This window comes from Podarcis pityusensis (genome assembly GCF_964106645.2).
Source record: "Podarcis pityusensis genome assembly, chromosome: 6".
Lineage (NCBI taxonomy): Eukaryota > Metazoa > Chordata > Lepidosauria > Squamata > Lacertidae > Podarcis > Podarcis pityusensis.
This window is the reverse complement of record NC_138030.1, coordinates 97,710,224-97,961,229: the sequence shown is the minus strand read 5'-3', so window position 1 is coordinate 97,961,229 and position 251,006 is coordinate 97,710,224. Positions and strand designations below refer to the sequence as shown.

The window sequence follows — 251,006 nt, the reverse complement described above, 5'->3', positions numbered from 1 at the left end:
CATCCTCGGAAAACGAGCCAGAACCCGAAACCTTGACCAGGGAACACCCCAGGCCGCAACACACACGTAGGCAGCCGGCGTACCTTGAGGACTATGAATGCAACCTCCTGGGCAGGACTGGAACTTAGAGGGGAGGAGTTCAATAGGATCCAGAATGCAGCAGTCTGATTGGTCCGCAGGAGCCACCCAATCCAGCTCCAGGTGGAAGCGAATCCGCAACCTGATCGGCCTACAGGAGAAACCCGGAATTAGCCAATCACGTGGGGCCCATTGTGTAAATAATGTATATAAAGCAGACATCCTGGGGGAAACTCCATTCCTCCTCACCACTACGAGCTGAGCATGAAATCCACTCTTGACTCCGAGTATATTTCAGCTGCCAAAAGGTCAGCAGCCAGATGAGAAAGTCAGGATGGCACCTTCTGCAGAATCAATTTAGCTCCATTAGATGCTCAAATTCCCTGCTTTTCACAGAAGAGCAGTTAGCTGCCAAGGAAGCAGGAGCAATGCAGTCATCCCTGGGGAGAGATGCTCCAATGAGGTCGGGTTGCAATCAATAGGGGCAGGGAGAAGCCCTTAAAGCATGATCTGAATACTTCACCCTTTTCTAGATGACTCTGTGCAACCCAATGGCCAGGCTTCCCTTATCGTAAGGTGACGGAGGGCAGAAGGACTCCTTCTTGCAGAGGAAATTAAACTACGGAGTTGGCATGAGCAAAGAAGTCAGGAAGGCTGACTGTTATGGGATAGCTCCATAAAACACACCCACTGCAACTGTGATACATTACACAAATAGGGAAATGTTGACTTTGCAGTTTCACAATTTTATTTTGAAACAAAATTAAAAAATTCCTTCCAGTAGCACCTTAGAGACCAACTAAGTTTGTTATTGGTATGAGCTTTCGTGTGCATGCACAATTCTTCAGATACCTGCCAACCTAGCAATTCGAAAGCACGTCAAAGTGCAAGTAGATAAATAGGTACCACTCCGACGGGAAGGTAAATGGCATTTCCGTGTGCTGCTCTGGTTCGCCAGAAGCGGCTTAGTCATGCTGGCCACATGACCCGGAAGCTGTACGTTGGCTCCCTCGGCCAATAAAGCGAGATGAGCACCGCAACCTCAGAGTCGGCCATGACTGGACCTAACGGTCAGGGGTCCCTTTACCTTTACCTTTAAGGTGCTACTGGAAGGATTTTTTTTACTTTGTTTTGACTATGACAAACCAACACACCTACCTACCTGTAACTAATTTTATTTTGTTATGCTGCAGAATCTGAAATTATGTGTATTTTGTATTTCAATACTTTAAAAATATTAGATGTTACAGGAAAGCACAGAGGTAATAGGAAAATGAAGAATCATTGAGGGCTTTATTGTTTACAAAGAGGCTTTCCTTTTTATCTTTCTCACATCCTCTGAAATTCTTGTGCAGAGCTGCCCTCTTTTCCACGTATCAGGAAGACCAATCCTATCCTTCTGCTACAAGCCATTATGTCAGGACTAACATCAGCACCACACAGATGCCGTCCTATGGCCAACTAGTGGCAGAGGCATCACCTCAATCGCTGCAGAAACCAAAGCAAGTGTAGCAAAGACAACAGAGAGTCCCTTCCTGACGACGAGGTCCCTGCATACCAACCAAGCCTCCATTAGCCTTCTATGTAAGACACCAACGGACATGTGGCAATGGCAGAATGACATCACCCTTCCCAGCTCACATCCTGTATTCCCTTCTTACATATAAGGCGCAAGCACATTCCCAGGAATGGGCAACAGGACCTCCCACATCAGAGGCCTCCCATGACCCTCTGGCCACGTCCCTTCTTTGGGAAAATTGCCTGTTTATTCCTACCTTCTACTTCCGCTATTTAACCTGCTCTAGGACCACAGGAGAACTTGAACACTTATCCTGCAGCTGCCAAGTTGACTCAGGAGCCACCAGTGAGGGATCTTGCTCACAGCTTCTTTGGAATCTCAAGAGTGTAATGTCTACCAGACCATCCTTAATCATGTGCTTGTTAATATAATCAAAGAACTCTTATTAATATAATCGGAGTACTGAGGCAGCAGCTACTTTTGCAGAAGCCATGCTGATTCTTCTTCAGCAAAGGTTTGTTCTATATACTTAATATATATATTTTAAAATGCACCCCTTATTTTCAACTTTGGGGGGAGCAAAGTTTGTACTCCTTTTTGTTCTCTTTATTTGGACAATACTTCCATTTTCTGAAAGACCTTTTACAGGGGCTGCAAACAGCTTCCTTGACTCTTCTTATTAACTACACTGACATCCCCCCCAATCTTTGATATATACTGCAGCTAAGTTTCTTTTATCATTGTTTTGAAAAACCTGCAAGCATCCTGGAGAAAATGTGACACTTTTGAAAAACCACACAGAAGAAATACAAATAACCTACAGGATAACCAGACATAAACAATAAAGAGGTTCTTGCCAGTTGTAGAAGAGGGAATTTGGGATAGTGTGGCTTGTCATACACCTGTCCCAAACCACTCTTTTATATAACTGTTCTAAGCACAAGGCCCAGATCTTCTTCTCCTTTGCACCTGAGAACTGTAACCAATGCCCTCCCCCCCCGGCCCCAAATATAACCCCATCAGACTTTACTGGGTGAGTCCCAATTTTGATGCCATTCCATGTTTTCATGAATGAATCACTTTAATAAAGGAGGATCCAATACATATCAAAGTTATTATAAAATATAAAATAAGCATGGGGATGGAGTTGACAGGCAAAAAAAACCATATTTATCATAGAATGAAGAAATGGAATGACAATAAGATAAGATTAAATTAAACTGAAAAAGAACAGGACTGATTTATTACTTATAGATGAGAATCAAATACATAAATATAGCATGGAGGCTAAACAGTTCAGCAAAAAAAGTTGCCAAGAAGGATTTAAAGGTTATGGCACATAATAAAACTTTACAGTTTACTTGATAAAATGCTGCCTGCCATATGAACAGAATTTAATTATTATTTTAGCATTTCCAACTACTTTCCACTTAAATGTCTACAAGACAGCTCACAACAATATATACACTAAAAACAATGGGTAAGCACAGAAAACAAAAACTAGAGCAGCTGAGAGTGCTAAGCAGCATCCAAGCCGCCTGCCTGTCCTTGGGGGTCACTGAATGGGCCCCTGCTTCACAGGTGAAGGTTTTTTTTTGGGGTCACAAATAAGCTTTTTCATTCTGTGCCTTCACTGTGAGGAGGGAGTTTCACTCTGGGTGGGGCTGGTGAATCTTTCTCCCTGAAGAAATGGGGAAAGCACTCCTGGAAGAAAAGCCTTGCCTCCAGCTGGGTTCCTTCACTTGGTTCAAAGGACGCCTCTGACGCCTCCTCAGCCCCCAGCAAATGGGGCCCTTCTCCAGCAGAGCCCAGCCCAACGCCTCCTCTCTGGGGTGCAAGCCCTCCCTGGATGCTCCCTGCCGCTGTTCCAGGGGGCTTGAAATGCAGCCTTTCTGAGGGATGGGCTGAGCCAGGGCAAAGAAGAGTACAAGCCAGCTGTCCCAAGGCAGCCTCTTCTGCAGATGCTCTTCTGTGACTGTCGGGCATTAAGAGTCACAGCGCCAGCAGCTCAGGCCACAAGAGAAGAGAGTTGTGCAACCCAGTAAGAGATGCCCACTCACTGCAGGGAACCCTAAAAGGCACAAGCAGGAAGAAGCCCACAAAGCACACCAATGTCTATTATCACAAATGGGGAAAGCCCTACTTACCCCTTCTGCCAGCCCCCTTTGGCTCAGGTCATGGACTGGTGATGAGCCAGGAAGAAGACATGGAGAAAGGGCTTCCCGCCAGACCTGCCTGGCTCACCGTGAGGCCCTCCCTTTGCACAGGACTTTCTTCTTGCAAGAAACTAAGCGGGAGGGAAGCCTGAAGCAACAACTGCCCCCTTCAGCAACACACACAGGCATGCAGCCGGGAAGGGAAGGAAGTGCTGCCTGCAGAATCCAGAGGCTGAGCCTCCCCAGCGACTGCCTGACACCGTGAAGTCAGCAGCCCCATGGAGGGGGAGCCCAGGCAGGCGGAGGTGGAAAAAGCAGCAGGCAGCTCCTTGGGTCAGTCAGAGGAAAATAAGAAAAAGGCTCTTCCTGCTTTATCTAAGCCCAAACGGCTGGGCACTGACTGGCCAAGGGGCTTTTGACCACTTTAACATCACAGAAAGCCCTGGGTGAGCAGGCTGAATTATTCAGCTCCTGGTAAATTCAGCTTTAAAGACTGCTGCCAAGAGCCCCAGTGTGGAGAGGATCCTTTTAGAAAATATCGGATGAAGCCTGCCACTGCTCTTTCCCTGCCCTCTTGTCCTCTGCAGAGAGACAGCTGCTCCTCTGGGTTCTTCTCAGTCTCAGCTGCATTTATGGCTCCTGTGGTCCCGCCCTGAACCGCAGAAGCATTACAGGCTAAGTGAGATTTCAAAGGGCAGAAGACCATTAGTGAAGTTGCATCCTCAGAAAGTGACTGGGGGGCACAAAATAGCTGATCCATGGGAGAAGATAAGTGAATCAGTCTCCCTGAAAATTAGCAGCACAGGCTGAAATTCGGGGTGGAGGGACCATGAGGGCGGGGTTGCTTAACCCTTTCCTTCCTGAAAAGAGCTCCGCTACCAGGCTCCCTTCTGGCTTAAAAGGGGAAATAACAGTGGCAGCTGGTGGGTGCTGGACCTGGTAGGGCAACTAGGAGGTCATATAGGCAGGGGTGGTGGAAAGGGGAAAGTTGCCACCCAGAACTGTTAACAAGGGTTGCCATAAACGCCCAGAGCTATGAGAAAAGGTCCTCCTGCTTCTTCACTTCTAGACCTACTTTCCAGAATATGGAGTAACATTGTGGGACATTTATTGGATCTGGGAGAACAGGGTAAAAGCCACAGCTTGGCCCTCAAGTGAGGCTTTTGGCCAGTCATTGTCTCTCAGCCTCACCTACCTCACAGGGTCATTGTGAGGATAACATGGGAAATGGGAAACCAGGAGGGCCACCTTGAGCACTTTGGAGGAAAGGTATAAGGGGAAAGGAGTCATAGAATCATAGAATTGTAACGTGGGAGGGGATCCCAAGCAGCTCAGCTGGTCCAACCCTCTGTGATGCAGGCATCTCAACTACAGGAGAGCCCATAACCTCTAAACAGTACCACCAGAAAGCTCTTCCGGGTGTTCAGTTGGACTCTCCTTTCTTGTATAGAGCATTGCAACAATCTATTCTGGAAGTTACCAGAGCATGGCGTCACCACAGCCATGTCTTTCTAAAAGGGGCGAGAGATGGTGAAGCAGTCAGAGCTCGAAAAAGGCCCTCCTAGTCACCAAGGCTAGCTGAATCCAGCAACATCCCCAAGCTGCGAATCTATTCCATCCAAGGGAGTGCAACCCTGTCCATGACCGGATGTCTCTCCACTTCCTGGGACACTAAAGACCTTTTCAGGATTCAGCTTCAACATATTGCCCACATCCAGGACATCAATGCCTCCAAGCACTGGTCTGATTTGTTTGCACAAAGTCTGCAGAGAGTTTGTCCACCTTTGGTGCCCACCCAGCACTCAACTCTCACCTGTGGTTCCTAGAAGCTGTCGGCACGAGACAGCGGACACACCCCGGGAAATGGCATTGACTGGCCAGCTGAAGCAGTTGAGGGGAGTTGAGGGGTCTGAAACCCTTGGTGAGTTAGGGATTTCCATGAAGGCCAAGAGAGGACCCAACAGTCAAGAAGGTGGTTTCTGCACATGCTGTAGAGGGAAGTGAGGAGCAGATGGGGCTTGTCAACCTGGGAAGGGAGCCCATCTAGGAGAAAGAACACTCTGACCTTAAACCTTTGCTGCCTTGCAGGACATCTCCAGGAGAAGAAACGCTCAGGGGTCAACCCTACACAAAACTGGAGCGGAGGCCCTAAGACGGTTAGATGGCTCCCTGTATGCCTCCTTCCAGCAACCCCTGCAGTCCACCTGGTGCCAAACATCTTGCTCCGCTTTCCTTTGGGCCCCATCAGCGAGGCTGAGAGAGGGGGTTTGCCATCCGGGCAGCCCAGGACCTCCAGACACTGTCCCCAGGCTTGCACCCCAGGGAGGTCGCACTCCCTTGTCTCTCCAGACAGATGGATGCCAACAACATTCTGATTTGTTTGCAGGGAGGTCAGATCCTGCCTTGAGCAACTATTACCCCGCACTTTCCAGGGCATTTTCTCGTCCATCTCCTTACTGCAAAAAGTCTGATTATGAGGGGAAGGAGGTTTGTTGTATAAGAGCCTGCAGTCAGCTTCCACTGTGCCGGGATGTGGGTGAATTCCACCCCAAACCAGCACTCATCTGGCTGTGCCTGTGAAACGGGGTCATGAAGCCGGGTACCAGCTTGGGCGCTTTCTGGGATTTTCTTTCAGGTTCACACGCCGCCGCCGCCGCCCGGGAGCAGAAACCCGGGGAGAGGCCGAGCGGGGTAAGAGGCCACCATCCCCGCGCGCCCCTCTCGGGATCCCCCTGGCGCGCGGGCGCAGCAAAGAGCCTCCGCGGAAAGGGAGCGCGCAGCAGCCCGAGAAGAAGAGGCGGGGGGGTGGGGAGTGCCGCTGGCAATGACCATTGTACCACACGACCCTCCGGGCGGCGCCAGGCCGAGGCTGCCCAAGGCCGCCCGCTTCCTCCCCCGGGCGCCCTCTGCCCTTGAGCAAGGCCCCCGGCCCCCGGGGCTGCGCTGTCTGGCCCGCTGCGCCCTGGAGCTGCGCCGCCCCAGGCCGCCGCCGCCGCCGCCGCCTTCCCTCCGCGGCCTCGCACCCTCCGGTGCGCCGCGACCCCAAGCCGCCTCCCCGCGACGGCGCGTACCTGCTCCCTCCGGGATGCCGCCGCCTCCAGCTGACCCGCGCGCAGCCGCGGCGCCGTCTCGGCAGAACGAAGGGGCTGCCGCAAGGAGGACCGAGAAAAGGAGCGCATCTCTTCCGAGAGACAGAGGAAACCTTCGGAGCAGCCGCAGAAAACGAGCCGGGCGTTTGCCAGGTCGGCGGGATGCGAAGCGCCTTGCGCTGCCTCCGTCACGGGGCGCCTCCAGAAAGGAGTTTCCTGGGCCAGCACACAAGGTTTTGCAGCAGCCACGTGAGGGCATGAAAATACAACAAACAAACAAAACACATTTATGGTTTGGGTTTTTGGTACATTTAATACGATTTCCCACTTGGGAAGTAAAAAAATAACCATTTTACATCTGCAGCCAATGCTGGTATAGAAGCTTGCCAGCACATTTGTCTGTGGGAGAATCATGGCATCAGAGAATGGTAGAATTGGAAGGGATCCAAGGGTCATCTAGTCCAACCCTGTGCGATGCCGGAATCTCATCTAAAGCGACCCTGACGGAGGGCCATCCAACCTCTGCTTTGAGGAAGGGGAGTCCACCACCTTCCATCCCACTGTTAAACAACCCTTACAGACAAAAAGTTCTTCCTGATGTTGAGTCGAAATCTCCTTTCTTGTAACTTGAAGCCATGGGTTCGAGTCCTACGCACCATAGAAGGAGAAAACAAGCATGTTCCCTCTTCCGTGTGACAGCCCTTCAGATACAATATTGGAAGGTGGCTCTCCTATCTCCTCTCAGTCTCCTCCAGGCTGAGCATATCCAGCTCCTTCAACCGTTCCTCATCAGGCTTGATCATCTTGGTCGCCCTTCTCTACATACGTTCCAGCTTGTCAACATCCATGGGTATAAGTGGGGGGGGGGCAGCTGCCCCTCATCAAGTAAATAAATAAAAATACTGAATTAACTGAACAATTGTGACACAGATAACTCGGTTCTGCCCCCTCCCAACATAAATCCTGGCTACACCCATGTAACAGCCTTCTTAAATTGTGGTGTCCAGAACTGAACACAGTATTCCAGGTGTGGTCTGACCAAGGCAGAATCGAGTGGTACTATTACTTCCCTTGATCTGGACACTTGATTTCTGTTGATGCAGCCTAGAATAGCATTTGCTTTTTTTGCTGCTTCATCACACAATGGACTCATGTTCAGCTTGTAGTCCACCAAGACCCCAAGGTCCTTTTCACATATACTGCTAGTCAGCCAGTGGTCCCCTGGCTGCCCCACTGCTTCTGCTGCCACTAGACACGCGGCATTGTTGTGAGAAGATAAGTGACAATGGCTTGCTCTCCTTTTGCCAAGTTTCAGCAAGGGGGGGGCAGGGGGCACATTCCTGTTTCACTTCAGGTGGCAAAGTGGAGTGGGCAGGCCCTGGAGGCATGGGAGAAGACAGAGGAGCCTGGGAGATGTGGCTCCGTAGATTGTGGTCCTTTTCTTTGCATCGCAGTGTCTTGGATTCTCACGCCACGTTCCTACATGTGACTCTTCTGAGCATTCTAAACCTTTCCCAGTATAGCCTGGGATTATTTAGTAGACGATGCTGGGGACTGGAACTGGGAATTCCACCGTCTGCAGACAAAATGGGGAGATTCTCCTGGAAGGCATGGACAGTGAGAGGTAGCTTTGTTGCCTTCAGTCCCAACCACTAGGTCAGGGGTCAGCAACATTTTTCAGCCGTGGGCCGGTCCACTGTCTCTCAGACCATGTGGTGGGCCAGACTATATTTTTTTGGGGGGGGGGGGAATGAACGAATTCCTATGCCCCACAAATAACCCAGAGATGCATTTTAAATAAAAGGACACATTCTACTCATGTAAAAACACGCTGGTTCCCAGACCGTCCCTGGGCCAGATTGAGAAGGTGATTCAGCCGCATCCGGCCCATGGGCCTTAGGTTGCCTGCCCCTGTTCTAGGTATTCTGCAACCTACTTTCGTCCATGGATCTGTTCGGGTGGAGATGTTAAAGCCGTATCTGGGGTGTATATGGGGAGTTAGCGGAGGGCTAGGGCCTCTGGTGGGGGACACCTTGTGCTCCTTCTGCAACAGTTTGCCCACCTTGGATCCCCATTCTGCACGCAGCTCCTAGAAGCGTCTGCAGCCACAGCAGCCACACCCCGGAACGGCTCCATTGTCCCCATTGTCTCTCGAAGGAGGACAGCAAATCCCTCTTCATCTCGGATGACGAACTGCTTCTCCTACTAAACCTTTACTGCCACCTAGCGGCTGATTCTGTTATGTAAGCAGACATGTTCAGAATTGGGCTATTATTTTATCATTAAAAACTTTGTAATAAGATTAATAAACATTTTAGATTCAGACACATAATAATATTTTTGTTCCCTGTCTAACAATATTTGTCACATAGAAAATTCCTGGCAAACCACGACATCTACTGAAGGACATGCACAACCCAATTAGATGTTAGAGGCAAAGGAGACCATTTTCCAACTCTCTCTCCTTCTGTCTGTCTGTCTCTGTCCCTTTGGGTTGAGTAGTTACTACCCTGTTTCAAATATTCTCTTTCATGTCAAGGTTTAATTTATTAATTGATATCTCAACTTTATGTATAGAGTACAGTCAATGAGGCTTACAACATATAAGATACAAACACAGTAATGCATTAAAAAACAATCAGAAGGAATGATTATGGATGGACTCTATGGGGCTGCCTTTGAGTCTTCTGCTAGTGCAGAATGACACAGGCTAGCAAAGTTTTCCCAACAATTGAAATCAGGAGGGGGGATAAAAATCCTGGGGGTGAGTACTGAGGAGTGAGAGGGTAGGCTCTGGATTGGGAGGGAGCCTTCAGCAGAGAGCCCTTCCCCCGGCTCTCCTCCTTTGTGGGTAACGGTGGGCCTGCGCTCCAGGGGTGGGCATCCAAAACACCTCCCCTAGCACCCTTTCTCCAGCAATCCTTTTTGGTCCGGAAACTTTTAAAACATATTTTTAAGACAAGGATCAATATAGTTTGAGATTTTCTTTAACCTGCAGCAGTTGTACAGAAAAACAACCCCCCCCCATCCTAGTGCAGCACTGGGGCACTGAAAAAACCTGGGGCACTAAATTGGCAGGAAACTGGACCCCTGGCCTGTGTGTGTGTGTGAAGAACTGAAGCCAGATGAAAACATGCTTGTTTGAGGCTGAGCTTTGTCCCACTGTCTGTTTGCAGTTACCTTGGACTTTCTCCTGACTCTGTCGTCATCACGTTCACCTGGAGCAGCTGCCAATGTTTGCAGAGCAGCAGTGGTCCTTCCCCCGAGGAACAGAACATGCCAGATTGCCCTTACACAGCATTTCTAAAAAGGCGGAAAGCCCTCACTTTCCCAGGGCCTGCACTGGCAGTTACTTCTCTTTAGGCTGAATGCTTTGAAACTCAGTGAGCAGCACTGCTACTCCTGCCCATGCAAAATGTTGTTCCTTGTTTATATCCTTTGCATCTGCTGCAATGCTCTCAATACCTCTGGGTCTTATTGTACCAGTCTTTCATCTCCCTTCCTCTGAGAATCTGGCAGAACTTGGGCTCTGCAGCTGCAGCACAATGAGCCCACAACTGATGGGGGGGGTCACGTTCTAGGGATCACACCTAAAGTCAAAACTGCATACACAGCAGTCAAAACACACACTGGGCTCAAGGGCACGTAGGCAGGCCAAAGTCTTTTTCCCCTGGATGCTTGTCCTCTGTTTAATTCTTTTGCCAGGCATGTAAAACTGAATGTGCACAAGTTAGATGTGCCTAAGCTTATTGTATTCAACTGACGTGCCCCCATAACCACTCAGACGACACTTTCACAGGACTTCATTCTTCGGTTCAGCTCCCAACATGGTACATGATGTCGTCCGCCAGCAAATCTATCACAGAAAATAGAACAGGAGTCTCTATGGGAAAGAATAAATGGGCCCAAGTCTGAGATCAAGAGGAAGCCCTGCGGCATTGAGCTTTGGTGAAACAGCAGCAAGAAGAGACAAGCCAAGAGCTTCCCTGCAGCAGGAAATCCCCACTTACTGACTCTTGCTGTCCCCCCAACCTCTCCAATATTGCAGGAGACTCTTGAGCTGAAATCCCCATCTATCCTATCATTTCTTATGAAATACTGCATTTTGATGTGTTTCCCGCAAACCAACTTCAATCTGAACTGAGAAAAAGAATGAGCTGGCTGTGTTTTAAGTCAGCAATGTGTACACAGACTTGGAGCCTTGGAAAAAGAAAAAACAGTAAGAGGCTCAGGACTGATTTGAATCCCTTTCTCTGCCCCTCAGGAACATGATGAGACCCCTGGGTGCTTTATGCTGAAGCTGAAGTATCAGCTGGAGAGACAAGGAGAGATGAATTCTCGTGATGGAAGCTGGGCAAACATATATGCTCGACTCAAAGCATTACACAGTCACCATTTGTTTTATTACAGATCTTGCACAATTGAACAAAAAGATTTTTAAAATTCCTTTTATAGAAGACTGCATGAAGCAACATGGCTTTCTCAAAACCTATAGTAAATACCTGTGTATTACTTATAATAGATAAGCTGCCTATTGCCCGGTCTGCTAACTATCAACACCTACCAGCTTTGGTCAAATGAGCAGCAATGCTTTTCCTTGTGCAGCCTTTGAGCTGTGTCTTGCGCATGTCTTGCAGCCATCTGAACATTAATGATTTGGGTAGAAACCCGGACCTGAGTTTGAGTTCTCCATCAAGTGGGAGCCACAACAGTAAGTTTCCTTCTCCACTAAAGTCCACCAGTTCACCCACTTAGCGTGGGGGCAGCTAGCTTTTCAGGCTCAGCACCAACCGTTTCTTCCCAGGCACTTCTGCCTTAGGGACCTGGGCTCCTGGACAGGCAACACGGACTACCAGGGACTCTCTAGCCTGGGAGGCTTGTCTGGGGCCAACCCATGAGACGTGAGAAAGGGGCGATGGACAGCAGGAATCCATTGCTCATTACTGCCTTCCTTAATCGTTTTTGGGGTGGGGATGGGGAGGCTTTTTCAGTCCAAGGGCTCTGTTCCCATCTGGGCAAACTTCCCACAGTGCGCAGGGCTGGGCAGAGACAAAAGTGGCTCCAGCAAGGACTAGAAAGGTTTCCTTTGATACAGGCAGCCAGTTGCTCCACACACATTTCTTTCTTTCCTCCCTGCAGGAAGCAAGAGGATATGTCAGGGTACCAGGACCCCTTCTACCCCACCCCCCAAAACACTCCAGGGGTGTGGCCTGTGAAGAGGTCCAAGGGCCACACAGAGAGACCTGATGGGCCACATTTGGCCCTCACGCCGGAGGTTCCCTTCCCTGGGAATGCAGGGCAGCGTGGGACTTTCTCTGTTTTAAGCAGTCTCTCCCTGCCAGCTTTTGGGCAAGACTAAAATGGCCTCAGGAGAATTATTCGTGTCTCTCTATAGGATTAACTTCCAGAGCAGAAACTCAAGCTTGGAGATATTGATATTGAAATTGACCTTGATCTTAGGGATTGATCATGATGAGGTGATTAACCGCTGTGACTGAAAGGTTATGCAACATTTCTTATCAAAGGCTAAACGATTGGCTTTGTGCAATGAGGTGGCCCTCCAATGACACTTGGCTCCCTTTTTATTTCTACTGAGCATAAACCAGATATGAGCTCATATCAAAGATGGCTTTTGCATGTTATTGTAGAAGCACACATTTAATATTCCAGCATTTGCCTGCTTCTACCCTATACTGTGTGAGGCAGCTATAAATTTATAGGGAAGCTTTTAATATTTGATGAATTATTGTACTTTAATATTTTGTTGGAAGCTGCCCAGAGTGGATGGGGTATATATTAATATTAATTATTATTATTATTATTATTATTATTATTATTATTATTATTTTGGGGCAACTGGACCACATGGGCAGAGTAAGGGCAAGTCAAGGCTGCAAGTAGGAGGCAAGTCCTGATTTCTCTTGCTTCTTCTACCACTCCCTAAATAGCACGGCCTAAAATCTTCTAATCTAAAGGGTAATTCTGCGAGGCATGAACACTTCTGGTTTATATTGGAGCAGCAAGAAACTGAGCATGCTGTGGAAGCCTGCGCTGAGGAGGCAGGAGTAACCATGACATCTTGTTGCAATTTTGCAAATCACAACAGTAAAAAATAAAAATGGGTGTGGAAAGGACGGGGGTCGGGGTGACAATGAGGGCTTTGAAGGATGGCCACTATGCGCACAAGCAGCTGGAAAATGGGGTGCTGGGGTGGGAGTGGGAAACGGGGGTCCTGGAACTGCGGGAGGGGGAGACTGCCTGCTTTCCCCCAAGCCCTGGAGCGACGGTGACAAGCACCAAAAATGAGACATCTAGCCTGCAGGCAGGACAGAGCAGAAGCGGCTGCAGTATTAACTTCTGCCATGAGTTGCGAAGAGAATCCGACAACTTTTCCTGGGTCCCAGATGAAGGCAAAGTATAGTTTGCTTGGATAAGGGACTTATCAATCAGGCATTTTAAATTGAGTGCACCTTACCAAGCTCAGTTTGTACCATATATTTAAGTAGGAATTCTCTGCCCGTCTTGCAGCCCAAGTGACCAAGTTGGTTGCACATCAGATATGAGTTCAGCATTTCTAAGCAGAACACCAAGGAAGGGGCAACCAATTATGGCACGCGCCCTCCAGGTGTTGCAGGACTCCAACTCCCATCATTCCCGACCGTTGGCCAAGCTGCCCGGAGCTGATGGGAACATCCGGAGAGACCCCTCGGGGGTCAAAGCCTGCGGGGAGTCCCGACGTGGCGCGCGGATTGCAGGGAGCCCGGCATGTCCGCTGCAGGAAGCTGCGCTTTGTGCCAACTCAGCGGCTCCTGCTGCGCGATTTGATGGATTTCTCCATTTATCAGACAGTCAGTAGCCGGAGCGACCCAAGAAGGAGGGGCGGACGCGAAGACGGCCGAGGGAGGCCGAGCCCCTGGCCGGAGGGGCGCGGCGGGGCGGGGCCGGCCTGCTCCAATGGGGCGGCGGCGGCGAGAGGCGTCTTTAGGGCGCGCGGCGGAGCCTCGCCTTCTCCGGCGGCGGCGGCGCGAGCGGCGAGCGGACCATGGCGTCGGGCGCCGCGCTGCGGAAGGTGCTGCTCAGCGACAGCCTGGACCCGTCGTGCCCGCGGCTGCTGCGCGAGGCCGGCGTCGGCGTGGCGGAGAAGGCTGGGCTCAGCCCCGAGGAGCTGCTGGCCGAGATCCGGGTGAGCCCCGCCAGAGGCGAGCGCGGCGCCCTTGCCGCTGCCCCCCCCCCGGGCAGGGGCGCCTTGGCCCCGCTCCTGCAGGGCGCGCGGCGGGGGGAGGTCCGAGGGCAGCCCCGGGAAGCAGAGCCCCCAGGCGGCAGCCCGGAGCATCTCCGGAGCTGGAAGGGGCAAGGCTCGGAGGAGAGAAGGGCGACAAGGGGCTTGGAAAGAAGTTTATCACGTTAGCATCTCAGGGTTGCCCCTCCTTTTGCAGGACACGTCCTCCTTTTCATGGGTATGTAAAATGAGAATCCTCCTAGTGATCCATAGTTAAAAGCAGAAGTCGGCAAATGTGTCCTCTTTTTTGCTCTTCAAAATATGGCAAACCTGTATTGGAAGAAAGCAAGGTTCTGAAGTGACCCACATGCCGTCAAGGCACTTTGATAACTCTGAAAATGGTTGGGTTTTTTAGTTCCTCTTCCAAGCCTGAGACAGGCAGCACCAGACCCTAAGAATGCCTTGCTCCTTCATTAGCTGGGCAAGGCAGAACAAGCGCTGGCAACCCCAGGAAATGGAAGAGTTGGCATTGATCCATCTCTTCTTCAACATTCCTGGTGTCGCCCGCTTTCCTCCTGGCTGAGCTACTCACACACTTGCTACAACTCTCCAGTCCGGTATAGCTTAGAGCACCAGCTCACTCAGACACGGGAGAAGAGACCTTTAGAATGGGGAAAGCGATGGAAAGACGAGAAAACTTCAATAGGGAACGGGACAAATACAGACTACACTTAAAAGAGCTCTTTGGCAAGCTTTTAGTAACTCTTGCAACATTACAAAGACTTTGGATATTTTGGAGGACCATAATGTGCAAAAAGTATAATGTGCAGTTGATTTAGATATACAGTGGTACCTCGGGTTACATACGCTTCAGGTTACAGACTCCAGTAACCCAGAAATAGTACCTTGGGTTAAGAACTTTGCTTCAGGATGAGAACAGAAATCATGCTCTGGCAGCGTGGCAGCAGCAGGAGGCCCCATTAGCTAAAGTGGTGCTTCAGGTTGAGAACAGTTTCAGGTTAAGAACGGACCTCCAGAACGAATTAAGTTCTTAACGCGAGGTACCACTGTACAGTCATACCTCATGTTGTGTCCTGGTTACGTGTTTTCGTGTTGCGTCCCACGACAACCCGGAAGTACAGAAATGGGTTACTTCCAGGTTTTGCTGCTCGCGCATGCACAGAAGTGCTAAATGGTTCTGTGCGTGTGCGCAGATGGTGGCGCTTCGGCTTGCGTCAGTTCCATGTTATGGGCAGGCCTCCAGAACGGATCCCATCCATAACACGAGGTTCAGCTGTATAAAGGATCCACGGAGGGGAGGAGGGGAGTCCTAAGATTTGGAAGAATCTCGTTTTATTTTAAAATTTAAATGTGGTAAATGTGAGTTTATTTTGTAAAATCAATAAAAATGATTTCAAAAAAAGAAAAGAAAAAGCAGAGACATTTTGATATCGAACAGTTAAAACTTGGTGTGTGAAGTTTTTGAAATCATGGATAAAATACAAAACAACTCGAAAGTAAAAATTGTAATTGTTCGGATAGTTTATCCAAGCACATGCACACAACTCTTCAGACATGCTGAAATTAGGATGCTTGCATTTTTCATTGCCTTCATTTTCTTTTCCTATTTTGAAACCAGATCTCAACCAATTTAGAGCAAGTGAAAGTATGCAGGGGGGACTCATTCAGGAAGCCCCCTTCCTTGGGGAGCTCACCTTCATTTCCGTGGGACTGGAGGAGAACATCACATAGGGTTGCACCCCTTGTTCCTTATATTTCACTGTTGCCCTACCACAGATGTTAGGGAAGGGCAAAAGTGTTTTCAGGTTGATCGCTTCTCTGCCTTTTCCTCTTTCATGGTCCTTAGCTTTATTTATAGACAATCTCCCATTCCCATTTCTCACAGGGAGGGGCTTTGTGGGAGAACCACTGGAAAATATTCCACCATGGAAAACTGCTGTTTTGTTAAAATGTGGTTGGCTGGCGCTAAAGAAATGCTGCCTCTCCCAGTTTTTTGTGCTTGTTTAGAACAGCCGAAGGTGCAGAATATCTGCTTGGTTTAGCCTCAGTTCTTGTGGAACGGGAATGAAACTTGCCTCCACCTGTCTGATTTTACAGCACACCTCAGAATTTGAAAGACTAATAGCAGAGAATTTGATTAACTTTCCTCTTGATGTGTCAGCGTTCAGCACTCTCTGCCTTGAACCACATTGGCTGAAAACACCTTCCTCATCCCTATTCCAGCTTTTTCTGGTGAGGAGGGTGACAATGTTCTTCTTTGCAACATAAATTGCAAAAGCCAAACAACAGTGCATTTGTACATGTGTGTGTCTGTGCACACTGTCTATACTCCATGCCACTGAAAGCCATCCCAGCTGAATGGCGAGATTCTGCCCTTGTGGAATGGGCAGCCTTATGTGGCACTATTGTGTCCATCCTTTGTGGCTGAAAGTAGCTCCCAGATGGTCTTGTGAGTGAACTTGACGATCTGTCAAGGGGCCCAAGGGAGGAGGCTTTTTCCTTGGGTTCAGAGGGTTAAAGCCTCTCAAAATCAAAGCCAGCACCCTGAATTGTTTGAGCCAGGCTGAGGACACAGACCCTGGTTCAATGGACTCTTGGCTGAGCCCTGTGGATAGGCAGCCAGTTGCTGAAGTATCTGGGCAGCCATCAGAGGCCAGTCATCCCATGCAGCCTGCGTGACAGTCATTGCAGTGCACCTGGAGTTTGCATTTTGGGTTTCTCTGGCCATATTTTGGCTGCACTTTTGACTTTCTGCCTTAGCTCGGCTGCATTTGGGGACAGGTGCTGGGTTACCCGCTTGGCATGGAGCCCTCAAAGCCAGGCCTCACCTGTTCATGGTAGAACAGCTTCTTCCCCCAGGTCGACTGCAGGAGAGAGATCCCAGAACTGGAAGCAGATGGCCTGCTACTGTTACCTAAAGGTGGGACTTCTTTGGGAGATTTTGTGCCCATGGTGCCATAGTGCCCAACTTGACTTTTGCTGACTCTTTGCTCATAGCGCAACCCTGGTAACACTTCTGTGCGTCTCTTCCCATTCTCTCTCTCACAAGCGGCTGTGTGGCTGGAGACTGAGCTGAGGAACTGCTGGCATATTATATCCACAGATGTACCTATCAAGAGCCATTATGTACCTCAGTTCTGCACCTAGCGTGGTCTAATCCTGCCTCCCTTGGCCTTCAGACATTTCAGAGTCAAACCCCTAGATAATAGTCCCACCCTAGTAGCTACGTTTGCATAAATTAAAGCATGGCATTCAAATTTCTGAATTTGCATACCGTAATACGTCATTCATGCACCTTAGAGAATTTGGCTATTGGTGCAAAATATTTGTTGCCTTGGCCAATGGTTTCAATTTTTTAAGCCCTGTTCCTCCGCCAGCCTCTCTGCTGGCTTCCGGTTCTCTAGGCAGCCCTTTGCTCACTCCTGCTGTGATTTCTTTAGGACTGCGATGGGCTCATTGTGCGATCTGCCACCAAAGTGACTGCAGAGGTCATCAATGCTGCTGAGAAGCTGCAGGTCATTGGTAGAGCCGGGACTGGCGTGGACAATGTGGATGTCGATGCCGCTACGAGGAAAGGAATCCTGGTCATGAAGTAAGCCGCTTCTCACATGGGCTCAGGGGGTGTCACAAGATCAGAGGAAGCCTGGCAGGAAGGGTGTCCAAAGAAGGCGGAGGCCAACAACCTATTAGTTCAAGACTCCCCAAGGTATCCCCCCCACATAGTCACACACGCACAACGTAGTTCATAGAATCGTAAATTTTTAGGGTTCGGTCATCTAGTCCAACTCTCTGCAATGCGGGAATCTCACGAAGCAGCCTGTGACGCTCCAAGGAAGGGGAGTCCACCGCCTCCTGAGGGAGTCTGTTCCACTGTTGAACTAATAATAATAATAATAATAATAATACTTATACCTCACCCCTATGACTGGGTTGCCCCTGCTAGTCTAGATAGCTTCCATCATCATATAAAAAACACAGTGAAACGTCAAACATTAAAAACTTCCCAATACAGGGCTGCCTTCAGATGTCTTTGGAAAGTCATATAATTGTTCATCTCTGACATCTGATAGAAGGGTGCTCCACAGATCAGGCACCACTGCCAAGGAGTACCAGAAAACAAGCTTTTTTAATCTTCCATGTGACAGCCCTTTAGATATTTGGAGACTGCTATCCTGTGTCCTCTTAGTCTCCTCCAGGCTAAACAGACCCACCTCCCTCAAGCGTTCCTCATATGGCTTGGTTTCCAGTCCCTTGATCATCTTGGTTGCCCTCTTCTGCAAACATTCCAGCTTGTTTTGGAGCTGGGCTCTCTGCCAAAATATTCAGTCCCAGGGACAGGGATTTTCCCCTGTGGTTGAGCTGTGCTCCCTAGTGCCATGTAACTTTGAGTGATCCTTGGCATAGCAAGGGGGGAGGGCGAGCTGTACTTGTCTCCCTTAACCACAGTTAACACTAATCATATTTCTCAGTTCAGCTATATTGGGTAATTGCAATTTACTGAAAATTAAAGCAACAGCTTCTTCCTCCTAACTGCACCACAGGAGGAGAGGGAGCAAAGTATTATTCTGCCTGTGAGGAATATTTCAGGTGATAACACATCATGCTCATTAGGGGGATTTAGATGCATTGCTAGCTTTGCCCAAATTTGTACAAGCAGAACTTGGGAGGAAAGTTGTCTCATGTGTCCACAGGGAGTGGGGTGTGTGTGCTCAGACACGGAGCTTTTGAGCACTGACCTGTGCCTTGGTGGGCAGGTGTGGGTGAGCCCTAAAGGTCTACACAAGAGGGATGCCAGGGAGTATTTGCTGTCTCTGAAGAACAACAGGCACAGAGTTCACAGCTCTCATTGTGGAAGAGTTGGGGGGCCTTGGAGCTTTTTGCCAGGGGCTCCACCCAACTTCCTCTGCTTTTGTTTTGCTCCTCAGCACACCGACTGGCAACAGCCTCAGTGCGGCCGAGCTGACGTGTGGCATGGTCATGAGCCTGGCAAGGTAGGTGATGGGGCTCTGGGAAGAGAACAAGGCCTTCCAGAAGCACCGGCTGCACCGCACTGCATCTCTTTGGGCTTGAGAAGAACCTGTAGCTCTCCCCAATGACATGTTTCACATGGAGCTGCACACTATCTGTGCAGACATACTCCATAGAACTAGGGCAGCCCCCTCCTTGTCACAGAAAAGCAGCTTTGGAGGGGTGCCTCACCCTTCCCTCCTGTTATTTTTCTGCTGAAACCCATCTCTTCAAGCTACACGTTCCCATGCAGAAAAGGGCCCTCGCATACACATCTGAAACCCTGTTTGGGAAAGGGGATGTTTTTGGGAGGTGGATTCTAGAAGAATAGGGAAAGGGTGAAGCCATTACCTGCCACTGTTCTACTCCAAATGTCCTCCTCCTGCAGTTCCTTTGCCTCATAAGAAGTAGCTGTTAGGTTTTGTAACACAAACAAAACACAAACACACTTGTGAAAATTTCCACAGCTGTGTCTCTTTTGGACACAGGCCATTCCTACCTTTGGGAAAAAGAGCTTCCCCCACAACCAAAACAATCTTAAATCTTCCGCACCAACATGTCCAAGAGAAGAAGACATGCAGATGGCTCCTCTGCTGTGGCTTGCGCCCTTGTTGGAACCTGCTAAACTGGAGTCTTTCATTTCAGGCAAATCCCACAAGCTGCAGCTTCAATGAAGGAAGGGAAATGGGATCGAAAGAAGGTAGGAGGCTGGGTTGGGGTCTCCATCTCCCGCTGCGCAGGCAAGGCCTGCCATCTTCTCACACGGAGGTGTGCTTTTTGCCTTAGTTCATGGGGATGGAGCTTCAGGGGAAGACACTGGGCATTCTTGGCCTAGGCAGGATCGGACGAGAAGTGGCTGTCCGGATGCAGTCCTTTGGCATGAAGGTAAGAATGCCCTTACAGAGGGGGACCACTTGTGGTCTGGAGGAGGCACATCCTGCAGCCCTGATCTGTTGCCTTCTCAAGAGGCCCTGTGCCTCTCTTCCATGCTGGGGGTGTTGAGATGGGGTGGGGAATCTCAGTGACCTTAAAGAGCTCTTGGTCTCTCTCCGCCTTGGCCTTCAGACCATAGGCTATGACCCCATCATCACTCCCGAGGAATCTGCTGCTTTTGGAGTTGAGCAGCTGCCTTTGGAACAAGTCTGGCCGCTGTGTGATTTCATCACCGTCCACACCCCTCTGCTGCCTTCCACCACAGGTAAGGGGTGCTCCTGGGGACTGCCAGAGGTGATCCTGCAGGGTCCTGGGCTGCTTGTGTGCCTGCAGAGTGCTCCACTGGGAAGCTGCCTGGTTCCACCACGAATGGGGCAGCAGGGCTGTGTGTGGGGACTGAGGAGCCCCCACAACTTGCTTGGGCGTGGGAAGTTGGCTGAAGCAGCAGAGGCAGCCCAGCCTTTGCACGGGGGGAGTGCAGAAGGTGGATCATGGATGTGAGGGAGGAAGGGTGATGCCAGAAAGAAAAGTCCGTGGATCGCCTCAAGCGGGAGACATACAGCTGGTACAGAAAGGCAGCAGGGGAAAGCTGTATTGTTGCTGCCATAATAATAACGATGTTTGCCTGATGGCTTGTTTTTCATAATTCTGTTTCTGTTACTCATGCAGAGGAGCAAAGAGTTAATATTTAGGAAAGCGTCAGAAACTTCTCCTGGCACTCTATGCATTTTTCAAATTTTTCAACTTTAAGATTAGAAAACTGCTTCCTTCTTTAAGAAACTGAAAGCTTGATTTCCAGGGTGGCACCCATCTACATTTGGGGGTGTGGTAATCATAGGCGTGCAGCCCCAAAGCCCCCCAGGGGATGGTGGGCTCGCTTTGCCGCCCCCCTCCTCAGGAAAGCCGGCTGCGGCTGGAGTGGCGTGGGAGCTGTTGCCACCTGTGTTTTGACGGCTGCCTCCTTTCCAGGGCTCCTGAATGACGCCACCTTTGCTCGGTGCCGGCGTGGGGTCCAGGTGATCAATTGCGCCCGAGGAGGCATTGTGGATGAGGGTGCCCTTTTGCGGGCCCTGCAGTCTGGCCAGTGTGGGGGAGCAGCCCTAGATGTCTTCACGGAGGTGAGGTGCTTGGGCATTGGATTTCATTCCCTGGCTTTCCTTGGGGTGCCACCAGGATCTCTTTCAATGCCTCAGGCTGCACACGAGCCCTTCTTGCTTTTGTGTGGTTGTTGGAATGCCAGCATGTGACTAGAGGGTCTCATCCAGTGCCTTGCCTTAGAGCAGACAGCCCTTCTGCTCCCCTGGCACAGATCAGCCGCACCAAAGAGGCTCGTGGAGGAAATGCTGCTGGGGAGGGAAGCCTTTGGAGTGAGCGCCTGAGCCTTGCCAGGACTTTGCTGAATGTGGAAGCATGAAAGGGCTCCAGGACTCCTCCCCTGGTTCCCAGAGAAGATGGCTATCTTTGCAGCCTTGGGCTTGAGGGTGTGAGAGCAGAAGAGCATGGCTGCTGGATCAGGCCTGGGGCTCATCTTGCCCAGCATCCTGTTCTCACAGGGGCCAACCATATGACTGTGGGAAGCCAGCCAGCAGAACAGGAGCGCAAGAGCCTTCTCCGCTCCCGTGGTTGCCAGCCGTTGGCCTTCAGAAGCATGGCTGCCCCGTGGCTGGTAGCCCTTGAGAGCTACTCTCCTCCAGGAATTTGCCTCGTCCTCTTCCAAAGTCCTCCATGTTGGGGGCCACCACTGTCTCCTGTGGGAGCGATTGCCGTAGTTTAACTCTGCGCTGTGTGAAGGACTTCCTTTTGTCTGTCCTGAATCTCCCAACATTGCCCTTCACTGGCCGTCCGCAAGAGATCAGCTTGGACAAGGAAGCCGTACAAAATGCTTTGTGGCTACAAGGCAGGCCTTAGCAACTGACTCGGCTCTTCTTCTTCCCCCTCCAGGAGCCACCCACGGACAAGGCCTTGGTAAACCACCCCAATGTCATCTGCTGCCCCCACTTGGGTGCCAGCACCAGAGAAGCTCAGAGTCGCTGTGGCAGGGAGATTGCAGTGCAAATAGTGGACTGGGCCCAGGGCAGGGCACTGGTTGGCGCCGTGAGTCCTTCTCTTCAGTTGTTCTTCTTGTTTTTCAATTTATAAAATTAATCTTAATATTGGTTTTTAGTTTAAATCTGTGGTTTATTTTGGGTTTTTTTTTGTTCTTTTTTGTTTTGTTTTGTTTTCTAAAATTTGAGCTTTTTAGCAATTTAAGATGCAAAATAGCTGTTCTGCAAAGCATGAGCATGTTGGTTTTCTCAATGCTTGTTTAAAGACAAGCTTGCTAGATAAAGCAAAATATTCTGCAGTGCAACTCGGCAGACGTGCAAAGTGTCACGTGGCAGTCTGGCTCAACTTCTTTGCAAAGCAAGTGTCACGCTTTGATCCAGCAAGCTCAGCATTTGCACTCTTCAACTGCCAATATCACTGTTTAGCAAATGATAGCAACAGTAGAACTGAGCCCAGGCAAGGTCTTTGGATGGATGCCTGGGTAGGTTTGCAGGAAGGCAGAAGGAGAAGCACTGCCCTTCATTAAAAGTGTTGTCACTGGGGCTTGGATCCCAGGCAGTACAAGCAGGAGAAATGGAGCAGAGGTTTTTTCTTTCCCTCAGGTCAATGGCCAAGCTCTCCACAGTGCATATGCACCTCATACCAAACCATGGATTGCCCTGGCCAGGGCCCTGGGGACTGTGCTGCAGGCACTGAGCCACCCAGTGAATGGAGACGTTCAGGTTGTCACTCACGGTGAGAGGAGAGATCCAGGAGCAGCACTGGGCTGGAGATCCTGTCGGGTTTTATTTTTTAAATGCCTAAGTCTATTTACCCCTCTGCTTTTGCTCTCTCACCTCTCTTTAGTGCAGGGTTCTGTGTTCTTGTGCTTTAAAACCCCTTCTTCATTCTGTGTGAAAAACAGTTGAATTTTGCAACCCATATCAATGAGTTTTTGCCACTCATGAACCATTTACTTTTAAGGCAATTGCTGCAACCATGATGAGTGCAAGCTTGTTTTTCTATATGTAGGAACATCCAAGGTTCTCAGGGAGCTGAATCCTGTATCGGGTCCTCCTTTACGTGCTGGTGCAGAAGACACAGAGCCCTGCTTATTTAGCTACCACAAGGCTGGGGAAACCTCGCTGTGGTTGGACTCCCAACTCCACACCAACGCAGCCCGCGGCCAGCATGGGTCCTGGGAGCTGTAGGCCCAGCCTTGGGGGGGGGGCCTCAGGTCCCCCCCCCCACATGCTCTATCAGTTGTTCTGCAGCCCTCTTGAAAGCTGCTCCTTTGTCTCCTCCTCTGGCCTTTCTGCCTCCTCGCCATGCTGCTTCGTCCTCCTGCTGCTTGCCTATCGCAGGCCCAGCGCTCTGCCCTGCTGCTTTGGGTGTGTGCTTGCTCTTCTCCCTCCTCCCTGCTCTTCTGCCAAGTCCACAAGGTGTTGGTGGGGAGAGGCCTGCCCCTAACTCCCTGCGTCCCCCTCTGCTCTTGCTGCTAAGGAAACATGAGCAGTCTGTCATGGGTGGTACTAATGAACACACAGAAGAGATGAGAATGTGGTCCGTTGCTGCAGTGTTGCAGTTGAGGAGAAGCAATGGGATCTTGATGTGTTGCTGCAGCTGCAGTGAGGCTTGTGGGCTTGTTTACCGGCCCTGATGCTGTCCCTTTAACAGCAGCCTGATGGCTGAGCAAGTGAACCTTTCCCGCTGCTATTTAAGGTGCCAGTATGGGGCCTGTGTAAAGGGAAAGGGGTGGGGGGCTGTTAGCCCACCCGGCGGCTTTTGTCTCACGATTCCCACTGGAGGGGAGCTAGTGAGAGGCTTGCACACGAGGAGGCAGCAGCCCCAGTGTTGCTTTTCACAGATACCGCCAAGAAGCAAGTCAGGCCCCAGGGTCCTGCTGATTGGGGTGTCTGGTTCTGGCACAGCCCTTGATCAGATGGTCCGGTCTCTTCATTGACTCGTCTTCTGGTTGCAGGGTGAGGACAGGACAGGAAACACGCAGGACACTTTTAAAATTAATTGACCATGCCTGTCACACTCACTAGGCGCAACCTTGCAGAAGGCGGGCAGCTACCTGAGCCCTGCCGTGGCCATCGGCCTCCTTAAGGAAACTGTGCAGAAGGACGCGAACCTTGTCAATGGGCTTCTCCTGGCACAGGAATCTGGGCTGAAGGTACGTCTGGTGCCCTCCGCTGACAGGTCCCTAGGGCGGCTCCTTGGGGAGCCTTGACGTAGCAGTGGGGTCTTTGAGCCTTTCCTTTGGTCTGCTCAGGAGAGGGTGGCGTCTCTCCCCCCCCCCCAGACATGGTTTTTATCTTTGCAGCTGCAAAACAGTCAGAAACTCAACTGGTGCAGCTTCCTCAGCACAGATATGTGGCTCAGTTTCACATACTGAATTTCTGCCCATTGAGCAGATTTTACACTTGCCCTCTCAGCAGGGGCCTTGCTGTTCCCTGCCTCTCTCTCTTGCTCCATGATGGGCAAGAGCTGAGCTCGCCTCGAGTTCCCCAAAGAGGGAATCTGGAAGCACATTTCCTCTGCAATGAACAGGCTCTGCATCTCTTTTGCCATTTCCCCCCTGCAGATCACCACAAGCCACAATGGCAGAGCCCTGGGTAGTGACGAGGCCCTGCTGCAACTCTCTGCACAAGAGTCACCCTATGTGTTAGTTGGGTCTGTGGAAGGCAGCACTCCTGTCCTGCATGAACTCAGCGGAGCCGTCTTCAAACAGCATGTTCCCCTCTCCGGCACTCTGCTGTTCTACAGAGCCAAGACCTCTGATGCCAGCCTGTTGCCAACCGTCCTTGGTAAGGAGAGGCCTCCTCTTCCCTTTCAGAGCTCCCTAATCTAACAATTGGCACGGGGAAACCCTTGTCTCTTGACAGTGCATCCTTCGCTCTCCGGGGCCGTGTAACAGAAGAGGGCTTTGCTGGGACGGAGCTTGTCAGGCCTGGAATTGCTCAGGGGCTGTTGCTCCAACCCTGTGCGCCCCAAGACGAGAAGGGCATGTGCCAATGCTTGAGGGTCCTAATACCCCACAGATGAGGAAGGATTGGGGTGGAAAGGAGGAGGAAGGGATCCTGGGTGGGATGAACAGGAAATGGGAAACCTCTGGGGTTGGGTGAAGACACCAACAAGGAAAACCTCAAGGGTGGGGAACAGATGCAGGGAAGGGCAGGTGCGGAGAGCAGCTGTAGACAGGTAAGGGAAGAAATGGTCTCTCTTTCCCAGGGAGAGGTTTGTGCCGCCCTCAGGCTTCCTCAGGAAGATGGCCACACCTGGGCACTCCTTAAGGGGCGCAAAACTTCTCTTACCCAGGGGACTTCCGGGTTAGCGCGATCGACTAATGGCGGATTCCCTCCGAGCTCCGGAGGGAATCGGCTCTGCTGGAGACGGGTCTTACCGCGACGGCGACGCGGAGACCCTCAGAAACCGCAGGCGCGGAAGCCTGCGGACTTGGTGACTCGGTGGGCACCTTAAGCGCCCCCTCCGACCCACGAAGAGCCTTTTTAAAGGCTTTGGAGAGGGTACGGAGAGTGGCGTGGTGCTGGGAGTAGACCGCTACTTCAGTGGAGCGAAGCCGTGTGCCATGGTTGGAGAGCGCTGACTTTTTTCCCTAAATTTGGACCTGAAAAGAAACAACCCGTGAGTAGAACGGAATTTGGACTTTAAAATGTTTACCTTTGAATTCGGTACGACCGGGGATGTGTTAAAGGGAAGTCCGCACCCCCCCCCCTACAAACGATCTAAAGCAAGAACAGGAGAACTAAGGTGGAGAGTCTACCCTTCTCGGCGCAAGCTAAAGGATATTAATTTCCACGATTTGATAAAAGAAGTTTTGAGCTGGAGTGTGAGAGCGGAACGTTAGAAGTTTTTTTTTTTTTAATGTGCAACCCCCCCTCCCGGACCCGGGAGCGTCCTGTGTCTGAGTCTGTTGAAGAGCAATAAGGAGTTTGACAGCTGTCAAAGCTGTCAAACGGGCAGTTTAAAGTTAAAAAGTTTGTTACTTAAGATCTCTCTGGACTAAATGTGTTATAATTGAATTAAAGTTGTTGGAAACAAAGAAACAAACAACGAGGTAAAGGACTGTTGGAAAAAGACTACTAAGTAACCAGAATCCCTCTAGGGGGAATTCTGAGACATTACAATGGCTGCAGATGGAAAATTACTAGCTGAGATAGAAAGAATGTTTTTCCTCGTGGGAATTTTACAGGAGCAGAGTCTGGCTATGAACAAACAACTCACGACCTTGACTTCTGGAACAAGTAGCTCTGCTGAATGCACTAAGGATTTGAATGAGAAAAAATCTGCAGCTGAATTAGAAGAGATATCTCAAGAATTGGAGGAGAGCAAGCAAGGAATGGAGAAAGCACAGATGGAAAGTACCAACCAGAAGCCTACACCAGTGGACTATAAGGAAGAAGACCCTTGGATTACATGGATTACAAATCTGCGAAAGATGCGAAAGATGAAGGAGGAGGCCCCTGGAGTATTTGAAATACAGGAACTTAAAAGAAAGAAGAAATATGATTGGGGCCTCCACTCTGAATATGAAGGATTGGTGGAACTTTTGCAGCAGCTCTTACCAAGTATTCTTGTGGGAAGAAAACCTGGTTTGACTGGGACAGAACTCCTTCGAGACTTGACGACCAACACAAAGGACTACCAACAAAACCGGCGGAGAGGGACTGAAAGAGACTTGAAGGCCTCGGAAGTGAGGAATCCAGGCTAAGAACTGTTATTGTGGACACGTATCAGGGAAGGGACGGAAACCGGGGTTGGGAGGGAGGGGAAAATAGAATTTTAAAAACGTTTATGATTTTTGGGTTTAGCTAATATGATCCATATTTAATATAAAATGGGAAATCGATGGAAGGGAACGTGGGTCCACCTTAGGAAAGAATTTAATTTTTTTTTTTTAATAAGAGATGTAATATTAATATGGTAAGGAGGAGAAATAACAACTTGCTGATTTAATTATGGGAATTGGGATGTAGGAAGGGGGGGTGGGGGGAAGTCAAGGAACAAGGTTAAGAAAGTAAGGTTTTGAAATTATACATGTTTTTGTCTGTGTCTTTTTTGTGTGTGGGATGTCTTTATAAAATGTGAAAATCCAATAAAAATTTTATTAAAAAAAAAAAAACTTCTCTTACCCAGCATACGGCCATGACTGTGTCCCATTATCTGCAGCCCCAATGTTTTGTTAGATCTTATTCCTTCCCCAATAGAAGCCATTTTAGCCAACTAGAGCAGTCTGATCTCACTATATTTGTCTCCTAGGATGCATGGACTCAGTGTTGTTTTGTTTGCAGGACTGCTGGGGAAGGCAGAGCTGTTGTCCTACCACCGTTCCGGCACCGTGGCTGGGCAGGCGTGGAACGTCCTGAGTGTGTCTTCTGCCCTACAAAACCTCCAGGAGCTGAAGCGACACGTGACAGAAGCTGTTCAGGTTGCCCTTTAAGCTGTGGTTCAAAACCTGGCAGGGCCAGCAAGTTTCCTCAATTAAATGTTGCACATTCCAATAAAAAGAATTTGCAAAAACTGCTGTCCACTGCATCCTTGAGCTACAAGAGCCGAGGGGTAACATTTTTGTTGATATCGGTCTGTCTTGAGAGACAATGGAGTGCACCTCCAGGGGTGAAATCAAACCACTGCAGTAGCAGCCCTGAAGTGACCTCTCCAGAGCACAGGCCTGGGGGCAATGTGTGTGAAGGTCCTGGACTACCCAGGTGAGAAGAGGGTAGTCCTCTTCTGGCCTCGCTGAGGGGTCCAAAGGAAAGCAGAGCACTGAGGCAGGCTGCAGAAGAGCTACCTCCTGTGGTTGGCATATTTTTTATCACAGGGATTTATCATAGAATCATAGAGTTGGAAGGGACCCTGAGGGTCATCCAGTCCAACCCCCTGCAATGCAGGAATAGGCAGCTGTCCCAGACGGGGATCAAACCTGCAACCTTGGCGCCGTCAGCACCACACACTAACCAACTGAGCTATCCAATCACGTTTCCAAAGTTGGGAATTATTCATCAGCCTCTGCAAATGCTCCAGAAGAGTACAAAAAGTCAAATCTTATTTAGAACAGGATGAAGTGAAAACTGCCTTTGAGACTACAACTAAGAAATTACCATAGATGTAAGATTTCTGCATGTGCCAGGATCTCTTTTGATGGAAGTCACAAAAACCAGCCCCTTTCCCAAATAAAAATATCCCTCGCCTTCTGTGTTAAAATATTTTATATACTTCAACAAATCTTTCTTACACTAACAACGCCTATTGTCCAAAAAGGTGCCAGCAGGGAGAAGCAGATGCCTCCAAGCAAAGGGAACCTGGAGCTCAGCAGTGAAGGCAGAGCAGGAAGCTGGGGGGGGGAGGGGAAGGAGCAGAGGCAGAGGGGAGGCCCTTCTCCCTTAGCAAGCATGGAGAGGACACAGTGCTGTGCAAGAGGGACGCTGCCCCCCCGCGCCCCCCCGCCAGAGCAGTCATCTTGAGAAGTGCAGGCATAGGTCGACTTGCTATTCTTTCGGATGGTGGAACCATTCGCCTGGCCTCCTTCCGTAAGGCTGAGACTGTAGGGGCAAAGAGAAGGGAGGTCTGGTCAAACTAGCTGGCTCTTCCAGATGGGAAAGGGGGGCTGCTGCAGTCCCCTTTCAGGTCCACTTAGGGGACAACCAGGTCATAAAGTACCTGCCACCTACTTTGGCTACTTGCCTTGGAAGACATTAGCTATGCCCAGTGTAGTATTCTGAGACACAGAAGAGACCAAGAAAGTGCATGGAGCCTGAGACCACCAGGCCCCTCTTCATCTCATGAAGCATGTTGGCATAAAACCTTAAATAACACGTTTTCGGGAAAACCTCTTAGCCTTTCTTGTGCTGCAACATTTCCCTCCCACTTCTGCCAGAAACCATTTTGAAACTTCTTTTCCCTTTCTCTTTTTCTCACACAACCATATTGTTCAGTTTCCGTGAGTCTGCTGGTTCATGGAAGCTGCTTTGTGTCAGGGAGAGAGCAGGACTATAAAAGCGGAAGTGCCAAACAATTCGAGCAAGAGCTGGCCAAGCTGCTTCTTGATATTTCTCCCTGTGCTTTCTCAGCCCTGAGAGAAGTCCTAGGTGGAGATGGGTTGGAGAAGGCTAATCTGAAGGAAAGACTCTGCGGCCAGAAGGGCATTTGCTTCCCTCGCCAAAAGCTGAGCTGCCTTCTCTGGACTTCCCCACATGACAACTCAGCCCACATCAAGCGGCTTCCCTTCAGGGACTGCTTTTAGAGCCCAGGATTTTGGCTTACCAGGAAAATCCCTGCTCCTGGCCGCTCTGCTCTCCCCTAGACTGGTCTCCGGACATACTTCCTGCGGTTCTTGTCATCCACTTGCTCTATGTACCAGGTTCCTGGGAAGAGGTCATCCTTGGACCCGTGTGGGGTGTGGCCCACTGCAGAAAGACAAAGCAAGAAAGTGGGGTAGAAAGGCAGAGGGAGGGACCAGGACAATATGATGGGGGGGGGGTGTCACCCACAAGACAGGCTGTGAACACTGGCTCTTCCTTCCACCGTGTGCACTTGGTGATCGGAGGTGGCTTAGGTCTTCAGGAGATAAGATGTTGGGGAAGGCTACTTTAGAAAACTATTACTCCCTTTCAAGCCTCCTAGAGAGAGACCCATTTATTCCCCAGAGCAATGGCAAATCTGTGTACTGTGTTGAAGTGCCTTTAGAAACTCCACAGAAAGAAGAAAGTCCTTTTATTCCAGAGGGTGCCTTGGGGCTGCTTTTCTAACTGCATTTCCAAGAGCTGAACCTGATTTTATATTTCCCATTCCCCATAAAGAAACGTAACATAATGAACATCATTGAAAACGCTCTCACCAGAAATGCAGAGCTCAAGTGGTTTTTGCAGGAGACATTACTAAGCAAGCAACTGGAGTTTAGCTTTCTCCCTTCAGATCTTTCCTGCCAAAGCCAGTTTACCTTGTGACAATGTCTTTCCAGGTCCTAAGGTAAAGCTTATTGCACCCAGGTGCACAGGTAAAGCTGCTCACATGCTCACCCAAGTGATGAGTGTCCTCTCTGAGTTTCATGATCTCAGAAAACTTCTCTGGGGGAACACATTTCCGGGAGTCCAACCGAGTCTCCAGATCTGAAAGACTGGATACCAGTTTTTCCAGAGGGGAGCCTGGAAGAGAGAGGGCACACAGTTTCCCATGAGAAATCCTGCTGCTTCCAGGGACCCCAGCAACCCCAGATGTCATGGGTGCAGTAACATTTCCCCAACAAGGCAATGATTTTGGGGCAAATGATGAATTAACTGGCCTGGTTAGTTACTGTGCTGAAATGAGCCAAAAAACTGTGAAATGTGCATTTGGGAGGCTGCAAGAAGAGCTTCTGGGTGTAAGAGGATTGGCCCCATGCAGCGTCAGCACTGGGCACCATTGGGCAAACCCCAGGACCCCAGCAGGACCCACCAATGCAGACACGAGACTGTTCTGGGGTCCTGGTTCCTTTTATATTTTCCCTTCTCTGGGGTTCAAAGGAGCACTGGGCACCAGCATTTTCATTCCTCCAGTGCCCCAGCAATGTAGAGCGCAAGTAACTTTTGCAGGCAGCACAAACTCAGGATCCTCTAGGAGTTCAAAAAGTTTGAGAAGAGGAAAGGGAGCTCTACATCAAGAAGGGACTCACCTGGAGCAGAATTCTGGGTCACCCTCAGGGAGAACATGCTGGCTGCCAGTCCTGAGCCATAGGAGAAGACCCCAATTCTAGAGCCAGCCAGCTGCTGGGCAGAGAACCTGCCGGGATTGAGACCAGAAATGTCAGAAAGGAAAAGAAAGGGAAAGTTTCCTTTCTTCCCCAGAAATCACACCAGGCAAGGGCAAACATTGACGCCCCTGCAAAAATCATTACCTTGCAAAGACTTTTCCAGGTGGTTGCAGTTTTGGGGTGAGGTGCAATCACACACTTGCAAATTCAGCTGCCACAATGCAAGCTGATTTTGTGTTCTTCCACAACAAGCCCATTCCACCCCCCCCCCAAACTGGCCTATTTGTGATAAGGCAAGTGATGAGAAAATGCACAGGGAAGTGCAACATTGTATAACCCTGCAAACGAATCAGGATGAATGTTCAAATAAACAGGCTGCCTTGAGGCAACCTTCCTGGCTCATCCTGGTTTGCGGGGAATGGCAGGGGTAGTGTGACAGAGGACGTGACGGAAACATGTTTTGGAAGGTTGTGTTGCAGTGTACAGCAGACGGGCAAGATGTCCAGCGGGTGGCAGGGGGTCAGCAGCATCCATTGCTCCTTGGCGCTACTGTCAGAGATTTCTACACAGCCACAGTCTCCTCTCCCTGCCAGGCCAAAAGCAGCCCAGGAGCTGGGGAGAGGCTGGGAGGCCAGATCCAGCTGCCGATGAGCCACCCCAGGTTTAAAGTTTTAAAATGCCACCTTCTGCTTGAAAGCTCAAAAGGCAGCTAGCAACTGTCACAGGTTAAAACCAACAAATGCGGTACTATGCAACCCCCCCAAAATATAATGAGCAGAAACAGGAAATGTTTTCATGGGTATGTGAATATAAAAGTAGGGCTGCAAGGGAGTGGGGGCCACAACTTCAGCCCTTATTTAGCAGAATTAATCACCTTGGCTAAGAGGATTTTTAATCATCAGAGAATCATGGCTTCACCCATACCAAGAATCCTGGGAATTGTACTTTACAAGGCGTGAAATACAGCTCCCAAAGAGTCTTTAAATGCATGGTGTGTTTGCAGCCCTTGCTTTCTGACCAAACCTTATGAAACACGACTATTTTTGCCATTTCTGTGTCCTCTTCAGCTGCCCTGGATTTGGAGTAGGAATAATCCATTATTGGAAAGAGCAGGGGAGGCGTGGAAGGAAAGAGCAGGGGTGACTTACTGGGCCAGGAGAGATGCGAGGCAGCCGTACACTGAGGGAGTGTACATGTTTCCATTGCGAGCAGAGAGGAAGAGAGAGGGCTGTGTCTTCTGGCGGAACAGCTCCTGGCTGGCCTTCTGGAAAGCTCTGTCCACCTCCTTGCTGGAGTAGGTTTCTTCCAACTTCACCTTACTAAAAGGGAAGGTGGGCAGTCAGTCCTGGCCCCAATTGTGGAATACCCTTTTCTCGGGGGGGGGGGGGAGTGAGGCCAGGGAATGTGCTCTCATACACAGAGGCATGGGGGTGCACTGAGCTTTCTCTGCTTGGCTTAATTTTCATAAGCACATTTTAATAAATTAACATTTTAAAAGAGCCTAAAACTTTCTCCATAGAGGTAGAGGTGGCAAGTTCAGTTAAATTCAAAGCTGGCAGAGAAATAAACATTTTCTGGAGTTGTCCTCCTAGCCTTGCTGGAGGCGGAAGCCTTTCTTGCTCCCCCCGCTCCTATCAGGCTCAAAGTACTTTGCTGAGAAAGACCCCACTGCATAAAATACATTTTTTAAAAATCACTTGACTTTCAGTTGCTTCAGAGGTTTGCTCAGGTTAATTGTTAGTTTTACAGGATTAATTATTAATACTGGGTTTTGCTTTTTGATCCGTTTTCAATCTTTGAGAAAAGTAATTTATAAATATCTAAACAAATAAAACAGATAAATAAGCTTTCCCAAAGAATATAATTTTTTTCTATTGGCAAATATGAAGGAAGTTGAGGATGTAGTAGGTGCACTGAAGGCTTTGCTGCTGGCCAATGGGTGGGTTCGCATGGGAAGATCAGCAAAAGACAAGACTCTGCCTCAGCAGCCGGCAGGTGAGTTTGACAATGGGTGAATACAAGCTAATGGAGATAAAGGAACTTCAGGTGAATTTCAAGTCAGGGATGAGAGCTAAGGGTTATCATCTCTAAAAGAAAAGAATACCAGCCTCGTCTAAGTCCCAAGGCAGGTGTGAGCAGATGACTTGCAAGGTCTCCTTTGTTTTCCTGGAAGTGCAAGGTCAGCCAACCAGAGGCAGGTGCAAAAGACGGAGGGAGGAGGGGCAGGGGAGACCAGATCCAGACACCACACCCTCTCTCAGAGGACAGAGCCATTGATCTACCATGCGGCATGAGCTGGATCCTAGGACAACCTGCATACGCAAGTCCTGTACATCTGAGTTACTTCAGATAAGAAAGCCTAATCATTTTAATGGGAAGAGGGGCTTTCATTTTTACATTGGAGCTAGTCCACTGTAGATCATGCAAGGATCTAGATCTAGATCCATCTTCTGCCCATCCCTGTCCTGAAGAACTTCTAAGAACAAGCTTGCCCCCTGTCCCACTATCTTCTCCAGTTCTTGGGTGATGTCTTTAAAAGAGGTAAAGGTAAATGACCCCTGACAGTTAAGTCCAGTCGTGAACGAATCTGGGGTTGCGGCGCTCATCTTGCTTTACTGGCCAAGGGAGCCGACACAGTTTTTCTGGGTCATGTGGCCAGCATAACTAAGCCGCTTCTGGCGAACCAGAGCAGTGCACGGAAATGTCATTTACCTTCCTACCGGAGCAGTACCTATTTATCTACTTGCACTTTGATGTGCTTTCGAACTGCTAGGTTGGCAGGAGCAGGGACCAAGCAACGGGAGCTCACCCCATCACTGGGATTTGAACCGCCGACCTTTTGATCGGCAAGTCCTAGGCTCTGTGGTTTAGACCACAGCGCCACCCGCGTCCCATACAAAGCCACTAATAAAGGAAGCTACACTCTACTGACCTGAAGTCCTTCAGCCCCTTGTAGACCCCACACTCGACATCAGGGTTGCGGGAGGCCAGGAAGTCGTTCAGCAACACCCGCGCCAGAGACTTCTGCACCAGCTTGCAGAAAGGTGTGTGGAAGATCATGAACTGGAAGTCTTCGAGGGTGCACTGCTTGGAGATCCCAGCTGCCTCGGGGGTAGAAGAAAGCATCAGAGAGATGGAGCCCCCCCCCCACAACTGCACCCAGGAAATGAGACGTGCAGTGGAGACACACCACCTGCTCAGCCCTAGCATGCAAGATGTTACCCCCCAAAAAATAGCTAGCACAGGTGCCTGCTTTTCGTAGTGCCAACCCACACACTCCCACCCCCAACTTCAGTTAGGATTCTCCTGATCTGCTGATAATGTGGTGGTGGGGGGTAGGTAATCCAACATAAAATTGGTGGTGGTGGTGGGGTTATGTTAAAAGGATGAGATAAAAGGATGTCACATAGAGGAGGGAGGGAGAAAGGTTGTTTTCTGCTGCTCCAGAGAAGCGGACACGGAACAATGGATCCAAACTACAAGAAAGAAGATTCCACCTAAACATTAGGAAGAACTTCCTGACAGTAAGAGCTGTTTGACAGTGGAATTTGCTGCCAAGGAGTGTGGTGGAGTCTCCTTCTTTGGAGGTCTTTAAGCAGAGGCTTGACAACCATATGTCAGGAGTGCTCTGATGGTGTTTCCTGCTTGGCAGGGGGTTGGACTCGATGGCCCTTGTGGTCTCTTCCAACTCTATGATTCTATGATTCTATGAGATTATTCATCTTTGGATGAAGGGCAGAATACACATTTAATAAATTATCACCATAATCAAATTGCAAATTACCCAACTGTGGAAGTAAAGAAGCATTTCTGGATGTTCTGGGGACCTTTTGCTTTGGGGTTGTTTTTTTTAAAGGGAGGGGATGTTTTCCTGGGGGCCACAACCACCTTTTCCCTCACCCCCTACTTCTGTGGGCAAAGTACTCCTCAGTGGCTGTGGGGGAACACTAGGTGTGACACACAGCTCTCCCCCCAATCCACTCTTTTGTGCATGTTCATGTGTATTGGAAAACTCACAATGGACCTTAGGTTTCTGGAGCTCAGGGAGGGTGGGGGACACCCAACCTCAATGTGAACAGAGCTTCCCACTTGTGTAGATAGGAAAGACGGAGCCAAAAGGGGCCCCCCCACCAGGTGGGGCGGGGTTTCTCCCTCAGCATCCTGGCTGCTGGCTCACTGAGAGGGAGGCTGGGAGGTTGGCACGGTGCAAGCACCCTGGCAGGACCAGCGTGAGGGCTTTACCAGTGCATTTGAGGCACACCGACCTCCTTGCCGCCTGGCCCCCTCCCGCTTCCAGTAAGCAACAGCAACCTAAGTAGAGCAGCTCCTCCCCAGCCAGCAAAGCCCTTCTGGACAAGGTTCAACCAAAAGCAGTCGGGTGCAAATGAACGTGCAAAGAAGCACGCATGGACAATTGAGACTGGCGTGGTCCATGTGCACATTCATGCTCTGGTGCGCCCACAGCCAGGAAGGAAGGCACGGCTGACCGTTCTCCCAGCCACGCTGACCTTTCTGCCACTGGCTCTCGATCTTCTTGCGATATGTGGCATAGCACCGATCCAAGGCTCGAAAGTAGCACTGGATGGAGAGCTGCCCATCCACCACAGGATACTCTGAAGCCAAGTCTGGCTTATAGAAGTCATAGACATGTTCCATGTGGGTCCCACGAAGACCTTGGCAGGAAAAAGTCACAGGTGAGCTTGCGTGGTGCAGCAATAATTCTGCTAGCACATTTGAAAGATAAGCAGGGTCCGGCATGGCTCCAGATTGGATGGGAGACCACATGGTGAGATTCCTGCATTGCAGGGGGTTGGACTAGATGATTCTTGGGTGTACCTTCCAACTCAACTATTCTATGACATCCCAGTATTAGCAATGGCAACAAAGGGAATAATCCTCCAGTTATTAACCATTGCACTTGAGGTAAAACCCACAGATACCCCTAATAACTTTTTCTTAGTCTGACTGGTGCATTTTCTGCTTGACACGCTTGCTTTATGCTTCCAAGCTATGCATCTTTCTCCCAGGTTCCATTTCAGTGGCATCACCTTGTCTAGGAGCAAAGATGCAAAAGGAGAGAGAGAATCTACTGGGGGAGTGCAAAAGATGCTAAAGCAAAATTCCACCCTGAGCCAACACTAGTGTTGCCCAGACACTGATGCCTATGTCCAAAATAAAAGAACCTGGCTAGCTCTCTCCCTCTCTTTTCTTTTTTAACTCAGGGAGCTCCGAATCTCTGGCAGCTACTCTAAGAGCTACTAGGCATAAGGGCCTATTCTCCTCCCTGAAAAGCTTGCCTGCCCCTCTGGGTGCAGAAAAGGAGGAGCAGCCCCCCCCCCCCCCATTTGCAGCTTTCCATATGAATTCCTGAAAACTCTGTGAGAGAGGATGCATTTGACTATTTTGGCAGAGATGTGCTGCTTTCCCACCAGCAAGAGCTCCATGAATCTCCAGCCCAGCACACCACAATGGACTCATTCATGCAGGCTTAATCTGTTTGCATAGAGGGGCTTATGAAGCCTGGCAGAAGTCCATCTTTGACTGCCCTGGTTCTCTTCTACATTTGTACTCAAGCAAATCCACAGATCGGACGTCATGTCCCACTTGTTCTGTGCTGCATGGATGTAGTCAGAATTTTCTTCTAGGGGGGCAGGCTTTATGTTAGAGGGGAAGAACCCAGTTATCTGTGATGCAATTGGTCAGTTAGTTAAACATTTTTATTTATTTTCTTGGTTGGGGCGGCAGCTGCCCCCCTTGCACCCCTCTGGCTATGCCCACGTCCAGTGGGCCTGTTGGGACACAAGCAGTGTGAATGTGTCAGCCACCCAGTCTGCCCTCTTGCAGCAGGAGGGGGGATGTTGCATGCTTCCCCCCCCATCCCGCCCTCCCTTTTTCTTTTTATTTTAATGGCATGGTTTCAACTGTGACCATAGCACCCGCTTCAGCCAATGCAAAAAAATCTAATGGATGGCTGGTTGGTTTATGGATAAAATCCCTCGCTATGCAAAGCAAGCTTTTTAGACACGGCCGCGTTTGGATACTCACCTCTCTCTAAGGCCAGGGGAGCATCTGGTCCAACCAGCATAGCTATGGCTCCAGCACCACCCGTTGGCCGCGCATTCCCGGTGGCATAAACAGCAATATCGCCACAAACCACCAAGGCATAGCGTCCTGGCATGGGAAGAGCATCACCAAAGTGTCAGGGCTGATGACGAGGAAGGCAGGAAAAGCTCTTCCTGGTCTGCGTCATCATAAAAAAGTATCCGTGTTTCACTTGCAGGTGTGAGCTGCAATATAGTAACAGCTACTTCTGAATCTCTGTCTGTCTGTCTGTCTGTCTGTCTGTCTGTCTGTCTGGCACTTCACACAGTCAGAGCAGGGGGGAAAAGACAAATCCCTCCCCCCACCAGCTTACAGTATAACTATGACAATAGTGAGTGAAGAGAAGTACTTAAAAAGAAGCAAAAGAATGGCAGCACCTTACAACTGAAATAACAAGCACACACACACTGTTCATAGGCAATCCCATGTAAAGATCTCACACATCTAGTTTGGCCCAGAGGACTGAAAAAATAAATGGCTGGCAGAGACCATGCCTGCTACTACAAAGCAAAGGTACGATATGAAAAAGGAGAGCCTTCAGTCCTTATTAACCTACTCATACTCTCCCAAAATGCTTTAACTATTTTTCCAATAAAATGCACAGCAAAACAGGCATTCTTGTTTTCTGCTAAGCCATAAACACACAGGTTTCTAGGTATAAGAGTTTTGCAAGTAGCAATGATGAAATGGTGAACCCACCATCTCTCTCCTTAGGCCTGTTAGACATGGAACAACCCCCAGAAAAGAATTGTTCTGGACTTGAGGAAAGCACAGCTGTCTTCCCAACAGCCAGAGGCTTCCAAGGATCTTCTGAGTGGAGCACAAAGACAATGGACTACCCCTCTTGCTTGTCCCCAGAATCTGGCATTCAGAGGCACCTCTGAACATAAGAAAAACCTGCTGCAGTGGCGGACGTTGGGGTCTCCTAAACTTCAGTGCCTGCCTCTCATGCTCTATTCCTCTAAACCATAGTTGCAGCATCCCCCGCAAAGCTGAGGTTCCGTGCCCAGTGGGACCAAACTGGTTGCATCCCCCTAGATCCGCCTCTGGCCACCTTGCCCAGCCTCCTCTTCTCACAGGGGCCGCCCCGATGCCTGTGGGAAACCAGGGAGCAGAACTAGAGCACAAGAGCAGCCCTCTCCCTCCCAGGGTCTCCAACAACATGTCAGCGATTACAGTGAATTTGTGGTGGATTTATACCGGACCACCCATCGTTCTGCTTTATTTGTCGCTCTGGGATGCTTCCCAAAACATTGCTGCCTCATTGCCACCTGGAGGGGGCACTCTAGCACAACAGAGCAACAAAGGACAGACAAAAGAAACAAACAAAGCCTAGAACATTTGTGGCATGAAAAGTTTGAGGGCTTCATCATGACATTATGGGACTTGTACCAGTTGGAGACAAAGCAGGAAGACCACCCAACAAATATTTTGCAGGCGCAAACAGTATCAGGAGTAGGATTGCGTATAACCGCCCCAAGACCACCTCAAGCATAAACAATATGAGAACATTGCTTTTTCCTTTTTGTAAACTACTTTGAGGTTGGTTTGCTTTTACTACCAAGCAGTATATAAATTTTAATAAACACATGATCATAAATGCACAGTAAAGAGGGCTGAAGGCACAGATGGCAGCCCATTCCACATGTTCACGATGCCTTGTGTCTTCACTTTTGCCTGTCCTTTTGCCTTCCTGCATCTTCTGCCAGTCAATGGACCAGCAGATGGGCAGAATCATGCAGGAAGAGCCTCAATCAGTGGAAATGTATAACTAAGGAAGGGAGACCAGACTATGGCCTTGGAGGTCTTTCTTGGGTGGGGGCCTGCCCCACTTGACCCAACAAAGGAGCCTCCTTTGATCATAGGTTTACAGCAGTTGCTGCTTTATTTTCTAATAAAATCCCTAAAACTGGTCTTTTCCATCGCTATGGAAAACTGAGCTTCTCACCATGGTCCCTATCAGTTCACATCCTGTCTAGGGATCTCTTTTGTGCTAACATTTCCCAACTCTGCTGCATTAAATCAGTTATCAGTCCATAAAGGGACCTGTTCCATTTCCTCTAAGTTTACTCAGAAACCTTTCAGGAGGAACTTCGTCAAAAGCTGAGCATGGGAGCGCGAGGACACATCTCCTCCCATATCTGCAAGGACTGAGAAAATTTGGTCCATTGTAACTATGATTAAGCTAACTTATTGTAGATACATACACTCTCAAAGTATAATTCTTTCCTTACAACCTGAAAGGCAGGACTTCTCTTTGCAGAAACCATAATAATAATCCTACTATATGCTTGCAAAGTTTATACAGATAATTGCCTGGCTCTCTTGGCTCTCTATCTCTCTTTAAATGGTTTTCCTTCCAAATCTCTGGTCAGGAGACGTATTTTTGTTAGAAGACCTATGACTCATATGTGAGAACGAACCACTCGGCTTGAACAATCTGCAACTCTCACTCAGATGTCTCTGGGAAGACTCTGCAATATGGAGGAGAAGGGTTGCATCTCTGCACAGTTGGCATTCAGAGGCAAACACTTCTTGCTTTGTTCCTTTCCCGTATGCTTGTGACAGAACTTAGCAACTAGATTCTTCTGTACTGCTAGAAACAATGGCCTTGTGTCTCCTTGAGGTTTGTCTAGCAAATAAATTTTTTTTAGACAGGGAGCAGTTTTAACCTCTTTACTCCCGTAATACAGGGGTGAGGATCTAGCAGGTGGGCCACCTGATGGGAGGGCATACCTGTCATCAGGTGTAGGGTGGGCGTGGCTTGGCCAAAATAGCCTTGCAGGCCAAATGGTGGACTAATTAGCCTGATGGGATGGAAGCCCCCCATCCCGGCTGTAACAGGTGTTTCTCTAGCTCTTTCTCTCCCCCCCCCCGGCTAGCTCTCCCCTGGTCCGCTTCGCTTCTTGTGTCCCTCAGAGAGACTCTGGGAACTGTGGTGCCGCAAGAGAATCTATAGAGTCTACATGGCACCCACCAAATTCCTTCTCCTCCAGGAGCACAAAAGTGAACCGCCACAAGCTTTCTTTAACGTGAGGAGAATGGGCAGCCCCAATGTCTCCTGATGGCAGAAGTATAAAACTGCAAAATGCTACCCTATAGCAAAAAATGGGACAAAACCTGCCTGGGAGAGTCACTTAAGCAGCATGCCTTCTCTACAAAAAGCTCCAGGAATAGGAAGTATCATTTGCTGAGTGGAGCCAAGAAACGTCACAAAATGTTTTACTCACAGCAACTTCTGAAAATTCCAAAGGAGGGAAATTTGAGGGTGATTCCCACACAGTCCAGCCTCCTAAACATTTCCAAACTGTCTCCTGGTGTGAGACCTCAGGCAAGTGTTTGTGGCCCCGAGGCTTCAAGTTACACCACCTGTTATTCTGAAACCGGCTGTGCCTTACATCCATGCCTTAGAGATGGGGTGTAGGCAGGCATGGAAGGATATATGACTGGGCCAAGTCGGCCCTGTGGACGTGCCTGGATGCTTGTTTTTGGAGAGGACACCTTCCAGGTGGGGGTCTGAGGGGGTGCCACTGAGACCACCATCACTTACCATCCCAGGAGCTGGACTCAATCCAGTCAGCTGCGTTGAAGAGGGAGGCTGTTCCTCCATAACAGGCATTGGTGGTGTCGATGCCTTCAACATCTGTGTTTCCTGAATCTTCAAAGAGCTGCATCAGAACTGTCTTGACAGCTTTGGATTTGTCAATGATGGTCTCTGTGCCAACCTCTAGTCGGCCGATGGACTCCCAGGGCAGGCGGCTTCGCTCTACCAGACGCTGCACGACTGTCAGGCACAAGGAGTTGATGTCCTCGTGGGCCGCACAGAAGCCCATCTGCTTCTGCCCCAGGCCCACGGTGTATTTTCCAGCCTCCACCCCATCATACTTCTCCAGCTCAACCTGATCCACATACTGGGAAGGGAAGTACACCTCCAGAGCAAGGATGCCCACATCATTGGGCCAGGAGGAGGAGGAGGAGGAGGGATTTGCCTGGTGGTGCGCAGAGCCTTTGGAGAAACTGCAAGGCAAGCAGAGAGAAGAGTTTCCTTACAGTCTACAAAGGAAGAGGATCTCTGGCTGCTCAGACAAGATGCATGTAACCAAACAGATTTCCCCGTGGCATTGCTTTCCTCAGAACTGTCTCCATGGTGGATCATCACAAAGCAGCTGCACTGACCTCTCCGCAGAGGTTCAAAAGGGATACTTGGCCAGGGGGTCGGATTTAAGCCCTGGGCCCCGAACAGTGCATCTCCTTCCGACTGAGCTCCCTCCCCAGCTCTGCTTACAATTGCATCCTAGTGAGCAGTGCTTCTCAAACTTTTTTCTCTGGGCCACACTTTCAGAATAAAAATTTGCTCATGCCACACCATTTTTTTTAATTGATAAGAAAGAAAAGCATTGGAAAACAAAAAGAAACAACTCCTAGCAGTGCTTGATTTATAACACAGAACACAACTATTTTATCATATGATCATGGGGCAGCCAGAAAGCATCAAACAATGCAGCTACATAAGAATGTGGATCATTCCCAAAATGGATTGTTCTTCAATCTTCTGGTCACCCTTGTCCTCCTCTCCTGCCACACCCTCTGAAAACCAATGCTAGGGAGAGACTCTAACATCCTGCTCCTAGGTGACGTATCAGAAGGCCTTCTCCCTGGCCAGCCAGCTCTGGAACTCTTTCTGCTGTGAAATTTAGACACCAGCTCAAAACATTTTGGTTAAATGTGTTAATCATTCTTCAAAACTTCCAGCATTTCTATTTTTATGTTTTATTGTACCGTTCTTCTGAGAAAGGCTCTTGTAGGATTCTCTGTCTTTCCAAAGGCAGGTAAAAACCTTTGAGAAGTTCTGAGAAGCAGCATCTCTGTTTTTTGCTTCTGTATTATTTCCTGCTTTGTTGTTGCTGCTATTGTTTTTATTATGTACATCCCACTTTTCCTCCAAGGAGCTCAAGGTGATGCGGATGGTTCTTCCCCCGCCCATTTTATTAGCACAACCACCTTGTGAGGTGACGGGTTGAGAGTGACTGGCCTAAGGTCACCCAGTGGTTGGGATCTGAACCCTGATCTCCCAGGCCCTAGTCCAGCGGTCTAACCACTGCACCACACTGGCTTTCATTCTTCTTTCTGTGACGAGTGCATTGTGCAATTTTTATTGCTGTTGTTTTTACTTTATAAACTACTGGGGTTTTTTCCAGAAATATTTTAAGATTTAAAAAATGAGATGTGACCTTCTGCCCCACCCCCACTTTGAGGAATGGCTTTGAGCTGTGATGCCCCTTAACATTGTCACCTCTGCTGCAACATGGACCCGGGTGCCGTCTGATAAACATTCTTGGTTCCTTTGCCTCCTCATGGACCTCCTTACCATCCCATATCCTAACCCTAAGATCAAGAGATTCCTGTGTTATAATCTCACCCTGCACACTGACTCTTATCAGGAGGTTAATGTTTAATTGAAAGGTCTTTGATTAAGCTGATGCAAGGTCAACATTTCTGGACACAGCTCGAGTTCAGGTCCAAAGGGCAAATGTATTTTTTCAAACTAGATTTGTATTCTTGCCCTTTAACAAAACCCACTCTCCATTTTATGAAAGATCCACCCCCCTGTTTTTGTGCCATATTGGTTTATCCTGCTCTTGGTTTTATCATAGGAAACTGATCTAAGAAATTTGTCCAGGTTTTAATGTGTTTTATTAATTTTTTGAACTTTTTTGGTAGCTAATTTGAGTTTATTTTATAAAGAAAAGGAGGGCATAATAAATTTAATGATCAGTCAAACAAAAAAGCAAACATGTTCTCCGGTTCCTCTGCTAGTGGCTCCACTTTGTCAATCCACTTTCCCCCATCACTCAGTGCCTGGTCTAAGGTCAGTTTGGATGCAGAACGTTTTCTCCCTTAAGGGATTTGTGTGCAGGAAGGAATACAGGATCACAATGTTGTGAAGGAAGCCCAAGTCCATCTATGGATTCTGCAGTCAGGATCTCTGAGCAGGAGCAGTAGGAACTTTGTCTCCTACTTGTGGATTCTGCCTGCAAAACACTTCTGTGAAAATGTTTGCTGGATACAGGCTATTGGTGCAGCTAAAATATGGGAAATGCAGCCAGGAATCAATATTCCTCTTTTTGTCATGTAGAAAGATTTTCATGAGTGCTTTCATGAGGCACCCCTTGAGCTATTGGTTCCTTTGTACTGGCAGCCTCCAGGTATGAAAATCCACAAATACTCTCCCAACAGTTGGAAAGGAACTGGTGGTAATTGTTTTGGAAGGTGTGACATAAAAACCCCCACAAAAAACTGGTGTGGTTGTTGTACGGAAAAGGACTTTTCAGAATGGCCTGTTTTCCATTTTCAAGTAGGATGCAGGTGAGTCTAGAGAAAATGTAAACCTGCTGCCCTTTGTTAATTCCTGCATTCCTTAGAGCATCATCATTTTGTCAAAGCCTTCTAGGCAGATCATTTATATATTTCAAAACTTGTGCGAAATGTCCTGTTTACACAGATTGAGGCTGTCAAGGCTGCCCCCTCCCCCCTCCGGCCTCCTTACCTGTTTTGCTGCACCATTGCTGGCAAATGGACTCGCCCAAGGGGCCTTTGCAATGTCCGTTTCATCGGCCAGCAGCGCTTTGCATTGCTGAAAAGCCGGAACATTTTCACAGGCTGGCTGGAGAGTCAAGCTAAGCTGGGGAGTGAATTCCTCGCAAACCCCACTGGCTCTTAAAGCGATTCCCTGAGCCCCCACAGCAAAGCCCAACTAAGTCCCTCCCCACCCTTATCAAAGAAGCCAGTGGGATGTACTTCACTATTTCCCAACTAAAGGTCATAGCACACTGACGGATCTAACAGGCTTGAACACCTTTTTTTGCAGCATTAGTGCTGGGGATTCCTTACTATGAAGACACCAGTCATCTCTAAGCCCTGAGCCTTGCTACCCTCAGGGGTTCCCATCCCAAGGAAGAGCCCTTCTGCTTCTTCCTCTCCCTTTCCACCCTCTGCAAGAGACAAAATGCTCACCTTCTATATGGTGTTTTTGCCAGCTAGGCAAATAGCACTAAGACAGAGGTATTTAGATCAAGAAAATGCCAGGGAGGAAAGGGTTCACAAAAGTCTCCTCTGCTAGCCCCTCACATAATGCAAGAACCGAAGAAAAGCCTGGCAGACAGATCAGGCCAGTGGCCCACCTGGTCCAGCATCTCGTTCTCACCGTGGCTGAACAAATGCACATAGGAATCCCGCAAGCAAGAGCTCTTTCCCACCTGTGGCTTTTATTTCTTAAATTACTATACCGCCCTTCATCCGAGGGTCCCAGGGCAGTTTTCAACAGAGAACCATAAAAAAAATAAAATAATAAATAATAAAATAAATAAATAAAATTTATTATTATTATAAAATAATAAATAATAAAATAAAAACAATAGCCCCACCCCCACCAGTTTAAAAGGCCAAAGCTTGATTAATCAACCAAAGGTTTCCAGCAACTGGGATTCAGACGCCTTGCTGCCTCCAGCTGAGGAGGCAGAACAGAGTCACTGTGGCTGCTAGCCATCGGCAGATATTGACAGCCCTCTCCTACTCCTCCAAGACGGTGCCCCATCCTCTTTTAAAGCCATCGTGGCTGGGGATCATCACTGCCTCCTGTGGGAACGTGTTCCATCGTTTAACTATGTGCTGCATGGAGTCCTTTCTTTTATCTGTTTCTGCAATAGCACTGCTTATGCTGGGGTTTCAGCCATGCCTATGTTTGCAAAATAAAAATGCTTTTCATTCAACTGCTGTCTCTAGCTTTAAAAACATAGGCGCCCTCTGACAATGGCTGCCTGTGGACGGCTAAAAGGCTGCTGGCTTGGCTAGGGCCCAGAGCCCCTCAAACCAAGGGAGGGGGCAGAAGAGGCTACTCTGCACAGCTGCCCCTTGGGACGTGGCTGGACTCTAGCTCCCAGGAGCCTCAAGCAGCACGGCCAGAGGGCAGAGAGGGCGGAAGCTGGGGAGGCATAAGTCCCCCCCCCCCGGCTCCAAAGACACCCAAGTCCAACTCCACCAGCAAGGCCTGTGTCTAGGAGTTCAAAAGCAGCAGGACGCTGGGTTGTCCATGGGTGGTTTCATTGAGAGGATGAAGGCACCAAGAAAGGAGGTGGCGTAAGGATGGCACCCTGAGGTGGCTCTGTTTTCCTTTAACACACACTTGAGGAACAGGGTCCAGTTGAATGCAGATTTCAAAGCAGCGGCCCAGCTGGGGGGGGAGGAGGAGAACAAGGAGCTGCTCTGCTTCAGAGGAGGCCCTGGCAATTCAGGGCAAAGGCCACACAGGAATGCAGGCGAGAGGTCAAGGCAGCAGATAAATTCTGTTGAAACTGCCAAGTAGCATGTGAGTCTGAGGGATCAGAAACGAGAGGAAGTTGCTAAGGATCAGGACGAGGGCTCTCACCCGCTGGCTGCCAATCAGAGCAACAAGGGTGAGGAAACACTGCAGGGCAGAGGTCAGGTGGCCACCCGCCACCCCTGCAGGATGAGTTGGCTGCCTTTCTCAGGGCAGAGTCGCAGGCTGATCTTGCTCAAGAGGGCAGCTGCTTTCAGATCCTTCTGATTTGGCCCTCCTGGCAGGGACTTTAGACTCAGTCCCAGTAGGACTCTACGAGAAGCCTTCCTGGAGCAGATCCAAAGTTAATCTCGCCCGGCATCCCGTCTCCCACACTGGCCCATCCAGACACCCTGCGAAGGCTTGAAACTGGACTTGAGTTCAAGATGGGCTCCCTCTGGTTGCCCAGCAACTAGCCTTCAGAGGCACTCGAGCTCCAATACTGTGGCCATCGTGACTGGTAGCCACCCATTACCTTATGAGTTTGGCTGATGTCCTTCTACACATTGCCGGCTGTCCCATCCCATCCCGTGTGAAGAAGTGCCTCCTTTGGTCTCTCCTGAATCTCCCACCTCTCAGGTTCATTTGATGACACACACTCCCTGCCAAGTATTATGCAAGAGGGAGCAACTCTTCCCTTGACCCACTTTCTCCCTTCCATGAATAATTCTATAAATCTGTATCATGTCTGCCCCAAACTTAAAAGTCCCAAATATTATAAGCTTTCACTTATTTGCATAAATATTTATATGCCTATTTATAAGTATACATTCGTACCCTGGATCCCGAATGCCTTGTGAGTCGAACATTTTGGCTCCCGAACACTGCAAGCCTGGAAGTGAGTGTTCCGGTTTGCAAACATTCTTTGGAACCCGAATGTCCAACGCGACTTCTGCAGCTTCTGACTGAGTGCAGGAAGCTCCTGCAGCCAACCAGAAGCCGCGCTTTGGTTTCCAAATGTTTTGGAAGTCGAACGGACTTCCAGAACAGATTCCGTTCGACTTCCAAGGTACCACTGTAGATGCAAATGAATAATGAAATATATCTCACCACAGTGGAGAAAACCATGGCCAGATTCCTACCCCCATCTGGTCGACTTTGCTTTGGCAAGTATCAGAGAAGTGGGAAAGCTTTTTCTATGTTGCCCTGGGCTCCTTTAGTAAGACTATAGGGCCACTGACTTACCGGGGTGTGAAAGTCAGGAGCCACCCACAAGTAATAAGAACTATGGCAGAGAGAGTGTCAGCAGATGAGCTGTTAGCCATAATTGTATTTCCATACTAGAAAAGGCTCAGCCTGTTGAATTTCTCCATGCTGCACAGCTGTTCAAAGTTGCAAGAGGCCTGCTCTTCCCCAGCACAACCTCTAAACCAAGAAAATACCTCATGTTTCATGGGCTAGAGAGGGGGATATAACAATATTTAAGATATACAGCTTAAGATGTACATGCTTTGATAAATTCAAGAGTTGCTAAAAAGCAAGCTGTACATTCTAAGAGAATTTGTGGTGGTAATTTATATACAGCTCTTAATAATATGCCAGTCATCTTTTTCTTATTTTAGCAAAAAGGATTTAAGCCTCTGATATTAATATATCCATTTAAGTGTTTGTATCATCAACTCACTCCCACTTGGCCCCTTGGGGGAAGGAAAGCAGTTAACCCCCCTTCCCTTTTGACTGCTGCTGCCACCCATGTAACAGCCCCTCCTCTACAAGGCCATTTCTGGCTAAGAGGGACATGGAGGATTTGCTCCAGGAAGAACCCAAGCTCCCCATTGCTCCCAAAGCAATGTGTGGCTCAGAAAATGGAATGCTCTGGAATGTGCTCTTCTGTCCAACTGATCTAAGGACTGCTCTTCATCTTTTCCTTTGCAGCTTTGAAGCTGCTTAGAAAGGAAAGGGACAGGATGGGGAGAAGAGCCCTTGTAAAATTGTAAGTAGTTTTTTTTTAAGTTTATTTAGTTTTGCCACAGCCTGATGCTTATCAGCTTTCCGTGATGCAGAGGACAGCTTTTCCCTGCTGGCACCACGGTTGTGGAATGCCCTCTGGGCTCACCTACAAGATCAGCAGCTCCATTCTGCTGGCTCGTGAAGACAAAACCTGCTGAGGCAAGCATTCCCCTGAGCTTGACCTTGCTGATCTGTTTTGTTTAACTGTTTTAATTGCTCTGCTTTTTAACTGTCTTGTTTCATTGTCTATTTTAATTATGGATGCTTTGCTGGAATTGTTTCATTGTGCATTTTAATTATTTATGGACTTTATCATTTATAACTACCTAGAAGCGATTTTGGCATGCAACAACAATGGCAGCATAGTGGGATTCAGTAAACAGTAAGAGGATTCAGTTCCATACTATAAAAAGTTGGTGTGCTTTTCTTTAATTGCTAAATTCCCCAAAAGGAAAACAAATAAATGAGAGAGAGATGCACTAACAATGTCTTTATGAAGGAAGGACACACACCTGTAACAGGGAGTTGCAACAGTATATCCTATATCATCAGCTATAACCACATTTGGAATTTGAAAACCAGCCCAACCGTGATGAAACCAACCTTCATCTCATACTTGTTTTCTTGATAGGAGCTATATGTGACATTTTGGAACATTACAAATCCATCTTGACTAGGTGCATTCACTACATTGCAATTTCGCCATAATACTGGAACCACCAATCTTCCAAGCATTTATGTACTCTTCACGGGACATCCAGCCTTCTGGAGCCTGCTGCCACTTGGCTGCCGAGGGACTCGCTGAACAGAGCCTTCACGGTTGCTGGGATCTAGCAGAGCTTGGTTCCCAGTTGCTGCAGAGCTGCTTCTTGTTCTCCCTACAGGAAAACAAAGGGATGCTAACTGCAGAGCTGTATTGTGACCAACTATCAATTGCTAGCATTGCTCAAATACATAAAAGTTGCCTAAAGTTTATCTATAACACGATATACTCTTAAGTTTGCTCTTTTTTGCTTTTATTATTTAATTTTAAATAGCAAGTCAAACATTAAAAAGCAAGTTAACACATGTAAATAAACACAAGCTGTCAGATCAGTAGTTAACATAGCAGTCCATAGATATCACTCTTACTATTTAACATAATATGAGTAATTGTCTCTTGTCTTTCACTCTGTCTTACTGAGGATCATGAACAAAACTATACTTCACCTAGTAAAGTATGTGGGTAATATTCAATATCAGTCATAGAGTAGACCCAATGAAATCAATGGACTATTCTGAGTATTACCAATGCCAGATATCATCCTACAGGTTTATGGCATCAAGAACTTTGTTGTTTGAATAAGAAATTTTAAAAGCCAATTTCTTTATGGACTTGTGATGTCAGCCTTCTCTGACCCATATATTTATTAATTTGGTCCTATATGCCAGATAACATGTTTTTAGTACCTAAGAAGGTGGATCAGTTTCCCCACCCAATTATGGGCAAGTGGTCATACAAACTGTGGTCATTATGAAATTCTCACTGGGTGCTGCTCATTTAAGGTAACCAAATATTATTACTAAAGGATCTTTTGGTAAATCATGACCAACAATACTGCCAATAGTATTATTTCTGCCATTAGAGTTCCAGTATTTGTGGAAAGGTTGCAGAATGTGAAATATGTTTACTCTAGAGGCTTGAAAATGCTAGCACTGATCTCTCACTTTGTCTTACTAGTGTTAAATACCATCTGAATAGTAGTTGTGAGCTACAGTCTGACCAAATATTTAAGGAAAGCAGCACACTAAGCCAGACTGAAAGAGGAGCTCAGCTCAGCATCAGCAAAGGCTTGCTTCATCCATCAACACTTATTCAGAATTCTTATCCTAAACTTTACTTTTACAAACAGTAACTATCCAGGTAGCATAACCAAGTCCACCATCCATTGCCTCTGACCGTCAATACTCCCTGCAAGGGACCTAAAGCCAGCAGAGCTTCTCTCTGTGTATTCCTCCCTCTTTCCTCACCATACATAAAAAATATTCTCCCTGCTGACATCATCTTCGATTCTTGGCGTAAGAGCAAACTGCTCTGCATTTAGGAATCCTGGGCCTCCTCCAAAATAGCAGGACTATTGAAAGCAACAACTGCACAACACACATTGAATTTCCATTAAAAGCAGAAAAGCTTGCACTTCCTCAAACAATTCAGCAACTCGCATCCCTCCCAACTGACTGGTGGGGCTGAGATTCAAGGACACCTTTTGTCTAGATGTCCCAGCTTCTCCTCACTGGGTCCAATTTTATGACAAGGTATTTTTTTTCCTTACCATTTGCATCAAAGTGAGCAACTATGTGGCATTTCAGGGTGAAAACATAGTTCTTCTAGTACATAATAATTTATCACAATGCTTCAGAAGGGTATATTTCAGATTCCCAAATTAAGATCTAGCAACTATTAAAAGATGGTATTCTGTGCTCTTGGCACTATAATACTGAATGAAGGCATATTCAGGCCTATCTAAAAAAGTAATACTGTAAGCCTGCAACTTACGCAGGGGTAAGTTGCAGGGGATAATGCCAAAATCACATATAGCCAAAGCAGACTGGATGCAATGGCAGGTGGGAGTGCCAAAGACTTTTCTCCCCAGATGCCAGCCCCCTTCCTGCCCCCATTTTTTAATTTTATTTTTATTTTTTGCCAAGCACATAAAACTGAATGTGCACAAGTTAAATCACGCATGTAAGTTGCTGGCTTGCTGTATTTCCAAACAGCATCCACAGAAGAAGAAGAAGAAGAAGAGTTTGGATTTGATATCCCGCCTTTCACTCCCCTTCAGGAGTCTCAAAGCGGCTAACATTCTCCTTTCCCTTCCTCCCCCACAACACACACTCTGTGAGATGAGTGGGGCTGAGAGACTTCAAAGAAGTGTGACTGGCCCAAGGTCACCCAGCAGCTGCATGTGGAGGAGCGGAGACGCGAACCCGGTTCCCCAGATTAGGAGACTACCGCTCTTAACCACTACACCACTGCTACGCTAATATAATATAATGTAACACTAATATAACAATGCATATAATAGCACATCGTGTCACCATCACCACGAAGTGGAGAGAACAAGGTAAAAGCAAATCCCGAGCCTTAGGATTCCCTGGGACTCTGGTTTCCAGGGCTGGAGGAAAGGGGTGGGGGTAGAAGTTGATCATCTCTGGCGCCATCTCCCAAGGAAAGCTATACATTTCTTTGTCACTTCACAGAATCACAGAACTGTGGAGCTGAATGTGACCACGAGGGTCATCTAGTCCAACCCCCTGCAATGCAAGAATTTTTTTGCCCAGTACGGTGGTACCTCGGGTTACAAACACTTCGGGTTACAGACTCCACCAACCCGGAAGTAGTACCTCAGGTTAAGAACTTTACCTCAGGATGTGAACAGAAATCACACGGTGGTGGAGCGGTGGCAGCGGGAGGCCCCATTAGCTAAAGTGGTACCTCAGGTTAAGAACGGACCTCCAGAACAAATTAAGCTCGTAACCAGAGGTACCACTGTATTTTCCCCTTTCATAAGAGTCCATCATTATGTAGACTTGGAATTTCTATTCTGAATGTATCTATCCAAACCCTTGTGCTATTTGAGAAATTTGTTAAAGTCCATCCTTTATGTTATATACCAAGAACTCCAATCAAAATCTTAAAGCAGGAATCAATCCTCCTCCGATGTTACTGTCTATATGGAAATCTGTTTCTGTTCCTCTCCAAGCCTTCCTCCTCCTCCAGAATCCAGTCTCTCTACATGACCCTCAACCATAGGAATCAGTCAGCCTTTCAGGGAATCCAGTTTCTCACTAGGCTCTCCTGCACACACATAGAATTGCCAGATACTTTTCCCCAGAGGGTGAAGTGGAAGCTGTAGGAGGAGGCTTTTCATGTGTACAGAGAGGTAAACCCTTTCTACCTCAAACATGATTAATCCTGATGGGGCAGGTGGCTTACCAATGGCCTTTACCAATTCAGCTGCAGGGTGGATCCCTCGACTTCCCCAGAGGGCATTACTGCTCCTAAGTGTCTGCAGCTTCCTTCTGCAATTCCAGCCTGAGACCTCATGCTTCCTGGTGCACACAGAGCACTGAAGGGCAAACAGCAGCCAGTGCCAGCTGCAGATAAAACTGCTGGGGAGCAAGGAAGGGACAAAGAGGGACAGGGCAGAGGAAGGAGTCTCTCTCCTGTGTATATGCAATGGCATTCTGAAGGGGACACACACACACACACACACACACACACACACAACACTCAACTTTATATTGCCACACGCATACAAAACTGCTCTTGAAGGATTTGCCCAACGTTTTCAAGAACACTGAATTCAGGTATCAAAAAGAATGGACAGAACATTTTAGCCCAGAAGTCTGAATTCCGAAAGCTGAAGATTCCAACGCTGTATCTTAGGATGAACAGGTTATGCTGTATGAACAGAAAAGGAAACTGTACAAGCACTCCAAGCTCAGTCAGAGCATCTCAGAAAAGTAACTCAGCCAGAGCTTTCATGGCAGCACATGACAGGCTAATGCATTTGACAAAGGGGCCTCTGCACGCATTGCAATGTTCAGGTGTGTCTGAACCAGGCTATCGTGATCCCAAGTAGCAAAAGGCACATGGGTGGCACAATCCAAAATAGCTAAATCTATGCATGTCATGGGAAGGCATTCCTCTGTGGACGCAACCCAGTCTGCCTTTTTGGTCTTGACATGCAGCCCCCTCAGAAATCACCAGAAATTTGAGTCACCTCTCCTGCCAAGAAGGTGCATTTAGGATACGCCCAAAAGAAAATATACCGTCTTCCACATTCTCTTAATAAAGTGGTAGTAGTATTAAAAGCTTCCTATGTTTCCTCCCCCCAAATGCCATCTCGTTAAAACTGCAATGAACACTACACAGTGTTAATTTTGTATAAGTTAAAGTACTAACCACATTTACTTGGAAACAGGTTCTGCTGAAATCAATAGTACTTACTATCAAGTAAATGTGTTTAGGATCTGGAAACAAGAGAATAACTTTTTGAAGGGGATTCTCTTTTGGTCACAGAAGGCTGAATTAAAACCCAGTAGGTAACGAACACACACAACCTGCAAAAGGAGAGAACAGGCAGCAAGAAAACTGGAAAGAGCCAGGGGGACCTTGAGAGAGAGGCGAGCAAGCTGCAGCAGGACTGTAGACCACAGCCTTAGTAACTCTTATTCTCGGAGGTCGAAGGGCAGAGGAAAGTGAAAGTGGTGCAGGGATTTTACTGGTCTTGGCAGAGACAAATGGGGGCTCTAATTCAAAGAGAGACACAGAAACAAATTAGAAACACCGCATGGCGATAGACACAGAAACAAACTTGCAAATGCTCAAATATCCCAACAAATGTTCAAAGATGTATGACCTGAATGCTTTGTTACACAGGGTTATGTAATCATGGCTATTTTTACTCCCCCTATACAATTCACAATTAGTGGAATAATTCTGCATAGATACTTGTATTATGATCTTTTAGCCAGGTTGAAGGATTTAGGAGGAAACAGGGGCTATATCACCTCTATTTCAATCTCTTCAGTTGTCTTCTTGCAATTCTAAGCCATTATGTGATGCACCAAAGGATCATGATTTTGTAAATATGCATATGGATTTCTGTGAAATGTTCCTGATAAGATACTAAATGACAGAAGCATAAGCAATGCATTGGATCAATTTTGCTCCATTCTACTTACAAAGAGGCACATGCATGGAGAGAAGAGAAAACAAGGCTCACAGGGCAAGGTAAGAAGGAACCTGGTTCTGTTGTAGCAACCTTCATTGTGGCCGTGACCCCACTAGTGCACAATGCAGAATGAGGGGCAGGCACAGCTTGGGGGGATTCCTTTGTGCAACAGGGTGAGAAGAGATTCCACACAAGAGGCATTCGTGTTTCTCCCAGACTTTCCTCAGTCTCAAAATCATTTCCTTCTCTCAACAGTCCTAAATCACCTAAACATGTTCATCCCAACCACTGCACAAGACAACTCACTTACGTGTGGTTAGGATTTTGTGTTTCTGGAGAATGAACTTATACTGCCTTTGTTCTAACTCAATGTAGTGTGGTAAAACTGACACATAAGATCTCTTTAAAGAATTATAATATAATAATCATGATGTCATTATTATTCAACAACTTGCTTCAACTTGTTTTATGCTGCTCGCAAGGAAGCCAGTGTGAAACACTCCAATTGTTATGGAGTCGCTCCCATCACCCCTGATCATGCTGGCTGGGGCTGATGGGAGTTGTAGTCCACATCATCTGGAAGGTGCCCAATTGGCTGTCCTTCCCCTGAGCAAGAGTGGCTGACAGATGTTAACGCCTGATGCTTCACACCAGTTCTACCTCTGTAAAACCATTCACCGCCTGAATGGCTCCCTGAATTCCCTGCCTTTGGTATCTTTCAGGGCTGTTCAGGAACCTTTTAATATTGCTCAGGCTGTATACCTCCGCTAAGCCAAGGCTAACGATTCATCAACATGTATTGTCACAACGTTACCAGAAAAAAATACTGAAGGTCTTTTATGATCACATAAAATAGCAGGTCATATATTCCTATCCAACATTGCTGAAAAAGTGTGGAACAACATGGGACCAGATACCATAAACATAGGAACTAAAATCTGAAACTAGTGATTTCATGTCAAAAATACCCAATGTGAAAAAGAGGCCTTGCTCCCAAAGGATTGGGAAGTGAGCAATAAAACATCTGGGAGACTGAGGCAGCAAATTATGAGCTATTTCATCTAATGCTTGATCCACCTATATTCGTGGAGACATTACTAAAGAAAGAAGCACAAGCTTTGTTCAAGAAGAGTTAGCATGACTTTTGCAAAGGCAAGTACTGCATCAGCAATCCTCTGAGTGTTAACAAGCATGTTAATAGAGGAAGATATTATATACCGTATTTTTCGCCCTATAGGACGCACCGTCCCATAAGGCACACCTAGTTTTTTGGGGGGGAAATAAAGGGGGGAAATTATTTTTCCCCCAGGCGCAGGGCTGGGGTGGGGGAAGCCCGAGCTTCCCCTGACCCCAGCCCCCAGAGCAGGCAACTCTCCGCAAGCCGTGGGAGCCCGGCGCAGGGCTCCCGCACCTTGCGGAGAGCTGCGCGAAGCCTGGAAAGCGAGAGGGGTCAGTGCGCACGGACCCCTCTTGCTTTCCAGGCTTCAGCGAAAGCCTGCATTTGCCCCATAGGACGCACACACATTTCCCCTTCATTTTTGGAGGGGGAAAAGTGCGTCCTATTGGGCGAAAAATACGGTACTTTGAACTCACAAATATCCCCCACCATAGTGGCAAAAGTTTTCCTCATATGAATCAGTAACTGGTCAAAGAACAGGAAAGAGGATAGATGCAGGATATAAGCTGCAGAGTCCGCAAGGATCTGGAGTGACTAGTAGCATATAATACAGTCATAATACAATCATATAGATAATTTATGATAGTATTTAATGATGCCAAGCAAATAACCCAATGAAGCAGAAAGCTAATCTGTGAGCAAGCAGGTAAGGGGAGGTAATAATGAAAAGGCTCCTTAGAAAGAAATTTCCTCCAGACCAGGGGACGGTAAGAAGATAAAATAAACAGTTCAAACAATTAAAACAGGGTCCCGAAACCCAGAAAGGCATCCAAATTGCAAGTTGAGAAGCTTAAAAAGTTAAGAGTGTTTTTAAAAAACTTTTAAAAATAGCAGATAAAACCTTTTTGCAGGAGCAACGCCGAGCCTCTTTATATAGATCCCCGCTGTGCCACCATCTTCCCAGCTAATCTGTATTTGATTTATTGTAAATTATTGCTTATTTCTGGAGCTTTTTAATAGGTTTTATTGGATTTGCTGGTTTTGTAACTGGATTTGTAATGGCTTTTAGCCAAATACAGTAAACGATTGATTGAAAGTATTTAAGTAATTTGAGTCAGGCGTACAGCAGTTCAATAGGAGTAAGTGGGGGGAAATAATTTCAACTTCTGTACACTGATGAGGCCTGAACTGGTAGTGATTAACCAGGAAAGAAATTGGGAGGCCATGCTGTACCTCTCAAAGAAGATGTTGACGCAACTGCTGTGAAAAAGACAAATTCCAGGCTTGGGGTTATTCATTTATTTATTTAATATGTCCACCGCCCTTCCTTGAAAGCAGCCCAAAATGCTTGTCTGGTGAAAACATGGGTGCCAATTTGGGCCTCTGCCTTCCTACCCTATACATGTAATATGAAGCCTTCAGCTTGCTAGACTGTTTCATCTGGGTACCAGTTTGAGTCTGTAATGCCTTCCATAATCAATTGTGTGGTCGTAGCTGAGAATACATTCCTGGTTGACCCATCTCAAAAGGATACCGTGATGCTGGGAAAGATGCAGAAGAGGACCACCACCATGGCCAAGGGAGTCGGAACACGATTCCCACGGGGAAAACTAATGTACTTGGAACTTTTTGGTTTAGAAAAGAAAGGAAATTATTGGGGTGGGAAAGCATGATAAAAGTTTATAAAAATTATGCATGTTGTGGAGAAAATGGATAGAAAGAATTTTCTTTTAATATTAGAACCAGAGCCATACAATGAAACTGTGTGGAAGTTAATTAAAAATGAAACGTAGGAGCGGTTGCTAAAAAGCATTCTTCAAGTAGTCGTTAGCTGGAAGCGCAAAGTCAAATGATCATCTGAAGCCAAATAGATGAGACCTGTTCTCCGGATATTATCCAGGTTTTACAGCAAGCTTCATCAGTCCATAATGCTAAATAATATAGAATACAGAATGGCATTCCAGTTACAATAAAAGAATGCCCACAAAATACATGCAATACAGTGGTACCCTGGGTTACGCACGCTTCAGGTTACATACACTTCAGGTTACAGACTCCGCTAACCCAGAAATATTATCTCGGGTTCAGGTTGCTTCAGGTTGAGAACAGAAATTGTGCTCCGATGGTGCGGCAGCAGCGGGAGGCCCCATTAGCTAAAGTGGTGCTTCAGGTTAAGAACAGTTTCCGGTTAAGAACGGACCTCCAGAACAAATTAAGTACGTAACCCGAGATACCACTGTACCCATCTCATGTTGTATTTTAATCACTCAACACGGTTCATTCAAGACAAAAGGTACTCACAGGCACAGCAAATGTAGAAACTATAGAATGTAGAAACTGGTGGTACCAAACATTTAAATACATTACAGGAGCTTGGAATCCTGTTAAAATATAGAGTTTGGGATATACTCACCGTATAAGACTACCCCCGCCTGCAGCAAACTAGAGGCAGCCCCCCAAACCTAAAGCCCGCCAAGCGCCGCCGGGGCAGAGCGTGCACCCCTCCGCTCCCTCTGCCGTCGCAGCAGCAGCAGCCCGAGGTGAAGCGAGTGAGCCCCGATCGGCTATCCAGCAAAGCGACGGGCTGCGCTCACCGGCTGGTAGTTCTGGCAGTTGTGGGGATCCCCAGCTCCTTGGAGCCCCGGCTGAAGCCGCGCACCACCTTGCTGTGGGAAGGGGAGGCTGCTGCGGTTGCTGCTGCTTCGGGAGGCGGCCAGGGATGGAGGGGGGGGGCAGCTCTTACCATCCTTCTGCCTGTCGCCGTTCCAAGCTAGCTGCTGCTGCCACTACCTGTCACCACCATATCCGGCGTATAAGACGACCCCCGACTTTGGAGAAGATTTTCCGGGGTTCAAAAGTTGTCTTATACACCAGAACATACGGTACTCACAGGCACAGCAAATGTAGAAACTGGTGATACCAAACATTTAAATACATTACAGGTGCTTGGAACAATGTACACATGATAGAGATTGTTGATAAGGAAATTTGTATGGTATTAGCAAATTTAAAAACTCAATTAAAATCACAGAAAATGGACAAGTTGGTGCAGATCACAAAGAAGGAGTTAAACACTTACACTGATGAGATTAAGAAATTGAAAATGCTGAAATTTAATAGGGATAAAAATGATTATGCCCATAACAACATATACTGGTGGATTAACTACGATAAAAAGGGTAAAATCCAACCCAGAAGACACGACAGCACTAGACCACGTGATTTCCCTAGTGATTATGATTCTATCAGTGCTTCCAGCCACAGTGACAGCAAGACGGAGAGAGATAGGGAATTGCAGCTTAGGTCCAGCAGGCGTTATCCGGGTTTTCGCAGGAGCCAGGGAAACGCCCGTCCAGGAGGAAAGGATTCCAACAGAATCATTAGTTGTTAATTTGTCTTCTGACGAGTAAATTAGAGTGGAAATATACTTGAGAAAGGATTGGGTTTTGTGCCCACACCTGGCTATTCCGCCTTTCAAACTCGCGTAGAAGTTCATAAAAGCTTAGAGACTTTTTTGCAGGTGAGATATACCAGCCTACTCCATTGAGAATTAAGTCCCGGTTCAATCCTGTAACACACAATCATTATATCCAAACATATCAGTCCTTAGTGTTAAGAGATATAGAGAAAATTGAGTGGAAGAAACAGTATAAATCCTTCAATTTGTCTAGGGAAGAAAACAATATTCTTAAAGAGATTTCTGAGAAAAAACAAGCGGATAAGGGAGGGGCCGTTGTAGTTTTAGATAAACAAGTGTACGAATAGGAGACCTTTCAACAGTTGAGTAATCACAATTATTATCAACCCGTGAATTATGATCCAACTAATGAGGTCAGACGTAAGCTTTTATTGGTAGTCCAAGAGGCGTCTGCCCTTGGTTTAATATCTGACCAGTTAGCTGAATTCTTAGTACCAAAACATAGTCGTGTTCCAATTTTTAATACCCTCCCCAAAATTCATAAAGGTATTTCCCCCCCTCCCGGCCACCCCATTATCTCTGGGTCTGGGTCCCTCCTTGAGCCTGCAGGACAATTTGTGGATTCAATCCTTAATCCTTTGGCAAATAAGAACCCCATCCTACATTAAGGATACTCAACATTTTATTTCTGTCATAGAAGGTCTCGCTGTTCCCCAGGGTGCTATATTAGCTACTTGGGATGTTGAAGCTTTGTATACTAATGTTTCATTGGATAGGTTACGTTCCCTGGTTGAACAAATACTGCATGACAATAAAACAATAATCAAAATGATCCGCTGGTACATGTGTTATTCAATCTGTTGGACCTTATTCTTGAAAATAATTTCTTCCGCTTTAAAGAACAGTTTTATTTTCGATGCAGGGGTGTGGCAATGGGCGCCCGCTGTGCACCATCCCTCGCCTGTGTCTATATGCGTTATTTTGATTTAGAATATATTTTGAGTGATTCGAATCCATTTAGGAAGCATTTATTGGCTTATTATCGTTACACTGATGATCGTTACATTGATGATTTTATTTTTGTTTTGGACCAGGAATTTGACATTTGGTTAAATCAATGTGATACAGCTTTAAGATTTACTGGTAAAAAGAGCGAGGTTAGCATTTCCTTTCTAGTAGTTGAATTATTTTTTGTTACTGAACGTAATGAACATGTCATTAATTTACGCCCATTTTGCAAACCTACTGACAGGAATTATTTACTTCATTATCATTCTAACCATCCAGTCCAATTAAAAAACAGTCTCCCGTTCAGCCAATTTATTAGACTTAAAAGAAGCTCTTCCCTTGATACTGATTTTTTAAAAAATGCTGCATCCCTTTCCTCTTCATTAAGAGATAGAGGCTATCTGGAGGAAATAATTCAAACGGCCTTTGAAAGGGCTAAAAGAACTTCTAGGCAGGAATTGTTGCTACCGAAACCCAAAAACAATCAGGACAGGATTTTTGGTTCTATAGAGTACAACTATTTATCTTCTATTGAAAGAGTGATTACGAGACATTGGCACATCATTTCCCATATTCCAGGCTGTGAAAATGTGCCCATTTTAGGCAAAAGGCGTACTAGATCGCTTAGGGACATTCTTTCCCACACTGATCTACTTGAATACCATAATGACGACCCACACACTACGCTGAAAGGGCATTATAGATGCAGTCATTGCACATGTTGCAGATTTGCTTTGCCCGTAAAATCATTTACCAACACAATAAATGGGCGAAAGATTGTCTTGCAACAGTTTACAAATTGTTCTACAAAAAATTGTGTGTACTGTCTCTGTTGTGCTTGCGGGCTTTTATATGTAGGTCCTGTGCAATCAGGACTGGAATTTATGAGCAAAGGTCCAAAATATGCAATGCTTGCCTACACGCCCCGTTAGTCCAGCATTTCCAGCAAGAGGCCCATACTGAAAATGACCTGAGTTTTTTCATCCTGTGGACTTTAAAAAAACTACCTTTTAGATCTGTTGATATATGAAGAGCCTTGATACAAAAAGAGTACAAATTAATATTTCAACTAGGAACCTCGTTTCCAAAAGTTTTGAATACTGAATCTAACCCTGGTTGTTATATATAAATCTATTTTTGTGTCTTTGTTTGTTTAGCAATAACAGGGAAGTGTTACTATACCTTTAACCACGTATGAATGTGATTATTGATTCCAAGCACCTGTAATGTATTTAAATGTTTGGTATCACCAGTTTCTACATTTGCTGTGCCTGTGAGTACCTTTTTTCTTGAGTGAAATGTGTTGAGCGATTAAGTAAGATACAGCATGAGATGGGTATTGCGTGTATTTTGTGGTCGTTCCTTTACTGTAACTGGAATGCCATTCTGTATTATTCCATATTATTTAGCATTATGGACTGATGAAGTTTGCTGCAAAACCTGGATAATATCCGGAGAACAGGTCTCATCCATTTGGCTTCAATTGATCATTTGCGCTTCCAGCTAATGACTACTTGAAGAATGCTTTTTAGCAACCGCTCCTACGTTTATGGCTTTGTGCTTCCAACGACTATTTGTTCCAGCTATGTTGACATACTTATTGCATACATAACCAGTACAGCAATGAGAGAGACACTGGTACATTCTATGTTTATGAGTAGCTCCAGGCTTGGTTATGCACACTGTACTTTAGTTTGCTCATTGTCTAGTTGGTTTATGAGGTTATATATTTATTCTAGTAAAATTGTTGTTTATATTCATAAGCCAGTTCTGGTGTTGTTGGAAAGAAAGTGAAGTCAGCAGCCACTTCTCTGTTCCAAGCTTTGCCTTCCAAAAGCTGCTTTTCCAAAAACAAAACAAAAAAGAGGACTATTTTGTGTGCACTATGTAATTTGATGCTTAATTCAGAGGAGCCACAAATGTCAGGCTGTAGCAGTTGCTCCTCTCCACACAGCAGCACTCTTCTCCTCAATCAGAAAGATGGGGGGGGGGGGGAGAGAATGAGGGCTCTTTGCTTCTTTCAATGCCCCCTCTCAGCCTTAAAAAGCAAGATCTATAGTACTGACATGACAAGAGTGCTGCAATGAAAGTGGGGAGTAGGTGAACAGGAAGGCAAGAGCTGGGCAACTTTTAGCACAGCTCAGGGTGGTAGATACAATATCAGAGATGGGAGAAATTAACAAGCAAGCCCAAACACAGAATAAATCCAGGGGGTTGTATGTGGGACCTCGGCCTTTGATCGGTAGGAAGCCATCCAGTTAAGTGGTCTAGTGCTGCAGACTCCAGTACGGACCAGAAGAATTAACAGATCATTAGGTATGTGAATGCATGAATGAATGCTCACCAACATAAAACCGAGAAGGGCCCTGAAAGAAACCAGAGGGCGGCCTGTTGTGCTCAGCTCCCCACCTCCTGCAAGCTTGTCTCCTGTTGACCCACTTTCTTTCCTTCTCACACGTGTGCCTTCATCTCAACTGCCATGTCTTCCTAGTGGCTGAACAGCTTCCCCATAGTCTTCACAGTTTCTACCGCAAACTCACCTTTTCTGTGCTGCCTTCTAGTACTTAAGCCTCATCTCCCTGGTCCTCTGCCTCCCGCTTTATAAAGCCTTGTTTTTGCCCTTCTCTTGAATGAGACTGTAACCCGGAAACCAGATTATATCCAGTGCTAAGCACAAACATGGTCAGAATTGCTGTGAAGGGGCCTTGGCTAAGAACAGACGGTGCTATGACATAAAATAAGGCCACCAAAGAACTACTGCTTCTGGTCAACATAGATATGCTAATTAGAAGCAATAATTCTGAACTATGACAGGCAAAATGTTCATTCCTGAACTGTAGAAGAACAGTAAACAAGGTGAACAAAATTGTATCTCCTCTAATAATGTAAATATTTACTGATCTTTCAAATGCTGCCTGAGAAACAGACATAAAGGGTGATCTGGAATGTATATCATATTGGGACTGCAATGCTCAATGCACTTTGACAAGTCTAATTGAAAATCAAAAGAATTTACTTCCCAAGAAGCCTAGTTAGGATTAGACTGAACGCAACACAAGAATGTACAGTTGCATTTTATTGAAAACTTGCTGACTCAGCAATAGCTCAGCGGCGGAGCTTTCCCTGACATCTCCAGGGGAAAAGACACACATGAAACCCAGGAGAACGGCTGCCGGTCAGTGTTGACAACACTAAGCTAAACAAATGGCTGACTCATAACAAGAGGGTTTCCTATAGGCCCAGGAACACAATACCTATTACACAGGATGTTATCTACAGCTTAGAAAGTGGATGTTAAAAATCAGTAAAATAAATTCATGCAGAGAGTGGCACTTATTTTTTTAAATCTTTGGTTTTAATGGATTGTGTGCAAAAGAGGATCAGGCTTGAGTGATATAGAAAATATCAGAGGTCAGAAAATGGACATTTCACAAATTCTAATTTCAACTGCATAGCAAAGAGAGTAGTTTTTAAAATGGCTTTATACTTTCAAAGATGTATAACTTCAGTCAAATTTGCATGATTTATACAATTTTCAGTTTGCAACTTGAAAGCTATTAACATATGGAAAGAAAATGATACTGTAGGCCCATCCTAGCAGCTTAACATCTTCTTCAAATTGAGAACTGACTGTGGAAAATAATCAAAATGTAGGAGAGGTACTCAGATGCTTAAAGATACTCTTATCGTTGCTACTAGTTTCCCTGGCACAAATTAAGCCCTGATGAGCAGCAGCCTTTAACAAGCACCTCTTTCCTTAAGGGATGGGGCACCACTAACCTCGCGCTGGCTCAGGAGCAGCCTCAGCACTGACAAGCCTCTGCCCAGCACACATGGAGCGCAGCATCTGGAAAACAGCCAAAGGTGCCACATTCATGCGCAAAAGGTCCAGCAGAATCCTAGAAGGGAACATAGGTAGACATTAAAAGTACTATACTAACAATTCATTGTCTGGAAATTAGATTTCCTGATTTGTTTCTTGTTGCTGGGTTGCTGTTTTTTGGTTTTTCCCCCAAAAACGCAGACTGCAGTTCACATTCTCTTTAACTTAGGCCCTGTTTTATGTGAAAGTGTCATAGAATCATAGAATTGTAGAGTTGGAAAGGATCACGAGGGGCATCTAGTACAACCCCCCGCAATGCAGGAGTATTTTGTCGTCCAACGTGCAGCTCCAACCCACAACCCTAAGATTAAGAGTCACATGCTCTACCGACTGAGCTACCCTACAGTCAATTAGTCTTGAAACAGTTACAAAAGAATGTCCTGCAAATTCAAATTCAGTGCATAGGTATTATCCCCATATTATGGACTGGACTGGAGACAATGTGGCTTACAACATACCATTTATCCCCACAATGTGCGTGAGCTTTCTGGTCTGTGGGCCTAAGATGACCTGTTAAGCCATGTCCACCCGCCCTACACCAGATGTCATATATGATGCCAGGTGTGAGGCAGGTAATGCTGCAGCTTTGAAACCCCACACAATCAGCTGATTGTTGGGTCTTGGAAAGTACTGAGCACTAAGCTTGACAATCAGCTGGTTGTCTGCATTTTGTTGGCTATGCCTTTGCATGCATGGGCAAAAACGCATCACCCGACTCCATTATGTCCATTGGCTGTCAGGTGGGCAGCCCTACCCATTTTTATTTTTATTGTTGTTGTTATATGCTGCCCATCTGGGTTGGCCCAGCCACTCTGGGTGGCTTCCAGCAAAATATTAAAACACAAAAAAACTCAAACATTCAAAACTTCCCTGTACAGGGCTGCCTTCAAATGCCTTCTAAAAGCCAGAGAGAGGTTTACATGGGGCAGGGGGAAATAGCTCAGTTGGTTAGAGCATGGTGCCGATAACACCAATGTTTGATCCCCATACGGGACAAATGCGTATTCCTGCTTTGCAGGGGGTTGGACTAGATGATCCTGAGTGTCCCTTCCAACTCTACAATTCTATGATCCTATGGCTGCCTGAATCCAGTTCCACAGCCCTGCCAGGAATTATCATTCATACTGCAACTGAGACTGACAGAGGGAGTGGTTTACAGAAAAACTTTGAGCATAAGAGGTAAAAAACGAAGGTCCTGGGAGCTCTGAGTAACACAGGCAGGAGTACCTCTCTGCTGCCAGCTAATGCTGACAGATTCCTTTAAGAGTGGTAGCTTAGAGCAGATGCCACTTATAGACTACTCTGGGCTCCCTGGCCCCATAAGATACTCTTTCCTGCTACATAATATAGTTGGGGGGCAGGTGGAATTCAAACATGTCACATGTAGTGCCTCTGACCCCTGTGGTTGTGGGAGCACTTAAGAGGAGTGCCAAGTGGCACTATTTCACTTCCTCTGCAATGTGGCATTGGAGGGAGTCACCATCAAGGGACAGGGGCCTCTGAACAGCTGGCAGGCGAAGGCTTCCTTGCTCCCACAGGGAACTGGTTGCTTTTAGTGAAGCTGGTGCTGTTCTGTCCTTGCTATGACTGTCTGTGCGGTTTCAAGAGATCTTCTGTGGGTGGTGTTAGAATTCCTGCTCCATGATTGCTGTCATGGGATTGTTGTCCTTCACATGACGGTGTATGTTTTGACTCCACAGAGTGGGAAGTGACGGAGACAGGATGTTTGTGTTCCTGTGTTCCGTGAAGTGGGACTATTGACCTTTGTTCTTTTTCTTTGCTGTCTGATGCTAGAGAGAGAGGGAGCCATGCTGGAGTGCTCTGTGTGTGTTTATATGTAAATAAAGTAGATTAGCCAAAATGCTGTGTTGCTGAGGTCTGTTATGCAAACTGTGAACACTCTGTGGATCCCTAAGTGTGCCTGTCTGTTGGCATCAGTTGCTGTGATGTTCGGGCAGAAGAAAGCTTTTGAAGCTCCTGAACAAAAGACCAGGAGGGAGAGAACATGCCAGTCAGGCATGTGTCTCTGCCAGGGTCCTGCTCAAGTGTAGGACGAGCTCCTGACATGTGGGTGGGTGTTATTCTATGAATGCTTGTTTTATTTAATAATGGGTTTACACACACCCCTCCAGCTTTTCACCTGTCCTTATTTATCTGCAATCTGCCTGGAGTCCCATCAGGGCAAGAGGCAGGGAGTAAAGAACAAGTGGCAATTACAGTAACCACAGTCTGGCTTAGCAATGCGGAGCCTTTGATTCCCCCTCCGGCTTTTGTGTGCCGCCTTTCGCGCGAGGGTCGCGGGGCGGATTACAAAGGCGCGTCACGTTACGCCCCCCCCCCCGCGCTCACTTGAACACTTCCGGGTCGAGGCCGCTCCCCGCCGCCTGCGCCAGCTCGAACAGTTCTGCCTCTTCCGCTGTGAGGAGCTTCCTCCGGGGGCGAGGCGCTCCGGCCCCCGCCTTCGCCAGCCCCGCCGCCGCCGCCGCCTCCGCGCCCGGGCCAGACATCGCCCCGCCAGCCGGCGCGAAAGGCATGCTGGGAGCGTCGCCGCGCCCCGGCGCCCGGCCCTGCCGCGAAGAACTCTGGGAAGCGAAGTTGGTCGGAGGCGAGAGGCGAGTCGCGCACGCGCAGCCCCAGCGCAAAAGCCCCGCGCCGCGTCCTCCTCCCGCGCTCCGGGGAGCCAGGCAGCAGCGCCCCCCGGGCTGCCCTCGCCTGAGCCCTCGGTGCTGCTGCTCAGCTCCCGCTCAGTCTCAGAAGCGGGGGGGGGGGGGGCAGATTCCTGGGGCGCCCCTCGGCCAGGACCCGCTCGCCGGTCTGGACGAGGCAGACATGGCAGACGTCAAGCGGGGGGGGGGGGCGCTAGGAGGAAGGAGGCTTCTCCCTCCCTCCCCCTGCCAGGAGCGAGGGGCGGCCGCAGAATCCCCTGGCCCTGCAGTGCAGGACCCGTTTCAGTTATTGCGGCCTCGGGCTGTGGACAAGGCGCTTGAAAGAGGACAGCCAACCCCAGGGCGGGGCCTCTCTTAAAAGACTCGCAGTTGTCTCCTAGACCCTTGGCCTCCTGGCTTAGGCTGGGGAGAGGGCCGGGCGCCTGGACAGAGGCCCTCCCTGGACCCGAGGCTTGTTCCTCCCTCCCTGGTCAGGTGTCCAAGGGGGCTGCGGCTGTACAAATACAGTGGCCCTACTCTTTCTAGCTTGTGCCAGGTCCTGGGGTGGTCATACTATGAGGTCCTGCAAGACTGTGTTCTACAGTGGTACCTCAGGTTACATACGCTCCAGGTTACAGACTCCGCTAACCCAGAAATATTACCTCGGGTTAAGAACTTTGCTTCAGGATGAGAACAGAAATTGGGCTCTGGCGGCGTGGCAACAGCAGGAGGCCCCATTAGCTAAAGTGGTGCTTCAGGTTAAGAACAGTTTCAGGTTAAGTACGGACCTCCAGCAAATCAAGTTCTTAACCTAAGGTACCACTGTACTTAAATTGCTGGAAGCCTAGCTATTTCTAAAGGGCCTGTCCAAAATACCTTCTGGGGGAAAGGAAATTTCCATGCCGATACTTTCCAAATTGCAATCCTATGTCAGAAATGAGCACCTCTCAGCTTAGGGCTCCTTCAAATGATCCATTTAATGAGCTTTCTTTTTTAAAAAATATATTTTTATTATCAATTTCAACATAACCAATTATCAAACCATATAATCACATACATTATTCCCCCTTTCCCCCCTCCCTCCCTCCCTTCCATCCCTCCCTCCCCTCCCCTACCAAAGACTTCCCTCAGCTCCTCTCTCTGATTTCTCAGCTCATATTATTCTCTGCATGTTATAAAATTTTACATATCCTTACATTATCTATCTAACATGTTATCAACTAATAAATTTGTGTATGTTTATTCAAAACTTGCCAAGGAGTCCAGTTCATTTTGTTGTCTTTTTAGATAGTCATACCTCGGGTTGAAGTAGCTTCAGGTTAAGTATTTTCGGGTTGCGCTCCGCAGCGACCCAGAAGTAATGGAGCGCATTACTTCCAGGTTTCACCGCTCACACATGCACAGACGCTCAAAATGACGTCATGCGCGGAAGCGGCAAATCAAAATGCGCCGACGTGGGTTGTGTTCGCTTCAGAATGTGAACGAGGCTCCAGAACGGATCCCATTCGCATCCAGAGGTACCACTGTAATTTGTAAAAAGTTCCCATTCTTCCTTAAAGCCACAGTTGTCCTTGTCCCAGTTCCGCATAGTTTATCAGTTTTTTTGCCACTGTTCTTTCATTGGGATTTCCTTGTTCTTCCATCTTTGTGCTAACAAGACTCTTGCTGCTGTTGTAGCACACATAAATAAGTTTTTAAAAAAATTTTCTTGGCAGGTCTTGTCCTACAATCCCTAACAAAAATGCTTCTGGTTTTTTTACAAATGTCATTTTAAACATTTTTTTCAATACATTGTATATAATTTCCCAAAATTTTTTAATTTCTCTACGTTCCCACCACATATGATAAAAAGTCCCTTCTTTTTCTTTACATTTCCAACATATATTTGACCTGGTTTTATACATTTTTGCGATCTGTACTGGTGTAATATACCATCTATATATCATTTTCATATAATTTTCTTTCAAGAGAGAACAATCTAAATTTCAACTTTACTTTCCACAGTTTTTCCCAGTCCTCAAATTGTATATTATGTCCTATGCTGTGCCCATTGATCATAACCGGTTTGACCTCCTCATCTTTTGTTTCCCATTCTAGCAAAATACTATATGCTTTCTTCAGCAGCTTCCCTTCTTCTTTTGAAATCTAGAAGTTGTATAACTAAACCCTTTCTTATTATCTTCCTTGTACATCTCATGTAGTTGTCTGTAGTGTAACCAACTCTGAAAATGGTCTTTAATTTCCTCGTAATCTTTTAGCTTCCATTTCCCTTCTTGATCCTTCAGCAATTCTCTATATGTAGGCCAATTCCCTTTTTTGCCAAGCGGTTTGAGTAACAAAGCTTCAATTGGCGATAACCACCAGGGAGTTTTTTGTTCTACTAAGTCTTTATATCTCTCCCACACCCTCATTAGTGATCTCCTAATTATATGATTGTAGAATCCTTTGTGGATTTTCCCTTTCCCTTTCCCATACCATAAGTATGCATGCCATCCAAATCTGTTATCATGACCTTCCAAATCTAATGCTGCTTCCTTTTCCAGTTTTATCCGGTCCCTAATCCATACCAAACATGCGGCCTCGTAATACAATTTGGGGTCTGGGAGGGCAAACCCACCTCTTTCTTTTATATCTGTATCTTATGTTTAATCCTTGGCCTTTTGCCTCCCCCCCCCCCCCCGACAAACTTTGAAATATCCTTCTGCCATTTTTTGAGGCAATCATCTTTCACCATTACTGGGACTGTCTGGAACAGAAAGAACATTTCTGGCAATACATTCATTTTTATCGCTGTTATTTTTCCTAGTAGGGAAGGTTCATTCTGCTCCATATTTCTAAATTCCTTTTTATCTCAGACCACACTTTTTCATAATTGTCTTTGTAGATATTTATATTTTTTGCTGTTAACCATATGATTCTATGATTCTATACAAGAAAGAAGATTCCACCTAAACATTAGGAAGAACTTCCTGACAGTAAGAGCTGTTCGACAGTGGAATTTGCTGCCAAGGAGTGTGGTGGAGTCTCCTTTGGAGGTCTTTAAGCAGAGGCTTGACAACCATATGTCAGGAGTGCTCTGATGGTGTTTCCTGCTTGGCAGGGGGTTGGACTCGATGGCCCTTGTGGTCTCTTCCAACTCTATGATTCTATGATTCTATGATTCTATGATTCTATATCCCTAAGTATTTTACTTTTTACTGAACTTCCATCTCAATACTTTGTATCAACTCTTTTTTCTTTTCTTCAATTTTTTTACTAATAGCTTAGTTTTATTTCTGTTTAATTTAAATCCTGCCACTTCCTCAAATTCTTGAATCTTTTCTATCACTCTAGGATTAGATTTTTTTTTGATCCTCCACCGTAATTACTAAATCATCAGCATATGCTTTCAATTTAAATTCACCTTTTCCAGTTTTTACCCTGTGATCTCCTTATCTTTTTTTTTATAAGATATTTATTAGGATTTTTTTAAAATATTACAATAAAAAATGAAAAAGAAAAAAAATACAAAATAAAAATGATTAAAAACACTCAAATTTTCCATTGCTTATTTTTCCTTAGCTTGTTTCCCGGACCTCCTCATACCTCCCTTTTTTGTATTCCAGTTCAGTTTGTTGGTTCAGCAAATCCTTACCCTCTTTATTTATCCTAATCTTTGGTCTTAAAATAGTAACGTTAGATTTTTACCTCTTAACAACCCATTTTTCATATTCCCTTAAAGCATTACAGCTGGAAACCACTTAATTTCTATCCAACATCGTTCTAACATTCATTAATTTTACAATATTTCTGTAGATAATCTTTGAACTTCTTCCAATCTTCCTCCACCGACTCTTCTCCCTGATCTCGGATTCTGCCAGTCATTTCTGCCAGTTCCATATAGTCCATCAGCTTCATCTGCCATTCTTCCAGAGTGGGTAAATCTTGTGTCTTCCAATACTTTGCAATGAGTATTCTTGTTGCTGTTGTGGCATACATAAAAAAGGTTCTATCCTTCTTTGGCACCAATTGACCGACTATGCCTAGGAGAAAGGCCCCTGGTTTCTTCAAGAAGGTATATTTAAATACCTTTTTCAGTTCATTATATATCATTTCCCAGAAAGCCTTAATCCTTGGGCACGTCCACCAAAGGTGAAAGAATGTACCTTCAGTTTCTTTACATTTCCAACATTTGTTATCGGGCAAATGATAAATTTTTGCAAGCTTGACTGGGGTCATGTACCACCTGTATATCATTTTCATAATATTCTCTCTTAGGGCATTACATGTCGTAAACTTCACACCTGTGGTCCATAACTGTTCCCAGTCAGCCATCATTATGTTATGTCCAACATCTTGTGCCCATTTAATCATAGCAGATTTCACCGTTTCATCCTGAGTATTCCATTTCAACAGCAAGTTATACATCTTTGACAAAAATCTTAGTTTTGGGTTCTAATAGTTCTGTTTCTAATTTTGATTTTTCCACCTGGAAACCAATTTTCTTATCCAAATTATATGCCTCCATTATCTGATAATAATGAAGCCAGTCTCGCACATTGTTTTTTAATTTCTCAAAACTCTGCAATTTCAGTCTATCTCCGTCTTGTTCCAAAATTTCCCAATATTTCGGCCATTTGGCCTCCATATTGAGCTTTTTCAGAGCTTTTGCTTCCATCGGTGACAACCACCTTGGAGTTTTATTTTCCAATAAGTCCTTGTATCTTATCCAAACATTAAACAATGCTTTCCTAACAATATGGTTTTTAAATGCTTTATGTGCTTTGACCTTATCGTACCACAGATATGCATGCCATCCAAATACATTGTTAAAACCTTCCAAATCCAAAATGTCAGTGTTTTCAAGAAGCAGCCATTCTTTCAACCAGCAAAAAGCTGCTGATTCATAATAAAGTTTGAGGTCTGGCAGGGCAAATCCACCTCTTTCCTTTGCATCTGTTAGTATTTTAAATTTTATTCTGGCTTCTTGCCCTGCCAGACAAATCTAGAAATATCTCTCTGCCACCTCTTGAAACAGTCCATTTTGTCCACAATTTGCAATGTTTGAAACAAAAACAACATTCTAGGCAATACATTCATTTTAACCGCAGCAATACGGCCCAGCAGTGAAAGCTTCAAATTTGACCAAATTTCTAAATCTTTTTTCACTTCAGCCCAACATTTTTCATAGTTATCTATAAATAAGTTCCCATTTTTTGCTGTCAAGTTGATCCCCAAATATTTAACTTTCTTAACCACTGTTAAACCTGTCTCATTCTGAAACCTCTCTCTCTCTATTGGTGTTAAATTTTTCTCTAAAACCTTGGTCTTTAACTTATTCAACTTAAATCCTGCAACTTGACCAAATTCTTGAATCAGTTCTAAAACTCTTTTGGTACTAGATTCTGGCTCCTGTAACGTCAATACTAAGTCATCTGCAAATGCTCTCAATTTGTACTGTTTGGCTCCGACCTGTATACCTTTAACCAACCCTTCTAATCATATTCAGCAGAACCTCCAGGACCAATATAAAAAGCAATGAGGAAATTGGGCAACCTTGTCTTGTCCCTTTTTCTATCCTAAATTCTTCTGTCACCACATTATTTACAATTAGTTTAGCCTTTTGTTCTGAATAAATTGCACTTATACCATTTTCAAAACCTTGGCCTACCCCCATCCCCTGTAGGTTCTTCTTCATAAAACTCCAGGAGATATTATCAAAAGCTTTCTCCGCGTCCACAAATATCAAAACTGCTTTAGTATTTATGTTCACTTCTAGTTCAATTATCAATTATATTCCTCAAATTATCAGACAAGTGTCTTCCCGGGAGAAAGCCCACTTGGTCTTTATGAATCTCTTCCATCAATACTTTTTTCAATCTCTTGGCCAAAATGTCTGCAAAAATTTTGTAATCCACATTAAGTAACGATATGGGGCGGTAGTTCTTAAGCTGAGTCTTTTCAGTCTCTGTCTTCGGTATAAGTGTAATGTACGCCTCTTTCCAAGACTCTGGTGCCCTTTTCCCTTCCAATATTTCATTGCAGACTTCCTTTAGAGGTTGCAATAGCCACTCTTTCAAAGATCTATAATATCTAGAAGTCAGCCCATCCGGTCCTGGAGATTTGCCTAATTGCATGTTTTGAATGGCACCTTCTACTTCCTGTTCAGATATTTTATAGTTCAACATTAATTTACTTTCTTGGGATATTTTTTGTAATCCATTTGTCTTCAGAAATCGGTCTATATCCATTTCTTCCTGTGGCCCTTGTGTATATAATTGTTTAAAATACCTCTGGAAACAGTTTCTAATCTCAGTTGGGTTATGTATATTCTTTCCTTCCACTTCTAAATTTGTAATAGTATTTAATTTTTGTCTTTTTTTCATTTGCCAGGCCAGCAATTTCCCACATTTGTTAGCTGATTCAAATGTTTTTTGTCTCATTTGTTTAATTTTCCATTCTATTTCCTGATTCATCATTTCCATATATTGTACTTGATATAACTTTATTTCTCTCAAAATCTCCTGCGACTTTGGTTTTGCTCTCAATTTCTTTTCACTTTCTTTTATTTTCCCCCAAATTTTATCTTTCTTCTCATTTTGACTTCTCTTCTTTATTGCATTATGTTGTATCAGAAACCCTCTCATGACAGCTTTACTTGCGTCCCAGATTACTCTTTTTTCTACATTAGTATTCATATTTATTTCAAAATAGTCTCTCAAGGTTTTTTGGGCCTTTTTATACACTTCATCATCTCTGAATAAGGTGTCATTCATCCTCCATCTGAAGGAGGCAGTTGATGTTAGTTTCAACTCCATCCTTACCGCATTATGGTCGGAGCAGGTTTTTGGGCAGATTTCCACTTTCTTTATCTTTGGTGCCATTCCTCTAGTTACCCATATTTGGTCAATTCTAGTCCATGTCATCTTAGCTTTAGAAAAGAAGGTTCCCTCTCTTCCCAAGGGGTTCTTTGTTCTCCAAGTCATAGAATCATAGAATCATAGAGCTGGAAGAGACCACAAGGGCCATCGAGTCCAACCCCCTGCCAAGCAGGAAACACCATCAGAGCACTCCTGACATATGGTTGTCAAGCCTCTGCTTAAAGACCTCCAAAGAAGGAGACTCCACCACACTCCTTGGCAGCAAATTCCACTGTCGAACAGCTCTTACTGTCAGGAAGTTCTTCCTAATGTTTAGGTGGAATCTTCTTTCTTGTAGTTTGGATCCATTGCTCCGTGTCCGCTTCTCTGGAGCAGCAGAAAACAACCTTTCTCCCTCCTCTATGTGACATCCTTTTATATATTTGAACATGGCTATCATATCACCCCTTAACCTCCTCTTCTCCAGGCTAAACATGCCCAGCTCCCTTAGCCGTTCCTCATAAGGCATCGTTTCCAGGCCTTTGACCATTTTGGTTGCCCTCCTCTGGACACGTTCCAGTTTGTCAGTGTCCTTCTTGAACTGTGGTGCCCAGAACTGGACACAGTACTCCAGGTGAGGTCTGACCAGGGCAGAATATAGTGGCACTATTACTTCCCTTGATCTAGATGCTATACTCCTATTGATGCAGCCCAGAATTGCATTGGCTTTTTTAGCTGCCGCGTCACACTGTTGGCTCATGTCAAGTTTGTGGTCAACCAAGACTCCTAGATCCTTTTCACATGTACTGCTCTCAAGCCAGGTGTCCCCCATCTTGTATTTGTGCCTCTCATTTTTTTTGCCCAAGTGCAATACTTTACATTTCTCCCTGTTAAAATTCATCTTGTTTGTTTTGGCCCAGTTCTCTAATCTGTCAAGGTCATTTTGAAGTGTGATCCTGTCCTCTGGGGTGTTAGCCACCCCTCCCAGTTTGGTGTCATCTGCAAATTTGATCAGGATGCCCTTGAGTCCATCATCCAAGTCGTTGATAAAGATGTTGAATAAGACCGGGCCCAAGACAGAACCCTGTGGCACCCCACTAGTCACTCTTCTCCAGGATGAAGAGGAACCATTGATGAGCACCCTTTGGGTTCGGTCAGTCAGCCAGTTACAAATCCACTGAGTGGTAGCATAGTCAAGACCGCATTTTACCAGCTTCTTTACAAGAATATCATGGGGCACCTTGTCAAATGCCTTGCTGAAATCAAGGTAGGCTACATCCACTGCGTTCCCTTCATCTACCAGGCTTGTAATTCTGTCAAAAAACGAGATCAGGTTAGTCTGACATGACTTATTTTTCAGAAATCCGTGCTGACTATTGGTGATCACAGCATTCCTTTCTAGGTGCTCACAGACTGTTTGCTTAATGATCTGCTCCAGAATCTTCCCTGGTATTGATGTCAGATTGACTGGGCGGTAATTATTTGGGTCCTCTCTTTTCCCCTTTTTGAAAATAGGGACAACATTTCCCCTCCTCCAGTCTGCCGGGACTTTGCCTGTTCTCCAGGAATTCTCAAAGATGACTGCCAGTGGTTCTGAGATCACATCTGCCAGTTCTTTTAGTACTCTTGGATGCAGTTCATCTGGCCCTGGAGACTTGAATACATCTAGACTAGCCAAGTATTCTTGTACTATCTCCTTAGTTATTCTGGGCTGTGTTTCCTCTGCTGAATCATTTGCTCCAAATTCTTTAGGTCGGGCATTGTTTTCTTTATCGGAGAAGACTGAGGCAAAGAAGGCATTGAGGAGTTCAGCCCTTTCTGTGTCCCCTGTTTGCATTTCACCATCTTCTCCTCTGAGTGACCCCACTGTTTCTTTGTTCTTCCTTTTGCTACGGACATACCCATAAAAGCCTTTTTTGTTGCTTTTAACCTCTCTAGCAAGCCTGAGTTCATTCTGTGCTTTAGCTTTTCTGACTTTGTGTCTACACGTGCTGGCTATTTGTTTGAATTCCTCTTTGGTGGTTTCCCCCCTTTTCCATTTTTGGTACACATCCTTTTTTAATCTTAACTCAGTTAAAAGTTCTTTAGATAGCCACCCTGGCTTCTTTAGGCACCTTCCATGTTTCCATCTCATTGGTATTGCCTGACGTTGTGCTTTTAGTATCTCCCTCTTAACAAACTCCCAGCCATCATGAACTCCCTTTCCTTTTAGTATTACTGTCCATGGGATCTCACCCAGCACTTCCCTAAGTTTTATGAAGTCGGCTTTCTTAAAGTCAAGAAATTGAGTCCTAGTATTCTTGGCTGCTCCTTTCCGTTGTATAGTAAACTTCAGAAGAGCATGATCACTCGCGCCTAATGATCCTTCCACTTCTACCCCACTAACCAGGTCATCCACATTGGTTAGAACCAGATCTAAAATGGCTGTTCCTCTTGTTGCTTCTCCCACTTTCTGGACAATGAAGTTGTCTGCAAGGCCAGTGAGGAATCTGTTTGACCTTATGCTCTTGGCTGAGTTTGACATCCAACAAATGTCCGGGTAATTGAAGTCCCCCATTACTACTATCTCCCTTCTTTTTCCATGCTTGGCCATCTGTTCCAGGAAGGCATCATCTATGTAAACTTCCACAATGAGGTCACTGTTATTCTTCTCTCCCTTAATTTTGACCCAAATGCTCTCACTTTGGCTTTGAGGTTCTAAATCTTGGATCTCTTCACAGGTATACACATCCCTGACATATAACGCCACTCCTCCTCCTTTCTTGTCTGGTCTGTTTCTCTGAAATAGATTGTATCCCTCCATTATTACATTCCAATCGTGGGACTTATCCCACCAGGTTTCAGTGATGCCTATTATGTCATATTTAGTTTGCTGTACCAAGAGCTCAAGCTCATCTTGTTTATTTCCCATGCTTTGCGCATTAGTGTACAGACATTGAAGTCCATTAATCATTCCCCCGTGTCTCTTATTTAAGGATTTTTTCCTCCCACCACTAGGTCTGCGTGCTGTTTGCTCCATTTGGTCTATGACATTTGGATGATCATCTTCATCAATTGATAGACTCCTACCTTCAGGAGCACTGTCTCCCTCCCCCACATTAGTCAGTTTAAAGCCCTCCTGATGAGGTTTCTGAGATTTTTGGCAAAAACATTTCTCCCAACCGTTGTGAGGTGCAGCCCATCGCTTGCCAGAAGTCCGTCTTCAAGAAACTGCAGTCCGTGATCTAAGAATCCAAACCGTTCCTGTTTACACCATTTGCGAAGCCAGCTGTTCACTTCCACTATTTTTCCCTCTCTTCCTGGGCCACGTCGTTCAACTGGGAGGACAGATGAGATGACAATTTGTGCATTTAATTGCTTCAATTTCCTGCCCAGAGCCTCGTAGTCTCTTTTGATCTTCTGGAGGCTATTGCTTGCAGTGTCATTGGTTCCCACATGAACCAAGAGGAAGGGGTATTTGTCAGTGGGTTTTATGATTCCTTGCAGTCGTTCAGTTACATCTTGGATCTTAGCCCCGGGGAGACAGCACACTTCCCGAGACATCTTGTCAGGCCCACAGATCACTGCTTCTGTTCCCCTCAGTAGGGAATCCCCTATCACCACTACACGCCTCCTCTTAGGTTTGTTCGGGGTCCTTCCGTGAGCTGTCCGTTCCAAGGTCACCTGCACATTCCCTGAGGACTGACTTTGCTGCTCGTCTTCATATACCTGATCGACTGTAATGAGGGAGAGATCCTCAAATGGAGTCTGCTCTTCGTCTTCCATGCTAGGGGAGAGGACCTCAAAGCGATTGTGTATTTCTAAACAATCAGAGCGAACCCTGGGCCTCCTACTTCTTTGAGTCACGTTTCTCCATATATCTGGCTCCTGTGTTGGTGAACTAGCCTCCTTCTCAGGGGAGTCCCCTGTCACCTCCTTGGTGGAGACGGTGTGCTCTGTTGCTTCCAAGAAGAGCTCCAGCTCTCTAATTCTTTGGAGTGTAGCTACACATTCCTCCAGTTGCTGGACTTTGTCTTTAAAGAGGGCAATCAACATGCAATTGCTGCAGGTAAAGCTGCCTGCAACAGTGTCCACTAAATCAAAATTATCTGTCATCTCAAAAAATGTTTTCGGTAGTCTACCATCCTTGGTAACTACCTGTCTTTGTGCCTTATCCATGTTTGTAGATACTACTCCATTCATCATCCATCATCCTTTTTTTATTCGACCGTCAGTCAGAAAAAAGTACATTTTGTCAATACACAGTTAAAAACACTACTCCATTCATATCCCCCATCAAAATCTGATTGTAATCCAAATAATCCAATAAGGTCTCATGCAGCTTTTTAAAGAATTCAGATTTCCCCTCATTCGGTGCATAAATTCCTACTATCAAAAATTTCTCTCCTTGAACTTGAATTTCAATTGCCAAAAATCTTCCTTGGTCATCTTTAAAAATTAATTTCGGTGATAGTGTCTCCTTTGCATATATCACAACTCCTCTTTTTTTAACTTTGTCAGATGAGATAAACTCCTGTCCCAATCTCTTATTAATCAGTAGTTTCCTGTGTAACCTTGTTACATGTGTTTCTTGTAGACAGATCAAGTCCAATTGTTCCTTTTTTAGTAAATGAAAAACACTTTTTCTCTTCCGAGGAGAATTCAAACCATTACAATTCCAACTTAACAGTTGCAGAGCCATGATGGGGTTATTTCGCTTTACCTCCAACTGCGCCAAGTGTCTGTTCTTGTTCTGTCAGTGGTGTCTCTTTCTCTGGACCATGCAATCCAAAAGATAAGTTTGCTATATCTAGTATTCCTTTTTCCAGTGCTTTTGGCTCTTCTCCGGATTCCACTTCTTTCTGTAGATCTTCTCCGTGATCCTTCAGAAACCTATATTTGTCATTGACTGATCTTATTTTTATCTTTCTTCCTTTATATTTAAAGGACAGGCCTTGAGGGAATTCCCACCTAAAGATGATTCTGTTTCTTCTCAGCAGGGCAACCAGATCTCCGTAGTTGAGCCTTAAGTCCAAAAGGTGTTTTGGAATGTCCTTGAATATCTCCACACTTGAGTTGTAAATTTCCAAAGTCTTTTGGTAATGCAGATTCAAGATTTTCTCTCTCTCCTCTTTTGTTCGAAGGGTAATCAAGCAGTCTCTCACCTTGTTCCTCCTTCCTCCTCTTCCAAGTCTAAATTCACTCACTATCTTAAATTCTTCCTGCCCCAAATCCTGCTGCCAGAAATCTGCGAATTCCTGCGTAAGAAAACTGCGTAAGCCAAATTGTCTTTCTCACGTTCTGGTACAGCCCTGATTCTTAAATTTCTTTGTTTCTCTTTCAATTCAATCATAGACAATGTCAAACTGTGGTCCTCAAGTTGCTTATATACCGGTGGTATCTTCTCTTGAGTAGCAATTGCTATATCTTTTGCTTCTTCAGCTATCTTTCGGGTCGAAGCAGATTCCTGTAGTAATTTTTCAATAGACTCTGTGTTGGTATTCACCTTCTGTCCCAAATTATTGATGCTTGTAGTATTCTGGTCAATTTTAACTGATGCTTCAGCTACTTGTTTATTTGTTTCAGCTACTTGTTTAGCTAAATTTTCCAAAGATTCATTAATTTTCCAAGTGCCTGTGCCAAAACGTCTTTGGACAACATAACTTTTGGTTTAACCTGTGGAGGTGCAGCCCCTGGTATTCCAGATGGTCCAGATGTTGAAGCCCTTCGCTGCAACGCAGTATCTGTCCGATAGGGTCTGCCAGACCTAGTAGTTTTTTTCCTGTGCCAACTCTAACTTTCCTCTTCCATCTGCCATAACACTCTCATGAGGATCCAAGGTCGTTCCCACGGCTGGAATTTGTTTTGGAATGGAAAATTCCTCTAGCCCAGTTGTTATTGTAGCAATGTCAAGCCTCCTCTAGGGGGACACAGTAACAGCCAAAGCTTGCAACTTTAAAAAAAGAAAATAGTCCTTATAAGTCCCCCAATTCACATAAAAACAACAGTTTCAGTTGCACTTAATCAGTTACTTTAAAACCAAGAGAAGTTCAGAAACACTGTATCTCTTTTGCAGAGTTAGCTGTCAAAAGGCCTCTGCTTACCGATAGGCTTTCCACAGAGCGGCATTCCTTATCTCGGGGCAGTCCATTCCCAGGTTTTAGGCGGTGGATTTTAGCTTCCTTTTCCCCTTTTTTTGCAGATAAATACAGTTCAAACCTTTCCCCCCTCCTCTCCTGCAATCCGGAGGGGAGATCGCTTTCCAGATGTTAAGATTTAAGTCTTTTTTCAAACGTCTTTCTGAGTTTCCGCTTACAGTCTCTTTGCTTTGATCTATTTACAAGAAAGGAAGGCAGACTTCCTGTTTATACCTTCCCGCTTCGGTGCCGAATTAACTTGTTTTTTCCCTTTAGATCCAATTTAATCCTACTCACGGGTAGTTGCTTTCAAAGTCAAATTGTCCCAGGAAAAAGTCAGCGCTCTCCGATAACGGCTATGCGGCTTCACTCCGCGGAAGAAGCAGTCGACTCTCAGCACCGCGCCGCTCACCCCGTCTCGCTCCGGAGCCCTTAGAAGGGTCCCTTCGCAACTTGGGGGGGGGCGCAAAAGGTGCCCGCCGAGTCCCCACGTTCACAGGCTTCACCCGCCTGTGATTTTTAAAGGGCCCCCGCTTCGCCGCAGCGGTCAGACCCAATCCCGTGGAGCTGGTCCCTCAGAGACTCAGAGGGAATCCGCCATTATCGATGGCGCCAACCCTTATCTGCTCTTATATTTCTTGCAAGTACTTCCAGGACCAGAATAAACAACAGCGGTGATAGCGGGCATCCTTGTTTAGTTCCTTTTTGTATCTTACATTCATCCATTATCACCTGATTTACAATTAACTTGGCATTTTGTTATGAATATATTGCTTGTATTCCTTTTAAAAATTTTGTTGTTGTTGTTTAGTCGTTTAGTCGTGTCCGACTCTTGGTGACCCCATGGACCAGAGCACGCCAGGCACTCCTGTCTTCCACTGCCTCCCGCAGTTTGGTCAGACTCATGTTTGTAGCTTTGATTTAAAAATTTAGGTCCAAAATTAATTTCTTCAAGCAATTTTTTCCATGAACTCCCAAGACACATTGTCAAAGGCTTTTTCAGCATCTATTTTACAGATTTTTTCCTTTCCTTGTACAGTTCTGAGAAATATTTTACAAATGCTGCTCTTATTTCCTCTTGTCTGTAGTCTTTCCATCTGTAGACTTCATCTTGTCTGTAGTCTTTCCATTTATATTAATTTTATTTATGGAGTTTCTCTGTTCAATTGCCACGCTAGCAGTTTTCCTGATTTATTGGCATGTTCAAAGTACTTTTGTTTCATTCTTTTTATCTTTCAGCTATTTTTTTCATTTAACTATCATTAACTATCATTGGGTTTGTAATATTCTAGTTGCCTGCTTAGCTGACTCTTTATTTGCTTTTTTTGACAATTGTTTCTCCCTTTCCATAATTTCATCTAAAATCTCTTTTTTCTTTTTTTCTTTCAATTTCCTTTTAAATGAACTCTGTTGTATAAACAGTCCCCTCATTACCCCTCATTTAATGAGCTTTCACCCTGATTTGCTTGCATAAAACTTATACAGAAGTTAGACCGCGTCTAGTTTTTATTGAGTGTTTCAGGGGGTTTTTGTAGGCATGATATACAAAAATGCGCATTCATCCTGATTTACTTGCCCAGTGTTTATATATCTTCTTGTTAATCATTTGTTTGCCCTACACTTTTCAGTGCATTTTCCTGCCCTTTCCCAACCACAAAAGGGTCATTAAAAAGGATTTGATGTGTCATGATGGCCAAGTACTTTCACCCGCTTTAATTGCACAGTCCTTCTGCAAAAGGCAGGCTTGAAGCTGTACCCGTCAATAAATAGATCTGAGCCACAAGGGGGCATCTTGGGAACTCTCCTGGAAATAAGAACTTTTCATTTGACTTCAGAAGTGAGCAAAATGCTTCCTTGCTTATTAGATTATATCAAAGGTAATGTTATGTTTTATATGCCTGTTGTTTTTGCCATGGAGTTTTTTTGGCAGGGATACTGGAGTGGCTGGCTGGACCATAAAGAAGGCTGATTGCCGAAGAATTGATGCTTTTGAATTATGGGGCTGGAGCAGACTCTTGAGAGTCCCATGGACGGCAAGAAGATCAAACCTATCCATTCTGAAGGAAATCAGCCCTGAGTGCTCTCTGGAAAGACAGATCCAGAAGCTGAGGCTCCAAGACTTTGGCCACCTCCTGAGAAGAGAAGACCTCCTGGAAAAGACCCTGATGCTGGGAAATATTGAGGGCACAAGGAGAAGGGGACAACAGAGGACGAGATGGTTGGACAGTGTTCTCGAAGCTACCAACATGAGTTTGACCAAACTGTGGGAGGCAGTGGAAGACAGGAGTGCCCGGCATGCTCTGGTCCATGGGGTCACGAAGAGTCGGACACGACTAAACAACAACAATGTTATGTTACTTGCCCTGTGTTCATGGGACTAGGACAGATTACTTTTTAAAATAAAACAACCACATGAGAATGGTACCTTGTTCTGATTGAAAAAAATTCAAACTGTTGAAGGCATTTAAAAATGAAAAATAACCTCCTCTATTTGAAGAATTTGGCCTTGCTGGAGGTTTATGCTCTCATGAGAATATGGGAATTGTAGTTTATACCCCACAGAGCTACAGTTCCCAGCACTGTTAGCAAACTACAATTCCCATTCTTTTGGGGGGTATACACTATAAGTGCATGGTGTGTACACAGCTATAGAACTTGTTTGAATTTAAGGGGTAAAGGTTAGAGGGAGCATGCATGATTAGAGGAGGAAAGGGAGAAGCCAAAGAGGGTATGGTTTCAGGAGTAAGAGGCAGTACTAAAGAGACCCGGTTAATACCAGGGGCTGGCCTAGTATCTTTTATTTAGAACCATAGAATAGTAGAGTTGGAAAGGACCATGAGGGTCATCTAGTCCAACCCCCTGCAGTGTAGGGATCTTTTGCCTAATGGGCTCAATTTCACAACCCTGAGATTAAGACCAACTGAGCTATGCCAGCTAAACTTTGCTTTTATTTATTTTATTTGTAACCCTTCTATTTCTAGCTTACTGTGTTGCACTGTGTTCACTGAGTGACATTTGCCTTGTCCATCTTCTGACCCAGACACTCAGAAAGGGGGTCAGACAGGCCTTTGAGCAACATATTTGCTCCACGTTTGGGAGGCACAGCCAGGAAAACAGAGATCCATAAATCTCTGGGGATCAGCTTAAATGTCTATTAAAAATGAATTGGGATATCTTAAATATCAACCACCACAATCACCCACAGAAGGAGAGAGAGTGAGATTCAAGGGAAATTTCATATTAGTCATAAAGAAGTTCCCCGCCTCTGTTTGCATATAAGGCTTAAAATGATCTCTTAATGCTATTTAATAGCTGTCCCTGGGAATTCACAGCTCTCTGGCTTCAGTGTTGATTTTCTTCCTTTGTGCTTTGCACATGGAGGAACAAGTGGAGATGGAGGCCAGAAAACTGGAAGAAGCACCTGCTGAGAAATGTGAGGAGGACAGGAAAAGAAGCAGACAAATCTGGATGCAGCTTGGGACCATGGCTGTACAGCTGGTGGTCTTGCTTGCCTGCCTGATCTGTATTGGCTTGTGCTACCTTAGGGTAAGTCTGCAAAAGAACCTTACAGGTATGACTCTCCTGACAGATTCACACAGACGAGGCTTTCCCATCCTGAAGTCCACAGATTTTGTTTATGTTTAGGCTCTCCTGAATCAAAAAGGCACACACTTTTCATATAATAAAGTTGCTTTCATATAATAGGGCTCTTTTAAAACCACATGATTGGTATTGGAAAGCCTGCTATTAAAATGGTCCCTTGGTCTGTTCATCTGCATGTATGCTAAGGAACACATACAAAAAGCTGCGGGCTTCTGTGGAGTTAGGGTATGTGCAAATCTATCTTTGCAGAAGTTACAATGTAAATGGCAGGTTATTTGAGCTCTTCCTCTGACTCAGATTTAGCCACACTGTTTCCCTCCTTAATCACAAGATTCTCCAACAATGTAGGACAGGTTTATTGCTTTGCTTCCTTAAGAGAGAAATATTACAGCCATTTCTCACATCAACTGTTGTTAGAAACGGGTGGTTTTAAATACTAGGAGCACGTAACGATCATTTCCACTTGGTGTTCAACAGTTATTAGTATACCTCAAAAATCGCCAAGTGCCTTTGGCTAATGATAAACTTTGTCCTAGTTTTCATCATTTGTTGGTAAATCTCAGAATTTGTAACTAGTAAATGTAAAAAATCTCATACCACTTATTTTTGAAATTGGCTGATAATCTCAAAGCTTGGCAATCTTAAGGACAATTTTAAAATTCCATTCTCATGTTTATATTTTGTTAGAAAATGCTAGGCTTTATCAAGGCACACTGAAACAATTGGAAAATAAGTCTTAGAACCATAGAATTGTAGAGTTGGCAGGGACCCCATGGGTCTTCTAGTCCAATCCCCTGCAATTTGCCAGTAAATTATTTTTAAAAACCTTACCAAGTTCATTAAATAAAAAGTGCAATGCCACCCTCATTCCCAAAATTTAGTGATAAATACCAGCACTGGAAAATAACACAAGTAAACCTCACATTTTTATTTTGGCCAGATTCAACAAGGGAGGTCCAGATTTGTAAATGTACTTGCCTGCAGAAGTGGGGCTGGGTTTGCCACACACAGATTAGAAGAGCACAGGGAATAAAAGTGAAGAGAGGTGGAGACGGGTGGGAGTGAGACCCGAATAAGTGATAGTTCTGATCATCCAGGGACTGCTAAGCACCTTGGGGGGGGGGGACAACCAATTTCTAGTTCTGAACATAGAGGCTGGGGCAAAGGGGGCTTTATCGCTGTTATTTATTAGTGTTTGTGGAGAACAGGAAATACTAAAATAAAGACAGTTGCAATGAGGGGGCGGTTGGACCTTAGCATGTTGACATCCTTTGAGAGTCCAGTTTGCCCTGCTTGTGAACTCCATGCCAGTTGAAATGTGCTTAGGATACTATTTCTGTGCTGGGGAAAATTTTTCACAAAATGCTAGTGCAATGAATTTACAATAGTGGTTTCTGCTGTCACAGCAGCATTACACCACACTAATTATTTTCCTCTCAGTGAAGTTATTTAAGAGTAGTCCTGACTATTTTTGGCTCAGGAAGTTTCATTTCAGCCATTTTAATCGGTCTTGGAATAGCAGCCTTTCAAACTCTGACTTAATTTTTTAAAATGTAGCTAAAATTTTTATACATATTGAGACACATTCTAAATCAGCCTAGTGTTTAACACTGTATCCACTCAAACGTTTCACTACTTCTTCATCAACCTGTAATTGATGTAATGGTCAGATTGGAGAGGAAAATATATCTGATCTACCCTGATGGATAGACCTGCAACCATACATGGAACAAAATAAAGGTCCATGAGAGAAAGGTAACAATCTGATGCATGATGATGGGCTGGTCCAAGAAATAAGATCATCTGTCTTAGCTTTGCAGTTTTTGTTCTTTTTAATTCTAGTGTGTGGGTTTTGTCAACAGAAGTGGGGTTGAACTACTGGCTAATTAGTTCCCTCCTATGATAAACTCCTCTGGTAGAGGAATACAGCTGTCCATTTGGAACCAGTAAACTGTACTATATTTTGCTTTTATCAAACAGGTCAAATCATGCCTTAATATTTAGTTTTAAACTAAGCATGTGGTTATTTAAATTTTATTTAAAATGTTGGCAATTCAAGAATGAGTTAGACCAAGTTAATGGCCTTTTAGGCTTCCTCCACGTGAGTAGGGGGTTTTGAATAATAAAAATTATATGTCACCGGGGGGGGGGGGTCAGGTTTTTAGAGATGCTTAGGTGGGGCATGGCCCAAAAAGATTGGGAACCACTGCTCTAGATTTATTGTGGGGAACTTTGTTGCTAATTCATGAATACTAGCCTTTTGATGTGCTAAGAAAGTTCCTTAACCAAAAGTGCTTCTTAGAGTAAACTCATAAGGAATAAACTCATCAAAGCAACATTCTGGAGTTCTAATTAGATGGGGAACCTGTTGGGAGATACCCCTGAGGCCTTGTGCCTTCCCCCAATGCAGCGTCACCCGAGATTTATCACTCCGGTCTCCCGTCACGTTGATGTGACCCATATCCTCCTGGGACATGAGCACACGACCAGCAGAGTCCAAAATAGTCCAACATTCAGCTTCACTGGATGTGTATGAGAGGAAGAAAAGCTTTTCTCTATCCACTCTCCTTACCGTGTTTAATTTTATAAACTTCTGTCTTGTCGCCTCTTACTTGCCTTTTCTCTAAACTAAAAAGTCCCAGATGCCTGCAACCTTTCCTGTCAGAGGAATTGCTCCATCCCCTTGATGTGGGGCTGCCTTTGTGCCTGATCTGGAAGCTCCCACTGGCGCAGAATGCTGAGGCTGGACGGGTGGTGGAGACAGACAGCACCTAAGTCCCTGGAAGCTTGCCCATGCTGCCCAAATGCTTCTGGGTCAAGTTCAAGGTTCTTGTATTATTTTACAAGACCCTTAAGAACTTGGCTTCAATATACTTTTAAGGACAGAGGTCTTCAGCCAGTTACTGTATGTGGTCCCGCATGCAGGGGTGGCCCATTTTGCCATCTGAGGTGAAACGGGAAGGTGCCCCCGCACTCCCCAGCGCTGCTGCCCAAGGGTCACTTGCCAGGGTTGTGTGGCTGTGGCTTCCGGCGAGATCTCACAAAAGCTCCACAAGGTCTCGCCAGAACCTGGAAACTACAGCCCCTCCTCCCTGCCTCTCCAGTGGAGGCAGCCAGAGGGGAGAATTGAATCAACTCCTTAGGAATTGCCAGTGCTTTTTTTTAAAAAAAAGGTGCCGGAACTCAACATGAAGTTGTTACAGTAAACATTTGAAAAAAACAGTGCTGGTGCTGCGTACTCTTGAGTATCCCAGGGAACATGCACTGTTAATTGCTGCAATTTCATTAAAAACCAGAGACCAAAATGTATGGACCTAGAATCATAGAATCATAGAATCATAGAGTTGGAAGAGACCACAAGGGCCATCGTGTCCAACCCCCTGCCAAGCAGGAAACACCATCAGAGCACTCCTGACATATGGTTGTCAAGCCTCTGCTTAAAGACCTCCAAAGAAGGAGACTCCACCACACTCCTTGGCAGCAAATTCCAATGTCGAACAGCTCTTACTGTCAGGAAGTTCTTCCTAAGGTTTAGGTGGAATCTTCCTTCTTGTAGTTTGGATCCATTGCTCCGTGTCCGCTTCTCTGGAGCAGCAGAAAACAACCTTTCTCCCTCCTCTATGTGACATCTTTTTATATATTTGAACATGGCTATCATATCACCCCTTAACCTCCTCTTCTCCAGGCTAAACATGCCCAGCTCCCTTAGCCGTTCCTCATAAGGCATCGTTTCCAGGCCTTTGACCATTTTGGTTGCCCTCCTCTGGACACGTTCCAGTTTGTCAGTGTCCTTCTTGAACTGTGGTGTCCAGAACTGGACACAGTACTCCAGGTGAGGTCTGACCAGAGCAGAATACAGTGGCACTATTACTTCCCTTGATCTAGATGCTATACTCCTATTGATGCAGCCCAGAATTGCATTGGCTTTTTTAGCTGCCGCGTCACCCTGTTGGCTCATGTCAAGTTTGTGGTCAACCAAGACTCCTAGATCCTTTTCACATGTACTGCTCTCAAGCCAGGTGTCCCCCATCTTGTATTTGTGCCTCTCATTTTTTTTGCCCAAGTGCAATACTTTACATTTCTCCCTGTTCAAATTCATCTTGTTTGTTTTGGCCCAGTTCTCTAATCTGTCAAGGTCGTTTTGAAGTGTGATCCTGTCCTCTGGGGGGTTAGCCACCCCTCCCAGTTTGGTGTCATCTGCAAATTTGATCAGGATGCCCTTGAGTCCATCATCCAAGTCGTTGATAAAGATGTTGAATAAGACCGGGCCCAAGACAGAACCCTGTGGCACCCCACTAGTCACTCTTCTCCAGGATGAAGAGGAACCATTGATGAGCACCCTTTGGGTTCGGTCAGTCAGCCAGTTACAAATCCACTGAGTGGTAGCATAGTCAAGACCACATTTTACCAGCTTCTTTACAAGAATATCATGGGGCACCTTGTCAAATGACCTGCAGGTACTCCCACCAGACTTGGAAGTATGCTCCCCCAGCAGCCTCACCAGCAGTTGGGGAGCATGTTAGATGCTATCTGTAACATTTGTGCTGGTTGGCAAGGAAAATAATAGGTATAAAAAGAGAATTCCTGGGTGCCTGGTACTCTGGCAAGAGAGCCCTAGCAGAGATTTAAAATCACAAAATATGCATCGAAGTAGAGCATGGAAATATAGGCTGTTAGACTTCTAAAATCCCTCCTCCTAGCTTTCTTCCAAAGTTGCCCACGTCCCCTTAGCATAGCAAGTAAAAATGGTTTACTTGCAAACTCTTCAAAGGTCAAATGCATGTGCTTTTCCGTACAGCAGCAAGAAAAGACAGGCAGTACAACTTAGTTTAAAAAATGTTTCTAAACATTTAGAAAAATGTTGCTAAAGCCACATGGTCTATGCTTGGAGCATCCAGCTTAGACATCTTTACTAGTTGGTTCACATGAAGGAAAGGAAAAAGAGCAAAGGCTTTGGTAACCCTTCTTCCCAAGGTGAAGGTGTGTGACCTAACTAAGCTTACGCTATGGCCTTAACCCCTCCACGCATTAACTAGAGCTAAGCATGTTGGTTATATGAGGCAGATATAGCCCATAGTTTGCATTGGGGTCTTGTACCACCCATGATACAATTAAAGCATGGTTTCTCTTGTATGGGTCAAGATTGGTTTCACTGACTGATCAGATCATGCCATATTCCATCATCACCTATATTCTCTCCTCTATCTCCCTCCTAAACAACGCTGATGCCCAATATCAAACCTGTGTGTTGCTTATTAGTTCCTTACACAAAGCTGCAACCAAACCTTTACCACACCCCATACCAAGGAACAGAACCTCAGTTTCTGTAAGAGGTCTAGTTCTAGTAGCCTGTGCTCAGGTATGGGGATCCAACAGAAGACATGTTACCTGATGAAAGTGCAGCCACCCGTGGTCAGGCCTCTCAGGCCCATATTTTCTATACTACAACTTCAAGGATAATCACAGTATTTTACCTTGGAAAAACAAATCTTTTATTGGCTTTTGCCACAGTGATCAGAGGAAGGGGGATAGGGAGAACCTGAAATAAGTACAAACAGGTTGGAATAATTTTCATTTGCAACTCAACAATCTGTCTTAAAGTTGATAACCGAGTTCTCATTCTTGTCTATCTATTAAAATTCTTTTTCATTTGAGTATCCAGTGAATGAAAATTCAAGATAAAACATTGTATGTCTGGTGGATGTTTTTTGTAAGCTTACTGTGCATGGTTTAGAAATTATGGTGGCAAACAGTATATAGATCGTTGGAATGAGCAAACAAACTGTCATCATGGATTTATCAATAGTTTTAAGAAGAAAAGATGAAACGGGGATTGGAGACACTCTGTTATTGCATGCTAGCTATACCAAGTGGGAATGTCCTCGAGAAGGTTGCAAGGTTGCTGTGAAGGTGTCTGCTTTGCCTTTTGAATACTGTAACCACCATCCATAGTTGGTTTGCTTTCTGTACATATACTAAGCCTAATTAGTCCCACTGTGAATGACATCTGAAACCAGGACCGTGCAAATGAAAGCAAGCTTAAAAATGATGCCTAAAATCCTTCCTCCCACCATAATTCTGCCTTCATTTGGATTCAAAATAAAGGCTGGTTTTCTCTGCCTCTAGATACTTCCACAACATTCCAACCTACCTGTATGTTCGGTTGCTTGCAGAACACAAAGAGCATCTGCCACCACCATATGCGGTTGAGCAGGAGGACACAGAGTGGTAACCAAACCCCCAGGCATCACGATCACAAGAACTCTCTAGCAGCTGCATGCACCACCTACAGACTAAGGGAGACCAGCGCTTGCTCCCACCTCTTCCCTAGTAAGAGGCCCATTTACAAATGTCAAGAGCTCTCTAGGCAGATGCCAAAGTGCACTGGCCGTTTGGGGGCTGTTTAGGGGAAAACCCTGGTCCTTTGCTCTTTTTTTTAAGCTGTGAAATTGTAATCATCTTTGTAATTGGTTCAGAACATTAGGGATCTTTTTATATTAAAAACATCTAAATTGGGCATCCCCAACCTTCAGCCCTCCAGATGTTTTGGACTACAATTCCCATCATCCCTGACCACTGGTCCTGTTAGCTAGGGATCATGGAAGTTGTAGGCCTAAACGTCTGGAGGGTGGTAGGTTGGGGATGCCTGATCTAAATCAAATGTGTTTGTCTAATATTTAAATTCATAATGGGTGCCAGAGCCTTCTGGAGGTGTCTTCTAACAGAAAGAACCAGGGAAGATGTTGCTGCTCTTTATGCTTGGAAGTACAGTTGGAAAACTGTACTTGGGGGACTGTGCCAGTCTGCTGCAGTCTAAATAATAGCCTTATGCTCACTTAAGGGATGCGGGTGGCGCTGTGGGTTAAACCACAGAGCCTAGGACTTGCCGATCAGAAGGTTGGCGGTTTGAATCCCCGTGATGGGGTGAGCTCCTGTTGCTCGGTCCCTGCTCCTGCCAACCTAGAAGTTCGAAAGCACGTCAAAGTGCAAGTAGGTACCCCTCCAGCGGGAAGGTAAACGGTGTTTCCGTGCGCTGCTCTGGTTTACCAGAAGCGGCTTAATCATGCTGGCCACATGATCCGGAAGCTGTACGCCTGCTCCCTCAGCCAATAAAGCGAGATGAGCGCCGCAACCCCAGAGTCGGCCACGACTGGACCTAATGGTCAGGGGTCCCTTTACCTTTACCTTTAACTTAAAGACTAAAATCCTAACCCTGCTTACTTGGGAGGAAGCCCCGCTGAATTCAAAAGGATTAAATCCTGAGTAGACATGGTTAGGGTTGTGCTGTAAGGGTTCTGTTAGGAGTCATTTTGCAAAGAAACAGGAAAGATGATTGTAACTTTAAGAACTGTTTCTGTGAGTTCTGGGTGTGGTTTTCTAGGCTGATTAGGTTCAGCTGGTGATGACTACAAAAGGAGGAGAAGTTGCAGTTTGAATTTGCCTTCAAAAGAGAACACCCACATGCTTTGCGTTTGTAAGGTTGTAAATATGTTTGTAAGGTTGCTCCAGAGAAGTGGACACGGAGCAATGGATCCAAACTACAAGAAAGAAGATTCCACCTAAACATTAGGAAGAACTTCCTGACAGTAAGAGCTGTTTGACAGTGGAATTTGCTGCCAAGGAGTGTGGTGGAGTCTCCTTCTTTGGAGGTCTTTAAGCAGAGGCTTGACAACCATATGTCAGGAGTGCTCTGATGGTGTTTCCTGCTTGGCAGGGGGTTGGACTCGATGGCCCTTGTGGTCTCTTCCAACTCTAGGATTCTATGATTCTAAATAAAACTCTTGCTTGAGTATATTTTACACCTGTCTCATGGTTCTGTCATGTGCTTCCAGGAGGATACAGCTCCAATAGATTCTACTCAACTAAATGACTAGTCAAGTGATTTCAATGGTTCTACTCCAAATATGAGTTCCTTAGACACAACCTAACAGATCTATTGTAGTATAAACTGTTTCAGTCTAAAACTCATTTCATCAGACATATGACAGATATATATTACATACACATACACACACACACACAGGGAGAGAGAAAATTTTAATAATACCGCAGTCTATGTTATGGGCATGTGAATCCAGTTATATAACTAAAACAAAGGCAGGAAATAATACTGGATAGCAACATGGCTATTTTGGAGCTACTGTATATGTGATGTCTTCAAAGTGAAGTTACTGTACAGGCTTGTGCTGGGGGGGGGGGGTGTGTGCTATGCATGAGATGCCGCCAACTGCTCTAATCCCCAAGCCTGCAAAATATTAACTATCCTGTGGCCATCCTTCTTGACCCCTCTGGTGTTTACTAAGAGCTCAGCTTTCCCCGTTCTGCCTCTGAACACAAACACACAGAAGTGGATACCTTGCAGCCCACAGAGGTTTTACTCTCTAGTAGCACTCCACTCTCCCAGTGCTGTGCACTGCCTCTGAAGAGGCCAATGTTCCCAGCATCTCTCGGGGGGGGGGGGGAGGCAGTGAATTGGGGTGCCAACTTGGATAAAATATTACCGGGGGGGGGCAGATAAGCCCCACCCTGCTCACATGATGCAGTGCATGCACACCATTTGAATGGCAACTTTCATCAACTTTAGGGGGCCCCAGCATCCTCATATAGTTTTTTTTGGGGGGGGTGAAGGGACCTTAGCCCCTAGGAGTTGCACCTGCAGTGGATCTGCACAGGCAGTGCTCTGGAGTTCTGTAGCTTGCAGGAAATAGTTGTACTAAAGGACTGCAGTTGAGACCTCTTAAAACTTCCCATGCAAAAGGCCCCATAACGTTGGTTCCCTGGTGTCCCATCATGTCTGCATTTCCATCTGGAGCTTGTAGGCACCTTTCATAACCTCATGTTTTGTTGTGTTTCAGAGTCCAGACCCACAGGCACAATGGATCTACATCAAGTGTGAGTTCTCCTTCTTCTCCTCCTCCTTCTCCTTCTCCTTCGCCCTATTCCATAGGCTTGAGGTGGGTTGCACTGTTCTCTCCTCCCCCATGACCAGTTGATGCTTCCAATCTTGACTTCCCTCCAACCCAATTTGCCCAGAGGGAACTGAAGCAGCAATGAATATTCTCTGACCAGGCTGCATGAGGGAGAAGAACACTCTCTCCCGGGCTCTGCATTTGCTCCTCTAGTGAACATCCAGGCAGGAAAATGATCTAGATGGGCTTTACCAGGAAGAGAAGAACCATCTTCACCCTCTCCTACTCGGGTTTGCCTGTTCCTTCCCTCCCACCTTGTTCCAGTGAAAGAGGCAGGAGAATGAATTTAGGTTGAAACAGTTGGAGAATAATTCCTACTGGTTTCTTCTCTATTCCCTTTTACTGCAAACAGCCTGATACCTGAGCAGGGCAGAGATAAGAGGTAGAATGAAAGTCACGTTGAAGCTGCGCTTGGCAGCCTTCAGGAGGAGGAAAGCTTTTGGTTCAGCTAATGGCAGGTGTTCTGGGTGGAGCCAAGGATGCGCAGGGGTGGGGAGATCAGTAAGACATTTAACAGAAGCCTACCGAATTTGCACTTTCTCCAACAATATGTGGACCAAAAAACAGATACAGTGGTACCTTGGGTTACATACGCTTCAGGTTACAGACGCCACTAACCCAGAAATATTACCTTGGGTTAAGAATTTTGCTTCAGGATGAGAACAGAAATTGTGCGGTGGCGGCACAGTGGCAGCAGGAGGCCCCATTAGCTAAAGTGGTGCTTCACGTTAAGAACAGTTTCAGGTTAAGAACAGCCCTCCAGAACAAATTAAGTTCTTAACCCAAGGTACCACTGTATTCTGCTAAACTGGCTCTCTGACCAAATAATATGTACAAAAATTTGTATATTAGATGAATGTGTGAATTAAAAATGCACATTTAGGAAATAAATATATAAAATATATTATGTCAAGGGAAATGGCTCGCAAAAAATGTGTATCGGGCAAAAGAAACGTGCATTTGAATGCTGATGAACTTTCATGAGGACTTTAAAAAATAATACTCACAAACTGATGCAGAAATGTGGAGAACTGAACACAAGATGAGAAGCTGAGGTGAAGCCCCCAGATTTAGACAGAATTGTAGCAGCAAAAGATGTATACAAAGTGTTTCCAAAACATACAGAAGAATAAAAAGCATTTAAGCAAATGGTGGGTAACAAACACACAAAAAGGCTACAGAGAACAAAAATGGTTAGTTTGAATATATTTGGTGCAGGTAGTTCAAAAATAACAATCTGCCTGGACCAACAGCTTAAACTCTCTTGTTTCTAAGACAGAGGTAGAGATAGATGGAAGTGAAAAATATTACTGTTGTTCTATCAGGATTGGGTGTGTGTGTGCAAGGGGTTCAGCAGGCGCAGTGGAGGTTCAGGAGCAACAGGGAGAAATGGAATGCAAATGCTGTGATTAGGACAGAAAGGTAGAAAGAACAGCAAGATTTGGAAAATGGTGGGACAGAGAGAAACTCAAGGATTCAAGGAAGGGGGGCTAAGTGCAGGGAAGGAGCAGCTGAGTTCCCTGAAGTTCCCTGTGACTCAAGAATCTGGGGTTAGGGCTTGAAGAGCCAAGCTCTCAAATTTTGAATGTTAGCAGACTGCATTTTATCCACAAAGGTAGGCCTGCTTTCTTAGGCTGCCCTGAGCCCAGCCTTGTGTGAGATTCCAGCACAGCCTAGGAACTTTAGAATCCTTCCAAAATGGGGCAGAGCGGAGAAATGACTCCTGTCCCCTTTAGATCACCCTGAGAAAAACGACAAGCATGGAGAAAGAGGTCAGGGGACAGGTTGGAGGAGGCAGGAGGGAAATGCCAGCTGGGATTGGAGCTGAGACATATGGTAACTTCTGACAGAAGAGTTTGGATTTGATATCCCGCTTTATCACTACCCGAAGGAGTCTCAAAGCGGCTCACATTCTCCTTTCCCTTCCTCCCCCCCTGCTACTGGAAGGATTTTTTTTATTTTGACTATGGCAGACCAACACGGCTACCTATCTGTAACTCCCCCACAACAAACACTCTGTGAGGTGAGTGGGGCTGAGAGACTTCAGAGAAGTGGGACTAGCCCAAGGTCACCCAGCAGCTGCATGTGGAGGAGCGGAGATGCGAACCTGGTTCCCCAGATTACGAGTCTACCGCTCTTAACCACTACACCACACTGGCCAGTTTTTACCCAGAGGCCTAAGTGAGGCAACCATTTTCTTGACAGAGATCTGAAATTTCAAGTGCTGAAATGTCAGGTGCTGACAGAGTTTGTGTGTAAAATTGAGGAGTCTGGAAATGCAAACAGCAATGGCAGGTAACAACCAGTAGGGAAAATGCTTGTTGGTTAAGACCCGTGGCCCCAAAGAGATGAGAAACAGATTAGGTGGAGAGTCGGGAACTTGCATACTTTTTTGAAGATGAGAGCGAGTTCAACTCCTTTCAATGATTCTAGTTTCGTCCTTTCAATGAGGGCAGCTCCTAGAAGTTCGCTTTCTCTGTTGTGTTGCCAGATCCTTGTGCTTTGTACAGCCACTAGCAGAACAAGGGTCTTAAGGGACAGTGAGATTGAGCACCTTGGAAACAGACACACATCCCCGCCACCTATCAAAAGTGGGTTAGAGGCACCATTTTGTGGTTGGCTTCAGATGCCCAAATGTCTTGAGCCAGCCCCACCCAGTATGCTTAGGGACAAGCCCTACTTCATGCAAAAGCTTCGGCAAAGACCCTTGCTTCTTTACCTTCTTTTATAGATTTTCTGTTCTCTTGCTTTTACAATCCACCTCCAATTTTCTTTTCTCGTAAGAGAAACTAGTAGGTTAGGGACTAACACATTTGTGGCTTTTCCTGTGTTTTCTTGCATTTCAGATGAGTCCATTGCCTATAAGAAAGCGATTGGTATTAAAAAGAGGGATGGCACAATGGAAATAAATGTTCTAAACCGCTCCATCCCAATCCACTGCGATGGCCTCTACCTGTTCTCTTTGGAGGGAACCATCACCCTGCCCAGGGCTCCGCACGAACTGATCCTCAGGGTCTACTGTCAGCCCCAAGAGCCCCTGCTGGAGGTAAATTGCAGTGAGGAGAATACAAAGGTGAAGGAAGTCTTCTTGCATGAATTTCGTTCCCAAGAGGCAGTCTACTTGGAGGCACACCCTAACAATACTGAAAATAATGAAGCACTCACGCTGGATTTGAATCTGAACCTCATCATGTTAACTCCTCGTTCATATTGCCGTCCTGAAAATTAATAAAATGACCAGTGAACTCATCTCCAGCTGTTTGGGCAATTGTGTACTGGCTTCGAATTAAGCACATCCAGAATTGACTCCCACTTGATGTATTTGAGAATAATTGTTCCCGGGTCTAATTAGTGTTGGTTGGCCAATGGCATAAAAATTTAAACAGACCACCTACGCCCTGACCGCGTGCTGACCTTGTGTGGATGGCCATCCCTTGCAGATCAGGGTCTTCTGTCCCTTCTGAACTGAGCCTATGCAGAAGAACGCATGGAGCCACTGGGTACCATCCCAGTGCTGGCATGTGCCAAACATGTGCAGCCCTCCAAGCGTGTAGGTTCGTGACCGTGCAGTTTTGAGCTGGAAGAAATTCAGTCAGACTCCAACTTTTCAGTCAGTTCAGTCCTTTACTGACAGGTCCAAAGTATTAAGGCAGTTTCATTTCATACACTATATGCAGGCTTCCCCTAGATCCCTAGCAGAAGGTGCAGGCTTCAAATGCAAAGGAAGCACAACTCACAGCATACATACAGCACAGAGTTCAGTGTCAAACTGGCAGAGCTTCCTTGCAGCAATGCAAAGTGCCAGTGTACAGCCCCTCTTAATAGACCCAAGAATGAACACAGTTGCCAGGTCAGTGACCTTTGAACAGTAATCACAAGACCTGCAGGTGCAAGAGAAGAGAAGCAAGTGCAACAGATTTTCCTTAATAGCAATTAAAGGAACCTAACACCCCTTCTTAATTCTGTTTAGGAAAAAACTTGTACCAGAGCATGTGCGAAGTGTTTATACAGTTAGCTTCACTAATCCCAACTTTTCAACTATTTCTTTGTGTCTTTCGAAGCTGATGGGTTTTGTCATTATGTCAGCAATGTTCTGGCTTGACAAGTTTCATTAATCCTTGTGCCACTTGTCCCTAACATGTCTATATTTTATGTCCACATGTTTTGTCCTAGACTTAAATTGTTCAGACTCTGCCATGGATATACAGGCCTGATTGTCCTCATAAACTGTCACAGGTAGCTTGGCTTCTACATTCATATTAGTAAGAATCTGCACAAAATAGGGAAGCTCATTGCTCAATTCAGACAGAGCAGCATATTCTGCCTTGGATGTAGATGCAGATACAAACCCCTGTTTCCGGGATTTCCAACCCACCAGAGACCATCCAAATTGTACTACTATTCCAGTAGGGGACCTTCTTGTCTATACATTATTTCCATAGTCTGAGTCACAGTAACACATTAACTCCTCTGCCCCCAGACCCCCGGACTCTGCCACATGACCCGGAAAAACTGTCTGCGGACAAACGCCGGCTCCCACAGCCTGTAAAGCGAGATGAGTGCTGCAACCCCAGAAAAAAATTTAAAAAATTAAAATCAGTGCCGAGGTGTGGCATTTTTTGCTAAACTTCTAAAGTTTGAATGCCCCATTCTCTGATGTAGGAGATGGGTGCAGCTGTCGTGGAGAGGCTTATTGGCTAGAATTGTTTGAGCAGATACTTGCATTTTTAAAGTGGAACTGACCTCAGCTGTATCCTGCATGATATACAAGTTGTTCTCACGATAACCTTGTGCACATACCATGCCATCCTTCTCAATCCAGCAAGTTGTGCTAGGAAAGATTACAATGTAATTATCTTTTGTCAAGCATGCTACACTTAGCAGACAATACTGGAAATTTTCCACTAGCAAAACATTCTCTAAATGTGTCCTCAGACAAGGCACATACCCTGGCACTTGCCCTTGGATTAAAACACATGAACCATCGCACAAGATATAGAACACAATATAGTTTGAGGACTGGGAAAAGCTGTGGAAAGTAGATCTGAAATTTGCTGACTGTTCCCTGCTGAAAGAAAACTATACGAAAATGATGTATAGATGGTATATCACACCAGTACAAATAGCAAAAATGTATAAAACTGGGTCAAACATATGTTGGAAATGTAAAGGAAAAGTAGATACTTTCTATCATATGTGGTGGGAATGTAGAGAAGTTAAAAAATTTGGGGAAATGATATATAATGAATTGAAAAAAATGTTCAAAATGACATTTGTAAAAAAAAACCAGAAGCATTTTTGTTAGGGATTGTGGAACAAGACCTGCCAAGAAAAATAAAAACCTTATTTATGTATGCTACAACAGCGGCAAGAGTCTTGTTAGCACAAAGATGGAAGAATGAGGAAATTCCAACGAAAGAACAGTGGCAAGAAAAACTGATGAGCTATGCGGAACTGGCCAAGCTGACATATAGATTGTGTGACAATCGTGGCTTCAAGGAAGAATGGGAACTTTTCACAAATTATTTAAAAAGACAACAAAATGATTTGGACTCCTTGGCAGGTTTTGAATAAACATCCACAAATTTATTTGTTGAATATATGCTAAATAAGGCAATGATACGTACAATTGTACAATATGCAGAGGATAATATGTGCAAAGAAACCGGAGAGAGCTGAGGGATGTCCTGGGGGGGGGGGGGAAGGGAGGGGAGGGAATAAAAAGGGGGAATGTAAATGGATATATTGATTAATAATTTGGTTGTTAAAAATTTTCTGTATACACACACACACACACACACACACAGGCACACATGAACCATCAGCAAAGGCCTTAAGAAACACATAATTCCCAGGGGTTCACCAAATGCTTAGTACAGGCAGAGTCCAACAGCCAGAATCTGTCAGCAGCTCTGGTTTCAGGAACTGTCCCTTTCACCACAGATGAGACAAATTATTTGCTTCTATTTTGAATGGGGATGTTTTTTATGGCCAGCATCTCCAGGCAGTACAGTCTCTCCTGAGGTGTTGCATCGAGCCACACCAAAAACACTGTCACATGACAATCACCCTGGCTTCTCCCTCGCTGCCTCGGCACGCTGACTCCTTCAAGAGCTGATCTCTGCAGTTTGCAGTCACAGGTCAGCCCCCACTTGGCTTTCTCGATGCTCCGCCAGCTTCACATGCTGTCTCTGCTGATGTTTCTGTTCTTGCTCTAACGCAGGGTCAGGTCAGCCACATCCATCGCCTCTAACGATACCACCACAACATCCAAGATTCAGGTAGCAAGTTCAGGACAATGTAGGCTTTATTCAATTCAGTAAAAGCCATTCCACGCTCTTCCAGTTCCACAAACAGCTGTTGCATCCTCTGTTGATGGGCTGATACACTCTCACCCTCCTGCAGAGTTGCCTTGTAAGCCTGACCTTGGGCTCGGCAGTGGTGCGTACATAAACATCTCGCAACACATTCCAGCACTCCTTTGCCATCTCCATGCCTTTAAAATGAACCAGCTGTTTTCCAGACACAGGATAATGTTAGACCCCGCTTTGTCTTCATCTTTCAGGTGCCGGGTGCTCACCTCCTCTGGTTTTGGCTCGCTTACAATGTCCCACAAACTTTCCCGGCGAAGAAACATTTCCATCTTAATGCACCAATCAAGGTAGTTGTGGTCATCTCACTTGCTGGATCATCACCTTGTTGTGGTGAGTGGGCTTGCATGTTCCTATAACCCTTGTGAGCGAAGCCGTCAGGAATCTCATACTCCCAGCAGGGTCACCCAAGGCAGTAAGGCCAAAGGGAAGGAGCTAGACAAAGAATGATCCAGGAAGTCCTCAACAGCAGAACACGCGGATGATAACAAGCGATACATATTAAAACGGCTGTGAAGGTGGATGAAGGCTGCAGCAGATAGGAATCTACCAGTTTGTTGTGACTACTTCATGCCATTGGAACAGAGCCCTACTGCAAAGACTGTGTGTTGGTCAGCATGCACTGATCTACACACATAAAACAAATTCACACACAGGCGACTTCCAAAACCCCAATCCAACCCCCCAAAGTCCCATTGCGATTGGCAAATGGTAACGGGGGCAGGATCATGAAACCTGGAAGCCCCTAGTCATGAACTGGCACATGGGCGGTGGATACAGATTCAGTCGTTCTGACTCAAGGAACGAGGCAGTTGAGCAGCTCGGCAGCTGTATCCATGACTGAGCAGCCCTTTTTAGGATCCACTCTGCTCACCCCAAAAAGGGGGAGGGGCCAGAAAAGGTGCCCTGGACATAGTCTGCCTCCCCTTTTCCCTGACCCCAGTGGGGTCACCACCCAGAGGTCATAAAAGACAATTGAACTTTGGAATATGGAATATACGGACTTTGGGTAACACAGATAACAGGCGTCCTGAATACAGAACTGCCATCATTGTAAGAGAGCTGCAATGTTTTAACATCAATATTGCAGCACTTCAAGAGACTCAAAGAGCAGGCGAGGGACAACTGAAGGAAGAAAAAAGAGGCTACACATTATTCTGGAAAGGTCTATCTGAACAAGAACATCGAATACATGGGGCAGGCTTTGCTATCAAAAACCATCGTGTGAAGCTGGTGTCAGAAGTCCCTACCGGCATAAATGAGCGACTCTCAACCCTTCAAATAAAGCTCACCAAAAACCAACAGGCTACTATTATGCACCAACACTGGATGCCAATGAAGACATTAAAGAATTTTTTTACTCTCAGCTGGATACCGTCCTATCAGAGATGCCCAAGGAAGATAATTTTATATATATATATATATATAATAATATTTAGTATTTTTCCAAAAACTTAGACATTAAAAAGAAAAACAATACAATACAACACAACAAATCAACAAAAACAAAACAAAAACAAAATAAATCAAACAATTTCGTTATCCCATCTTTCATTCATTTATTTCCACGACCTCCTCACACCTCCCTTTTTGTATTCCACTTCTGTTAATTATTTCAGCAATTCCTTTCCATCTTCCACTGTTTTCTATCCTATAATTATCTTAACTCATTCTAACCTTATTTTTTCCCTTAATGCTCTATTAACCTATCTGTACTTAATTCCTTATAACATTTCTACTAAAGCCATGTAACTTCATTCCAACATTTTTCTAACATTCATTAATTTTACAGTATTTCTGTAAATAGTCTTTAAACTTTTTCCAATCTTCTTCCACCGACTCTTCTCCCTGGTCTCGGATTCTGCCAGTCATTTCCGCCAATTCCATGTAGTCCATCAACTTCATCTGCCATTCTTCCCGGGTGGGCAAATCTTGTGTCTTCCAACCTAAGGAAGATAAAATTATCCTTTTTATCCTATTTTAAATTATCCTATTTTAATGCAAAAGTTGGGTGAGATTTCAATCTGTGGCCTGGGACTATTGGGAATGAAGGAATTGGCAACAGCAACCAGAACGGAATCTTACTTTTGACGATATGTGCAGCGCACAACCTTGTTATTACCAACACACTCTTTGGACAGAAAAATAAATTAAAAACTTCATGGAGGCATTCTCGGTCAAACCACTGGCACCACTTAGACTATGTTATTGTCCGTGATAAGATCGCCGTGATGTGCTCCTTACCAGAGCTATGACGAGCGCCGACGACTGCTGGACAGATCACTGACTAATACGCTCCACGATGGCTATCAAGATTATACCTAAACATAGGCTTCAAGGAAGGAAACCAAGGCACAAAATGAACACTCAAGCCCTTCAAGTTCCCATTAAGCGGGATTGCTTCCAAACGACTCTTAAGGCCCATCTGCTTTTGGAGTTCTCTGATAAACATCCATTATTGCAGCCTGTGAACAAACTATTGGATACCAAACCAAGAAACATCAGGACTGGTTTGATGAGAATGACAGTGAGATTGAGTGCATGATTGACAAGAAAAGGAAGGCTTTTCAGATCTGGCAAAGAGATAGAAACTGTGCCACTAAGAAAAAAACCTATGTCAACACTAAGGCTGAGGTTCAAAGAAGAACCAGAGAACTAAAAAACACCTGGTGGATAAAAAAAAGCTCAAGAGATCCAGCACTTAGCTGACATTCATGATGCACAGAGTTTCTTTAAAGCCACAAAGACCATCTATGGGTCAATAAATCATGGCATATGCCCCCTATGCTCAGCAGACGGTACTACACTTCTAAAAGATAAAGAAGCTATTGCACTGTACTGGAAATAACATTACCAACATTTCCTTAACCGCAACTCCCCCGTAGCTGCTGAGGTCCTCTCACAAATTCCACAAAACCAAGTTAGAGATGAGCTTGCAGTATCTCTAAATCTGGGAGAGTTGTGTACAGCTATCAGCCAAATGAAAAACAACAAAGCCAGCGGACTTATCATAGAATCATAGAATCGGAAGAGACCACAAGGGCCATCGAGTCCAACCCCCTGCCAAGCAGGAAACACCATCAGAGCACTCCTGACATATGGTTGTCAAGCCTCTGCTTAAAGACCTCCAAAGAAGGAGACTCCACCACACTCCTTGGCAGCAAATTCCACTGTCGAACAGCTCTTACTGTCAGGAAGTTCTTCCTAATGTTTAGGTGGAATCTTCTTTCTTGCAGTTTGGATCCATTGTTCCGTGTCCGCTTCTCTGGAGCAGCAGAAAACAACCTTTCTCCCTCCTCTATGTGACATCCTTTTATATATTTGAACATGGCTATCATATCACCCCTTAACCTCCTCTTCTCCAGGCTAAACATGCCCAGCTCCCTTAGCCGTTCCTCATAAGGCATCGTTTCCAGGCCTTTGACCATTTTGGTTGCCCTCCTCTGGACACGTTCCAGTTTGTCAGTGTCCTTCTTGAACTGTGGTGCCCAGAACTGGACACAGTACTCCAGGTGAGGTCTGACCAGAGCAGAATACAGTGGCACTATTACTTCCCTTGATCTAGATGCTATACTCCTATTGATGCAGCCCAGAATTGCATTGGCTTTTTTAGCTGCCGCGTCACCCTGTTGGCTCATGTCAAGTTTGTGGTCAACCAAGACTCCTAGATCCTTTTCACATGTACTGCTCTCAAGCCAGGTGTTACCCATCTTGTATTTGTGCCTCTCATTTTTTTTGCCCAAGTGCAATACTTTACATTTCTCCCTATTAAAGTTCATCTTGTTTGTTTTGGCCCAGTTCTCTAATCTGTCAAGGTCGTTTTGAAGTGTGATCCTGTCCTCTGGGGTGTTAGCCACCCCTCCCAGTTTGGTGTCATCTGCAAATTTGATCAGGATGCCCTTGAGTCCATCATCCAAGTCGTTGATAAAAATGTTGAATAAGACCGGGCCCAAGACAGAACCCTGTGGCACCCCACTAGTCACTCTTCTCCAGGATGAAGAGGAACCATTGATGAGCATTGAGGGTCTACTGTCCCTCAGACCTTGTGGGGGGCCGGACTATACTTTGAAAAAATATATGAACGAGTTCTTATGCCCCACAAATAACCCAGAGATGCATTTTAAATAAAAGGGCACATTCTACTCATGTGAAAACACGCTGATTCCCAGACTGTCCGTGGGCTGGAGTGAGAAGGCGATTGGGCCAGATCTGGCCCCTAGGCCTTAGTTTGCCTACCCATGTTCTAGGGGGACAGTGGACATGATTTTCACTGCTTGACAGCTTCAAGAAAAATGCAGAGAGCAACACCAACCCATGTATATGGTGTTTATTGACCCGATTAAGGCTTTCAACACTGTGAATTGTGATGCCCTGTGGACTGTCCTTCTGAAAACTGGCTGCCCAGATAAATTTGTAAACATCATTCAGCTCCTCCATGATAATATGACAGCAACAATCGCAGATAACAATGGCTCTCAAAGTGAACCATTCACAGTGGGATCAGGTGTTAAACAGGGTTGTGTTATTGCCCCAACTCTATTCATTATTTTCATTGCCATGATCCTACACTTTGTCGAAGGGAAACTCCCCACTGGGGTAGTGAAATATATCAGAGTCGAGAGTGGATTTCATGCTCTTTATTCAGCTCATAGTGGTGAGGAGGAATGGAAGTTCTCCCAGAATGTCTGCTTTATATACATTATTTACACAATGGGCCCCACATGATTGGCTAATTCCGAGATTCTCCTGTAGGCCAATCAGGCTGCGGATTCCCTTCTACCTGGAGCTGGATTGGGTGGCTCCTGTGGACCAATCAAACTGCTGAATTTCTGAATCCTATTGTTCTAGGACCAATCAGACTGCTGCATTCTGAATCCTATTGTTCTAGGACCAATCAGACTGCTGCCTTTTGGATCCTATTCATCTCATTACATAACAGGTAGAAATCATATATTGAACAGATGGAAAGCTCTTTAATCTGAGCAGGTTGAAAGCAAAAAGTAAGGTTACCATAACTTCTGTCATAGCGTTTCAGTATGCTGATGACGACGTAGTGTGTGCACGCTCAGAGGATGACCTCCAAACCATCTTAAATATCTCTGCAGAAGCTTATGAAAAGCTTAGCCTATCACCCAATATCCAAAAAGCCAAAGTGCTGCACCAACAAGTACAAAACAACCCCTATGCAGTGCCACAAATCCAACTCAATGGTGTAATGTTGGAAAATGTCGATCACTTCTCCTACCTGGGCAGTTATCTTTCCATAAGGGCCGACACTGATGCCGAAATCCAGCATCCAGTTTTAATTTTAATTTTAATTGTTTGAATTAATTGTGGGATGTATCTTAATTGACTGATCACTTGTATTATGCATATCATCTTATTTCTATGATGTTAGCCGCTCTGAGCCCGGCTTTGGCCGAGGAGGGCAGGATACAAATTAAATTATTATTATTATTATTATTATTATTATTATCCTGGCGACACCAGGCACAGAGTTGAAATAGCAACCAAAAAAGAAAAAAAAATCCAGTAAACAAATGCTTCAGCCACTTGCTGGTCCAATTACAGGGGCAGAGACAAATATAATAAAAATAAAGCAAAACTGTGGCAACTCGATCAATTAATAACTGCTGGGTATTGTATCCCTTCTATGCAATTCCCTCCCAGATGGGTAGTCAGATGATCCCAAAAGATTTTCTGGGTCTTTTTCAAAGTAAAAAGTTCAGAACTGGCATATCACTTTGTATCACACACAGCAGTATTTACAATATTATTTAAGCCTTAGCTACTGAAAAGGCAACACAATCTCTATTCAGGAAAATCTTCCCCTTGCCGACCAGACTCCTCCAAAAGAGAAGAAAAAGGGGGGAAAAGATAAGCCACTGGAGGGGTGTTTCGCTCCCCCCCTCAGTAAAATAAGTCCAGATGTATTAATATAAAAGCAGACAACTGCAATAGTTCAAAATGAAATTCTCCATTAGAGGGAAATAGATATGTTATGTTACATTTTGCTGAATAGTCCCGCACTTTAATTCTCACCACAGCCGAGGCTGATCTCCTTTTTTCTTAAAAAACCATATTTAGATGTGGCCAATATGGCCAACTATCACCCAGTCTCAAATCTTCCATTCTTGGGCAAGGTGATTGAGCGGGTGGTTGCTGAACAACTCCAGGCATGCCTGAAAGAAGCGGACCATTTGGATCCCTTCCTGTCAGGATTCAGGCCTCATCATGGGACTGAAACTGCCTTGGTCGCGCTGGTTGATGATCTCCGGCGGGCTAGGGACAAAGGTGAGAGCTGTTTCCTAGTTCTGCTGGATCTCTCAGCGGCTTTTGACACCATCGACCATAACATCCTTCTGGACCGTCTAGAGGGGCTGGGAGCTGGGGGCACTGTTATGCAGTGGTTCCGCTCCTTCCTCCTGGGCCGTGTTCAGAAAGTGGTGGTGATGGATTAGTGTTCAGACCCCTGGGCTCTCACTTGTGGGGTGCTTCAGGGCTCTGTCCTCTCCCCCATGCTTTTCAACATCTACATGCAGCCACAGGGAGAGATCATCAGTGGATTTGAGCTGGGTGTTCATCAGTATGCGGATGATACCCAGCTCTACCTCTCTTTCAAATTGGAACCAGTGAAGGCGGTGAAGGTCCTGTGTGAGTGTCCGGAGGCGGTTGGAGGATGGATGGCGGCTAACAGATTGAGATTGAATCCTGACAAGACAGAAGTATGTTTTTGGGGGACAGGAGGTGGGCAAGTGTGGAGGACTCCTTGGTCCTGAATGGGGTAACTGTGCCCCTGAAGGACCAGGTGCGCAGCCTGGGAGTCATTCTGGACTCACAGCTGTCCATGGAGGCACAGGTCAATTCTGTGTCCAGGGCAGCTGTTTATCAGCTCCATCTGGTACACAAGCTGAGACCCTATCTGCCTGCGGACTGTCTCGCCAGAGTGGTGCATGCTCTGGTTATCTCTTGCTTGGACTACTGCAATGCGCTCTATGTGGGGCTACCTTTGAAGGTGACCCAGAAACTACAAATAATCCAGAATGTGGCAGCTAGACTGGTGACTGGGAGCGGCCGCTGAGACCATATAACACCGGTCTTGAAAGACCTACACTGGCTCCCAGTACATTTCCAAGCACAATTCAAAGTGTTGGTGCTGACCTTTAAAGCCCTAAACGGCCTCAGTCCAGTAAACCTGAAGGAGTGTTTCCACCTCCATCGTTCTGCCCGGACACTGAGGTCCAGCTCCGAGGGCCTTCTGGCGGTTCCCCCACTGTGAGAAGCCAAGTTACAGGGAACCAGGCAGAGGGCCTTCTTGGTAGTGGCACCTGCCCTGTGGAACGCCCTCCCACCAGATGTCAAAGAGAAAAATGACTACCAAACTTTTAGAAGACATCTGAAGGCAGCCCTGTTTTGGGAAGCTTTTAATTTTTAATAGGTCATTGTATTTTAGTGTTTTGTTGGAAGCCACCCAGAGTGGCTGGGGAAACCAAGCCAGATGGGCGGGGTATAAATAATAAATTATAATAATATTATTATTATTTTCACCTCGCTGTCTTCCAAATCATTCCAATTGAATTCCAAATTATAAGTTCTTTCTTCCAAATCTGGACTCGGTTTTCTTTTGTTGGAGAATCTGTCACTTTATTCCTGAGGAGCCTTAGGCTTCATTCTGCTGAGTTAGAAAATGGCTCCTTAGCATCCGCGCCTCAATCTCTCTGATCTTCACTCCTTTAAGGAGTGATCCGGGCAGCGGAGAGGCTGCTTGAGGATGCTGTGTCCTTTTGGGCTTTACGGAGGTCTGCAGCGCCTTTGCATAACCCCCACTTTCTCTGCAGAATATGAATTTCCCCCAAAGGGCTAAATTCCACTCCCTCTTGGTCCGTGACAGACCAGCAGTTTCAAGATCACCAGTGTTGAAGCAATGATTCTTCAACATCAATTTTGTTGGACTGGTCATGTTGCGCGGATGCCTGATGATCATCTTCCGAAGCAACTACTCTATTCCGAACTTAAAATTAGAAAGCGTAATGCTGGTGGTCAGTGAAAGAGGTTTAAAGACTGTCTCAAGGCAAATCTAAGAAAAATGCAGTATAAACACTGACAACTGGGAAATACTGGCTTGCGAGCTCTCCAGTTGGAGAACAGCCTTTACCAAAGGTGTCATGGGCTTTGAAGACACTCAAACTCAGGACACAAGGGAGAAAAGTGCTAAGAGGAAGGCACACTTGGCAAATCCACACCATGATCAACTCCCTCCCGGAAACCTATGTCCCCACTGTGGAAGGACGTGTGGATCCAGAATTAGCCTCCACAGTCACTTACGGACTCATTGTTAAAACCGTGTTTATGGAAGACAATCTTACTTGGCTACGAGTGACCGCCAAATAAGAAGTTGCGGTCATTTAGTCGTTCCAGAGGAAGACCACTCACATGTTGCACCATCACGACTCTGCTCATCAGCTTTCAACTCTGGACCTCATGTCTCCACTTCCCAGAGGGGCTCCCACATGGCTCTCAGCTCATTCCCATATGCTCTGTCCTCTCTCCCTCTCACAGCAAAGTTCAGAGCCTCAGCAAAAATGCCACCAACACTGCAAACAGTTGTTTGACGCCACAGCACTCTGCACATGCTCAGGCAGTGAGAAATAAGGGATTTAGGGTGATGAGACAGGGTGACTTCCTGCAACACAGAGTCTTGAGATTTTGAACCAGGAACAAAGCAGGTTGGTGACTCTCCTCTCTTGCAGCGGAAGCCAGTCTCCTCACTGTGCTGCTGCCAAGAAGGACAATGTGAAACTCCCTGCTCCTGAATTTGCTGGTCTCCCATCCCAGGGTTGTCTGGCCATCACTCTGTAGTCACTTTATTCCTCACTGCCTGAGGGGCAGGGCAGAGTAAAGCCAGCCATTTGACTTAAGAGAATGACCTGAATTAGCCTGCCAGCCACAAGGTTCTAAAGGCCATGGCATGCCGGGAGCAGCCCAAGCCAACACTTTCTGACTGCAAGTATGTCATTTTCTCTCTATAGTATGTGTATAGTAGCTTTGGTTAGGGCAGTCCAGTTTGCTGTGAATAAATCCTGGGAGAAAAATAGCTCACCTGCCAATAAATGCTGGAGTTTCAGGGTGGGAAATGGCAAAGCTGGCAAGATGCTGGCCTTCTGATCATTCTGTTTTGTTGGGGTTCAATGAATCCCTGGATTAGTTTTCACCAAATGGATCAACTTGTGTTTGTGTGCCCCTTTAGACTGCTGGTGGGAACTCACATGACAGCTGGTTCCTCTATGCTGCTTCAATGAATAATGATTTCTTGCACATGGAAAACCTAGAATGACAAGGAGGAGCTTTTGGATCTAGCCCAACATGCTGAAGCCCAACATGCTGTTTTTCTAAGGGCAGAAATTGTGCAGCGTATGAACTCCTCATACAGGCCAGAGCTGGAACTGGGCACCTGACTCATCTTGCTGCATGGTGTGCAGTTAGACTAGCTTTGAGACTAGCCATGACCTTCAGCCCTTCTCTCCCTCCAGGATTTCCTCCGAGATAAGTTTTTCTTTGAGTTGTCTAGATTTTCAGGACTGCTATGCTACTGTCCTTTGTTTCCCCTGTCAGTTAACAAAACAATGGACAGAAACTGTTGCTCTTTGTGGATTTCTTGCTGAGACTGAAGATGAGTGAGAGAAAGGGACAAGATCAGCATGGCTGCTTCTTGGAAGTCCATGTATTTTGAGAGAGAAGCGAGAGGTGTGGGTGTTCTAGAAACCCCCTTTCTCAGCTGTTACTGCTGCTCCCAAAGAAATAGGGTTTCATGCATTCGTCAGTTTCATGACAGCAGTTCGGTGTTCCAGGGGTAGCACTTCCTTTGAATCAGAGAGGGCTGGGCACATGATTATTTATTTCTTCCTTCCAAGATTAACTTTATTTGCAAAGATATAAACAGAGCACCAGTGAAGGCAAACATGAGTTCCTGCAAAATCCAAGTCTGCAGGTGAATTTCCTGTTTTGGGGACTATCCACAGCTGTAACAGAAGCATTTGCCTTCTTTTGTAAAATTCCAAGTGCTAATTAGGGACTACTTTAAGACAGGGCATGCTAAGGATTGTTGGGAGAGGGTGCGTAATTTGCACTATACAGTATGCACTTCCTGAACTGAAATACAGCTACCCTCCAAAATTTCCATTTATCCACCCAAAAATGTGTAGAAAATGCATATATTTTTCCAGGAAAACTGTGGAAAGGAAGTCATATGGTACATGCTGTATTGGGTACAAAGTTGCAAGTGGGACAGAGGGAGGGGAGGGGGTTAAATATGCTCTCTGTTCCTGTTTTTGAAAATGCAAATAAAAAATTGAAAGAAAAAAAGAGAAAATGCCTATATTACGGGAAAGGGTTGTAAAGTCCACATTATTAGTGAAAACATACAAAAATGCATTGAATAGCTTGCAAAAATAGCTTGCAAGTAGCTTGCAAAAATGTGACAAATTTTCATGAGAACTTTGCAGAAACATGGTAAGCTGAAGGCTGGGAAAACAAGAAACCTGAGTTGACAGATTCACCCTCTCCTAGGTACCTTTGGTCCATGGGCATATTTGGAACGTGGATGAGAATGCCATGGGAACCACAACCTTGCCTTGCCCTTGTGCCGCATCCCTCCTCCCTCCCTCCCTCCCTCCTTCCCTCTCTCAGGCCACTCTCTTGCTTTATAGTCCTCAGACCCCCACTGTTTCTATGGGTCCCCCAAATATATATTTTTTTAAATCTATTTTGTCTGTTTTCTTAAAATGACACATTTTTTAAAAAAACATTTGCTACCCATAGGTTCCCTACTGATACCAAAAGATTATTTGAAGCTTTCCTGACCTCCATTTTTTCACTTCACTTTTTAAAAAATAGATGCCCCACAGTGATGCCCGAAACATTTTTGTAGCCTCCTAAACTTGTCTGTTATTTCAAAAAAGCTTCATTTGATCTGTGCTTCAATGGAGATTGTGGTGAAATAACCCATGGAAAATTACATTGTTTCAGGAGGATCCCTTTTACTAAATCTGACACCAACCCTCACACAAAAGAGGAAGAGGCTGCCCGCCGAACCGAGCCTTGAAAAGCACAGAGCACGGAAAGAGGAAGAGCGTCCTCCTCCATCTCTTTTGAAGAGGGGAAAAAGTAATGAACCTGGAGAAATGTTTACACCAACCATTGCACCCATGGGCCCTGGGCTGGTGACAAAAATGATAGACAAAACATTCACAACACCTGGAGGCCATCAGTCAGGATGTGTGTCCCAGCAGTGACCAGAGGAGGAATGACCGGTGGAGGAGTGCAGAGAGAAGAAAGGCCATGGTGCATCTGCGGCAGCACAACTGGACAACTTCCTTTGCCCCAGCTGCAACAAAACATGTCTCTCCCACTTTGGTCTCTGCAGCCACAGGAGGTGTTACAACACTCCAAAGACTTCACCCCCAAAGGCACCCTCCTCCACTATCTTCCGAGACAGATGGATACCAACAAAAACTCACTCCTGATTAAATTCAAATTTGTTAACAAATTTGTATAAATTGCAGGTGCAACCTCTTTCCCAACACACACACAGAGAGAGAGAGAGAGAGAGAGAGAGAGAGAGAGAGAGAGAGGCTTTCACATACTTCTAGCAAGGCAAGAATATTGGCTTTCATTTTTAACATGCAGCTCCTGTGTCAGAAAGTGAGCTATATGCTGACAGCATCCCTGCCATGAGCTGCTGGGAGAGGGATTCATTCTTAGTTCTACTCAGGCCTTCAAGGAACGTGTGAGGGCTCAAACCATGCAGAGGCACAAGAGGGTGTCATCCCAAACATCCCGCATAGGCAAGTTGCACCCTCTCTGCACCCCCTTTTGTGCTTGGAGTACAGTTATTGTGCCTCAAAGGCAACCAAGCTAAGTTGTGATTCCTGCCTTGCTGGGGGTTGGACTGGATGACCCTTTGGATCCCTTCCAACTCTAGAATTTGGTGAGTCTAGGTTCTGGGCAACCACCCCAGACAAAGGCAAAGGCAAAAACCAGTCTAAAGGCAAACTGAGGTCTGGACTTCAAGGTCTGCTGTGGGCAATGGCAGATGGTGGAGACTGCTTGTGTTGAGCGACCCACTTGCTGTGAGGAGACGGGAAGGCAGCGAGGGCAGCACACCTTCTCTAAACAAGCCCAAGGGTTTTTGTTCGGGTTCTGGAGGGTCCAGCGGTGTCAGACATTCTCTCGGAATTAAAGGAATAAGGGTAGGCAGAGACAATGCAAATTAAAAGCATTTGCAGATGACATGGTGATATCTGTAGAAGAACCAATAAAGTCAATTCCAAAAGCATTAGAAGTGTGTGTGTGTGTGCGTGTATTAATAAGGTCTTAAAATTAACAAAGATAAAACCAAGCTCCTGGTAAAAAATATGAATGATGAGAGTAAAAAGAATTACAAAATATATCAGGTCTAAAGATCGGGGGGGGGGAGTAACTATTTAGGTGTATCGTTAACAGTAAAGAATATACATCTTTATAAAGATAACTATTTGAAAACCTGGGAGGATATTAAAAGAAATTTGCAAATATGGGGTAGAATGAAACTTTCTTTGCTGGGCAGAGTGTCGACCATAAAGGTGAATGAATTACCAAGAATGTTATTTTTGTTTATTTACAACATACTTGCAGAAAAAAAAAACAAAAATGGACTCGTTGGCAGGATTTAAATAAACATTTACAACTTTATTTACAGAGAACAAGAAACATAATTAGTGATAACAGAACATTATGTATAAGCATCAGAATGTAACATTTGGTGTAATAAACCAGAAATGGAAGTTGAGGGAAGTCAAAGGGAGGGAGGAAACTAGAAAATGGATGTTAAATGATGATACTGAATATTTGTTATGAGAAAAGAAAATCAATTAAAAAATTTATTTTGTAAAAAAAAAGAATGTTATTTTTGTTTCAATCAATTCTGGTGATTGGCAAAACAGATTGCTTCAACAAATGGCAAAAAGATATTTCTAAATATATCTGGCAAGGGGAAAAACTGAGATTAAAATATAAAATACTGAGAGACATGAAAGATAGAGCAGGTTTCTTCCTGCCAGATATGAGACCATATTATAAAGCATCTTGTCTGTGCAGGTTGATGGCATGGTTGCTATTGAAGAGTCCACATATTTTAGATTTGGAAGGTCATGATAATATTTTTGGTTGGCACACTTCTCTGTGGTATGAAAAGGTGAAAGTACATAAAGGTTTTACAAACCATATAGTTAGGGGAAAAATCTATAGCATATGGGACATATATAAAAAATTATGGGAAACTAAAATACCACTTTGGCTTTCACCTTTGGAATCCATGGTGGTGAGAAAGAAAAATATGAAGAAAGTCGGGCGACTTATAGAAATTTATTAAGAGAGGAGGGCAGAGAATTAAAATTAAAAGAGTTTAAGGATCTACCAGGAATGTTAGCAACATGGTTACAATATCATCCTTTGAATGAAATATTTAAAAAGGATATGGAGCGGAGGTTTGGGGAACAACTATCACAATTAGAGAGAGACCTGTTAAATTGTAAGGTTAAAGTGATGTCTAAAATGTACAAGAAGTTATTGGAATAGGAGACAAAAGATGAACAAGTGAAATCTTCAATGATACCCTGGGCAATAGATGTTGGTCATAACATAATATAGAAATGGAAACATGGGAAAAATTATGGAATACAGATATAAAATTTACAGCATGTTACGGTTTAAGAGAAAATTATATTAAAATGCTATATAGATGGTACCTAACACCTAGTAGACTGGCAATATAATCAAAGTCAAATAAGTATTGGAAATGTAAAGAGAAAGACCACATGTGGTGGTCTTGTAATAAGGTTAAAGCTTACTGGGAAATGATATATAATGCATTGAAAAAGATGTTTAAGATAACATTAGTAAAAAATCAGAAGCTTTTCTCTTGGGAATTATAGGACTGGAAATACCCAAACAGTATAGAAATTTATGTATGTATGTGACTACAGCTGCAAAAATGTCATTTGCTCCAAAGTGGAACGATGAAGAGGTCCCGATGAAAGAAGACTGGATACAGAAACCAATAGAGTATACAGAAATGGCGAAACTTACCAGAAGAATAAGAAATCAAGATAACAAACTTTTAAGAAAGGAATGGAAATGGTTTATTGCTTATTTACAAATAAACTGTAAACAAATCAAGACATTGGCAGGATTATGGTAGAAACCTGCAGTTTCAAAATAATATATATGAGAATAGATGAATAAAAGAATAAGATAAGATAATTTGGAGTATGCAGGAAAGGACAAAAATAAATGTAAGGAACCGCAGAAAGAGGGGGAAGTGAGTCGAAATTGAAAATTAGCAAAATAATTGTTGTAATGTATATAAAGGAAAATAATGAATAAGATTAATAAAAATAAAATAAAATAAAGGCAAACGGAGGTCTGGGCAAATAGATAGCAAAACCAGGGCCCAAAGGTTACTTGCAAGTGGGCCTGTCAGAGGAAGGACAACTTCTCAGCTTGGATTTGAGGCTTTTAAGCAGGAGCTGTCAGATTCCCTGCACAGGACTCAGCCATAGCTCCCTGGAAGCTTCTGGAAGAAGGTAAAATGTATACAAGGTTCCTAAAATAGTTCTTGGAGGTTGGTGCACCATTCAGGAGATACTTATGAAATTTGTGCCATTTATGTTCCGCAGAAGATTTGTAACTTGGATAGAACTGTTTCCCCAGGAGTTTGATGTCTCTGTCTGAATGCTGGGATATGCAGTTGACAGCAGGGCAGGCAGGCAGAGAAGGGGGAATGGCATGCCCACTGTGATCAGCAGGGCACCAAGAAGTCTCAGAACTGCCTGCAAAGGCTACTGGAGACTGTTTCTGGCTGCTGAGGAGAATAATCCTCAGAGAAGCTCTGCCCTCCCCCATACTAGATCTGGCAGCAGAGCAGGTGCCCGTGCCAAGAGGACAGGGCTCTATCCTGGAAAGCTGACTTGATTGCTGTTGGAGGCCCCACAGGAGTTGCTCACCTCCATCGCTGATGTTTGTGGTGGCTCTGGTGGCCTTGCCCTTGGCCAAGAACAACCCCACCTGGAAGCCTTCTCCCTCTGAGTCAGATCCAGAAGCAGAGCAGCTGATCCCATCCAGGCCCTGATGGGACAAGGCTGCTTCTGCCATGCCAGTCTTCCCTCAGACTGCAGACTTCATGTTTGTTTCAACTTGGTCCACACTTGAGGCTGTACCTCTGTTGCTGCCCTGCCTTTGGCACAGCTTCACGGTTAAGGCTTGCAGAAGTCGGTAAGCTATGCCAAACTTAAGAAGCCCCACAGCCTTACCAGAGAGGAAGAAGAGGGGCACATTAATTATACAGACAGAAAGGAAACTGAAACAAAGCACTCGGCCTGACTCTGCACCCGTGCACAAGGGATCACATGAATCAAGAGAAGTGCTGTGGCTCTGAGTATAGAGCTCAGTGCAGTGCAGCCCACTGGTGTTTCAATGATTCGTCACACCAAATACCAGTTTCCACAAGAAAGAGGAACTGAGCTGTTCTTCCTACTAGTCACTTAGGGTAGAAAAAGGAAGCCACCCCCATATTTCAGATGAAATTTGATTTTCTTCACGTGCATCTGCAGCTTGGGTTATTATGAAGTGTAGCCAATACAAATACAAGTGCCACCCCTCAGGTTGAAAGCAGCAACATCCTGCTTTCAAAATAAAAGAACAGCTTGAGAAGTCCATAAATGTGCATGCAAGTAAATCCACATATTGGATATGGGGCTATCAATGAGAAGCTCACTCCTGAAGCTGTTTTGCTTTGATAAGCAGTCAGTGACTTTTCCTCACCAAACAGCATGCTGTCATTTAAGTGCAGTAAAGCAGGGATTAGATGTCATATAAACAAGACATTCAGATATAGGTGCCTGTTTTTAGCATGGCAGCTTATACTCTATTCCGAACTTAAAAATGGAAAGCGTAATGCTGGTGGTCAACAAAAGAGGTTTAAAGACTGTCTCAAGGCAAATCTTTAAAAATGTAGCATAAACACTGCCAACTGGGAAACACTGGCCTACGAGCACTCCAGTTGGAGAACAGCCTTTGTGTGTTCAGACCCAGAAACCTCCCCCCCTAAATAAATTCACACTTGACTCAAATTTTAGATTGGGTTTTTGGTAGAATTTAGGCCACAACTTTATTGATTACAGAAAGTGAATGGTTGCACAGGCTCTGGGTTGACTAGCTCCCTGCCATGCAGGTAGCGCTGACCCAGGGTTCTAGCATAGCTCAGCCAAGGGTGAACACTTGGATGGGCGAAAAGTCGGGAACAGGCTATGTCCGCCACCCAGATGTTCCCCTGGACTCAGGCACAGGCACAACCGCCTCTCAGGGGTTGACCAAACCATCAAGCCTCTGGATTCCTTTAACGGAATACCCTTCACATAGGAATGGTGAGAGCGTTCTCCCATCCCTATCACCTGAACCAGAGCCTATCCGCCACCCAAGCACCTGCGCTCACCGCCAACCAATCACACCTGTAACCAGTTCCTTAACCCTGCTGACATGGCTGTCAGCCACAAATCATTCCCAATCACAGACAGATGAACCCCATCAAGTCTGTAAAGGGACGCATCACAGAAGGCAATGGGATTCACCATCCCGCCCAAGGCCAGAAACTTCGTGGCCAGAACCTTCTTGGCCACCACGCTCTGGATGCACCTCCTGGCCCTCTCGGTGGCAGCTGGGCATCGGCTTCCTCATCACGCACGTCACTACAACAGCTGCGACCATTGAGTCCGGGAAGAGCTGCCTTCAACTCTTCCAAGTCCTCCTGCATGCGGGTCCTCAGGCTCAAGCCGGGAGCTTCCGGCAAATCATTCTCGCCCAGCTGCACCACCATCGCCACAGGCGTGCCTTCCGCAGACACCTTTGCCCGCACCGTCAGGAGAAGCTCCTCCCAACACATTCCTTGTCTGGATATCCAGGATACACACACGTGGTCGGGAAGCCTGAGCCTGCATCCAAATCCAGTCTCTGCCACCCTCCTGCTGTCGCAGTGGACAGTGCTGTGCCCTACTATCCAGACGTGCAGGGTAGGCAGACCTAGGAATGAACAAAACAACATTGGCAACTGCACCACAACGCTGCTTCCGAACATAAAGTTTTGACCAAACGTGATCCACCTAGAGCAGGAACCAGCAAGCCACTCCAGTATCCCTGCCAAGAAAACTCCATGGACAAAAACAACCGGTCATTAAAGGTAAGAATTTGGAGCAAATGATTCAGCAGAGGAAACACAGCCCAGAATAACTAAGGAGATAGTACAAGAATACTTGGCTAGTCTAGATGTATTCAAGTCTCCAGGGCCAGATGAACTGCATCCAAGAGTATTAAAAGAACTGGCAGATGTGATCTCAGAACCACTGGCAGTCATCTTTGAGAATTCCTGGAGAACAGGCAAAGTCCCGGCAGACTGGAGGAGGGCAAATGTTGTCCCTATTTTCAAAAAGGGGAAAAGAGAGGACCCAAATAATTACCGCCCAGTCAGTCTGACATCAATACCAGGGAAGATTCTGGAGCAGATCATTAAGCAAACAGTCTGTGAGCACCTAGAAAGGAATGCTGTGATCACCAATAGTCAGCACGGATTTCTGAAAAATAAGTCATGTCAGACTAACCTGATCTCGTTTTTTGACAGAATTACAAGCCTGGTAGATGAAGGGAACGCAGTGGATGTAGCCTACCTTGATTTCAGCAAGGCATTTGACAAGGTGCCCCATGATATTCTTGTAAAGAAGCTGGTAAAATGCGGTCTTGACTATGCTACCACTCAGTGGATTTGTAACTGGCTGACTGACCGAACCCAAAGGGTGCTCATCAATGGTTCATCTTCTCCTGGAGAAGAGTGACTAGTGGGGTGCCACAGGGTTCTGTCTTGGGCCCGGTCTTATTCAACATCTTTATCAACGCCTTGGATGATGGACTCAAGGGCATCCTGATCAAATTTGCAGATGACACCAAACTGGGAGGGGTGGCTAACACCCCAGAGGACAGGATCACACTTCAAAATGACCTTGACAGATTAGAGAACTGGGCCAAAACAAACAAGATGAACTTTAACAGGGAGAAATGTAAAGTATTGCACTTGGGCAAAAAAAACGAGAGGCACAAATACAAGATGGGGGACACCTGGCTTGAGAGCAGTACATGTGAAAAGGATCTAGGAGTCTTGGTTGACCACAAACTTGACACGAGCCAACAGTGTGACGCGGCAGCTAAAAAAGCTAATGCAATTCTGCGCTGCATCAATAGGAGTATAGCATCTAGGTCAAGGGAAGTAATAGTGCCACTGTATTCTGCTCTGGTCAGACCTCACCTGGAGTACTGTGTCCAGTTCTGGGCACCACAGTTCAAGAAGGACACTGACAAACTGGAACGTGTCCAGAGGAGGGCAACCAAAATGGTCAAAGGCCTGGAAACGATGCCTTATGAGGAACGGCTAAGGGAGCTGGGCATGTTTAGCCTGGAGAAGAGGAGGTTAAGGGGTGATATGATAGCCATGTTCAAATATATAAAAGGATGTCACATAGAGGGGGGAGAAAGGTTGTTTTCTGCTGCTCCAGAGAAGAGGACATGGAGCAATGGATCCAAACTACAAGAAGGAAGATTCCACCTAAACATTAGGAAGAACTTCCTGACAGTAAGAGCTGTTCAACAGTGGAATTTGCTGCCAGGGAGTATGGTGGAGTCTCCTTCTTTGGAGGTCTTTAAGCAGAGGCTTGACAACCATATGTCAGGAGTGCTCTGATGGTGTTTCCTGCTTGGCAGGGGGTTGGACTCGATGGCCCTTGTGGTCTCTTCCAACTCTAGGATTCTATGGATTCTAAATATAAAGGACCCCCCAGATAGTTAAGTTCAATCAAACTTGACTATGGGGTGTGGCGCTCACCACACTTTTCAGGCCAACGGAGCCGGTGTTTGTCCACAGACAGCTTTCTGGGTCACGTGGTCAGCATGACTAAACCACTCCTGGCACAACGGGACACCGTGATGGAAACCAAAGTGCATGGAAACACTGTTTACCTTCCCGCCACAGCAGTGGTACCTCAGGTTACATACGCTTCAGGTTACAGACTCTGCTAACCCAGAAATAGTACCGCGGGTTAAGAACTTTGCTTCAGGATGAGAACAGAAATCATGCTCTGGCGGCACGGCAGCAGGAGGAGGCCCCATTAGCTAAAGTGGTGCTTCAGTTTAAGAACAGTTTCAGGTTAAGAACGGACCTCCGGAACGAATTAAGTACTTAAACCGAGGTACCACTGTACCTATTTATCTTGTACTGGTGTGCTTTCAAACTGCTAGGTTGGCAGGAGCTGGGACAGAGCAACAGGAGCTCATCCTGTCGTTTGGATTCAAACTGGCAACCTTCTGATCAGCAAACCCAAGGGGCTCAGTGGCTTAGTTCACAGCGCCACCCGCGTCCCTAAGGGCAGGATGCCATTCTGTCCATTAAGATTAGCTTTGCCTTTACAATCCTAGGTATAATGTGCGTAGGCAGGAGTTTCACTTTGAGCATGACAGAAGAAAGGACTTCTTGGTAGGTCCTGCTGTCCGTAGTAAGAGCAAACCAGAAAGCCTCTTTTCCTGTCTGGAATAAGAGGGTCTCACAATTTCAGCTCACACAGCCAATGGAAAGACAAAGTGCATGCACCTGTGATGTAGCAGATACAGGAAACCCAAACTTGTCCCACATTTCTCCTTGCCATGTCATGGGAGCTGTGCTATAGATTTCAGTCACAAGCACAATCTCACTAAGCTATCCCCCCACTCCCGAAAAGCAACCCCCTCAAATCACAAACATCTATTTTTCTAATTTAACGTGCTGTGAGAGATCCCTGCCAGCAAAAGTAAGCCAAAAGCTGCAGTTTGACTGGCGGTGTCAGGAATTGTGCAAAGTGTGTGCTTGCCTAGGACATACCTCAGAACGAAGGGCCTCATCACAACTGGGTGCTGCACAGACTTAAGGAGGTCCTAGTCTCAAAGTGACTGGTGCTAATTGCAACCTAGCTTGGCTAAAGTGCCAACCCGGTTTCACGGACAAGCAGAGTTCTGCAACTAGCTCTTAACACAAGAAGCCTAAGTGGGCCCTGACTAGCTGCAGACGCCAGATTCCATGTAGGTGGGGTTCAGCTGAAAAGCACATCCTCAAGAGTCTCTTGCTGTCAGAAGCCAAAGTGGCTCAGCCGTGGGGCACGTGGGGCAGCAGCCTGATCCCTCCCAGTCAAGATGTATCTGGCCTCCCTTATTTTATTTCATTCCATTTACAGATCCCTTCCTCTAAAACATCTCAAAGTGTTTACCTTCAAATGAGTCCTTCCTAACCCAGCAAAATCCCTGAAATCAGGGATTATAGAAACAAACATTAAGTTGCCATCCACTGAGGCCCATCCCTCATGGGAAAGTGACACAAAATTGGGGTGATCTCCAGAACTTCTCATGAATGTGGAAAATAAGAAATATAGATGGGAAGACAGTAACAAGTGAGGGAACAACTTGAAGGGTATCCAAGACAAAGATAAACCTGCAAACTGGGTTGACTCTATAAGCAGCAGCAGATAAAATAAAGGAACATGAATGGAAGAAGAAAAGAATAGATAATAAAGGGAAAGGCAGCAAGCCAACTGTTGTGTATTGAGTCAAAGGATTTTATATCTGTATTATTATTGTCTGTATTTGCATTAGGGTAAAGTAACTGCCTTTTGGTTCCAGAGGGTACAGCTACTATTGGTTCATTTAAGCTGCTGTATTTGGATCCTCTGTCTTATTGGTTCCCTCCAAAAGGCAGGACTGTGATTGCCTGATATTGTTCCCTCCAAAATGTATCCTTTCTTGCTAGTTCCCTGTCCCTATAAATGTAGCTTTCCTCTCCCCAGTCGTCAGTCTTGTTGCTTTAATAAAGAAGTGTTACTAGAGAACTGTCTCCAGCATGTTATGTCAGGAGAGCTGAAATCACAAACCCCACGTCACAACAACTGGCGACGAGGATGGGATCCGGAATGCTGAGGAGCGGTTAAACACAGCCCTGCCTCAGAGTCCGGATTGCAGCTAAGAACAAGACTCACTGGCCAGCTGAGAAGACGACCCTGCCACAGGACAATGGAGAGTCCAAGGGTATTGGAGCCCTTCCAGCCATCAGAGCCCGACACGTGGGAAGACTACGTCGAACGCTTCGAGTTCTTCGCAGAGGCTCAAGGGATCACCGATGCCAGCAAAAGAAGGGCCACATTCCTGAGCTACTGTGGGCCTGAGACCTTCAAGCTGGCCAAGGCATTGCTTGCTCCAGCGAAGCTAAGTGAGACATCTCTCAAAGATATTCTTGCCGGCCTGACAAGCCACTTGGCGCCTACTGAGACCAAGATGGCTCGGCGGATGGAGTTTCATAAGAGGCAGCAGCATGCTGGGGAGTCTGTATCTGCATTTCTGGCTGAACTGCGGAAGCTCGCTCAGCACTGCGACTTCCAAAATCTGGAAGAGACTCTCCTGGATCGGTTTATCGGTGGTCTGAGCAGCAAGAAGGCCAGAAGACGCATCGTGGCTAAAGAAGAGGTTACCCTTGCTTCAGCCTTGAAGGAGGCCACCGCCACGGAGAATTATGAAAGAGAGGAGCTTGATGCCAGTCGCAAGGCCCCTAAGCCACAGATAGAAGTTGCGCATGCCATGGACGAGCTAGAGGCTACTCCGAGCCAGAGCCCAGTCCGTGGGGTCGAGTCAGTGAGTCAGGCCTGCACAGTGCACAAAGATCACCGAGGCAGGTGCCCAGGTTGTGGCGGAAACCATGAGCGGAAGAGTTGTCGTTTCCGGGATGCTATGTGCCGGACGTGCGGGAAGACAGGTCACATCGCCAGGGTCTGTAGATCGGCGGCGTTGGGAGCGACAGGAGCACCTAGACCGGAGCATCGCAGACCGCCAGCAGCAACCCATTTTCTAAAGGACTGCCACTACGTTACGGAGATCAACGGGAGGGTCGTGCAGTTTCCAGCACAAGGCAAGGCACACGTCAAGGTGAAGATTGAGGGTCAGCAGTGCGACATGGAGGTGGACTCCGGATCTGGATTCACTATCGTGTCGGACCAGACCGCGAGGACATTCTTCCCCAGGGGTAAGTTGCCCCCTCTGGAACCCTTCCCGGCAACCTTGCAGTCATACTCAGCGGGCCGCATCCATGTTATGGGAATGTGTGCCGTGAGAGTACAGTTCCGGGACAAACAGGCTGTACTCAAACTGGTGATTGCGAAGGGCAGTCGCCCCAGTCTCCTGGGCACTGACTGGTTCCCCGCCCTAGGACTGAGTATATCAGGGCTTAATTCAATCCAAACCTGCCCTGAGATGAGCGAGGCATTATGCAAAGAATTTGCTGGTCTCTTTAATGGAAAACTGGGTTGTTATAAAGGGCCCCCAGTTGACTTCGAGTTGGACCCTGGGGTGGCCCCAATCCGACTCAAACCAAGGCGAGTGCCATTTGCACTGCAACCCAAGATCGAAGCAGAGCTGGAGAAATTGGTCAAGCAGGGAGTTCTCTCACCCGTGGACTCTGCTAAGTGGGAGACTCCAATCGTCACGCCCCTTAAAGCAAATGGGGAAGTCAGGATCTGTGCAGATTACAAATGCACTATCAATAAGGCACTCAGGGGAAACTCATACCCCATTCCAGTCGTATCACATCTGTTGGCTAAACTGGCTGGGGGCAAGGTGTTCGCCAAAATTGACCTGGCACAAGCTTACCAACAGCTGCCAGTAACCCCACAATCAGCGGAAGCACAGACTATTGTCACACATAAAGGGGCGTTCAGAGTTAACAGATTACAATTTGGAGTTTGTGTGGCCCCAGGGATTTTTCAAGGGCTCATGGAACACCTGTTAAGAGGTCTGCCGGGGGTCTTGCCATTTTTTGATGACGTTTTGATTGCTGGAAAAGACCCACAGGAACTGGTTGCGCGTGTTCGTGCAGTGTTGCTCAAGTTCAAGGAGGTGGGGTTGCAACTGAAAAAGGAAAAATGCAGTTTTGGGGTGCCAACTGTGGATTTCTTGGGGTTTAAAATTAATGCATCAGGCATCCACCCCACAGATGCTAAGATTAAGGCCATCATCGAGGCGCCACGACCACAGAACAAGACGGAGTTGCAGTCATTCCTGGGACTTATTAACTTTTATCATTCGTTCTTACCCCAGAAAGCTTCGGTAGCTGAACCATTACATAGACTGTTGCAGAAAAAGAATGTGTGGCGATGGGGGCAGGGGCAGCAGAAGGCTTTTGACTCCTTGCGAGGAATGCTGAGTAGCAGGAGTGTCCTTGCTCATTATGACGAGTCAAAGCCTCTGGTCCTGGCATGTGATGCCTCTCAATACGGCCTGGGGGCGGTGCTAAGTCATAGGGAACCGGATGGGTCGGAAAAGCCCATCTCTTTCTATTCCCGTACGTTGTCGCCCACGGAGCGCAACTATGCTCAAATTGACAAAGAGGCGCTTGCAATTGTGGCAGGAATCAAAAAGTTCCATGATTATGTGTACGGTCGCCATTTCTACATTGAAACGGACCACAAGCCACTGTTAGGGTTGTTCAACCCGAACAAACAAACGCCACAAATTCTCTCCCCCAGAATGTTACGTTGGTCTATATTCCTGAACGGGTTCCAGTACACCTTGACCCATGTGCCGGGGAAACGGTTGTGCCACGCAGATGCGCTGAGTCGATTGCCCCTTCCTGGCGGGAGCACTGAGGATCCTGCTCCAGCGGAGCACATAATGATGCTGGAAACACTTCCGGGGGCTCCTGTAACGGCTACTGATATAGCTGAGAAAACGAGGAAAGATGCTGTTCTCTCCCGTGTGCTCACTTGGGTGGGGAGGGGGTGGCCAGGTGGTCCGCATGAAGACAAATTCAGGCCTTATGCGACTAGGCAGCACGAGTTGTCCATGCATAAGGGTTGTCTCCTGTGGGGAGATAGGGTGATCATCCCAGCACCACTGAGAAACAGGGTTCTTGAGACGCTTCACATGGGACACCCGGGAATGGTCAGGATGAAGTCGCTAGCCCGATGTTATGTGTGGTGGCCTGGAATGGACCAGAACATAGAACAATGGGTACGAACATGCAAGGCATGCCAAGAGGTGCGGCCGGAAGTGGCCAGAGCACCAGTCCACTGGTGGGAGCAGTCCAGATCTCCCTGGAGCCGGCTGCACTTAGATTTTGCTGGGCCATTCCAAGGAAAGGTCTTTTTGGTTATCGTTGATGCATATTCCAAATGGTTAGAAGTGGCGATGGTCCCTAGCATGGCATCAGCTGCCGTCATCAAGGTGTTGAGGCAGCTGTTTGCAACCCACGGGTTACCTGAGACCATTGTATCAGATAATGGGGCAGCTTTTGTATCCCAAGAATTCAGGGCATTCTTGGCTGATAACTTCATAAGAGGGGTCACATCCGCGCCCTTTCACCCATCCTCCAATGGGCAGGCTGAGCGCATGGTAAGAACAGCCAAAGAATCCATTGCGCGCTTAATGGAGGGTAACTGGTCAGCTCGCATCGCGCGAATGTTATTTTTGCAGCATGCGACGCCGTGTACCGCAACGGGCAAGTCGCCAGCTGAGCTGCTCTTGGGTAGGAGACTGGTAACGGTGCTGGATTATGTCCACCCGGATAAAATGCCAAACCATAATTCAAGAGCAACCCCCCAGGCTAAGACTGACACAACAAGGTATCTCGCCCCTGAAGATCTGGTCTGGGTGAGGAACTATTCACGAGGTTCGCGGTGGGTGGCTGGTGTGGTCACCCGGGCTAGTGGACCTGTGTCCTATTATGTGACCTTGGAAAATGGGCATGTGTGGAAGAGACATATAGATCAGCTGAGGCGCCGGGCGCTCAGCAGGGAGGAGCCAGATAATTCATCCCTGGCTAACGACGCAGAGCTGCAAGACCAGAGTGAAAATGGCACAGAGGTGCAATCACCAGGGGCTTTAACAAATGAACCAGGGTCTGCTAGTCCTCACGATGACGAGGTACAGATAGGGGACCCTGAGATGTCGGGGACTCCATCTGTTCCTGACGAAACCCCTAGAGCAGCCCCTCTACCACAGGTAACACCCAATTCAGAACCTGCAACACCTGTTGTCAGGAGATCAAGTAGAAGTTGTAGGCCCCCACAGTACCTGAGAGATTACGTCTGCTGTGCTCACTAGGGGGGAAGGGGTGTTGTGTATTGAGTCAAAGGATTTTATATCTGTATTATTATTGTCTGTATTTGCATTAGGGTAAAGTAACTGCCTTTTGGTTCCAGAGGGTACAGCTACTATTGGTTCATTTAAGCTGCTGTATTTGGATCCTCTGTCTTATTGGTTCCCTCCAAAAGGCAGGACTGTGATTGCCTGATATTGTTCCCTCCAAAATGTATCCTTTCTTGCTAGTTCCCTGTCCCTATAAATGTAGCTTTCCTCTCCCCAGTCGTCAGTCTTGTTGCTTTAATAAAGAAGTGTTACTAGAGAACTGTCTCCAGCATGTTATATCAGGAGAGCTGAAATCACAAACCCCACGTCACAACACCAACCAAAGGTGCAATTGGATGTCAAGGAAAGATAGGGTGGGAAGTGTATATAGAGACCATGATAGGATGGAAAATGTATATATAATGTATATGAAAAAATGCATGATTGTCATTATTTAAAAAGAATGTGCAATTTCACCATAAAAATAGCCTGCAGCAGGTGAGTGTTCCTTTGAATGGCACAGTGGAAAATAAGAGACTCCCCCTACCTGCTGGTTTGAATACCTTATAGCCATTTATGAGACCTTCTCACACCTTCCAAAGATAGTGTCAGAGGAGTTTGTTTAGGAGGATGCAGGATTATTCCTTGAAAGCTACAGTCTGCTTGCACTTAGACTATGAAAATTATCAGTTTGTGGGCCCAGCAGCCACATGACAGCTTATTAGCAGAATAAATTCTTCTGTTGGCTGTTCTTTTGTAGAAGGAGCTTCCTGTTTCAGTTCTGAATTGTATGTTGTTTCTGTAAATTACTGGAGATCACCACTGACAAAAAGGGAACTGAAATGCCCTCAAGCCTGGACTCCACAGATTAATAACAAATCATAATCTCATTTTACTAGGTTAAATCAACCCCTCAACTGATGTCATCCTGGCTGAGTCCATGGTTGTGGTGGGCAGTGGTACGCCAGCCATCGCCATCACAGCAGAGATGCCAGGGGCTTGGGGGGGTGATGGGGTTGAAGCATTATCCCCTGGATGCCCCACCAGCTATTTTATGGGAAGTGATTCATGAACAGAATGGAATAACAACCCAAAAAAAGCAGAATATGTGCTCAACTGCATACAAAGCAAAGGAAATAGAAAATCTCACCCAATCATACTTTTTTTTTTAATAATTATTTTCAATGCAGAATCATAACAAAAATTACAAACATTGAATCCAAAATAATACTATACAAACAAAAAAAAACCCGGAGCATACAAAAAAAAGTAAAAAAAGCAGAGGAAACAAAACAAAACAAAACAAAAATGAAAAGGCACACATCTACAGAAGAAAACCATATCATCATTCTAATCTAGTCATTGCATAAAGGTAAAGGTAAAGGTACCCCTGCCCGTACGGGCCAGTCGTGTCCGACTCTAGGGTTGTGCGCTCATCTCACTCAAGAGGCCGGGAGCCAGCGCTGTCCGGAGACACTTCCGGGTCACGTGGCCAGCGTGACGAAGCTGCTCTGGCGAGCCAGCACCAGCGCAGCACACGGAAACGCCGTTTACCTTCCCGCTATAAAGTGGTACCTATTTATCTACTTGCACTTAAGGGTGCTTTCGAACTGCTAGGTGGGCAGGAGCTGGGACCAAATGATGGGAGCTCACCCTGCCGCGGGGATTCGAACCGCCGACCATGCGATCGGCAAGTTCTAGGCGCTGAGGTTTTACCCACAGCGCCACCCGCGTCATTGCATACATATACACATATTGACTTCCTTCCTTTTTTCTAAGACCTCAAAAAATTTACTCTTACTGTATTGTTGTGTCTAATGTAGATTACTTCCATCTTTGTACTTTTTTTAAAAAAACAATTTCCCCTTTTTCTTCAACCCTGTAAAGCTTCATTCATTACATACCGATATACTCACTCCAGAACAATGTTTTTTCGTATACTCTTTAGCACATCCCCATTCTTTTAATAATTTCTGGTCCAATTGTCCCCTTATGAATGCTGTGAGTCTTGTCAGATTTATGTATTCACAAAATTTAATTTGCCATTCTTTCACTGATGGAATTTTTCTCCCTTTCCAGTTTTTTGCTATAAGCATCCTGGCAGCTGTTGTTGCATAAAGGAATACTTTCCTTTGATTGTCGGGAATATCGTTTGTGATTAAACCTAAAAGGAATGCCTCCGGTTTTTTACTGAAAGATATTTTAAACATCTTTTTGAGTTCTTCATAAATTTCATTCCAGAATTGTTTAATAGGTCGGCATTCCCACCACATGTGAAACATTGTTCCTATTTCTTTTTTGCATCTCCAACAGGTGTTTGATTTGAATTTGTAAATTTTAGCCAATTTTACCGGAGTTAAGTACCATTGGTACACCATTTTCATGAAATTTTCTCTGATTGTATAACATGCCATGAATTTAATATCATATTTCCATAATTTCTCCAATTGGTTCAGCCAAATTACATATCCTATATCACATGCCCATTTAGTCATAACTTTTTTTACTTCTTCATCCTTTAATTCCCATTCTAATAATAAATTATACATTTTGGATATATTCTTTTTTGAGTTTTGTAATAATACTTTTTGTAATTTTGATTCTTCTTTTTCAAATCCTATTACTTTATCCTGATTGAATATTTGTGCAATTTGGTGATATTGTAACCATGTGGTACAGTATTGGGTCACCTCTTTGTATGGTCTTAGTTTTAATTGGCCCTGTTCCTCCTTCAGGAGCTGCTGGTATGTCGCCATTCTTCCTATAGTATTTTTCTTTTTAACCGATATTACTTCTAACGGTGAGACCCACCATGGGGTTTTCGGTTCTAACAACCTTCTATGTCTCACCCAGACCTTGTATAATGCATTTCTAATTACATGGCTTAGAAATTCTTTATGTATTGCCACTTTGTTATAAATCAGATAGGCATGCCAACTGTATCTGTTGTTCCATCCCTCCAAGTCTAGAATGTCACTATTATCTAACTTAATCCAGTCTCTGATCCAAGTAAAGCATGCCGCATCGTAATATAGTCTCAGGTCTGGGAGTCCAAAACCTCCCCACTCTTTTATGTCAGTTAATAATTTGTGTTAGATCCGTGGCTTTTTGCCTTGCCATATAAACTTTGTTAGGTCCGTTTTCCATTTTTTAAAACAATCATCTTTACCTATTATGGGAATCATTTGAAAAAGGAACAGGAGTTTTGGTAAGATTCATTTTAATAGCCGAAATTCTACCCCAGAGTGTTAAATTCAATCTTGTCCAAATTTCCATTTCTCTTTTTGTTTCTTCCCAAATTTTTTTATAATTATCTTCAAACAAATTTATATTTTTCATTGTTATTTAGATTCCTAAATATTTCACCTTTTTTACAATTTGTAATCCAAATTTTTCTACCAGTTCCTTTTTCTCTTGATCTCCCATGTTTTTTACCATTAGTTTCATTTTTTCTTTATTCAAAGCAAAACCTGAAACCCTTCCAAAGTTTTCCATTTTTTCTAGAGCCTTTGCGATGCTTTCCTTTGGATTTTCCACCATTAAGACTAAATCATCTGCAAATGCCCTTATTTTGTATATTTTCTCCCCTAGGGACATTCCATTTATTTCTTGATCCTGTCTGATTTCTTGATTTAGTATTTCCAAAACCAAAATGAATAATAATGGTGAAAGTGAGCACCCTTATCTGGTGCCCTTCTGTATTTTAAAATAATCAGTCGTGTCATTATTTATTATTATATTTGCTTCTTGTTGTTCATAAATTGCTTTTATCCCTCTTGTAATTTGGTCTCCCATGTCCATTTGGTCTAATAATATTTTTAGAAATTTCCATGAAACTTTGTCAAACGCCTTTTCCGCGTCTACAAATACAAAGGCTACCTTCTTACTCAGTTTCATGTTCTTATATTATCATTCATTTTCCTGCCCGGCAAGAACCCTGCCTGCTCTTTGTTTATACAATCCTGCAAAACTGTCTTTAATCTTGTTGCCAATATTTGTGCATAGATCTTGTAATCATTATTTAGTAATGAGATTGGTCTATAATTGGTTATGAACTCTTTATTTGTCCTTGTTTCGGGATTACTACTATGTGAGCCTGCTTCCAGGTATTGGGAATCTTCCCGTCTTCTAGTATTCTATTTAAGAGTGTCTTCATAGGTGATAATAGTGATTCCTCTAATTTTTTATAATGTATTGCTGTAAGACCATCTGGACCTGGGGATTTTCCCAGTTTCATCTTAGTTATCGCTTGATGAAGCTCTGTCATGGTTATTGGGGAGTTTAGATCTTGAATCTTTTCTTTCTTAATTTTAGGTATATCCTTTCTACATAAATACTCTTTTATTTCATCCTCTGTCTCATTTCCTGCTTTATATAGCTTATTATAATATTTTATAAAGCACTTATTAACTTCCTCAGGATTATCTAAAGTTCTACCTTCTTCCACTATTTTATCAATCAGTTTTTCCTTTTGTCTCTTTTTCAATTGCCAGGCTAGCATCTTTCTGGGTTTATTTGTGAATTCAAACAACCTTTGTTTCATCCATTTAATATTATCCTCAATTTCACTATTTAATATTGCTGAAGCCTGGGTTTGTAATATTTTTAGTTTTTGATTTATTAATTCATTTTTTGGTTGTTTTAATAATTTTTCATTTATTCCTATTTCTTTCCTTTGGATTGGATTGATCTTTATTACGGCCATTGGCCCGTCACACGACAGTTTCCCATACCAACATAATGTACTTGAACCTCCAAATTTAAAACTGTCAAAACTTACAAAAAACAGACAAGAACCAAAGCAGAACAAAAACAAAAGACCAACATCATACGTTGCAATAAATTTGTAACATAACCATCACCATCTGCTCACAAATCAATAGAAGACATCAATGGTGATTCACCTAGTTACATCCTAAAACATAGATCATGGTTTAAAGGGATTTTCCGAGCCACACAGGAGTCCGTTTCTCTTCTTTAGGGATAGGACACTGATCAAGAATCTGGCAACCGTGAGTGATCTTAGGGGGTCATCATCATTTAATAGATATCTCAGTTTGGCTTCATTCATATCATCGGCAATTCCCTTTAGATATTGGGCAAGAAACTTGCTCCTGGCCGATGAGTGAAAAGCACAGTCAAAAATTATGTGATGCAACGATTCCGGTGCCCCACAATTACAATCACATAAGAGCGATATCTGTCCATTGGAGAATCTATTTCTCAGCATGTTCGATGGGAAGGTGTTGAATCTTGCCTTTACAAAGGCATATCTATGAGCCGAAGAAGTTAAGGAATTCAAATAGTTTGGGAGCCTTAAGAGGGGTGATAAACCAAGGTTTAGAGGTGAGCAGGTACCATTGCCCAAGACCATTTTCTGCTGCAAGTCCATCTCCTCTAGTTTACAGGTTACTGTTCTTTTAGCTGGAACTATGTCCTGCTCTAGTAATTTGGATGGGGAAATTCCCATTGCCGTTATTTTCAGCTGTAAATTTTTTACCCATGGGCTCTGGAAATCATCTCTCCACATACATTGTATCAAGTACAAGTTTGGGAGATTGTGCCATAGAGATAACCAGTGACAAAGTATGTGCTTCCACAGAGCGTTTTCCAGGGATACAGTATTAAGTTCCATGCGTAACGCTGTATTACTTACACAGTTGGGCAGTTTCAATATCCCTCTTAAAAACTGATTTTGAATAACCTCTAGGTGAGATAGATTGACAAAAGTCCCCCAAATTGAGATGGCATAGGCAATTGTCGGGATCACCTTGGCCTTGAAGACTTTCAACGCCGATGGGATATGAAAGGCCCCATCGGTGAAGAAGAATCGCAAGATCGCCAAGGAGATAGCTTTGGCTCTATTTGTAACATAGGCTACATGGGCCTTCCATCTAAGGTTATGTTGTAACCAAACTCCCAAGTATTGGAATCTATAGACTTGTTCGATGACTCTCCCATCAATTCTCCAATTATGGAGTTTCCGGCTCTTTGAGAAAATTAGGATCTTAGATTTTTCATAATTAATTGTAAGGGAATTTGCGTTACAGTACGATCCAAAATTTTTTAAGGCCCTCCTGAGACCTACTCTAGAAAAGGAAAGGATGACTGCGTCATCCGCATACAGTAACAAAGGGCAGCGATAAAGTGCTAGGCGGGGTGCATGAATCCTTTCTTGAGCCTCTATTAGGGGAGTCCTCATATCGCTTATGAACAAGTTGAACAGGAATATTTCTTTCCTTAATTGTTCTAGTTTTTGCTCTCTTTCTTTTCCCTATTGCACTTTGTTGTATGTAAAAGCCTCTTATGAAAGCTTTACTTGCATCCCATATTGTCCTGATGTCTGTATCCTGTTCTTTATTTAAATCAAAAACTTCTTTCATTAGTTCTTACACTTTTTTCACAATCTTTTCGTCATTTAATATTCTTTCATTAAGTCTCCATCTTTTATTAGTTTTCTTATATTCCTTTAATTCTAATGTGACTGGGTTGTGATCTGTAATAATTTTGGTCTGTATTTCTGCTTTTTTAATTTTAGTTGTTAAGTTATTTGATACCCATATGCCATCAATTCTGCCGGCTGGTTTTTTTACTTCCGAGAAATGTGTATACTGTCTTTCTCCTGGGTTTTTATATCTCCATATGTCAATCAAATTTAAGCTTTCTACCATCTGAAAGAAGGTGTCTGGGAATCTGCCTTTTTTTGATTTTCTTTCTCTCTGTGTCCTATCTAATTCTATTAATGTAACACCATTTAGGTCTCCCATCAAAATAATCTCCTCTTCTATAAATTCCAGTAAATTAGCTTCTACGTTTCTGAAAAAATCTGTTTTGTTACCATTTGGTGCATAACTCCTACTATAATTAAATGTTCTTTACCTTTTGTTATTTTTACCCCTAGTAATCTACCCTCGTCATCCTTAAAGATATTTTTTGTGTCTAGTTTAGGGTTCATGGCTCCCATTCAGTCTTTTCTTTTTAAAATCCACTCAAGGCATCAAGGCAAACGTCAAAACCAAACCTCTTGGAATAGCCCACACTTTTGGAAGCTGTGCTGCTCTTCTGTGCTTTTTTTGTCCTTAAGTCAGATTTTATGAGGTCTAAAAAGACCCAGAAACAACATACGGAAAACATAGCCAGTCAGTGATTTGATTAGCACTGCACAGATGACCCATAAAAAGAGAGTAAAACAGAGAGTGGTGATTCCACAGCAAACCCCTCAGGTGGTTTCTGGAAAGGGTTTAATATTGCAAACAGATCGTTCAAATATTGCAACTGGTCTACTGGCATTTTTTAAATTTTTCAATCAGAATCCCCCTAGAATGAATAAATACAGATTAGATTTTTTGAAAGGCACACAATGTTGTGTGGACCTTGCAAACAAACACACATGGATGAGGAGCACAGGTTTCACCACAAAGCGCTGTCTGGAAGGCAGCTGGGGAAGTGGAAGGGCTGGCAGAGCAATCCTGTGCCAGATGTCTGCCAAAGCAAGGCCCACCCCTTTCCGTTGGGCCAGCAGCTGGACAGGCAGCACATCTAAGCTGTGACGCTGAGCCTGGGCTACAGAGGGTGGGCGAAGAACCCATGGCAACTTCTGCTTTCATGTTACTTCTGTTTTTGCCCTTGGTTCAAGAAACTGTAAGTGGAAAACAAGGCTTGAGAAAAAGAGAAGAGAAGACAGGGAACTAAGGCAATGAAAGAGTGAGCAGAGATGGCGGCTCTGAAGAAACCCTGCAGTGTGTAAGATATGGGGGGCTGTATGCTGTGGGGCAGGTGGGGGGGTGAGGGAGACAGGTCCACATACAGAGTGATTAGAGGAGTATGTGGTGGCCTAAAAAGAAAACAATGGCAGATGGGGACGTGGCAAATGATGGAATGAGGAGCCAAAGAGAAGCTAGGAATGGAGCAAAACGACACAAGGCTCAGAGACAGAAGGGATGGTGCAGCCTTGGCATGCAGGAAGGATCAGGCAGAGGAGAGCCAGTGGGGCAGACTGAAGGTTGCTGCCTTCAGAGGGGAACCCTGCCAGTTGCAACTTCTTCTTCTTCTGCTGCTGCTGCAGCAGCAGCATTTGCAGCCCTTAAGGAGGACAACAAGAATCAGGAAGCAGAGACAGGGACTTGATTTCATATATAGATTTGAGCCATTCAGATGGCTTGACTGCACATTCCTAATATTAAGTCAAAGCTTTTGAAACTCACGTAGTTCAGATACTTGGACTGTTTCACAAGGAAAACCAAAACTCTTGTACATATTGACCTTCTGTCTCTTAAACTTTAGATAAAAATAAATTGCAGTACATTGTATTTCATTATGCAGTGCCCTTTTACAACGCTTCATAGACGTAAGCTAAGGTTACCAGACATCCCCGTTTCCTGGGGACAGTCCCTGTATTTACAAATCAGTCCCTTGACAAAATCCAGTGAAGTTGAAAAGTATCCCAAGATTCATTGAAAAAAATCTGGTAACCTTAATGTAAGCAGCTGATGTGATTGTGTTCCTCAGCAGCCCTCTCCTGACCTTGGAGCAGTTTCATTTCACAGCCTTTGTGGGGTTTTGAGCCAGAGGAGAGTTCCTCCTCCTACGTCAGTTTCGCTCAATGTGTCTCTTCTTCTACAGCCCAGACTGTGATGAAATTCAAACTCCACCCCTTGTTAAAGAAGGTAACCTCCAAGCATATAAATATCTTTCCCATGGCTCAGGGCTACTAACTTCTGGAGACGTTTTTAAGGAGTTCCAGTAAGCACAGGCTGGCTGGAGCTTCTGCCATGGAGGCGCTGGCTTTCACAGAGGGGCCCAACCCTCACAGTGACCCCCAAACAGCAAGAAACTATAGGATTACCCTGTGTCTTGCAGCATGTTTGGTCATCTTGATGCTGGTTTTACTTCCATTTTCTATTGCCTGCATTCTTCTCCATCACAAACAGGTAAGCAGATAACAAACCTCTAGAGAAAGATTTATTTAAAACATTTTCCTCCTACTCTTCAGCTGAGAAAGCTCCCAGAGTGAGATCATTAACAAATAAGCCAGTCGCTGCCCTCAGGTTTACAACCACAAGACAGCAGAAAAGGTGAGGGGGGGAGGGGGCAAGCAAACAGGGGCTCCAGTTCTTGCGAGTTACAAAGTTCTTGTGAGGATCCCCTTGAGGGAGAAGCGCCCAGAGGGGTGAGTGCTAAGGGGGTGCCCCCCAGTTCTCATCTATGATGCTGCTGCTGCAGCCCAATGGAACGACTGATGTTAGTATATCGATGATTTGTATTAATTAGTAGTTGTAACAATTTTATGTCTATGGTAACTTTATGGGAAATACAATACTGGAACTTTGCAGCATTGGTCTAGTGGAATTTTAAGGAAGAGCCAGTGCAAAATAGTTATTAGACTGCTGTGACTCAGGAGACCCCAGGTCATAAAGTCACGAAACATCTTTGGGGCCATTCATGCGCCCCAGGCCCTTGTGGCGTGGATAAAATGGGGAAGGGGAGAAACCATACCTGCCTCCTAAAGCTCCTTGGGAGGTGGGATAGAAGAGGCATCAATGAATCTCTGCCCTGCGGCAGGGGGGTGCTTTTCTTCCCATGGCCCAGGTGTTACCAACAGGTGGTGTCTGAAGGAAAAGTGGGTGAAGCAACAGGTGTGGGTCTTACCTTCAGTGGCGAAGCAAGCCGCTCAGGCGCCTGGGGTGGCATGACCAGGGGCGGGGCGAGCTGCCCATAGGAACGGGGCACACTGTGGAGCCTCCGGAGTCTGCCTGCCTCCTCCCACTCAGCCGTCCTGCAGCTGGGGGGGGGGGGAGCAGCGGGCAGACTGTTTGGGCAGTGCAGAGCCTGCACGCACCCAAGCCACCATGTCTCTCTCAGGAGAGACGCGTGGCTCGGGCACGCTGCAGGACCCGTAGTGAGTGTTGCCTGGCATTTTGTCACCCCCCTCAGTGGTGACACCCGGGGCAGCCCACCTCCACCGCACCCCCCTTCCTCCACCCTGCTTACCTTTTCACAGCAGGCTCCCCTCCAGCCACTCAAGCATACTAGATGCCCCCACCGCTCTATCGTAGAACCGGGCGACAATGCCAACCAGGCAAAAAAAAACCCCTCAGGTTGTCTGGAGAGTGTGGCCTGGCAAGAGGGTGTGAGGCCTGGAAAGAGTGTCAAGGGCCAGGTATAGGGGCCTGGAGGGAAATAGTTGGCCCCAGAACTGAGGTTCCCCATCTGTGCTCTATGAGATGTTATTTTTAGTTCCTCCTTGTCCATGGTCAGAGGAGCTGTGACAAAGCACTGTGGCTTCCACTAATAGCACAAATCACAGAATCATAGAATTATAGAGCTGGAAGAGCCCCTGAGAATCATCTAGTCCAACCCCCTGCAGTGCAGGAATATGCAGCTGTCCCATACAGGGATCGAACCTGCAACCTTGGCGTTATCAGCACCAGACTCTGGCACACCCTGCTACCCTGCTCACGAGGTGCAGTTCCATGACAATTGTTCATCAGGTCAGGGTGGCGGGGGAAGCCAGCCAGTCAGAACTCTGAGTTCTTTAAGAAAAGTAGTCTATTATTTATATGGGTCTTATGAGGATTCAAGCAGAGGTACTGGCGTAAACGAGCATCCCACCTCAAATCGTTGCAAGCAGAATAATCATGTGCCTGGCTCAGGAATGAGGTTGAAATTCAATTTGGTTCACATTTGCCTGGTTTGCACTTTCAGAAACAATATGCAAAGTGAAATGGTCATCTGTCAAGATTCTCCCTTTGCCAGTTCTCCAGCCCAGCAATGTGTACAAAAATGCAAGCACAAAGGTAAAGCTTGCATCCTTATTCAAGTATAATAATGAAGATCTGAAGAAGAAGGAACTGATGACTCGTTTCCTTTTTGCTTCATGAGGAACAATAGCTAAATACTGGGGGAAATTCAGTTTATGACTCTAGAATATGGGTACACTAGTGGCCAAAATTGTGGAAACATTTTGGGAAAAGTGTATTTCCAAGGTTTGATGGCTCATAACACCACTTCTTCTTTTTTAGTAATACCGTAAAATATCAATGGAATGAAGAATGTAATGTAACAAAGTTTGTTGAATTATCTGTATTCTATCAAAAGTTATAGCCAAAGAACCAGAAAAAGGAAGCACAACTTGCTTAGGTTGATATGCAGTAGCTTTCCTTCATTTGAATGTAGCCAATGAGCACGAGTGTTTAGAGAGCCAATCGGGTGTCATCTTGTTTTGGCAATGATTCAGTCAGGTCACGGTAGGATTCAGCTACTGATGGTATGTACTAGAGCTGTGAGGACATTGGTCAGTGTGTTGTGTGATTGCTATCAAGTTGGTTGGATTTTTTGTGTTCTTTCATTTAGTGAGCTTGTAAAACATAATAAATAACTTTAAAGAAATGGTGCAGAGAGTTGACTGGTCACCCAGAAAGTGAAGTAAAATAGTACAATTAAGTGAACAAAGCTAAACTTATAAAGAAATTAGAAGAAAAAATGGTGGAAACTTAACCAAAGGTGGCATTTCTAATTTTTTGAAGAGGTATAAGGAGACTCAGTCACTACAAAATCAGACTGGTAAAGGCAGCAAAAGGTGCACAACAGCAAGTGATGATAGAGGAATTGAGAGACTGTGCCCACGTGACAGAAGAAAATCATCTGAGTGTATACAAGATGACATGGCGTGATGTAATGTGAAGTTGAGTGCAAGGACAGTTCGGTGCAGACTGCAGGAATATGGTCTAAATGCTAGAATTCCAAGGGAAAAGCCATTGCTATCTCTCAAACAAAGGTTGAAAAGGCTAAACTGGGCTAAACCCATGTTAACTGGACAGTGGAACAATAGGACAGTGTTATTTGGAGTGATGAGAACAAAATCTCTTTGCTCGGTTGTGAAATATGTGAGAAGAATTGCAGAAGATTTACATCTTCCTTTTATTAAGATAAAGGTAAAGGACTCCTGGATGGTTAAGTCCCGTTGAATTTGACTCTGGGGTTGCGGCGCTCATCTCGCTTTCAGGCCAAGGGAGCTGGCGTTTGTCCACAGACAGCTTTCCGGGTCATGCGGCCAGCAGAACTAAACCGCTTCTGGCACAACGGGACACCGTGACAGAAGCCAGAGTGCATGGAAACTCAGTTTACCTTGCCACCACAGCACAACTGTGTGGAAATGATTTTTGAATTTGCAATTACCTTCAACGGATTGATAAAAACAGAAGATGGAAATTATGGTTTCTAGCTAAAGGACAGCTTATTTGTCTTGGAAAGGAGATAAAACAAATACATTTGGACATATGCTTGTTACAAATGGCAGAAAGCCAGATTTCCTCCATTTTGGGATGTGCCACAGTGGAAAATCACAGACATGAGAAAAGTGAAAGTGAAATGCCACGGACAGGAAAATAAACACCCACACAGAAATATATTATATTGGTCTAACCTGCTTGCCAGACGAACTAACGAAGGATCACCATCAGATTGTCCTATTGGAATTACCTGGACTAATTAAAGAGAAGCAGTACAAATATGAGATCATCATCATCCCCCAAACCTCAGAGCACGGGAAGTCAACCAAATATTTATAATTTGGCATAAAATTTGGACTGTTTGTTAATTTTATAATTTGGAATGTTTTTAATGTGGTTTTAATTAGATTGTTAAAATGGAAAACTTAATAAATATTATTATATAAAAAATAAAAAATAAAACAAATTCAGAGAAAGCTATTACCGTATTTTTCGCTCTATAGGACGTACCGGACCATAGGACGCACCTTGTTTTAGAGGGGGAGAACAAGAAAAAAAAAATCTCCCCCTCTCTGCCCAGTGCCCCTTCAGCGAAGCGGCAGGAGGCGCTGTGCAGAGAGGGGGAGAATTCCCCCCCCCTTGTTCTCCCCCTCTAAAACAAGGTGCCCTTCAAGGTGCGTTCAGTCGCCTACAGGCGGCTACCTTGGAAGCCTGGAGAGCGAGAGGGGTCAGTGCGCACCAACCCCTCTCGCTCTCCAGGCTTCAGGTTCCTTTCGACCTGCTCTTTGGGGCTGGCAGTGGGAAGCCCACCGCCAGCCCCAAAGAGCAGGTTGGGGAGCAGCGGAAAGGCACGCAGCCTTCTGCTGCTCCCCGAGCTTGTGGGGCTGGCGGGGGGGGGGGAAGCGCTGCTTTCCCCCACCGCCAGCCCCAAAGAGCAGGTTGGGGAGCAGCGGAAAGGCGTGCAGCCTTCCCGCTGCTCCGCAAGCTTCTCGGGGCTGCCGGAGAAGCCCGGGGCTATGGCTTCTTTAGCCCCGTGCACCCTCTCCCGGCTGGAGAGGTGGCGCACGACTAAAGAGGAAGCCAAGACACCGAGCGGGATGCTTCCCGCTTGCTGTCTATGCTTCCCGCTCACTGTCTTGGCTTCTGCCATAGCCGCTCTCCAGCCGGGAGAGGCTGCCCGCGTCTATGGCAATACCCCCACCTCCCGCAAAAGCCCACAGGAGCCCTTTAAGGAGTGTGCGGCTTCTATGGGCTTTTCTACGAGGAGGCAGAAGGGACTGATTGGCCACGTCAGTCCCTTCTCCCTCCTGAGGAAAAGCCCGCAAGAGCCGCGCGGATTTTGTGTGTGGCTTTTGGGGGCTTTTCCTGCCTGCCTCCCCCCTGCATTCGCTCCATAGGATGCACACACATTTCCACTTCATTTTTGGAGGGGAAAAAGTGCACCCTATAGAGCGAAAAACACAGTAATTAAAAATGTCTTGTATTAGTGAAAATAATATACAAAATGCATTACATTACAAGTAATTGCATAGGAAAATGTCTGTTAGGAGAAATTCGCACTAAGAAGCTGATCAATTCTCAAGATGACTTTTAAAAATTAATTCACAGACTGATGTGGAAATGATTGGATAAATGAGAAAGATACTTTTTATAATAATAATATTTGAATTATTATTATTTGTTTATGTATTTTTAATAATCTTTATTAGTTTCGCACATAAACACATATACATAGATAACAAGCCATACAAAGCAAAAGTAACGAAAGTAAAGAAAAAAAGAAAGAAAGGAAAATACAATATATTTCAATTAAGTAACAAGTTAAAATGTAAAACTTCCAATCATTCTCATTATACTACTTATATTGTCTATGTTTTCTCGCACAGATTTATATTATTTCACATTATTTTTATATATTCCGATAAGATATCTGATACACTTTTTGCTTACAAGTATCAATCTAGTTCTGCAAGTATGTTGTTGTTTGTACAATACAATTTTAAATATTCCTTAAATATTTTCCATTCTGCATATACTTTCTGGTTTGAAACTCCTCTGACTCTTCCTGTCAGTTTTGCTAGTTGCAGGTACTCTGTCATAAGAGTCTGCCACTCTGTTATCGTTGGTAGTGTTTCATTTTTCCAGTTTCTTGACACTATTATTCTAGCTGCTGTGATTGCATCCATAAACAATGGTCTTATACTTTTTTAAAATTCTATTGGTAGTATAGCTAATAGGAAGATCTCTGGGGGTTTTTTAAATGTAAATTTAAACAACTTTTTCAGTTCGCTGTAGATGTTGTTCCAAAATTCAGGGATAACCAGACATTTCCACCACATATGAAAATATGACTCTATGTCCTTTTTGCATCTCCAGTATGTTGGCGACCTGCCTTTATACATTTTAGCGAGTTTTAAAGGGGTGTGATGCCATCTGTATAACATCTTCATAGTGCTTTCCCTGAGGTAGCATGCCCTGAATTTAATATCTGTCCTCCACAATCTTTCCCATTGTTCCATGTAGATATTGTATCCAAGGTCCTGCACCCACCTTACCATTACTAGTTTAACTTCTTCCTCTTTTACTTCCCATTCTAATAAGTAGTCATAAATTCGTGAAATGTGTTTTCCTTTATTGTGGGTTAACTCTTTTTCAAATTTGGATGTTTCTTTTGCAAGACCTTTCTTATCTATATACAATCTTTGGTTTAACTGAAAATATTGGAGCCAATTCGACAGGTGGCTTTTGATTTCATCATATTTCTTCAAAGTTGGCTCATCTTTATCCGCTTCTAGTAATAATCGGTACGTGGGCAACTCTCGTTTCATATTCCTCTTTTTAACTGCTATGACTTCTGCGGGTGAGGTCCACATTGGTATCTTTGGCTTCAGTAATCCTTTATATTTAATCCATATCTTATAAAATGATTTTCTTATCACATGGCTCAAAAACCCCTTGTGGACCTTCACTTTTTCATATATTAAGTAAGCGTGCCATCTGTACCAATTGTCATGGCCTTCAAGATCTAACACATCGGTATCTTTTAAAGTGATCCATTCTTTTAGCCATACCAATCCTGCAGTTGCATGGTATAATTTTAGGTCTGGAAACGCAAAGCCTCCTCTCTCTTTTTTATCTATTAGTAATTGGTGTTTAATTCTCGGTTTCTTTCCGTTCCAAACAAATCTTGCTATTTCCTCTTTCCATTCTTGGAAACATTTCAATCTTCCCAGGATTGGTATTGTTTGGAACAAAAAAAACATTCTGGGAAGAATATTCATTTTCACTGCTGAGATTCTTCCCCAAAGATATTTTTTTTAAAAGATCTTTCCAGGATTTAATGTAGTTGTCTTCATACAGGTTTATACTTTTGGTTCATATCCAGATCCCCAGATATTTAACCTTATTTTTAATTTCCAGGCCTGTTCTTTCTTGTAATTCTCTTTTCTCTTCCTGTGTTAAGTTTTTGGTCATTATTCTTCCATATTTTCTTTTGTTGTTGTTTAGTCATTTAGTCGTGTCCAACTCTTCATGACCCCCTGGACCAGAGCACGCCAGGCACTCCTGTCTTCCACTGCCTCCCACAGTTTGGTCAAAATCATGCTGGTAGCTACGAGAACACTGTCCCACCATCTCGTCCTCTGTCAACCCCCTCTCCTTGTGCCCTCCATCTTTCCCAGCGTCAGGGTCTTTTCCAGGAGGTCTTCTCTTCTCAGGAGGTGGCCAAAGTCTTGGAGCCTCAGCTTCTGGATCTGTCTTTCCAGTGAGCACTCAGGGCTGATTTCCTTAAGAATGGATAGGTTTGAACTTCTTGTAGTCCATGGGACTCTCAAGAGTCTCCTCCAGCACCATAATTCATATTTTACTAATTAGGTCTATAGCTGCTGGTATGCTTTGTTTCAGATCTTGTGTTGTTACAATTAGATCATCGGCGAATGCTCTAACTTTATAAGACTTTCCCCCAATCACTATTCCTTTTGTATTTTCGTCTTTCCTGATATTTTGTAAAAGTGGTTCTAGGGCTAATATAAATAACAGAGATGACAAAGGGCATCCCTGTTTTGTCTCTTTTGCGATGGGGATATTATCTGTAAGGTTGCCATTTATAAGAAGTCTAGCTCTTTGTTGGTGATATATTGCTTCAATTCCATTTCTAAATTTTGTTCCTAGTTCCATTATTTCTATCTGTTTTTTCATAAAATGCCAGGAGACATTGTTGAATGCCTTTTCCGTACTGAGTAATAACAAGGCTGCCTTTTTATCACTTTTAGCTTCTAGATATTCCAAAATATCAACAATGTTTCTGGTATTTCCTGAAATTTGCCTTCCTGGGAGAAACCCCGTCTGGTTTGGGTGAATGATTCCTCTGATAGCTTCTTTAAGCCTGCTTGCCAATATATTGGCAAAGAGTTTATAATCACAGTTTAATAGTGATATTGGCCTGTGACTGGATATTAACTCTGGGTCACCTCCCTGTTTAGGTATTAGTGTTACATAGGCTTCTTTCCATGAGTTGGGGATTTCCCCTTGATTAAGGGTGTTATTCATTATTATCTTCCATTTTTTTATAGAATTCCACTGGGAGACCATCTGGGCCTGGTGTTTTCCCTGTTTTAGCCTTCTTGATTGCATTCCTGATTTCTAATGTTGATATCGGAGCATTAAACATTTGGACTTTCTCTTTTTTAACCTCTGGGGTTTTCTGTTGGGTTACATAATCTTCTACTTCTTCCCCTATGTCTACATTTTAAAAATACAAATCTTCATAACATTTAAGAAATTTTTGTAATATTATTTTGGGATCACCTATTTTTATTCTGTTGATTTGTTTTTCCTTTTTCCTTTTTTGAGTTGTTTATGTGCAAATTCAAAATTGTTCTGTTTAAACATTTTCAGATTCCATTCAATTTCTTGTTCTATTTTCGACTTGTATTCTGCCTGTAATAATTTGATTTCTTTTTTTAATTTTTTCATTGTTTAGTTGTTTATTCAGCTCTTTTTCCTTTTCCTTTATTTCTTCTAACAATCCCATTTTCTCCTTATCGCTTTCTTTTCTTTGTAAGGCATTTAGTTTTATAAAGTATCCCCTAATAACCGCCTTGCCAGTGTCCCATATTGTTCCAACGTCACTCACTTGTTTATTATTTAATTCAAAACATTCCTTCAATGTATTTTTAGTACCCTCTACTATTTTTTCCTTTTTCAATAAAGATTCATTCAATTTCCATCTCCTTGTTCCTGTTCTCCAATCTGATTTTATTCTTAATAAGACCAGGTTATGGTCTAAGATTGTTTTTGGTATAATCTGTGACTCCTCAATCCTTTTAAGCATATCTATGGAAACCCATATGGAGTCTATCCTGCTAGCCGATTTATTTGGTTTGGAAAAATACGTATATTATCTCTCTAAAAGGTAAAGGTACCCCTGCCCGTACGGGCCAGTCTTGACAGACTCTAGGGTTGTGCGCTCATCTCACTCTATAGGCCGGGAGCCAGCGCTGTCCGCAGACACTTCCGGGTCACGTGGCCAGCGTGACAAGCTGCATCTGGTGAGCCAGCGCAGCACACGGAACGCCGTTTACCTTCCCGCTGGTAAGCGGTCCCTATTTATCTACTTGCACCCAAGGGTGCTTTCAAACTGCTAGGTTGGCAGACGCTGGGACCGAACGACAGGAGCGCACCCCACCGCGGGGATTCGAACTGCCGACCATGCGATCGGCAGATCCTAGGCACTGAGGTTTAACCCACAGCGCCACCCGTGTCCCATTATCTCTCTAGCCCATGCTTATATCTCCAAGAGTCTTTTAAGTCAAAGCTTTCAGTCATATTCACAAAGCTAGACTGTAATTTTCCCTGTCCTTTATTCCCTCCAGATCTGTCTAGTTGTGGGTTTATTACCCATTAAAGTCTCCGAGTAGTAATACTTTATCTTCCAGGTAATCCAACAGCTTTGTTTCTAAGTTCTTGAAAAAAGCTGCTTTTTTCTCATTGGGAGCATACACCCCTACTATAATAATTTATAGTATTATTATTATTATTATTATTATTATTATTATATTTGAATTTATACCCCTCCTTTTTCCCTGACAGGGACTCAAGGCAGCTTATGGACAAGCTCGCTCATCCTTCCTTCCCTCTGTGGCTGGGTACCCCCATCCCGAAGGGGACACAATTCAGCTTGGTGGCCAAGGGAGGGGGGAGGGTAGCAGGTGGCAGCAGCAGCTCTTTTGGGGAGGGGGAGGCCTGCTGGGGCTTCCCCTGATTACAGTGAAATGCTGCTCCCAAGATGGAACATGGTCTGCTGGCAGCTCCTTTTCCCACTGGAGTTGTTGCGCTGCTACAACTCATGAGTGCTGGCTCTCAGTGATATTCATGCTGGCAGCATCTTCACAAACATCTGAGGAGGAGAGGCCTGGTGGGCTTCTCCCACCATCAGATGAGTTTCTGCTTGCCCCCGATACTCTGCCCTGGAACCCGAGATGAGTTTCTCTTCTTGGAGATGGGATAATGGGCAGCAGATAGAATTTTCAATCATTATCTCGGATATGTAAAACCTGCAAGGGTTTTGGGGCATTGGAACAAGCCTGATTCCTCTTCAGGTGAGTCTAAGCCTGTTTGCCCATCTCCATTTGCCACTAATACCAAGTACTGTTTACAAAAGATGAATTACGCTTTCTTTAGCTAAGAGCTGCTTTTATCTGAGAGCGAGAAACAGTTTGAATGCCGTGTTTGCAGATTTTCTCCCCCCCCCCCCGGAAGTCAAGTAGCATTTTAGCCCCACAGCAACATGTGAGGTAGGTTAGGCTGAGAGACTGTGACTTCGTGGCCAAATAGAGATTGGACCTGGGTGCCCCCATATGAAAGGAATACTTGAGTAATTACATAGTGAATTCCCAACTGTTCTTTTCTCCACAGTCACCCAAGACTTGCTGGATTCATGGATCTTGTAAGTACTCAGATCTGCTTGATATTTTTTTTGATTACCATCTTTTATTTATTTAAGACACTTCTATACTTCTTTTCATCAAATATGTCTCAGGGTAGTTAAAATGATGAAGGACAGTTCTACTATTGTGATTACTATTCATCCATCCATTCAGTTTCATAATGGGATTGAGGAAAGCTGATTATTTCTTGAAGTTTGCTCTGCCCCCTTCACTGGTGCTGCCTATGCAAAAGCAAGGCATAAGGACTAATTCTGCACACACACAGGATCTGAGTGTGAGGTTGACTCAAAGTCTCCCTCATATTGAATGAACCTGAGGGAGTTGCAGGGCTGTTGCTGCACTGTCCTAACCGCCCCCCGCTGTGCGTGTTAGCCAGGCACCTCCTCCCTTGTGGGCTGGGGCTCTACATGCATACCACAGTATTGGTACTGAACTTCTCCACATCCAATTAGCCCAGGATCCCTCCCCTCATGTGCAGGAACTCCTTACACATACATCAGCGTGTTGGGCAATCGTCACATGGCTTGCAGAAGTAAAAAAAACATAAAACAGCTAGGGGGCCCTGCCTCCCCCCAAAAAATTAGCTCAGTGAAGGCTGAGCTTCCTCAGTAGCCACAGAATGCAGAAAGCTAGCTGGAAAAGAAACGTGGAAGTATCTAGGAGACAGAGATGACTGGTTAGAACACTGGAAAGGAGGCCTAGGAAGTGAGACTGTCGGATACCATTTTGCTGCACATAATAGTACAACAACAATAACCATTTTTTATACTTTGTTTTTGGTGTTCTTCTCCCCTGGTTTATGCCTGCAAGCTCCAGTCCCTTCTGACAAGACCATCCATTGGGAATGGAAACCCATTTGCCCTGGCTCTGCACTGACTGCAAGTCCCTCCTCACTGGAAATCTTGGAAAGTGGAATATATTTTGTCTATGCTTATGTGGCCCTTACGGAGGAGGCCTCGACTGAACATCGCTTTTCTGTTTACCTGATGGCCGACTCTCAAGTTCACAGTGTTTTCCAAGGGCCCAATGCTATGCTTGCATTTATAAACATGGGAAGGCCATATTTCCTGAAAAATGGAATAAAGTTGCACTTGGACATTAATGAAGGACTCACACATATTGACAGCAATAGAACATACTGGGGGATTTTAAAAATTTAACAAAGGCATCAACCTGTGTCAGCTTTTACTAAGTTGAAAGAACTTGCAGAATTAATTCCTGAGGGGGATTCTGGATTTCTCAGCACTACACCAAGGCGTTTGCCCATGTTCCTGGAGGTCGGCTGGTTGCCCAGTCTTTGCCTTACATTTTCCAAGACCATATGCTTTGGCTTTGCTTCACTCCAGCCAACAGGCAGACTAGATCTTCTTGCACAAAGGAAGCAGAAACTGCAATACTTTGACTCATCCAAGACACATTTGCACCATTTAATTGAATATCCTGCCTAAACCAAAGATGGATGGAAGGTGAACCTAGATGTACTGGTAGATTTCTGGGTAATGTGCAGTAAATTTGCAAGAATCTCTGACTCCCAATTGTCTAACAGTCACAACAACTAAAAAGCCTCCACCCCCACCCCCAAATTTAGGTTGCTGAGAGATAACATTGTGGGGAGGGAACCAGAAGGGGATTTTTGTTTGAAAGAACTTGTGAATGAACTTGTGATCACTATCATAACTAGCCTCATGAAGTCCTGAACTGAGCATATCCTTAGAGGTATTCCCTTCATTTAATTATTCGTATACATATCTGCCTATCTTTTTGGGATAAAAAACACTGACTTGAATGTCGTTGGGCTTATTCACATGTTACATTTTCACAAATAAAAGCAGTAATTAACTCACATTTCTACCAAATCTAAATTTATACAAGTACCTTCTCTTTGAGATTTTTTAAATCTCTGGACTTCCCCCCCATACCCACTTCTGGTTCCTTATATTAACCCAATTCTTCTGCATTTCCATACTTACACTTTTCCAATTATTATTTCCCTTAATTTTATCTAATTTTCTACTAGTTGCATTTACTTAAAATCCTGCCAATGTATCAACTTGTTTACAGTATTATTTGCACATAAACAATAAACGATTCCCACTCTTGTTTAAGCTTCTCGTTCTCATAGTCTCTGAGCTTTGCCATTAATTTTGCCACTTCTGCATAGTCCATTAGCTTGATTTGCCATTCTTCTTTCGTTGGTGTCTTTTCTTCCTTCTATCCTTGGGCTAACAATATTTGTGCGGCTGTTGTAGCATACATAAATATTTTCTTCTGTTCTTTAAGAAGTTCAGTTCCTATCTGTTAAGTTGTGGGTGAACATATCAGACGACACAGCAATTCTTCATACAGCTCTTGTTTATTCACAGGCCAGAACAGAACAGGGCTGAAGGGTTCAGCCAGCCTGCTTATATAGAACTCCACCACAACGCAACTGTAACACTTTCTATAACTATCCAATCACTGAACGTCACTTTCAGTTCCTTATTTGCCTATACGGACCTGAGTGAAAGCTATCTAGAGTATCCCCCTGCTGTCCCAGGGTGAGAACTTCAGTACATAACACCCCTCCCCACCGAGATAAGGCGTTAGTACCAATCGTGATGGCTGCCTTATATACAACACTACATGTAATGGTTCAATTAGGCACAAAAGCATATCGGTTACATTTCACATACTTCCATTAGACCGACAGTGTTACATGTCCAACGACATAGTCCTTAAAATAAGTTGGGCGCTTGGAAACTCTGCCAGACAGCCGAGGACTGGTACCCAGGTCCAGGGGTCTGCCCGATTCTTGCTGAGGCTGTGGTGCGACCCTAGGTTGCATTGAAACCATGTCCCCTGGATCCGCTGCTGTGGGTGGAACCTACGCAAGTGGAGTTGGCGGAATGTCAGGCACGGCAGTGGTCTGAGTCTGTGGGGAGTCCAGCAGACCCTCTGAAGCGGCTTGGTTCATCTCCATGCCCACAGTTTGCAAGTGGGTGGAGCCTCGCCATCTGTAAGCATCTGTTCCGGAGCCACGAGCGTGGTTGGGGGCACTGTGGTAGTGTCCAAATCCCCAACCCTGTGCCTAAGCTGGTCTTGTGGATCTCCTGGGCGGAGCGTTCAGCAGCTTCCAAGGCCGTGGCCTCCTCAGTGGGTTTCTGCAGCATGAGGTCTGGCTTGGCGAGGAGATGCCATTGCAGACGGATGTCCCGGACCCTGCAGATGATTCAATCCATCAGGGCATCGTCTAAGTCTCGGATCTCGCAGTGCATTGCGGCCTGTCGGAGGGCGGAGGTCAGGGCGGAGGTCAGTTGTTAATTGACTCCCCCTCTGCCTGGTTCCGGTGGTAGTACACATGGCGGGCAGCAATCTTGGATGGCTTCGGCGTGTAGTGGTTGCAGAGCTTCTCTTGAACCACGTCCCACAGCGCTGCCTGGACTGCTAGTGGTGCAACCAAAACTCGAGCTGTCTCAAACACCTTGGGCCCATAGAGGCTGAGGAATAGGCCCCGCTTACGGTCCTCTGACCTTTCCATCAGCTTGTTTGCTTGGAGGTAGCAGTTGAACCAGCGAGGTAGGCGTCCCATGATTCAGAGGCTGGGGCAAAAGGCAGTAGAGGCACGAGTGAAGCCATGGTTCTGATGCCGACATGGAGGGTGATGGATGGAACACCGTGCTCTAGCCAGAATGGTCAGCTCTGAATTGGTTCTGTTCAGTGGTTTCGCTCAGTGTTTCAGCTCAGTGATTCAGCTCATCTCAGAGGGTGGCCGCGTCTGGCTGTGTTCTGTTGTCCATCAATCCCATCTTCGTCACCAGTGTTAAGTTGTGGGTGAGCATATCAGACGACACAGCAATTCTTCAGACAGCTCTTGTTTATTCACAGGCCAGAACAGAACAGGGCTGAAGGGTTCAGCCAACCTGCTTATATAGAGCTCAACTACATGGCAACAGTAACAACTTTCTGTAACTATCCAATCACTGAACGTCACTTTCAAATCCTTATTTGCATATGCGGACCTGAGTGAAAACTATCTACAGTACCTCTGCTGGCCCAGGGTGAGAACTTCAGTACATAACACTATCAATCCTAGTAAGAAAGTTTCTGGGTTTTTAACAAAAGTTATTTTAAGCATTTTCTTCAACTCATTATAGAACATTTCCCAGAAGCTTTTAATAACCTTACATTCCCACCACATATGATAGAACGTACTGTTGGGATACTGCCAGGGAGACAAAGACCATCATGCCCCCATGCCGTCTCTGGACGATCCATCAACCTCCCGTAGAAACGCAGGATCAGTCAATTAGCGACACAAGCCTCAGAAACATCTTTCCACATTCCAAGGACTGTGCACGCCCTTTGCAGAGTTCGCACAACGAAAGATGCACTCAGGAGAGCATTATTTACAACTTTATTCAGCGTTGGTCAGAACAAAGAAAAAAACATGACTGCCTGCTTCGATGTCCAGGCACAGAGAGAGGAAACAAAAGCTATATACAAAAACAGAAACATCCTGTGAACAGGAAATATGCAGGCTGTAACACAATAACCTGCTCCCTTCTTAAGGTGGAACGGAAATATCCTAACATCCTCCCCCTTTCCGTGTAACCTGTAGTACCTGTGGTTCAACCCAATTGCAACCTCTGTACGTAAACCTTAAGTTGTTCTCTGTGAACAACCTTAGACAACAGATCAGCAGGAATTTCATTTCCTGGCATGTAGGACACCTGAATGAGTCCTTTCTGAATACACTCTCTTGCATGATGTAGCTTAATCTGCAAGTACTTGGTTCTTTGCTTGCAACTCTCTGAGTTCAGCAAAGTCAAACAGGATCTATTGTCTTGATACACTTGTATAGGACATTTCACAGAAACTCTGATGTCCTTAAACAGTTGCATCAACCATTCACAATCCATGAGTGAAAATGACAGAGCATTGAGTTCTGCTTCACAGGAACTTAGGCTTACTGTCGTTTGCTTCTTGCACAGTCAGTCAAACAGACAGTGGTTGTACATGTAGCATACTCCAGAAGTGCTTGTACCATCCGTGGTGTCACTTCCAAAACTAGCATCTGCAAAGATTTCAAGACCTCCAGTCTTCTGACTGGTGAACCTCAGCCTGTAGTGCAAAGTCCCTTTCAAATAGCGGGCTATGCGCTTCAGAGCTTTCCAATCCTGAACAGTAGGATTGTTAGCATGTCTGCTAAGCAGGTTAGTGCTTACAGCTATGTCAGGTCTTGAACATCTAGCAATGAAATTCAGCTTGCCTAGAATGCATCTGTACAGCGTAGTGTCAGAAAACGCTTCAGCAGTACTGTCTACCTAGTAACCTGTCACCATCAGTGTGTCTGCTGGGTTTGCATCAACCAAATTCAACCTGGTTAATACATCAGCAATTTTCTGTGTTTGGTGTACCAGAAAATTACCTGCTTGATCCCTCTCCACCTGCAGAGAAAGATAGTTGGATACCTCACCAAGATCCTTCATGTCAAAGTGCTCCTTCAGCTGAGCTAGGGTGCTTTGGTACAAAGCCTGATTCTTCCAAAACATCAGAAGATCATCAACAAAACATAAACAATACAGTTTGTTTTGCCCCTCCTCCTTGACAAATACACATGGATCAGCTTTGCCCTGGTGAAAACCTAGAGAAAGCAATGTCTCAGTGAGTTTTGTGTTCCAACACCTGGCACTCTGCTTGAGACCATATAAGGATTTCCAAAGTTTACAGACCATTCCCTTCTGTATCTGCATCCCGTCAGGTGGAAGCATATACAGCTCCTCCCCCAAAACCCTGTACAAAAAAGCTGTATTAATGTCGTGATGGGAAACGTGCAGTTTCTCCTCTGCAGCAATCCTGAGCATTAGCCGAATGCTCTCATACTTGACGGTGGGTGAGTAGGTCTCGTGGTAAACCTGTCCTGGTACCTGTGAAAAACCTCTGGCAACCAATCTGGCTTTGTGTCTGACAACCTTGCCATTCTGGTCTGTCTTGGCCTTGAAGACCCATTTGCTGCCAACCAGTATCATTCCTGGGACTACCGGTACCAGCTCCCAAGTTTGGTTCCTATTCAAGAAATCAACTTCAGCCTTCATGGCATTAAGCCAAGGCTCAGCATCTTTAGAGGTTAACTCCTATGGACTTCCGGGGTGGCGCTATCGGTAATGGCTGCTTCCCTCTGATTCGGAGGGAACCGGCTCTACGGAAATTGGGTCTGTACCGCTACGGCGCAGCGGGGACCCCCCAAAAAAAATCACAGGCGGGTGAAGCCTGTGACCGTGGGACTCAGCGGGCACCGTTTGCACCCCCCCCCCAATTGCAAAAGGAGCTCGGCAACGGGCTCTGGAGCGGAGCAGGGGTGGCGTGGTGCTGTGAGCCAAGTGCTTCTTCCGTGGAGCGAAGCCACGAAGCTGTTACCGGAGAGCGCTGCCTTTTTTCTGGGACAATTGGACTTTGAAAACAACTACCCGTGAGTAGGATTAAATTGGATTCAAAAGGGAAAAAAATGTCTAATTTGGTACTAAGCGGGAAGGTACAACCAGGAAGTCTGCCTTCCTTTCATTGTAAATAGATCAAAGCAAAGAGACTCTAAAGTGGAAACATAGAAAGTTGCTTGAAAAAGAGCTAAATCTTAACATCTGGAAAGTGGCCCCCCCTCCGGATTGCAGGAGAGGAGGGGGAAAAGACTGAGCTGAATTTACCTGCAAAAAATAAGAGGGAAAAGGAAGCTAAAATTTATTGTTTAAAACCTGGAACGGGCTGCCTTGAGAAAAGGGTTGCATAGTGGAAAGCTTATTTTTGACAGCTAATTCTGCAAAAGGGATACAGTGTTTCTCGACTTCTTCTGGCTTGAAAGTAACTGTTTAAGTGCACTGAGACTGTTGTTTTTAAAGTGAATTGGGGGACTTATAAAGACTATTTTTGTTCTTAAAAGTTGCAAGTTCTGGCTGTTACTGTGTCCCCCTAGAGGAAGCTGGACATTGTTACAATAACAACTAGCTTAGAGGAAAATTCCACTCTATTCCAAAACAATTGTTTAACTGTGGGAGCGACCTTGAATTTCCATGAGACTGTTATGGCAGATGGGAAAGGGAAGATAGAGTTGTTGCAGGAAAAAACTACTAGGTCTGGCAGACATTATCGGATAGACACTACGCAGCCGCGAAGGGGTTCAACATCTGGAGCATCTGGAACATCAGGGGCCGTACTCCCACAGGTCAAACCAAAAGTTATGTCGTCGGAAGAAGTTTTGGCACAGGCACTTGCAAAAATTAATGAATCTTTGGAAAGTTTAAGTAAACAGGTAGCTGAGACAAACAGACAAGTAGCTGAGACAAATAAACAAGTTGCGGAAGCATCAAGCAAAATTGATTTAAATACTGCAAGTATTAATATCTTGGGGCAGAAGGTGAATACCAACACAGAGACCATTGAAAAATTACTACAGGAATCTGCCTCGACTCGAAAGACAGCTGAGGAGGCAAAAGACTTTGCAACTGCTACTCAAGAGAAGATTCCACCAGTATATAAGAAATTGGAGGACCATGATGTGACATTCTCCATGATTGAATTGAAAGACAGACAAAGAAATTTAAGAATCAGGGCCGTACCAGAACGGGAGGAAGATAACCTGGCTGATTTTCTTACACAGGAATTCATAGATTTTTGGCAACCGGATTTGGGGAAGGAAGAATTTAAGATAGTGAATGCATTTAGACTTGGAAGAAGACAAAACAAGAAGGTGAGAGACTGTTTGATTACTTTTCGAACAAAAGAAGAGAGAGATAAAATTCTGAATTTGCACTATCAAAAGACTTTGGAAATTGACGATTCAAGTGTGGTGATATTTAAGGACATTCCAAAGCATCTGCTGGACTTAAGGTTCAAATACGGAAATCTAGTGGCCCTGTTGAAAAGAAATTGATTCTTTTTAGGTGGGAATTTCCTCAAGGCCTGTCCTTTAAATACAAAGGAAGAAAGATAAAAATAAAATCAGTTGATGAAAAAGACAGGTTCTTGAAAGACCACGAGGAAGATCTACAGAAAGAAGTGGAATCTGAAGAAGAGCCAAAAGGCATATTAGACATATCAAATCTATCTTTTGGATTGCACGGCCCAGAAAAAGTGACACTACCCACAGAACAAGAACTGACACTCGGAGCAGTTGGAGGTAAAGTGAAGTAGCCCCATCATGGCTCTGCAACTATTAAGCTGGAATTGTAACGGTTTGAACTCTCCACGAAAGAGAAAAAGTGTGTTTCATTTATTAAAAAAAGAACAATTGGACTTGATTTGTTTACAAGAAACACATATAACAAGGGCACATAGGAAGTTACTGATTAATAAAAGATTGGGACAGGAGTTTGTTTCATCTGACAAAGTAAAAAAAAGAGGAGTTGTGATATATGCAAAGGAGAGACTATCACCGAAATTTATCTTTAAAGACGACCAAGGAAGATTTTTGGCAATTGAAATTCAAGTACAAGGAGAGAAATTTTTGACTGTAGGAATTTATGCACCGAATGAGGGGAAATCTGAATTCTATAAAAAGTTGCATGAGATTTTACTGGATTATCTGGACTACAATTTGATCTCGATGGGGGATATGAATGGAGTAGTATCTACAAATATGGACAAGGCACAAAGACAGGTAGTTACCAAGGATGGTAGATTACCGAAAACATTCTTTGAGATGACAGACAACATGGACTTAGTGGACATTTGGAGAGTAAAGAACCCCCTGGGAAGAGAGGGAACCTTCTTTTCTGAAGCCAAGATGACATGGACTAGAATTGACCAAATATGGATAACTAGAGGAATGGCACCAAAGGTAAAGAAAGTAGAAATCTGCCCAAAAACCAGCTCTGACCATAACACTGTACGGATGGAGATGAAACAAATAACAACCGGATCCTTCAGATGGAGGATGAATGACACCTTATTTAGAGATGAAGAAGTCTACAAAAAGGCCCAAAAAACTTTGAGAGACTACTTTGAAATAAATATGAATACCAACGTAGAAAAAAGAGTAATCTGGGACGCAAGCAAAGCTGTTTTGAGGGGGTTTCTGATACAACAGAATGCAATAAAGAAGAGAAGTCAAAATGAGAAGAAAGATAAAATTTTGGAGAAAATAAATGAAGGGGAGAAGAAATTGAGAGCAAAACCAAAGTCCCAGGAGATTTTGAGAGAAATAAAATTGTATCAAGTACAATATATGGAAATGATGAATCAGGAAATAGAATGGAAAATTAAACAAATGAGACAAAAAACATTTGAATCAGCTAACAAATGTGGGAAATTGCTGGCCTGGCAAATGAAAAAAAGACAAAAATTAAATACTATTACAAACTTAGAAGTGGAAGGAAAGAGTATACATAACCCATTTGAGATTAGAAATTGCTTCCAGAGGTACTTTAAACAATTATACACACAAGGGCCACAGAAAGAAATGGACATAGACCAATTTTTGAAGACAAATGGATTACAAAAAATCTCTCAAGAAAGTAAATTAATGTTGAACTATAAAATATCTGAACAGGAAGTAGAAGGTGCCATACAAAATATGCAACTGGGCAAATCTCCAGGACCGGATGGGCTGACTTCTAGATACTACAGATCTTTGAAAGAGTGGTTATTGCAACCTTTGAAGGAAGTCTGCAATGAAATATTGGAAGGGAAAAGGGCGCCAGAGTCGTGGAAAGAGGCATATATTACACTTATACCGAAAACAGAGACTGAAAAGACCCAGCTTAAGAACTACCGCCCTATATCGTTACTTAATGTGGACTACAAAATTTTTGCAGATATTTTGGCCAAGAGATTGAAAAAAGTATTGATGGAAGAGATCCATAAAGACTAAGCAGGCTTTCTCCCGGGAAGACACTTGTCTGATAATTTGAGGAATATAATTGATATTTTGGAAAAATTAGAAGTGAATATAAATACTAAAGCAGTTTTGATATTTGTGGACGCGGAGAAAGCTTTTGACAATATCTCTTGGAGTTTTATGAAGAAGAACCTACATGGGATGGGGGTAGGCCAAGGTTTTGAAAATGGTATAGGTGCAATATATTCTGAACAAAAGGCCAAATTAATTGTAAATAATGTGGTGACGGAAGAATTTAAGATAGAAAAAGGGACACGACAAGGTTGCCCAATCTCCCCATTGCTTTTTATATCGGTCCTGGAGGTTTTGCTAAACATGATTAGAAGGGACCGGTTGGTTAAAGGTATACAGGTCGGAGCCAAACAGTACAAACTGAGAGCATTTGCAGATGACTTAGTATTGACGTTACAGGAGCCAGAATCTAGTACTAAAAGGGTTTTAGAATTAATTCAAGAATTTGGTCAGGTGGCAGGTTTTAAATTGAACAAGTTAAAAACTAAGGTTTTAGAGAAAAATTTAACATCGATTGAAAGAGATAGGTTTCAGAATGAGACAGGATTGACGGTGGTAAAGAAAGTGAAATACTTGGGGATTAATATGACAGCCAAAAATGGGAACTTATTTAAAGATAATTATGAAAAATGTTGGACGGAAGTGAGAAAAGATTTAGAAATTTGGTCAAATTTGAAACTTTCATTGTTGGGCCGTATTGCTGTGATAAAAATGAATGTATTGCCGAGAATGTTGTTTTTATTTCAGACATTGCAAATTGTGGACAAGATGGACTGTTTTAAGAAGTGGCAGAGAAATATTTCTAGATTTGTCTGGCAGGGCAAGAAGCCCAGAATAAAATTTAAGATACTAACAGATGCAAAGGAAAGGGGTGGATTTGCCCTGCCAGACCTTAAACTTTACTATGAATCAGCAGCTTTTTGCTGGTTGAAAGAATGGCTACTTCTTGAAAACACAGACATTTTGGATTTAGAAGGTTTTAACAATGTATTTGGATGGCATGCATATTTATGGTATGATAAGGTCAAATCACACAAAGCATTCAAAAATCATATTGTCAGGAAAGCATTGTTTAATTGCTGGATAAGATATAAAGATTTATTGGAAAATAAAACCCCAAGGTGGCTGTCACCAATGGAAGCAAAAGCTCTGAAAAGGCTCAATATGAAGGCCAAATGGCCGACATATTGGGAAATTTTGGAACAAGAAGGAGATAAATTGAAATTGCAGAGTTTCGAAAAACTAAAAAACAAAGTGAGAGATTGGCTTCATTACTATCAGATAATGGAGGCATATAATTTGGATAAGAAAATTGGCTTCCAGGTGGAAAAGTCAAAATTAGAAACAGAACTGCTAGAACCCAAAACTAAGAATCTGTCAAGAATGTATAACTTGCTGTTGAAATGGAATACTCAGGATGAAACGGTGAAATCTGCTATGATTAAATGGGCACAAGATGTTGGACATAATATTATGTTTGCTGACTGGGAACAGTTATGGACCACAGGTATGAAGTTTACGGCATGTAATGCCTTAAGAGAGAATATTATGAAAATGATATACAGGTGGTACATGACCCCAGTCAAGCTTGCAAAAATCTATCATTTGCCTGATAATAAATGCTGGAAATGTAAAGAAACTGAAGGTACATTCTTTCACCTTTGGTGGACGTGCCCAAAGATTAAGGCTTTCTGGGAAATGATATATAATGAATTGAAAAAGGTATTTAAATATACCTTCCTGAAGAAACCAGAGGCCTTTCTTCTGGGCATTGTCGGCCAATTGGTGCAAAAGAAGGACAGAACTTTTTTTATGTATGCTACAACAGCAGCAAGAATACTCATTGCAAAGTATTGGAAGACACAAGATCTACCCACTCTGGAAGAATGGCAGATGAAGGTGATTGACTACATGGAATTGGCAGAAGTGACTGGCAGAATCCGAGACCAGGGAGAAGAGTCGGTGAAAGAAGACTGGAAGAAATTTAAAGGCTATTTACAGAAATATTGTAAAATTAATGAATCTTAGAAGGATGTTGGATAGAAACTAAGTGGTTTCCAGCTGTAATGCTTTAAGAGATACGAAAAAAGGTTCACAAATGGGTAAAAGCTTAATGGTAAGGATTTGCTGAACTAACAAACTGAACTGGAATACAAAAAAGGGAGGTACGAGGAGGTCCGGGGAAATAAGTGTGTGGAAGATATGCTACGGAAAATTAATGTGTTTTTAACTGTTTTTATTTTGTATGTTTCTTTTTATTTTTCATTTCTTTGTTATATCTTAATAAGGGTTTTGTTATTCTTTTTTCTGTATCTTGTATTTTCTTGTATTTTTTATTTTCTGTTTTTGTGTAATTCTTGTATTTTTTTGAAATTTTAATAAATATCATTTTTTTAAAAAATAGAGGTTAACTCCTGAACCTCTTTGAAGCTTGAAGGTTCCCATGCCTTCTCTGAGCTACTAAGAACAGCAGTTGCCGTCTTAGCAAACTCATCAGCAAATCTCTTTGGAGGTTTGCCTTTGGTGGCCCTTTCAGATCTGCGTACTATACGCAAGTCTTCTTCACTCATCTCCTCCTTCTTAGGAGAAAAGTGACCAATGGTGAACAGTGGTTCTTCCAGTTTATTGTCAGACGCATCAGATGGTCTGACTGAGGCCTTTGCGCTCTTGTAGTCTGCTGAGTCATCACTGTCGCTGACACCAGCAGCAGCGCCGCCCACTGAGCTGGAATCCGAACTCTGATCATCATCATCATCATCCTCAGCTTCCTCTTCTACCTGAACATCATCTGCTTTTTTCACATCACCTTGATCTTCCTCTGGGTAACTCTGGGAAATTCCCACATTTTCCCCCCACTTAGGATTGTACTCAACACTCTTTGTGAACTTAATGGACTTAGAGTCAGTCATCCATACCCTGTATGCTCCTTTTTCATACCCCATGAACAAACCATGTGCCCCATGCTTCCCAAGCTTGTTGCTCTGTGGGGTGTGTACCCACATGTCAGAACCAAAGATTCTCATGTGCTTGACGTAAGGTTTCTTACCAAACATAGAATCATAGAATCCTAGAGTTGGAAGAGACCACAAGGGCCATCGAGTCCAACCCCCTGCCAAGCAGGAAACACCATCAGAGCACTCCTGACATATGGTTGTCAAGCCTCTGCTTAAAGACCTCCAAAGAAGGAGACTCCACCACACTCCTTGGCAGCAAATTCCACTGTCGAACAGCTCTTACTGTCAGGAAGTTCTTCCTAATGTTTAGGTGGAATCTTCTTTCTTGTAGTTTGGATCCATTGCTCCGTGTCCGCTTCTCTGGAGCAGCAGAAAACAACCTTTCTCCCTCCTCTATGTGACATCCTTTTATATATTTGAACATGGCTATCATATCACCCCTTAACCTCCTCTTCTCCAGGCTAAACATGCCCAGCTCCCTTAGCTGTTCCTCATAAGGCATCGTTTCCAGGCCTTTGACCATTTTGGTTGCCCTCCTCTGGACACGTTCCAGTTTGTCAGTGTCCTTCTTGAACTGTGGTGCCCAGAACTGGACACAGTACTCCAGGTGAGGTCTGACCAGAGCAGAATACAGTGGCACTATTACTTCCCTTGATCTAGATGCTATGCTCCTATTGATGCAGCCCAGAATTACACTGGCTTTTTTAGCTGCCGCGTCACACTGTTGGCTCATGTCAAGTTTGTGGTCAACCAAGACTCCTAGATCCTTTTCACATGTACTGCTCTCAAGCCAGGTGTCCCCCATCTTGTATTTGTGCCTCTCATTTTTTTTGCCCAAGTGCAATACTTTACATTTCTCCCTGTTCAAATTCATCTTGTTTGTTTTGGCCCAGTTCTCTAATCTGTCAAGGTCATTTTGAAGTGTGATCCTGTCCTCTGGGGTGTTAGCCACCCCTCCCAGTTTGGTGTCATCTGCAAATTTGATCAGGATGCCCTTGAGTCCATCATCCAAGTCGTTGATAAAGATGTTGAATAAGACTGGGCCCAAGACAGAACCCTGTGGCACCCCACTAGTCACTCTTCTCCAGGATGAAGAGGAACCATTGATGAGCACCCTTTGGGTTCAGTCAGTCAGCCAGTTACAAATCCACTGAGTGGTAGCATAGTCAAGACCGCATTTTACCAGCTTCTTTACAAGAATATCATGGGGCACCTTGTCAAATGCCTTGCTGAAATCAAGGTAGGCTACATCCACTGCGTTCCCTTCATCTACCAGGCTTGTAATTCTGTCAAAAAACGAGATCAGGTTAGTCTGACATGACTTATTTTTCAGAAATCCGTGCTGACTATTGGTGATCACAGCATTCCTTTCTAGGTGCTCACAGACTGTTTGCTTAATGATCTGCTCCAGAATCTTCCCTGGTATTGATGTCAGACTGACTGGGCGGTAATTATTTGGGTCCTCTCTTTTCCCCTTTTTGAAAATAGGGACAACATTTGCCCTCCTCCAGTCTGCCGGGACTTCGCCTGCTCTCCAGGAATTCTCAAAGATGACTGCCAGTGGTTCTGAGATCACATCTGCCAGTTCTTTTAATACTCTTGGATGCAGTTCATCTGGCCCTGGAGACTTGAATACATCTAAACTAGCCAAGTATTCTTGTACTATCTCCTTAGTTATTCTGGGCTGTGTTTCCTCTGCTGAATCATTTGCTCCAAATTCTTCAGGTCGGGCATTGTTTTCTTTATTGGAGAAGACTGAGGCAAAGAAGGCATTGAGGAGTTCAGCCCTTTCTGTGTCCCCTGTTTGCATTTCACCATCTTCTCCTCTGAGTGACCCCACTGTTTCTTTGTTCTTCCTTTTGCTACAAACATACCCATAAAAGCCTTTTTTGTTGCTTTTAACCTCTCTAGCAAGCCTGAGTTCATTCTGTGCTTTAGCTTTTCTGACTTTGTGTCTACACGTGCTGGCTATTTGTTTGAATTCCTCTTTGGTGGTTTCCCCCCTTTTCCATTTTTTGTACACATCCTTTTTTAATCTTAACTCAGTTAAAAGTTCTTTAGATAGCCACCCTGGCTTCTTTAGGCACCTTCCATGTTTCCGTCTCATTGGTATTGCCTGATTTTGTGCTTTGACTATCTCCCTCTTAGCAAACTCCCAGCCATCATGAACTCCCTTTCCTTTTAGTATTACTGTCCATGGGATCTCACCCAGCACTTCCCTAAGTTTTATGAAGTCGGCTTTCTTAAAGTCAAGAAATTGAGTCCTAGTATGCTTGGCTGCTCCTTTCCGCTGTATAGTAAACTTCAGAAGAGCATGATCACTCACACCTAATGATCCTTCCACTTCTACCCCACTAACCAGGTCATCAACATTGGTTAGGACCAGATCTAAAATGGCTGTTCCTCTTGTTGCTTCTCCCACTTTCTGGACAATGAAGTTGTCTGCAAGGCCAGTGGGGAATCTGTTTGACCTTATGCTCTTGACTGCGTTTGACATCCAACAAATATCCGGGTAATTGAAGTCCCCCATTACTACTATCTCCCTTCTTTTTGCATGCTTGGCCATCTGTTCCAGGAAGGCATCATCTATGTCCTCCGTTTGGCTTGGGGATCTATAGTAAACTCCCACAGTGAGGTCACTGTTATTCTTCTCTCCCTTAATTTTGACCCAAATGCTCTCACTTTGGCTTTGAGGTTCTAAATCTTGGATCTCTTCACAGGTATACACATCCCTGACATATAACGCCACTCCTCCTCCTTTCTTGTCTGGTCTGTTTCTCTGAAATAAATTGTATCCCCCCATTATTACATTCCAGTCGTGGGACTTATCCCACCAGGTTTCAGTGATGCCTATTATGTCATATTTAGTTTGCTGTACCAAGAGCTCACGCTCATCTTGTTTATTTCCCATGCTTTGCGCATTAGTGTACAGACATTGAAGTCCATTAATCATTCCCCCGTGTCTCTTATTTAAGGATTTTTTCCTCCCACCACTAGTTCTGCGTGCTGTTTGCTCCATTTGGTCTATGACATTTGGATGATCATCTTCATCAATTGATAGACTCCTACCTTCAGGAGCACTGTCTCACTGTCTTTGAGATTTGAGTGAGACACTGTCTTTGACTGAGACACTGTCTCACTGTCTTTGAGATTTTATCAATCTCAAATTACAATTCAAATTCAAATATATCTCAATTTTATATATTTGAGCCAATTATACATTTTGTGTGGCCTCCCATGTGCTAGATTTCAAGGTGAGTTGATTTTATTTCATCCTGCTTCTGAAGTCTTAATGAATCCAATTACATTCAGTCTTGATCTTAATCCCTTATCAGTAGTGTCAGAGCTGCTTCCAGATCCTAGCTCACAGAGGATCACGCTAGCCAGCGATCATTAAATAAAAGTCTTTATTGAGTTACAGTTTCCATTCTCAAGCTGCTGCGTGCAACCCTACGTCTAATGGTTAGATCGGCGAAGCTCCATCTGAGTCTCCGCCCCTTGTACACCAACTTAATATCCTAGCCTTGCTCCACCTTTTCCGCCTGACTGTTCTTCTCTGGGTCCCTCTGCCCCCCGGGGTCTCTTCCTTCCGGGATTCCTCTGACGCTGACGCTGACCCCCCTGACTCTTCTCCCTCCTTTCGGCGGGCTTTAGGACCTGGCTCCCTTTCCGGGCTGCCTACTGCGCCACCTTCCTGTGCATTTGAACTTGGCACGCGCGCCCAACCTTCCACCTTCCGTCTGACCGTTTCTTCGCTCCCCGATGGAGGTGTGGCCACTCCTGACTCGTGCCCTCCCCCCTGTTGTGAGCTGCCAGCGCTTGATCCCTGGCGCCCTTCCTCTTCCCTGCTCTCTGGCGGTGACGCTGGTCCTGATTTCCAACTGCTCCCCTCTGAGTCCCCTCTGGCTCTATCTTCCTGGGGTGTCCCCCTAGGCTCCCCCCTTGCCCTGGCCACTGGTGCTCCTTTCTGTGAATCTTCTGATTCACTGGAAAGACTCGGAGATCTCGGGTCGTCGTCATCACTCATCTTTTCTTCTGCCTCCTCTCCCTCGCTCTCTGTTTCCTCCCTTGCCCTTGCCTCTGCTCCTGAACCCCTGACATCCATCCCCCCCTCGAAGCCCCCTCTTCCCCCCTCCCCTCCTTCCGGTGCGGGATCTGGGTGCTGCCGTGTCAGGGGGACGAATGTCGGATACAGTTCGCTTCCCGTGGCGGGCCGCCATCCGAAGTCTTCCGGTTCTTCCTCCCTGCTCTCGTTGACGACGGTCACCTCCGCTTCCATCTCTGTGCCGCCGTGCTCGAAACCCGGGTCGTCCCCGAAAACGTCCATGTCCGTCTCTCCCTCGTTGCCTTCTGGAGACGTTGCTCGTCCTGGACCCTCCAGCCACCTTCTGCGGAACTGCTCCTCTGGTCGATCATCCCACCAATACGAGGGTTCTGAAGCAGATCCCGAGGGTGACCCCTCTGGGGAACGGGCGTCTCGTGTCGGTTCCTCGTCCGAGTCGAACCCCCGGAACGTGCTGGCTGAAAGCGTGGGCGTGAAAAGCCAGTCGTCGAAAAAGTCTGCTGGCATTGGCCTATGTGGGAAGAGGGCATGAAACTCTTCTTTGAGCAGAGGTTCGTCTAAAGCGTAGCCCGGCACCCAGCTGTTGGCACTGGCCGGGGTGCCCTCCTTGGCGAGAAGGTATTCTACCCCCTCTTCCCCCCATCTGGAGTCCAAAATCTCCGTGACTTCGTTGATGCGCTCCTCCTGTGCCACTCCCCCTTGCCCGGTTCTCTCTCGGAGCGGACCCGGTGCCGTTCCTGGTTCCTGAAACCTGTGAGGTGCCTTGTAGGGAGTGAGCACCGATCTGTGGAACACCGGATGCATTCTGGAACCCTCCGGAAGAGCCAGCCTGAAAGCCACCGGGTTGACCTGTTCGTCGACTTGGTAGGGCCCCAGTTGTTTATGCCCTAGTTTCTTCTTCGCCAACGACCTGGCCGGCACTGCGTGGGCTGCTAACCAGACCCAGTCTCCCACATGGATCTCTTCGCCAACCCTTCTGTGTTTGTCCGCTTGTACCTTGTATGCGTGTTTAGCCAGCTCCAGGTGCCGCCGCAGCTGATCGTGGACCTCCTGCAACTCCGACGCGAACGCATCTGCTGTCTGCGGCTCCCCTTCCCCCATTCTTTCCAGTCCCGGGAAGGTTCTAGGGTGCCTCCCGTTGTTGGCGAAGAACGGCGTGACCCCCGTGGACACGTGCTTCGTGTTGTTGTAGGCGAACTCGGCGAGAGGCAGGTAATCCACCCACGTCGCAGGCTGTTGATTCGCATAACATCTCAGGTACTGCTGCATGATGGCATTGACCCGCTCCGCTTGCCCGTTGGTCTGCGGGTGTCTAGCCGACGCCAGGTTGATCTTGACGTTCAGGAAGCCCATCAGCCTCTGCCAGAAGTTTGAGATGAACTGTCGCCCTCGGTCGGACAGAATAGACCGCGGCAGACCGTGAACCTTGAACACGTGGTCTATGAACAGTTTGGCGGTTTGTTCCGCTGTGGCCACCTTCGCACACGGAATGAAATGTGCCATCTTGGAGAACAAATCCACCACCACCAGCACAGCCGTCTTGCCCCTCGAGCTGGGCAGATCCGTGACAAAGTCCAGGGCCACTCTCTCCCATGGCTCGAACGGAGTTTGCAGCGGTTCCAGCAGTCCGGCCGGCGGTCTGTGCACTGGTTTGGACCTCTGGCAGGTGTCACACCTCGCCACGTAGTCCGCGACTTCCCCTCTCATTCCGGGCCACCAGAAGTCTCTGGCTACTAATTCCACCGTCTTCTCCTTGCCAAAGTGCCCGGCAGTGGGCGCGTCGTGCAGCTGCTGCAGTACCTTGGCGCGAAGTTCGTCTCCCGGCACGTAGATGGCCCCTTTACGGATGAGCAAACCATCTCGCAGCTGGAACTCGTCGGTCGCTGCCGTGCCCCTGTGCACCTCTGCCATCTTTGCTTGCGCGAAGGAGTCATCCTGCAACGCTCGTCGCACCGCATCCAGGTCAACTGTCGCCGCCGCGCACGCCCACACTGTCGGTGCGAAGATGTGCATGGCGGCCGCTGGCGTTGCCTCCTCCAGATACTGTGGCTTACGGGAGAGAGCATCCGCCATGATGTTGGTGTCCCCCGGGACATACTCTATTCGGAAGTCGAAATTCGCAAAGAACTCAGCCCAACGTATCTGCCTCTGGTTCAGGAACTGTGCCGTGCGCCAGTGCTCTAGATTCTTGTGGTCCGTGCAGACCTGCACCGTGTGCTTGGCGCCGATCAGGAAGTGCCTCCACGCTTTGAACGCTGCATGAATGGCCAGCAACTCCCTGTCCCAGATGGTGTAGTTCTGTTCGGACTTGCTGAGCTTCCTTGAGTAAAACGCTCCCGGCCTCCAAACCCCCTGCGGGTCTTTCTGCAGCAGGACTGCTCCCACGGCTCTGTCCGAAGCGTCTGTCTCCACCCTCATCGGCCTGCTGGGGTTGACATGAAGCAGCTGCTCTTCCGACGCGAAGAGACGCTTGAGTGCCTGAAAGGACTGCTCCGCCTGCTCTGTCCAGATGAACTTCTTTTTCTTGGAGCTGAGCGTGTCCGTGATGGCCGCTGTCTGCATCGCAAAGCCTTTGATAAACTTGCGATAGAAGTTCGCGAAGCCGACAAACCGTTGGACCTCCTTCCGGTTGCGTGGGCTTTTCCAATCCAACACTGCTCGGACCTTGGCGCTGTCCATGGCGAGCCCTTTATCAGACAACTTGTAGCCCAGGAAATCCACCTCGGTCACGTCGAATTGGCACTTCTCCAGCTTGGCGTAAAGCCTATGTTGCTGTAGCCTGCTCAGCACTTCCTTGACGTGTCTGTCATGCTCCTGCTGCGATTCCGAAAAGATCAGGATGTCATCCAAGAAACAGACGCACGTCTTGTAGAGGAGCCCCGCCAACACGTGATGCATGAAAGCTTGAAAAACGTGGGAGCCATTTTGCAATCCAAAAGGCATAACTCTATATTCGTAGGTGCCCAGGGGTGTGAACATGGCTGTCTTCCACTCATCTCCCTCCCGCATGCGAATGAGGTTGTACGCCCCTCGCAGGTCCAACTTGGTGAACACTCTGCCCTTCCGTACCTTTGCGAGGAGGTCGTCGATTCGGGGCATGGGGAAGTCCGATGGCTTGGTCACACTGTTCAAGATGCGAAAGTCCACTACAAGTCTTTTTTGGGGCGTGTCCCGCTTCTTAACAAAGAATACCGGACTGCCCCCCGCTGCCTTGGACTCTCGGATGAAACCGCGCTCCAAATTATGATCTATGAACTCTTTGAGTTCCTGCAGTTCGTCCTCAGACATGGAATACAGCTTCCCTTTGGGCAAACCTGCCCCCGGCAGCAGGTCAATTTTGCAGTCATATGGTCTGTGGGGGGGTAGCCTGTCTGCCTCTTTCTCGCAGAAAACCTCCAAAAATTCTGCGTACTTGTGGGGAACCGCTTGCAGCGTGCCTAGCTGCAGCTGTGACTCCTCTTCCCCTCCTTCCTGCCTGGGCACGATGCAGTGTTCAGCGCAAAAGGAAGAGCCGAAGGTCAGCTGCCTCTGGTACCAAGCCAGCGTCGGGCTGTGCTTGTCCAGCCAACTCATGCCCAATACAATGGGCGTGTCCGATAGTTGAGTGACATTGAAGCTGATGATTTCCCTGTGATTCCCAAGTCGCATCACCATTGGTGGCGTCTGCTTCACCACTTGCCCCCCTAGCAGCTCCCTGCCATCCACCGTGACAACCTGCAGGGGCAGCGTGGCAGGCAGCAACTGTATAGCGTGCCGGTCGACAAAGTCCTGCCCTATAAAGTCCGCATTGCTTCCGGAGTCAATGGTGATTGGCACGTCCATGGTGATTCCATTGGGCAGCTGGAGCGACGCGGTGAGCCTCACTACCGGTTTGGGCGGGAGGGGGTCCATGGGCTGTAAAATCTCTGGGGACTGCTTCACTGACACGTCTGGCTGGGCCCCAGTGCCTCTTCCTCCAACCAGACTCCTTCGTTTCCCTGCTGTGGTTGTCCTTGCTGCGTTGCTGCAGTTACCATTGCTGAGGCTGCAGTGTGCTTGTGGAGCCTCTGGGGACACTCTTTCGCCATATGCTGTGGATCATCGCAGATGTAACACTTCCTGTTCCCTCTAGGAGGCTTCGCTTTCACTGCTGCCGGTGCTAGGGCTCTGGCTGCTGACTGAGCCCTTGCACCTCCAACCTCCATAGGTTCCGCTCCTCCTCCTGGCGGAGGCGTGGATTGCGCACGCGCTGCTTCTCTGGGAAGGAAGGAGGAGCCCCTGGCTGGTTCGCGCCCTCCACGCCCTTCGTCCCTGCTCCACGGACGTCCTTCCAGCCGCACCCCCACCGCCAGCGCCCTCTGAACGATCTCCTGCGTGGTCCGGGGTCTCTCCCCCCTCGCAATTTCATCTTTAACCGAGCCGTGCAATCCCTCCCAAAACAGGTCTCTTACAGGAGCCGAATCTCTGTCCCATTCCAGGGCACTGACCAAAGCGAAAAAGCGGGCATGGTACTGCCTTACGCTGGCCCTCCCTTGCTTCAGTCCATGTATCTCCTGCCGAGCAAGATCCACGTCAATGCTTGATAAAAAGCACCCATCCATCGCTTTAATAAAGGCATCCGCATTTTGGAGCGCCGGATCCTTATCTCTCCACAAATTGCGCAGCCATGCTTTAGCATCTCCATGCAAATGGGACATGATGAATCCCACCTTCTCTTGCTCATCTCTAAAGTCTTTGTTCAGCAGTTGCAGTGCACACATTACATCTGCTCTAAAGTTGGGGTACTGTTGCAAATTCCCATCGAAGTGAGAGACCAGACCGCCTGTTCGTCTCCCCAACCCAATCCCCTCCGGTTTGGGTGTCAGTTGCCCTTGCTTCGTAAGCACTTCCAACCTGACCTGGAGATCCCTGTAGGCGGCAGCTGCGTCCTCCTCTCTCTTCCTGGATGCAAGAGCCTCGGCATTCAGTCGTGTCACTGCTTCTCTGAGTTCCACTATCTGCTGTTCGGCCGTCATGTTGTCTGCCGTTCGTGAGCTCGCTAGTAGGCACCCGCTTTCTCTCCTCTCCGCGAGGACGTAGATGCCCACAATCTGGAGATGGAGCTTACTGATTTTTTTGATTTCCATTCATGTTGGCACATTTAATAAATTTTATTTCTGCAAGAGGAGTTTTGTATCCCATATATTTCCTGTGTGTGATGTTTATCTTGTCCGTGTTGTTTCTTCATTCTTCCTGTTCTCCATTATATCCTGCATAGCATTGCTACTTCCACTCTTTTGCTCTTTCTTTTCCTTTGTTCCCAGAGAATGAAGCTGTAATTTCAACTGCATCACATGCCATCTTTTTTCTTTTTCTTTTTGTTATTGTTTGAGTCTAGATAGAGAGTAATCTGGCATCCTGCCAAAGCTTTAGCAAGACTCCCAAATCTATAAAAATGTACTGGACACAACTTGAACAGCTAACAATTTACAGATGCAAATGATCAAATATTTATATGTAAAACAAGGTTAGGGTAAGGAACCTGTGGCTCTCAGGATGGTGTTGGACTCCAAGTCCCATTATCCATGACCATGTTTGCTGGGGGTGATGGGAATTTAAGTCCAACATCCTCTGGAGGGTCACAGATCCTTGTTGTTGAAGGAGCATTGAACGCAGGGGCTCCCAGAGTGTGGAGTGAGCTTCATTCAGATAGTCTGCAATGACACCTCTATTAAGAAAAAAACAACACCCCCAAACTTTAGCATCTAATAGTGCATTACAAGTGCTAAACAACAGGTGGAAAAATACATAGCTAAGTGTTCTGCCAAAACCCTCGGGAATTTTCAAGTGTTGAGTTTGGGAACTATTGATTTAATGGATGGTAGATTCTGCCTGAGGCAAAAACAAATGATGGTATAAATAAGGCAAAGAGACAGGTCTCTCCATTTTTATTTTTATTTTAATATTTTATTAAGGATTTTCTTGTTTTACAGAAGTAAGTGTAATGCCTCGTATTTTTCCCCATGTAACATTTTTACAAATCCGTTTCATTTGTTGAGCCATTAGGGGGAGAAGAAAAAAAAAAGGAAAAAAAGAGAGAGAGAAAGGGGGGTGGAGGGAGGGAAGATGGATGGGGGTGGGGTCGGGTGGCGATGTTTCTATTATGCTTAATGTATGTAGAGTTTGGTGTCAGCGTTGCTTGTGTTGTTCACTTGTGTTCCTTTGGTGGTGAGGGAGGTTGGGGTTGGCCTAGGGTGTGATTGTTTGTTTGTGATTGGCTGTGGTGATCTTTGTTTTAGTGCGTGAGTGAGGTGTGTGTGTGTTTTGGATCAGGTTAGCCATATTGATTTGTATGCTGTTGGTGGATTATTGTCATTGTCTTGTTGGGCTGTGTATGTGATAAAGGGGAGCCACACCGGGGTGAAGGCGTCTTCTGTTTGTCCCCGTGTCAGTTTCAGTTTATTAGTTAATTTTTCTAGTAGGGCTGTTTCCCATACTATTTGGTACCATTGGTCCATGCTTACTCCTGACAGGTCTCTCCAGTGTCTGGTTATGGTGTTTCTGGCTGCTGAAAGTAGGTGGGTTATGAGTTCTATGTTATGTAAATGGGCATTGTTGTCTTGGAAGATGTTTAGCTGCAATTCAGAGTGACAGAGGACAAAACCATAGGGATGTATTTCATCTTCTGAGGAGAAGTAGTCTATACGGATTTGGATACACTTCACAGGAACGGTCACTCAGCTCATGATAATAGACTTGATCAATTGCTAATGGATCAGCTTGGGAAAATTAAAGTAGTTATAAATGCAGAGACATGGGGCAATGAAACAACACAATGCTGCTGGGGGAAGAGCTCTCTGGTATTAAATAGCAGTTAGACATTAGCCTAATACAATTTTCTTCTGCATTTGCACTTAAAGAAAAAATATTACCAGATGTTCAATAAAAATATTACCACACATTAAATGTTGTAGGCAGTTCTAGATCTAGAACTAGATCTCACCCCCAACCTAACATGCATTTTTTCCTCCTCCACCTCTTCACAGTGAAACTTTAATAATATTTAGTACTAGCTTGATGCTGCCTGGGAATTTTTGAAACAAAAAAAAAAAATGTGATTTTTAAATGGATAGTTGACCCATCATACCCAAAATTGGGTGAAGTCACTCCAAAGTCATGTAGTGGTCCTCCACATTGATTTAAAATGGCACTTGGCATCCAGACATCAACCAAGACTGCAGGCCCCCCTCCCCCAGGAAAGCTCATGCTGAGTTTGGCCAGTATACTTCAAGAGGAAACAACCCATGCCAAAAATGGGCAAAATTATGCCAAAATCATGTTTTGGTCCACCATCTTGAATCAAAATGGTGTTCAGCAACCCAACCAAACATCTACCCCCACCTCAGAAACCCTTGTGCCAAGTTTGCAATATCTCAGGAGGCGGCCAAACCTATGCCAAATAATTGGTAAAGTCATGCCAAAGTGACGTTTTGGTCTGCCATCTTGATTCAAAATAGGAGTGGCATCCAAACATAAACAGAAATCCCCACCCCCACCTTTGTGCTGAATTTGGTGGTGATATTTTGAGAGGCATCTGAAAGCATAGAAAGGAAATAAAAGGGGCAAACCATTTTACAAAATATGTAGTAGACATTTCCTGTTCTTTGCACTGGTAAGACGAAGGCTCAGTGACTAAGAAGTTCACACCAAATACTAGCTGCAATTTTCACTAGAAGATTTCCAACCAAGTGAGCTTAGATGCAACTCAGCATCACTCATTTCCCTCCAATATTAAACCAAGAGAAGAGCAAAAGCCACACTGACAGGAGTTTCCATCTGACTCAGGTGACCCTCTTTCTGAGGCTAGACGCTTTCTGTTCTCTCTACTGCCTCCCACCCCAGTCCAAGTAAATCTTTGTTTTTTCCCTTCTTTCCTTCCTTCCTTCCTTCCTTCCTTCCTTCCTTCCTTCCTTCCTTCCTTCCTTCCTTCCTTCCTTCCTTCTTTCCTTCCTTCCTTCCTTTGTTTCTTTCCCCCTTTCACTACCTTTTCTTCTTTCCAAACAATGTGTATCCATGTGGCCCCACCTACACCTGGAATGCTGCCTTTAGCAGCTTTCCACCCAAGCCATCTGGTCCTCAGAAAGGTTCCATACCCATTTGAGAAGAAACGATTACCATCTCTGGTGGCATTTATTATCTCATTGCAGATGCAGCAAATAATCTCCACCATAATCTAGAAAGGAGAAAGTATGGATTTTCAGAATGATTGAAACTCCTTGGTATTTTGAGACTGAGCCATATTAGTCAGTGGGGTCACCACAGCACTGAAACTGGAATAAATGATTTCTGAGCCACACAAATGAAATAGAGTCCAAAATCTTTGGACTTCCCACCTTCCCCTCCATAGGTTCTGTTGTTAAACCTTTTCTACTGCATCTATATCTTTAACCCATGTTTTTTATTATTCCATTGTCTCCACAGTTCTCATTACATTACAAGTGTTATTGCAATCCTGCTAACGTTTTCAACTGCTTAGTTATAATTTTTTCCCATTCCTTATTGAAGTTTGGTCTTCTTGGTTCCTGAGCTTTCCAGTCAATTTTTTTCCAATTCATTATATATCATTTCCCAGAATTCTTTTATTACCTTGCAAGACCACCACATGTGATAAAAGTTGCCTTTTTTATATTTACATTTCCAGCAGATATTTGTACCTGTCTTATACATTTTTCCTAACTTGCTAGGAGTCAGATACCAACGGTCCATAATTTTCATATAGTTTTCTTTCAATGTACAGCATGCCAAAAATTTCAAATCAGTTTTCCAAAACCTTTCCCAAGATGAAAGTTGAATATTATGTTCCAAATCCCTTGCCCAGTGTATCATTACAGATTTAACCTGTTAATCCTTTGTATGCCACTCCAAAACCAATCTATACATTTCCGAGAGTAATTTTACGTTATTTTCTAACAAATGTTTTTCAAACCTTGAGATTTCATGGCTGAAACCCCTCTTTTAAAAATGTCATTTAATTGATGAAATTGTAACCAATCAGTCAATAAGTCCCTTATTTCATCAAAATCCTTCAGTTTCAACTGATGTTCTCAAACCCTGATACTATAACAAAACCCCAGAGCGATGTACAACACCTCAGTCCCCCCTGCCCCCACCTCAGCACAACAGACAATGCAGGGAGCGGCTAAGGAGGAAATCCATGTATGCTCTCTGTAGTCCCATAGGCGAAACATTGCACTGAGGCTCATCAGCCGGGCTCCTTGGTGCAGGCTAGCAGGTTATGGCACTCTTCCAGAATCAGCGACTTCAGCATGCACACCAAGAGCTGCTTAAGGAGAGCAGGGAATGCCTTTCAGGTCCCAATTAGAGCAATGAAAGTGTCCCAGAATATATCTGTGCTGCTGGCATATGGGTCATGCAGTTGGATCAGCAATGTCACAACACAAATTGTGTTGGCCTAGAACTTAATCTGCCTGCACCCACATTTGGCCCAAATCCATATGGGAATGGGAAAAGGTATCTGGGACCAGTAGACATTGTCCTCGCTCTGTATTGCCTTATGAAGCATTTGTGCCTCATTGTATTTTGAGAGAAATCATCCTGTGAGTTCACCTTCTTTGCTGCCTGTCTTGCTCTGCACATGTTTTAATTTTGCTGTCTCTCTGTCAAAACACTAGAGAGCCCCACTGCAGTTGTGCAGCTGGGAGAAGGACTTCTCGCCACTCAGGCTGCCTGAGCTTCCACGGAGAAGCTGCTCCTCCGCCCGCCCTGTGAGCCATCCTCTGCCACACCAGCACCCGCTTTGGAAGGCAGGACGATCCAGGGTAAATAACTTAAAATGTCATCTTCAGAATTTTAAACTTTCTGTACCTGTGACAATATTTATTGGCTCAGTATGAAATTTGGCACCTTATCAAATGGTTCATGCATGCCGAAGTTCAAGCTATTAGCCCGGTATATGTCTGTTTGGATGTTTGTTTATTATTGCCCTGAGACCTGTGGGTACAGAGCGGTATATAAATTCAATAAAATAAAATAAAATAAAATAAAATAAAATAAAATAAAATAAAATAAAAATAAATGTTGTGGGTACCTTACAAGTTTTTTATAGCATTTTATTTTTGTTGGTATCTGTGCTTCTATTTTTATTTTAGCCTCTTCTGAGAAAACATTGTATTTGCGGTAAGGAGCCTTCCATATTTATTAATTCAGTGTCCCAACTACAAGGAGGTAAACACAAACCATTTTCCTTTTAACTTTCATCTCTGGTCTAAATAAATTAAAATGTTGAATATTTTTTACTGTCAAACATGAAGAGATAAAATACTAAACATGCACAAAACTGATGTGTGGCGGGACCCTGGCCAGCGGTGCCCTGACGGGGAGCCAGCCAAGGGAGTCGTGGAGTGAATTGCAGGCGCCCCAGAAACCTGGTTAGGCAAGGGGAGGAGAGGGGGCTCTGGCACGCAGGTTCTGCTTGTGGGCTCCCCCTAGGGGCTTGTTGGAGCACTGTATTTGACAGGCCAATGGTCTGATCCTTCACGGCTGTTCTCATGCTCACATAGTCCTGTGGGCGAGAGCTAGCAAGGCGGTTCTTAAAGGTTAACGTTAAGGTGAGAATTTGCAGAACCAGATAGTGAACCCCCAAGCCAAGCAGCAAACACACTCCTATGCAAATGCAAACTAGCCAAGCATAGAGAAGAGCCCTCCTTGCTGAAGCAGAAGCAGTCCTGGAATAAGAATCATAGAATCATAGAATCATAGAGTTGGAAGAGACCACAAGGGCCATCGAGTCCAACCCCCTGCCAAGCAGGAAACACCATCAGAGCACTCCTGACATATGGTTGTCAAGCCTCTGCTTAAAGACCTCCAAAGAAGGAGACTCCACCACACTCCTTGGCAGCAAATTCCACTGTCGAATAGCTCTTACTGTCAGGAAGTTCTTCCTACTGTTCAGGTGGAATCTTCTTTCTTGTAGTTTGGATCCATTGCTCCGTGTCCGCTTCTCTGGAGCAGCAGAAAACAACTTTTCTCCCTCCTCTATGTGACATCCTTTTATATATTTGAACATGGCTATCATATCACCCCTTAACCTCCTCTTCTCCAGGCTAAACATGCCCAGCTCCCTTAGCCGTTCCTCATAAGGCATCGTTTCCAGGCCTTTGACCATTTTGGTTGCCCTCCTCTGGACACGTTCCAGTTTGTCAGTGTCCTTCTTGAACTGTGGTGCCCAGAACTGGACACAGTACTCCAGGTGAGGTCTGACCAGAGCAGAATACAGTGGCACTATTACTTCCCTTGATCTAGATGCTATACTCCTATTGATGCAGCCCAGAATTGCATTGGCTTTTTTAGCTGCCGCGTCACCCTGTTGGCTCATGTCGAGTTTGTGGTCAGCCAAGACTCCTAGATCCTTTTCACATGTACTGCTCTCAAGCCAGGTGTCCCCCATCTTGTATTTGTGCCTCTCATTTTTTTTGCCCAAGTGCAATACTTTACATTTCTCCCTGTTAAAGTTCATCTTGTTTGTTTTGGCCCAGTTCTCTAATCTGTCAAGGTCATTTTGAAGTGTGATCCTGTCCTCTGGGGTGTTAGCCACCCCTCCCAGTTTGGTGTCATCTGCAAATTTGACCAGGATGCCCTTGAGTCCATCATCCAAGTCGTTGATAAAGATGTTGAATAAGACCGGGCCCAAGACAGAACCCTGTGGCACCCCACTAGTCACTCTTCTCCAGGATGAAGAGGAACCATTGATGAGCACCCTTTGGGTTCGGTCAGTCAGCCAGTTACAAATCCACTGAGTGGTAGCATAGTCAAGACCGCATTTTACCAGCTTCTTTACAAGAATATCATGGGGCACCTTGTCAAATGCCTTGCTGAAATCAAGGTAGGCTACATCCACTGCATTCCCTTCATCTACCAGGCTTGTAATTCTGTCAAAAAACGAGATCAGGTTAGTCTGACATGACTTATTTTTCAGAAATCCGTGCTGACTATTGGTGATCACAGCATTCCTTTCTAGGTGCTCACAGACTGTTTGCTTAATGATCTGCTCCAGAATCTTCCCTGGTATTGATGTCAGACTGACTGGGCGGTAATTATTTGGGTCCTCTCTTTCCCCCTTTTTGAAAATAGGGACAACATTTGCCCTCCTCCAGTCTGCCGGGACTTTGCCTGTTCTCCAGGAATTCTCAAAGATGACTGCCAGTGGTTCTGAGATCACATCTGCCAGTTCTTTTAATACTCTTGGATGCAGTTAGATGCAGTTAGAGGCGAGGTCCTCTTGTGGATCAGGAACTGGTTAAGAAGCAGGAAGCAGAGGGTGGGAATAAGTGGACAGTTCTCCAAAGGGAGAGATGGGGAGTCCCCCAAGGGTCAGTTTGGGGACCTGTGCTTTTAAACGTGCTCATTAATGATCTAGAGCTGGGGTGAGCTTTGAGGTGGCCAGGTTTCCTGCCTGTACTAAATTGTTCAGGGTGTTTAAACCAAAAAGGGATTGCAAAGAGCTCCAAAAGACCTCTCCAAACTTACTGAATGGGAAGTTAAATTGCAAATGCAGTTTAATTTAAAATGTGCAAAGTGAGGCACAATGGGGCAAAAAAATCTTAATTTCATATACAGTGGTACCTCGGGTTACATACGCTTCAGGTTACATACGCTTCAGGTTACAGACTCCGCTAACCCAGAAATATTGCTTCAGGTTAAGAACTTTGCTTCAGGATAAGAACAGAAATTGTGCTCCAGTGGCACAGCAGCAGCAGGAGGCTCCATTAGTTAAAGTGGTGCTTCAGGTTAAGAACAGTTTCAGGCTAAGTACGGACCTCCAAACAAATTAAGTACTTGACCCGAGGTACCACTGTATTCATAGGATATGAAGTGGCAATGACTGACCAGGAATGAGACCTTCAGTTCCTAGCTAATAGCTTGAAGAAGAAGTCAATCCAGCGAGTAGCAGCTGTTAAAAGGGCAAATTCTGTGCTAGGGATCTTTAGGAAAGGAACTGAAAATAAAACTGCCCATCTCATAATGCCATTATACAAATCTATAATGTGGGCACACTGGGGAAACTCTGGTGGCCCAACCTCAGAAAGGAGAAAACAGAGCTGGAAGAGTTTCAGAAAAGTGCAATCCTGTTGGGATACTGCCGGGAAGACGGGGGCATCAGGCAGGCATCAGGCAGCCCCCCAGTTGGCTCCAGCCATCGGCCGGCAGCCAGTCTCACTTGGAACAGCATCAAACAGTGACACGAGCCTCAGCTACATTTAGAGACCTGTGCACGCTCTGTCAGCAGAGTGTGTAAATCAACACACAGCAGATTAGGCGGACAGAGAGATGTGCAAGCATAATGTACAACATTTTATTCAGCATAGTTCAGGAACAAAGGAAAACATGTCTGCTTTCCTTTGTCTCCAGCAAAACAGCAGTGTAGCAAAAGCAACATACAACGGAAGTTCCCAGCGAGTGCTGGAAGTAATCAGGCATGTGACACACAATGGCCTGTTCCCTTTTAAGGTGGAACGGAACTATATCCTAACAAATCCAAGTGACCAGAGGGTGGAGCAACTTCCCCATGACGAAAGCTTACAGTATTTGGGGATCTTTTATTTAGAGAAAAAGCAAATAATAAGAGGCAACATGATCAAAGTTTGTGGAAAAATTATGCAGGGTGCAGAGAAAGTGGATGGAGTTTCTTATTGCAGTAGACATCCTGAGCATCCACGAAAGCTGAATGTTGGAAGACACAGAGCAGACAAAAGCCATTCAGCTCCCACATGACGAAGGCCTTCAGCTGGAATGGCTTCGAAAGATGGCTGTCAGCATCTACTAACCCCCATGGTTCTGCTCTTAGCTCCACTGTCGGAGGCAGGAAGCTTCCAAATACCCTCTTGCGCTCTGGTCCTGCTTGCAGGCTTCTCAGGCCCCTGGCTGGCCACTGCCAGTACACGACGCTGGACTCGAGGGGCTGCTCATCTCACCCACAGGCTCATCTCATGTTCTTCTGCTTTGGGAAGTTCAATCAGTTTCAAAATCAAAAGCCATTTGCCATGGGATTTAGGTTGGGGGCAGGGCAGAACCCAGCTATCTGTGATGCATTTGATCATTTATTTATTTATTTACTTGATGGGGGGCAGCCACTGCCTCCCCTGTACCCCCCCAGGCTACGTCCATGGGAGGGCTGATGTTCAAGAGGTGCAGGCTTCTTCGGGAACATGGAACAAATAATGTGGTTCTTTAGATTCCACCTTGTACTTCTACTGTAATTATGACCTATAATGACTTTGATCATGATGCTGATGGTAATCTAGACTTCTCTCCCACTTAATTTCATTTGTGAAATTTTTGTATGTTCAGGCAGCAAGAAAAGAGGGGGGAATTCCATTCTCCTAATGCCTGTGATATCAGATCAAGGTCTGCCGTGTGGTTTCTGTAAGGGCCCTCACTGATTATTTTAGAAACTCATCAGTGTTCTAGTTATTACTCACTTAAATTCTAGCCAGCAAAGGCTTCTGTTTGATGCAGCAGCGGTTTGAAACGGCCAAACCGGAGAGCTCAAGAATTCTCTAGAACATGGACACTCAGCTTAGAGGGTCCAGTGTGTCCTAATCACAATTTGTATTTCTTTGGCAGTGTTCTGTGAAGGTGGTTCTGAAAACATCACATTGTCTTCATCATCTCACACTTTGACCCAAAAAATCCTTTCTGTAATGGCATCAGTGGCATATGAATTCCTCACCAATGAAAACCTTGGCTCTCAGAGTGCTACCAGTTGTGATTCCTTTTAAACTAAGCAAAGCTGTACGCAGTTCACTGAAGGACCATGAGAAAGACGGAGTTCAAACTCACTTCTGTTGAAAACTAAAAAGAAGGAGCTATGTGGAGCCTGGTAATAAGCATGAAGATCAGAGAAGATTATCCATATTTCTGTTTTTGAAACCATTTTTGTCCTCTGAGATATTTGTCCTCTGAACTATTCATTAAGACACACTAAGAGGGAAGAGTCATCGTCCGTGTCCCCCCCCCCCCCCGCTGCTGTTATGCTAGGGTTGCCATGTGTCTGGAATTTCCCGGACATAGCTGGCAATTGGCCATCAGAACCGTGTCCAGGCGGAATTCGATGAAACATCCAGGAAAATCCGGTCATATGGCAACCCATGTTGGCAGTGTCGTTTTTGGTGATTTCCCTCAAAATTAGCTCATAATTATATCCAGGGCATTTTTTTCAGCCGGAACTCACTGGAACTCAATTATATTGTATAATCTCATGTAACAATGTCATTATATAGTTGTCATTACATCACAGTAATTCCTGTTTGAGAAAGACAATAATGTTCACATTTTCATGGGGACCTACCTAATTCACACTTACGCCAACAGCTATCTGTCAAAATGTACGTTTCTCTGAATTTTGTGATGTACACTTTTGACCAAATAAGATGTACAGAGGTACCTCGGGTTACATACGCTTCAGGTTACAGATGCTTCAGGTTGCAGACTCCGCTAACCCAGAAATAGTACCTCGGGTTAAGAACTTTGCTTCAGGATGAGAACAGAAATCGTGCTCCGGCGACACGGCAGCAGCGGGAGGCCCCATTAGCTAAAGTGGTGCTTCAGGTTAAGAACAGTTTCAGGTTAAGAACGGACCTCCGGAACGAATTAAGTACTTAACCTGAGGTACCACTGTATATTTCAGAAAATGTGTGTATATATTTGGTAAAATGACATAAAATCTCTAGAAAGAAATGTGCATATTGGGAAAGAGTCACACTAAGATGCTGATGAACTTTCATGAGGACTTTATTATTTTTAAAGTTACAAATGGATGTGGAAATGTGAAGGATCAAATCTGAGCTTAGAAAACCGGGAAACACCAGGGTGGATGGATTCATCCATCCCTAGACGAGAGAACATATGTATCAGGGAGGGCAGGTGTGCAGCGGCAACACTTTCAGATGGAAGCAGTTGGGCTCCCGTGCGTGGCAGCCCCACAGCACTTTTGCCCAGGGTCAGTGCCCTGCTGTGCCATTGCATGCTGGTGGATTTTGTGGCACGGGCAGCCAATGTGCCTGGAGTGTGGGAGCTGAGTTCCTTTTATTCACAGCCCCAGCTGACGGTGCAAAATACCTGCCGGCTGAGGAAGCGCCCGAGGCCCGCAAGGCAAGGCAAAGGGATTCAAGCAGCAGCAGTCAGCAGAGACAGCAGGGACAAGCACAGGTCTACAGCACAGATCAATTCAGTTCCAATAATAGTCAGAAGATTTTAATTATTGTTTTTTAAATTAAAAAGTTTGCATCATTTGAACTTCAGCCTTTGCTTTAGGGGATATGTGTTGTTCTTGGTACTCTTGAATGGGGTGAGTAAACAGCCTTAGAAATGGTTGCAAAAAGAAGTGATCTTTTGTGTAAAAAAATAACAACCCTACAAGCTCCATTCATTCCTGGTACTCAGAACAAATATCCCTGGGTTTAGCATTCCTTAACTCTAAGTAAAAACAGCAAAGAGTCAGTCACGTGGCACCTTAAAAACTAAGCAATTTATTACTGCATAAATTTTCATAGGCTCAAGCCCATTTTGTTAGATACATGGGGGCAATTCCAAGTCTGTGTCATTTTGCTTTGGTTGGTGGATTCTGGGGTTCTAGCTGGTTGGTGAGTTCTAGTGAAAAACAGTAAATTCTTCAGACCTGCCGTCTGTCCACTCCTGCATCAAGTGGTGGCAGTTCAGATCCAATTGTTCCATGTTGGGAATAAGTTCAATGGAGGTTAGCTGTTAGGCACTTTGCAGGTAGAAGAACTTTGCAGGTAACCAGCATGGCAAATGCAGGCAACTTGGGTTTGGACTTGGTTTGTTGTGACTGAGACTGTGGCATGAGACTAAGTTACACTGCTCAGTTTTGTACTGTTCACAGATCTCTTTTGAAAGGTAATTATTGAAATTCAAACGTTTATATTTTTCTTTGCCAGTGGTGGGGTTGCTATGTCAGTCAACATTTGTTTTAGTTTGAAGGAATGGGCCAGGAGGGGGGAGGGGGCCACCAAAACCTGGCGCTGGCCCTGGCAGCAATAATGTTGAAAAGGGCCAGCTCATCCGTCTTGCATGTGAAAAGCTGCCCCCCCCCCCAGTGTGAAAAAGTTCGCAATGTCAGAGCAGTTTGTTCAGCTAGGGGAGCACATTGCAAGTAGTCCTCAAAAACACAGCATTTTGCTCTCAGTTGTCATGCCAAGGTGGTGCAAGAAGTGATCTCAGCATAGGCTCCATATCTTCCTGGAAAATAAAAATAATTGTTTGAGGGTCAACTGTTAATTTCAATAGTTCCATAGCAAATGTCACCGGAATTTCAACAGTTTTACACAGAGTTCCATTGCTGCCTTCCAGTCTTTCTAAGTTAGAAACCAGAGTGTCTGGAGGCCCTGTGTATATTGTTTTGAAGACCTGATACCACCACACAAAATCCCACACTCCCACATCCTCCATGTTCATTGAAATTATTGTGGAGATCCCCTCCAGAATATCTCAAATGACCTCTGCATGGTGTTTGGGTGTTCAACTGCATGCAAATCAGCACCTCACCACAAGAAAAGCAGAGTTTCGAATCTCAAGGAGAGAGTTGTACATGTTTGGACATGCAGACACCCAACTGAATACATCTGTATGTACCTGAAGGCAGAGCTAAGACCATAAAAATGTAAGAAGTGCCCCTGGAACAGACCAAGGCTCCATGCAGTCCAGCTTCCGACTTCTCCTAGCGGGCAGCCCAACAAGCAGCATGTGAGGCAACCGTTCTCTTTTGCCTGTCTCCAGAAATAGTACAGTGGTACCTCGGGTTACATATGCTTCAGGTCACATACGCTTCAGGTTACAGACTCCGCTAACCCAGAAATAGTGCTTCAGGTTAAGCACTTTGCTTCAGGATGAGAACAGAAATCGTGCTTCGGTGGCGCGGCAGCAGCGGGAGGCCCCATTAGCTAAAGTGGTGCTTCAGGTTAAGAACAGTTTCAGGTTAAGAACGGACCTCCGGAACAAATTAAGTACTTAACCCGAGGTACCACTGTAGTTCAGAGAATCAGAGTTATTCTGTGCCTGAGTTGGCATTTCCATTAGCTGTTATGGCTAAGAGCACCCTTGCCAGTCCTTTGCACCGTGAGCGCGGCTAATCCCCTCTCTAAGGCAGTGGGCACCACATCTATAGAAGTTCCAGAAGACAACAATAAGCGTTGGTGATTGATGTGAAGAACTTTGGATATTTGAAGCTGTCTTCTATGGAGCCAGAACTTCTCATGATCTGGTTACATCCTAAATAATGACATTATCCTACACAATAATACACTTTAAGCAGATTGTAGAACATTTTTTATTTATTTATTTATTTAGCAAAAAGCAGCAGTACCCCTGGGCTTTCTGGCTTTTGTCATAAGCAGACTTAACATTTGAAAAGGTCCCATGACACCACAAACCCACATCACAGCAAGTTGCTTCCCTTGTCAGGAGTGACAAGCTGCAGAAACCCTTCTTAAAATACAGCTATAGTTGGGGAAAATATCAGATAAAACCTCTCTGATGCAAAGGCTCTGATGCAAACAATGCCTTGTTTACAGAGGCTGTCGTCCGTTGAGACACCGCTGAAGTATCTCAGGGCTCTTTGCTTCTAAGCTTAGATACTTTCACATGGAACCGAGAGCATGGAGTCAAATTTTCCTTCCACCCAAAGGACTTTGGAGTGCTGATCCCCCACAGCTTGGTTTGGCCTCCCATCTCATGCCAGCTGTTGCCACATCTGTACACCCTTACTTCACTGTCATCAACTGGCTCCTTGGTGAAAATGAAAATAAATAAATCCTTAATCTGAAAAAATGAAAATATGGGATTCAGCAAACTCCTAAACAAGGATGTTTATAATAAAACCTACAGAGAAGCTGGGAAGCTGCAGTTGTAAACACATTTACCAAGAGTAAACAACATTGAACATAATGGGATTTACTTCTGAGTAAGCGCCATATTGACCTGAATACAGACAGCCCCCAAATACAGGCCACTCTGCTAAAATGAGATTTCTTTGAAAGGAAAAAATATATAGGCATATACTGAAAAATAATTACAGGAACACACAAACACACAAAGAGATGTTTTATTCATTTTAATAATCACTGCTCCCCCTCCATTTCTTTCAGTTCAAAGAAAGATGCTTTAGCCAGTTTAGTCATCACGGCGTTCTTCATCTTTGTCACTTTCATTGTTGTTCTCTTCTTCCTGATCTTACCACAATATGTCATCTTCATTACCACCCATTGCAATGGGAAGGCAGCATTTTCTGAAGTCACTGGCAACAGATTCAGATTATATTCTTTCTCTTTCCATTGAAAACAACTTACAGCAGGTCCAGTAGCTTCTTAATTTTTTGGCTTGGTGAGAGGACATATTTTCTGAGCAAAAGTCAATCAGGGAACTGCATTTGGAGGTTGTCCTGGAAGGGCTTATTCACAACTCCCTTGAGGACGTGGAGCTGTAATGTCATTCCACCAGAGACAAAGCTGGATCTGGAAGCCCCCCCCCCCCCGAATGCACACCTGCTCCTTTGGGGATGGGCAGTTGGCCAAACTCTTCGATGTGGGAAGCATGTACCCAACATGCCTCCATCTGGCTGGGATCCAAGTTCCTCACCCATCCCACCACCACACCCAAGAATCATAACAGGAAGGTAGAACTTGATACCCCTATATGCATGTTGGTGTGCTGTGGCAATGCGAAGTGCTGCTCTCTTGAGGGATGGCTCTTGTCCGGGTCCAGGAAGCCTCACTGCAGCTGAGAGGCAGGGGGGTGTTGCTCCATCTTCAGCACTGACATCAGGATGCACATCTGTCATCAAAGGGGGGGGAGGATGGGGCAAGTTTCCTTGGAGCCTCTGCAACTTGCATAAGGTCCTACTGGCTCACATTCACAAAGATGCTTCGTCAGCAGCAATGCCCCTCGACTGCAAAAGGTGCCTATCAGGGAACATTAAAATGAAAACAGCATTCCTCTCCCCATTCTGTCGCTCAGAGGCACTCTCCTGAGATTTCTGGATTACTGAAAGTCACAACACAAGGGACACCATCTTTTTGTTTTTGCAGAGATGTATGCCAGCGATAGCCATGACAACACCTGCCTGTTTCCAAATGACCCGCAGCCTTACTGCCTGGCCTTCTCAGAAGTTTTCCAAAGCTGCTTCATTGTATCATAATATAGTGGGGTACCTGCATCCCTAGCAGGCAACACTCCTATCTCATAATGATTTGAATTAAAATAATTATTTATTTATTAAATGTGTCTATCTCAGGGTGGTCCACAGCATAAAGATACAAGAAAAAACACACCAAAAGACATAAAAAAACCCAAGAACAACAAAACACACACCCCAATTTTAAAAGCAGAATAGTAAGTTCCATCTGCTCAGAAATGCTAACCTGGTTCATTTGGGCAGCATTTTCCCTGCTGTGCTTCATTGAGATTTCTTCTAGATGCAAAGAAAATGGGCGGCTCATGCAGATGCAGAGATATCTTTGAGCCAAGATTTGGTGGCCAATTGTTCAAAACCAAGTACCTTCTTTTGTGGCACTCTTACTATGATAAACCACTAATTATCTTTATGATTGTGGAGAAAGGCACATTAGGTGGCTGGAGACATTTCACACAGAGAGAAAGAGACAGAGGCAGAGAGAAAGCAGACTCTCCAGGACAGGTGGGGGCCCATGGACTCCAGATGTTGTTGGACTCCAACTCCCATCAGCCTCAGAAAGCCTAGTCAATGGTGAAGGATGAGAAGACTTGAGAGCCACAGGTCCCCCATTCCGGCTCTAAGAAAAGGCCAGGTCTTGTTTTGCATCCCCCACCTAGAAACGCACAAACAGGGAGGGAAGGAGGAAGGAGCTGAGAAAGGATATTTCACATGCATTTGTGGCCTTTGCACATTGCTGACTGCAAAAAAACAAACTGTGGGTCATTTTCTTTGAAAAGTTAGTTAACAGTCCCTTTCCTATTGAAATTTGTATGAAATTTTCCCAGGGTGAAAAAATGTGCCAGGTTTGCCCAGTGTCAAAAATGTGTCACTGCTGCCATCCAGTGGCTGCACACTGGAACCCTTGGGACTTTTTCCTGGCAGTAGGTTGTGAGGTTTCTAGGGCACAGAGCAGAATTTCAAGTTAGCCTGGAGTCAGGTCTGTGGTGGGAAGACTCATTCAAACTCCGTCATGCAACCCTTTTGCCAAGGAAGGAACTAGAAAAAGCAAGAGAGAAGGTAGCTGCAAGGTGCTCTTGCTGCAAGTTCCCTGCATGGAGCACTAGGATGGCAAGTCAGTCTAGCAGGATGGAGCTTCACCAAGGAATGGCAGAATTGAGGCCTCCGTCTTTGGGGGAAAGAGGTGTAGCTGCAGGCAGAAGCTCCCAGGTACAATCCTTGACATCTCCAACTAGGCCGGGGAGGGGGGGAGTCCTTTATGAAACCCCAGAGAGCCACTCAGGGAAGGCAGTACTGAGCCAGAGGGAGCAACGGTTGGACTCTGTATTAGGCAAACAAACAGAGGCTCTCTCTCTCTCTCTCTCTCTCTCTCTCTCTCTCTCTCTCTCTCTCTTAGAAGTAAGAAAAGGACGAAGTCACAGGAGCCCAATTAAGAGAGTGATTCAACCATGCACATGAACCTACCTACATTCTGATCAACATAATGGCCGCTTATACCACCATCTTGATAACAGATTGTCTCTCTCTTGCCATAGAATCTTAGAATCATAGAGTTGGAAGGGACCCCCAAGGGTCATCTAGTCCAACCCCCTGCAATGCGGGAATCTCAACTAAAGCATCCATGGCAGATGGTCACCCAACCTTTGCTTAAAAACTTCCAGTGAAGGAGAGTCCACAACCTCCCAAGGGAAACCGTTCCGCTGCTGAACAGCTCTTACTGTCAGTAAGTGTTTCCAAATGTTTAGTCGGAATCTCCTTTCTCGTACTTTGAAGCCATTGCCTCGAGTCCTACCATCTGGAGCAGGAGAAAACAAGCTTGGTCCGTCTTCCAAGCCTTTTAGAAACCTGTTTGTCTGGGTTTCCTGTGACTTTTCTCAGCTGAATGTAAGGCACCTTTTTAAATGCCCATGAAAGACCACATGGGGCGGGAGGCCAGGGCACGGGCCGGCTGTGTTGCTGCAACCCCTCATGCATTTCTCAAGTAGGAAAGCAGGGAGGGGGTAAATTCACACACACACACACACACACACACACATTATCAAGAGGCCAAGACAGGCATCCTCTTCACTCCCCGTTCTCCAGCTCAGGGATGGGGAACTTGTGGCGCTTCAGAGTTTACAGATTTTCCATCACTGGAAAACTTTTGCTGCGGCTGAGGAGAGTCCAGAAACCTCTGGAGAACCACAGCTGCCCCTTCCTTGCGCCAGCGAGGGTTTACTTCCAATAAGAGAAAAATGGAGCTTGAAAGAAAGGAAGGAAGGAAGGAAGGAAAGAAAGAAAGAAAGAAAGAAAGAAAGAAAGAAAGAAAGAAAGAAAGAAAGAAAGAAAGAAAGAGAATTGCAGAGGCTGTCTGTGTATTTGAGTGAAGCATGGCTTAACGTGTAAAAACAAGGATCAGGCTTTTTGTTTTTGCAGGGTCCAGGTGACGTCTTGGCACACGCGACAGGTTCCGCCCATTGCAGCTGCGGAATATTGAGGGGGCCTGGACCCTCCTTGAAAATTTTGGGGTCCTCAGCCCCCTGGCCCCCCTAGATGGCGCCTCTGCCTCTTGGAATCAAAATGCCAGGCTTTACCCCTCATTTCCATGTAATCCAGATTTTCCCTTTCTGGGGAAAATCCAGTAAGTATACAAAGCTGTTTCTGTTATGTAGTGTAGTTTCACCCTGGGCCAACAGGGGGATACTGTATATAGTTTTCACTCAGGTCTGTAGATAGTTTTCACTCAGGTCCGCGGCAGTTATTTTAGGCGGGAACTCTGGGCTGTTGTGGTTACAATGTTGACAGCCGGCTGCCTATAAATACAGGCCGGCTGAGCTGTTCGCAGTTAGTTCTATTCCAGCTTACCATAATAAAGAGCTACTTGAAGAAATCGCTGTGCCGGCTGCTATGTCAACCCACCACCTAACTCTGGCGACGAAGGTGGGATTGATGGACATCAGAGCACAGCCAGATGCGGCCAGCCTCTGAACTGAGCTGAATCACTGAGCTGAATCACAGAGCGAAATCACTGAGCGAAATCACTGGGCAGAACCAATTCAGAGCTGACTGTTCTGGCTAGAGCACTGTGTTCCATCCATCGCCCTTCACGCCGGCATCGGAATCATGGCTTCACTTGTGCCTCTACCGCCGTTTGCGCCAGCCTCTGAATCATGGGACTCCTACCTCGCTCGGTTCGACTGCTACCTCCAAGCCAACGAGCTGACAGAAGTATCACAGGAGCGGAAGCGGGGCCTATTCCTCAGCCTCTGTGGGCCTGAGGTGTTTGAGACGGCCCGAGCGTTGGTTGCGCCTGAAGCAGTCCAGGCAACACCATGGGACACGATCCAAGAGAAGCTCCGCAACCACTACGCACCAAAGCCGTCCAAGATTGCTGCCCGCCATGCGTTCTACCACCGGAACCAGGCAGAGGGGGAGTCAATCAACAACTACACCACCGCCCTGCGACAGGCTGCAATGCACTGTGAGTTCCGAGACTTAGACGATGCCCTGATGGATCGAATCGTCTGCGGGGTCCGGGACATCCATCTGCAACGGCGCCTCCTAGCCAAGCCAGACCTCACGCTACAGAAAGCCATTGAGGAGGCTGTGGCCTCAGAAGCTGCTGAACGCTCCGCCCAGGAGATCCGCAAGTCCAGCAGCCCGCGTCTTGCTAGGGAGCCAGTTCCGGTGCATCATGAAAAGGCCAGCAGTGAGGAGGCATCCTCCAGTGAAGACGATGACGTGCACCAGACAAAGCGGGAGCGCAGGAAGTTCCAACAGAAGTCCAAGGGCCAACCGGAATGTGCTGGCTGCGGAGGCAACCATTCCCGTGCCAAGTGTCGATTCAGAGACGCCATCTGTAGGAAGTGTTCCAGAAGGGGCCACATCGCTAAGGTCTGCCGATCGGCTCCGTCTGACACCCCCCCTTCATCGATTCGCAAGTCCAAGTCTTCACTCCAGTCTGCCAAGGAAAGTTGTTTCGCTCTCACCAACTGCCGCTGCCCGTCTGGAACCACGATTGGCCAAACCGACTCGCCTACGCGACGCAAGCTGAACGTCACGGTGCTCATTGAAGGAGCTCCATGTGACATGGAGATCGACACCGGGTCTGCCCTGTCCATCGTGTCATGGAGCACCATCAAAAGACTGGTACCCAGAGTGTCCAAAAGGCAACTCGACTCTCACCGCGTACACCTGAGAGACTACCAGGGAAACGACATTCCTGTGGTAGGCGTTGGCCGGTTCCGGATCGCCTTCAAGGATTTTTCGGGCCTGCTCCGGTTGGTGGTGGTCGAAGGTCAGCGGCCAAGCCTCCTAGGGCTAGACTGGTTTGATGCCCTCGGCCTGGAAGTCACCGGCATCAACTGCATCTCTAACGCAGAGACTGAGGGTCTGGTCAAAGACTTTGCCGAGGTTTTTGACGGCACCTTGGGCCAATATACAGGTACGCCCATCTCCTTTAGCCTTGATCCACAAGTCGCCCCCATCAAGCTAAAGCCACGCCGGGTTCCCTTTGCTCTCAAGGCTAAGGTGGATGAACAACTGGACAAACTGATCGCCCAAGGAGTTTTGGAGCCGGTTGACCACGCAAAGTGGGAAACCCCCATCGTCACGCCTGTCAAGCCAGATGGGTCGGTGAGAATCTGCGCTGACTACAAGTGCACGATCAACAAGGCACTTCAGCAGCACGCTTATCCGGTTCCTGTTGTCCAACACCTGCTGCATTCCCTGGGTGAGGGTAAGGTCTTCGCTAAGCTGGACCTTGCCCAAGCCTATCAACAACTGCCAGTCGATGATGCCACTGCTGAAGCCCAGACGATCGTCACCCACCGGGGGGCTTTCCGTTGCCGCCGGTTGCAGTTCGGGGTGAGTGTGGCTCCTGGCATCTTCCAAAGCCTTATGGAGCGTCTCCTGCAAGGGCTTCCGGGCGTGGTACCATATTTTGATGACGTCTTGGTGTCTGCAGACTCACACCAGCAGCTGTTCGAGCGCCTCCGTGCCGTGCTGACCAGGTTCCAGGAGGCTGGGCTCAAGGTAAAGAGGGAGAAGTGCCAGATCGCCGTTCCACAGGTAGAGTTCCTGGGCTATCTTATCGATGCCTCCGGTCTTCATCCAACCACATCCAAGATCCGCGCTATCCAGCAGGCCCCCACCCCAAAGAACAAAACGGAGTTGCAGGCATTCCTGGGGCTGCTGAACTTTTATAACATGTTCCTGCCCCACAAAGCCACAGTGGCTGAGCCTCTTCACCGACTCCTTAGCACTAAGACGCCTTGGGCCTGGGGTCATCGGGAGACGGCGGCCTTCAACGCGGTCAAGGCTCTCCTTTCTTCAGACAGTGTGCTGGTACAGTACAGTGAATCCAGGCCGCTGGTCCTTGCCTGCGACGCCTCACCTTTTGGCATCGGTGCTGTCCTTAGTCACCGTTTTCCAGATGGAAGAGAAGCACCGCTTGCCTACTTTTCCAGGACACTATCTCCGACGGAACGGAATTACAGCCAGCTCGACAAGGAGGCATTGGCACTTGTGGCTGGAGTGAAGAGGTTCCATGAATACCTCTATGGCAGGACTTTTGACCTCATCACTGACCACAAGCCACTCCTGGGCCTCCTCGCCGGTGATCGTCCAACTCCACCGGTCCTCTCACCACGCATGCTGCGATGGACTGTTTTTCTGGCTGCCTACCACTACCGGCTCATCCATCGCCCGGGGAAATCGATGGGCCATGCCGACGCCCTCAGCCGTTGCCCTCTTCCAGCATTTGTGGAAGACCCGGCTCCAGCTTCATCGCTCCTTCTGATTGAGGATCTTCCGGCAGCGCCTGTATCGGCTGCCACTGTGGCCTCCGCATCTGCCCAGGATCGCACCATCAGCCGGGTGCTCAACTGGGTGTGGAGGGGGTGGCCACAAGGGCCTTTTGCATCGGAGTTCCAGCCCTTCGCAACCAGACAACATGAACTCTCAGCTCATCGTGGCTGCCTGCTGTGGGGAGACCGCGTCGTGATTCCCCAGGGACTCCGTCAGCGCGTCCTGGAGGCTCTGCACGTTGGCCACCCGGGAATTGTCAAAATGAAGGTGTTGGCTCGGTGTTACGTCTGGTGGCCTAATATGGACGATGCCATCACTGCCTGGGTGTCCGCCTGTCAAGCGTGCCAGGAGTCGAGGCCTGCACCACCGGCAGCTAAGGGACACACCTGGGAGACGCCAAAGACACCCTGGTCGAGGGTGCACATCGATCTGGCTGGCCCCTTTCACGGCCGGACCTTTATGGTAGTGGTGGACGCCTATTCCAAATGGCTGGAGGTCGCCCTGATGCCCTCCACCACTACCGAAGCTGTCATCCGGGTGCTGCGAGGCCTGTTTGCAACGCATGGGTGTCCTGATGTCCTTGTCTCTGACAACGGACCGCAGTTCACGTCAGGCACGTTTGAGCGGTATCTTTTGGGACTGGGCATCCGCCATGCCCTAACGGCACCTTTTCATCCATCCAGCAACGGGCAAGCGGAAAGAATGGTGCGCTCGACAAAAGAGGCACTGGCGCGCCTGGACCGGGGAGACTGGCATGAGCGGGTCGCCGAATACTTGTTCGTGCAACACATCACCCCTCATGCGGCCACAGGGAGGAGTCCTGCTGAACTGCTTATGGGCCGCCGCCTCAGGTCACCGCTCGACCGGCTACACCCAGACTTTGCCGTGGCTGAACCCCCAGGCTGTGCCAACGCACCACGGTCATTTGTCCCAGGAAACCAGGTCTTTGCCCGGAACTATGTGGGGGACATCCCTTGGGTGCCAGCCACAGTAGTGGGAGTCACTGGACCTCGCTCGTACCAGGTGGCACTCGAAGACGGACGCTTGTGGCGACGGCACATAGACCAGCTTAGGCGCAGGGTTGGGGACTTGGACACTACCGAGGTGCCCCCAACTGCGCTTGCGGCTCCAGAAGAGACACGTACAGATGGCGAGGCCCCACCTACACCTCCCTCACAAACTGCCAGCGTGGAGCCGAACCAAGCCGTTTCAGAACAGACTCAGACCACTCCACTTGCGGAGGCTCCACCCACAGCAGCGGATCCAGGGGAGTTGGTTCCAACGCCACCTAGGGTCGCACCACAGCCTCAGCGAGAACTGTGTGGCCCTCCGGACTTGGCTACCAGTCCCCGGCGGTCTGGCAGAGTTTCCAAGCGCCCAACTTATTTAAAGGACTATGTTGTTGGACAGGTATCACTGTTGGTCTAAGTATGGGAAGTGTAACCGATATGCTTTTGTGCTTAATTGAACCATTACGCGTAGTGCTGTATATAAGGAAACCATTACGATTGTAACTAACGCCTTATCTCGGTGGGGAGGGGTGTTATGTAGTGTAGTTTCACCCTGGGCCAACAGGGGGATACTGTATATAGTTTTCACTCAGGTCTGTAGATAGTTTTCACTCAGGTCCGCGGCAGTTATTTTAGGCGGGAACTCTGGGCTGTTGTGGTTACAATGTTGACAGCCGGCTGCCTATAAATACAGGCCGGCTGAGCTGTTCGCAGTTAGTTCTATTCCAGCTTACCATAATAAAGAGCTACTTGAAGAAATCGCTGTGCCGGCTGCTATGTCAACCCACCACCTAACAGTTTCCAATGTGGCTTTCAAAATCCCAGTGACCCGTTTGCCGTATTAAGTCCCTACCTGGAAGCCCAGAGCAAACCGACCAGCCCATGGCAGCCCACTTCCCAGCTTGCGTCCTGACTTTTCATTTTATGCTGTGCAGCGGCTGAAGCACGACTCGCTTCCATGGAGCAGAGCCGGCTGGAGCTGGGAGCAGCTGGGCCTGGCACAACTTAGCAAGAGCCATGTCTGCTGAAACCTGGCAATTTAGGTTGGGTTTGCTGTTGATGTAAATCTGAAGCAGATGCTGGCAGACAGTGAGCAGGAGGGTGTTGCGGACAAAGTGGGGAGGGGTCCCCCATTCAAATCACAGGAGCCTGAGTGGATCAAGCTGAGCGTTAAGCTGCAGGGACTGGCAGCAGAGCAGTGCTGAAGCGAAAAGGCAAACAAGAACGGGCCCACACCACGGCAGCAACTACTGACATCAATATCCCCAAACTCCTGCCAGAATACGGCAGGAAACCTCCATTTTCCTTTGTCTGAAGGAACCATCCTGTTTGACAGCAAGCCTGTTAAACTTCAAATCCCGCTTAGGAAAGAGCAGCCCCTCCAGGGGACATGGAGGAGGAGCAGGCAGGATGCGCACCACCCAGGCAGAGCTTGCTGCAAAGAGCTCAGCATCGCCTCTCTCTAAGGCACACCCGCCCCAAGGGAAACCTCCAGCTCAGCCTGTTCTGCATGTGGAAGGGCACGGGAATTCGCTTTTTTAAAAAAAGACAATTGCTTTTACTGGGCTCCAACGAAATAAAGTTTTTATACAGTGAGATAGGGGAGGGGACCTGAGTCGTGACATGGGCAGAACAGAGGAGACATAATCCCTGGACTGTAGCCCCCTACACAGGACCACCGTCCTGGCAGCCATCTTGAACAAGAGTGCACATCTTATGAAACCCCTTGACATTTCCTTTCATTACCCGACCTTCTTGTATTGTAGTGATCAGGGCTCTGTTGCGGCATGGATATCAATAATTTATTGGGTTACTTTACAGACATCCTGCTATAAGAGCCATAGCAGTACCCTCTCGTTTTTAACTGACGTGTAGGATAGTAACACAAATGCCACTTCCTGGGCAGCTTGTGAGATGAGTGCAGGGTGCGGCCCTCCAGCTCTGGAGAGGCTCCTCCGTGGGGTGAGCCACAGTCTCCCCACTTTGGGGGTAGGTTTGCAGAATCTTCCAGCAACTGGGAAATTCATTCTCTGGTGCCAAAAGAGAGATGCAAGGGGCTTGATAAATAGCACATGAAGGATGTAATTCTGTTTCTGACTTCTTTTGCCCGCAAGTATGAAAGCAGGGGCTCTTTCCCCCACAGAGGAGCGTAACAGGATCTATTTGATGTGGCAGAGTTTCCTATCGAGAGGTGTGAAGTGTGTCATGCAGGCCACAAAGCTCCCTCTGGCTTAGACTTGCCTGCTTAGGGTGTGAGGCAGTTTCCGGAAGTGCAAACTGCAGTGGGAGGGGGGTGCTTAACCCTTTCTTTTCTGGGGCAAAGAGTTCCTGCACAAAACATGGGGCAGATGGCTTCCCTCCTGCTTGCAACATTAGGGTGGGACTTGGGCATGAGAGGGTGGAAATCCTTGCCTTGGTTGCATCTCATCTCAGATCTTCCTCCTTGTCAGTCTAGAGCTGTAGAGTCAGTCACAAGGTGGCTCCTCAAAGTCTTGTCGGCTGCCTGCGTTTGTATAAGAGACCAGTGCGCTGGCTAAATGTGATCTCCCATCCTCTAATAAAGGGCTCCAGACCCAACTCTCTGAAATGACAGGCAAGGGATGCTGTGGCAATGCCTTGTTTTCTTTTGGGGAGGCAGATGTGCTTCCTGGAAAAGCATCCCATACGCTATAAAGATATTGTTGTGAGTTTGGGGTGTGCCGGAGTCCCTTCTAATCCCTGGATCCAGCAAGGATTCAATTGCTGGAATAGCCAGGCCAGCTTCTTGGTATTGACCCTCTAACTATATGTCATTAAGCTAACAAAGGAAGTGGCTCTGTGCCAGAGATCAAATAGGTGCCCTGCCCCCCAACTAGCTTGTAGTTAGAAGGACAAAACGCCAGAGTTGTGTGCGAGAGCTAGAAGCAGGCTGCAGACTGAAGCCTAAGAGGGAGAGACAGGCTTGATTTCTTCCTGAATCCAAGGCTGTGGCTATGGGAAAAGCACAGCCTTCTGGGGTGTTAATGCTGTGAGCCCCTCCATCATAGGCCCAGCTTGTGGATATGTATAAATAAATTGTATATCCTAAAGACACCACAGTCTCTACTGTCCCTTATTTCAGGGAAACCAAACCTTGGGAAAGCACCTGCAACCCCTGGCATCTGGCTCCACTCAGATATTTTTCTTTTTGTGTGAGGGCAAAAATATATATAATAATAATAATAATAATAATAATAATAATAATAATAATAATTTATTATTTGTACCCCGCCCATCTGGCTGGGTTTCCCCAGCCACTCTGGGCGGCTTCCATAGAAACAAAAAATACAGTAAAATATCACAGATTAAATATCACCCCCAGACTGCAGCCACAGGTGAAATGTTCAAGGGCTAGTTGACATGGCTAACAGAATGAGGTGATGTGATGCCGCTTCAGGCCACAGGGGAAAGTTGCAGGCTCCCCCCCCCCCCCAGCAACTCTTTCCTAGTGCAAGTCAAAGCAGAAGAAAAGTCTAGCACATCAGGCACAGAGGTCAGCCTTTTCCTTTCACTTAGATGGAGGTAGTCGTTTGTAGACGTGTGTTAAAAATGTGAAGCCCACACGGCAGGCTCTGCTTCCCCAGATACTTGAAGGGGCTGCAAAGTGGTGGTGGTGGGTTCTCTCTCTCTCTCTCTCTCTCTCTCTCTCTCTCTCTCTCTCTCAGCATTCGGAACTACTCTTTTGACTAAAATTAGCCCTTTCAAGTCAGATTCTCATTGACACTAAGGTTACATCATGTCTTTTGCCACATCAAAAGATACTACTTGTAATGGTTTGTACTTTAACAAATTTGGGCTTAGGTGTTTGAAACAGCCGACTTGGCATCAGAAAGTGAGCTGGCCGTGCTCAGTCAGAGAGTTAATTTCTCTCTCAATAATTTCACAGCCTGGTTAAGGGTTGTCCTGTTGTGACCGATTCATAATTAAAGTTTACCTCACACAGCACCAAAGTCTACAAGGAAGATCTGGCTGAAATGCTTACATATTCCAAGAAGAGCTGCTTTTAATAAATGGGCAAGAAAGCCAAATTTAGAAGAGAAACATTTAGTCTCCAGGTCCAAGGCTATAGTCCAACCGTAAGATTTCCTTGAAACCAGCTCTAGAATAAGTAAGTCCCAGCCAGGGCTTTCAAGTGGGCATTTCTTTCTTATTAATGCTTCCAATCCACCTGGACCAGACGATGAGATGCAAATACAGTGGTACCTCGGGTTAAGAACTTAATTCGTTCCGGAGGTCCGCTCTTAACCCGAAACTGTTCTTAACCCAAAGCACCACTTTAGCTAATGGGGCCTCCCACTGCCGCCGTGCCGCTGCTGCATGATTTCTGTTCTCATCCTGAAGCAAAGTTCTTAACCCGAGGTAATATTTCTGAGTTAGCGGAGTCTGTAACCTGAAGCGTATGTAACCTGAAGCGTCTGTAACCCAAGGTATGTACAGCGTTGTGGTGCACTTTTCAGCAGACGGAAAGTTCTGCAACAGAAGGAAAGGTCTCCTGACCAAAGGCCCCATTTCCTGAGAAACCAAGCTTACTGAGAAACTAAACCAGAGTGAGCCGATTCTTGCAGACTGAGGTCAGAAACTGGCATCTCTCTGCTGTCGTTCAAAGAAATGCAATTCCCAGAAGCAAGCAAAAGGCTGGTTCCTGCACAGTGAAGCCCTCGGCCCTCGCCGGGTGGTGTCCACAGTTTTCCATTCATGAGCCAGGCCTCGCAGAGGCACAGCCCCCCCTCCCTTTCCCAGCTCAGAATAGACACAGTTGGCTATTAAATGAGCATTCAGTCCAATTTGTTTGTGGGGAGGCTAGATGACATTGCATCAAAACAATTGTTATTCCACACATTCCACTACATTTGCTTGTCACTCTGCTTAATGTGCGCCATAATTTAAAATATTTTGAGGAAGCAGGGTTGTTGTGCAAGAGCTCCTAATCAGCTATAGCTGTGCAACCTGAATTTGCCAGCATGTGACTGAATCCCAGCCAAAAACAGCGATAGTCTCAAACTACCCCAAGTTCCCCACATATTCATCTCCATGTTACTTTCTGGGTTGTGAATAATGCCCCCCTCCAGACTGAAGAGATCCCAAAACATTGAGAGTATTCACCTGCCAGAATATTTTAACTTCTTTAATTTCTCTCCAAACAAAAATCATTCTAAATTTTCCCACAGAGTTGAGGAAAATGCATAGGAATTAGTCTCATTTGAAGTTTCATGACCATGCTCATCTGAAAGTGCTTCATCTTACATCACATTCACAAGACTGTCGGAACTGCTCAGGCGGAATCAGGGATGCTGAGGATGGTGCCAGTGATCCACAGTGCTTTGTGGGGCTCATGGAGCTGCCTCCTCGCCTGCCTCCGAGCACAGAGAGAAGTGGGAAAGTGAGTTTTGTTTTTTCGTTGAGAGTTGGCTACCTCTAGAGCCAAAGAGGTAGGCTGAAAAAGAGTGGCTTACATTTCTGGCACTGGGGGAGTTTTAAAAGTGTGACTGATGAATGACAGCAACCCAATAGGCCTTCACTGGGAAGCTGCAACACAGGACATAAACGCTGGATGGAACCAGACTAGCAGCTAGGCGGTCACACACTAGGAACTAACAGAAAACATTTCTGCTCCCTTCACACCTCAGCTGCCACACAACCAAAGAACATCTCTTCAAATATGGATCCAAATTTGGCTGTTACATTTGGTCAATAGGGACAGGTTTTTATGCCGCAAAATCCCTGCTTTTCCCCAAATGGAGGATTTCCTGGCACTCTTTGGCAAGACATGTGTGGTTCAAGGCTGTTTGTCTCTGAAGGAATCCAGCAGGAAAAGTCGACCCTCAGTTTAAATCTGTGGAGATCCACTTCAGGCCTTTTTTGAACTTCTCAGTGTAAAAAGTGAAGTCATGGAGTCTGCTGGGCTTTCTAGAGAAGCAATGTTTGCAGTCCATCAGCTGTCCCAGATCATTTTCATGTTGCTCAGAATTTTCACATAGCCTGTATGATGAATGCTAATCTTCCACCCACCCCTAAAGCATATATAAGCCAAAGAAGGTTTTTGACTCCTCAGGATTCACCAGTGTGACTTCTGAGACACTCACATACAGGCTGTCCTGCCTGGAAAGGTTGAACAAAGCACCCAAATAGCTGCTTCTGCCCCACATGTGCCTGGCCACACAGTAGCTCATCTTTCGGTCCTCCATCAGCACCTGGATACCAGGATAAGATGGGTTTCTTTTGAAAACCACATGATCAAGAGGCTGGGGGGTGCAGGCCCCACCCCGGAAGAACACTTTGGAGTACACGAAGTAGAGGCCAGCTTCATCGATCACCAAACCCCTGTTTTCATACTGAACACCAGAAATGAAGGCATGTCCATAGGTACTCTCCCATTCCAGTGGGAGCGATCGCTGGTTTGCTTTGCCTAGAAACATGGAATGTCATGGTGAAAATAAGACAACAAGCAGTTTCTCAGACCCCACTATATTGCAAGGTTTCCTAATATTTTTGAACACAGCAAAATGACCTTTATGTCTAATCTGAAGAGCACTGAAGGATGCTACTCCATACCATTTGCTGGTTTGCTCTTTGCAGTGTGGACGTCAGTTGTTCTCACTGCTGACTGAGAACCTGGAACCTGGAACCATTGCTGCTCATCTTCTCTGCTCAAGGCAACGCCACACACCGGAAGCAATGGGGCAGGCAGGGTGTTGCCTCTTGTGCTTCTGCCACCTGAGGTGGTTGCTTCACGCTGCCTCATGGCTGGGCCGGCTCTCTTCCAATGCTACAAACAGGTGACGGCAGCAGGAGAGCAGCAAATGGAAGATTGCAACTACCCACCCCAGTTAAAGAATGACCAATGTCATGCTTGGTAAAACTTGTCCTTCTGTGCAGCTCTTAAGAGTACAGGATATGTAGCTTGAGGGCCGAGTGCTCTCATCTGGATGAGGACATCAGCCCAGAGCCAGAGAATCTTATCTCTTCCAAACATCTCAAAAGCAATGGGAGAGAAATGTGTGATTTGGTGCAAAGAGAAATGCTTAAGCATCTCCCAGTCTTCCACTTCTCCCCCTGTAGTCCCTTTTCCAGACATTTTGCCCAGTCCAAGATGGGAGAAAAATTCAGGGGGAGAAGGGGCAGAGAGGGTTAAGTCAGGCACTTTCCTTGACCTGTTCCCATTAGTTTTGAGAGACAGCAAAGTATCTGATTTGGTTATGAAAACCAGTTTCCCAAGTACAATTCAGCCAGTTCATTAGTTTCCTCAGCTACAGCTCTTTTTTGCCCTCGCTGTTTGCAGGATTATTTGCTATGCGTTTTGCTGCCCACCTGTCAAGTGTGCTCTCCTCTTGACTTCCTTTTCCGCTGTTCCATTCAGAAATCCTACATTGCAATAGAGAATAAGGCAAGTAACGCATTATACCTTTCCAACAGAGAGAAGAAATGAAAAGGGGAAGCAATGAGGTCAGCTCTGAAGAAATTGAGAGGTGTGATCCAGCCAAAGTTAAGCACATTTTGGTCACATCCATTTCAATGAGAATTATGCCACTGTGTGCCATAGTAGGCTTTACCCCCCAGGCCTTTGGCACTGAAATCAATGGGATCGCAAGTGCTAAACTTGCCTCTTTCAGAGGCAATTGTGCTTTAGGGTGGGCAGCCCTTGAGGTGAGGTATGAGCGCCTTAACATTTCATTTCCCTCAGCAGACCAGTTTATGGACTGGATGCTGTTTCCCACACAGCCACCTATGACTGAACTTATTCCTGAGTCCCCTCCCATGAGACATCTCAGACTGCTTTTCAAATATCTTATTCTACCTTCTGGCTGCTCCCCCAACCCAGGACTAATTTGTTTCCCAGCAAATACCCTGAGATCCTTACATGCAGCCTCAGCACAGAAGCAACATGATCATGCCCAATGTTTTTCTCAAACTTCTCAGCTCTCTGGTTTTCAGATTGGTTTGGGACAATGGCACATCTCCAAATCCACTGTGGATCCCCGAGGGCTTTCTTGCAGTGCTTTTAAATGCACCCACCTGCAGGTCTTAGCTGGTTGGAAGAAGAAGTCCCCATCTCCCTAGAGCTGAATGCTCTCCACCTCCCACACAAGAGCTGGACTTCAAACACAGGCCGATGGCACCCAGCACCACCAGCAGACCACATGAAACCATTTTGAAATCAATACATTTCTGTTTAAAAGCTTGTGAACAGCAACAAACAGTTCTGTATCAAAATATTATATGCCAGACAGTAAGAGAAATGGCTCTCAAGTGTGCTATAATCACTCTCTGTATCATCTGCCCGATGCAGATGAAACAGACCTGTCCAGAAATCCCCAAAGCAGCAAAAGCTCTGGGGATACAGAAATAACAGAAAGAGAGAAGTCCATCTGCAACTAGCATGGACTGGGACTTCAATGCAGCCATTTCATTCAACATTTCACTGTTCAGGTAATGAGCCAAGATATCCAAAGTGGCCCAAGTTTCTTTAATTCAGTGGCAAGAACAATAAGCTCTAGAAATAGGCAATTGTGATTCCAGATGAAAGAAACTTTATAAGAACTGCAAATGCAGGCAGGGCAGCCCAGGCACAACCACCCATTTGGCTCTGCTCTCCCCCCCCCCCCAGCCATCCCTGGACAACGACTTCTCACCTTTGAGCATCTCAGGAGATTGAGGCACCTGCCCGGAGCAGGAAAGCTGTGGAGGTAAAAGGCAGACGTTCACACTTGGGAATAAAAATCACCCTGTGCCCCTTTCAGTGGAGGGCCCCATCTTCAGGAGCCGCCAATCCAGGGACCCTGGGTGCCCTTCCCCCAAGTGGTGTGTGCCACTCGCAGGTCTCCTCTGGTATTTCTGTGCCTCCATTTACCTCTCTCAGAGCATCTAGTTCCTGCTGCAGATGGAAGATCTGAAACATTGCAAGCCCAACCCCAGTGAGGGCCAGAAGGGTCAGCAGAGAAACCACCAGGAAACACAGGCATGTGCCATCTTTTTTGTTCTGCTTTTTCCTTTTGGTCTCTGGCACAGGCAGAGCAGGGCGAATGTCCTGGTGGGGCGCAAACCTGATGGGACACAGTCCTGAAGGGGCACACTCAGAGCTGGAAACTCCACTGCTGCTTGTCCAGAAGACCTGGGGGTAAATGCAGTGCTGGTTCTGCTGCAAGGCGGGGAGAGCCATGTCTCTGGAGTCCTCACTTGCTCCTGCCGGCCAAGCTCAGATGCTGCGTCAGAGAAGGGTTCTCTTCCTGTGCTGTGTCGTCACCTGCGCCCACCACTGAAAAGCCTCTTGGGCTGACACCAGAAAACCTCAGAGAGCTTCCACCCACTGCTTAGACGCCTGCCTGCACAGAGCAGAGCAGGGAGCAGAAGCAGTTCTCATGCAAAATGTACCCAAACATGATATGCATTCAGAGACAAACACTGTAAACATGGACCTTTTGAGCAAAAAGCAAAATACAGTTTTGCTTCCTATTCATTTTTTGTTCAAATTCTGTCTCTTACTTGGTAGACCTTTGTTTTCGGTTTCTCACCTTAAAACTTGAATGTTTCTTCAGACTTCTGCTGCCTGCATTTTCCTCCTAGCCTAGTACTGGCTGCTTTCCTGGCAGCCTGATTTATTTATTTTGGAAGCCCAGACTGCAATCCTTCCCATCCTCTTTGCTCCTTCTGGGTTCTCCTCCTCTTTATTTACTTCTGACCTCCAAAGTGCAAATATGAAATGAGCTTCCTCTTGCGATTTGTTTGCTTCTACTCACTCTTATTACAAACCAAACCACATCTAGGCCTTTCTCGTCTCTTTGATGTCTCCTAGAAGTTGATAAGGGAACACCCCCTGACTTTTGTATTGCATGATGATTCATGGGAGAGGCAACAACTTTTGTCCTATCCAGCTGTTTTCTTATTTGCTCTAGTGAGAGCCTAAATGCTTTTGAAATTTTTGCTGAAGTGCCTAATACATGGGCAGAGATATCCTTTGCTGCTGCAGACATTGACAGCTGCTTATCTTAGTGTTAACGCCAGCACACTCTTGTTGGGATCCTCTGCACTCCTAGCAACAAAGATGTCAGAAAAACAATACCACTGTAAAGTGGAAATAACACGGTAAACGATCAAGTGTACCCCCAGCACTGATGGCAACACTGATGGCCACTCCAACAATCATGGCAGCGCAATGCAGAGTGTGACGACCATCCACATTTATAGCAGAACACTTCCATGACACAAAACACCACCATATACAGAAAGCACTGCCTCTTAGACACAAGCATCATGGACTCCCACCTGGGGCAGCCTCCACACAGCCAGCACAAGTTCCAGGAATCCCCTGGATGGGTGTTCGCGTCTCCATCTACCCCCAGCTATGCCCCCCCCCGACAGGCAACCTCAGCATTGCGCCTCTGCCAGGCATAACTCCCTTGAGGCAGGGAACATGCATGAAGAGGCTGTGGCCTCCCTGGAAAAGGGTTCAAGCTCTACTGGGAGAACACTTTTTACAATGGGGAGTTAGCACAAAGCAGGCTGTGAGGCTCCCAATAAGTCAGCATGCTGAGATAGCAAACTAGAGAGAGGTGCTTGAGTGAGCAAAGGCTGGCCAGCAACCATCACATCGGAGGCACGGAAGGGAGCAGGCAGGACCAGGCCACATTCCATAGAGCAGGTCTCTCACTATACAGCAACAAGAGGAGTGGGCAGGAAAAGCAGACCTCGTGGGGCATCGGAAATCATCCAGAGCACAGGCTGCCAGCCACCTCTCAGGACCAAGCGGGGTGGTAATCTGAGCTCTAGTCTGGCAGCACAGCACAGATTCATGTAGCTGCAGGTCCTAGCTTTGAACCCTGGATGTAGTCTCCTGGCTCAAAGGGCAGGGAGGGGACACCCTGTCCCAGCAGCACACACACAGGGTGGTGCCAGAGCCAGGAGGACTGGAGAGTGGACTAAGTGCCCCACAAGCTCCGGGCCTGACTCTAGATGCCTCAGGAGGACTCAGCTGAGCCCTCTGCAAGGAGGCTACCTGCACCCCCCCCCCAATAATCCAGTGCGTTAGCCACTTGAAGTCTTTTAGCAAAAAAGCAACCCATAAATTAAAAAGTAGCTACAAAATAAAATCTCTTGTGCCTGTTGCTTATTGTGCCAGAAGGACTTAATTTGCTACTCGTCTTGCTGCATAGCTTAGTATGCCATGAGCAACCAGGAAAGCTCGTGAGATGTGAGGATCCAGCTATTCTGCCCATGCTGGAACTCAGGTGGAAGGGCAATAGCTAAGATGCATGGGAGCCCAAACTCTATGGAAGTAGCACCAAGACCCTCTTCCTGGGGATGGTTGCCATCTTGAACACAAGATGAGCACCAAGGAGGACGGCGGGTGCTGCCCAAACTTTTATTGAACAGCCTCAGCAAAAGGGCAATTCTTAAAATAGGAGCTGGTAGGATGGCAAGATAGGCATTCAGAGCTCTGAGAAGATGTTGGCTATTTTGACTTGGTTTTCCACCACCAAGTCCCTCCCCCACTTGCAGGCTCTACCTTCTCTACGGAAGAGACTCATGTCACCACATGCTGCAAAGCCTGAGATGCATGTTTCCTGCCTGTGGTTTACATGCTGCTGGAGAGCCTCTCTTGCTATAGGTTTCCTGCCAGGGCTCTGTGAATAGCAGGAACCCATGGGCTGCTTTGAGGCTGGGCTGGGCCAGGCCTTGGACTGGAGAAGAGTGCTGACAGCCGAATGATGTGTTTCCATAAGGCAGTAATGCAGTGGACCTTCGTAAACCACCCTGAGACCTGCAGGGATAGGGTGGTATACAAATGTAATGAATGAATGAATGAATAAGAAGAACTGAAAGGAGCTGTTGGCCCCAACCACCTCTGATGTGTGGTCTTGGAAGGTTTCTCAGAAAGGAATGCTGAATAAAGTTCCCCACTTCTGCATTAGCAGAACATCTTTGCAGGCTCAGAGATCAGGGGTGGGACAAGGTGGCCTGGGCCTGTTCCCTGCTCTAACAGTGGCTTATGCCGGACTCTGTCCTCCCTTGTGGCTGTGCAGGCAAAGCAGAAATAGATGGGAGGCCGTGTTGCTTTGGCTCTCCATTGGCTTCTTTTAAAAATATAATCAAACAATGTTACGCCATCGTTGGAGTGAGCTCCGAGGGAATGTATAGTGGCTCAGTGATGCCCTGCTGAAGCCTAACACTCTGCCAGTGCGGTTTGCTGTTTTTGGTCCTTGAGTTAGAGAAGATGCCCCAATGCTGAGTTTATGACAGCATAATCATGGTGCTATACAAGCAGAGATCCCCATCAAAATCTGGTGCATGGATTACCATCCTTTATCCATCCAGCCAGAATGGTGCAGCGAGTGCAGGATCATTACAAGGTTTGTAGGGTATATAAAAATAATTCCCTCCCTTTCTCTCTACACATATTGACTAGGACTAGAGTCAGGCATGCAATTGTCGCGGGAAGTGGACAGAGAAAGGCAACCACAATTATCTGTCATCTCTGATCAAGGATGATAGCAGAGCATGCAAATGTTATTTTCGCAGAGGCAACTGTGGGATGAGCGGCAATCCCTTTCAAACCACCTCTCTCGAAAACATGGTCTGTCTCAAACCCAATGAGTGAGGCATATGCCTTCCGCAAAGGCAAGTTACGCCCACCAGTGACATGCCAAACACACCAAGCTGAGCAAGGCTGATTGCCATCTGGAAAGACTGAGTTTCTTCTGCCTACGGCACTTTGTGGTTGGGTCTGTGTGCTTCAGGAGTTCCATGAGAAGTGGAACAATTTGACCATTCATCTAAAGTTATTCCATAGCATTCTGCCTTCAAGTACCTTTTGTTTACTACTAGAATTTTCATATAGAACTATGATGTTCTCTCCCATCAGATATACTGTGTCTTTAAAGCTTTAATGAAAACGAGCTATTAGAAGCCTTCTGCCAACATTTTGGTTGGCACATACTCTGGTCTCTCCTTTTCCTCCCCTGCAAGCTGACTGTTCCTCGCCCCTTCCTGTCCCCACAATCCTCTGAGGCACACCTGTCTGTCTTCCTGTTTATCAGTGTCTCCCCTCTCCCTGCAGGCGGAAGGGCACAGAGACCAGTTCACAGGGCTAGTAACCCTCTGGGTACCACGGCTGCTGCTTTCCCCCCTTGGGGCACAGGCTTTGGGCTGTCAGTCAAGCCCAGAAGATGCTCCAGTGTCTACTGCCTCCAAACCCGTACAGACACCCAGGCCGGTTGGACACTCGGACACTGTTTTGCCAGCTTTGCCCAACAGCACGCCAAGCAGTAATAAAAAAAAATAATAAAATTTTATTTATACCCCGCCCTCCATGGCCAAGACCGGGCTCAGGGCGGCTAACACTGAATATAAATACAGTAAAAACATTTTTTAAAAACAAAAAAACCCCAGTTGATTAAAATATGTTAGAATACAGTTTAAAATGCAGCTTAAAATGTAGCCTCGCTTTAGTGGTAGCCTATAGATCAAAGCCATAAGGGGAGAAAACGTAAAATATTCACCAGGGCTGGATGGTTCCCATTGCCGCAGCAAGCAAAAGCGGAAGTAAAAGTTCATGAGAGATCTTAGACTCTATCGAAGGCTGCACCCCAATGCCCAAGACCATCCCAAAGTGGGGATCAAGTCTTCTGTGTGATCAAGTTGTTAGATTTGACCCTGCTGATAGCTAACAGCCTGTGTCAAGAAGAAAGAATATGATGTGAAACCAAATGTGGAACTTTTCTCAGCAGCAATAGCAGCCTTAAACAAAATATCTCCGCTGCCCACCCCCCATGCCCCTGGAAGTATATTCTTTTTTAAAAAAAATGATATTTATTTTTTTTAAAAAAAAAAAATTTAAGTTACAAAAGAAAAACAAAGTAGAAAAAGAGAAAAACAAGCCACTTCCAACCATACATATACAAATTCAAAATAAGAGAGGGAAAAAAACAAAAATACACCACAAACATTTAAAAACATTTAAAAACAAATCCATTATTCTCAACTCCTCAACTATCATTACCCTTGACCTCCTCCTCCTCCCCTTCCTTGTATCCTGGTTGTTAATTGTCACAGCAAATCCTTTCCATATTTCATAATATTCTGTCATTACATTACCTTAAACTATTTTAATCTTATCTTACTATAAAAAACCTTGAAACTTAAAACTTAAATCTTATTTTTACCAACTTCTCATAACCATAATATTCTTGCATAATTCTTTAAACATTTTTACTAAAGCCAAGTAATTTCATTCCAACATTTTTCTAACATTCATCAATTTTGTAAAACAGTCCTAGTAGTAAAAAAGAGAAATAAAAACAAATCCAATCTTCATCCAGCGTCCCTTCCTCCTGGTCCCGGGTTTTGTCAGTCCTTGTTATCCCATCGATCTGGCACATTAACCTGGTATCCTAATATCCGAGGCCCTTAAGTCTCTTCCATGTCCCTTCCGCAGCTCTTCTTCATATTTGTAACTGTATTTTCCCTTGTCTCCTGCTCGTTTCACTCGTGGGAACTCCAGCTTAGCAATATTTTTGACCCTTCTCGACAAATCAGCCCCTTTTTCATAATCGACACTAAATTCCATGTGGTATTTAAAAACATGTTTCAAAATCCCTCCAAAATTGAGAGCCCCCACAATCCCAAACATCTCACGGCCCATTGCCAGACTTGAAAAGTCCAAACATCCCTGCATAGGAGGGTCTATCCAACCCCTCATTTCCAAACCAAACCAAACTTTTTCTTTCCAAATCTGGCTTTTTCCAAGTTCATTTGTCAAATCCGAAAGTTCATATTCCTGTTGGGCCTGTTCTGTCAGGCACACTCCTGATTTAATTCCTGGGTGGGCTCCACATATTTTCCCACTGCCTGTTCAAAATTTCCCACTGCCTGTTCAAAATTTCTAATCGAATCAGCCATCAAATTCGTCTTCTCATGTAGCTGTTCCAGTAGGGCATTTGTTTTATAGAAAGCACACAACAGAGCTTCTGAATACATTGTCCTGAAGGTCAGATGTCTATTCCCACGATTGTAATCTGTAACAGCTGCCAGCTCCCAGGAGTTGGTTACAGTTTCACAGTCTCCCTCTAGGGGGGAAACTTCTATTTAATCTTTCTTTTAAAGACAAGTCTAGCAACAGAGTTTCCTTTTTTCAGATATTTTGTCAATATTTGTTCCTTTAAGGTGCGAAAGGAAACAATGGAATCACTATGTTTCTCATCTTTTAGCTATCTGTCAAAAGCGTTTGTCTCTGGTCAATGAGCTTCAAACGTCAGTCCTGACACCCTGCTCCAGGGTCAGGACGATGGAAAGTTACTTTACTTTAAACTCACTTCTGCAGGTTTAAACAGTCCAGAAAAGATCCCCCTTCTTCTCCTGCTGCCGAAGGGGGGTTCAACAATTTTAAATGATGAAAGCCAATCCTTTAAAAGCGATTTTCTGAGCTCTAGTTTACATTGTCTTTGCTTTATTCTGTCTACAAAGAAACGGAAGGCTGACTTCCTGTTTAGACCTTCCCGTTTCAGTACCAAATTGAAATAAAATTTTTAAGTCCAATTCCTTTCTGGTTGCAAGTCCTTATTTAAAGTCCAATTGTTCAAAGTTTAAGTACTCATGGGTGCTTATTTTAGAAGCCAAATTGTCCCAGGAAAAAGGCAGCGCTCTCCGGCAACGGCTGTGCGGCTTCGCTCCACGGAAATAGCAGTTGACTCACAGCACCGCGCCACTTCCCCCTCTTCGCTTCGGAGCCCGTTAGTGGGTTCCTTTGCGGGTTGGGGGGGCGCTAAGGGTGCCCGCCGAGTCCCATGGTCACAGGCTTCATCCGCCTGTGATTTTTAAAAGGGTCCCCGCTTCGCCGTAGCGGAAAAGACCCGTTTCGCGTGGAGCTAGTCCCTCCAATTCAGAGGGAGTCCGCCATTGCCGATGGCGCCACCCCGGAAGTCCATGGAATATTCAATGTTGCCTCTACATTCAGACAAGCCTTCTCCACAGGCTTCGGATTAGTTAGTCTAGATACGGGCAGAGATTTGCTCTCTGCGCTGGGCTATTACAATCACACACTTTGAATCATAGAATCATAGAATCATAGAGTTGGAAGAGACCACAAGGGCCATCGAGTCCAACCCCCTGCCAAGCAGGAAACACCATCAGAGCACTCCTGACATATGGTTGTCAAGCCTCTGCTTAAAGACCTCCAAAGAAGGAGACTCCACCACACTCCTTGGCAGCAAATTCCACTGTCAAACAGCTCTTACTGTCAGGAAGTTCTTCCTAATGTTTAGGTGGAATCTTCTTTCTTGTAGTTTGGATCCATTGCTCCGTGTCCGCTTCTCTGGAGCAGCAGAAAACAACCTTTCTCCCTCCTCTATGTGACATCCTTTTATATATTTGAACATGGCTATCATATCACCCCTTAACCTCCTCTTCTCCAGACTAAACATGCCCAGCTCCCTTAGCCGTTCCTCATAAGGCATCGTTTCCAGGCCTTTGACCATTTTGGTTGCCCTCCTCTGGACACGTTCCAGTTTGTCAGTGTCCTTCTTGAACTGTGGTGCCCAGAACTGGACACAGTACTCCAGGTGAGGTCTGACCAGAGCAGAATACAGTGGCACTATTACTTCCCTTGATCTAGATGCTATACTCCTATTGATGCAGCCCAGAATTGCATTGGCTTTTTTAGCTGCCGCGTCACCCTGTTGGCTCATGTCAAGTTTGTGGTCAACTAAGACTCCTAGATCCTTTTCACATGTACTGCTCTCAAGCCAGGTGTCCCCCATCTTGTATTTGTGCCTCTCATTTTTTTTGCCCAAGTGCAATACTTTACATTTCTCCCTGTTCAAATTCATCTTGTTTGTTTTGGCCCAGTTCTCTAATCTGCCAAGGTCGTTTTGAAGTGTGATCCTGTCCTCTGGGGTGTTAGCCACCCCTCCCAGTTTGGTGTCATCTGCAAATTTGGTCAGGATGCCCTTGAGTCCATCATCCAAGTCGTTGATAAAGATGTTGAATAAGACCGGGCCCAAGACAGAACCCTGTGGCACCCCACTAGTCACTCTTCTCCAGGATGAAGAGGAACCATTGATGAGCACCCTTTGGGTTCGGTCAGTCAGCCAGTTACAAATCCACTGAGTGGTAGCATAGTCACTTTGGTGATAACCTTTTCTCAGAGAAAGAGCCCAGCACACAAGGTACTTAAAAGAGCTCAAATTTGTTTAGAATTCTTTAGGTGCCAGAGATTTAAATGTGCTTTGCCCCTCTATCTTTCTTGGGAACAAGGAAAACCATGGATCAGAGGCCTTCATCAACTGGGTCTCCATTATATACCTTGGGGCAGGAGAGACTCTGACTTAACCCTTGGTTTGCCCTTTGGGGATACAGCTAGAACTTGGCAGCCTATGAAAACAATTCCCCCGTGAGACTGAAGCTTGTGAACCTTCCTCCCACTGGACCCTGTGGGAGGGACATGAGTCATCCCCACTTTCTATATGCAGGCGGCACTTAGAACTGCTGATAAAGGAGTGCTTCGGGTTCTAATCCCCTTGCGATGAGACACACAGCATTGGACTATCACACTGAGCAGTGAAGCAGAACCCGGTCATTTGGAGCAGCTTGGCAGAGAAGCCTCCTGCAGTTGGAGTCTCTTAAGAGCAACAAAGGAAAACTGCCCTAAATTGCCAGGCCTCAGGTGGAGAGTCCACCTCGACAGGCAGGGGCTCTCCCCTAGATAAGACACAGACAACCTTCCAGTCCTGCTATCTGAAATTCTTTAACTGCAGATACTGGGGGTCGACTCTGTACCACTAAGGTATTTCTCACAAATCTCCAGCGTTAGAATTGGGAGCTAGGGAAAGAGGGTAACATCAGCAGCATCTGATTCCACCAGGACAAAGTTAAAAACTGGTTCACCCCTGTCCTTGATGATCATAAATTAGGGCTTCAAAAGGTTCATATATTTGGACCGTCACAAAATATCCAGAGGATGTGTAGATAAAACCTGCTGATACTCTAGGAGTCAAATCAATATTGTATTCCATTCCTGGAAGAAACAAGGCAGATACTTAGATGCAGGTCAGCATGAATGTGCCTCCAAGGGAAAGGACTCCGATTTGGGAATCAGAAGCAGAGGTTAAAAAAGGAACCTGGGATATGAAGCTTCACCAGCTGTTGAAGCTTATTTTCCTACATGTTACTAGCTAAAAAAATTATGCATGGCTTAAATCCAGGAATTTTAATCTTAAAATTTCTGCCAGCTCGTAATGTCTGTGATTCTAAGCAGAGCATTTTCACTACTTCCAGGTTTAGTGGTTTGCATAATTAGGTATGACCACCACCTGCCTTTCCTAGGACTTGTCCAAAGTCCTGTGGACCTGATCTTGCCCTCCTAACTGACCTGCACTCCCTTATTGCGAGACAAGTCTCACTTCAAGTCAGTTACATCTAAGGCTTCCTTAGCGTGCTGTTTCTTCAGGCCAAAATGGATGCAATGATCATGCCCAGAATTTGATCCTAGTTTGATGTAATGGTTTGGATGGAATTCAGTATCATAGCCAGAATTTCCTGGTTTGGACACAGTAGGAAACTTTGATTTAAAGCAACTATGATATGAGGAGAGCTGGTGCAAACGGTGAGCCCGGACAAGTGTGAGCCCCTGGTGCTTGTTCCTGACTTAGTAAGCCATGGTTCTGCATGGATTGCCTATTCTTTCCAAGCCCTCTGGGATCCTCTTGCCCTCGCGCCCTGTCTATCTCCCTCATTTGCCATTCCTTTCTTTTGTTTTTAAATTGTTCCATCAGTCTAAAAAAAGTATGTTTATATCTATCTATCTATCTATCTATCTATCTATCTATCTATCTATCTTGTGATGCCAAAAGGTTTGACACACAAATTTTTCATCCTTTAGAAAAATAAAATAAATTTTTCATCCTTTAGAAAAATAAAATAAAACTGACCACAAGCAAGTTTCCTTCCCCCACAGCCAAGCTGCCGTTGTGGCTGTGGAGGACTGAACAGGGTCCGTGTAGCCCTTGGCCCCAAGAGCCCTCCCCACCCCAAAGCTCTTAGAACGCTGCTTGGTGATGCCTGGATGGGGAGACAGGGCATTGCAAGGTCTCATCAAGAGAATGGCTGAAACGAAGATTACCCAGTGAAGAAGCTCAACTGCAGAATAATTTGTGAAAAGAAAAATACATAATGTATTTTAAAGACAAGTGTTCAGATTTATTTGGAAATTCACAGTTTCTACTGGCACTACAAATCTGTAGTTACTTATTACAAGTTCTAGCGCCTCAATTTTGTATTCTTCACGCAAACAGTATCACCGTTATGATTGCCATTCTGGTTTGGACCCACTTCTTAATCCTTGTTATTAAACAAACAAACAAACAAACAAACAAAGCCAAACCCAAACCCAGGTCCACTTCTTTGACTGGCTAGCTGTGCATACTTAAGTTCATCACTGTAAAAAAGTACTCAAACATGGAATTTTCAAAACAGGCTTTAAATAAGTCACATTACGAATGATATTTGGAAAAAGACGTTAGCTCTTTCAAGAAAAGAAAACAAAGGAGGATCTACTAAAAGTGCTTAATAAGTTAACTTATACAACAACCTCTAAACTCTCAAAATGGACCTTCTATCACATTCACTCTCATGTACTCACATTCCAGATATGCAATTTTTTTAAAAACCTCACAAGAGAAAGTACAAATGCATACTGGCACACACACAAAGAACATAAGGTCATTCAATACAAAAAGCAAACTTTATAAACATACTTTTTGAAACAGAAAATAGAACGTGAAGCTTGACAAACTCACTGGTGCATTTCTACTGACTGGCAGTGTGCATAAATGGTGCATAAACTGGCATAAATGGTTCTTTCCTCCCAATTTATTAGCGCAGGAAGACAACTAAAGGTCATAATGTTAATTATCTCTGTTAATCAAGTCAGTTGGGCTACAAAACATGTTTTAAGTAATACATCCAAGCAGGGATACTGTACCATCAAAGATGTATCAGCCACAAGTGAGTTTGCAAAGTGGATCTCAAAGAGAAAGTCCACCCGGCGGCATTTCCACAGTATCCCAGTCACATTACTTAACCTCACTGGAAGCCAGCATCTTCTTCCCTAGCACTGTAGTGTTGTATTTCCATAAAATTTGAAGGTACAAATAAAATAGTTCTCCCTTCCAGTGGTATTATAAATAGACAAAAAGGCACATAAATATGGGAAGGTGCTAGAAACAGGGGAACAGCAATATGGGAAACATTTATGCTTTAACTCTGCTCCACCCAAAATGAGTTTCAAGACCTCACCGTCAGCAATTGTGAAAAACACTGTATAAAATGAGTCCCCACCCTGCCATCTCCACCCATCCCAAAGTCATCCACATAGAAAATCAGCCTTGAAACAGCGGAGGCTTATTAACTAAGGGTGGTTGCTGCCACAGTCCTATCTATTTGCAAAAGAACCAACGTACCTTCTAAATGTTTCCCAATTAGCCAACCCCTCCTTCCCTGTCAACCCAAATACTACAAGATTTGTCGTACAAAAAGCTCCCATTAGGAAGAGTTCAATTAGTTTTAAAGGTGCCCAGAAACAGCTGTGACACCGAGTGTTCCCACGGTTAAATCCTTGTTTCCTTTGATGATATCGTGCAGACTTGGCAAGGATCCCGTCTTAGTCTGTATTAATGTTTTTAGGAGCTTCTCCTGCTCTGGGGCTTTAGACCGCCTTCGTTTGAGAGCCCTCTTCTCAGTTTTTGTCTTTTGGATTTGTCCGTTACACAAACCTGCACACGCCGAAATGCCACAGAAGTAGGACTCCTCAGACTGTGATGAGGTTTCTGAGCTCCCTTCCGACGGGGGACCTTTGTATGAAGAGTGATACACATCGCCAATATTAGAGAAGTCTCTCTGATTGGTAAAGGGCTTCTTGCTTTTTATTTCGCCATTAGCTACCTGCTGCACTGGTTCTGCTACTGGCCTGACGGTTTCAATTTTTTCACTTTTATATTTACAACGTTTCTTCTAAAAAAAGAAAAACAGAATTGGTAAGTAAAGGCCCTCAGTTCAGAGGCAGGATTTTCCAGGTCCACTTCCAATACTTTCTGCAAATTCTTTTATGTGCAATGTAGCAGCAGCGGCAGCAGCAGCAGCAGCACACTCTAGCCATTTCTTTAAAAAGCATGATTCACTTTAAATGCAGACATGCACGCGCACACAGTGAGTTTAGAACAAATGCCTTTCTACAATGTACCTTTTTTTCTGGGGAAAACTTCAGTGGTTCTACAATGTACAAGTCCTCTGGATCCACTAAAAGATAAGGGTCAAAAATCAGACTCTATAAGCAGACCACCAGCTTCACACAGAACTGTTATTCTCCCTTTATTAATACAAGGTTGAATAGAGCCAAAATATTTTGGAAGGTCAAGCAAAGGGCTCTGAGAGGAAATCAACAGACCAAGAAAATAAGCTCCCCCTATACAGAAGTCAAAATCGGCCTTCCCAGCCCTGGCAGAGGGGTCTTCCTCCATCTCAGAGGGAAAACTCCTGCTACCTGCTTTTTCCTGGGCAATCTGAATTTAAATCAGCTTTGGTGGATGAGAGAACTCATTTGAATTAGAGAGAACTCATAGCATTAGGTTGTGCAATTTGGAATTGCAAAAGCAGTGGGGGGAGGATACATGTACCAATAGACAGGGCCTTCTCGGTGGTGGTGCCCTCCTGGTGGAACACCCCGCCCCCCTTCAGATGTCAAGGAGATAAAGAACTTTACAACTTTGAGAAGACATCTGAAGGCAGCCCTGTATCAGGAGGTTTTTAATGTTTGACGTTTTATTATGCTTTTATATGTGTTGGAAACTGCCCGGAGTGGCTGAGGAAACCCAGTCAAATGGGTCGGGTATAAATAATGAAATCTAGTGGAGGGAGGGCTTTAACTGCCCATACTTTTACCAAGTTGCTTCTAAATTAAACCAACATGAGATCTTTCTCCATTATAAAACAGATATTGTTCTGTATTTGACACTGTACAGATTTTACAATACACCCAGAGACAGGTAGTTGAACCTGTGACATTCCTACCTTCCTTACTATTCAGCTGAAAAGACTGAGACCTGGTGAGTGGAAAGGAAGTTCTTCTTTTCAAACTCATATCATCATAGGAAGAAACACATCTGTGGATGAAAATACACAGCAACTTCAGATCCAGATGGGAAATAATTATTTCATTTCTTTCTGTCATTCCTTAGGAGTTCCTTGTCCTAAACCCAACTTCAAGACTTCCAACCCAGAGAATTCCCAGAATTCTGTCCTTTCAACTTCAAGTTGAAAGAGCTTAAAGAGCTTAAAAGCTACCAATAGCACAGGTTCCATGAAGCATCAGTACTGGGGAAAACTGATGTGGATTAAATAGCCATCAGCATATTTGTAGCTTTATGGTAAGCTAGCCATTGAATCTGGAATATCTATCAAGCATGCCTTTCCAAATAATCTTTGCTGGACATAATATGCAAATCACACCACAGATGGCATTTTCACAGGCATTATCTGTGAAAGGAAATTTTCTTGCCATAAGTTCTTATTGGCCAACTCCCAGAGGGAGGGTTCAATCAAGAGGATCCTCTTGGAGGTAAATGAACCAAATAATAATTTAAAAAGTGTAAAAAACAAAAGATCCAAATGTCATTCTAACCAGTGCATCCCGCCCGCTGCCCCTGCATGGCAAAGCCTGTCTCCCTAGAGGGGTGGTGGTCAGGAATTTTGCCTGTCCCATCCGAAGGGAGGAGCCACCCCAGACTAAGGACAGCCCTCCAGGAACCTCTGGGTAATAAAAACATTTTTTTAAAAGGTGCAACTGGTGCCAAACATGAAGAAAACCTTCCATGCCTTCCTGCTCGCAGGAGACAGGCAGGAGTCAAGCTGACAGTCCACGACTACCACCCCAGGCGAATAGTGAGGCGAAGGCCTGCGAAGAGGACCGTGGTCCACCAAAGTACAAAGAATGTGAACTGGCAGTAAGAAAGGCCCCTTTTCTCATGTGGCTCCAGGAGAAAATTCCAGAAACTTTGGGATATATAAAGCAGTGCCTTTCCTGGATGGGCCTACCAGAATCAAGGCACTTAGACCCTTTGCTCCATCCATCTGCAGTGTCTGCAGAAGATAAAACATCAACGTTGTCGTATTTTGCAAAGTATGCTGGGAGGCCAAGGAGCCACCTTGCAAATTTCCTCCAAGGAAATATTGTCCTGAAAGGCTGCCGTGGTGGCTGCCCCTTGCAGAGAGAATATCCGGTCATCCCTGCAGGAGATGATCTTCCAGGACACTGGGAAGCAAGAATTAGGCACCCTCTCCGCCACTCTCTTTTCAAAGTCACCCTTAACCAGTGTGCACACATAAGTCCTGGAGCCCAAGTCTCCCATCCATATATAAAATCACACAAGCGAAAACAGAATAAGTGGCAACTGCATCCATCTCAAAACTATGGTGTAAGGACCCTTCTACCCTCACAGGGCAGACACAGCTTATGGTAACAAATGCTGAGAAAACAGATGATTGGGGAGGGTCAAGGAATGAAAGGTCATTACCCCCCTTCTTTCTCCTCAACCTCAGTGTCTATGACAACAGGGTCTCACACCAAATGTAACTGACTTATAGAAAGGGCTCTGGGCATTGAAAGCAGACATTGTGTGTATCCTTGTGGTCTATGAAAACCAAAAGAAAATAGAAAGGTGGGGGGGGACATTAAAAACAATCAAACATTGATAGAATTAAAGCTATATAAACGAACAGGGACACGAAATCTATTAAAACCATAAAAATAATTACAATAAAGCAGCATGGCCCCAGCCCTTTCCCGAAAAGCAGCCAGTTCCCAGCAGCCTGTTGGAACAAGGTGGTCCTCCACCTGCTGATGGAAGGACCACAAGGAGGGAGCCAGTCTGGCTTCCCTAGGGAAAAAGTTTCCAAAGCTGTCTGGCAGCAGACACCACCAAGAAGACTGACAGTGTCAACTAACACTCTTATATCCATGTTCTTCCTTAGAATTAAAAAGTCAAAAGTAAAGTGGAAACACGTTACCTTTTCGGACTAGGATAGTGATTACTTTTGGGAACTTTTGAGAAGTAGTCATAATTTAACTCTGATTTATTTTTGCAACGCTGAAGAAAGAGCATCAAACCCAAGATGGCACAGAGTATCAAGGAAATCACAAGATAGCTGTGGCGATCAGAGACCTAAACAAGGACAGATTTTAAAGGGTTAAATGTGAAATACATACATGTAGCTGAGCGGCTGAAGCAGGCATGATGTGCTGGCCTGGATGAAGTGCTAGCACATTTCTATCAACAAAAGTATGAGATCCATAGAGCAACTGCTGAGAAAGGCCTACCACCTCCACAAATTTCTCATTATCTGGAAATATACTGGGGTCTCTCAATATTCTAAGGCCTTTGGGCATTACTTTGTTTTTACAACCGTCTCCAAGAGGTCGTCTTGTGGTCTTAGTGCTCAAGGCAACCAACCTTCCCCAAACGCTTAGATCTGAACCCCTGAGTGACCATCCCAGGGCTTCTGGAACCAGCACACCACCTCCAGGAGCCCTGGAATGCTCTCACGAGGCCACCTGAGTCCCTGTGAGCATCCCAGCACCCAGGGAGAGGAGAGCTTAAAAACTCTTTTTGCACCGGGGAAGTTACTTCAAATTTATCTGTAAGCAATCTGTTTTACTCAAATACAGAACTATTTACACGGCAATCTACAGTTGGAGTTCTAGGTTTAGCATTCCATTTGCAAAACATTGTTCCACATTCAGATTTTTACCTGTCTTTTTAGCTCAGTCACAGTTAGCGACAGATTGGAGACTAGCTGTGTCATGTTGGTCAGCTGAGCCTGCAGCAGCTGGATGGCCTCTGTCTGCTTCAAATCCTAGGCAAAGAAGAGAAGTGAAGCATTCTTTCCCTTTCATTCTAGCTTTCCATACAAGATAAGGCACGCCCTTGTTTAAAATACTAATGAGGACACAAGTCCAAGGCTTAAAGAACAAGATGAGGGAATAAGAAATACCTAGAACATGTGAACAAATAAACTAGGGGTTCCTTCTTCACAGTCTTTAGATCGCCCTTAATTTTTTGCTTAGCAGACCAAATGTCTGGTGCATAGGAAAATTCTGCACTGAGAACAATGTTCAAGATCTCAGCTCTATTCCCCACCTTTGTGGGGTTCTTTAAAGCTTCTCTGTTGTTATGGCACTCAGGTCACTCCAGTTCACAAGATGCTGCTACAGGCTGCAGACAGAAAATGTAGTTGGACCCAAAGTGTGTCTTTGGCTTCATGAGCTAAGCAGCAGTTCTGAATATTCTGCTTCAGAAGAAGTCCACTAAGTGGAAGGGGAAAGCATCAACTACAGGAAATACAGAAAAAATGGCCTTAGCTACAAACTAAAACCAAATAAAGCTGTTTACTCCGCAGCCACCATTTAAAATTACAGAAGGGTACTAACAGGAATCCATCTACAAAAAACATGAACTGTCAGCTTTTTAAAACTTGCACATACACACAGGGCCGACTTTCTGAAGGCTCGCTATGTGAAAATTCACTTATCCGAAAGTAAGGACATAGTACTATGCACACTGCAGATTCAAAACAAGACAACGTTTTTTCACTTCCTCGTTTGCCTTTTGCAGTTTGGTTGAGAAGCTGTAGTGATGAGCCAGCTCAGCCCAGCGGTTCCATCGACCAAAGCATTGCTTAGATCCCCTAATTGCTTCCAGCGGTTTGAGACCCGCGGGCGCTGCCTGGCGCTTTTTTTTAAAAAAAAGAAAGAAGCTGTAGTGATCTGTACTTTAGTAAAGCCCCAGAGGGTTGTCCTTGGCTTTTTCATCATTTTGGAGGCAAACTTCCGTGGTTTAGAAAATTTCCCATAGGACCCAATGGAAATAGTCAATTCACTATGCGGACCTTCAACTAATGGACTATTTCCAGGAAAAATGAGACCCACGAGTACTTAAGAGGCAAATAAAGTGAAACCTGAGTCTGATCTGCACATTTTAATAATAATAAATATTACTTTATTTCGCTTTTATTTCATGGTTAGGCCCCTTTTTGCGTAATTACAAGAGAAACAAGGGTGCACCCAGTAGACATACCTGCTGTTCGGCTATGTGTGAAGTATTCTGAAGTTTTATTATAGTTTTATTAAAAGCCTTCTGCATTTCTTCCATTTGTTTGCGATATCTACAAAGTGAGTTAAACAGAAAGGTTAACCTTTTGAATTAGAATAACTTTTCTGTGTATAAGACTAGGTTTTTCCCCTTACAATTCATGCTAAAAAGTGGGGGTCATCTTATACATGGGTAGTGCATAGGGTGGACATTTGATTGGTTGCTGCTGCGGCTGTCAGCAGCTATTGTGTGTGTTATTGGTTGTTGCGTCAATGGGTGGTATTGATTGGCCAACGCTGTGGCAATTGGGCGGCGATTGGCAGCTTCTGCCAGCAAGGTGACAGACGGGAGACGGATTTTGCGACGTGTGTGGCTGAGCGATTTTTGGCACCCCCCCCCAAAGAAGCTCAACAACTTTTTGCCGTCTCCCCCCATGTTCTGAAATTTCAGTCCCCCCCAATAGGAGGTGTCTTATACATGGGGGCGTCTTATAGACGGAAAAGTACGGTAGTTGCTTATGTTGCTGCTGCACCCTGACACTTACAATGATATTCAGTGGTACCTCGGGTTACATACGCTTCAGGTTACATGCGCTTCAGGTTACATACGCTTCAGGTTACAGACTCCGTTAACCCAGAAATAGTACCTCAGGTTAAGAACTTTTCTTCAGGATGAGAACAGAAATTGTGCTCTGGCGGCGCGGAGGCAGCAGGAGGCCCCATTAGCTAAAGTGGTGCTTCAGGTTAAGAACAGTTTCAGGTTAAGAACGGAACTCCAGAATGAATTAAGTACTTAACCCGAGGTACCACTGTATACAGTTTTCTCTATACCCCTTGAAAAGGATACTTTCGTAAGCATCTAGTTTAAATCATTTTTCTAAATGTGCACAAGGGCCCTTTGCACCTTGAAGCAAAATTTGACGTTTGGAACACACAGAAGAAATCTTGCCCAGTGCAGTTAAGCTGCACTTCCTGGCCTTCATGCTTTCCTAAGAACACTTGATGTGTATCACTCTTAAACCACTGAACGTACTTTAGCTAACAGAAAGTTCCTCAACTGTCTTAGTAAGGAAACAGGAGCACCCCTCAAAAGAAGCTTAGAGAACCACCTCCCTAGGAATGTGAGTGATCTCCTTTTAGAGCTTTTGGAGCTGCTCAGCTCATACTCAGGGTGCAAGCAGTTAATTTAGTCCCACCGATTTTCTTCATCAACTTTTAAAACGTCTCAGAAGTGAAAATACAAGGCTATGGAAAGCTAGACCTACCTTTGACTCAGTTCTTCCAAGTAGCGGCTGCTGAGAGACATATTCACTTCCAGGGCTTTAATGCGGTTATTGAGTCTCATAAACACAGACTCTTTTTGATTTGATCCGTGAACAAGATTCCCATTTCCATAACCCAAGTCTGTGGAATTCTGCAATTCGGCATAAAAATCTGTAGCTGTCCGTGGCAATCCAGAAACAGGAATAGCAAGAAATGCTTCCTCAGCTGTCTGTTCATCGTCCTTTATTTCTAAAGATGATGTTTCCACAAGAGACACCACTTGCTTTTCCGCATCTGAAGAACTAATTTTTGCTTCGCCCTCATAGCTTTCTGCAGCTACTGTACATTCAGACTGTGGAATAGTCTCTGTCGGTTTTGAAATAATTTCAGTTGAGGTTTTTTCATCTGTGTTCATGTCACTGAATTCAATTACAATGCTGGTTGCAGATGGATTCTCTGCAGCAGACCCAACAACTCCATCTTCTTCAGTAGGACTTTCCTCTTGTGAAGGGGCCTCTGGGGTTTCAGATACGGCTTCAAGTTTTGTAGGTTCCGAGGATGCCTCAACTGTGGACAGGGACTCAGCTCCTGTGGTAGCATCCAAGAGAATGGACTGAGACACAGTTTGTGGGTGACTGGGCTCCAGTTCAAAAGTGCCCTCCGTCTGATTGATCACAGCCCCATTCAAGATGCTACTTAAGACACTGACAACAGTTTCAGATGGCTCTGCAATTAAGGTGTCCAATTTCTCTGAAGGATGTTCATGCACCAAAACTGGCAACGATTTGGTTGGAACTAGCTGGGCCTGCCAAGAAGCAGCCGAGTAGTATTTTTCCCAACTAGTGTCACTTTTACTACGGTAACGGTGAAGTGTCGCTACCACTGAACACCACTTGTACAGATACTCTGAGAAACTGGAAATGCAACAGACTGTCAATAGTTCGTAGCAATAGATTTGTGTTTCAGACTCAAACCATGGTATGTCTTCTTCCTGCTCATCACTGGGCAGTAAGGTCACTGTGGACTGAATTGCTTCCTCTTCATATTCATGGACTAACTGAACAATCGGGCTCTCTCTTGTTGCATCTAAGACTAGCAGCTCTTTATCCATTTGTAGGATCTCTGAAGTAACAAGCCTATAAACAGAAGTTTAGAAGTACACATCAAGATGCAGTTTAGCAGATCCCTAAAACCGTTACTGCCATTCTCCTAACCTACCCCTAAAGAGTCTGGCTTCAGAGATCTGCCCTGCAATTCCATATATGGCCAGAGTTTCATATCAAGGTCTTGTATACTACAGGATCACTGAGGGTCAGGAAGTTATTTTTGGACCAAATATATTTTAAATTTGACTGCAACTGTTCTGGGAAATGGGTCGAGAGTGAGAGAGAATGGAGCTCTCCCGCCATACAAGGCACTAGGTGAAGATTTAAACTATTCCAAGGCAGAGCTGTATTGCAGGGCCCAGGAAAGGCTGACTAAGGGCTGAGGTCATGCTGGGAATACAAGCCAGGGAAGGATGATCAAGCCAAGAGTAATGGACGTGGGTGAGGACAGAGATGGGGAAGCACGTGGGCTCTGAACTTAATGGTACTTTTGATTGTACAGTATTTATATTATTTGCAATCTGCTAAAAAAGACTCTGGGTCTGGGCAGCTTCAAGTCCAACACATAAGCAAATCACTTACTCTAAGGAGGGAATGGTAGTGGGCTCCGGCAGTTTAGGTTCTGGCCAGGAAGTGGCAGTTGTATTTTCAGAGACACTTTTATTTCCTATCAAAGAGACATGCAGATTTATAAGACACCACATTCCATATAAGACTGTTAAATACAGAGAATAAAAATAAAAACTAATGGCCTGTGAAATGGACTTGTGATTTTTTTTAAAAAATCCTCCTCTGTAACCAGGCAGGGCTGTTGGTTGAAAGTTTAATGCAAAGGGACAGACATCCTCCTTTACCTCCCAAAACCAAGCCCAGAATCTTGAAAGGAAATGCCTCATTCCTAACTATAATAAGAACCATAGCAGAAAAACAGAAGGACAAGGACAGGGAAGGAGGGCCTTGAAATAGACTTCCAAACTAGTGTGTTTATACAGTCCTCAAGCCTAGTCTCTGCTGCCCCATACACTGTAGTTGGCTGCTAGGTCAAACACTCCCTGTGAGCAAGGTCACAATGCAGAGATGCAGCATACACTTTTATCATCTAATGGTCAGGGGCTCAATCCCAACATCTTCAGGCAGGTCTGGGATTGAAAGACTCTTCTCTGCAAACTCAGACAGCCACTGTTGGTTTGACCAGGCAATACTGAACTAGACAGCTAGCCCTGGAACAAATGGACCCAGCCATAAACCTATGGAAAGAACAACATTTCTCAAACTCTGAGAAAACTGCATTTCCATGTAGAAGGCTGTTTTCAGCAGGCAACTCCTAAGAGTATACAGAGCCATAGCTGAGAAATGGAGTTTTGAGAGAGCATTCAGAGCAGCGCTCAGATCCCATGTAGAGAACTGGAGAACTATGGGGAGGACTGAGAAAAGCTGCTTGCCTTAGAAGTCTCCATCCATACAGATGTAGTTAGGCATTTCTCTAGCATCAGCCCGGACAGTGAGGTCCAGCTCCGAGGCTCCTCTGGTGGTTCCCTCACTGCGAGAAGGGAGGTTACGGGGAACCAGGCAGAGGTTTTAGAAGACATCTGAAGGCAGCCCTGTATCAGGAAGTTTTTGCTGTCTGACATCTTATTATGTTTTTATATGTGTTGGAAGCCGCCCAGAGTGGCTGAGGCAACCCACTCAAGATGGGCAGTATATAAATATTAAATTGTTGCTGCTGCTGCTGCTGCTGCTGCTGCTATCATTATGTCATCCAGGTTAGGGTACTCCGGCACCCTGGACACAGGTGTGCTAAAACAAACCATGACAATTACAAACAAAATGGGACTGTGTAGTACTGAAAGGGTCTGCCTGCGAAACTGAAGCATAAGAAGCTCCTCTGCCTCTGCAACTGGCAGATTGGTAGCCCACTAATGGCAGAAGCTCTCATCAGCAGTGCACTAACAGGGGTCTTAGAGAGGCCATCCAAGAGTGACATCTGATGAGGGGACGTAGGATTGCGCACACATTTCAGATTTTTTGGGAGGAGTCTGTTTAAGCAGCCACAGACCAGGCTCCCTGAGGGTGTCCCAAAAAAACGACACAACAACCCCACCCTGAGGAGACTCAGGTTGTGGTTAAGTAGATCAACCAATAAATGGTGAATTGGCCATAGGAGGACACAGCGCAGAAGGAAAGGGGTTTGCATGCTGCATGGATCTCTGGAAGGCTACTGCCATCCAGAGCCAGAACTGCTTAGCACAGCTACTGGTGCATCTACCAGTGGCTTAGATAACCGGGGGAAAGTCTTCACTATGGAGAAGTGGAAAGAAAATCCAGCTGGAGCCGGAAAAAACCAACCCCACATCTATTTAAAAAGGTCACTTCACTTTAACAAGTTGCAATAATTTACCTTGGTCAGTTGAGTCTTCTTCAGTTTTTGCTCCAAGTATATTAGCAGCAATATTCACCATATTCAAAATGGCATCTAAAAAAATAAAAGGATCAAATAGACAAATTTTAAAAATCACAAGAAAGCCTGCAGAAAACCAGTCTTTTCAAAGCTGCTCCTTCCCACATGCGTTTCACTGTCTGGTGTGCTGGTGCAGTTTCTGGGTAGCACATTATGCACACATAGCCAAACTGCGCACCCCAAATGTAGTGCTGAGTCCCAAGTGTGGCCAAGGCTCAGTTCACCCAAGCACACCCTCCCCAGGGGTGGCTGAGCAGCATCTGCCCTGCAGAGAAAGTGCTGGGGGAAGTCCATGTATTTGCATTTAACAGCCCATGTCAAGCAAGATCACTCTTCAAACCAACCATTTGCCTGTGTTTCTCAGAACTGAGAAAGTAGTTATCTTTGGACTCAGCTATTCAGTGGAACCTCGAGTTAGAGATGCTTCAGGTTACAGACTCTGCTAACCCAGAAATAGTACCTCAGGTACTATTTTTGCTTCAGGATGAGAACAGAAATCGTGCTCCGGTGGCACAGCAGCAGTGGGAGGCCCCCATTAGCTAAAGTAGTACCTTAGGTTAAGAACAGTTTCAGGTTAAGAATGGACCTCCAGAACGAATTAAATTCTTAACCCGAGGTACCACTGTATTAGTAAAAATAAAACATTATAAATGCATTATAACACTGTGACACCAGATGGCGCTTTAGAGCTGAAATCGGAATGAAATTTTCCACTGTGAGCTTTAAAACGGTTTTTCCCAAGCATTTTCAGAGTGTTCTTAGTAGCTGTGTAGATGCAGCCTTTGTTAGACAGCAGGAAACTATTGCTGCACTGAGTTCCAGAGAGTCAACCCAAACCAAAACTGAACCAAGTTGCTTGATTGGTCTTAGCCACTTGCCCCATTGTTAGTACAGTGGTGCCCCGCAAGACGAATGCCTCGCAAGATGAAAAACTCGCTAGACGAAAGAGTTTTCCGTTTTTTGAGTCGTTCCGCAAGACGAATTTCCCTATGGGCTTGCTTCACAAGACGAAACGTCTTGCAAGTTCTTGCAAGTTTGTTTCCTTTTTCTTAAAGCCGCTAAGCCGCTAATAGCCGTGCTTCGCAAGACGAAAAAACCGCAAGACGAAGAGACTCGCGGAACGGATTAATTTCGTCTTGCGACGCACCACTGTATCTGAGGGGAGGGGGAAGAGGAAGGAATTCTTCCATCTGCCCAAACAGATGGTCACACAAGCCCAGCTCTCAGCCTAAGGTGATCCAATTAGCTCCAAGGAACAAGTGGGGAAGTAGACCCAGGTCTCCCCAGCCCCAGACTAGCCACTACACAACGAGATAATGTGCAAGTGGAAATCACGGAAATCTTTACAAGCAATGCTGCTTCTGTTAGAGAAATTTCCAACTTTTCCATACAGCTGGCAAATGTCTGTCTCTGCCCTTTATGCATTTCAAGCTAAATTTCTGGACTCTTTCCTACATGGATTCTAAGAGTGTGTAGAGTACCTTAGCTCCCCCTCAAAAACACATCCCTGTAATTACTCACTTGTGGCAGAGCCAAGAAGATTTTTTGAAGATTTCTCTTCTCCTGCATTGTAGTCCAAAGGATAATCTGTTTACAATAGAAGAAAACACTTAATTGCAAATCACACACCTTTTTACCTCAAGAGCACTTCATAAAGTGACTAGAATAGATGGTGCTAAAATTTTTGTATGTCATCTTTCTATTAAAATACTCCCAAGACAAAATATTAACTTCTTCATGTCAAATCCAGGTCGAAAGCTCTCTGCCCCTCGAGAGCCCTTGGGGAGGAAGGCGCTGCCCTTGCCTCTTCTTAGCCCATCGCTGCCCCAGCAGGACTGATCTCTCTCCCCTGCCCTCTGCCACCCCAAGGAAAGCCGCCTGCCACTGCAAAGGGGAAGCTGCTGCCTGACGCAGGAGCCCATCCAGAGGTGTCCAGCTGAGGATGTCTCTCACTGCAATTTGTAAAATGAAGCCCCCCCCCCTTCCCCAGTGCCTTGTGGGTCTCACCCTGACCTCATCAAGTTCCGGCTGAGACTCAAAAACTGCCCCTAGGTATGGCTTTTGCCATCATAGAGTTGTGGTGATGGGAAAATCTGCATTGGGCTAAACTGCCTTTTTAATGAAACTTATGGAGACAAGGTTCTAGACACAAGGAGGCATAGTTCTGTCAAAATATATTCCAGCCTCCTAGCCAAATTTTCATGTCTCCAGTCATCTTACTTGTGGGGGCAGAGGGAAAAACATGCAGTCAGTATTCTGCCCAATTGACTGTGAAACTAAATCTCTTGCCTTACAATGCTATGAACAATGAATGCAAACATGATGAGGCTAACTTACAAGGCACAAGAGCCTTCTTTTTAATTTTGATACAATTTTATTAATATTTAGTAAAACTGAAGCACTTTAACAAATCTAGCAAATTACAATCTTGCTGCTCTGCCACTGTTTGCTGGACTTTGGGCCCCTTTGAAAAATGTTCCTGGATATGGGTCTTTTTAAAGGTGTAGACCTTTGAAGGGAAAGCCCATGGCTCATGGAAGGATACTAAAAAAAAATCAGGAATTGTAAGCCTAGGGAAGGTGAATCTGACAGAATCTGTGCAATCTGCACCATTTATTCTGCATAATTAATTCCATTTCTGCTGATCTTGCAAGAAATTAAAGGTTTTTGTAAGGCACTAAATCCCGTTCTCTGACTGCAGTCTTATTCAGCCACTTCTCTTGCTGAAATCTCACCAGGTTTAGGAAATGCACTTTCTGGCCCTTATAGTTTGCAAAGGTCTGCTTAAAATTTGCTTCAATTAACCCCTCAGCCCGAGTTTTCACAGCTATAGTTTTAGATCAATATCACAATGATCTCAAAGGTAATTGCAATATACAAAAAGCTCACCTCACCATTTCTAATCCTTCACCATGGCTGGTCTTTGTCAGGCTTCCTCCCTGCCCAACTTAGTTTCCTCAATACTTCTTTTAGCCCCCTTGCCTGCCCAGCATTCTGGGTTCGCTTATTATTTAGAAATGATTAGCAAAAAATTCAAGCTAATCTTAAATTGTGACCAGCCTGCTTCCTTACCATAGTCTTCATCAAAAAGCTCTTGCCTTTCAGACTGGTACTGTGAATCAGCTATTTCTTCATATTCTTCAACCATGCTAGTTCCAAACACCCTGTAAAAAAACGTGTTTAATTAAAATGGAAACGGAGGCAGTTTTCATCTCCTCAGAGGGAGTTTGTCTACCTGGTATCCTGTGTAAAACTGAGATGCATAGCAGATGAAAGCTCCCACTGTTTCAAGACTTCACATGTTTCACAACTTTATAGATAAAGCCAATTAGTTCTCAAGATATCTGTTACAGTGAGTGTTATCAAGTCTTTCTATATAAATGGCTTTTGCAAACACCAATGCGTTTTTGAAACTCAGTGGCTGGGGTTATTAGTTATTTGGGGAGTGGAGTGGGGGGCGGCAGCACCAGAAAAATATGTTTCACGGGGACAGGAGACTAGATGCATCTGCTCAATTTCATCAACTATTACCTTATAAGGCTTAAAGGACAAAAGTGTTCTGATCCAAAATGTGATACCAACTCCACCTAAAGAATAATAAAAAAGCATTTAATGATGAATGGCCTGCAGGTGCACCAAGTAACAGTTTTCATAACAAAATAGAAAAAGAATGTTTATATTAGCCATGCGGTAACAGAAAAGATCTTGCCCGACTCTAATTCTTGCCATGCATTAGTGTGCTGAGCCACAGAATACACCCGTGTTCTAGGCACCCAACGTTACGAAGAGGTTGCTAACCTTTAAGTACTTGATGAACATCTGAAGCAAGAGAAAAGGGGGGAAAGAAGTGTCAATAGACTGTATGCATGCCACAGGCAACAATATTAGCGACTTAAGGAATTACGGAACATGACCACTGTGTTACCCTTCCTTCCCTCTTTGCCTCCCGCCCCAAATAATCGCTACAAAGGATGCATTTGCAAGGGAAGGGAAGATGCACATTAATGTCTACAACAACATGCAGAGTAAAATTGCAGCTTCTTGTTATATGATCAAAACTTTGACATGCATAAAAATTACAGTACCAACTGTATACCAAGGAAAAAACACTGCTATCAGATGTTTTCATTTGTTAACTGTGTAATATAAAATTAGTTTCTACTTCCTAAATCTGTTACTTTTGGATTTCTTCTAACTGCACTACAGCAGAAGAAATAAACCTACAGGTAGTTTTTGGAAGACAACTAAAAAAAACCTAAGGTTGCCTCTTGCAAATATCAGTTACTGATCTGCCAAAATATAATGGCTTCTCTATTTTAAGATATTAGGTTAGAACAGAGCTTTCCAAAATTGTCATCTTAGCGACACCCTTTTAAGAAATGCATTATTTCGTGACACATTAATTCAGTTTTACTAGCAAACCGGAAGTTAAACTAACCCCTTTCCAGCCCCGGGAGGAGCATGGGGAGCATTCACGCACTGCAGCTGACACACTAACGTGTTGCTACACAGTTTGCATAGCTCTGGCTTAGAAAATCAAACATAAATCACGTTACGTACAGTCCCGTTAAGGTAGAAATTATGAATATGAAGAAGCTTCGCAGTTTTATGTTTCATTCCTACCTTTGTGTATATTTTTTAAAAATCTAACCAAGGTAGGAACACAGCACATACTATTTTACTTGGGGTATTATATTTACTTTCTAAAAGGCTGGCTGTTCATGTTCAGGAATTGTTAAACTCCTATGTTTGCATGCAAATCCAAAGATTTTGTTTATGTTCCTATAATCTGTATTTTAATTCTCCTTATCTGATGTTTTGATGACTAGGAGTGGCCGAGATCACATAGCACTGGTCCTGAAGGATCTTCACTGGAAACACTGGTATGTTTCCGAGCACAATTCAAAGTGTTGGTGCTGACCTTTAAAGCCCTAAACGGCCTCAGTCCAGTATACCTGAAGGAGCGTCTCCACCTCCATCGTTCAGCCTGGACACTGAGACCCAGCTCTGAGGGCCTTCTGGTGGTTCCCTCACTGTGAGAAGCCAAGTTACAGGGAACCAGGCAGAGGGCCTTCTCGGTAGTGGCGCCCTCCCTGTGGAACACCCTCCCTTCAGATGTCAAGGAGATAAAGAATTACACAACTTTTGGAAGGCATGTGAAGGCAGCCCTGTATAGGGAAGCTTTTTAAACCCTAGACTGGTTTTCTTATTTCAAATGATCCCAATTCTGGCGGCCTCAAAAAATGGCAACAAGAAATATCTAAATTTATATGGGAGGGCAGGAGACCCAGGATTAAACATCAAATTTTAATAGATATAAAGGATAGAGGTGGCTTCGCCCTGCCCGATTTGAAATTGTATTATGCGGCAGCCTGCCTCATGTGGATGAAGGATTGGTGCAATTTGAAAGATATGGATATGCTGAACTTGGAGGGACATAATAACCGTTGGGGTTGGCACGCTTATTTAATATATGGAAAGGCAAAAATACACAGAGATTTCTCAAATCATATCATAAGGACATCACTTCTTAAAGTTTGGGAGAAATATAAAGATCGGCTGGAGTTCAAAATCCCGTGGTGGGCCTCTCCAGTAGAGGCCACAGTGATGAAGAAAAAGAATATGTTGGAAAATTGGTCTACCTATAAAACGCTTTTGAAAGAAGAAGAGAACCAACTGAAACTTAAGAGCTTTGAGGAATTAAGAGATGTCATTACAGATTGGTTCCAATATTATCAAATATTCGAAAGATTTAAAGTAGATAAACAAAAAGGGTTTGCCAAGGAAACCTCGAGATTTGAATCTGACGTAATAAATTCAAAAAGTAAAACCCTCTCTAAAGCTTATCGCCTCCTCCTCGACTGGGAAGTTGCATCAGTCATGATAAAGTGGTCTCAAGACTTTGGGTATGTTATAACAATATCCCAATGAGAAAACCTGTGGAAGAATAGTTGGAAATTTACTACGTGATATGCCATAAAGGAAAACTTGTTTAAAATGCAACACCGGTGGTATTTAACTCAATGGAAATTAGCCAAAATATACTAAGGAGCCAAAAGTAATTGCTGGAGATGTGGAGACCAAACAGGCTCACTGTACCATATATGGTGGTAATGTAGCAAAATAAAGTAATATTGGGAGGAAATCCACTTTGAACTAGAAAAAATGTTAAGAATCTCATTTATTAGGAAACCAGAGGCATATCTGTTGGGCATTACTGATTCAGACATTCCTAAAAAAATTAAAGACCTTTTTTGTATGCAACAGTGGCCGTGAGAGTTCTTATAGCTACAAGGTGGAAGAGCGACATAATTCCTTCTAGACAAGAGTGGATACAAAAATTGATTGAATATGCTGAATTAGATAGTGTATCTGAAAAAATAAAAAATAAACCGAGAATTGAATTTGTATCAAAATGGGAGGCCTTCAGAACATATCTTAAACAAAATTATACCTTGTTAAAATCTGTAGCAGCTTTTGAGTGATCCCAGAAGTTTTCATTAATTGCTTATATAAACATTTATAAATTGTGAAAATATTAATATGAAAATAGTATTTTGATATGGCATTAAATTTATGTAAAAAGAATTAAGGAATAAATGGGAGGTCGGGTATAAATGATAATGAGATTTTTATTTTTATTGTAACATGAAATTGTGTAAATTTCATTTTCTTTCCTTTTCCCTCCCCTCTTAAGTTGTACCCCTTTTCGGTATTGTCCCCCCCCCCCCCCGTATGTAATAAGCATGGAAATAAGCAGGGGGGGGCGGGGAAGAATTACACAACTTTTAGAAGACATGTGAAGGCAGCCCTATACAGGGAAGCTTTTTAAGGTTTAATGTTTTACTGTGTTTTTATATATGCTGGAAGCTGCCCAAAGTGGCTGAGGCAACCCAGCCAGATGGGCGAGGTACAAATAATGAATTATTATTCTTATTATTAATAAATTTGGGCTCCAGTCCATCTTCTCACGTACAAAACCTCTGGTTGCGAACAATATTCCCACAGATGTATGTACCTGGAAAACCAGCAGCTACTTTCGCAGTATTTTATTTTTCACCTGATTTTTTAAGCCATGTTTTCCCCCCTTCCACGTTTCCATTCACCTTTCGTAACCCTCTTCGTTTTCTCTTAGGAAAAAAAAAGGAAGTTGAAGATTTTGAAAGGGCAGCGACCTGAGATGGGGCTCCCTATGCATGAGAAGCAGACGGCTGACCTTCTTCCCACGAAGCCCAACAGGTCCTGAAGCCGCTCTCTGCACCTGCGTCCAAGCGCAACTATTCTTCTTTCTCCCCCATGTAGTGCCTTTACTGAGCACAACTTCACAACTATTTGCCCTACAACATGAGGTGCCCCTTTTGGCATACAGTGGTTCCACGCAAATGACCCCCGCTTCACAGATGAGGGGCAGCAGGAGCTGAATACTGGTGACTAGGCAGAAACTGGGACTGTCAGCGGAGATTCCACAGGGGATGCTGCAAAACATCCCCTGTGATGAGGATCTGAGGGGACAGGGCAACTCCTCGGGGTCTCAAACTGCATTGGAACAGCTGGCGCTGGCACAGAGGAGACGTGCATTTATCACACACGCAGCCCATCGCAAGGAAGCATCCTGCAAACAACAATTTGCCCTAAAGTCAGACAACCGGATGGCCTACAGCAGACATGTCCAACCTGTCAATCACTATCAACCGGTCGATCGCAGGATGGATTTTGGTTGATTGCACAACCATGCCTCGTCGCCTCCGCCCTCGCTCATGGCTGCCGGGCGCTCTCAGTGCGCACTCGGCCACGGCCAGAGCGACTCCACAGGCGGCATGGCGGTCAAGGCTCCACTTAGCCAGGCTTGCTCTGGCAGGTGCTGGGGCCACCTCCTCAAGCACTCCTCTCCAACCGCTGGCTCTGCCCAATGCCCAGCCAGCTGGCCAGTCCCGGAAAGGCGTGAGGCGTCTACCTCCGCCCCATGCAAGCCACAAGCAGAGAGGCGGGGGGGGCACATGGGCTGCAGCACTGCGGAGGGAGCCGCAGGAAGGGCGGTGCGCGGAGAGACGATGATGCCCCTCCCCCCTCTCCCGGTGGTTCCCATGGAAAGAAAACACCAGGTCCCCCACCCCTCGCTCTCCCTCCTAGTTCTGCATGGACCTTTCCAGCTCCAGCCTAGCAGCATTTACTTGAAAGTAAGCCCCCCGCCCCACAGAGCTTGCTGTCCGGTAAAGGAGGAACCGGACATTTTAGGGCATGTAGGCCTCCCATGTACGCCAAGGACCCTGGGGGGAGGCTGGTGGGGGGGTAATAATGTTACTATTTTTAGCATCATAATAGTAATTTATTATTTATACCCCGCCCATCTGGCTGGGTTTCAGCAGCCAAATATAATACAGGATGAGTCCTTTAAAAGAGGCCCCGTGGATACAGAGTACACATGTTCCACGGGGCCTCTTTTAAAAGACGCACCTTGTATGTTTAAGTTGAAGAATGACAATGGGAGAACGTGGTAGATCACGGCCAGTTTTTGATACTGGATAGTAGATCACAGCCTACTTGAAGTTGGAGGTGCCGGACCTAAAGCATCTAGGAGATAATCTCTAGGGCTGTTTTTCCCCAACTTAAACTCTTGCACTTGAAACAAGCAAATGTGTTTGCCAGTTCAGTTGTAGTCAGGAGTACAAACTTGAATAAAATACTGGAGGGCCCAGGTAAGACCCACCCTGCACAATGACGCGGCCACAAACCCCATTTGAATGGCAATGCCAATCTACTTTGAAGTGACCCAGCCTCGTCAAATATTTTATCGGGGGGGGGGAGCCCCCTTAGACCCTAGGAGTTGGCTCCTATGGTTGTACTCACTTTTAAAAGGACAAACACCCGTTTTCCTTCCCCTTGAGGGGCAGCATTTAAGTTGCCCAGCAGTTCTATTTCATTCTCTATTTATTTCTACTTTTTAAAAATGGATTTGGACTGAACACAATAATGAGAGTTAGTGAAGAGCATATTCTGTCTTGAAACAAGGGCGGCCAACTTGTAGCTCATCTTTGGTAGTTAAGAGTACAACAACATCTGACGGGGCACATACAAAGTGCCCTAGCAGTATTCCTTGCTTGTTTTCACCTGCAGTTGAAGCTGCAAATGCGAAAGTGTAGAGAACAGGCAGCAGCAGGGAGCATTCTCTCTTTGCCAACAGCACCGGCCAAGAGAGCACTTAAAGGAGGTCCTCCAGCTGTAGGTATCTGTCATGACTGTCCAAACTTGCAGTTGTCTAAGATTAGGTACTGAGAAGTATTCACATACACTTGTGATTCATACAGACTTGGTTGGATCCTCCTATGGCACTGCTGGCATGGAATCACAGAACTGTAGGGTTGGACTGGACAACAAAGGCCAGGCACTTTGAGGGGTCTTTGCAATCAAGCAGTGTATACATCGCCATACACTCTGGTAGGTATGTGAAGTGGCATGACAACAATCAATGGAACAAGTGAGAAACTTGTAGTAACTGCAGAAACTTACCTTTACATATTTGGCATACATCTGTTCATCCAAAGGGAAGCTCTGGACATTTCTCTCATCTCTGGCATGGAAAGTGCCTAGCTTGACCCACTTATTTGTTGGATACCTAGAACACAACACCCACCAGAAAGATGTTACACACACAGTAACCTCTCAGAAACCAACGAATTCAGAACCTCCCTTATAATACACAAAAATCACTGTTACTGCAATGGGCATCACAAATACTCTATTGCAGGTACAAGGTTACGATGGACAACGCTTAAGCCACCTAGTGCAGATGATGAGTAAAGGATTTCAGTGGTAACCTCAGTACATTTTGGCTTTAAATGCTGGCCATTTTAAAGCTGTGGACTACCAAGACCATATTCTGATTACCAATTTGCCCACCTGCCCACCCCCCGGCTGGCATGACAGACTGACAAATCAAATAGGTGTCCCAACGACTGGTAATGATGTGCCCATCCCAAATCATGAAACTTAAGCAGCTGTTGCAGTGAAAGAAAGAAACCTTACATTCACCTTCATATCCCGAGACATACCTGTCGCTGATAGACACCAGAAAATCCTTGGGAGTAGATGAGAATAACTCATGGTTGGCAATGTCCAGCTGCTTCACTTGAATTGGTTCACACAGCTCAACGACAAACCTGGCAGGTGGGGAGAAAGTCCAGCTGAACTGAGTAGGTAGAATTCACCACGGAAACCTGCTTCAAAGGGCCCTTCATGTGCATTTCACATATAGATAGCACCAGCAATCCGTAAAAGTCCCTTCCTGCTCAGGCAAGTGCTGAGTGAGGCACAGACTTTATGCAGAGCAGGGCTGCAGATTTCCTTCCATTTCTTTGATGAATTCCTAGCACAGGTTATTAGAAGTTTACATTTGAAAACCAAGTTGGAAATGGTTAATAATTCTGTGTAAGAATTTAGTTGATCTTTAGAAAACCAAAGGTGCATTACAGAGGGCAGACTAGCCTTCCTTAAGCCAATGCTCAATGTGCTTCACAGCCCAAGCCTAGCGAGGGGTCAATTTCCAGTCAGAGGCAGTTGGAAGTTAGTCAAATTAAAACCTTTTGAACCATTCTGAAGATAGGATTTTACATGCAGAAAATCAGGTTTTATTACAGGACTGCTTCTTAAAAGTTCTTGAAAAACTTTTGTAAGAAACATTCTTAGGAATAAAAATAGGTACTTCACTGGCCAAACTCCATGTTTTCCCTACATTTTGGATTTTGTTATGATTTTGTTTGATATGAAAATATTTGGACCTTAACAAAATTATTTACTTGCATATGGAAAAAAACTAGAAAGAAAAACCATGATGCTGTGCAATTAATATATTTAAAAGTCAAAGCCATTTTATATCTTTAATAATTATTTCTTATGTATAACTTCCCTCTGATGAAACCAGTATCTTCTTTGAAAATGCTTTACAAATTGTTGAAATAACTTGATGCAATCACATTTCACACGAGGCTAGTAGCATACAATGCTTGGCTACCAAGGCCTGCCAGAAACTGTAGACAATTCAGTGGCATAACAGATATTTATTTCACTTAGCTGTATAACTACTTACCAGATTTTAGTACTGCATGGATTCAGCATGTAGAGATCCATATTCTCCATTAGTATTGCTGATGTACTCTATAAAGAAGGAAAATAACACTTCATTAAGTGTTAATAACACTTAAAAGAATCCTGGCCTCTTTTTTACTGCTGGTACTTTTAGAAATCTCAACATGCCTTTGGTTTAATTTACAGTATTATTTGTGTGTCCCTTTTCAGTTAAAACACGGACAACAACCCTGAAGACAGGTCATGTTGTCTGAAAGTATTTAACTGCAACACAGCAATTTGGAAGGGACATAGCTCAACGGCAGGAGACCACCTTTTGTGTGCAGAAGGTCCCAGATTTGAAATACAGTATCTCCAGGTAAGGCCTGGAAAGACTTGTCTGAAACCCTAGAGAGCCACAGCCAGCAAGACAGATGGGACCAAGGCCTGATTCAACAAAGAAGGCATCTTCTTATGTTCGTAACACCGTGTTACTCTGCTAATCCTGGAGAAACAAGTGTTGGCTTTCTAAAGAAGTGTTAACAGAAATACTCAGGCACATTTTGAACAAGACAATTTATGCTCCAATATGAAGACCAAGATGATCAATAAACAGTGCAGGCATTAATTTGTGGAGAGCTAAGTTTAAGAAACATCTCATCCACAGATTCACAGCTAGATCTCTAAGGCTGGGTTAAATGACATCCCATGCCCTTTTAAAATGTGTTTGGGGGTACTGGGTCGTTTTTGTTTTGATTATGTTTTTTGTGGTTTTATATTGTGATTTTGTCTTGTGAACTGCCCTGAGACCTGTGGGTATAGGGTGGTATACATTAATAATAATAATAATAATAATAATAATAATAATAATACGTTACCTAGCCTGACAAGATTCTAGAGCGCTTAAGGAGTGCTGCTTAAGTTATGTAAAAATTAGAGCTGAAACTTCAGTTCATCAATGCTATCATAAGAACTTTAGTCTCCCACTGAACTTTACTTCCCCAATACTAATTCATTGGTGGGGCCATTTGGAGTGGGACTTTTGAAGAGCCCCTTGCCATCTAGGCTGCCATAAAATGCTGGCGTCTTTTCTTTCTTTCTTGAGATGAAGTGCTATGGTACCTTAAAGTAAACAAGTTTATTCTAGCATAAATTTATGGAATAGAGTTGTTCTAGCTCATCCTTCTCCAACCTGTAGCCCTCCAGATGTTCTGGACTACAACTCCCAGCCCCCCTAAACCTTGGCCATACTGCCTGCAGCTGGCGGGAATTGTAGTCCAAAACGTCTGGAACTTCACCTTCATGGGCTGGCATGGCCACTTCTCGTTGGTGCCAACACTGCCAGTTGTCTCTTCAGCTCTTTCCCTCTCAAGGGGCCAGCTGACTGGCAGAAAGAGTTTTCCACCCAAGCCAGCAGCAGTGGGAATCCTCTCAGTGTATTCTCTGGGGAGAACTGAACCAAGAAGGCTCCAGCTTTGAAACAGTGTCACAAGAAACCAATTTATTTGTTATATTTAACTGACAAAGTCATCAATAGTATTGCCATGTCCACCAACATGGCCTTTGAGGTGGTATACTTACCTTTGCTTCTGGGTTAGCTGCCAGTATTTTGGCACCACACTCAACTGAAGCATAATTATTCCTATTTTTCTGGACCTTTTTTGTGAGATGCTGCCCTCCATTGGAGGATGGGTGCATTGACTGACCTGCATACGAAAGGAAGCATACCAACGAATTAGAAAGATCACTATGCCGTTACTTCCAAGCTTCTAAGCTAAAGTGATTTATATACAAGGCAGCATATATATACATCACAATGGGGAAATGGATTGGGAGGAGTAACCAACAGATTAATTTAATAATCTGCTGAGCTAGAAAGGTTTAAGGATGAGGAGTCCAAAGCTACTGGTCTCTTGGCTGATAAGCGCAGCCGTGCATCCCTTCTCTCCCCAAATGTAAAAGTAATCATTTTTCTTACACAAGTGGAGATGCAGAAAAAAAATCATTAAGATGTGGTAGCCCAATGCAAAAATCCTGAGAATCCATGTGGATCTGTGCTTTGTAACCACATTTTTGAGCCATTGTGGCCCCAGGCAACAGTGGGTGCGTGATTTTTTTGGTGCAGGCTGTAGCCATGGACATGCTATGTGATCTGATGGTTAATTTGGGGTGACCCAATGCAAAAATCCTGAGGATCCATGTGGATCTGTGCTTTGTAACCACGTTTTAAGTGGGGAGGGAATGAAAATCACTGAAGGGACAAGGAGCACACATGGGGGGTGTGGAGAAGGAGGCTGCTAACAATGCAGGAGAGGGGTTTAAGGGGAGGGAAGGAAAAACACTGAAGGAACAGAGTTCCCCCTCTTCATGCTGTTGAAAAGCCAGTGAGCAGGCAGACACGCTGCGCAGCTCTTGCTTTAAAGAGAGTTGAGGAGAGTGTCAGCAGCTGTTGCCGGCTTTCCAGGGAGCCAGAAGAAGAGAGGTTCCTTTCCTTCTCCCACCTCGCTGAAAAGCCAGCAAGAGCGGCTTCTCCCGCCTGCATTCGCTCCATAAGACGCACACACAGTTCCCTTTTAGGAGGAAAAAAGTGCGGTAAGTATTAGAAATCTCTTGGGACGCCAAAAATATTTTAATCACTCAAAATGTCTAGTAAGAAGGAAGAAGGAAAGAAGGAAAAGTAATTCCTGTCTATTCCACAGATTAAGGCATTTTAATCCTATACAGTTACCAGGAAGCAAGCTCCCATTAAACAGAGTGGTTCTTACTTCTGACTAAACAAAGAAGTACTCTGTAAATTTCATAAATATGGCAAATAGTATGCCTTAAGTGACTCCTTTTATATTGTTGAAGCAGTAAATAAGTTTAGGTTTGATGTGTACTCCATATATTTTTAACCCCCCCCAAAAAAAACAGGCAAAATTCTATGTTATACTTTCTCTTATAAATTTGACTAAAAAAACCAAATGCATTAACACGGGAAGCAGAATCCCTCTAAATCAAGACAGATAGGCTCACACAAATAATAAACCTACTGCCTTAGTTAAAGAACATAAATTCCTGGTCTATATATGAATCAGGACGTGACAGAATGGATAGTACAACTTCAGACAATATATGGATAAACATTTTCATTGCTTCCCTAGGTAAAAATGCTCCCACCAAGTTGGTGCTAGAAACTCAAACAGTGCTTTTTTTCTAAAAAAAAGTTTAGGGGTACAGTCATACCTTGGGCTGAAGTAGCTTCGGCTTGAGCATTTTCGGGTTGCGCTCCGCGGCGACCCGGAAGTAACGGATCGCGTTACTTCCGGCTTTTGCCGCTCGCGCATATGCTCAAAATGACGTCACGCGCATGCACAGAAGTGGCGAATCACAACCTGTGCACGCAGAGACATGGGTTGCGTTCACTTCAGGATGCGAACAGGGCTCTGGAATGGATGCCGTTTGCATCCAGAGGTACCACTGTACTCTCATTTTGACTCAAGAAAATCACCATTTTATAGTTCAAATCGGGGGGGAATAAATACAGTAAATTAACAAAAGTACAAACGTTTACAAAATGTTCAGGGGTATCTGTACCCTGCATCCCCCAGGAAAAAAGCACTGAACTCAGGTATGTAAGCTAGGTGCCAAACAACACACTGAAATCTAGGTTGTGGTCGCCACAACAGAATGTCTGTTCACCAGTGGGTTGAACTAAATGACCCTTGGGGTCCCTTCCAATGCTACAATTCTATGGTTTCATCTTACAGCAATTCACTTGTCCCAGTAGGCTAGGAGAAACACACACAGTTGAAACTGAAATGGTTACAGTGGTACCTCGGGTTACATACGCTTCAGGTTACAGACTCCGCTAACCCAGAAATATTGCTTCAGGTTAAGAACTTTGCTTCAGGTTGAGAACAGAAATTGTGCTCTGGCGGCGCAGCAGCAGCAGGAGGCCCCATTAGCTAAAGTGGTGCTTCAGGTTAAGAACAGTTTCAGGTTAAGTACGGACCTCCAGAATGAATTACATACTTAACCCGAGGTACCACTGTATTAACTATGGACTAAGACAGAGGTTTGCCAACTGTGATCGCCAACCTAGCGCCCAGAAATCTCCACATGGTCGCAGTTGGAGCCCTGCCAGTAGCAAAATGTGCATGGTTAATTTCGAACACTGCACCAAGTAGAAACTAGAAGATTAGGGAGATGAGTCAAGTGGGGTTTTAATCTCAAGCAGGTGTGCATATGAGAAAATTCACAGCAAAGTACAAAAGAGAACTAAGAATACGTGATTCGATTACATGCACTAATGCTGGAATAGGGGATTGTGTCGAAGGCAGCACGGAGAAGGTGGGCTTGGGTCAGTGATTTGGAGAGGAAGAGAGGCAGCATCCCATGAACCAAGGTGGCCGAGACGCAGCACGGGAGCATGGCTTGCACCTGGCCTGCACACCCCACCCAGTTCAGCCTGTCCCATTAGACAGCCACAGGCTGGCTCTGCAGCCCTTCCACATGGAAAGCCCCATTTTTGTAGGCCAGAATGTCCTAGTTTTATTCAACAAAGTAAATAACTAAAGGGGGTGCCCAAATTCTTATTTCTGATATCGCAATGCGGGAAAATGAAACAAGGGTCCTTAAAAAACAAATTAGGGAACACCTCTGTCATATCAAAAATAAAAACTGGGCACCCTTTGGTTTGTTCTTTTACGGTACAAAATACTTAATCAGTTGCATTTAGACAATCATTTCAGCCCTTGCTTAATGGGAGATCTATCTAACAGAAACTGCTATGACTAAAGGCTGTGTTGTAAAAACAGAGCACCCCTTATATCTCCCTTCTGTAGGGCTGGGATACTTATGATGTCTTAGTGAGCTGGTTATTATGCCAGCAGACCAAGGACACGGAAGGCAAGACCACAGTTCCAGGGGGGAACTGATCTCTGCACAGCTGATTACACTACAGCCGTATGTTTATCTAGATCAGGGGTTCTCTATCTTTCTTCCCATGGACTGAAAATTACTGGCCACCCCTCACCCCAGTCACAAAACGGTGGTGAAAAAGTTCCTTAGCTCAGTGTTCCTCAAGCTAAGTACTGGACATGGCTCAGGAAACACTGTGGCTCAGCCTCTCCATTGGAGGCAGAATTTCCTGATCCAGAGTCTCTACGTGGAAAAGACTTTTTATAAATATATTTCCCCTCGCCATGCCTCTCAAAGTATTTTACCCACCTCCTGGCATTTCTTCTCCCATTCTCCTTTCACTTGCACCTTAATCCTCCACCCACCCACAACATGCCAGTTTCCTTCCTCCCTGGTCCTTTAACATTCACTTTTTCCTCCTCTCTTCCCAGCTTCACAATCTGATTTCCTTCCTCTCAAAGCAGAGAGGCTTTCCTTTCCCTGCTGCTTCCCAGCCACCTTCACTCCGCACACAAGGAGTGGATGGAGCTGGCACTGGTCCAGCCCAAAGGCTACAGCTGGGCTAGCAGGAAGAGGAGGCAGGGGAAGAGGCCCTGCAGCGCAGGCTGGGACACTGCAGCCCCTGGCCCCCAAGTGGTCTTGGACCCCTGGTTAGAGAAAGACAAGCGCTGCATCGCAAAAGGACATTTGTTAACAAAACTCGTGAACAAAACAAAAAATACAGTTATACATAAAACCAGAGTCTCTCCCCCTTTAGGAAGGGTTTTGAAAGTTTCTTTTTAAATAAAAAAAGGGTCAGTACTAAATACTTGATTTTTAAGGGATAAGTCTGTTCAAAGTTTTCAAGAACAACCCAACAACCCCCCCCCCCAAAAAAACCCTGAACTCACTCTTTTCTTTTTCCACTTCCATAACCTGCTTTTTCCATTCATCAAAAGTGGGAATATCTCCTGGATCCTTTGGGCTTATCACAGAAGTTGGGTCAATTTCTCCTACTTTTCTCTGCAAGGTTTTCAGATATTAACAAAAAACAACAAGACAGGCAATAAGGCAAGCAATCAAAACAGTGTAAGGCTTCAAGAACCAAACATTAAAAGGCAAGTTATGCCCAGCAGGCTGCATGGTAAGCTGACCATTCTATTGCATAGCAGTGCTTTTACAATTTTTCTTATTGTTATTTTGCAAAACATAGTGTCAGGGAACTGACATCGGAGCTAGAGGCGGAGGGAAGGCTCTCAAATGATGCTGGAGAAGGGCCCAGCAGGGAGAGAGGCAGCTCCGCAGATGGGGAAGCAAATCAGCGCAACACCAGGGATAAAGAGGGGCTGATGGGGGAATCGGCGAGAGGGCTCCAGGACTCTTCACCGGACACCAGCGGGGAGAGCACTGGTCCCCCGCTACCCACGCCCACCCTGCGCAGAAGACTTCCGCACAGAGAGAGTAGGAGGAGACTGGGTGTCAAACAACTTTTATGTTGGAAAAGATTTAAGAAACGCCCACTGACAGATTCTGCTAGCGACTGAGGCAGCCATGAAGTGAAGGGCTGCTCAGACTGAAAGGTTTAGCAAGGCAACAAAGCCTGGAGAGGCGGCAACTTACGCACGAGCAACCCATACACATTACACACAGCTTGCATTTGGGGGGAATGTGATGTGGAAAATGTGCTGGTTAGAGAAAGGAATGAAATGTGTGTCCTACTATACTTACTATACCTTAAGGTACTCAGTAGTACTCAGACTATCATGAAGGCAATAACCCAATCACTTACAAGGTTGTAGATACCAAAACAGAGAATCTAGTATAGCCTTCCCCAGCCCGTTGCCTTCTAGATGTTCTGGATTGCAAATCCTATCAGAACCAGCTGAGATGGTCAGAGCTTATGGGAGCTGTAATCTAAAACATTTAGAAAGCACCAGTTTGCTGAAAGCTACTACATATTTACAGTAAGAAAGGAGTGGAGTTTTATTCTTTTCGCAATGCCATTGACTTTTCTGCTTTTTCTGTTTTTCCTTTAAAATCATAAAAAGGATAAGCCATGAACTCTCAATGTTTCAGAGTGAATTTCTGTAATGCCTGCATTGTTCATCTTCAACTGAGAAGAAATATGTTGATTTAACAATGGTTTTCTATGTTCACTCAAGTTCCAAAATGCTGGGAAACTACAGTTGTTAAGGACCAACCTTTTACAAACGTTTTATTTAGGTCGTTTTTTAAAAAATGGTATGGTATCCTATCTTGTGGTTAGTTTCAGTTTTGCCACCACTTTGCAGCTAGATGACTGTCCAAGGCAAAGCAGCAGAGCCAAGTTCCAGATGGGTCTGTTGACCGGAACAGTCACACAAGAACCTGTCCATGCAACTGTGGCTCTTCCTGTAAACAACCAAATCTGGAAGGAGTCTGCCCTCCAGTTCCAAGGTAGGGATGAAGATGGAACGAACCAGCTGATTCCAACAAGCATTTCAAGTTTAGTGTCTGGGGTGGCGCATTTTATCTGCTGGTCTCCGCACTGTTTTTGCTGTAGTTACTGTATTTTGAATGTGCTTTCACATGAAAGCAGGAGAGTAATGTTAAAATAAAATCAACAGTAAGGTCAAGGGACCCCTGACCATTAGGTCCAGTCGTGACCGACTCTGGGGTTGCAGTGCTCACTTCGCTTTATTGGCCAAGGGAGCCGGCGTACAGCTTCCAGGTCATGTGGCCAGCATGACTAGGCCGCTTCTGGCGAACCAGAGCAGCGCACGGAAACGCCGTTTACCTTCCCGCCGAAGCGCTGCCTATTTATCTACTTGCACTTTGACGTGCTTTCAAACTGCTATGTTGGCAGGAGCAGGGACTGAGCAACGGGAGCTCACCCCGTCGAAGGGATTCGAACCGCTGACCTTCTGATCGGCAAGTCCTAGGCTCTGTGGTTTAACCCACAGCGCCACCTGTGTCCCATAAAATCAATAGTAGTGCTTGGCATTTTCCACATTTGAAATATCAGCATCATATGCTAGTAGTCGAAAGTAAGCTGTAACAGAAGCAGCACGTTAAGTACCTGCCCATTTAAAGTAAGCACTGAGAACCAATACTGTAGAAAGTATAAAGCTGAGAAATGTCAAACCACAAAGGGAGCAAAATGTTCTTTGATATTTAGTGTGAGAGATAAACGTTTACTTGAACCATTTGTATCCCTACAGGGTGTTTGGGGTTATTATCACCTACCTCCCCTCTTATGTTACCCGAAGCATTCAGTGCAGATTTTGGAGTGGTCTTTTGCTCAGTTGCAGGAACTTTGGGTTCGAATTCTGATTTAGTTATCTTTCCCTTTCCATGTGAAGATATATTTTCTATATGTTGACCTACAAGGCTGAAAATACAGCAACATCAGAAACACCTAACTCAAAATATTTTTACATACCAATACATAGAATATAGACAGCACAGAATTCTCACAGAGAACCAGTCAGTTGCTATTGAACTTGATAAAATAAGTGTTTTAGTGAAGAGCAGCAATATTCCAAGTATGGTCTCAACTGTGAAAAAAGTCTGTCCTGCAACACGGACAGGCAATGCAAGCCAGAGGAAACCTGCTTAGCCAAGGATGCTGGTAAAAACTTTTGCTTCTTTTTCAGCTTCTTCTGTAAAGTGACATGTGGTCAGAAGTATTTCAAGTACAGTAATACTGCCCCTCATTAACCTTATTGAAGGGGCAGAAAAAGAAAATCAAACCTGCAAGGTCAGGCAATAAAAAGCTGTTCTGAGTTACTGACTTTGATTATCTAGAAATACATTGTTAGTCAAGGATAGTGTTAGATTATTTACTTGAGCATATACTGGGGGGGGGGGTTGGGCTTTAAGGACTAGGTTTGTTTTTATTTTTTATCTATTACTATCTGTTAGTCACAGGGCTGGATTTATGTTTGATGAGGCCCTAAGCTACTGAAGGGCCCTTTATATGTCCAGCTGTCCTTTGTCAACAACAAATGGTTGCTGGTTTTTTGTGTTGAATATATGCTATATGGTAATTTACGGACCTAATAGGTATCTACAGCCATTTGCACATAACAAAATATGTATTTTATCAAAGTAATTATTGAACTGAAATACAATTAAGAAGTATATAAATAGTGAGATAATTACTATTACATCCAGGGGTTTTTTCCCCTTTAAATTTTTTGGGGGCCCCCAAGAGAGTGGGGCCCTAAGCTAGAGCTTGCTTAGCTTACACGTAAATCCGCCACTGGTTGGTCACCTTGCATCTCTTTGAATAGACATGAAAATTAAAAGAAGAAGAAGAAGAAGAAGAAGAAGAAGAAGAAGAAGAAGAAGAATGAAAATCAATGGAACAGCCTATGGCAGCAGTTATTTTAATACTCACCCCTCTGGAGAAGTATCAAGAGACGAAGAGTCACCCTGAGGCTGGCCCTCAAGTGCCCCCCCCAGGTCACAGTCAGGCTCTGACTGCTCTGCTTCAGCAGAGCTAGCTACAGGGATATCAGCACTGGAGTTTTCTATTGCACTGAAGGAAAAGAAAACAAACATGCTTTTTACCTCTATGAAATAACTAATATTTTTGCTGGAATTTCTAATACCATGGCACATCAAAGCACCCTTGTATTAAAGCAGTTGCCTGGTAACCACAGAAGACAAAGAACTGCATATAGCCCAATATATGAAACGAGGCAGTGAGGGAACATCTTTTATACGTTTTTACATTTTTGCATATATTTGTATATACTGCCTTGAGTCCCAGTCTGCGAGAAAGGAGGGATAATAATATTAATAAATAATGCATCCAACCCTCAATTAGTCTGTTGAGAGGGAGAGTACTCTTCTACTCAAATGACTTATTCTATTATTTCTTGCAGAAAGTGTGCAATTGTAGGGAATTTGTTTAGGGAAGCTTTTAATGTTTAATAGGTTATTGTATTTTAGTGTTCTGTTGGAAGCTGCCCAGAGTGGGTGGGGCATAAATAAATTATTATTATTATTATTATTATTATTATTATTATTATTATTTCACTGGCATTATTAGAAATGTCAATAGTGAATCTTTAGCTATGGAGCAATACTACCCCTGTCAATATAATTCAACTTAAAACAAATGCAGTTTCCTAACTCTAATGTGGTATCAGTTGCTGCCATGAATGAATCAAGTCAGAGAGTCAACAGTTGATAACCTCGTGTAGTTTTCTTAAAGTGCATATATATAATACATAATGCAGTGTGTTGGCTACCTATGTCAGGCTTCGAGGAATAGGATCCCTCCCCTGGTGGCAGTAAATAAGCAGATCAAATGAAAGGAGCATTCTTACCATTTGTTTCTTTAATAATCACAGCGAGAGACAAAGGAATGCATATCTCTCTAGGAATGGCATTGCTCCCAGTAAAGGTTCACCCCCTCCGTACCCATTAATCTACATCACTCCTACGTCGGGTAATCTGAGCTTGTTGCCACTGTGCTTTCTGTTCTATCACTCTCAAAGCCCGTCTAGTCTTAGGCAAAGGGGGGTCAGGAATGCTTTCTAATGACAGTGACTCTGCCAGCTGTCTCTCTCCTGGTATTTCCTCTTCCTCCTCACCCAGTATTTCCCAGCTTTCCCCCTCAGCACTATGACCCTCTGCAAACCACTGTTCTAAATCAATGGGAAGGTTCGGGGGGGGGGGGCTGCCACCATTTCTCAATCCAGTCCCTGACAATATCTTACAGGTTCACACTTCTTTCAGTTTCTGTTTAGAACAGATGAAAGGTTAATTTTTTTAATAGAAAAATTATAAACTGCTTGATCAGAAAGTATCTCCAGCAGGCGAAATGCCTCTTGATGTAATACTATGCAGAAATGGCCAAAAAAATGGAATAGCTTACTTGGGCTGAGAGACTGGTGAGATCTCCGAGGTAGATATGCTGAAAGTACTATCAGGGATATCAGCTACACTAAAAGAACCTTCATTGGAATCCACTGAAGACTGTGCCTCAACTTCAGGTGTCCTCAGTTCCTCCATCTCCATGTTCTGTTCAAAAATGTCAATATACACTTTAGAATCAGTTCCAACATCTGCCCAATTTGCAGAATTTATTTTAACTACTCAAAGCACAAAAAAGAATAGTGAAGCCTACAAGGCTGCTATTTCACAGGGTAAGCCAACCACAAGCAAGCTGGGACAAGTAAAAACTAACCTTTGAGCCTTAATACAATTCACCATGATAGTCAAGTGGTTCATCTTACTCAAACTACATATGAAATGCTGCTATCAGGATCTATTTGTTGGGACGGGTGCAGCACTCAACTGCATTAGCCTAGCAAATACTTAAGGTTCCTTGTGGAAAATTCAAGTGCTTCTTATTCTCATAGTGCCAGTAGACTTGGCAGCGCAGTCCACAAGGAAACTATTGTGCAAAGGAAGTGAGCATTCATAAAATCTTTACATCCCATCTAGAAATCTGCATTTTCCCTAACTACTTTTACACTTGGACTGCAAGCAGATTAAAGACATTTGAAGCCATCAATTTACATGCGACAGAAAAATGCGACATTGCCAGTAAGGGTTGGTTTTTTAATAGCATCAGTATCGCTTGCCTGTGACCATAGGTCTTTCAACTGTCATTGCTCACAGGTTCTGAAACCTGCATAGAGCAATGTTCAGAATCTTCTAGAGGTGGGTGAGAAAATGCTTTTTGGCAAGAGGATTACCCCCAGTCCTCCAGGAGGGGTGTGGCCCCTGCCTATTCACTCGGTTGCTAATAAGACTGCTGCAGCACATAAGAAGAAAGCTAGAGAAAGAGAAAAGCAGCTCAGAGGATACAAGGACTGTGGGGAAGGAGGACCACTGAAGCTACAGGAGAGCAACCTACCTTTCTTCTCCAAGGTCCCTGTGCAGGAACATGTAAGGGAGAAGAGCAAGTTCTCCTACTGAGAGCCAGGGCAAGTGGCTTAGGGAACCAGAGAGCTCAGGCAGTCCAAAGGAGGCACCTGTTCACACCCAAACATCCTGTGCCGGGTGCTAAACAAAGGCAGCCCTGCAGCTCAGCAACCGTACTGCACTTAGTACTCTCAACAAGAATAAAAATCATGTTATAATTTATACCCCACCCATCTGGCTGGGTTCCCCAGTCACTCCTTGAGAAAAGCCTCTATACAACGACTGCCCTAAACAGGATTAGCAGCCAAACCAGCTCTACCTAGTTCAATGGTGGAAAAGACCCACTGCACAAATGTTGCTGATGCTGACTTTCCTTTGAGGGCTCTCACAGCAGAGAGATGCCAGGGTTGGAGCTGAGCAGCCAGAGACCACAATGGCCAGTTGGTCAAAGGGCTTTGCTGGTATTTATTGTTTAATTCCTTTTTAAACCTCTGTGAGGGCACTCATTTGATATACCCATTTTATGAAGTAAATAACGGGGTGAAAACAGTATACAGTGGTACCTCAGGTTAAATACTTAATTCATTCCAGAGGTCCATACTTAACCTGAAACACCAGTTTAGCTAATGGGGGCCTCCTGCTGCTGCCACACCGCCGGAGCCCGATTTCTGTTCTTATCCTGAAGCAAAGTTCCTAACCTGAAGCACTATTTCTGGGTTAGCGGAGTCTGTAACCTGAAGCGTATGTAACCTGAAGCGTATGTAACCTGTATGTAACCACTGTAGCTTCCACAGAGGTGGTGCCCGAAAGGAAGATAAAAGGCTAAATAAATCCTTCAAACCCTTCAACCGATAGGAGCAAAACAACACAACCTTTAAACTGTATGATGATATCAGCCTCCTTCCCTCCTCCCACAGTGGCAGCTCCTTCACACCCGATACTCAGACAGGCTCTCTGAGGTGCAGATTTACTCCAGAATAAAAACCTTTCACACACACCCCATGGCTCCCTCTCTCCTTTGCTCTTTCTCAGTCTCCTCCCTCTTGTAGAGAAGCACAAACACAGCTGAGCCACAGAGACACACACACCCCAGTCTCTTCAGCACCCCAACCCCACAACATTCCCTCCAGCCTCTCTCCCCTCATCCCTGGTGGTGGAAAGGACCCTCTGTGTTGATCTTCCCCTCCCCCCATGCAATGGGGGGAGGGAAGGGGAGAGGGGAGAGAGAGTGGGAGGGAGGGAGAAGTCAAAAAATGTAAAGGACCCCTGGACGGTTAAGTCCAGTCAAAGGTGACTATGGAGCTGAGGTGCTCATCTCACTTTTTAGGCCAAAGGAGTCGGCATTTGACCACAGACAGCTTTTCCAGGTCATGTGGCCAGCATTACTAAACAGCTTCTGCCACAAGTGAACACTGTGACGAGTGCCAGAGTGCACAAAAACGCCGTTTACCTTCCTGCCACAGCGGGACTTATTTATCTACTTGCACTGGTATGCTTCCAAATTGCTAGGTTGGCAGGAGCTGGGACAGAGCAACAGGAGCTCACCCCATCATGTGGATTCAAGTCACCGACCTTCCGATCAGCAAGCCCAAGGGGCTCAGTGGTTTAGACCACACATGAGGCACTTTTCCAATAGCTACCTAGGGGAAAGTTCCCCCAAAATCCCGTCCTCCCTCCCTCCCTCGCTCTATCTCACAGCAGCAGATGAAGGAGAGACGGAAGCCCAGCTAAAGCAAACCAGGTAGGGCAGGCGCAGCCACATGGAGGAGGGGAAGCATCTAGAGTCATGCAGGGAGGCATTCAACTCCTGTGACTGCAGTGCCTACCAGCTGACCCACACAGCAGAGCAAGCAGTGGCAGATCACTCAGGCAGCAGGCAGAAAATTTTATCTCAAGTTTTATCAGACACAGCACAGCGCGACAAGACTTCTGAAACTGCTTGCCAACGGACCATTCCCTATAGCGGAACATGTCTAACGCCAAGGGAGTTTCAAGCGCTGCTATGACCGCTCCAAAGCTCAGAGGCATGGATCATGGCTGAAAGAATAGGCATATCCCCAAAGACTTGCCTCTTTTTGCTTTGTGCAGTCAACTAAACATTCTTCAGGATGGGTGTTTATACTGGAGTCAATGTGTTCCAAAGACATTGTTCCAATGGATCCATGGGTCTCCTCCTAGTGGAAAGATACAGAAATATATTTAGATAGATGCAGCTGCCAAGCTTTGCTGGGAAACTTGCTGGCTCTGAGGAGGTACTTTTAATCCTAAAATACATTTTTTAGTCTAATCTTTCACCATTTTGCATGGACCAAAATGTGATCTAGAGAGTGTCTTCAATTGTTTAAGACCTTACAATGACTGACATTTAGCAAACACAAAGAGACCTCTGGCATCTTAAAAAACAAAAACATTATGGCCAAAGTTGATGCAGACTGATGCCATAGGCCAGGGGTCAGCAACCTTTTTCAGCAGGGGGCCGGTCCAGTGTTCCTCAGACCTTGTGGGGGGTCGGACTATATTTTGGAATAAAATATGAACGAGTTCCTATGCCCCACAAATAACCCAGAGATGCATTTTAAATAAAAACACATATTCCACTCATGTAAAAACACTAGGCAGGCCCCACAAATAACCCAGAGATGCACATTCTACTCATGTGAAAATACGCTGATTCCCGGACCATCCGCGGGCCAGATTTAGAAGGCAATTGGGCCGGATCTGTCCCCCAGGCCTTAGTTTGCCTACCCATGCAATAGGCATGTACAATTCCATCAGGGAATTGTAGTCCAGCAACAGCTGGAGACCCAAGTTTGAGAAACACTGTCATAGGGTGACATCTAATGGAGTTAGCTGGCCTACAGGGTCATTCCTGCTGCATGAGGAGGATGACATTGGATAGCGTACATAATATATGTAATTAAAATAATTATTCTTCAAGGGGCCACAAGGCCTGTTGCAACAAAAACAATCAAGGCCACCCTTGTGTAAATCTTTAACAATGGCTGCACTGTTTACACCGGGCTGCATCCAAAGCAGCACCTGCAGAAGAATTCCCAACTACCCACTGTGGTGACATCAAATCCATTCTGAGAGATGCTCCAAAGGCCTAGCCTGGGGGATTGTCTGATTTTATCTTCTCAGATACACATGGCAAAGATCCTGCTGTCACCACCAGAAGAGGCTTTTGGGAGGGCCATTTCACAGAAGCTGCTTTGGATGTAACTCAAGAGATGGCAAAGGAACCTTAAGACACAGATAAGCTTGTTTTAGAAAATCATTAGGTTTCAATAATTTAGGTTCCATGATGTATAGAAAAAGAAAGCCATTCTGAGTTGTTGTTTCAAATTTAAACATTTCCTCTCAATTTAAAGCAGCCTTTAAATAATCCTGCAAGGACGACATTTTTCATGTCATATTCTACATGCAAGTCCCCAATAAAGCTGTTCAGTTTCTTCCAGGCAGTTACCTTTTCCTGGATGTTCTTGTCCATGTTTGCCAAGGGACAGTTCTCATTTGGTAAATGCAAAGAGCCAGAGGAAGGACTCTCTTTACAAAAGACATGCCAGCTGGGTAATCTGTTAAAAGAACAAAACCACACTTACACAGACAGATACAGTTACATCATAGCTGATGCCATGAGAGGGCGAGGCAAGGATGATGAAATATGCCCTGACCCGCAAAAAAAAAAAAGTTACCTACTCAACTCCTGTTTTGCCCCAAAAGGGCATTGGATGCACCCTCACAAATACAGCCTGAAAAGTGAGGGGTCAGAGTATGAGTATTCCTGGAGAATGGCCTGCATGCGAGGATGAGACAAGCAAACGTTGTACTAATCTTCAAAATGGTGAAAGAGGAAGACCCAAAAAACCTAAATACTGGATAGTCTAACTCTGACATAAGGGAATAAACTAGAACATATTATAAACGAGTCAATCTGCAAATATCTTTATAATATAGTGATTTGTAGGAGTTAGCATGGATTTGTGAAGAATAAATCCTGCCAGACTCCAAGCTTAAAGAATTGCTGCCAGAATACATGCTTAAATCAAGTTTGAAGGGACGCCGAGGGTCATCTAGTCCAACCCCCTGCAATGCAGGAATCTCAACTAAAGCATCTATGACATATGGCTACCCAACCTCTGCTTAAAAACCTCCAATGTAAGTTTTCACTTCCCAAGGGAGACTGTTCCACTGTCGAAGAAGCTCTTACTGTCAGAAAGTTCTTCCTAATATTTAGTCACAAACTCCTTTATTGTAACTTGAATCCATGGGTATTAAGTCTCACCCTCCAGGCGAAAACATTCCTCTTCAACAAGGCCCTTTTAAATGTTTGTGGGCGGAGGGGATTATTGGTTTATGGGCTTTTTGTTGTTCTTTTTATTATGTATTTTGTGTTTTTATCTTGTATTTTTATGTTGTGAACTGCCCTGAGATCCATGGATGAAGGGTGGTATACAAATGTAATTAATTAATCAGTTATTCATAAATAATGAAAGGATTAAGCCCCCAAATATCTGCTGAATAAGCTGCTTATGTGAGCAAATTATCTGGAAGCAAAGGGGGATTCAGATTGGCGCAAGTCATAATGCATCATACGAATACATACTTGTATCCAGCCTTGCCAATAAAATAAATATACACCAGCCTACAAACATACTGTTAGTGCATATGGTTGTATGTACCGTATTTTTCGCTCTATAACACGCACCAGACCACAAGACGCACCTAGTTTTTGGAGGAGGAAAACAAGAAAAAAAATATTCTGAACCTCAGAAGCCAGAACAGCAAGAGGGATCGCTGTGCAGTGAAAGCAGCAATCCCTCTTGCTGTTCTGGCTTCTGGGATAGCTGCGCAGCCTTCATTTGCTCCATAAGACGCACACACATTTCCCCTTACTTTTTAGGAGGGAAAAAGTGAGTCTTATAGAGCAAAAAATACGGTACCTAAGTGTCACAGAACAGCTTTTGTAGCATATCTGGCTTGCTACTCTCCTCCTGAAGATGGAGATCTGTGACTTCATGTTGAAGCTCCACTTATTTCCATCAGAAATTGCCAGTGTTGTGCTTTAGCTACATCTTTGCTCTGCTTTCAAAGCACTCTTACATGCCCGTGGGAGAAAACACATTGATAACAAAGAATAGCACGTTATTGTTCAACTGGTTTTGTAAATTTATCAAACACAAGGCCCATTTCCCCCTCTGACTTTTCTTGTTTAGAATGGTAGTTTAACTAGTTAAAATCTATTGCAGGAATGTAGTCCCTCGACAGAAAGCACAATCCTACATGCTAGTTGTTCACTACATTGCCAAACACAGATTAACAGCCAAAAAGGAAAAAAGCCCCCAAGATGTACCGCAGGGAAGCCTACCAGGCTGAAGAACTGTGGAGCAGAAGCTCAAGGGAGTGCAGGGGCACAACATCACTGCTCGGGAGCACCAAGAATCCCGGTCTGCCCTTGCAAATAACTGTCTGCCTGACCCACCGGGCTGAGCTCGCCACAGCCGCTCCCCCCGCCAGGAACCCGGGGCAACCGCCAGAACTCTTTCCCCGACTCCCCTCCGGCTCTCCCAGGAGCGAACCACGAGCGGGAGCGGAGCAGGATGAGTCCCGCCGCCTCGCTTTCCTCCCCAAGCGGAATGCCCCGCCTCCCGGGCCGCTCCAGGCTTCTCCAGCGCCTGATCTCCCCTCACAGCCCGCGGGGGCGGCGGAGGCGAGGGGCTGCCCGGAAGCGGCCCGGGCGGGGGGCGGGATCCTGCCTCGGAGACTCACCCGGCCAGGCAGCCCAGGAGGAAGCAGGAGGAAGCCAGGAGCAGCCGCCGGCGGGGAGGCTCCTTCATGGTCTCCGCCGTCTGCCTCGTGGGGCCCGCGGGCGGCGGCGCATCCTCCCGAGGGCCGGGGCGGCGGAGAAGGGCGGGCGAGGGGTCCGGCAGCCGCGTCCGCCGCCCGCGCTGGATCCGCGACGCGCTGAGCTGGAATGTGACGCGTCACCGCGGGGGGAGGCACAGCCGCGCCTGCGCACCAGGCCGCTGCCCCTCCCTTTCGAAAGACAACGGCCCAGAGAGGCCGCCGCCAGCCAATCGACAGCGCCCTTTTCTCCAAGGCGGCCGCTGATTGGGCAGTTTTCCCTTTCCCCTCTCCGCCCGCGGACGGGCCGCGCGCTCCCCCGCCCTAAAGCCATGGCGAGGAGGGATAGGCGTACGGCGGGAACGCCGGAGCGCTCGCGGTTCGCTCTGAAACTACCTCGGATGTTGCAGGCGGGGTGGGGATGGTGGTGTAGTAGCCAAGGCGCTGCTTTTCTTAAGAGAACTTACGCGCCGTGAGCACGAGCCGACAAGAGCCTTAAATCGCTTTCGTCGATCAGGCATTCGCTTCGGCAGCTTGCAGCAAAGGCCGCGCGGGGGCGGGGGCTTTTTATAGTCTTCGAGGCCCCCGGCGGCAATGTGACGCAGAGCCTCAAGATCAGGTTATAGAGGCGCACTGAGCGCCCAATCTGCGGGTTCCTCTTGCACTAGGACGTGGGTGGCGCTGTGGGCTAAAGCACAGAGCCTAGGACTTGCCGATCAGAAGGACGGCCGTTCGAATCCCCGCGACAGGGTGAGCTCCCGTTGCTCGGTCCCTGCTCCTGCCAACCTGGCAGTTCGAAAGCACGAAGTGCAAGTAGATCAATAGGTACCGCTCCGGCGGGAAGGTAAACGGCGTTTCTGTGCGCTGCTCTGGTTCACCAGAAGCGGCTTAGTCATGCTGGCCACATGACCCGGAAGCTCCCTCGGCCAGTAAAGCGAGATGAGCGCCGCAACCCCAGAGTCGTCCGCAACTGGACCTAATGGTCAGGGGTCCCTTTGCCTTTACCTTGCACGATGCTTGGGACTGGGCTCCAGCCTTTACCTGCGGTTGTGACATTGCAAGGGCTTCCCTAGGCTGGTCCTTGGCCAGCACACCTGAGCTCACCGCGTCGGGATGATGGACAGCACTGCTCTATACCTTTTCACAGAAATGCACGCAAAGGCCATACTCACTCACTCATTCATTCATTCTATTTCATAAAATCTATACACCGTTTGATTGCAAAAAAATCCACAACCCAACCACATGTAACAACCACATAATCATGAAGGAGACCCTCCATATTTTAATCATTTTAAAAATCAATTGTAACAACTTGAACTAAAGCATTTTTAGTTGCATAATCGTTTTACCATTTTTTTAAAAAGTAGGCTAAAAAGATCAACCCAATATTAAGGTGCCAAATGGACAGGCAGTCCATGTTTTTTAAAAGTAAATGTTAACATTTTAATTTTTTTAAAAAAATCATTTAAACACACTATAAGATTGCTAGATTCCTTCCTCATGGGTCCCTGTTTTCTTTTGTTTTCCACAATCTAGCTCTGTGTATGAAGAAATTCACTTCATCTCCTATCACAAATTCTCACAATGGAAATTTGCCAGTTGGCAGACTTTGGGAATTAAGCTGCATGGATCTTGAGTGTATATATATATATATGTCTTCTCACTCAGGAAGAGAGCATTCAGTGTTGCTAACACAGTGACTGACTTCACCCCTAGAGGCGCACTCCATTGTCTCTCAAGACAGACGGGTGCCAACCAACAAGCTGAAGGGGCTCCAGCAAGAAGTTCAGTCTCTCTCCACTTCCCTCACTTAGGCCACTGCATGGCAAGACTTTGGAGCCTGCACTTTGGGCACATGGGCCTTCTCAGCTTTGAGGCAAGGGAGCTTGTTTTGTTACCTACAAGCCAGCCTGTTTTGATTCCGATTTGCTATATGAAACATTTTTATGGCCTTGGGAGAGAAATCTGGAAAGCCATCAGAAGCTATTGCAAGATGGGAGGCGGAGCAACCTAAAATCCCAAATGGCCTCCAGCTAGGAATCTCTAGTTTTGAAATCAGAGACCACTATTGCCACGCTGTCCCCAGTTACACCTGCAAAATGAAACAAACATCATGTGAGGTGCAGGTAGTGGACCTTATCCAGCAAGAACAGGAGTTACCTAAGCGTCATTCAAGACCAGTTTGCTGAGTGGGCTTCATTTGCTATCACCAAAATGACCTTTGCACGTATACTTGTGCTGCTGACGCTGCAATCTTACGTATGCTTACTAGAACGTGAACCACACTGAACTTTGGGAGAGCTTAATTATGAGTAAATATATTTAGTACAAGCCTGATTATATCTGATGCTTCTGTCTGTTGAGAAAATCGGGTTCAGTGACATCATATGGAACCTTTTTCATCAATTTGCCCACTCCCACTGCCTGTGTGTTCTGGGAGCCCTATTCCTCCCACAACCATTTTTAGGAGGCCCACTCATCACCCTCACAAGATACTTGGAAGGAAAAGCTGACACTTCTTAGCACTTTCCCGGACGGAAGTGCACACCAAGAACACTCTGTGTTCCCCTGATCTTCTCAGTGGATCTGAATGCATTGGTCAGAACCATTTCTCTTATGGGATCTCCTGTAATCTGAGGTTACCGAGGATAAGGGCTGGTTTGAATTTGATTTAACTTCCACTGAAAACATCAGCACTGACAAAAAAAAATTATTGCCAAAAGGTGCCCTGCTGGAGGGTGACAGCTTACAGGCACACAGACCACCTGGTGACAACGATGCCAAAGTCCGTTTGCTCTAGCTAGCAGGTAAAGCTACTGAATCAGATGATGGCAGCATATTTGACCCATGACATAATACAATTGGTAGCCAACAGAGGCGTATTTCATAGGACAGAACCCTGCCCTATGTCCGGTGGTCATGCTTGACCCAGAAACCTATGCACAGGTGAAAGGACTTTTTTTCTCTGAGCATGCAATAATGCAAATGTGTCAAATTGAGTCAAAATGTCCATTCAGTACATGCACAAGGCTTAACCCCCCCCCTCCAATATTTTACCCCAAAATGCCAACCACTTGAAACTTGAGTTTGCAGATGTCTGAATTTATGGCAGGAATTCCTCCTAGGGTTAGGCAGGTACTATCTGTCTTTACACCTGAGCCAAGTGAGATGAATGGGCACTATCCCTGGGTCAATAAACCTAATTACAACAAATATAAACCCCGGGACACGCGGTCTGATCCTATATTTACTTCTTTCACTGCATTCCAGGGGGCTCACTCCCTAGTGTGTGTTCAGTGAGTTTCCTTATGTCCCTCAAAATCTTTGGGGGGGGGCAATTATTATTTTAAAGTTCCACAATATTTTAGCCATTCTTAGTTAAGAAACGGGTTTCCTGGATGTGAACCTAAACCAGCCAGTAAACGTACCAACTTCTCACCGGGGCCGACCAGATGCGTCGGTGGGAACCCCTTTCTTGAGCCCGGCCCAGCCCGCTGTCCTGTGGGAGGGAGTTCCCCAGCTCCCCTGGACCAGCGCCTGCCAGGGAGAAGCCTCGCCTCTCCTTCCCGGGGGCGCCTGCGCGTCCGGATGTGCTGCTCGGCCCGGGAGGGGAGAGGAGCCTTCTTGGCGCACGAGGAAGGGAGGCAGGGAGCCGCCACTGCCCTCCTTCTCGGCCTCCCCCGCCAGGCACCCGGGCGTCCCTCCTACCTGCCCCGGGCGCGCCTGCCAGCCTGCGCTCTCGCCGGCTTGGGCTGCCAGCTGCGTTGCGCGCCGATCCGGGAGCCGCCGCCGCGGCCTGGCCGGCTAGGGCCCCGAGGGAGCGGCGGCCCGTGGGAATCCCGGGGATCCTTGGCTTGGGAAACGGAGGGATCTCCAGCCCCGCAAGTGGGTTCCAGGCAGCTGGCGGAGGGACGCTGGCACTGGATCAAGAGGCGGAAGTGAACGCAAATGGCACCATAAAGGTATTTTCATGCTGGGAGCTAAACACACACACACATGTAAGGTACCTCCTCCCCCTTTCGGTTTCCCCTGAACAGCTTTCACGTGTGTGCCCAGCTTGCACAAGAGGAGGCCAGAGATTTTGGGGTGCTATATATGAAAGAACACATGGAGCCTAAATGCCAAATCCTTGGCGTGTTTGCTCCCAAGTAAAGACAACAGATTTTGTTGACTTCTGGTTACTGATGATCATGAAGGGCAGGAGGAAGGAGAAGCCAAGCAGTGTGACTGCCTAGGAGGAGCCAAGATAGTGGGCCCTGTTTCCAAAACAGTCGGATGGTGGGGTCCCCAAGTGTTGTAGCACAGCTTCTCTTGGTGGTTTCTCTCTGTGGCCATGGGAACTGACTGCTGTGCTTTTGAGCTGCAGATCTTGGCTTGATGGACTTGTTTTCTTTCTAGGTGCCAGCAGTGACCTAGAAAACCAGGGACAAGTCTGGGCATGAGTTTCATCATCCATTGATGTTGTAAGGAAGAGCCGTGAGACAGGGACTTGGCCGGAATCATGCTGCCTGCTCAGCTGGGACCAAACACACGGCAGCGCTGGCAGAAAGTGTTGTATAAAAGGCAGCCCTTTCCTGATAACTATGTGGACCAGAGTTTCCTAGAGAAGCTACGCAAGAACATCCATGCCCGCAAGTACCAGTACCGGGCGGTGGTGTTTGAGTCCGGAGTGGTCATACAGCAGCTGTGCAGCGTCTGCGTCTTTGTCGTCATCTGGCGGTACATGGATGTGGGGCTGCTGGCTCCCCAGTGGTTATTTGGCGCTGGCTTGGTGACTTCCTTGATAGGTTACGTCCTTTTTGACGTATTGGACTCGGGAATGGGGAGAAACCAGAGCGGCCAGACGCGTTGGGCAGATCTGAAAAACACAGTGGTGTTTGTGGCCTTCACCTACGGCTTCTCCCCAGTGTTGAAAACACTGACTGAGTCCATCAGCACAGACACAATTTATGCCATGTCTTCTCTCATGCTCCTAGGACATCTGATCTTCTATGACTACGGCGCCAATGCTGCCATTGTGTCCAGCACTCTGTCCCTTAACATGGCCATCTTTGCCTCGGTCTGCTTGGCCTCGCGGTTGCCTCGCTCCTTGCACGCCTTCGTCATGGTGACATTCGCTATCCAGATCTTTGCCCTGTGGCCCATGCTGCAAAAGAAGCTCAAAGCCCGGACTCCCCGCTGCTATGTTGTCGCCACTTTGCTCTTTGCTCTGTCTGCCTTGGTGGGCCTGCTGACCATCTCCAGCGTTGGCATGGTTCTCTTTGCCCTTCTTCTCCTCTCCATCTCCTGCCTGTGTCCTTACTGCCTCATCAAGCTGCAGCTCTTCAAAGACAACATCCACGGGCCTTGGGATGAAGCTGAAATCAAGGAAGACCTCTCCAAGTTCCTCATGTAAAGCAGGCGAGGCCCTAAGAAAGGCAGCTGCTGATGCCAAAACAAAAATAAAACTGCATCTCCGCTGAGATACTGGGGCCTTGTGAATAGGTGTGGGTCAATCTGAACTTCATTCTATCATTTATTACTGCAGATCATGGCAGAAGTATCAAAGGTTGACATAGCCTAAAAGGACAAGAGTGACCCTGCTACCAGTCTGATCCCAGCCTTGTGTCCTGAAAGGCATTCAGGTCTATTCTGACTTCCTCACACCCTGCATAAAGGCCAGCACATGCTGATTTCGTTACTAGGTACAGTCTGTTCATCCCCTGAATAGAGACCATCAAAATAATGTCAGGGTAATTTGAAGGCAGAGACAAAAGGGAACCAGCTCAGTCACAAGAGCTCTTAATTTGCAAGATGGTGAGGTGATAAATGGGCATGAACCCGGGGGGGGGGGGGGAATACCTTGGGAACTCTGGGAGTTGCTCACCTCAAAGCCTCCTCCCTTCTCCATGAAGGAAAAGGGTAGAAAGGAACCCTAAAATGTGTAGCCAGTGGCCCTCCTAGCTCCCACAAGGACCTTCATTCAGCACCCAAGGAACCAACATGCACCTGCTTAAGGACAGATATACTCTTCCTCCCCAACTCTCCATTTCATCTCTCTTTAGATACAGATGTGTGTATTGCAGGATTTGCTGCCTGCTTACATTGCAATTTTGCTGTCTGAAGCAGCATTTATATATAATGCATGTCTCTTCCATGTCATATAATAAACCAACTTTCTCT

At 45.5% G+C, this 251,006-nt stretch overlaps 8 protein-coding genes and 1 long non-coding RNA gene across 15 annotated transcripts in view; 4 read left to right on the top strand and 5 right to left on the bottom strand.

The window, feature by feature from the left end:
• Positions 1-13,866: 13,866 nt before the first annotated feature.
• PHGDH (phosphoglycerate dehydrogenase) lies at positions 13,867-27,594 on the top strand. Its single transcript, XM_081012231.1, has 12 exons — positions 13,867-14,025; positions 17,523-17,674; positions 19,008-19,073; positions 19,735-19,789; positions 19,876-19,974; positions 20,155-20,287; positions 20,992-21,140; positions 21,964-22,116; positions 22,671-22,803; positions 24,099-24,226; positions 24,638-24,860; positions 27,366-27,594. Exons 1-12 carry the CDS (start codon positions 13,885-13,887, stop codon positions 27,512-27,514), a joined length of 1,581 nt encoding a protein of 526 aa, XP_080868357.1. The 5' UTR covers positions 13,867-13,884; the 3' UTR covers positions 27,515-27,594.
• Positions 27,595-28,265: 671 nt separating this feature from the next.
• On the bottom strand, positions 28,266-43,620 carry HMGCS2 (3-hydroxy-3-methylglutaryl-CoA synthase 2). Its single transcript, XM_081012245.1, has 10 exons — positions 43,452-43,620; positions 40,455-40,921; positions 36,848-36,973; positions 35,311-35,475; positions 33,735-33,903; positions 31,951-32,121; positions 30,725-30,831; positions 30,093-30,218; positions 29,338-29,480; positions 28,266-28,616 (listed from the first exon to the last, which is right to left on the bottom strand). The coding sequence occupies exons 1-9, from the start codon at positions 43,553-43,555 to the stop codon at positions 29,374-29,376; spliced, it is 1,542 nt and encodes a 513-aa protein (XP_080868371.1). The 5' UTR covers positions 43,556-43,620; the 3' UTR covers positions 28,266-28,616; positions 29,338-29,373.
• FASLG (Fas ligand) lies at positions 36,432-194,700 on the bottom strand. 2 transcript variants are annotated; one of them, XM_081012335.1, is made up of 5 exons: positions 194,085-194,700; positions 193,867-193,912; positions 192,545-192,598; positions 191,211-191,642; positions 36,432-36,443 (listed from the first exon to the last, which is right to left on the bottom strand). In XM_081012335.1, exons 1-4 carry the CDS (start codon positions 194,391-194,393, stop codon positions 191,248-191,250), a joined length of 804 nt encoding a protein of 267 aa, XP_080868461.1. In that variant the 5' UTR covers positions 194,394-194,700; the 3' UTR covers positions 36,432-36,443; positions 191,211-191,247. The 2 variants fall into 2 exon arrangements, with proteins under 2 accessions (XP_080868461.1, XP_080868460.1); XM_081012334.1 differs by lacking the exon at positions 36,432-36,443 and having other exon boundaries at positions 190,347-191,642; positions 194,085-194,698.
• LOC308480604 (mitotic-spindle organizing protein 2A-like) lies at positions 47,686-64,878 on the bottom strand. The gene is made up of 4 exons (XM_081012355.1): positions 64,706-64,878; positions 62,254-62,372; positions 52,368-52,505; positions 47,686-48,088 (listed from the first exon to the last, which is right to left on the bottom strand). Exons 1-4 carry the CDS (start codon positions 64,861-64,863, stop codon positions 47,946-47,948), a joined length of 558 nt encoding a protein of 185 aa, XP_080868481.1. The 5' UTR covers positions 64,864-64,878; the 3' UTR covers positions 47,686-47,945.
• TNFSF4 (TNF superfamily member 4) lies at positions 79,062-93,777 on the top strand. Of its 2 annotated transcripts, XM_081012354.1 has the most exons (4): positions 79,063-81,502; positions 87,733-87,889; positions 90,415-90,451; positions 93,375-93,777. In XM_081012354.1, the coding sequence occupies exons 1-4, from the start codon at positions 81,332-81,334 to the stop codon at positions 93,376-93,378; spliced, it is 369 nt and encodes a 122-aa protein (XP_080868480.1). In that variant the 5' UTR covers positions 79,063-81,331; the 3' UTR covers positions 93,379-93,777. The 2 variants fall into 2 exon arrangements, with proteins under 2 accessions (XP_080868479.1, XP_080868480.1); XM_081012353.1 differs by lacking the exon at positions 87,733-87,889 and having other exon boundaries at positions 79,062-81,502.
• TNFSF18 (TNF superfamily member 18) lies at positions 129,749-143,772 on the top strand. Of its 3 annotated transcripts, XM_081012356.1 has the most exons (5): positions 129,749-129,908; positions 131,025-131,095; positions 132,870-132,961; positions 141,311-141,341; positions 142,153-143,772. In XM_081012356.1, exons 1-5 carry the CDS (start codon positions 129,880-129,882, stop codon positions 142,500-142,502), a joined length of 573 nt encoding a protein of 190 aa, XP_080868482.1. In that variant the 5' UTR covers positions 129,749-129,879; the 3' UTR covers positions 142,503-143,772. The 3 variants fall into 3 exon arrangements, 2 of the variants coding, with proteins under 2 accessions (XP_080868482.1, XP_080868483.1); XM_081012357.1 differs by lacking the exon at positions 132,870-132,961 and having other exon boundaries at positions 130,788-131,095; XR_013988127.1 differs by lacking the exons at positions 131,025-131,095; positions 132,870-132,961 and having other exon boundaries at positions 142,153-142,255.
• Positions 194,701-204,397: 9,697 nt separating the features above from the next.
• SUCO (SUN domain containing ossification factor) lies at positions 204,398-244,927 on the bottom strand. Of its 2 annotated transcripts, XM_081012051.1 has the most exons (24): positions 244,767-244,927; positions 242,464-242,572; positions 241,067-241,171; positions 238,003-238,148; positions 236,515-236,655; positions 235,359-235,503; positions 233,045-233,156; positions 228,834-228,958; positions 227,275-227,342; positions 226,241-226,348; positions 225,699-225,804; positions 219,990-220,010; positions 219,723-219,778; positions 219,264-219,355; positions 217,713-217,778; positions 216,132-216,206; positions 214,316-214,400; positions 212,630-213,763; positions 211,351-211,438; positions 210,026-210,130; positions 209,285-209,439; positions 207,290-207,381; positions 206,463-206,518; positions 204,398-206,233 (listed from the first exon to the last, which is right to left on the bottom strand). In XM_081012051.1, exons 1-24 carry the CDS (start codon positions 244,832-244,834, stop codon positions 205,787-205,789), a joined length of 3,705 nt encoding a protein of 1,234 aa, XP_080868177.1. In that variant the 5' UTR covers positions 244,835-244,927; the 3' UTR covers positions 204,398-205,786. The 2 variants fall into 2 exon arrangements, with proteins under 2 accessions (XP_080868177.1, XP_080868178.1); XM_081012052.1 differs by lacking the exon at positions 219,990-220,010.
• Positions 244,928-246,572: 1,645 nt separating this feature from the next.
• On the bottom strand, positions 246,573-248,514 carry LOC308480699. Its single transcript, XR_013988242.1, has 2 exons — positions 248,273-248,514; positions 246,573-246,936 (listed from the first exon to the last, which is right to left on the bottom strand). It is a non-coding gene; the product is annotated as an uncharacterized lncRNA (long non-coding RNA).
• The window catches only part of PIGC (phosphatidylinositol glycan anchor biosynthesis class C), a 3,513-nt gene continuing 1 nt past the window's right edge, over positions 247,495-251,006 (top strand). The window contains exons 1-2 of one of the 2 annotated variants that reach the window (XM_081012312.1): positions 247,495-247,651; positions 249,243-251,006. The exon at positions 249,243-251,006 is cut by the window's right edge and continues 1 nt beyond it. In XM_081012312.1, the coding sequence (XP_080868438.1) occupies positions 249,346-250,239 (894 nt within the window). In that variant the 5' untranslated portion in view covers positions 247,495-247,651; positions 249,243-249,345 and the 3' untranslated portion in view covers positions 250,240-251,006. Of the gene's footprint in view, positions 247,652-248,688; positions 248,807-249,242 lie in introns of those variants that run through there. The other variant, XM_081012313.1, reaches the window with a different exon arrangement.

Excerpts from the sequence above, each read along its gene's own strand:
- PHGDH (XM_081012231.1), top strand. The coding sequence starts at position 13,885 with ATGGCGTCGGGCGCCGCGCTGCGGAAGGTGCTGCTCAGCGACAGCCTG. Across the intron at positions 19,975-20,154 it reads TGCAGTCCTTTGGCATGAAG|ACCATAGGCTATGACCCCAT; the intron begins GTAAGAATGCCC and ends CTTGGCCTTCAG. Across the intron at positions 22,117-22,670 it reads GCAGGGCACTGGTTGGCGCC|GTCAATGGCCAAGCTCTCCA; the intron begins GTGAGTCCTTCT and ends TCTTTCCCTCAG.
- HMGCS2 (XM_081012245.1), bottom strand. The coding sequence starts at position 43,555 with ATGTTCCGGCTTTTCAGCAATGCAAAGCGCTGCTGGCCGATGAAACGG. Across the intron at positions 32,122-33,734 it reads AAGGGGCTGAAGGACTTCAG|TAAGGTGAAGTTGGAAGAAA; the intron begins GTCAGTAGAGTG and ends CTTCCCTTTTAG. Across the intron at positions 30,832-31,950 it reads CTCGCATCTCTCCTGGCCCA|GTTCTCTGCCCAGCAGCTGG; the intron begins GTAAGTCACCCC and ends CAATCCCGGCAG.
- LOC308480604 (XM_081012355.1), bottom strand. The coding sequence starts at position 64,863 with ATGTCTGGCCCGGGCGCGGAGGCGGCGGCGGCGGCGGGGCTGGCGAAG. Across the intron at positions 62,373-64,705 it reads CTCGACCCGGAAGTGTTCAA|GATTCTGCTGGACCTTTTGC; the intron begins GTGAGCGCGGGG and ends GTTCCCTTCTAG. Across the intron at positions 48,089-52,367 it reads TTGCTCGCCTCTCTCTCAAG|GGAGAACAAGAAGCAGCTCT; the intron begins GTCCCCCTGGCT and ends GTTTTCCTGTAG.
- TNFSF4 (XM_081012353.1), top strand. The coding sequence starts at position 81,332 with ATGGAGGAACAAGTGGAGATGGAGGCCAGAAAACTGGAAGAAGCACCT. Across the intron at positions 81,503-90,414 it reads TTGGCTTGTGCTACCTTAGG|AGTCCAGACCCACAGGCACA; the intron begins GTAAGTCTGCAA and ends GTTGTGTTTCAG. Across the intron at positions 90,452-93,374 it reads ACAATGGATCTACATCAAGT|ATGAGTCCATTGCCTATAAG; the intron begins GTGAGTTCTCCT and ends CTTGCATTTCAG.
- TNFSF18 (XM_081012356.1), top strand. The coding sequence starts at position 129,880 with ATGGCGGCTCTGAAGAAACCCTGCAGTGT. Across the intron at positions 131,096-132,869 it reads TTCTTCTCCATCACAAACAG|AAACAATATGCAAAGTGAAA; the intron begins GTAAGCAGATAA and ends TTGCACTTTCAG. Across the intron at positions 141,342-142,152 it reads TTGCTGGATTCATGGATCTT|CTCCAGTCCCTTCTGACAAG; the intron begins GTAAGTACTCAG and ends TATGCCTGCAAG.
- FASLG (XM_081012335.1), bottom strand. The coding sequence starts at position 194,393 with ATGGCTCTCCCCGCCTTGCAGCAGAACCAGCACTGCATTTACCCCCAG. Across the intron at positions 192,599-193,866 it reads ATCTCCTGAGATGCTCAAAG|GATTTCTGAATGGAACAGCG; the intron begins GTGAGAAGTCGT and ends ATTGCAATGTAG. Across the intron at positions 191,643-192,544 it reads GAGGAGAGCACACTTGACAG|GCAAAGCAAACCAGCGATCG; the intron begins GTGGGCAGCAAA and ends CCATGTTTCTAG.
- SUCO (XM_081012051.1), bottom strand. The coding sequence starts at position 244,834 with ATGAAGGAGCCTCCCCGCCGGCGGCTGCTCCTGGCTTCCTCCTGCTTC. Across the intron at positions 207,382-209,284 it reads CACTATCCTAGTCCGAAAAG|ATGTGTTTCTTCCTATGATG; the intron begins GTAACGTGTTTC and ends TTTCATCCACAG. Across the intron at positions 206,234-206,462 it reads AGTTTTCCCCAGAAAAAAAG|AAGAAACGTTGTAAATATAA; the intron begins GTACATTGTAGA and ends TTCTTTTTTTAG.